Here is a 288358-nt window from a genome sequence, read left to right on the forward strand (position 1 = left end):
AAGAGAGGAGATAAGAGAAGGGAGAGAAAGAGACTAAAGGAAGTACTAAATGCCCAGGCAAATTTTGAGACCATGAATTTGTAACAGACAATTTTGCATGCTTGTTTGGTTTTTATGAGGCAGAATAGCATATGCATGAAGCCTGGGTTTGCACCATATCTCCCTCATGTGTCATATCTGATTGATTCTTAGATGCAAATTTTCACATTTAACACCACTGAAATCAGGTTTTATCCATCAACTGAAGGCACCTTGCAATCAGAATTGCAATATTTTCTTTTGCTTTTTTTCAGATAATGAGATGTCTACAATTGACGGTGTCTTCTATTTGATGTAATACTTTGTACAAGTTACTTAACCCTCATGAAACAGTTTTCTTGCATGTAAAATGGGCAAAAATCTCCCTAGGGCTAGTGAGGATAAAATGAGTTCATACATGCAAAGCACTTAGAATGGTGCTGCATGTAGCAAAGTGTTTGTTAAATGCTAGTTATTATTTTTCTCCTTCAGTGCTCATCTGACTGAATGTGGGAGAAAAGAACGGTCATGATTATATTGATCCTGTGTTAGAACTTTTTTGGGCAAATGCTGATGAAGGAGAGGGAGGCAAAGGAATCAAGGTATACACAGGTTAGAAAAAAAGAAGAGACGAGAGGTAGAGAGATGAAAGACTGGTTGGAAATGAAGAATACTGAAGCCCTGTTGAGGGAAAAAAACACATGGAAGAGGAGTAAAAAAGGGGACACTGAAAGGTACTAGTTGGGAAGAGCGATATTCAGGCTTCAGATTTCAGAGGTGGAGCAGCTCTGTATTCTGAGCACAGCCTCTGAAGTGAGTGGCTGAAGAGAAGTGAAGGTAAAGACCACTGTAGTTGGGCTCCAGCTGTACTATAAGTGATAATAAGTTATAAGTATAATAAGGTAATAAATTGAAATGGTCACCCCAGCTTTATAGCAGCTGAGGGTGTGTGACATTGTCATCCCAACCAGAAATCCTAGGACAACTCTTGCCAATGGGAGCTAAGACTTTAAAAATATATATTTTTAAAGGCCTAGCTAGTGTCTGCTCATATACTCTTTTTCTTTTCTTTTCAATATAATTACTTGGGACTGGAAGTTTTGACCTTTAGTAAAACTTTTTATAGTGCCAGTCTAGAAAATACTGCTTTGATTAAACATTTCTCTTAAATACCATTTTACCAACTTGCACTTGAAATTTAAGTAGTCATCTTATGAATATTTTTATTTAGAAGATCTTAATAACTATATATTCTGTTGTAACATACATTTAGAATTCCTTGCTTAGGGCATTTGGAGAGATTCTTGGAAAGAAATATGTATCTTTAATCTGAACCTTACTAATAATTGCAAGAGGAAAATGGCACACTAATTCTTGCATTTCAATAAAAAGAAAGCCACCATCAAATCATTTTAATGAAACATTTAATACTCTGTTAAACATATAAGTTTGCTTAGTTTGATATCTTATCCCTGTGGTTTCATTTCCACAGACTAGCCTCTCTCTAACAATGACACACATTTGATTAGCACCTACATTTTACCAAACATTATTTTCATATATAAGGTCTTACATTTATTCTCCTCTTTCCCCCCAGTTTGCTGCTAAGGGATTTTCCTTGAGTAAGTTACACTCTCTGTTCTCTTCACAGTAGTCTATCCTTATTCCCCTATTGGATCCCCAATACCAACTGGGAGGGAGCATATGGCAGGTACAACTTACTGACAGAATAATTTTAACAAGTTACATCTGGAATCAATCCATTACATCATCATTCTGACTTGTTAAAAAATATTCAGGAAACCAATGGGTCATTTAAAATGACATGACGCTAAATAACTGGTTTGACTGGCATTTGTCATCCGGAGAGTTGTTTCAGTTTTGTGCGGTTGCAGCCTAGGCTGAAAGAATGACTAGTGGAGAAGTAAATCGCAATTAGCTGATGTGACCCATGGGTAGATTTTCTGATTTTTGCCACTTGAAGCAATTCTCAAAGACATTAAAAAGGACTTCCGGGGCTTCCCTGGTGGCGCAGTGGTTGAGAGTCCGCCTGCCGATGCAGGGGACACGGGTTTGTGCCCCGGTCCGGGAGGATCCCACATGCCGCAGAGCGGCTGGGCCCGTGAGCCATGGCCGCTCAGCCCGGGCGTCCAGAGCCTGTGCTCCGCAACGGGAGAGGCCACAACAGTGAGAGGCCCGTGTACCGCAAAAAAAAAAAAAAAGGACTTCCGATTAATTTTAATGAAATTCGAGAGCAGTTATATAGATAGTTTGCATCTTCAGCAGTGCATTAATTTGCAAATGATGGGGCCAGCCTTTAAGAATAGGGTGCCTCTTTAACATTTAGGATCAGATAGTAAAAATAATTACTTTCTCTCATTTTTTAATGCTTTTCCATCATTTGAAGATGGCAATAAACAAGGACAATTTCCTGGAATGCCCATTGGGATAAATGGATTAGTCAGTCTTTAAGTGTCATCAAATTCATAAGGACAAGTTGAAGTAAGTAGTCAGATGATATTGGACATTGATTCTAAAATGTGCAGAAAAGGAAAGCTACTTGGGAATACAAGAATGGTTCATTCATATTTTTCCTACTTATACAAGTAAAAATACGTTATGATAACACGTTTAGTGGTGGTTTCTTTCTAGGGTACTTCTCAAGATACATTCATCTTTCGCCCATTCTTTCCAGTAGGTTGCAAAGCCCATAGGGATTCCTGTGGCTTTGTCAAGAGATGAGTGTATGTCTTTGCAATAACCCCAGCACTTTAAGAGTGACTACTGTAAGTATTGGCTTTTCAGAATTGTCTCATCTTTTGGGCTACTCATTTCCAAAGGAGACTACAATTGATTTGTTTTCTATTTGTTTTACATACCACAGCAACAATGAGAAGATCTAAGCTTTTAGCAATAGTAAGTTTTTTTCCCTAAGGCTTCAGTTATGATGGAGTATCGAAAAACAACATATAATCTCTACTTCAACATAATAGGTGGAGCAGAAGGATTTACAGCTCAGAAAGCCAGAGGTCTACTGACAATTAAGGACTTCTGCCAAGAAGAAAACATCTGTGAAAGGACAAATAAGGACATAGACCTATATGTTGAAGGCATAAAACATCTTACAGTATGAGAAGGGCTCCTGGGATGAGAAACTTTTCCTTGACTGTGTGTGTCTAGGGGAGTTAGCTGTACTCTGCTCTAGATTCCTACACAGTTTTGTGCATACTTCCATTATATGCTTACTATACTCTATTTGTTATGTACGTGTATCTGTCTCTCCTCACCATCCCCCTCCTACCCTAACCAGCAGCAAAGCTCTTTCAGACTGGGAATCATGTCTGACTCCTCTCAGCTTTAGAGCCCAACACACATATAACTTCTTAATTCATATTGGTTGAATTTATTTATGAGAATAGTCTCATTTTGAACCCAAGGCTGGAGTAGTGAGTGTCATTAGTCAACTTTGCACCAATGAAATTTCTTTTTCATGTCTGGAAAAAGAAATCAAAATGTCTGTCTGTCAGCCAATTTAGAGTTTTTGTCTTTATTTGGTGCCCCCTTTTTTTTTAAATCATGCTTTTGCTGAATGGAAAGATTGCTTTGATGTGATTATGGACACATCCTCTGAAATGGGGTTTTTGATTGAAAGACTATAATCTAAAAGTAGAAGTTAAGAATAAAAGTATAAAATCATTTCCCCTGAGGGAAAAAACATTGCTCATCCAGTGACAGGATTTTCATGTTCAGTCGTTGGAAAAAGGGAAACATTCGAAATCTAGTTTGAGATCATTTTTGTAACACGGTGTATTAACTAGGAATTAATTAAGCTACCAGATATATACATATATATATATATATATATATATATATATATATATATATATTAGCTTAAATGAAAAGGGGTTTATTTTTCTTACCTAATAAGAAACCTGGAAACATGTGGCCGCTGATGTTAGTTCAGTGGCCCAAGGATATCAGGCCCATGTTTCTATGATTCCCTTAACCTTTCCTTGGACTCACAGGTTAGTTGCCACAGCTCCAGACATCACATCTACATTCAAGGCAGGAAGTAGGTGAAAGGGTTGTTTCAGCCCAGCCACATATGTTATATTTTTCTATTAATTAATTTGTTAGTTTATTCATTTATTTATTTAGGCTGTGTTGGGTCTTTGTTGCTGCGCGTGGGCTTTCTCTAGTTGCGGTGAGCGGGGGCTACTCTTCGTTGCGGTGCACGGGCTTCTCATTGCGGTGGCTTCTCTTTTTGTGGAGCACAGGCTCTAGGCATGTAGACTTCAGTAGCTGTGGCACACAGGCTCAGTAGTTGTGGCTCGCAGGCTCTAGAGCACAGGCTCCAAAGTTGTCACACACGGCCTTAGCTATTCCACAGCATGTGGGATCTTCCCGGGCCAGGCCTCGAACCCGTGTCCCCTGCATTGGCAGGCGGATTCTTAACCACTGCGCCACCAGGGAAGTCCCCACACATCTGTTATTTTTTAATCAAGAAAGTAAAAACATTTCTATGACCTTCATCAGTGGACTAAGTCTTAATTCATGGACTACAAAGATGTTACATGGTCATTTATAGATACAAGTAAGTCTGAGGGAAAGGGCTCCAGTAAGACAGTAAGGTACTTTGTCCAGGGAGCTGGGAATGGCTGTTGGGGAAGCAATCAGCAAAGTCAATCCCGTAAGGCAACGTGACCTGATGGAAAACTGTGCATTGAATAAATTCAACTTTAACGCTACATTGAAATAACTCCACTGCTGTTTATCTTTATTTTCTTAGATCTTAACTTCTTTACCTTAAAAATACAAGTTTTAATATTATTCACCAAACATTGCATACTTGAGAAACAGAAAATGCTGGTAAGAATACAATGATAAACTACCAAACATGAAATAGCTAGTGGGAAGCAGCCGCATAGCACAGGGAGATCAGCTCGGTGCTTTGTGACCACCTAGAGGGGTGGGATAGGGAGGGTGGGAGGGAGGGAGATGCAAGAGGGAAGAGATATGGGGACATATGTATATGTATAACTGAGTCACTTTGTTATAAAGCAGAAACTGACACACCATTGTAAAGCAATTATACTCTAATAAAGATGTTAAAAAAAAAGAATACAATGATGGTTGCATAAACTACTTGGTGATAGATCTGAAAGCCCCTTCTTTCTAGAACTTTGAGCAAATAATTTCAACTCTCCTACATATCAATGTTCTCTGAAAACTAAATGGGTCCAAATGGATAATCTCAAAATTCTTTTCTCCTTTACCAATTTATTATTTTGTGGTAATTTGGTAATAATTTTTGTGGTAATAATCTATTTGGTAATAATTTTTGTGGTAATAATCTATTAATTGAATAAATGTCTTGAAATCCTGGAGTTTAGAAAATTATTGAAATTAAGAATTAAAAGTGGTACAATCACTGTAGAAAGGACTTAAACATTGATATCCCCCATGAGTAAGCAATTACACCCCTCAGTATAAACACCAGAGAAATTCTTTCACTTGTACACTAATAAATATATATAAATATATATAAGAAACATATAGAGATACCATTCATATGGAAAATACCCAGAAACTATTCAAATGCCAAAAAAGTAGGGAATAAATAAATAAATAAGTTGTAGTATGTTCACTCAATTGGCTATCACAGGAGTTAAAATGAAGTACAGCTAGCTGGAACACCATGTATGGTGTTATAAATATAATATTGAGAAGAAAAAAATTAGTCTCCAAAGATTATATATAAAATTTCAATACCCTTTTTATAAAGTTAAAATAACTAAAGGGCTTCCCTAGTGGTGCACTGGTTGGGAGTCCGCCTGCCAATGCAGGGGACGTGGGTTCGTGCCCTGCTCCGGGAGGATCCCACATGCCGCGGAAAGGCTGGGTCCATGAGCCATGGCCGCTGAGCCTGCGCGTCCGGAGCCTGTGCTCCGCAACGGGAGAGGCCACAGCAGTGAGAGGCCGTCATACCGCAAAAAAAAATAAAAATTAAAAAATAACTAAAACCAAACAACACACGTATTAGAAATATGTAAAAATATAAAACTAAGTATGTTTTCAAGTGGCAATGAAATGATTATTATAAGAGTCAAGTTAGTAATTACATTAGAAGGGAAGAGAGAAGAGTCCAATGGATAAGATGGAAAAGTTTCACAGATAATGTTAACTACTGTCAATGCTCTAATTATCACACTGATTAGTAGACTCATAGATATTTTTATAGGATTTTAAATAAATAAGTAGGTGAATAAATAAATACATACTTGCATACAAAAGGCCAACGGACGGATAGATTATATCAAGAACAAAGGATTACGCTTAATCCCATTCTGTTTACTTAAATTTCAAGTAAAAAAAATTATAAGTCCGTATCATCTATGGAAGTTATTTTAGAAAAGACTTTAAGCTCATGTTTTCATTCCGTATAGAAAACAAATGACGTAAAAATAGTAGAATATTTTGGTTATTTATGATGTCTTCTATTAGACCACCTAGTCATTTAATCAGTGCTAATAAAACAAGGAAGAAAATCACAAGCATACCACACCCTCCCCTGAAATCCAGTCCCTCTAAGGATAACAACAGTCACTATTCTCTTTTATCACCAGTCTCATCCCTGTGATCCTTCTCTGGAGTGAGGTCAGGACAGTGAGATACGAGGGTCCATCCACGGCATCTTCCTGCGCAGAGAGGAGGTTTTTTTTTTGTTGCTGTTGTTGTTGTTGTTGTTGCGGTACGCGGGCCTCTCACTGTTGTGGCCTCTCCCGTCGCGGAGCACAGGCTCCGGACGCGCAGGCTCAGCGGCCATGGCTCACGAGCCCAGCCGCTCCGCAGCATGTGGAATCCTCCCGGACCGGTGCATGAACCCGTGTCCTGCATTGGCAGGCGGACTCTCAACCACTGCGCCACCAGGGAAGCCCCTGACTTCTAACTTTTTACGATCTTCAATCCATGCAAGCTTTGAAATTGCATAAGTACTCGTTAGAACAAAACTTCAGCCCCTTATGCTTATAAAATTCACTTGTATCGACCAAATTCATGTGTCATTAGTCACACATATCTGAAGCTACTGAAACCTACTAAAATATGTGGAGAGCACACACTACTTCACCATTCAGCCACTCTGCAATCAGGCTCCTTTTTAACCCTCCCCTCACCCCTTCCTTAAAAACCTTCAGAAATTGAGGTGACCACCTCTCCTGTAATGACCAGCAGCTGCTGAAGCAGAATACATTTCTTTTAACAGGCCCCATGCTTCTGATATATCTGAGGGCGATATCCTAGGGGAATTTAAATTTATACATAATTTTTATAGGCATAGATTTAGAAGAGCATATTACATATTCAAATATATATACACGTATCTATGTTTGTATGTACATATATGTATATCCATCCTATCTTGGGATCCCATATTTTGACGAAGTTTCATACCTAACACACATCTAGGGGCATCCATTTACACATGGCTTTGAATGAATAATCATGCAAGAAAATATCTAGACTCCAACAAATGTGTGACATCAGCAATGTCATTGGTTAAATCTTAGTGAGAAGTTTACAAATTCTCATATATAAGTTGGTGATTTTTTTCAGCTTGTAAGCCTGATCCAGAGCGGCTATCAGAAAATTGACCCCCTCTGCTCTCAAACATGACATCTGCCCTTGATACCGAACATAGGTTGTCATCACCAGCAGAAAAAGAAATTTGATTTTGGAACAGATTTCTTGAGTTTCCAGTTCAATACCTCTTCCTCACTAGGTAACAGGCATAAGTGCGAGAATTGTCCAAAAGATCTATTATACAACCATTGCATCGATCCAGTTCAAGACCAGAAAGATCAAGCAACAAACCACACACCGGAAGCATTTGCATTAAACAATTTATTGAATGCCCAGCCGGTCTGGAAACGCTCTAGTGTCCTGCTGGTTGTAAAGACTGTTGAACCCCTACCTTACCTTCCCCAGTTACAAATGTTTCAGGCAGAAAACCTTAGACCACGGGAGAGAATCCAAGCAAACGAAATAGAAAGTCATGCTCATCTGCTAATAGACCCAAACTGTCTCTCACCACTTTTGAAAACTCATATTTACAAATATGACCTACTTCATTTCTAAATCACCGTAGTTCAACCAGTGTCCAGAACCAGGATGTCAGTAGGTTTCTGATACCATGCTTCTCCCTTTCTCTGAAATGGTTCCCAGAACAAGGGTTAGCCCCATTTAACACATTGTATAGAACAGTCTCTCTCACATTGAATAGAAAGGTGAATGCGTTCTCAGGCCCTCAGAGAATCTATAAAAGAGGAAGGACAGTGTTATGCGGGGTTGGGATTATTCCGCTAGGGATGCTTTCAGGGTTTAATTTTTCCATGACAGAAACAAAATCTGTTTCCAAAGCAAGATGTCAACATCCTTTTTAGCTGTCAACCACTTTTTGTGCAAGAAGTTCAGTTTTAGATGGCAATCACTTTTTTGTGCAAGGAATTCAATACTTATCCTTCTCTTTCACTATAATAAAAGTAAATATATATAAAGCTTTTTAACCAAACTAATTGCAAAGCTATTTAGCTAACTCTCAAATTATTGCAGGAAAGTCACCCAAACAGAGAGATGATTTATGTCACAAAATATTTGTAATAGTCTGCTAACATAAGTGTTATGTCATTTGTGGACATATGAATTGTTTCCCTTTCTGGGTAACTAACTGGAAATCCTACAGACTTTGATAGTCAAAGGATTTCTTCCACAAACATTCATCTGTAGTTCATTTGTCTGTAAAAAGTCAAAGGCTTTTTATTTCATATGGGCAGCTACCTAGTCGGTATAGACCCTGAGAACAAAGCAAAAATGGACTGAATGTCTACATTTTCCTCCTTTCATCTGAGTGTTTGGTCCATATAAATATTTGAGTACAAGGCTTTCTCAGAGTTTTTTATAACTTTAATAAAGAAAAATTATTCCTTTGTTTCTAACCATAACTAATGAAATGTGGCTCCAGGCAACACATCACCAAGAAAGGAGAGGTTATACAACTTTCTGAGACCTCAGTGAAGTATGGAGCCATTTTGATTACCTGTAACCATGAGTTTCTACTTGGATTGGCTCCTTTGTTTCTTAGGTTCAACTCACATGTCTCAAAATACCAAATGCCTGATAAAATGCCTTAAGCATCTTATCTCTCTGCGTGGCATTGAAAATGTAGTTTTGAGACTCAAGAACAGTTACCACCTTTCTTGTGTTCCACCTTAGGTCATGATGGCTCAGGAATAATATTTTTCTGCGGAGAGCTACCATGATGTTATTAATAAATAGCTACTCTGCTGACAAATCAATATTCGGCTCCTAATAAGTATGGGAGTGTGGTTCTCATCTCTTGTTTCTGAAATGCTGAATGCTTACAATTTCAGTTTCAGCCCACAATAGTATATCTATGGTTATAGTCATGGAAGTAAGAGGTTTTTTTTTTTTTTTTTTTTTTTGCGGTACGCGGGCCTCTCACTGTTGTGGCCTCTCCCGTAGCGGAGCACAGGCTCCGGACGCACAGGCTCAGTGGCCATGGCTCACGGGCCCAGCCGCTCCGCGGCATGTGGGATCTTCCCAGACCGGGGCACGAACCCGTGTACCCTGCATCGGCAGGCGGACTCTCAACCACTGCGCCACCAGAGAAGCCCCAAGAGGTTTTTTTTAATTCATTTTTTGCTACACAGAGATATGGTCAAAAGTTTAAGTGTAATCATCCCAATTTTCCTCAAAAAAAAATTTTAAAGGTATTTTTATTAACCTGAGGAGGAAAATTTTTTTTTAATTTTTTTTTTTTTTTTTTTTTGCCTGCGTTAGATCTTCGTTGCTGCTCGCAGGCTTTCTCTAGTTTCTGTGAGGCGGAGGCTTCTCACTGTGGTGGCTTCTCTTGCTGCGGAGCACAAGCTCGAGGTGCATAGGCTTCAGTAGTTGTGGCACGTGGGCTCAGTAGTTGTGGCCCACGGGCTTAGTTGCTCCACGGCATGTGGGATCTTCCCGGACCAGGGCTTGTACCCGTGTCCCCTGCATTGGCAGGTGGATTCTTAACCACTGTGCCACCAGTGAAGTCCCTCCTCAAAATTTTTTGAGGAAAAACGGTCCCCTAATCAACAAGTATCAAACGTGGCCTTTAGCATTTACTCTTCTCTCTTTCATACGTTCCACAACCAGCTGCCCAGTTCTGTTGATTCTACCTGTGTGATCTGTCCCACTCCTTTCTGCATTTCCACAGCCCTGTTTTAGTTCTTCATTATCCTGGATCTGTGGTGTGACCCTGGTATCCTAACTGGTTTGCCCGCCTCCTGCCTCTCTTACCCACAGTCCATCGTATATACTGCTGCCGGACAGCTTCCATTCCTCCAAGCCTTAGAAACCTGCTTGCAGCAGCAAAGCTCATGCACAACAACTCAAGATCTCCACAACTTTACCTGGAGCTTCAGGTCATTCCTCTCTTCCTGCTGTCCCTTTTATACACTCTATGCTCCAAATCAAACCAGTCGCTTGGCGACTGTCCCAGATGGGGTTCCCTGGGAAGCAGACTCCGAGGCAGAGGTTAGTGGACAGAATGTTTATTAGGGAGTGCTTTTCTACAGCTGGGAAAGGGGTCATAAGGAAGTAGGACTGGACAGAGGAAGACGAGCTTCCATGAAGGCCCAACACAGGAGGAGTTTTTGGAACCTGTCTGGTCCTGAGCTGGTGTGAGAAAGCTGGGCCTTGAGGAGCCCACACTGATTCATCTTTGGATGTAGCCTACTTTGAGGGCAGTTTTCTTCATTAGGGGAAACCTCCAAAAGGGCCAACAGCTGATGTCTGCCTTCCAACAGCACTCCCAGCAGATAGAGGAATAAACCCTTTATATAATCTCTTTATTTCTCCAAGCAGATCTGAGCAGTTTATCATGCACCTGCCCAAGGGCACTTTTCTATAAGCTCAGTGGCAGGCTGAGAGCTGTCTCTCAGTGCCCATTTCTAAACTTTTTCTTTAGTAATAATACGCCTCCACCCCTGTTAAATCTCTAGTCTCCTTTGCAACTAGGTGTGACTAAGTTCCAATTTCTCATAGCATACTTTTCAACGCTCAATTTTCTGTTTTCACAGACACCTGGGTATTTATCAGGCTGATTTGTAATTACAGGTTTATATTTGGACTTTATGACCTTAAAAATAGGTTAGGAAAGCTATTCACAATTACTTGGCTAATTAGTGACTAGTTTGTCACCACGAAGCCCAGTGTTCTTTTCAGCACTTTTATTTGGTTTCCCTCATCTTGCATGGTAGACTGAAAGAAACGAATATTCCTTTTTCTGACCAGACTCTCACAAATACTGAATTTGTTACAACAAGAGAATAAAAAGGCCGCTCGGAAATGGGAACTGAAAAGTAAAAGTGATGTATGCAACTGCCAGATTGGTATCCAGAGGAACTGCTAGGCCTTCCAAGTCTCCTCCTTTCCTTTGCTTCCTGGAAGGTAGACAGGCTGATCAGAGCTGAAGCAGAGAATTTGTTCCATGAGAGGCAAGATGTGTGCTAAGGATTTCACAGCAAGAAGATGGAGGGTGCGTGGAGCCATCTACTAGCTCTGGACGGCTCATGCGAGAGACAAAAGCTTCTATCTTGTTTAAACTACTGGCCTTTTGGTCTTTGTTATTTCAGCTGAAATTGTACATCTACCTAGTTCAATTTGCAACACTTTTCTCCCCATTTCCATATGTCCATAGTTCACCAGTTATACAGATATCAGTTCAAACGCTTCCTCATCCAGAGAACCTTGTTGATCTCCCTACACCCCAAAGCAGGAAGTAGTATTTTCCTCTGCTGATCTCCCTTGGTAGTTTATCTATTTTTCCTTTACCTAGTGTGACACTTTTATCATAAATGGTCACTCTTGAAATAATGTCATTTGTAGCAACACAGATGAACCTACAGATTATCATACTAAGTTAAGTAAAACAGAGAATGATAAACACCATATGGTATCACTTATATGTGAAATCTTAAAAAAATGATACAAATGAACTTATTTACAAAACAGAAATAGACTCACAGACATAGAAAACAAACTTAATGGTTACCAAAGGGGAAAGGGTGGGGAGGGATAAATTAGGAGTTTGGGATTAACATATACACACTACTATATATAAACTAGATAAACAACAGGACCTACTGTATAGTACAGGGAACTATACTCAATGTCTTGTAATAACCTGTAATGAAAAAGAATCTGAAAAAGAATAGATACATATGTATGTATAACTGAATCACTTTGCTGTACAGCTGAAACATTATAAATCAACTATACTTCAATAAAAAAAGAAAAGAGAAGAAACGCTCATTCTTTCCCTATTCTCAGCTCCTGTACTAAACTATAATGTCCAGCATCTGGGTGTCATATTTTCTGACCCAGCATCTAGCAAAGATCTTTTATTTAGTAGACGTTTGTATTATTTGTTGACTCAGTGAAGTTTTTTAAAATATAGGATGAAAAGGGACATTTGTGTCAATTTTCACTTAGTTTTGTAACAGAAAATGGTTTAACTCAACAGAGGTAACAGAAAAATCCCATTTCTTCTCTCACTTGACATCCTGCAGATTTGCAAGCTGATTAACACATTCCTTCCCAGGTGGAGTAAATTTTGTAGGAATACATTTTTAACCTTTTCCTTTGGTCTTGCTATCCCCACCCCACCCCCCCCGCACCCCCCCCCCCCCCGCCTCTAGTTCTAACAAATGGCCAGAAGGTACATTTAGAGAGTGAAGTTATTACAATACAGATCCTCTAAACTGGGACACTCCCACTCTCTTCTAGTGGCGGCAGCAGTGGTTCCAGTAGTGGTTCCCAGCAGAATCAGCCCACAAACATAGGCAGAAACCTCAGAACTCTCTCTAACCAATGGTAGATATGGCTTAGGAGCCAGGCAGCCACTAAGCTGCTTTAGCAAGCATGGAGACACGCCTATTTGCCAACACTGGACCAGTTCATCTCCCACAAATGAGCACATCTGAAGAAGCTTAGCACACGAAGCACCACCAAAAGGAAGTAGCTTCCGGCAGGCTGGCTTTGACCCTCTGTGGCTTTCACATCCACATGAAACAGCAGTAAGTTGACATATAAGTGGCAACTCATGAGAACGCCTCTGTGACCCTTCACACAGCCACCTGCAGCCCTGACTGGGGTCAAGGCCACGTCTGCGCACTCACTGGAACTATCAGACGATTGCAGGGGCCACACGTGAAAACGTCTCATTATTTGATGCAGAACTTGGGCCCACTAGGGGCCATAGGCTCAATCCTGTGCAAAGACAAGTTCTGTTTGCACTGCCTTTATCCACACAGTGTTTTTGAAATATGAATTGGCTGCATGATTTAAAAAATAGGAAATTTTAGATACATATCTGGACTTAGGGCTTCTCTAGAAAGATAAATGGGAGGGGCAATCAAGGGTCCAATTTTCTACACGGTGACCATTGCTGGAGCTGAACAGAGACAGGGTGTGTACTCTCCGGCTCAGCTCAGGCTCCTTCACTCTCTCATCTCCTAGACTGAGTTGTCCTACTCGTCTGGGGAACTGGCTCCTTGCAGACGTTAAACGGTTCACCCTTGCTTCACAGCCATTTCACCCATGTAGGAAAAGCAGTTTAAACCTACTGAGTGCCGTCCATTCACTATCTCTATGGGAGTGACATTGGCTCGGTAGCAGTAGCGCTGTCTCTTGCTGTAGGGCAGAGGCCTCCCTGATGTCATTTACCATTTTCAGTTTTCTCCTTGACACTTGTGTCTGAAGAAGCAGGGAGCTTTGCTGTAAGCTCATTTACCTCCTGAGGCTGGAAGCTATTTAAAGCTCCTAAGAGATCTGAAGAACTCTTGATACCCTCCTGATCATTCAGGATGAAGATTTTTCTGTTCTGTTTTGTTTTGCCTTGTTTTTGTAGGACCATTCAATTTACTGGGCCGATTTGGCGTTCAGTGATCATCACAGTCAGATAAATGTTCCCATGAGTGAACTCTATGGGGTCACAAGTGCAGCCTTTGCAGCCACACCAGGGCAAGTGTGCGTGCTCACAAAATCAGCTGGCAAAGGTGCATCAGCAGATCCCAGCAGGACAACTACTTTCAGGTAATGAGGGATCATGGCATTTCCTTTCTCTCCGGAAGTCAGGTACGTGACCAATAACTTGTTCTAGTCAAGGAGCCAGAGAGGCTAATAGGTTTTTGAAAAGATTGAGGAAGGTTAACCTTCTCTCCAAGGCATAAAAGATAGATAAACACTAACTTTGGTGGACTGGAAGTGAAGCTGAAATTGGAAAATGATTTTGACCCCTCATTAACTGAAGGACTTACTAAATGTTACTTTAAAAGCATTTATGGTTCTTATCCACCCTCTCACGCCAGACTGAGATTAGCCAGGGATTTTTATGCTAAGAAAATATTAAAGGTTTACAGGTCAGGTCAAGAAGCCCTCTATGTCATTAATGACAGCCCCAAGTACTAAAGACTGATCCATGATGAGTTCATCAGTGGAAAAATATCTAAAAATATAAGGCTTTGACGGAGAACCTCATAATCATCATCATCACTCAAGCAAAAGAAATCCAGGTATCTGAAGCAGAAAACTAGATCTGAATATTACAGGTTATTCTACTCCCACGGCATTTGTAGATGGACTTCCTTCTGTCAACAAAATGAGCCCTGGTTAAACATAACAATGAAAAAAAAAAAGAAAAAAAAAGAAAGAAAAACATAACAATATGTGATCATGGTTTGAAGGTCCAACTACACGGCCTTTCGCTCAAGTGCCACCTCCTCTGTGAAACCCTCCTTGATCTCAAGGGCAGGGATAGAGTCTCCCTCCTCTCTTCTGAGGCACTTAATTACTTACCGTCTATTGGGGCACTTATCACATCGAATTTAAATGTTACATTTAAAAGATTGAGAGCTCAGAGTCATTGTGTCCTTGAGACCTGGCACAGTACTGTAGAATTTTCATAGATCAAGTTCAGGAAAGGTAGGAAGGAGAGAAGAAGGTGGGGGCTGGGATGGGAGAGGGGGGTTGGCGGGCTAGCAAAATGGAAGGAAACACAGGCCGGGTGGAAGGAAACAGACATTTAGCACTACTTACCCGAAGTGTCTGACCTCTTCTTCTTGGGTCTTGAAGCACGCTGCTTCCTGTGCCTTGAGTGTTTCCCACTTTATTAGACTAGTGAACTTATCTTTCAAGATAGTTCAACACTCATTTTTGGAAAGCCTTCCTGCCTCCCTCTTCCCTCATCAGTTCTCTTCTATTCATTTCCTACATGATTTAGTTCACTTATCACCTCGGGCTCAAAGGTTTTTGATTTTGTGATTTTCAACACATATCTCTCCCTGCTAAATTGTGAACAACTTTAGGCCAAGAATTTTCTTTTGTTCCTTCAATTCCCAGGAAGAGTTCCTGGCATAGAGGCTTAATAAATGCTTGTCGAATGAATAAATTAATGAGTAGAAATCCGTAACTTTCGTACATGAACCTAAAGGGGGCCTACATTAAATTTGAAAAGTTACTTAGGATCCCACTGTGAGCATATGAATTATCTACCTATTTATTCATATCAAAGTTTTGACTCTAGGGCTGCTGTTCGATTTTCTAGGAAGTGTTTGGTTTCTGGGTCACCTTTCACAGTCAGTTACCAAGGGAGCAAGGAGAATTCAATACAATGTCAAACTCAAAAAAAGAATGAGAAAGGAAAACATATAAAAATCAGATAATTCCTTTAAAAGTCAAATATGAATTGTACTCTAATGTTCTTTCTTATTTAAAGTATAATATTCATGTTATTTTAAGTGTTTCATATTTCTTTTATTACATGAAATGACATAGAAACAAATGAACTATGGTGAGTGGACATAAAATTTACATAAGACTGTTCAGCCCTGGGCAGAAGAGGCTCTTTGAGGGGAACTGTAAGTAGAGTGACTAGGGGAGGATAAGAATTGATGAAGACTAGAAAAATAAACAAGAGTGAGGCCATGAAAGGCAGCCAGCACTTTAAGTTACATTATTAAGTTTGGACTTTATCCTATAGGAAATGAAGAGCTCCTGCAAACTCTACCAGAGGAATGATGTGGTCAGATTAGGCTCTTTCCGTGTTAGTGCAGTACATACATGTGAGGTACATGTGAGATACATGTGGCTGTTGAGCACACACCAAAGCATGGCACTGGGGAGGGAGAGGAAACACTGAGAGACCTTCATGGAGAATGAATATTATTTGATGACCAATCCCATGCAAGGTGTGAGGAAATACCTTCCTTCTTTGAATGTTTCTGATCATACAATTTAGATAACCAAATACTTCTATTTTTCTTTTTAGTTTGATTCTAATGGTACCAGGTCAAAAGTGTGGATGCTATGACTAGCCATCCCCTCTTTAAACCCAGTAGAGAGACACTAAAGAAAAAAAAATGGTAATGATATAGTCCTAAGGTGTTTTTTCCCCCTGACTTACTAAAAGCAAAGCATTTCCAATAAATCCACTGAAACTGAATCCTAATCAGCAATATATTTATCATTAATCAGAGATTTTATTTTGCTCCATTGACTGATCAAATTTTTAGTGAGCCTTTGATTAAGAGACCAGTACTAAAACTCTTGATCGTGTCAGGCGCACAGCCACTTAACCAACAATACAAGAGGACACAGAAAAAGGGTTTAAGAAAAATGATCAAAGTAAAAAGCTACAACACTCAATGTTAACAAAAGTTTTAATATACACTTGACTACAGATGCATACAATGACTACTGAATCTCCATCCATAGACAGCCAACAAGGTATGAATGAATTTATTAACTTCCAACAAAACTTCAGGTTGTGCACTTAAAAAACTGGAAACTATTTAAAAATAAAAATTAACAATGGAAGCAACAATGCTATAAAATATGATGGGATAACTTTAAAGAAAGGGTTCAAGTACTCTTTGGAAAGATCTTCAGACACCAGTCTTTGAGAAGTTTGTACATTTCCCATCTTTGCATAGTAAAAAAAGAAAAACAGAAACTAAACCCACACACATTCCACTTGGTAAAACTCCACAGCTCTACGTGATTCATGTTTTATAACATGCACTTATGTGTACTGCTCATTTATCTAATAGGAGTAGCTCTAATCTGATGGGCTCATGCAGTATCCCAGGGTGAGCAATGAAGTCAGCGCACATCTCCTCATCCATGTTAATGTAGCAAAAGTAAGCAGGTGAAATGGGAACTTGTCATCACTTAACACTAACTCTTGTTGGGTAACATTAAACAGTGATATGCTTGTGTTTTGAGCTCAAACGAATAAAAAGGCATATTCACACCACAAGAATCAGCAAATGAATGGCATGTGCAAGAGAAAATACAACAGAGTTTGAAACTACATAACCTAATACCATCAAAAATAACTATAATCCACTGTTCACAACTGGTATGGTTGCATTATCTTTCATTGTCATACACAGGTAGCTTAAAGCTTGTGTATTTTACATATACACACAAATAATTTAACACTGGAGCATAGGTTTCATTACCTATGAAATTGCCAGTGTAACAAAAAGTTACACTGACATTTGCCATATGTACATAATATTTGGGGACCACTGTGGTCTGATTTAAAACATAACATCGCACATTTACAATGTTGTTTGTGAAATGCTCAAAAGTTAACAATAGATTTAACTTGTTTGCACTACCATGATTTTGTATCTATTAAGTCACCGTGGTGCCTCTGGAACAGCAGTGAAATGTGTACGGTGAACTCAGCAGCAGCTGAGTATCCACTAATGAATAGGATCCAGCAACAGAGAGATGTAAACGATGTGGTGACAGGAAGAGATGCCGAGTAATCTGAGTTTCCTCCAAGCTTCCTCTAAGGGCCCGTGCCGCTTGGTAGAGGGATACACCCTGTGTCTCAGGAAGCCAAGAGTACGGCTGATAAACCTTATAAGTAGCCCTGTGAGTACGATATAAACATACAGCTAGTTCTAGAGAAAGACTGCCTACCTGTGTAGCACCTAGGACTCAGAAAGCAGTAACAGGATTAAGATGTTAGGTTATGGTTTATTGTAGCATAGAGAAATTAAGGTTTCTGCTCTATGATTGCGATGCTTCCACAATTAAAGATAACCTGGGGAAAACCCCACTGTTTCAGCAGTACATTTTTCGGACTTAATCCTTTGCAAAGTCCAAGCAAGAGTGGTGAGACTAGTGTCATGAATCTCGCTGAAGAGGAATTTAAAGCTCGATCTAGCAACTAATTTGGTTGTCATGAAGAAGTGACTAGTACAATTGGATGTCCTGTTTCTAAAAACAGGACATTAAAGAAGTGCGGGCTCTTTGGGGGCCTTCAGGAAAACTCATCTCTAGAAGGCTGCTCACTGAAAGGATCATGTACAAGTGTTTACATTCAAAACAAAGCTGGGACCAAATTTCTTTATGAAAGTATATACCTAACACTTGAACAAAAGCTATCTTGACCATAAATAGAAGAAGAATTCAATGACGGTGAATTAAATTTAGAGGGACCTGGGAACCCAGATTACATCTGCAAATCTGCCAGGAGGGGAAAGAAGGATGTGAATTTGTATATAGTAGAATCCTGTTGTAATCCAGCGCAACATTCCACCGACCGGCCATACACTGTGGGCCAAACAAGGTTTGTTGAAAATACAACACACAGAAGTAAAGACTATTTTAACAATGCTCACAAGAAGGTAATTGTTGTTTCTGTCCCCATGACCAGCTTTACAGTGGGTATCTACCATATATATTTTGAGGCAGGAAGTTGAAAGCATGAATGAAATACTGACAATAATAGATATGAATAAAATGGAAAGCTTAACTTCTTCCTCAAGCTTTCAACATTTAAAAATTATTTTTTAATTTAAGGCTTTAAGTTTATCCTCCTTTCACATTAAAGACAGGGAAAGAAAATTGTCAGAACCAAAAGCTAAAACCGTGAGCTTGGCACTTTTGTGATTAATTTGAGAGGGTGTCTACTTTCTTACATTATATACATATGTTTATAATGACATCCAAAAAAATTTAGAGACTTAGTACATATATTTGCATTTACATAATTTTTATATTTTTCATATGGGTTATTTTGTTCTTTGTGTCCCCCACACTTTGTTTGTTTTTGGTTTCAAGCATTTCGTCTCATTCAAGCATTTCATTTTTTAATTGCACCTGTTTTGTGCCCCAAATCCCTGAATCCGTGGCCACATCTGTCTTTTTTGAAGCAAACCTAAGAATCACTGTACAACACGTTACAAGAGAGAAGGACAGAGACAGAAAGAAATAGAGAAAAGAACCCAAAAAGATGGGGAGCAAACAATAAACTCAAATTTACAGAGAACCTTTACAAGAGAAATATTTCAGTACAGACAAGTGAAACCGATGTGTCAAAATCTCTTATTTCCATATTTACATTTATAAAAGAACTATACAATAGCTTCATTGTTCAAATTCCAGCTCCCATTTCCAAAGGATGCTCGGTCCAGGAGAAAAGACAACGGGAAAGTGAATCAACAAGAGCAGGGGTGTGTGGAGCTCCTCGTGGCCTGGTCTAGACTAGGGGGCTGGGGGTCAGGCAGCTTCCATGGGCTCATCTGTCACCTTCACCTTAGGAATTCAGTTGCAGGCTTTGCTGTGGTTGGCTTGCTAGCTGCTTGTTTTATATATGCCATGCAGAGTTTACCCTTTGATCTTCATGCCACTGGAGTGTGTCATTGGTAGGAAAAGAAAAAAAAATCATGCCAAACCATTTAGAAGATATTAAGTGCCAACAGGCTGAGGAAAGAAAAAAAACATTTGCTATTTTTTAATGGTTCTTTTATTGCACTTAATTTTTGTTGTTGTTCCTTCTTCCTTTCATTGGAAAAAAAAATTCTGAAATCGTTCTTTTTATAACATTGTCTTTTGCTCCCTTTTATTGACAGGTGGTGGGAGGAGGTTCTTTGAAATTATTTCCAAAAAGGACAGTTTTCTTTTACCCCATCCCTGTCACCCCAACTTTAGTTCTGTGGTCATTACCACCCAGTGTTTTTGTTTACAGACTTAAGAGTTCCGGCAACGATGCTGCAAGTATGTCACACCCAGAATCCAACAGTGCAAGATGCCGTTCATCCAGTGCCGCTGATTCAGATGGGGCCTTGCTGAGTAGGATCGAACCTCCTCTTCTTGACATTTCTTCCAGGGTGCGTCAAAAGAAGATGCAAGCAGAGGGGAAAAATCCACAATATCAATCAGATAGTGATGAGAGAAGGGTAATGATAATGACAACAATGCTAGTTCCAGAGCAAAGTGATCAACTGGCCCCAAGGCAGATGTTCCCAAATAACTTGAAATTGAAACACAGAACAGCTCACACTTTGGGCTGTTGGTACAACCTCCCTGCCAGTGTATATTCATTTATGAATACCAAAAGAAGCTTCAAGTTGTTCATTGTAAATCACAGAAAGCCACTGGGCAGCCCAATTTGTCTGTTTCAGAAGTAAACGACATGGCTAATTTTAACTAGATATAAATTATTCCAGGGAGGCTCTCCCACTTAGGGGGCTATCAGCAAAACTAAGAAAAATTCTGCAGGTCTTATAGCTACTTCCTTCCAGAACTTGAGAGTTCTGTATCAGTGGATCCGCTTTTGTCAAAGTGGAAAAAACAAAAACAAAAACAAATACCTTTGCTCTACTCAGTTATCTTGCTGCCTTGGTGGTGTGAGCTCTTACCCTACTCTGGAACAAGCATTTTTCTTACCTAGAAAGTTGAAAACCTGAGTGCACAGTAAGACAGTACACTCAAGGGAGAATGGACACAGGCTTGGGTTAGTTAAGCAAATGCAGCAGCTTAGCTTAGTTTGAAGTAAGCAAGTTAAAATGCCTTGCTCACAGTGTCCGGTCTCCTAAAAAGAGGTTCCTATGTTTAAAAAGAGAAAAGAAAGAACCAGCAAGACACTACAAGGCAACAACAAAAGTTAGTTGCAACCTCCCCGTGGTCTGGCTTTATGTGGGGCATCGAGCAAGGGGGCTCATGCATTCAGTCTGCACACTGAGCGGGTGCAACGCAGCTGCCACCGCGGCATCATGCAAACCTGGAGACCAGCGAGTCCCCAGGATCCCTCATCCCCCTGCCCACTCACTTGGGGCCGGTTGGATACCCTTACAGCTCTAAGCACCAAAAGGATTACAGTATATTCCTCCTCGCCCAGAGGTAATTCAAAATCAGAACAATACCAAAGCTCAAAATATGTAGAAAGACATCCCGCAAAGTTCTTATTTTTTTCCGACATGACCCCTTTTATGCTTCTCTTTGGAAATAGCAAAAATAAACATCTTTAAAGAAAATCTCCCTTCTCTTTTTTAACCTTTTCATTATGGCATCTTCATCAACGGCTTAAGCATGTGGATCACTGGCTAACATGTAGTGCAAACACTATTTCCAACAGTGCTACTTTTTTCTCTTCACCATTCCCCAACCCTTCAACCCTCTTTTGGGTCAGTATTCTTAAAAGCAGCCATTATTGAAGCTGCCCAGGAAAGAGTGGTGAGAACAAACAGGAAGTCTCCCGTGATGTATCCGTCACTGAGCTAGTTTACTTCAGAGCACAGGACCTGTGTCTCTACCTATGTTCACTGCCCTTGAAGGTAGATGTATAAGGAACCACACGCCCTGCGAGTCAGGTGGGGAAAAACAGGGACTGCTTGACCTTGTGAAATGACCCTGACGGACTAGGAGCCCCAACCTATTTAGATATGTATTGCTGGAACTCATGAGAAATGTTAAACTAATGTCAAAAGCGGATGTGGAGGAAAGATCAAGTGTGCTCATGCTACCCATGTAAATGACTATATTGCCCTCATTCAAGTTCAGGGAACATCAGATAAATAGCCACGTTTACGGTCATAATGACAATGTGGTTCTTTTTTTTTTTTGGCTGCACCGTGCAGCTTGCGGCATCTTAGTTCCCTGACCAAGGATCAAACCCGGGCCCACGGCAGTGAAAGCACTGAGTCCTAACCAGGAATTCCCTGGTTCATTTTTAAATGGAGATATGAAATTCCATTTCAGCCTGGCATACAGGCAACCTCTAGTGTCCAGAAGCTTGTGCTCCTTTTAAAAGTCAGTTTTTGAAGCTTAGAGTGCATTTTTTATACAAAAAATGTTCTACAGTATGACTGGACTCCCAGGCCAGACCAGGAAGCCAAGCCACCCTCCTGTCTATGGGAAAATGGACTCTAGAAACCAATGGGGAATTCCAGGACCATGTTTCCTCCACTGATGTCCCAGCAGGGAGAAAGTGGAGCCCCGTGATGAAGACAGAGAGGGATACTCCTGCAGCAGGCTGACTTTGAGGGTTCCTCAGGGGTAAACTGTAAAACCACTATGGGCTACTGTACGTTGAGAACTGCCTGTCAAGTCTCTTTGTTCTATTTTAATGAGAAAGCGCTACTCTCATGCGTAGATGTTTGCTGCTTTTCTTCCACAGTGTTTCGTCTGAATACCTCTGCTCACTAGATTCTGAAGGCAGCTCACTTTTTCATCATAACCTGCAAGGTATTTCTGGATCATTATAAAATATTAGTGTAATCCATAAACCCTGCATTGACCCAGTTTTCATCCATTTTCACTACTTTTGAAAAACCTGTACTTTTGTCTACTATATATTATACCACATATACATCTATACAAAATTTTTAAAAAGCACTTCAGGTAACAATGACCATCTTGGAATTGCAAAGTCTCAGGTCTTCTTTTAAGGGTATGTCTATCCATCACTAAGACCTTCTTTTCTTTCCATGATGAGTCATCACCTGCCCACCAAGAACCCTTTGCCCAACCCCGCCTCCTTGGTCACCTTAGACTGAGTTCCCTTCCCCAGGGGGTTGAGTCAGGGAGCTGAAGTGGGTCTTTCTGGCCAACCCAACACCACCACCACCTGTGAGGTCTGAGTGAGAAAGTGCCTAACCCAGGAGTCGCAGGTACTAGAGGAATAGGGCTCCTTATTTTGCACTGGGATATGGTCATGTAATTCAGATAAGCGGCAGTCTGGCTATCCTCCTCATGGAAAGACTACCTAAAATTGATCCCATTTCCTAACTCTATAAAAATGAAAAGCAAAAAAAAAGAAAAAAGGACATTTGCTTTTTTGAGAAAATGTCATTAGCAATATTAAGTTCCTTTCAAATTTCATCCAATGTGACATTCAAACAATTCGGTTAACTTTCCTTGTGATAATCCAGATATGGTCCTTTAAATTTCATTTATTGCAAGCACGTAAACAGTCTTTTCTTTAGCACTTCCAATGACAAGGAACAAAAGCCAAACAGAATCTCCTAGAGTTCAAGTCAGGCTCAGTAAGGACTTGTATCCCAAGTAACTTCTCATAGAGAGGAAACCACATATGTAATTCCACAGACTTATTAAATTAACACTTTTAATGTCAGGAGGAGCTCTGCCAGGCTAGGACGGCCATTCCTGCCACCAAATCCCATGCAGAGAGCAAGCAGCGGAATAATGGGACATGGCAACAGTCTTCCACAGACTGAGATTATAATATGGTTGGAAGAACTCAATATTCATCCTAAAATCTTGTGATATGAATCGCCAACAAACTCTGGCATCATCTATTACCTTCAAGTTCTTTTCCTACCATCACCTAGAATTCCTCTTTTCTACTACCGTTGCCTATGATGTTGATATACTTTATGTGCATATAAATGACCATATTGTTCACATCAAAATTCCTGTCTTCAAATTTAAGGAATTCAGCTAAAAAGCCATATCTAGGTTAATAACAGCAATTCTGTTCATTTTTAGATGGAGAGATGCAATTTTCTTTTTATATATTTGTCACTTTTCCTAAGCTTTAGAGAATGATCCTAAATGCTACTAAAATGATCCTTCATTTTCTCAATTTTTTTCCAAAGTCCAGGGAAAGCAACAGCTCTAATGACCTAGTGGGGCAGCATTATTATTCAGCACTGGACAGGGGCCATGAGTCTCCAGGAGTCAACCAGGACAGAGGTTTGCAATCTTCCGCAGCACAATTCGTAGCTTTATTTAGTGTGTGTAGGGATGGAGAGAAAAAAAGAGCATGGCGTGAGTGTAAATCGATGCAGATGTGGTGGAAAGTTGGACAAATTGGTGTGCCAAGGGCCTATGTTCAGTTTTCACAGGATTTCTCAGAGAAAAATCCTGACACCCCCAAAGACTGTGAGTTCATAGACTGAATTATCCCTTAGCCATCTTCATACTTGGAATATGCAATTAACTGAAGTTACTAAGGTATGCCTACCACATTATCCAATACATCAGAATATTAAAAAAAAAACCTACCAAATTAAGCATTTTTTTCTCTTTAAGAGTTTCACAACCTTGCTCATGCAAGTCTTACTTACGTTAACCACAACTTTCAGACTCTACTATTCTGCTAAAAAGAAGTAATCTAAATTCATATTATTTTTTTGACCACAGCAATCTTGATAAAGCTTCATTATCACTTTACATACACAAATATGTACACATTCACACATGCATGTACACACTCACACATGCATGTACACTCACATATGCTTTACCACCTATTTCAGGGGAAATATGGTTTAAAAAAAAGAACCAAAAAGAACGGCAGACAGTGTCAGGAGTCAGAGCACAGCTGTATTTCTCATGCATACTCTAACAGATCATGTTTGGTATGATACTTCCTCCACATCTATGTTACTCAGTGTTATACCTAAAGAAATGTGACATTAGGAAAAAGCAGTACTTCCCCTGAGCAGTTAATATACTTTCCTTTAATCTAAAAGTTTATGTACCCTCAGATTCTTCAGGCTACTTTGCCAATTTCCCGTCTAGTAATAAAAACCCGTTTCAGGAGGGATTTCCAATAAAGGTATTTATTTAGAGCAATCCTTTTTAAAAACTGTTTTCAACTTCTGATTCTAAAGAAAGCTCTTTTGTATCTACACTGAACTCAATGAAAAAACTCAAAGTTTCAGTTCAACTAGCAAATAATTTTACTTCCAAATCACCTCTAGACTAATCATCTCCAAAACTGTCCAAATGGTGGGAAAACCTAAGCTTTATCATTCAGCACCCAAAGCGTTTTATTGCAAGGTGTAAGCAGTTACTTAAAGTTTCATACAAACCACATGGTTACTATTAAAATCTAAAGATCTAAACTCTGAAAATATAAAGCTCCTCATGGAGCAAACCAATAGCACAAAGAGTAGCAGCTTCTCCGAATTTAAACGGCTAAAGGGACATGTTCGAGAATTCTGCCTTCATTTTTTTCTTTGTTTCAGGGCATACAAATATTTACTTCGCACTACTGTGTGCCTGCTACAATGTCTTCCTATAAGGGTCATAGGGATGGGAAGGGGTATTGACACAGCCCAGCCGTACACGTGTCTGCACAGCATCCCCAGAAAGGCTGTTTTTCTCACCTCATTAAGTATCCATTTCTCCCCTCTTTTTGTGTGTGTGTGTGTGTTCTGATGATTAGACATCTCTCGCAGATATAAATAAACTGTACGGGCCTAATCCACTTATATACACAGTGATAAAGGCTTTTTTGTTTTTCCCCAAAGAAACATGCAATTCAAGCTGTGAGCTAGGCCAGGCCACTGTTTTGAGGTCCTGCTACAGAACAGTGCTCTTATCTCCAAATGCTGAAGTGATACATCTGTCACTGCAGGTGGCTGGATGGCAAAGATGCCCAGGAGACTCTTCTCCAGGCCTTTGAAACTGAGGTTTCCTAACACTAAGGAGGCATAAGCCTGGGCATGAGCCCAATTTATTTTTCTTGAGGCATATTTTTGAAAAAGTTCAAAGGAGCATTCTAGAATGATAACAGATCCTGGAACTACTGCAACGTACAATGACATTTTTACAGTAATGAGACACTGAAAAGTTTTTGTTGGAATTAGGTCAGCCCAAACAAACATATATTCTTTTGTTAGGTACCATGTGAGAGACTCACCATCTGGGCAATATTTTGGTAATACCATACAAGAAATTTAAACAGGACTTGCTTACTTTGTGTGTGTTTTTCAAAGTATTTCGATGCCAAAATTACTGTTTCGCCAAACAAGTTCAAGTTTATAAATATCCCTGTAGAAAAGACGTCCCATCTGATAACACCTTTCCAACTTGAAGCCACTCAAAACCTTGTAGGCTTATGCATTAAATCTTAATATAATAACAAAATTAGCAGAAAATGTTGAATTTATTTAAATCATCTATTGGTTTGTTTTTCTTTCATAATCAGTTTCTAATAATAACATTTTACCTGGCTTAAATATATTGAATTCAGAATTCCAAACATAAAATAGAATAAAGTTCATAATTAAGGCAATTATTCAGATAATTCAAGGTCAGAAACTTTCAATTTCAATTGAAACTTTCAATTTAGGTCAAAAACTTCCTCTGTTAAATAACCAGAGGGAGGCAAAGTGGGTTTTGAATTTGGGTAATGGTCTTATTTCCTGTTTAAATTTGTTTCCCTAGATCTAATTGAAACTGAATTGATCACAGGGAGTGTTTGGCACAGGAGGTCTTATCTACAAACCACAATAATCAAGTCATCACAGCACGAAAAGGTATAAAAGGCAATTATCCAATGAATCCAAGGTATGGAAACATCCAAACTGGATAAATTAGGTCCAAAAACTTGGACCACAGTTAAGGTTTGTTTGTGATTATCTGGTGTGTCTATTTAAACAAACTTACTTTAGTGATCAATGTACAATCCAAACTGAAAGGTCATATGAAAACATAAAGGCCTACCAGTCATGTCAATATTAACAGTTCATTAGAAAATAGGAAGTGTCACAAAGCCACAGACTTCAAATTCCAATGAGAAACCAATTCAGTAGGTTAGGGAATTAATCAAACTATTTTTTTAAATCTGTTTTTATAAAATTAATGAAGCTTTTCAAATCACAAAGCTATACATGTTACGTGTGAAAAATAAGAACCAAATGGTTACTTAGGTTGTGAAAATTTCAAAATGTCAATGGCATATACACCAGTTTTAAACAGTTTTATCCACTTATTTCCAATGACATAGTTTCCTAGATTATCTGCATATAAATAAATGTTTCTCAGGATGCTTGCTCCTAAAAGTTATTTTATCAAAGAACTTCTCCTTTAAGCAGTGCACGTGAATGCCTTCCACATTTCATGTTTTCCCACTTGCCTGAAGATGATATTTGAGGTTCCATGTTTCTTCATTTCTGACCCATTTCTGAACAAAAATATTTATTTTTAGCAGTTTTATTGTTAAAACTCGAAATCTGGTAGCAGGAACTCAAAACTTAGTTATGTAAGCAGAAAAGAGAAGTACCAGAGCCACTGAGAAGAAGACATGCGGCATTGCTTACTTAAATCCCCATCCTGTGCCCCCAAGGACAATAGCTGCTACCAGGATGGCACCAGCGATGGAGCCTATTATGAGATTGGTGGCACTAGGACCTGTGACAAAGGATCATGGGAAGAAAGTCATATGAGCCGACCACTTTCATTACCACCAGGGACAGGCACATAAGCAGTTTCAGGAAGTAAGTCCCCTGCATAAAAGATCGCTAAACACTTAAATCGCCTTTATTTATAGACAGCTACTGCTTGGATTCATCTACCTGGAAATCCAAAGTTTCTGCACCACTGACAGAATAATTCATTCCGTTCACCTTTTTCAGAATTTGAAGCAAATTATGGATGCCCAATAGCTGCCGTTGCCCATCTTTCTTCTTCTCCCCTTTCCCAGTATCACAAATCAAACAAGTAAAAGAGCGAATAAAGAACACTACTGCGTTAGAATTCATTCAATCTGACTGGCAAATGAGGGCATGAAAAGAAGGAAAACTATTCCACTGAAATGCTCTTTCAAGCAGCACATAAAGTTGTCTAAATGCTAAATTTTTTATCCCCCGTTGGAGACAGTTAAAATGTAGAAGTCGGAAGGAGGGTATCAAAAAATAGAAACATTGAAGCTCTCAAAGAGCTTCACTGTACAGACCTATACAGTGTTTACACAGCAACATGGGGTTCCAAAGACAAGATATAAAGGAAGCATAAAATTCATTTGGGTAATTCAGTAGAAATGGGAAAAAGATTCCTTAGGTTCTTTTGAAAATTGAATCTATCTTCAATTTTCCAGTTATTGCTAAGAGAAATCTGAGGTTTAGAGATAGTTGAAAAAAAAAAAAAGAGAGAGAGAGAGAGAGAGAGTCGGAAAGACAGCAAGAAAGAAAATGCAAGGTGGAGCTTCTATCAGTTGTTTAAGAGTTGAAACATACAGTAAATCCTCTCCACCCACATGGAAAATACTTTAGCTCACTGTTTTTAAATGTAAGAAACGCTAACTTCAGCAAACGAATTATTCTAAGTATCACAACCTCCAGGATGCTAATATGCAGGTCCAGTGCTCCTAACGGCAAGCCACTTCCAGTCCTAACTATATATCTCTGTTTCAGAAGTCACGAGGCCAATTTTCATAGTTCCCCTAAGATCCTGAGTTTGTGTATACATTCATTTCTGTGTAAAAAATTCTCTTTTCTGCTCACATCAGTGCCCTCAACTGTGTACATAAATGGATGCCACTTTTAGCAGCACCAAAATTGTGTGCATTGTATGTTTTTACTCGGAGACCTCCCAGTGCTGTGGGCATGAGTGGGGAGGTGGAGGATGAGTGAGTCTGGGGGACAATGGGAGGCTGGGGGATGTGGTCTTCACAGGCTAACCACTGAGGTTCTACAGAACATAAACCTCAGTGGCCTGTAGGGACACACTGAAAAGAATAAATAATAATGAGTGCAGGAAAAGCAGATTACCTACTGTATATTGAGCACTTACTACATGCCGGATACAGTTCTAAGCTCTTGACAAATATTATTTCATTTGATCCTCACAAAAACCTTACGAGATAGGAACTATGATTATCCCTGCTTAATAGATGAAGAAACAGAGGCTTCTAGAAGTTAATAAGAGACAGAGGCAAAATCTGAACACAAATTTGTCTGACTCTCAAGCTTATGCTACAAACTGAGGGTCAGCGAACTACAGACCACAGGCCAAATATGCCCCCGATGCTTTTTTGGCAAAGAAATTTTATTGGAACACAGCCACGTTCATTGGTTTACATACTGTTTATGGCTGCTTTCATGCAGAGACAGCAGAGGTACGCACAGGCTATGACAGACACCCTGCGGCCTGCAAAGCCAAAACAATTTACTATCTTTAAGATTGCTAAACATTATCCCATTTAGCTGTATTTCCTCCCCACATTTTTTTCTGCTTTTGTTCTTTTTTTAAAAATTTTTATTTTATATTGGAGTATGGTTGATTAACAATGTTGTGTTAGTTTCAGGTGTACAGCAAAGTGATTCAGTTATACATATACATGTATCTATTCTTTTTCAAATTCTTTTCCCAGTTAGGTTGTTACAGAATATTAAGCAGACAGCCTTGGGCTATACAGTAGGTCCTTGTTGGTTATCTATTTTAAATATAGCAGTGTGTATATGTCAATCCCAAACTCCCACATTTTAATAAGGAATCAAATTTTGAAACAAACTTTCAAAAAATTTGTATTGCCGTCTACATTCCGTATGCTTTAGAAATGATTTGTACTTTACCAGCCCAGAATGCATAGGTTGGGATTAGAATCAATACATAATCCATGAGAAATGATTCCTGATTTACAATTATAAACTAAGGAGTAGAAGTAAAGGCAAAAATCCCAAACAAAACCAAAAAAAAAAAGCTCTGTGGAATCCTCAGTGACTAAATGAACATTAATACTATCAGTTGAACCAAAAAGTGTTAAAACCATCTATATCATACTATGTGGATTTTATTTTTAAAAAGCTATATTTCTGTTTTTAGCAATTATGGCAAAATTTAGAATTGGAAGGAAAAAAACCAGTAAACTAATAGACAAAAAGAGTGCAGAAACCAAGTTAAATAAATAAATCTATTTTAAAGAAATACATATATGCTTATACGGACTTACCTGTCACAACCAGAAAAAGCCACAAGCTAACAACAGTGGAAGGGTAGATGAAACAAAGGTTGGTAACAAAGACTATGCCTTACAGCAAAGGCCTTGGATTTTGCCCAGCTCTAAATTTTTCCAAGGGAAATTTATTAAAATTCATCCCTTCTGTTAGTACATTTCAGTTATGGCCAATAAATAGTATAAAATGATATAAAATGGAATTTATATACTATAAAATAATATAAAAAATGGAATTGGGATGATTTTTTAGAAAACTACCTTTCTTCAGGGAGGGATTTCACATAAATGTATATAGAATTTCTCCTGGAAAAGGAATGTTGCTTCTGTATGTAATCCAGTTAACAGACCCAAAGCGAAATTTTACAGGACAAAGTTCTTGTTTTCTCTAAATATTTTACCTCTGTCATATACAAGTAAGTAAGGAGAAATAAAATATTTATTTTCTAACAAGTAAAGAGAAATAAAATATCTTTTCCAGTATTTTAGCTTCCCTCGGATTAATTAGCTTCACAGTCCATACAGATGGGATGTGAGTTAGAAGATCCCAGTCTAGTCAAAGCCCTTCAGTCAGGGGAGAGAAAGCTTAGGTAATCTTCAACACAAAGTGACACCTCTGGACTCCTCCTCTCTTAATGCTATTTTGGTGCTGAGGTCTCCCAGGCCCGTACTGTACTGTGTGCAGCAACTAATGGGACTAAGGAGGAACGTGTGTGATGTTAGCAACAAGCCCGTGGTTTGGGGAGGTTGAATAGAGTTTATCTGGTGTTTCCTTAAGATACTAGGAAATCATTCCTGGGCCACTGGGGAGGGTTACCACCACTACACTGAATAGAAAAGACAGCATGTGTGGGGTATTTCTGTTATTTGTAAATGCTTTCTCTGTAATTAGAGGGGGAAAATATTAGGATAATCTTTTAGTTTACAGATTGGCAACCTCATAAAAGCTATATCCCATGGAGAAATGACAGCTGTTGTGAGGACGTGGATCAAGTACAGAGCAACCTAAATTAAAGCACCAATGAGAAGAGCTGTATTTCTGTGTAGGGCAAGTGGCACACAATATATTTATTTATACACTCGTTATTTTTAAGACAAACGCACCAGATAATTTGCAACTGTTCACTTAAGGTTTGCACTAAATATCTTCCCTTTCTTAAGGCTCCTTGTTTCCAAATATTTATGTAAACTTCTGATTTGAATGATTAACCTGTTCTATAAGAAGAAAATAAAGGCAGTATCCTGAATATCTTCTTTTTAAAAAAAAATTAAGCTGAAGCCTCCTGTATCACTCTAAATAAATGGAGGAAATATTAGTGGCTACATTTGGATTATCTTTAAAAGGAGATACAACTGTTGATAATTCCTAGCTGTATACGTGGATCTATTTGACTGGTGAAGATTAAACTTGTTATAAGAATCCTAACAAACTCTCATATAAAAGCATTTTTGTCAATAGTTTGTCCAAAAAAGTCTGTATCTTAAAATTACTTTTACAAATGGAGGAGCAATGGAAGCTTTTGGACCATTGCCTTAATTGTGAAGACATCATAAGCACCCCAATATTATTTTATGCCCCACATTGTTCCAGGCAGGAGAAGGTTCTCCACTGCACGAGAAAACCACAGGACACAAACACATCCAAATCACACCACAAGGGGCACTACCACGGGGAACACAGCAATGAGACAACACATGGGGGAGTCAGATGCCAAGGGTCAGCTCACACGCCAGGAACCAAACAGAAACACTCTGAAACGCAGAAAGATGCTTACTCTATTCCCCACCCTGTGCCTCCAAAAATCACCCCCAGGGCCAGAATGGTGCCGGCCACAGCACCTATTAGCCTGCTTGTGGCCATGCTCACTGTGTGGAGGGAAAACGGAGATTTTTTTAACAAAGGAAATTAATTACACACTGATTTCACTAACATACACATAATCCGTTTAGGAAATGCTCTGAAAGTCGGTTAAAGATTGAGATCTTTGCTTTAAGATTTGAAGTTAAGATCTACATACACATTGCAAATATTTGAGGATGATTTTGAATTTACGTTCAAATTCCACAGATGCTACTTAAAAACAGAATCTTTTATAAATACTTTAAACATGTAAATAATCCAATTTGAGTTATAGGTCCTACACGGAATGAGATAAAATTAAAATGTAATTTTAATTGCATAACAGCAAATCTGTATTTTGGTTATGAAAGTAATAAACCATTACTATGCTTTTTATACTTCTCAAACCACGAAATATGCCTAAGAAGCTATATCTTTTTTGAAATTCAGATCTTATTCCAATTTTGTGAAAATCCTTACAAATTTAAAACAGAATATATTTCAAATGAACCACATTTTTACCTGGAAAGTTACTTTATCTGGAAAAGTGTATCTCAAATAACCTGCAATGTTTGGGACACACATTGTATTGGGACATTTAGTTTTTGTTTATAGTCTCCAGTGTATAAACTACGCACTGAGAGAAAGTTAGGGTCTCTGGGAAACTGTCTTAATTGCTTCAAACCATGCAGTAGCGGATGGCTGAGTGGAGACACTCCATCCCCGCACATCACGACTTCTGTGAATAGCTTTGGCAGGTTGCAAAATGGGCCTGGAATGAGCACAGGTCCCCAGCGTTCTCTGCATGGGCAAGATGAAGTTTAGCATTGAAGGAGGGAGGCAGGTTATTCAGGGTTGAATGTGTCTGTGCGGCTCTGAATATACATGCAAACCTGTGGACAAAAATGCACTTTAACTCACATTTCTATGTGAATCAAAAGTACTGGCTTCAATCACTTTACCGATGAAGACCGAAATTACCTTCCACAAGGCTGCATTCACACAGATTGTGTGTTATGGGAAACAAAGAACTATGACTCGAAGTCACAATTTTTTAAGGCTTAATATTGGGCTTGTTAACATTTTGAGCTAAATATTCTCCCAAAGAAGAGAGGGGACCTTGGTGAGCAACAGTACAATTGCTTCATTTTATCACAGAGCAAATAATCTGAGTGAGAGATTCTAGTTTTATCATTAACTTAGCACAACCTGAGTTGTTCTTAAAATAACGAAAAAGATGGGGACACAACAGAAAACAGAGAAAGTCTATGGAGAGCATTGAGGGGAAAAGAAAGAAGACCAACATATAAGGTGGTGGCAATGTTTTCCAAATATGACAGTACATTATAATTCAAAATAACCTAACTGATGGCTCAGACTTCCAAATTGTGGAGGTAAATATTGGGATGAAGGGTATTCTAGATCGAGTGCCTTATTTTTTCTTTTTTTGAGTCCTTAGAAAATCATTGCTTTCAGAATACTAAATTAACCAGGATACATCATGTTATCATTCTTTTTTTGCTTTTTTTGCTTAAGTTTTAGGCATTCGCCCTCAGACCCGAAGTACGTGAGAGTACTATTACCTGGTTAATTCTTATATAAGCTCTATGTGCTAAATTACAAGAAACACACACACATCTCTGTAAAACATAATGATAAATGAATATTTGTTATCTTTATAGTAACTGTATGAATGATGACTAAAAATAGCTATTTTAAAAGGCTTTTTGTATTTGCTATGGATGTAATTTCTCACTGCAGAACCGAGAGAATTAGGCAATCAATCATGCAGGTGTTAGAAACAACCAGAGGACTAAGACTCCTACAGATGCTTCAAATATGTATTCAAGATAAAAAGATATAGTCTTTAATCTCCCCTGAGCAAGAACAGTTATCTCCAATTCTTAACCGATGAGTAGTCAACACCAAAGCAACATAAAAGTAAGTGGAAAAATAGCTTTTTCAAAGGTATCCTCTCCCGTCTTTGCTCTCCCTCCCTCCCACTACTTTTAATGGTGGTATACTAAAAATATGTGTAAAATCCATTTGATTCTTTATCATGATACTTGACAGGGTTATCTCTTTCAGTAGGTAGCGACTCAACGTGTTTTCAAACTGGCATGAATTCACTGAGTGGCTCACAGGTGGGTGGATTTGTACAGGGGAAAATATTCAGAAACCAAGGTCTCAGCTGCTCTTCACAGCTACAAAGAATTTATCTTCTCATTGAAAAAAAATTCCTTGGAACTTTAGGGGCCTATGATCTAGTTTCACTTCTGTAAGAATTTATTTATTATGTGACTGTATTTGTTCATTCACTCACTCATTTGTTATCTACCAAATGCCTTTTTTGGGGGGTTCCAGAAAATACGGTGTAAGAGTAAGGGAGCAAACAACACAGTTTGGTTACAGATTAAGTATAGTATTTATTTCTAACCTTAAATTTTAACAAGATAATAAATCTCTGCAGAAGGAACTTTGGTGCATAGAGTACAAATGATGGCTTTGATGCCTCCTGCCTTTGAAGTATTAAAGGATGCAGGATTATAGCCCCTTTTGGTTCATTGGAATCACAGAGATGAAATAATGCAGCTTTTTGTTTCAGAAAGTCTCTAAAAGCAAGAAAAGAAAAAAGCCAATCGCTCAGTTTCAAAAACACAATTTCAAAGTGTCTGAAGCATGACTAGTCTGTGGAAGAATTCCACATATAAAATAGAAATTCCTAAGAAAAGGAAAAATTTCATAGTTCGTATCTTGATATTATATATGTCTCAAAAATTCTACCTCTTATCATATATGATAGCAGGGACCAAGATTAAAAATAATAATAATAATCCAGCCAACAACAGAAAGAGTAAAACAAAAATGAAAACGTACTGCTAAATGTTAATAATATAATGCTTCCTTTGACAATAATGGATCAGCTAATAAGCTTCATCATTACCTGTTTTATTTTTTTCACCCTTTCTACTTAGTACTGCTATGAAAACTAGCAGCATAACTGAACACCCAGCTTTAACTCAGGCTGTGTGCAATAACAGAAAGAAAACATTGGGCTGAAGATCAGGTGATCTACGTTTTATTGTTGGCTCTGCACCTAACTGGCTGTTAACCTTGCTAATTTAGTTTTCTCATTTTTAAAACAATGGGTCTGAACTGAATTGCCACTAAGGCCCTTCCATCTCTGATCTGATGACTATTGTCATGATGAAAGGCTCTGACCAAAGCTTCCCAGGACCGTTCTTTGCCCTACATATATCAATAAAAATATTTGATATGTTCCAGTTTCTTCTCTTTCCTCCTACAATGGTGCTGCAAACCAACCAGTGAGAAAAGTTCCATTGTATTTCATAGTAAGCACTGCGCAACGATGCCTACACGTTACAAAAATTACTGGTACTTGACGTGGTTCTCCTTAGAGCAGGTGGAAATTCTAGGTCTTCTAAACAGAGTTCCAACATATTTTACCCTTGTAGAACAAACCAAAATAATTTCTTTCAGGGAGTTCAGTGGAAACAGGTTGGGAGAAGAGGGACCCAGAAAAGTCTTCATATGTAAAATGAATGACAATGTAGAAAACATGAATGAAGTAATATGTGATAGAAAATCTTTTTAAAAAAATCCTCGCCCACATGGTTTTTGCATTGAGATCCTATTTCTTGTCTTGTAGTAATTTTGATTTGAGAGTTGGAGCAAAGAATCTAGCATGCTTTAAACAGTTGGTTAACAGTGGACAACTTTAGCGAGTACAGAGTGACTTCAATGACAATACTTTCATGTGTGTTTTTCATCCCTACCTAGATGGAGAAGTTGAATTTTTATTCTTCCAGGAACCTATAGTTAAAATGAAAGGAATACCCAAAACACATTGGTTCATTTCTGACTTCCTCAAATCAATGGAAACAGAGTCACAGAATTCACCTTTATTTTTTTACTAATTTGGCCTTGATCCAACACCAGACCAATTCAATCATGAGAAAGAATGTAGAGCACAAAGTTATAGAGAAAAACTTTGGCACCTCATACAGCTGCTGAACCTACAGTCAAGGAAGTACTGATTGTTTCAATACCTTGAGTTCATTACTTGTTACTCTTCAGCAAGGCAATACAACAAATGGATTCTGAAAAACGGAAAATCAGCACTACATGCACCATTTCACTTCCTTTATATATTCCCAAAGAGAAGGAATGTGATATTTATTGAGTGCCTACTATGTGCAAGGATGTGCTGACTTTTAAATAGTAGAGAATCAATAAATATTTGCTATCTGGATTAAAAAATAGAAGTAAAGTACCTAGTTTCTCTTCTACCATCTTCTTTTAACCAGAATATCAAAAATCTACAGCCAAGTGTTTAAATTTTTATTTCTGTTGTTTCCCATTTTCCTAGTGTATTACCGGAGTTTCCTATAGAGGCTGAAAAGATATAAACGACCGTTATGGATAGAGCCATTATTCCTTTGTTCTAAAATTGCTTGACTTTTCTGGAAATCTGATAATTTACAATAATAACTGCTCTTTGTTTATATCAATTAATGGCTTTTTTTCAAATGAATCGAGATTATTAGAGATTCATGAGGATTTTAGAAATTTTAGAGCCAATTGGTAGGTTTACTCAAATGATTCCACTGTCTTCATTAAGAATTTTAAAAAAAAGGAAAATATGCAATAGGAAAGAAACTTACCAGAATGCTAACATTGATTACCTCTGACTTGCCAGATTAAGAATGGTTTTTATCCTCTTTTTAATCTTTTCTGTATTTTCAAAATTTCCTACAATAAACTTGAATGATCAAAAAGGTTATCTTCAGAAGATAATGAAAACGAGCACCACATGAAATGGGAAGACAGCAAAACGAAACAAAAGGCAGCTACGGATATTCTCTTCTCTAGAATGTAGTTTACTTTATGTTTCCAAGTAAGTTTTCTAGGCACAGGTGAGTGAAGGAACGGGGAATAGAGAGAACCAGACAATTAATTATCCCCTATCCTACATAATGAAAAAGGACAAAGTCTAAGCCACTTTAGCTCTGCTCATCTGTTCAGGCATCCTTATACATCACTTGAGGAAACAGCATCTAGATCTTTCAGAGAATCACAGACATGCTATGGCGAGAAAATTTGGAAAGAATGAATCTCTCCTTCTTGTCAGAGTCTAAATCTTCTCTAAATCTAAGTTCTGAAGGTGGATCCAAGAATTTTTTGTACTAATTTTAAAGTAACGAAAGACTAAATGTAAAAGTGGAATTGGTTCCTTTTTAGAAATAGAAGGAGAACAGAAATAGACTGTGAGGGTGTGCTTGTGATTCTTATAGAATCTTAATATCACGGCATATTAAGCAAACTCATGAGAAGTGTTTTAACACACCCACTCCTACTGAACATTACACATGCACCCAAATCAGCCTAAATCTCTTCAGGAATTGAGGACTATGGAACTTCATACGCTTTCGAAGTCATAGTTTCCTCTATGGACAATACTGAAGCTCAGAGAGGTTAAAGGCACTTTCATCCAAAACTAAGCACATCAAAATGACACTATTTCTATATGCATTTTTCCTACCTTCAGGAAAAAAAAGCATGATAGTTATTTATAAAATACTGTTAGCAGTACCATGAAAAAGAAGAACCTGATATACAATGCCCATTGGTGTACAACGTTCATTCTAGTAATTTTTTGGTTTCTCGGGTACAATGCTATAGATGCTATAGTAAGCCTACTGTAACTGATGACTTTTCTAGATCTTTGAAAATCATAAAATGCGTTGGGAATGGGAAGAATAGTGAGAAAGTGACTATCATATTTATGATGACACAGGCTACATTATAACACGATGTAAAAAAAGAGAATAGGCCTGAGTGTGGGCACTTGGGTCCTGGTCCCAGCCCTGCCTCTGGTTACCTGAGTAACCATAGTATGTCACCTGACCTCAGGGGCTGAGAGTTCCCATCTACAAAATGTGGATGGTTCCAGTCAGAATGGCCATCACCAAAAAATCTACAAACAATAAATGCTGGAGAAGGTATGGAGAAAAGGGAAACCTCTTGCACTGTTGGTGGAGAGTGGTTGATACAGCCACTATGGAGAACAGTATGGAGGTTCCTTAAAAAACTAAAAATAGAACTACCATATGACACAGCAATCCCACTACTGGGCATATACCCTGCGAAAACCATAATTCAAAAAGAGTCATGTACCACAATGTTCATTGCAGCACTATTTACAATAGCCAGGACATGGAAGCAACCTAAGTGTCCATCAACAGATGAATGGGTAAAGAAGATGTGGCACATATATACAATGGAATATTACTCAGCCATAAAAAGAAACAAAACTGAGTTATTTGTAGTGAGGAGGATGGACCTAGAGACTGTCATACAGAGTGAAGTAAGCCAGAAAGAGAAAAACAAATACCATATGCTAACACATATATATGGAATCTAAAAAAAAAAAAAGGTTCTGAAGAACCTAGGGGCAGGACAGGAATAAAGACGTAGACGTAGAGAATGGACTTGAGGACACGGGGAGGGGGAAGGGTAAGCTGGGACAAAGTGAGAGAGTGGCATGGACATATATATACTACCAAATATAAAATAGATAGCTAGTGGGAAGCAGCCGCATAGCACAGGGAGATCAGCTCAGTGCTTTGTGACCACCTAGAGCGCTGGGATAGGGAGGGTGGGAGGGAGACTCAAGAGGGAGGATATATGGGGATATATATATGTATAGCTGATTCACTTTGTTATAAAGCAGAAACTAACACACCATTGTAAAGCAATTATACTCCAATAAAGATGTAAAAAAAAAAAATGAGGGTGGTTCTAGATGGCCACTGAGACTCCTTCTAACTCTAAACTCCTTTTAATGGCTGGTTAAAACAAAGTTCCAGATCTTTCACGTTTTCTCTTTGAAGTATTAGAGGTCTGTGAAGTATTCCAATTTCTTCCTAATCAAAAGTGTGCTTAAACAGAGCATGGAAGACTACAACTTCCTTCTGGAAGGACTCAAGTAGTGAGGAATGACCAGAGTCTCATGTCAGTGAAAAAGAGTTTATCTATTAAAAACACTGGCATAGCTTAGACAAACTATAAAATGATTAACATTTGTGATTATGGAAGAAGCATGAGGTTTAAAGGAAAGAAGGGAAATTGGTATATTTACTTCTTCCCAATCTCAGTTCTAGGCTAACGGGTAACAAGCTTTTTTTTCAATGTTATATTACAAGAACCCTTAATTCTGTAGTGATATGAATCATACATTTTAACGGCAAAAAGAGATATTCTTATGTGTCTCCTGTCAAATCTATGAAGTTGTTATATTGGCGCCACTGGAAGAGGACCAATGAATTCAGTATGCAAGGAACTGAAACCGAAATCACACAAACCCTTGGGTCCTTCGTCCTTCGGGGGGTGCAGGCTCCTAACTGGATCCCGGATACTGCAGTCTGTCCCTGCCCAGGTGAAATCACAGATGCAGGTGGCTTCATTACTGCACACCTGTGAAGAACAAAGAACAGAGATGCGCCATTTTCACTGCACTTGGTGGAATAATGGTGATAAATGTAAAAGGGACATGGAACAAGGCAGAGGCTTTAAAACCCATTGGGAATTTTTAAAAATTTCCCATGGTTCTGAACACTAGACAAGGGGAAACAATGTATAGATCCAATAGTTGGATGATGGTTTTTTTCAGTTAATTATAGAAAAATCAAGAATAAAAGGAAGAAATTTTTAAATTAAATGTTAATTACTCGTGTTGATATTATTTAAGTACACAAATGTCTGACAATGTAGAAACATATATGCTTAACTCAAGAAATTAAGCGATACTGGGTTTAAGAGGCATTGCCAGAAATACCTGGAGGCATAAATCACCAATGCACTGCATCATCTCACCACGCTCAACACAGAAGTCATTAGGGGGCACTCTGCCAGCCAAACACACACCCTCCCACCTTCCCTGCCTGCCCGCGGTATCACTCCTGTCTCAGTCAGCCAGGCTGAAGACCATCCTAGAGCGATCTCTGTCCCTTTCTCTTCCTCTGGGGACCAAGCAGCATGCTGGAATGGATGTGTAATTTAGATGAAATAAATAACCATCCACAAACTAGAGACAGAGTAGGTTAAATCCTCATCTGCCTGTGAAATACATTCGCAGATAGATTATTTAGAGATGATAAAATCGAATTTAGGCTTATTGGAATAAGAGCTTTTTAATCTGAAATGACATAACACCATGATTATGATTAACAGGCTGAATTTAACCCCTTTTTTAACAAGATGAAAAAGTGGGGGGGTAGTGGAGACTCATGCGCCTTTTTAAAGCAATAAATTTTATAATGCTTTCAGAACAATAACTGAATAACTGAGGGGTCTGCCCAGTGCTTTTACTTTACTGTAGCAATTATTGAATATTTACTACATTTACTATGTGCTGGGTACTTACGCTCAGTGCTTTGTGTATAGCATCTCATTTAATACTCACACTAGCACCCTGATGGCTGAGAGAGGTTGAGTGACTTGCCCAAAGTCACTGAGATAGAAAGAAGCAGAGCCAGGATTCAAACCCAGGATTCTTTCTAGCCACAAAATCCATGTTCTTGACCACTAGGCTGTACTGCCTCCCAGTGAGCCTATGATTTCAACCAAACACGAAATCATAGTCATTGGGCATAAGCTTCTTATGTCTTTCTACCTTGTTCTACAACGTATCACCTGTTTAGCTATCTATATTTTGGATTATTTTTACCTTCATTGCAGCATCTTCCTTTGAGATGATCACTCTGAGTTTCTTCATGTCTGTTTTTTTCCATTTCAGAAGGCTGTTTAAATTCTGAACTACTTTTCTTTTACTAAACCCAATTTAAATAATTATTAAAATGTGCTTTTAAGTATTAAACCTCGGTTTGCCAGGAAGCATCTGCCCAAACACTTTGTGCATAGAATTAAAGCTACATGCAGTTGTCATAGAAAGTACATCTTCTCTTTGGCTGCCAATGGTCCAAGCATCACCGTACAACTTTAAACACGTGAATTACAGCTGTGATCCAACCTCTAGTCTAGTGTGATCTTGCACACATAGATACTCAGTATGCATGTTGAGTAGCCGGAAGGCAGTTACTGAGAGACTGTATATTATTGTGAATGGTACAAAGCAGTCACATGGGGTCTACAGTTTCTTTAGGAACCACATACATTTTCTTCCAACTCCTTGGATACCAAGCTATCTCTAGAGACTGCAGTGACTACAAATAGCCAGTGGTAAAAGAAACAACAAAAATAAAACCATATCAACACATATAGGAGTTATTCTTAGCAGATAAGGATACTAAGGAAATAATCATAGTCAGTGCATAGATATTAACAACAGTCACGGAAGGAGAATGGCTGAACTGGAATTCCAACCACTGTGAAGCTGGAGGATGCCAGACAATGTTTGGTATCCTCCAACTTCAGATTTGGGCTGGACACTGATGCCTACTTACCCCATGGCCGGAACAGACTTTACCCTTGGAATCGAGAGGGCAGCTGCTCATATTCAGGGCCTGAATCTGTAGGCACTTCCGATCTAAACACATCATAGATGGGCCACATGGCGTTCCATCTTCTACATAGCCCACATCTGTATCATCATCTAAAACCACATGAGCACCACTAAAAAGAGAAGAATAGTCATACAACCATTAGCACCAGACTTAGAAATATAACATCAGCATGAATGAGGTTTGCTCTTTAGGAAACTGAAGAGGCTGTCAGAGGACATGGATTTCTTCTAGCATTTCTCTACTTTTCTCTTCCTTTCCCCCTTTCCCCACCTCCCCTAAATAAAAGAAACTGTCTTTCACTATCATTATTACACTGCAGTTCATCAGAACAAAAAAAATGTCATTTGCACAAAGTCTGTTCTAAAACTTCCCTTGTTTTCAAGACCAACATTAAAACTAGGGGAGAGGTGTGCATAAGAACAAGACGAGCAATCTTATCATTAGCTCTTCAAGACTTTCAGCTGTTTCACGATGCAAAAAGGCAGATGTTGAGCATAAATAGCAAATGAAAATATTTTTTAAATTATTACTTTAGAGGATTGGACTATTCATGATTGAAAAAAATAAGCCGGTTCCTCTCTATTGATACATATAATTCTAAAATCTCAAAATGAAGGACAGCTTGAATTTGAATAATAATCAATGTTATAATTACTAATTAAGTACCTTGCTGAATATTTTTAAAATATGCTAGTTTAGAATAAAACAATATAATTTAACAAGGTTGTTGTATCTAAAGACATGCAAAAATTTACACATTCAAAGGAAGCTTCTGTGCATCAAAGTAATCTGATCTGTAATCTAGATCTGAGGACTACAAATTTATTCCAGGAAGGATCTTATTGTCCATGACACTGTTAGAATAGTCTTTAGAGCCATTTAAAAGACAGAAAATCAGCAACCATTTGACCAAGACAGCAATATCCAATTTGGTTACCCAATCAATTTACTAAATTCTATTCAAAATTACTTTGGGATGTTTCCAAATCTTTCATTCACTCATATAAGATGAAGGTTTGCTATTTGGGGAATACTAGGGATAAACACTGCAGACCCTGAAGGCAATTCTGTAGGGGGAAATCCCAAAAGTCTTTTGGGCAACGACATTTATCATCTGAATGAGGGCATAGCATCTTAGAATTACGACTACTTTAATGGGAACAATATTTATTTAAAATATAATATGACTCCCAGTGTTCAAAAATAAGCCTCATATCTTCTGTGCCTTGTACTCACAGATAACCGGACATCAAATGTCTGACTACAGCTATAAATAATATTTTAGTGTATATTTTCTATATGTGATTAGGCATTAATTAAGCCATCTTCTAAACCAGACACATGTTACATAGAGTATAGCTTAAATTCTTTATTTTTTGTCACAAAAAATAAAACACACAGTTTTCAGAGAGTGACATATTTCAATGCTCAAAACTTCAATCATGTGTCAACATGAATACCATAAAATTCTACTTTTAAGATTATAATTACAAGGAATGTCTCCCTACTAATAACTGGTATAATTTTTAAGCAAATATAATTTGCAAATCAGTATATAACTTTGTTTTTTAAATGACTTTAAACATGCAAGGTGATAATAAAATCTAAGTTATCATTTCCCTTGATTTTTCTAAATTTGTAATTCTCGCGATTCATTAGGTTTTCCAACATTTAATGTGTTACCTGCAGTCAATCACTCGGCCTTGGTGGTAGAAGGAAGTTGGAATGATCTCACCCTGAAGTTGACCAATACGTGGAGCTCGAGTAAGATTGGTACAGAGTAAAAATCCACAGAACACATCGCTGAACGTATTAAAAAAAAAAAAAAAAGAAGAACAAGACAGGAGGAATCAAACTGAAAAAATCGAAACTATTCAGTCTATAAATATTTTTAAATGGGAAATATTCCCTTTTCTTCTAAATAAAAGCATTTGTTCAGATATTGTTGGTTGGTAAGGACTCCCTCCTTCCTTGCTAACAGGATCACAGTTTCTTCGGTGTAGCAAAGTGCCCAGCCCTGAAAGATGGCTCATGACTGGTGTCTGAGTTCATCATGGCACCCCCATTTGCTACACCCACTTTCCTAGCCATCCCTCCTTCCCACCTCCTGGAGCTAAGAGCGGCCCCTGGGTGTTGAGATGTGAGGAAAAGGCAGCTAGGGATTGCTGGGGAGATGTCTGTGCTCTGGATGAAAGGTTAGAGCCTGACAGGGAGAAGACCTTTTGCTCCTACCTCTGCTTCCTGCCTTTGAGTGTGGAGCCTTTGCATTCGTCTTGCAATCGTGAATTCACAAATGTAAAGACACAAATTGAACATGCTAAGCATTACAAAGAAAAGGGGCAGAAATCATCTGGGTCCTAAGCGACATTGTTAAACGACTCACCCACCATGAGGGCACCTACCTCCAGCGAAGTAAACAATGAACTCCTTAAAAAACGTGCAAAGAATTAAAGTGGCACATCACAAAAAAGGACATCCATGTCCAAGAAATGCATGAAAATGTGCTAACTTCCATTTGTAATCAGGAAAATACAAATTAAAACCACAATAATAAAGCAGTTCACACCCAGCAGAATACATAAAAGTAAAATGTCTGGGGCTTCCCTGGTGGCGCAGTGGTTGAGAGTCCGCCTGCCGATGCAGGGGACACGGGTTCGTGTCCCGGTCCGGGAGGATCCCACATGCCGTGGAGCGGCTGGGCCTGTGAGCCATGGCCGCTGGGCCTGCGTGTCCGGAGCCTGTGCTCCGCAACGGGAGAGGCCACGATGGTGAGAGGCCCACATACCGCAAAAAAAAAAAAAAAAAAAAAAAAAAAAAGTAAAATGTCTGATAATACCAAGTATTGGTGAGAATGAAGTACAACAAAATTCTCATATACAAATTCTCGATGGTAGGGTTTACTAGTACAACCATTTTAGAAAACAGTGTCACATCATCTGGGAGCACTGAAAATATACATCCCCTATGACTTAGCAATTTTTCTTCCAGGAAAGGCCTTAGAAAAGTATGTGCAAATGTGTGCTAAGTTACATGTATCGGAATGTTCACAGCAGCATGGTTCCTAATAGCCAAAACATGGAAACAATCTAAATGTCTATCAACATAGAATGGAGAAACAAATCAAGGTATTTAAATATGAATGAAAATGAAACAAATGAACAATAAATATGAACCAACAGCTACACATACCATGGAAAACTCTTAAAATAATGAACTTAAGCAAAATACAAAATAATACCTGAGATATGATTCCTTTTACATAAAGTTACTGAAACTTTAGGCAAAATATACTGTTTAGGGCTGAAAACTTGGGCAGTAAATCTCTAAAGAAAAGAAAGAAAGCAATTGCCCGAAAAGTCAGGATGACAATACCTCCAGCAGAGAGACACGGGCACTGTGAGGGGGAAGAATACATTTCTGGAATGTTCTACTTATTGATCCACATAGGGGTTACATGAGAGTTCACTTCGCATTTATTTGACAAAATGTATATTTGTATATTAATCACTTTTCTATGTTATATTTCCCAGTTTTTTAAAGTTTAAAAAAACATGCATTTATTTTCTTTAACTCATTGGTGGTTGGCTATTCTACTGCCAAATATTCAAAAGTTATCTTCTACAATGATCTGATACAATGCCTCCCAACTTTCTGAATTCACAGAAGCACAGAGAAATGATCAGATTTGTCTATGACATTGATTTAATGAATGAAGCTAATCAAATCCAGAGGTGTCCAACCCCATGGATTTTGACTATTTTAGTCCCCATTTCCTCCCTGGCACCTCGAGGACTGAACAGCTCAGAACATCTATAACTCACTCATGAGACATCAGATGGGAAGTTCTGTTCTGTTATTTTGGTTTAACTTTAAATTTAAAAGTAGGCCTCACCTACCATCAAAGACTACATAGAATGGCAAAGTTTCCTAAAGTACGTTAGAGACCATTAACTAGAGAAATAAAACTTCCCTTAAATCCTTGCTCTGCTTCAAAATGGGAGAAGAATCCTCACTGTTATGGAAGGAAAACGGAGGAGCTTTGGTGTATCACTTAGTGGTGCCATAGATCCAAGTCACTGAGTTAACCTTAATAAACTATTAAATCACAATTTTAACTTTCCTCACCAAATCAAGGGAAAATACTACCAACGTGCTCTGAAAGTATCTCATTTCCTGAGTAAAGATGCCTCCAATATGCACTGACTAGCTACTTTTTAGAAGGGAAAACAAAACTCTAATACAGACATTAGATGTTTAATTAAATCAAATGGTGTTACACTCGAGAAATAATTAAGTATATATATTACTTCACTTTAAATGGTCCCTCAAATTATATATACAGGCTATATCTTTTGCTTGTAGAATTCCATGTATACTAGTACTTTCATAGGCCTTTTCTGCTAGCAAAAGTAGAGAATTAAAACCCACTATTAATTTAAAATACCTTGGCAAAGTATCTCTTCAAAACAAGCTTCAAGTAAAATACAGCATGCAAGAACTTTTCTGAATTTTACAGAAATGGTGTGAGTCTGTACCACAGAAATAGTTTAGTTCATAGCCATTTGCCTCTAGCTATACTAATGTATTTTTAAAATCCATACTTTAAAATTTTAAGTAGTTGAATATTTATTAAAAAATCGGTAACATTTATTTTGTGCTCATTTTACATTTGGACCAGGGTTTCCAAGTCCACTCACTATACTCCCAGAGCTGACCACTCACTGTTTGCTGCACTGGATCCATCGGTCTCCATCCTTCCCGCAGTTGCCTTTCTCTGTGCCTTCTGTATTCAGCTTTTCATAACAGAATTTGTCAGACCCCGAAGCCTCTTTTGGAGATGAGCAAGAAAAGAGAATTAATTTTAGTTCTCTTTGCTATCCATAACTGGGAGTGTGCCAGTAAATATTTTAATAACTGGTGTTTCAGAAAAAGGAAAAAAAAATCCTAATTTGTAGCACTTGCCAATTTCCATAGTGTAAATTTCCACAGTGTAGTACATGGCTAATTTCAAACTAAGACTATGATGTCAACTGGCTTCTAAAATTCCTGAAAATTTAACCAATGGCGCACTGAAAGTAAATCTTTCAGTTAAATGACATTTGCCAAACACTGAAGTCACTTGTGCATGGGTCCTAGTCTCCTTTTGTGTACTTTCTTTTCCTGGTAGGTGACCCAGCCTCTGCCAGCAAGGCAGAGCCATTTCTCTCTCTTCCGGCCTGGCCCTCATGAACTGAAGTTCACTGGCGAGGCACTACAAATGTCAGGAAGAGAATATGTGTACTGACATGTAGGGAACGTACTGAGAAGCACGACCATGTACCCGAATCTCTATCTGTCTGCGTCTCACAAAGTACTTGTGTTTCTTCACTTCAAACTGAGATAATCAATTATAGAATTTAAAAAAAAACAACAACAAAAGTCTGGTTCTATCCTAGGGTAAAAGAACAGAAAGCTAACTTGAGGGGGTGAATGTTAAATCCAAGGTACAAAGAAAATCAGCCAGTGGCTGGATAATAAGCATGACCACTGCACTCAACCCAGTCTTTGCAGGTGGGTGTAGCATCCCTTCTGTCACAGCCACAATCACTGATTGGCACTTTTTGGTTCAGATGACAAGTCTCCAACATTAGCAGTTGTTTGCTGTGGTTTTGTAACTAAGATTCACCATTCTCTTCAGCCTTTTCTAGTTGTTTGTTTGTTTGTTTGTTTGTTTGTTTTTTAATCACCCCAAGCTGTACATCTCTTTCAGCAAGACTGGCAGTGAAGAATATTAAGAGAAACCTGTGTGTGACCAGCAAGCAGGAAACATGACCTACTTGTTCCCCAGATGTACTGACACTGGTTATCCCGTGTCTTGCACTCCCCGTTATAGCAGCGGCCCTGAGGACAGAACATATGTTATGAGGCACATGTAGCCAGTTCCATTTTCCCCCAACCTCTCACTGCAAGGTCTCCTTTTCATTGTTTCAGACAAAATTGTTTTCTTTTTCATTCGGTACCCTAATACTTTCACAGTGAAAATAAAAACCATAAACATCTTAAGAGAAGCATAAGAATGACAGTTAAAATTTAAAACACAAAACATACCTCATAGTACAGCTCTTTAAATCCAACTAACTATCTAAATTTTTTAATTTTATGGAAAAAAAATTGAGACATTTCTTTGGGTGATACCAATATGATTTTTAGCTTTTTTTGCATGTGAATGGTTAGGTTATAACATAGCTTCAGGAAAAAAAAACAAAAAACCCACATTACAACAGATTACCATATTTTCCCATCAGAGACAGGCTGAAATGATTAAAAGATAGTCACAACTCAATAAATTAGATTTCTAATTCTTCAGCCATTACATTTTTTTCCTCACCCTCAATCTGGACAGTTTGTACCCAGAGATAAATATAACATATTTGTATTTTATATGACATAAAGCAACTCTGAATTAGAAGACCACTGCAATAATTTACTGTTGTTTGAATTGCAATTCCCTATCAAAATTACATTTATCAAAAAAAAACACCTTGAAATCTAATCTTTTTATAAAATCCCATTTAAAACCTAGAGCCCAGCATACCTGATTTTGATTGCACGCATATCCATCTTGCTTATGAAGATTTGGTGGGCACTGAAAAATATAACCTTTTTAGTTAACATTCAGCATGTGAAGTATCTTCAGATTATGTGTACAATATATTAAAATGCAAAAGAAGGTAAGCATGATTTTACTATTGTGAATTGTGTGCTACAGATCATTCATATCAGTAAAAGTTAGAATAAGTATTTTTTTTTTTTTTTTTTTTTTTGCGGTACACGTGCCTCTCACTGTTGTGGCCTCTCCCTTTGCGGAGCACAGGCTCCGGACGCGCAGGCTCAGCGGCCATGGCTCACGGGCCTAGCTGCTCCGCGGCATGTGGGATCTTCCTGGACCGGGGCACGAACCCGCGTCCCCTGCATTGGCAGGCGGACTCTCAACCACTGCGCCACCAGGGAAGCCCTATAATAAGTATTTTAAAAATGCAAGCATGGTGACTCTATAATTAGGAAAACATGAGTAACTCTTTGAGTAGGTTATCCAAATTTATTCTGCAATTATTGGTAAAAATGAATCAATCAATTAGGTCCATACAGTGGGTGCTTTTTATGTTTCTCCGTTTTCCATGAGATGGGCTAAAATAATAATTTACGTTCACTTGCCCGTGGAGTTAAAAGTAGAAGGGATTAAAACGGATAATGAAGGGAACAAATCAGCCTGTTATGCAGGAGTGGACACGTTCAGGAACTAATTTACAAGACTTCGCTCAGCCCTGTGAAAATGTCAGATTTGCATGTGGCACCCATGATGCTCACCTCTAGGCCACATGACTGAGAAAGAAGAAAGACACGGCCCTTCAACTCAATATAAGTGCTGTGTCTCCATTACATTTCTGACCTCTTGAACTACAGATCTGTTACTAGAGCAATCATGATGTGACAGTTCTTTCTTTTTCCAGGTCTATTTATCAAATCATTTTTTATAAGGAAAAATAAGGAAAATTTCATTTTCCCCCAACATTACCCTGAGTAAATTAAAATTTTTACTTTCTGTGCATCTCATTTACCACATTTAAGAGAGCTAAAAAAATTAAGTCAAGGCTCTGCTACAGCATTCAAAACAAATACCAAAAGGAAAAAAAAATACATGGGTGTGGCAAGTGAATAAGAAACATAGCAATGCCCACTGAGGTCCTCCCTTAGTTTTCACCTTCTCAGTAGATGACAGTCCCACTCTTCCAACTGTTCAAGGCCAAAACCATGGAGTCATCCTATGTTCCTCTCTTTTTCTCACACTCTCCTTCTATGCCATTAACAAATCTTGGTAGCTTCTACCTTTAAAATATAATTGCAATGTGACTTTTCTCCATTTCCACCGCTAATGCCGGGTCCACACCACCACCATCTCTCACCACCATCTCTCATCTCTCTGATTATGCAACAGCCTCCAACTGATTCCCCTACTTCCACTCTACTCTCCTTATAGGCTATAGAGCTACCAGAGTGTCCTTTGAAAAACCTAAACCACCTCATGTTGCTCCTCTGTTGATGGCTTCCCCATCTACTCACTGGCCTTCCAAGTTCATCATGATCTGCTCCTATGCCGGCCCCCACCTCACCTTCATCTCTCTGACCTCATTCCTACTCTCTGCCATAAATACCTGACTCTACGTGAATGTACCAGCCATGTTGCCACCCCACGGCCTTTGTCCTTGCTCTTCCTCCAATCTTTCCCCCAGATTTCTGCCTGGTTTGCTCTCTCACCTTTTTTAGGACGTTGCTCAACTATCAGCATCTCAGAGAAGCCTTCTCTAACCGTGCTCTTCAAAACCATAACCTCCTTCCCCATGCTGGCATCCTCTGTTCCCCATTCCCTATTTTTTTTCTTCTCCATAACATGTATCACCAACTGAGGATCCGTGTATTTTACGTATTTGCTTGTCTTTTGTCTGCATCCTAATGCGAGCACCATGCAGGCAGGGATTTTCTGTCCCTGCTGCCTCCCCAGCACCTAGAACAAAACTGGCTCAATTATTATTGAGATGGTGCTCAATGACTATTGGCTGACTGAGAAAATAAATAAATGACCCACACAGACACAATTAAGTTATTCTATTCTGCAACACCAAGGTGTTTATCATGGCCACTACAGAAAGGTAACAGAACTAATTTAGAAGTGCGAAGAAGCAGTAACTTATTAAGGAACACATTGAGATTAAATGCTTTGGTTCTACATCTTTCTAAAGAACAACTGACTCTCATACAAGCTTTCATTCAACCTAATGGTAACTCTTCAAAAGATGTAATTATCAGCATGAGAAGTTGGTTTACTGGACCAACTGCCCAGAAACAGAGATCCCTGGGCCTCTTTCATCCAAATCCACTCAAAACACCATCATTTTCTTATTAATCAACTAACATAATTATTCACTTACTCCAAGATGAACACAACCACGCTGGACAAAAATGCAAAAGAAATGTTGCTACTAGAATAGGTACATCAGGGGCTAAACAATTTTCATATTTGACTTTTGCGATGTTTCAAGAGGAAAAAACTAGTAGGAGTCACTAATTAGAAAAAAAAAGCTCTTGTTATAAACTGTCACAGCTACATGGAAGAAGATTTCTAATCAATCTATTTTTCGTTTAGCCTAATAAAAGCCACTTGCTTATCACTGAAATGTTTAACAAAGGAAATTATGGATGTCTCTCGTTGTCTGGAGATATTTAAAGCAGAGGGACCATAAATCTGTGTACTTTATTCTGCCTGTGAGCAGAGCTCTGGATTCAGTCTCTAAATGCCATTTGAGCCCCCAGTTTTATGCTGTGCAGGAAGGTCCAGTTGAGGCCGGCTTTCACAGTGCAATAGCCTTTAAATGTACTTATTTTAAATTGTGCTATACTCCCATTTTGATGACGTATTTCATGGTACTAACAAAACACATTCCCCACATCTTTAAAAAAATATCTTTATTGTAAAGTCTATGGCAATTCAAGAGTTAAAGGTTGAAATGAAAAAACTGTACTTTTAAAAGAACTGAACACACAGAACCAAAACCATATATGATGGGTATAAAAATAGCATTATTCTACAAAACTAAAAATATAACTCAGTGAAACAGTATATCAAGAATGTCAGTACACTTGTCATAAAACACTGAATCCACAATTCTTACATTCTGCCACTATATTATTTAAAAATTGCAGAGAAACCTATTTACATATTTATATATAAGAACAGATACGCATAAAAATCACAGAAGAATAACAGCCTGAATAGAGTTCACTGTACCATTCCTTTGTACTATATCCACTTGAATCGAGCCTCAGATGATACATACCAAAACCTTTCAAAAAGGTTAATTAGGAACCTTTGTTTTCCTCTCCTCACGTTTCCTTCCAGGGAGGGGAACTCAGTGTAACTCCAGTTACTCTCTGCTCCTGTACTCGATTCTCCAGGCAGGTAGAGTGAACGGTTGGGTTGGTTGGCTGGCTGATTTGATAAACTTGAGAAGAGTAACTTGGCATTCTGGCCTGGTCCTGCCATCCTTCTCCTGCCTACTCACATAAATCATCCTCTCTCTATTGCTCCTCCATGGCATATAAGGCAAGGGCTGGCTCTGCACCGACAGGTCATTCCAGGCCCAGTTTTGTCAATAACGTGTTGCTATAGCCTGAGTCTGGGATCTATAAAGAGGCCCATTTAGCCCTCACACTAAGCTATGGCTTTCAACTTGGCTATTTGCAATAGCAAAGATGATATTTTGGCTTCTAACTGTACTCTACCAGAAGCCCTACCTGGCAACAGGTAACTCCACTCCTGAGAACTTGTCCTAAGGTGCTAACTCCAAACAAAAAACACTCTTAAAAATGCAGAGATTCACGACCATATTAATCATAATAATGAAATACTGCCAACAATCTAAATATCTACCACCACCGGATGGAGAAGTGACTGGTAAATCCACATGGCAGACTTTCATGCAACTGTAAAGAGGATATCTATAAAAACTGTGTCACAGCATGAGAAAATGCTCTTGAAATAACGTTAGAAAGAAATGAAGGTAGAATGAAGTCAAAAATTCTTACCAAGCCCCTCCCTGCCTGATTCCTGATTTCCTCTCTGAATTGTTTCCACTATTCCCCAGCTATCCCTGCTTTCATTCCATCTCTTGAAGAAGCCATGCTTCTGTACTCACTGGGGTTTTGTTCATTTATTTGCCTTTCTCCATCCAGCAGAATGCAAGCCCCGTAAGAGCAAGGACTTTTCTATTTCAATTCCTCCCGTACCCCAGCATTCACAGCAGTGCTGTCACAGAGCAGGGGCTCCACAAATGATCATTTGAATGACAAATAAAGACATAAAACAACACAATATAAATGTTTAAAAATGTAAAAATTAAAGAAGGAATGCCGGAAGGCAACCTTAATGATAATGTGATAATTTTAATGTGAAGAAGATCATGCCAAAGTGTGTGGGCCATGAAGCCAGGGCTTCATAAGTGGAGCGAGATGGTAACAGAGCTCAGGAAGGGAGACTTCTGCTCCCAATCCCATTTCAACCACAGCAGTGCTACTCTTCCCAGATTTCTACATTGGGCTTCCATCCAAAATTTTGTTGGTAAGCTGGGACGAAGTGAGAGAGTGGCATGGACATATATACACTACCAAATGTAAAACAGATAGCTAGTGGGAAGCAGCCGCATAGCACAGGGAGATCCGCTCGGTGCTTTGTGACCACCTAGAGGGGTGGGATAGGGAGGGTGGGAGGGGGACGCAAGAGGGAGGGGATATGGGGATATATGTACACGTACAGCTGATTCACTTTGTTATACAGCAGAAACTAACACACCATTGTAAAGCAAGTATACTCCAATAAAGATGTAAGAAAAAAAAGAAAGGGTTTTGTGGCTTAAAAATGCTTGAAAATAGCTTTATCAGTGTGAGGGTACTGTTTTAGATGTGGGGACCAGGAAAGAAAAATCAATTCGTTGGATATGAGCAATATAAAGGGAACTAATTACGAAGGGGAAATTTGGAAGAAAAGAGATTTTTTAGGTCCAAAAAACCACAATAAACATTCCTAAAATAAAGGCATGGGAGGAGCTAGAAATTACTAGAAAACAGAGCAAAACAAAACAAAAACAAAAGAACCAAATCATATTCACACACGTAATCCAAACTGAAAGCTTTACAATATGTATTTGCAAGTAAGATGCATTACCTAAAACTCAGTTTGCCATACCTGGCCAGAGTCTCCAGTGCAGTATTCGGTAATATCACACCCATTCACAGCATCCCGACATTCATACCCTCGCGGCTGAAACTGCAAATCAAAACTCAATGTTAGGAACCAGTATTAATTAATATTTCAAAGAGTTAACATTCTTATATTCACCAACAATCATGACATCCTTTCATAACCACCGCCAAACTCTTTTTATGAATCAGCAAGATAGTTCCAGGATAAAGATAATACCCAAATACCACTCTGTGTAGTAAATATGAATCATTAACCAAGGCATTACATGTTCAGATTTCAAAATCCACTATCTCAGAGTATTATTTTTGGGAAACATTGCGATGACAATTATGCAAAGAAGAAACACCGGTGTGGCTTAAGACAAAAGAACAGAACACTAAAATATAAACATTTAGGATCTCTCTGAAGACTGATATGCACACCCAACCTGCACTGATTTACCAACTAGCTTGGATATTAGTCTTGCTTTAGCTAAATATACACAGGCAGATTTCAATTAATTCATATGAATTTCCTTCAGTGATGCCAGTGAATGCCTACTGAATACAAGGCATTTTGTTTCTCTGGGTGGTGGGTGGGTAAAAGATGAAGGAAAGAGTCCATCATCTTCAGGCAATTTATAATCTGGTTGGGGACATAAGCAAGTACAAACTAAGCTAGAATCGCCTAGATTACCACATGCATAATATCCCTTTGGTGTTGGATAAAATTAAATCATATACTTTTATGGTTTTAAAGGATATTAGAGATTTTATAGATGAGAAAAAGGAAAATTTAAAAAAACGTTTTTTTAAAAAATTAACCAGAGGTCTCTAAAGATGGAAGTAACTGTGTGTCCACACATACACAAGTTGTGCATATACACATATAAACATACATACGTACATACATACATTACCTCCTTATCTAGCTTTCTTGCCTTTATAAGCGATTTTAAATATCAAATGTAAAAACATGAGCACTAGGTTTTCTGCTCAGGGTCTAAAATAAATTAGGATGAGTTTTAAAGAAAAAGGTTATAAGTAGGGCTTATTAGAAAAAGACCACAAGAATTGTCCCTCTTCTATTCAACTATTTAATTTGGTTTTCACTCATGATAGTAGAGCAATTCTCAATGTTTATTTTGGAAGGATTATAGATCTATTTTCTTAGGGAGGTACCAGAGAATAGAATGGTTGGTAGTGAATCATAGTAAAGATAATCGTTGTAACCCACAGAATCTGGATAGATTTATTGATTCTACAAAATCGCCAGGCTAATATGCACAGTGTCGATCAACAAGACTGTGACAAGTTGTACAAATACTCAATGTACACATTGAGATATTTGGCTAATATGTCAACGGTAAGAAAGATGAAACTGTCAGAGAACTCACAAGACATGAGGTGTTATTACAGCAGGGCCCGTCGCTGCAGTGGGCCCCATTGGAGAGAGAGCATTTCTTACAGCACAGTCCATAGCATTCCTAGAGAAAACACTTCACGTGAGTAAGTGAGGAAACCTACCCACTGGTCATTCAACATGCTCTCCACGTGTAACTTATGCGTAATCCATGTGAGGAGATGTATATAATAGTAAGCAAATCTTTTAGGAAAGAATGAACCACTTTAAGCAATGATAGATTCCTTCCGGCTGTACTTCTCAGCAAAGTATGATCTTCTAAGAAGGGGTTTCTCTACCAAAAAGTAAGCTTATTTTTTAGCAGGCACCCAACCCTAGGTTAGCTCTGTTGTATTCTTAATACTCAATCTAGTTTTACACAGACAAAACTAATATACAACATAGAAAGAATTTTCATGAGTTAGTAAAACTTGTCTGAGATGAATATGAGCTATGAATTTTTAAGAGATACGAATTTGATTAGAAGAATCCATTAGGTTTCTTCAGACAAAGCCAATGATTAATTCTAACATGTCTGAGCTAGGATTAAGCATTGATGAGAGAGCTCAGAAATAAAGGCAGTAAGACCACAATGAATGATGGGGCAGACTTCCCACTAACGCTATTCTTCTGCACTCTGGGTAGATGTGCTGAAGGTAGAAAAGATCTCTTATACCTACCACATGGATTCCACAATCACACTCCTCCCCAGCTTCCACATATCCATTTCCACATTCTGTGGGCTCAAATAGCTGAAAGAGATTAGAAAGATAAAGGGAAACCATTTTAATTCACCACAGAAAATCAACACTCCAATCAGGCTACACACATGGCCTTGTAATCAGCCATCATGTGGTATTCTTCTGTGATCTGTTGTTATGGCATCTTACAAATGTGTCTGTGTGAGAATCACTGTTAATTTATTAATAACACTTCTAAAAAACATATTTTAAATGGGGTATTATCTCTTGGAGGATTCTCCGGTAGTGGGTTCCAGAGATGACCTTTACCATTAGAGCTACTTTTCAGAGAAATAAGCTGTCAGGAGGAATAGATCACTTTCGTATTTGCTAATGGAGCTAAAAATGCACGCTAATAAGACTCACAGATACCTAATTTGTTGACTTATAACCAGGCAGCTGAGAAGATATAAAAACTGTCAAGAAGATAAAAATGCTTCATTCACAGCTAAATCTGATATATGCCATCAAGTAAATGCAAATAAACTTAGGGGAAAAAACTGTTGCTGGAAATCCATGCCCATCATTCTCAGTGAAAAGAAATCTGCACTGGCTGAATCATATTAAGTAAATGTGCAGACATATGCACATATGTATAGAAATTTCTCAATCATTCCTGGAGCAATGGTAGAGTCAAATTTCTAGAATAATCCACCCTACTGGTGCTATGAACTTGCTTGCCAAATAAACTGTATTACAGACCAGTTGTTGAGGCAGCTGATTATTTATAAGAAACATTCCTATTTCCCATCACCTGGGGCAAGATTTTTCTGTGTATATCTACTATACTCAGGTGAAGATTAGAACAGGACATCCCAACCCAAATGCTCAGAGCCATATATATGAGGGACAGCAGCACACACCCAAGGAACAGCTGCCCTCCACTGAGTCCACCAAAGAAAGAGCTGATCCTCCTTCCACTTCCAGGAAAGGAAAATTGTTATAAGGAGCAAGGAAGTTTTCCACGATACTTGGGTGGGACTTCCCCATGGGAAAAGCCAATGACTAAAATCAACAGTCCTCATCTCTGTGATATTTTGATCAAGAGGGAGGAGAAAATGGAAAAGGGAAAGGCAGACTGGAACATGAGTAGTGCTTTATATCAGGACTCCCATGTAACCCACTGCTCGATTTCATTCTTAGGACTCTTCTTCCATCCTGAGACAGGTCACTATCACAAACCATATGGCAAACATGGCAGTTGAGAAGGTTCCCAGAGCACAGAAAAGATGCACTTAGATAATGTAAAAATAACACATAAAACCTGCATACATACATCCACTGGCTACAACACTTGGAAGAAAGTCAGTTCTTTCACACATACATATAAATTATTCCACTATAATCCATAGCAGCTTTTAAAAAATTTTTCTATATATGTTGTTTAAAAAGAAAGAATTTCAGGGCTTCCCTGGTGGCGCAGTGGTTGAGAGTCCGCCTGCCGATGCAGGGGACACGGGTTCGTGCCCCGGTCTGGGAAGATCCCACATGCCGCGGAGCGGCTGGGCCTATGGGCCATGGCCGCTAAGCCTGCGCGCCTGTGCTCCGCAACGGGAGAGGCCACAACAGTGAGAGGCCCGCGTACCACAAAAAAAAAAAAAAAGAAAGAAAGAATTCCATATTTACTAATTTTTAAAATTGAAGATGTATGTGTATTTTTATTTAGTTTCCACATTATCCAAATAATTTGCTTTCTACTCACAGGCAATTTCAGAAATCTAATGATGGATCCTTATACACACACTAGAGATCTTAGTATTTTCAAACAACTCAGTGTTGTTTCCTCAGGCATGATGCTTATAATTAGCTGGTGAGCTGCAAGGCAGGTAAAATTAGCCATGTACCTTGCAATTCAGAAATGTCAACAGCTCACATTAATTCATTATTACTCACTGCACCCATTTTAAACACTCTGAAGCTTTCAGATTTCTGTTGCATTGAGATCGATGCCATGAAAAGCAGGGAGCTGAGTTTAATGATGCAAGATCACTTTAAAATTCCTGTTTCTTTTTCTGCAGCCTTACTGAGATTTTATACAGCTGTCAGGCATCAAAGTATCATCCCTAACTTAGCGGTATCACTTAATTATGGGGATAGGAATAAATTATTCTGACAGTTATCGACATCAGACACTGATTTTTTTAAAAAAGGCTAACATGATTTCACTGCTCTCTCAATTTGCAGAGTCATTAAACATTTTGTACAGCAATGGATTATATTTGACTTATGATGTAGTATCTTAAAAAGAAATATGAAATGTGCAATGTTAGAATGTCTATGCCATCTTCTAATTCTCATCAATCCTGTCCGTTTGCCTGTTAAGCAACTTCGTTTCTAAACATGTTATTGGTCGACAGTCCCATATCCAAAAGCTCTATAGCCTGTGAGTTTAAGAATTCTGGCTTTGCTGGATTTTAGAAAAGTATGATGCATTTACCCTGTTCTGTATAACAGCCCTGAGGGGTCTGGTATACACCCTATAATCAAACACATTAACATTTGTGCAGTAACATTTGTGCAGTAAGACTTAAGAATACTTACACTATGAGGGATAAATAAAGATTTTCAGTTCAGGATAAGTTGTACCGTCCACTATGTTTTCTGCAAACTCATAAAATATACTTCCAATTTTCAGAATTTTTGAATTAAGGAATTGTTGATAAGAGAATATGACATTGTGTATATAAATTTTAATGAAATGCCAATTGACAATGTGGACCTTCCCAAGTAAAGATATATATATCTCTTCATATATATATACGTATATGCATATATATATACATATATGTATATATATATATATGCCTGTATTTATGGGGTCCATGAATACTTTGGGTCATTTTTTGGCTGGCTGATATTAATAATGCTTTCTATCTGGGAGAATGGACCACACATACCGCCCCCTGCCAAAAAAAAAAAACAAAGTAAGAAAAGCCTAGAAATTAGTTATACCCCTAGAGAAAATGTCAAGGGGAAATAGAATTTTTGTCAGAGAAACGGGCTAAAGTAATGTATCTTAATCTAACCCACTATCTCTTAGCAGCAAATGAAGACACCAACAAGAACATTTCAAAGATATTTTAATTGAAGGACTGTCTGTTTGTTTTTTGGAGGGGAGGGCCAAGAGGAGGTACAGCTGGCACTGAAACACCAGAGTTTCAGAACAGTGAAACTACGGTCTTGTAATTCATTTAAACGAGACTTAATCTTTAACGTGATAAAGCCTTTTATAACTAAATATTAATCTGATTGGAAAGAAACCTGCTTTCCAAGCCAAGTATCTGATATTTGGCATAATTCCATTGTAAAAAGATTGGAGAAATAATTACACTTTCTAAATTACTAACCTTTGTTGGCCTGTTGAAAAGACAGGCTCCACCCCCTCTGTGTAAAAAGTCTCTATACTCCAATATGCTGCACTTTGAGAACTTTCTGGAATGGGATACCCTGAGGAAATAAAGAATCAATTATGTAAAAAATTTACCGAAAGCAGTCATCAGAGAAGAAAATTAAAACCCTTGAATTAGAATAAAATCATCACTCTGGATCCAGACGATGCTACACAAACTTTGACAAGGCACTTATGTTCAAACTACTAAGTAAGTATGTGTGGTAGAGTCTGTAAAAATAGAAATTCAAAGAAAATCACAGATTTGGGGGGCTAGGTTACAATCTCCTTAGCAGTCAAGCCCCTTTGTGCTCAGGCTTGAAAGAGTTTTTGAAAAGTTCATCTCCAAACTTCATCTAGGCTGTATATTAAAATGTGGTTACTAGCACTGACATATATACACTACCAAATGTAAAATAGGTAGCTAGTGGGAAGCAGCCGCATAGCACAGGGAGATCAGCTCAGTGCTTTGTGACCACCTAGAGGGGTGGGATAGGGAGGGTGGGAGGGAGATGCAAGAGGGAGGAGATATGGGGACATAGGTATACATACAGCTGATTCACTTTGTTATACAGCAGAAACTAACACAACATTGTAAAGCAATTATACTCCAATAAAGATGTTTAAAAAAAATGTAGTCACTTTTATTCACTCTGTCTCAGTAAAGATAAGCAGGGTTTTTTGGGGGGTTTTTTGCCTCTGTCCTGAATAAAAGGAACTTGGGAACCTACTAGATTTTACTTTGGAGAAGGAAGTTGTGAGGGTCAACTGATTAAGGATTGTGTATTGCAGGCTTCAGCGACACAATTGAGGTAAACAAGGAAACCCTAAAGAGATGTGTTAGACTATATATGTTTTTATGTGTATATACACACAGTCAAAACAGAATTAGGGTAAGCGCCTTCTGAATTAGAATTAGGTTATAGCTCCTTATTCTCCAATTCAAATATTATTTGGTAATATTCATGATTTTGCAGGAATACAGTGAACCTCTTTGTGAGTTAATCAAATTACTATCACTGTGTCAGTACATAAGGGAATATTATATGTATGGTCAAGGTTAAACTGAGTCATACACATTGATTCCTTGGACATATTTGTCATAGTACTTGATTTGAGAGTACTAGGTCACTTATTCTAGGATGTGATCCAATAGATTTATATTTCCTTATGTATGAGGGTAGTGTATGGAAGCAGGTAAAATCTACCATTGTTGACAGTGATCTCTTACAAGAACTATGTAGAAACATATACTTGAGAAAATGCAAATTAAGCTTAAATAATTTTATTATATCCTATGGGTAGTCAGTCTAAAAATCTATTTAGAAACTGGAAGTTTAGAAGACAGAAGGCCTCTCCCGATAAAACCTGTATTATGAATGGTGTTACCGTCTGTAGGAAGCCTCAGGGGAGGGGGAACACGAAAGCTAACGGTTTCAAGTTTGAATTACTTTTCTAGAAACATGTGTTCTAAAGTAGCAAGCATAAAGGCTGACTCTCTCCTCAAGCCTTCATGCTCACACACCTCTTGTTCCCTGGACTCCTGGTGCACAAATAAGGAAGGGACTCTGTAAAAGTAGGTCAGGGCTTCTGGCAACTGGGGATCACAGGGAGGGGGCAGGACCAGAAACGGTGATGTGCTGAGCAGATGTCTGGCATGGGCAAAGGAAGTGGGAGAGACACATGAGTGAGGAAACCTCTTCTATCTATTAGGAGTGGGCTCTAGCTTAGGAGGCCTTGCGGCAGTGGCTCCCAGGAGGCAGGGGTCCCTGGGAAAGAGGGCAATGTTTCTAGGCCTTGGTTCACAGATGCAACAGCAACCCTCTAGTTTCCAAATGATCTACAATAGGAGACAGGAGTTAGGTGAGCAACTATTCAAATGTCTAGCAGTAGAAGACCACCTAGACACGATAAATCTGTCTTAATTTGTTTAAAAAAGCTTTATTGATTATATAAGGAATGCAGTACAATTTTATTACAGTAAACATGTCTACTTACGAGTTCCTTAAAATATAAATTGTTGACTAAATTGGTTTTCACTGACAGTTTAGACAACCAGCTTTTATCCTAACTGTACTAAAAAATTAATGCATCCACTAAACTTAGAAGCATTTAATCATGTGCTTCCTTTAAGGGTTAATAGATGTAGAAGTGGTTACTTTATTTTACGTTTATTACCAACTTTGAATAAAAAATTAAAGTATAAAGTAAACTAGCCATTTCATTTTTTAAAGTATCAGACAATGAATTATTGAATTTATTCTAAGGCTTAGCCTAAAAGACCAGTACCTGAGAGACTGTGTATCTAATTATAGGTAACAATTTCAGTAAAAGGTATATAACAAATGCGTTTACAATGAAAATTTACCCCGTCTCCTCCATGATGCAGCCGCCCCAGGATTCTGTGCAGTCACATTCTAGTCCAATGAAACAATAAAAAGCAACAAAAGAAGAGGGAAACAACAAAAGTCACATCTTTAATTTGCATCACAGCTCTTGAAATAGTTCCTTATTACCAATTCCATGTCAGACAGGTACAGAATGTGAAGTCTCACCAAACAAAACCTATTTCCTTTAAATCAATATTTCTTTTCCCTTTCCAACACTATAGCTTGCTTCCTAAGACAACAGCTGCAAGAAATAAAATTGCGCCTCTCCATTTTTGTAACTCAGAGAATTCAATTAAGTTCCTAGTGCCATGTTTAATGAAAAGTACCTGGTCTAGAGACTGTAAAGCCTGAGTTTTAGTCCAAGTTCTGTGTGATGAGAGAGTTTCATAGGCAAGTGACTTAGCATTTCTTGGGTCTCAGTGTTTCCACCTCTAAAATGTGAATGCATCTCTCTGTCTCCCAGAGTGGTTCTGGGGCTCACATGAGATGGTAGTCTGTGTGCTCTCTGGGAACTACAAAGCTCTACTGCACAAATGCAATGAGCCCTCACTGAAGTCCTGCTAACAGACCACACCGGACGTTAGAGGAGAGAATTCAATTTGCTGGAGTCAAAGCAAGAATCAGCCAGAGACTTGAAGAACACTAAGCGAAAAGGTTCAGCAAAAGAGAGAAATCTAAAATAGAAATGTAAAATCATCTAAATTAAATAACAACCATAAACTTAACATAGATACGACAGATGGACATATGGGTATTGTGACGGGCTGTCCTTTTCATTTATTTTTTCCTATTCTCTTTCCTATGATAGACAAAGATATTTTTAAAGAAAGACTTCCAAATGGATCTTTAAAAATTCAAAGTACAGAACGAATCTACCTAAACAAACAATTCACAAAGGAATAAAGAATTTTAGGAAGGAATTATGCCCGGCATTAGTAATGAAGCCTATCGCTCACCCTACTCCATCACCTGACTCAGCAATATCTCTCAGCTGCCCCCAGCACTGGCCTCTTCCTGGCTCCAGGCTTTTCAAACAAGGACATAAACCTGGTTCTACTCCTTTCTGGTTTCAGGTATTGATGCCAGCCAGTGAAACCTGAATCACTTCCTTTGATGTGTACTATGTGTTTCCCTGGGAAAGCAAATACTCTGAGCAAGAAATTAATAGATGAAAGTTTGTGGAGAATTGCTCAATGCCACCAGACTTAATGTACCCATAAAGTGATGACTTAATATGCCCTTAAAGGAAATCAAGACACCCTGGATATATATTTTGCTTCAAGTTTCCATAACACTGTGTATTAATGACAATTATTTGATAGTAGTCAAAAAGTACAAAATATAGGATAATGTTAAGGTAGATTTTTGTCCTCTTCTTCTTTAGGGAGGCTGTGGTAGAGAGGGGGACCTTTATTCCTAGCATCTGATATTTTCACTGAGGGGAGTAGATTTCCACTTAATTCCTAGGTAACAGATTAGGAGTGAATACCTCAGGTTTTTCTTTCCACAGGATCTCGTTGTGTGTGCCCTAGGCACTTTTGCCTTCTGCCACAAAAGTGTGTTAGAAATTATATTTTGCTAGTGTATTGATATAAAGAGGAATCTAATCCAAGTTGGATTTTATACCGATTTTAAAGGAAGTTAAAAACGTTCAAGGGCCCCCTAAAATTATTGTGGGCCTTCAACACTTCGCCACTAGAATCTCAGCCCTGTCTTTCCATCTGCATCTCCTCTGGTCAAAGAGGAGAGTGACACCCAACAGTCACCAGCTGTGTTTTCCTACTGGATGGGATTTGTGGCTGCTTCTCTTGGCCTGCCTGCCCAGTAGAGGAGAGTTATCCTCTATCATCTGTCCCCATGTTTACAAGTTCCAGGACGGGACTGCCTGTACAGGAAGCTTCTCCAATGTTTCTGATGGTACTAGGTGGGTAAGTTTAATTTGAGGTAAGTAGACGGGTACGTTTAATTAGAGGTTGAGCTCCTTTTAACTCTAGGTCTAAGCTATTTTCTGATCCAACTGTACTTGTGGTGGAGCTTCACTGACATCTTGTGGCTACACTCAACTGGTTAGAATCCAGAGGGCGAGTATTCACCACCACCCACCCCAACATCCTGCAGTGTCAGAAAGAGCGGATCACGCCCTGAGAAAGTATGATTTTATGGACTTTGACAGGGACATTCCTCCAACCCACACAGATTAAGAATTACCTTAAATTGCTCATCTTATCATTGTTTAGAGGAAGGAATACACTACAGTTAAGGAATTATGACTTAGAAATGAAAAATATTTCTTTATTGACCGGACATGCATTATACAGACAGAATGGCACATGAAAGTAAGAAGGTCAATGTACATACTTGGCTTTCTGCTAGAAGGTTCCCACTGGATTCCAAGGTTTTGAGCCAGGCTCTGCGATAATACTTGTGCCACTGCCATTGGAAGACCATACTGTTTTTCAGAGTTGAAAGTGTGTGGGAAACATTTGAGAGAGGGCACAAAGCTAGTTATTATTTCTTAGTCATCACCACATTTCATCTCAGTCCCCTAAGTAGAGCCTCACAGCATCAAAAGACGGCTTATGCTCCTTATCGCTTCTTCCTTGCAACTGGGCCCAAGAAGCAGAAAACCTCTCTCACTATGTGGCATCTCTCAGAACTTGATGTTCTCACATGGAAACATAAAATCATAAAAGGCTGTGTCCCATTTCAGTTCATACCAAACCAAGAATAAATTCAACTTACTACAAATCTGTCAAGAGAGGTCTCCACTGAATGATGGCTACTGGGATAACCTGGTATAATAGATTCAGGTATTGACCAAGGTTTAGATTTGGTTGGTTCGACTTTTGGGATGTGTTAAACCTAACATAGGCAGAAGAGCAAATAACTTTTTTAAAAAGTCATAAAAGAAGGATAAACAAGCTTATAAAAACGTATCTATAGAGGCCAAGAAATTTCTGGGCCAATCTTTGGCTTGCATCTGCCTGATAAATATGAAAAACTATCATTAAGATATGAAACAATTACCTCTTTTCTAAACCCAAAGACCACTTTGGGTTCTATTTACTAATAGGAACCACTCATACTCTAGTTTCAATGTCATTATCATTCTAAAACAGGCCTGAAAAGGGAAGTAAGCTAGGCCAAGGGGAAGAAAGAGACTAGATGCACAGATAAAGCCCTATTTTAGGAAAACTGATAACATTTACCTCATTCACACCAACTCCCCTTGTGCGAGAACAGACACCTCCAAAGTAACTCAGGCTGCTTCTCTTATAGTGGAATGTCACACGCCTTAGGAAAAATAAGTGCTATTAGGAAACCAACGTAGGGACCATTGTATTTCAACTCTCTGCAAATATGTCTATTGTCCTACACTGAATACCCCAAACCAACCCTCCTTTAGAAAATCAAAAACTGTATTTTAAATACCTTTAAATGTATGTTATCATAAATACCTTTAGATTAATGTTATGTTAAATAATCTCAGTTGAGCAAACATCAATTGATCACCTAACTAAGCATCATGTACTGGCACAGGAACTGAGGACACAAAGATAAACAGAGCACAGCCCTTGACTTTTTTCTAGTAGAGACTATATAGTAGTTACACAAAATATTGATGATTGTAAATTGGTGATTAAACACTGAGAGAAAAGCAAAGAGTAACAGGTGAGAAGAAAGGAAGGAGGACTTTGGTTGGTTTGATCCCAGGACAGAACCTTAGAGGACTGTCTGAAAACAGCTTAGCCACCAGGGGGGGAAGGGAGCAATTTATGATATCAAAAGTGAGCAAAGCACCCCTTTTCCTTAGAGATGAAACGTCAATTTCAGTCAATAGTTCATTTTCACTTTGCTGTACACCTGAAACTAATACAACATTGTAAACCAACTATACCCCAATAAAAATTTTTTAAAAAAAGATCTAGCAAATGATTTGTTGGTGAAAGTGATGTGTGCAGGCTTTCAGGAAATCTGCTTTAAAGGAGCTAACTCAGCTGGAAGGAGGGCCCTTTCGCAATCCTCCCTCCCTGGCATGCCTGCTGCCTGTGGTGAAGGCTGGAGTGTCAGCAGCTGCCTTGAATCATGAGTTGACCCTGAGGATGGAAAGTCTGAAGGTACAGATGTGCTCTGAAAGTAAATCTCATGACTGTGGAACCACCATTCCAGCACTGGGCAGCCTACTTCTGTGCTTCTTATGTAACAGAGGAATCAACCTCAAACTTGTTCAGGATTGATTTATTGATATATAACCTAACTGATACAATAAAGGGATAAAGATCAACGTCAAGCCAAGGGCTGGGGATACGTACGAGATGAGATGCACAGCGTCAGCATGCTGCCTGATACGCTGCCGGTATTTGGAGAATTCGTGGAGCATCTGCACAGGGTTGGTGGTGATGTCAATATGATCCTTCTCAGTCCAGGTCTCTACAGCCACCAGGACAACCCTGGTATTAAGCTGCTCCTTGTAAATCTGAGGGTATACAACAGGACAGGTGCAGGAGGAAAACACTGGGTCAAACATGCACAATCAGTGTTTCAGAGTCAGCGGAAGGACAGGAAGGGGAGGTGAGAGGAGAACACGACGTCAGAATCAGCTCATCAGAGAGAATCTTCTTTCCTTTCTCTTTTCCAAGAGCAAAAAGAAAGAACAATCATACAACTCAGCCTCTCCTACAAAGTTACTTCAATCCCAAATCAGCATCTTTAGCAGCCAGGCATCTCACTGGGGGATCTATACTAGGAGTATCACGATTCTAAAGTCTGGACGTAAGTTCAAAATAGGGTTTAGTAAAATCACCCTTCCAAACCTCATAGGAGATAACAGGTTGGCGCCTGATATACTGGTTCTGAGTAAGTGTGATATGACCAGTTACTCCTGCAGGATTTGAACAGATCACTAAATCCTTGGACAAGCACTAACACCACGGCTGGCTTTTGCCCTTGGAAGCCTTGTTGTATGAAAAGTAAAATAACAGTGGAAGAGAATCACGATCTGAGGCCAAAGGAGGGAAAAGCAGACTTACATGACCTATGTCACCCTCACCACAGGGTGACATCACTCACAATATTTAAATTGTAATTTTCTGCTCTCTTTTTCTGCTTTTGGCCCAGTAGCTAAATAATTCACACATGTAAGCAATTTTGATGAATGTTGTCATTTTGTCCTATTTTCAAGCTAATTAAGAAAAGAATGGATGATCTTAGAACACACTGAGGAAAGGAAAGATTATCATGCCTAAATCACCGTGAAGCTATAATGATTTTACAACAGGGAGTGAGTTAAGTGTAATGTCTTTAAAAAACAAATTAGTTGGTCAGCTTCAGAACCTTGTATGGTAAATCAAAATAAAAAAGACACTTTGCGAGATGTGATTCTGTTCAATCATGGTGAAATGACAAACACAGAGATTCTACCAAGTAAACAGCTGGGGCAGAGGGAAAGGTGTGTTTAATATTCTCTTTTTCATATCCATTTATAGTTTTCCTCTGAGAAGACTGACAAGGGCTGAAATTAAAGAAAATTAATAAAGCAGGTGATAACTGGCTTTCAGAATTTCAACCCTAACGCTACAAGCTACTCTATTACCCTGCACCCATTTTATACTGCTCAGCTGTGCCTACCACGTATTATATGTTATGAGTGTTTACATGATTGGAGACTTTTGGACTGTTTAAAAGGCAAAAAAGAAGGCAATTCTTTAGAGAAAATAAGTATCATTTAGATATTAAGCAATTTATAAAGGTTTTTTTCCCAGTTAAGAGGGAATATATAATAAATATCAGATAAACATACATTTAGCTGAGCAAAACAGCACTTTACATTAGAATACACAAAATACTATGCTATATTTATGACTAGTCAAATTGAATTATTTATTGGAACGTAATGAATAATATTCACATTTACGGATTTCCTATCTAAAGGAAAAAGGAAGAAAATCTTAACCATCATTCTCTGTAACTGACAGAAGGAGAGGAGGAAAAAAACTCAATAAGAAAGATTTATAGAAGTCTTTTTAAGAAGATATACATTTTACTGTTTTAAATTAGCTTTATTTTGGGACTGCACTTAATTCTGTCATCTAAAAATAAAGTCTGAAGCATTCTTATGGGGACACGAAGAAAGTAAATTTGGGTTCTTTTAAAAAAAATTTTTTTGTATTGCGTATATCCTCCAAACATAATCCACCTCAATCTATTCGTTCTTCTACCTTATATTTAAGAAGATAAGCTCAACTGATTATTATTAACGAAATCTCATTTGCCAAGTTTCATTTACACTCTTTTCGGTAGCTAATTTTCTCCAGTATTTTTGTCCTAACTAAACTCTTGTGACAATAATATCTAGACATCACTTAGAAGCAATATCAATGCATCTTTGGGATCCCAAGAATAACTCAACAGTCCCCTGAAACTCTGATAACACTGCCCTTTATGAAGCAGACCACTCTATAATTTCTTATTAGCCAGATGAGATAAGGATAGCATTTTTACTTTTGTCTCAGAAAGAACTAAAGCAGCGAGTAAGCAAATAGAGATATAAACCATTCCACTTTGGAAAAAGAGATTCAAGAAAACCAGGATACTTACAGAATCCACAAGGTTGACCACAGACTTCGCAAAGTTGTTTGTATGCGCATGAGAAGAGCGACACTTCTTATACTGGGAGGGGGAAAGATATACCAGTCACTGTCAAACCATAATTTAATGATAAATTTCAAAATTCTGTAAAAATAGAAATCTGACAGCAATCGTAGAAATAGGGATTAAAAATACAGAATTTAGTTTGTGCTGTGTTTGGATATAGTGATGTTCTTATTTATTTCTCTGTTAGGCAGGAAAACTATAGCTGTCTAAAATACCCATGATGTTCCAGGTAACGGAGACGGCCTAGTGATTCTGAGTGAGAAACTTTACACTTGAGAAGTAAGCTGTTAATTCAGTCTCAATGTCTAACAAATGCAATCCTTTTTTTTATTATTTGTTTGTTTCACAGAAATGAACTTTACCAGTTTATAAAGAGCTTAGATCAAGAAATTTAATCCCAACTGGACACCCTCCTCACTTGAATTCAAGTGCATACAAAGATCAAGAAAATTTCTTAGGCAACACTTCAGATTCAGTCCATGATGTGGAACGCGTCTGTCGTACAGTTTAGAATATTCTTTCAGAAGAATGCCTTCTCCAAATGAAGCCTTTTGCTTTTGACGGCTCAGAAGTCAAAACAAAGAAGAGACAAAAAGTAGAACTGAAGTGTGCCGATAGTGTATAGTTGCTTATGGTTATTTATGATCACTTAGGAAAATAAAGTAAATTAATAGAATAATTACATAACATCTGAAGGGCTACAGTTTTAGCAAGGAGTACTGCAATGAATATGGCTTTGAGAGGACATTGAAAAACTAAAGTTTACCACAGGGGGATAATGCCCTCTGCTGAGGAGAAAGAAAAACATCCTCAAAACTACTGAATCAGGTTTGCACCATGTCTTTAAAACTTGACTTCATTTATAATTATAAAAATAATGCATCTTCATAAAGATTAAAACTACTTCCACGTTAGAATATCATGATATTCTTTTCTTCTCCTTTGCCCATTTTCACATTATAAATTTGTCAGACCCCCTTCATTTCATTCTCTCTTTAACTCTGTTACTCTGTTTTTTAAATGAAGAATATGTCTTAATGTTTATAGATCTGATATATATTTTTTAATATTGCTGAGCATACTGACAACCTATGATAAATGTGCAATAACTTAGTATTGTGTTATTAGTAGCATTCATTAATTTATGACTATTTATAATATTTGCAATGGTGTGAATGTTTGTGTGCCCCCAAAATTCATACTGAAATCCCAACCCTCAAAATGATGGTATTAGGACGTGGGACCTTTGAGCGGTACTTAGGTTATGAGGGTGGAGCCATCATGAATGGGATTAGTGCCTTATAAAAGAGGTTCCAGAGAGATCCCTAGTCCCTTCCACCATGTGAGGACACAGTGAGACCTTTTAACAGCTTTTTTTAAACGTAGCATAAAGAAGTTGTTGTAAAGAGCTCAGCATTTTAAGTTGCCTAGCAAACTCCACAAGCTGAGAAACTTTAAAGCTATCCTTTAAAATATTGGGTTGGCCAAAAAGTTCGTTCGGGTCTTTCTGTAACATCTTACTTTTTGGCCAACACAGTAAACGCAAAAGTCTCCACATTAAGTCTCTTTGGGGTGATGAAATGTTTTGAAACTAGACAGAGGTAATGATTGCACCACATAGTGAAGGTACTAAATGTCACTGAATTGTACACTTTAAAAAAAAAAAAAAGTCCTGACATGAAGAAGCGCTTATCACAAAAAGAAAGGGAAAATATTAGCTGACACCTATCCTAATGCAGTGGTGTTACATATCTATTCAAATGAATTTTATTTTGCTTCTGAACATTTATTTGTCCTTTTGGGATATGTCTTTTTGTAGTATAAGGGTCATGGAAAACATGACATGTTAGTTAAAAACAATGAGGACTTTAAAAGTCTATTAAAATGTGATGTTTTCCATTCATTTCATATTTATAACTTCCAATTCTCTGATTTTCTTTATTTTTGGCCACGTGGCTTGCAGGATTTTTTAGTTCCCTGACCAGGGATCGAACCCGTGCCCACTGCAGTGGAAGCGCAGAGTCCTAACCACTGGACCGCCAGAGAATTCCCTCTGGTTTTCTTTTTAGAAAGATCACTCTGCCTGCTGTGAGGTGAGTGAATTAGAAAGGGTCAAGAATGCATGCAGAGAGACCTGTTGGGAAACTGCTGCAAGAGTCCAGGTTAAAAAATAATGAAGGCTGGACATCATTATAGGATGTTGGAAGGTAAGGAAAGAGAAGAAAAAAACATGACTCCTAGGTTTTGAACTTGAATAGCTGGGGGTGGGGGAGGTGCCATTTAAAATAATGAGAAAGACTGGGGGAGGGCAGTTTAGAACTAGGGAACCAAGAGTTCTGATTTAGAAATGTTAAATGTGGGATGCCTATTCAATACTGAAGTAAAGATGTCAAGTAGGCAGTTGAATATAGAACTATGGAACACAGAAGGCTAGAGTATAAAGTTGAGAGTGATGAATTTAAGTCATGATATACTTTAAAGACTTAAGACTGGAAGTGATCACTTGAGGAAGAGTTATAGGAAGAAAAGAGAGCCCCAAATCAAACTATGGGGCACTCCCGTAACTCTAGAGGCCAGACATAAAAGACTAAGAAGAAATGGTCAGTGAGGTGAGAAAACTATTGTGTCATAGAAGCTAAAAGATTAAGAAAATGTTTCAAACAGGAAAGAGTAATCAGCTGTCTCCCATGCTACTGAGAAGGCAAGTACGATAAGGACAAAGAATAACCACTAGATTTATTCACTTGAAATTCCATATAATTGAGTACCTAGGATTTACTAGGGTCTGTCATTAGTGTTTCTCCTACAACAAATATTTGCTCCTCACAACTCAGTGAGGTAGGTTTTACTATCCCCATTTTTATAAATGTGGAAAGTGAGGCTCAGAGAGGACAAATAACTTATCCAAGATCACAAAGCTGAAATTCAATGCTTACCCTGGGTTGACACAGGAGATAAACTTGTTCAGTTAACAAGTCATATAAAATAGTTTATGTATGCTCCTAGTAAATCATGATTATTGATGAGAAATCATAATATGTTGGGTTCCTATAAAATATAGTGGCTTTCAAATAAGGAAAACCAAATAAGGTTTAAATTAAAAAATATATGAGCTATCCTTTCCTATTTGCACCTATATACATAAGGATATAGCAACAATGTAAGAAAAACATTTGTTTTTCATGCACTTTAAAATATTTCAACTAATTTTCTAATAGAATAAGGTTTTTAATATTTATATTGAGGCGAAATGGCTCAAAGAAATGTTTGGCAGACCGCTATAAGGCTTTAATTGGCTCACAAATTGGACTCTGCCAGCCTGCTACTAAAATGCTTTATACAAAATTGAGGGATTTTTCTTTTCTAATTGAAAGCTACTGATAATATATGATGCTTGTTCAAAATAAGATATCTGCATTTTTTCAGAAAGGTTACTCTGAATTAAAGAGGTAAGTGTGAATGTAAACGTAGGCAAAATGTTTCTACTTTCTTCATGAATGAGAATTAATTTTACAAAGAAAAACGTGAAATCACCATTTATGATAGAATTTATTTCCACATTTTCCGATCACTGAAAGTAATTTACATTTAAAGTGCCAAATTTGCTTTTCCTATCTGAATAAACACAATCCTTAAGGTATTTGCTTTTTGAAAAAAATTAAAATTAGAGCTTGACTTTCAACCTGAGGGTGATAGTTATCAAAATAAGTGTGCTGCCTCATCTAGCACAAAGATTATAAAACGAGTACAGTCAGTGGGATGACATTTTAAAATCCAATAGCAAATCTCCAGTTATTAAAGAATAGATGTCAATTATTCTAGTTTAGTTTTACTTTCAACACATGAATTTAAGTACTCTGATCCATCCCTTCTTTGAAGCATTCAAATTCAGAAACAATCTTCATCTCATATAAAGCACACCTTTAAAAATGAACTTTTCTCAACTCTCAAAAGAAAAAAAAATTCTTATAAAATGACACACTTATTTGGGACTATTATGGACTAGAGTATAACCTGGTCTTAAAGGAAAAGGAATCTATGTAGTTCTATTGCATGATGCAATATGTATTAAAATAGTAGAAATCTAACAAGGACTTACTGTATAGCACAGGGAACTATATTTAATACCTTGTAATAACCTATAATGGAAAAGAATCTGTGTAACTGTATCAATTTGCTGTACACCTGAAATACTGTAAATCAACTACACTTCAATTAAAAAAAAACAATAGAAGTCTTCTTAGGTAATTTCCTTCTACTTTAGGCATTATTATCACTCAATAATAAAGGCTTCCATTTTTTTTTCATTTCCTAACATGTATTCCCTCCAGATTTATCAGTACAAATTACAGGGTTTTTTTCTGGTTTCAAAGATAAATGTATACATTCCTAGTTCTCACTCATTTTAATAATAATAATAAAACAAATTATCAAAATTTACCATTAAAATATCTGGTAGCCTAAATAACGTAACTTTATCACAGACTATACGGTATAATATTAGAAATTTTCTATTTACAAAAACAATATTTTAAAGGAGGGCATTATTTTACTATTCATAAGATAAAGACAAGATTATTTAAATGCTTCCCATTTTAAAAGATTTACAAATAAATTCGAAATATATATAATGTTTAAAAAATTATCGTTTCCTATTTGTATAGTTACTGAAATCTGCTCTCTGATTAATGGCTTCATGTATTTTCCTAATAGAGATTTGGTAGAACAAGAGATTTGGAATTACAAGTCATGGGTTGGAGAATTCTTCTAACAATTACCAGCTGTATGTGAATGCACTTTGTGAATTTAAAGGCACTGTATATATCTTAACTATTTTCACTACTTTAAAAGTATATATTGGATGTTGGAAAAAGTTTAACCTCTAAAGCCATAATTTCACAACATGCCACAATGTTAAGGACTGAGAAGCAGCTGGACAAAATCTCAATGTCCCAATCACCAAAAATAATTCAGATGAAAAAGTTATCTTGGGGTTTCGAGGAAATTAATGTCCATCAGAAACTCATAGTTTAGCCTTCATTATCTAAAACGGCTACCTACCCATTTGGTTTTCCTTCCTATCAGGGAAGATCTGTCCTAAATTGTATGTAATTCTTTTTTTTTTTAATTGTATGTAATTCCAATAATTCTGGTTCTTACTGACATATCTCAAGCAATGTACTTAAAAGCTACTGGTACAGAAAATAAATCTGCATACCATACTAAGAGGTATGCTATTGCATAACTTCATGTTCAGCATAATTGAACCAGTGCTTGGTAATTAAGAGAAAACACCTGCTAAAGTAGAGACAAAAGTTTAAATATAAATTAAATCATCATTTTAAAAAATGTGTGGTTTCAAGGTCTTTTCTACTGATTAGAATTTCACTTTTTCATTTTTGTATGAAACACAACCTTATTCTATAGTCTACTAATCTAATTTTGATCTCCTTAAAGAAAAACAAGGACTTCAAGATATTTGCAAAGCAATCAGAATTTGTGCTGCAATCTTTCACAAGTTTTTCACCTATACCTGACTCTTGGGTATGTCTTAAGAGTCTCACCTTTATAAAGTCTCTCCAGAAATGTAACTTAGTTTTCATAAAGCAAATTACTCTTTGTCTTAGTTTATACAATTTAAAAAATTAAATTATGTAATTACAACAAAAATTACAAGTGGCCTAAACAGTTTGGAAAGTGGGGCAGTGGGTTGCTGGAGCCAGCTCCCACCAGTTCAGGATTCAAATGGATGCATCTTTTCCCAGGTCCTCATTTAACGACCTCACTTTGGTAGCTTGAAATCAGCCATGGTGGGAGTATTTACACCATGGATATAAACAAACATTATAAATCAAGGGGTTTTTTTTCAGAGAGCCAGGTATTAAACATTTACCAGCACAGCACAAGTACTGAGTATACAGCTGTCCCTCAGTATCCGAGGGGGATTGGTTTCAGGAGCCCCAAAGATGCCAAAATCCACTGACGCTCAAGAGCCTTATATAATCTGGTGCAGTACATTACAATGGATTCAGTCGGCCATCTGCCTCTGTGGATACAACTATATTAGCAAATAGCGTACTGACCAAGACCCTTCAGAATGCTCTAGGCTTCAACCAAGATATTTTTTTTAACTCTATTATTTTTTAATTAATTTTTATTGGAGTATGATTGCTTTAGAATGTTGTGTTCGCCTCCACTGCACAACAAAATGTATCAGCCATACACATACAGATATACCCTCCCTTTTGGACTTCCCTCCCATTTAGGTTACCACAGTGCTCTAGGTGAGTTCCCTGTGCTATACAGCATGTTCCCATCAGTTGTCCATTTTATACATGGTATCAATAATGTATATGTGTCAATCCCAGTCTCCCAATTCCTCCCACCCCACCCCTTTCCCCCTTGGTATCCATACATTTGTTCTCTACGTCTGTGTCTCTATTTCTGCTTTGCAACTAAGATCATCTATACCATTTTTCTAGATTCCACATAAATGCATTATTATACGATATTTGCTTTTCTCTTTCTGACTTACTTCACTCTTTATGACACTCTCTAGGTCCATCTACATCTCTACAAATGACCCAGTTTCATTCCTTTTTATGGCTGATTAATATTCCATTGTGTATATGTACCACATCTTCTTTATCCATTCCTCTATCAATGGACATTTAGGTTGCTTCCATGTCCTGGCTATTGTAAATAGTGCTGCTATGAACATTGGGGTGCAGTGTTTTTTTGAATTATGGTTTCTCTGGGTATATGCTCAATAGTGGAATTGCTGGGTCATATGGTATCAACCAAGATATTTTATAAGGGAAATGGTTAAGCAGAGTATGGTTAAGAAAGTTCCTACTTTATCTTCAGGAAGGGCCAATGGAGGACAATAATTGTTTTCATATGTCTTTTAAGCACTGAATCACATTTTATTTTGACCAAAGTTAACAAAAGATTATTATTCTTTCTTAAGTAAGCTGTCAGATCTAAAATTCATTGATTCTATATTCTTACCGTTTTGTGATCATTAACAATCATAAGTTCCAAATATTTCATTTCTTCAAACACACCACGGGATGGCTGTGGAAAATAAAAATATGTGGTCAGAATGGTGGTTGATAGAAAATATCTCTGATGCTGACTGTTAAGTGGTAGACTGACTTTGAATTTCAGAAGAACTCTTTGCTGCTCACTTTATGAACATCCTCAAAGAAACTTGGTCAGGGAAATGAAAAAAATAGTGACTGTAAAGTGTGGGTAAACATACAAGTATTCAGAAAAGAACTGTATTTAATTATCATTAAAGTATTCATCCAGATAGAGAGAGCTCATGTTGTTTTTATTTGATTTTTATATGTAAAAATATTCTAGAGAAAAATTTTCAGTGTAATTCTGTTAAAATAAATAAATCTCAATTTCTTTGGCATTAGGATACGATAAAAATATTCACATCTACTCAAAACTTCAAAGAAAAACTGCACAAAACTTTAATTAGAATAGCACAGTACATCTGGAACAGGTACCAATGTAATCATATAGAAACCTTAATTCAGTGGAGTGAAGTTCTCATAATAATGTATTAATTCTTAACCACACAACTTCTCAAAGGAACAAATGTTGACAGTTACAATATTCTGAATTCTTCTAAATTTTGATTACTACTAGATAATCCTTTAAGAGCAAGGGCTAAGGATTTTAGCTGTCGTTTGGACTTTTATTTCTTTTTCATAGTTGGAAGAGTACATGAGCATTGATCAGTTGTATTTGATAGGGGCGGGCTGTAGTGAAACATCAATAGCCTATATAAAACTTATTACCAACTGCATCTTCAAGAGTAAGCAAAAAGAGATCTCTAAGTTAAAAAAAGTTGTTTCCATAATCACCATAATACAAAGACAGGCTCATAAAAGAGGATGATTTGACCTACAACCAAGTTTTTGATGGCTGGTGGTCTAATTTTTTCACAAAAGTACATTCAGCAAAACATTATCTAAAGTGTGCAATTTTCAGAATAATTACTCATTAAGTTATCTAGCAAATTACCATGTAATCTATATGCCATGGAATTAATTTTCGGTTACATAGCATTCACCATGTAATTACTAAACAGTCCCCATCATTACAGCTTTCTAATCTATTATGAAATAGACTAGGAAGATAATTTCAGTTACAAAGCCCCTATACATTTATCAATACATGGGAGCTCTATGACAGTTGTTGATTATATAATTACATGATTCTTATTTAGTAACTATCATGATACTAATGGTCAAAGAGATTTATTCTGTTCAGAAAAACACATCCAGCTTCAAAGTGTGGTATAACTGTTTTTAATTTGAAAAGAAATACAAATAGGCATGATTAGTCAACATTTCAAAACCTAACTCTTCCCCTACTTTTTTGTTAGTAGATCATTTTATATGATAAGTCATACCAGAAAAAAATAAACAAATAAAAAGCCTGCTCTACTTTCAACAGAAAAAATGCACTGCAATTTTCATAAGAAAAATGCTTTGAAAACAATACATTCTTCAGATGCCTTCAGGGTTCATAGAACATCAAAATCAGTTTGTATCACTTACAGGGAAAGCTGAATAAAAAGCACCATGCCCATAAGACTCAAGTCATAGGGTATTTTTGTTTTGGGTTTTGTTTGTAAGAGGAAATTGCCCAAATCTAAACCGTTTTAGGTACACTTAGCCACAGTGTGATGACAGGCACACAATTTGAGTGAAAGAGCCCGGCCTACGACTCAATGCCACACTCACATTCACTGCTCTCTTCCTTCTCCTTTTCAACCACTGTAATTCAGATAGGAAGGGCCACTGGTCACTGCTTTCCATACCTGTGCAAAAGAAAAAAAATACCCAAATTTATGTTTGACTGCATTTCGATGGGAGAATGTTTTTAAAATATATGAAGGAAAAGTAGCACTGATAGCATTTGTCATCTCAAAATCAAAATAAACTAAGGTGAAAAAAGCACACCAATCATTAAATATTTCACATGTTTAGTCACAAATATTAATATAATTTAAAGGTATAATTTTCTTCCAAACCTCATGAAAAACTTTACGAGCTATTCAAGACTCCTTGGAGTATGCGTATTTCATCTACAACCACCTGACCCTGGATATCTGAAAATTTAGAAGAATTCTACTATGCTTAATTCAGTTTAGAATTAAAAATAATGTCTGGCATAAGCTTTTGCATAAATTACTAAAGATTTTAGGTATTAATATACAGAAGTAACATCACATACTCCAATAATCCAGAAGAAGCTTTTGCCACATCAGCATGCTTGAGATGCCACAGGACAAGAGCATAAGACACTCCAAGCTGGTTAAAGAGCAGCAAACTTCCAGGAAAATCTAAGGATGGACCTCCCTGTAAATCACTCTGTTAAATCTGGCCACACTCTCCAGTTCCTAACACAGCTTTACTTCTGGGCTTCATATTTCAGTCTTTCCATCAGAAATGACTCTCCATGCTTCATTACATTAAAGCCACAGTTCACGCCACTGCCCACCCACACTGCTCACTCCAGATCTCAAACCTACTCCATTTCCCAACAAGCCTGCATGTGCAACTGAGCTCCAAGTCAAGCCTCTAGTACATAAAATAGAGTGGCTTCTTTAATTAAAACTTACTGAGATTCTTCATTTGCTTAGAATATTGTCCTGCCAAGGTTTTCTCAATGATGTGTGGTCGACCTGTGCTTTTCTGAAACAAAAACAATTGTAGTCAATTAAAAAGCAAGATGTGATCACACCTCTACGGAACAGTGTTAGCACTTTCTATAACATCTTTCCTAAAATGGAAACACTTATATGCTGATGTGTTAGTTATCAAAAATGAAAAGTAGATGGTTTATTGAAACTTGAATTTTAAATAAAATAGAGCATCATCCAGTTTCCCCAGTTTAGATAAAAGCATAGTTTCATTAGCTACTCTTAAACTTTGGCTTTCTTCAAAGCCATGAATAGGAAATTCACAAGAAAAAAATACAAATGGGCAATGAATGTATTTTTTAAAAGGTAAATACTACTTGAACACTCCTTCAAAATGCAAATAAAAAGATATACCAATTACTGACATCAAGTTGGCAAAGGTTTAAAAATTATGATAACTCTAGTCAATTATAGTTGCAAGGCAAAACACTTTCACGCTGCTGGTAGGAGTAAATTGGTAGCATAGTTCAGAGAGAAATTTAGCAATTCTATCAACAATCTTGAAAATATTCATATCCTGTGCCCTAGATACTATACTTTTAGAAAAGTCTTATTTCCATCACTACTATTAGCTTCCATTACTGAGTGCATAGTGTGTGCCAGCCAATTTAATCCTCACGAGAACTCCATACAGTGCATATTTTATCCCCATTTTACAAATTAAAATATTGAGGCTCAGAGAGATACACTGTTGAGTTAAAATTATATTACAAAATAATGATCTAATTTATTTTTGAAAATATGGGAACATAACATTGAAAAACTGGAAGAATGTACACTGAAAGGTGAGGAGAAGTTATCTCTGGGGGATGGGATAATGGATAATTACTATTTGGTTAAGTATTTGCTTAATTTGCTTTTCCAAATTCCTTACAGTGTTTTATAATCAGAAAAGTTATTTTAAAAAGTGTTCTTAATAGATTACATAAAAGACTTACAATAATGAAAAGTTTTGCTCTTTATTTATTACTTGAGAAATAACATGAATTCTTACTATAAATACTTGATCCATATTACTGGACTTATTATAAAGCATACTAAAATTAATAATAATAATAAACTAAACATCAAACATCTAAATTCAGACTTCCCTGGTGACACAGTGGTTAAGAATCCGCCTGCCAATGCCGGAGACACAGGTTCGAGCCCTGGACCGGGAAGATTCCACATGCCGTAGAGCAACTAACCCCGTGCGCCACAACTACTGAAGCCCGTGCACCTGGAGCCCGTGCTCCGCAACAAAAGAAGCCACCACAATGAGAAGCCCGCGCACCAAAACGAAGAGTAGCCCCCGCTCGCCGCAACTAGAGAAAACCCGCGTGTGGCAACGAAGACCCAACACGGTCTAAATAAATAAATAAAAGTTTTGTTTTTTAATGGACTGTATTTTTTTTAAAAATCTAAATTCAAGTAGACTAAACTCTTAATTCTGGTATCAGGTGAAAAGAAAGATACATAGAGTGATGAAACTCACAACTAGCAACATAATTTTAAAAACTGACTAATTTAAAGTTTCAAGCAGTGCTCCTTTCCCTCTACTCATGATGAAAATGAGGATAAATCATTACATGATTATGTAATCACTACATCATGAATGAAAGGCAGGCAGTAAAAAAGGAAGGCAAAAAAGAAAAGTCATGAAGTATATAACAATCAGCTCCTAAAGAATATGATTATGGGTTTAACAATGCAAAAGCAATGCTTTAAACATTATGATAGTAACAGTTTATAAATCTCTTCAAGAGTTTAATAGACATAGTCACATATATTTATTAATTCATCAAATGTGTAAAATTGCCCTACTAGGGATGTAATGAAAAAGTATCTCATTTTACCTATTTAAAAACTCAAGGCTTAGGGAGTTGTTATTTTGGGTTTTTTGTTTTGTTCTTTGTTTTTGTTTTGCTTTGTTTTGTTTTAGAGTCACAGGGCCATTAATCAATGCCAGAAATCAAAGTCAATTTTTTGCTTGATGAGTCAAATAATTTTGCTGTGTACAGGTTGTCTACCTACAATTGGAGTAGGGGAAAAATATTTTACTTAATCAAAATGTCTTTATCTAGGTGGGATGGCCTTCATTATCTGGTAATTTTTATAATTACTAGTTGAAAAATAATACTGGTTTATTCAAACATAAAACATTTAAAACTTAATGACTTTCCTGCCTCAAATTTGAAATTACCCCATATTCACACATGCACAGCAACATAAAGAAAATAAACATTTGTCAACTGTTCTTGTCAATAGCCTGAATGACTATTTCCTGTCTCAAAATTATTTTGTCTACATTTGAAATCTCTAAAGATTAAAAAAAAAAAACAAGGGCTTCCCTGGTGGCGCAGTGGTTGACAGTCCGCCTGCCGATGCAGGGGACACGGGTTCGTGCCCCAGTCCAGGAAGATCCCACATGCCGCGGAGCGGCTGGGCCCATGAGCCATGGCCGCTGAGCCTGCGCGTCTCGAGCCTGTGCTCCGGGCCACAACGGTGAGAGGCCCGCAAAAACAAAACAAAACAAAACAAAACATTTTCTGCTCCCCATCAATGATTGCAATATCCTGACTATATCACTTTCAAAATATTCTTTTCCCATTAGCAGTTCTTTTCACTGATATGACTCCCCTACTGTTACATCTTAGTGCCTTCACCTCCTACCATTCTCCCCTGTCTGCTCCTCTCCAACCTAGTTGGGTTCCTCACAGTTCCTAGAACACACTGGGAATACTCCTGCCTCAGGGCCTTTGCATTTGCTCTTCTCCTGCAATGCTTTTCCAGCCCCCTAATTTCCCGAGGGTCTTCATTCAAAACTCACCACCTTACTGTGTGTTAAAATATAAATTTTAACTCTCCTCTCCACTTTCCTGGCTTCATTTTTTCTCCTTAGCATGCACTATATAACATACCATATGCAATTACTTATTCACCTATTTATTCCTGTCTCTGCCCCTGTAGATAGCAAGCCCTACTAGGCTCAGGCTCTGTGTCTATTTTGTTCACCACTGTATCCCCAGCACCTAAAATACTACCCAGTATGTAGAAAGCCTTCATTACAATATTTTTTAATATATATATTTAATATTAAATTTGGTTGCCTTCTATTAGTGAGCAACATGGTTAGAGTACATGATTTACTTTTTTTCCAGTTTTATTGGAGATCTTATTGAAATATAGCATTGGATACATTTAAAGTGTACAACATAATGATTTGATATATGTATATATTACACAATAATCACCACAATAAGTTTAGCTAACATCCATCACCTCCACCTCCCATAGTTACACATTTTTTACTTGTGATGAGAACGTTTAAAATCTATTCTCTTAGCAGCTTTCAAATATACAATACTGTATTGTTAACGATAGTTACATGTTGTACATTACATCCCCAGAATTTATCTTATAACTGGAAGTTTGTACCTTTTGACCACCTTCACTCATTTCCCCCACTGGCCTCTGGTAACCAGTAATCTATTCTCTGTTTACGTGAGTTCAGTTTTTTTAGATTCTACATGTGAGTGAAATTATACAGTATTTGTTTTTCCCTGGCTGATTTATTTCACTCAGCATAATGCCTTCTTGATTTCTTATCTAGGTTGCTGGCCTGTACATGACTCCTAACATTATTTTCTCCCCTATCTCAAAAGAAAACTAAATATTGTATAATATAATCATAGTTCACCCCACAGATTTCCCCACTGAAGATTCTTAGACTCACAAAAGTTATGTACTTGCTTACAGTCATACAATTATCTAAAGACCGTGAGAATAAAAGCTAGCTTAAAGGAAAACAAGGTGGTCAGTACAAAATAGAGCATCCTCTCTGCTTTCAGTAGACTGGAAAGAACTGGTCTTAGCTTTAGAAAACCTAGGTTTGATGCCTCTTACCATGCCTTACTGATATGTGACCTGGGATGTGTAACTTAAGCTTCAAAACTCATGGTATCAGTCCAAGTGTGAAATAAGGTGCTATAGATAAACGCACTTTGAAATCTACCGGATTGTCTCTTTATTGCTCAAAAACAAAGATGCTGGAAAAGTAAGGAAAAGGAAACCATAAGGAAACTGATGTCACAGTCAGACTCACCTCATCATGAACCAGCTCCAGTGGTTCTATCATATACACAGAGGTATTATCTTCAAACATGCCACTGTGAAAAGAAACCACAGGAGGAGAGAGTTAACAAATATAGCAAACATAGTATGTCTTTAAAGATAAAGAGTGTATCTGAATAAATACCTTTATACTGTCCCAAATCAAATTCACATACCTGCATGGAATCACCCTGTGGTCCCACCACTGCACTAGACAGCGTATAGGCTACAGAGAGTGTAAAAAGTGTACATCAAGAGCATACACGTTATACCTGGCATAATTAGTTTTGAAATTAAATGGACAGATAAGAAGATTAAACTGGGATAGAACTATTCATGCTGTTCCAGTATCTCAAGTTATTATTACAGAACCATGTACAACTAGCACAAATTTGTTACGCAAATCCAATATCATCTGGTAGAAAATAGACAGGTTCTTCATGTATAAGAAAAAGCTAAAACCACCTGATTCTGAAGAGGCAAACAGAAGTATCTTTACGCTTGCAAGTTGCGAATTTCCATTAAGACTCTGTGTTGAAAATCGCATTTAAGAGACAGGATTTTTTATAAAGTGTGGAGATAGGATTTTCAAGATCCCTTTCATCACACGGCCACAAAAGACCTTTACATCAAGTGTTACTGTGTTCAAGTCTAAAAGGCACCTACAGATGTTTCTTAAGAGCCTTCCTGAAAGTCGAAGCATGGGCTCCTCTCTTTCGAACCCCACCCTTGCCTGGCCACCTCCTGCTTATCCTTAGGTTATGCTGAGTGATAGTTCCTCTGGGGGATACCTCTGGGAAACCTTTCTGGACTAGGGTCGGTCATCCCAAAAGTCCCTGTCCTTCCCCTTCACAGTACCCACCAAAATGGCAATTAAATAATAATCTGTACAATCATTTGTTTAATCTCTATATCACTGGCAAACTCTATGTGTTAAGAGAGCAGGGACTTTGCCCTCCTTGTTCATGACTCCACATCCACTCTCTAACCCAGGACTGGTACAGAAGAGTCACTAAAATAACTATGAAAGACAAGATGGAAAGGGTGAATGGGTGAAACCAAGTTCATTCTCCCAATGACAGTCCCACATACTGAAGTCCATTGCAGGTCGACAGAGCCACCCTGGAGTCCTTGATACCTCTGATGTTTCCATGGTAATAACAGTGCTCTCCACCCTGCAATGCAGAAGAAGATTTCATTGACAAATTATGCTTTCTCCATCACGATTCACTCTTTGGGATGATTCTGTAAAGCAAAAAGAAAGGCAAGGATGATCCTAGAAACTCCTCCTGTTTGATAGGAAATCTCAAAGAGCACTAGGCAATTTTTCAACTTTTCTATAAGAAGCAGGTGTATATTCAATGTAATGAAGGAGAAAAGCCTTTAACAGAGGAATAGGACACCAATGCAACTGAAACAACTTATATACCTTTCCTAAGCATGTGAGGGAGTAGACACTTACCAGATACTGTTAGGGAATAAAGTCTTCTACATCACTGAGGAGAGGCCCCCAAAGGTGCTGTTTAGAATCATTTTTTTATGGAAAACTACACAAAGCTTGGGGATTTGCTTTCTTACCCTTTAAAATCAGTTTTTTAATTTTTTTAGAAATAATATACGAACTTAGTTTTCAAAGGCAAATAGTAACTGCGAGGACTGTTTTAAACAACACAGCAGTTTCCTGTCGCTTTCTCTCACCATCGACACATTTTTAACACTTTTAGCTGTTTCTTCTGTTGTTTACCAATGCATTTCTTTCTTTTTTTTTTTTTTTTTTTTTGTGGTACGCGGGCCTCTTACTGTTGTGGCCTCTCCCGTTGCGAACACAGGCTCCGGATGCACAGGCTCAGTGGCCATGGCTCACGGGCCCAGCCGCTCCGCAGCATGTGGGATCCTCCCAGACCGGGACACGAACCCATGTCCCCTGCATCGGCAGGCGGACTCTCAACCACTGCGCCACCAGGGAAGCCCACCGATGTATTTCTGAATGGAATATTTATACTGTTATGTCCTGATTTATTTCACTTTAGAAATTACCTTCCTAATATAGAATCTTGAAATCCCCTCTCGCCCCCCATACATTCCAACACACATCACAGACTTTTGGTCAAATTGATATTTAGTGTTTGTGTTATGACTATGCACATATTGTTCATAGCTGTGCCACAATGCCACTCTACATTGTCTTTTTTGCTCCATTTTAAATTTTTTCGAGAACTTTTATTTTCTTCTTTGGTTTTCCATGTATTTAGCACGTACATAGACCCTGTTATCTAAAACATTATCTATAACTCTTCTAAGTATGGTCAAGCACATCAGGTAATTTATCACATCGTTTTGTTCCTGGAGACACCCCTCTTGCTTCACCCTCCTGCCGGGCCTGATGCACAGCTGCTTTACAGGACTTATCTATAGCATCATCCTGGGAACTCCTTTGTCCCCTTTCTGTATTGAATCCTAGATCCCATGTCTTCTCCATTCATGGCCCCCTTTCCTGGAGGTATACATCCCCTGGTAATTTGTTGAAAAAGTGTTTGTAGAAGATAAATTTGATGAGAATTTGCATGTTTGAAAACCCCTTTTCCTATCTTCACCCTAGATTGATCTTGTGGGTGGGTAGAGAATTTTAGATAGACAATTATTTTCTCTCAGCGTTTCAAAGGAATTGTGCACAGTCTTCAAGCTTCTAATGTTGCTGTTGAGAACTGGAAATTATTCTAATTGTTGACGCTGTCTATACAATCTATTTTTCCCCTTTCAAGAAGACTGTAGGAAATTCTATTCACACCCGTTTTCACAAAATCTCAGGATGTGCCTCAGTGGGGACTTTGCTTACTGATTGCACTGGGCACTCTGTGGCACCTTTGAATCCAGAAAATGCACTCTACCCAATATTCTGTAATCATCTATATGGGAAAAGAATCTGAAAAAGAATGGCTATATGTATAATATATGTAACTGAATCACTTTGCTGTACACCGGAAAGTAAAAGGAAAATGCATGCACTTCAGTTCTGGGAAACTTCTATTATTTCTCTGATAACCCCCCTCCTTTCCATTTTTCTCTACAAGCTGAGCTCTTCTACCAGAGTAGAGAAGGAATGGCTGCCTGTCTATCTGGGGTAAGGAGAAGATCAGGAATTTAGTACCTTCTCTATGTAGACTTTCAACCAATCTTTCTGTTTTCTGGCACCTTCGATTCCTGGGGCTTTCTGGGTGCAGAGACACAAGCTGGCTTTGTTCTGCTTGGTTTTGTCCCAGTGGAACTTAGCAAAGCAAGAAAAAACCCTCATCCATCTGCTTTCTATCACCTACAATTTTACAGACACCTCTGGTCAGCTGTCATCTCTTCTCTTGTCTTTATCCTTGTTTACACCCTTTTTAAAATTCCTTAACTGTTATTTGAGTGGCTTATTATCAGGAAATTGAGATAAATATAAGCACTGAATCCACATTGCCTAACCAGAAGCTTCCTCTTTGTTTTCTTTTATTTATTTATTTATTTTATATTGAAGTATAGTTGATTTACAATGTTGTGTTAGTTTCAGGTGTATCGCAAAGGGATTCAGTTATACATACATATATATCTCATTTTTTTCAGATTCTTTTCCCATATAGGTAATTACAAAATATTGAATATAGTTCCCTGTGCTATACAGCAGGTCCTTGTTGGTTACCTATTTTATATACAGTAGTGTGTATATGTTAATCACAAATTCCTTAAAGAGAATACTGACTTTGACTTTTTATTAATGATTTACATTTATCTTGATCACTGCTTATTAAAGTGTATTACAATAGCCTCAGAGGCTACTTAAGTGCCTAAAGGGGGTCACCCACACATCAAATCACCACTCCCCAACCAACTCAGTTTGTTTCCTTTTAGTAACTATAATACACACTTTCAATGTTGGTTTCTAAAATTGGTATTCTAATATTTTTACTATTTTGTAAAGGATTGCTTTTCCGTTCTCAAAGAGCAACTCTGTATATAAGTAATGACTTCTATATAATATGCCAAGTTCTATCTGCATTTTCAACTCTGGAACTTATAAGCACAAATGGTATCACACCTTTCAGTAATTTGAGAATCCAGGTCGATACTCGGCAATTAAATTTCAGACTCTTCCCATGATTCTAAAAACAACCATAGGTAACTGTAAATTCCATCAAACCAGTTATTTAGCACCTTGTGTCACACCAAAAGGCTATCTTAGGTCAGGAGATTGTTAGAAGTACACAGCAAACACTGTCATATTTATTTGGCCTTTCTAAGAAGAGCTCTGTTTTTTAGATTTTCCTACAAACAATCTTTTTCCCCCCAGAAAATATTTCCAAGTCCTTTCCTAGATTTCAGTTTCATTCACTTGCTGAAGGTTGATGCTCTCTCAGTATAAAGGTCATTGGTACCTGTTTGAGTTAAGGCAGAATATTATCTGAAGGGAACTGTTTGGTTCACTGTATATCTGGTTGTGGATCACCATATTTTCTCGACTTTAAATGATATTTGTGGTAACATCCAATCCCTGATGTTTATCATAAGAAAGCTTTAGTATCTAAATTGTGGGATTATATTAAGCACTATAAGCAATTTGGCAGTTCTAATTTAGTGTTAGTATTAGTAGCATTAGAGGATTTTCTGAGTTTCTTATTGCTAAATTTATACCAAGTGTTTGAGAAAGCATTACCAGAAAAATACTGTTTGGCAACTCTCCGGATTATGCAGCATTTTGTTAACACCACTACAAAGTAACATCTTCGGGTATTTCATATTAAATAAATCCCCGTTAAGAAGACGTATTCCCTCTTGGATATCAGGATGACAGGAGCGGGTCACTGCAGAAGGGCCCCTTGCAGAGGGCCTCGTTAACGAAGACACTGAGTAGTCAGCTCTGGGGGTGTCTCCACCCAAGGAGCTAGCTATCTGGAACACTCACTGTCTCACTGTAACTGCTATCTCTATGCACAAAGAGGAAGACACTCACAAAGTGCTAAAAGGCTCTGCCAAAGACAGCAAAAAGCCAAACTACATCCCACAACTTCAGGCTCCAGTGTTTCTTTCTCCAATCAGGAAGGCCTCAGACAGTTCAAGAGTGCTGGCCAGACCCTTCGAGATCACCACTTATGAGCGGATCACAGATCTGTGACTAGGCAAACGGCAGACAGGAGAACCACAAAGGGCTCACTCAGCACATGACACAAGTCTACGTGTGCCTCCATGGGCATCAGCGTTTTCAGATTAAAAACTGTCAGTCAGTTACTTATAGTCAACAAAAATGGAACATCTAATAAATGAAGATTACTGGGTAGTCAAAGGAACTTAAAAATCCTAGCAAGTGTGCTCCCCAACTTTCTCAGCCCACCACTTCCACATAAGATCCCACAAGCCAGGTAATGCTCAAACAACCCCATTGGAAACCATCAGGCAACTCCCGCAAGTAATGAAACACCGAAGTCGTGTGCACCCTTTAACACATTTCCTAATCAGATGAGTAACAGCTCTGTGAGTCTAGTGATAACTTCGTGAGGGAAAAAAAGATTTGGCTCCCTGGTATTATTGACTGAATGACAGAAATGATTTGATTCTACTCACTTTATTTTTTTCACTTTTTTTTGTTCTTCTTTTAAAATTGGAATATAGTTGACTTACAATGTTGTGTTAGTTTCAGGTATACAGCAAAGTGATTCAGTTTATCTATCTATATTCTTTTTTAGATTCTTTTACATTATAGGTTATTACAAGATATTGAGTATAGTTCCTTGTGCTATAATACAGTAGGTCCTTGTTGGTTATCTATTTTATATATAGTACTGTGTATATTTTAACCCCATATTCCTCCACCTTCCCCTTTGATTTTACTCATTTTAAATAGAACCTATTGGAAACAGAATCTATCGTTTCAATATAATTTATTTTAAAATTGTCCCACCTTTGTGTCTGTTTAATTATCTCATCTGCTTCAGTAAAGTTCAATCAGCCAATTCTTATTATCTTCATTGCTTAAGAAACCCTCATAAACCTGGGCATTCATGGTGACCAGGCACTGATGTTTTCAATCAACTCCTGTACATCTGGATAAACATTTGAAAAGAAACTCCACAGGCCACATCTCACAAATGTGTATATTATGATATTCCAGCTTCTGAATATGGTAATTAAAAACTCTGACACTATACTCAAGTGATTATTCTATATGCATATTTTTAAATACTTCAAACTTGTCAACCAGCATGATATATCAATCTATTTAATAAATCATTGGGCTGCTTGCAAAAAAAGAAATGTTTTTAAAAATCTATGGGCTTCCTTGGTGGCACAGTGGTTAAGAATCCACCTGCCAATGCAGGGGACATGGGTTCAAGCCCTGGTCCAGGAAGAGCCCACATGCCGCGGAGCAACTAAGCCCGTGCACCACAACTACTGAGCCTGTGCTCGAGAGCCCGCGAGCCACAACTACTGAACCCATGTGCCACAACTACTGAAGCCCACGTGCCTAGAGCCCGCGTTCCACAATAAGAGAAGCCACTGTAATGAGAAGTCTGTGCACTGCAACGAAGAGTAGCCCCAGCTCAGCACAACTAGAGAAAGCCCACGTGCATCAACAAAGACCTAGCACAGCTAAAAATAAATTTTTAAAGTTCGTGTCCCGGTCCGGGAAGATCCCACATACTGCGGAGCGGCTGGGCCCGTGAGCCATGGCCGCTGAGCCTGCGCGTCCGGAGCCTGTGCTCCGCAACGGGAGAGGCCACAGCAGGGAGAGGCCCGCGTACCGCAAAAAAAAAAAAAAAATCGATAATGGGACACATGTACCTGAATTTGAATACTACAGAAAAAGGATACAAAAAACATTTCAGAGAATTGGACAACTTAAGAACTCAACACCTGTTTAATTATTTACCTTCATTAAACTCAAGGGGAAAAACATGTTCAGGTATGAGAAGTTTGGCTGTACTATATATATTTTAATGCTACATACATTTTTAATAGTTCACACAAATCACACTATTCAAATTTAAAATAGCTTTGTGAGGAGCCAGTGTGGTCTGCTCTCTTGATTTCCTGGGGAATTTTTTTAGCCTCCCAGTCAGGAGCCTTGCCCACAGAAGCCCATTCCCTCTGACAACAGTCCCTGCCAAGAAGCCTTCATGGACGAAGTGAGCTTGAGCTGAACCATGGTAACGATTTGATAAGGAAAGCATAAAAAACATTCCAGGAGGGCGACGTGATTAAAAGCACAAAAGAACAAAGGCGAGAATAGAATATAGAACCCACAAGGACAGGGATTTTTGTCCGCTTGGTTCACTAATGCACATCCAGCTCCTAGATCAGCGACTAGATCAGAGGGAGTGAAATCAATATCTGTTTAATAGATAAATAAGAATGGCTTCTTCATGAGCCTAAGTGACAAGACCGATCTGAAAGGACCAGAGGATTTATGTTTGTTGAGACAGTGGGTAAATAAACTCCCATTACCTACTTGAGAAGTTTTTTATTTTGAGATGCTCTTTTATAGAGTATAATTCAGTGGTTTTTAGTATATTAAAACAGGGTCGTGTAACAATCACCACTTTCTAATTCCAGGATATTTTCATTACCTCAAAAGGAAATCCTTTGCCCATTAGCAGTCATTCCCCATTCCTCCTTATACCTCCCTAACCTCCCCCAGCCCCTGGCAACCACTAATGTACTTTCAGTCTCTATGAATTTCCCTACTCTGGACATTTCAAATAAATGGAACCACAAAATATGTGGTCCTTTGGAACTAATTTCTTTCATTTAGCGTAATATTTATAAGATTCATTCATGTTGTAGCATGTATCAATCAGTACTTCATTCCTTTTTATAGCTGAATAATATACCACATTCTGTTTATTTATTCACCAACTGATGGACATTCGGTTTGTTTCCATTTTTTGGCTATTATGAATAACACTGCTATAAACATCCATGTACAAATTTTTTCTTGGACATAACATTTTCAATTCACTTGGATATATACCGAGATGTAGAATTGCTGGGTCACAAGATAATTCTATGCTTAAATTCTTGAGGACCTGCCGAACTATTTTCCAGAGCAGATCCACCATTTTCCATTCCCATCCACAGTATATGAGGGCTCCAGTTCTCCAGATCCTTGTCTGCACTTGCTATTGTCCATGGTTTTGGTTGTAGCCATACTAGAGGGTGTGAAGTGGTACCCATCCAAGTTTAAAATCAAATGAGAGAGTGACACAGGTGAAATAGGGATCAAAATATCACCTTCAATTTTAGTGTTGCTACATTGGAGGAGAGGATCAGCTGAGAATCCAGTGGGCCTACTAATGCTGCCGCCTAAGTTAGCCAGACTTACCCACCAAGGCACAGACAAACATGGGATAACCAACACCCTCCCCCAACCCACCCACACCCACAAGGGCTGCCACTGCACAACTGAGAACAAGGAGAGAAAATGTGCCCTTCCTGTAGGGAGGTGGATCTCACCCAAAAAAGGGAGGAAAGGACTATGTAGCCGTGCCCAGCTCCTTCCCACCAGTTAAGTCGCTCTTCTTTCCCTGGGCAAGAGGGAGCAAGGGGACAGGAAGAAGCCAGGGTGAGAAAATAGAGCTAGGAAAGGACGATTTCCTCACCCCTTAATAAGGATGAAGAGTAATAAAGGGAAGTAGGGACAGAAGTACTGTATCTATCTATTCAGTCTTACACTGTTGGCCAGGTGGCAGTTCTTTTCATAAGAAGAGAAACCAAAGTATTAGTAGGCATTTAAAGTTAATGGTTCACCTAAAAGGGATTTAATAGAAATATATTAAATTTGAAAATAACTATTATACCATCATACTGATGCCTAACTCCTTTAGAAGAACTGACACACTAAAAATTAACTTATTTTTAATAGTTTCATCAACAAAGTTGACCAACAAATCAACAAAGTTGTTTTGTCACATACTGTGTGCAAAGCACTGTGTTAGGAACTCTAACAAAAGCTATCGCTTGGGCTTCCCTGGTGGCGCAGTGGTTGGGAGTCCGCCTGCCGATGCGGGGGACGCGGGTTCGTGCCCTGGTCCGGGAGGATCCCGCGTGCCGCGGAGCGGCTGGGCCTATGGGCCGTGGCCGCTGGGCCTGCGCGTCCGGAACCTGTGCTCCGCGGCGGGAGAGGCCACAGTAGTCGGGGTGGCGGGGGGGCATACCGCAAAAAAAAAAAGCTATCGCTCTGTTGGTGCACAAGGAAAGTTCTTCCATGTGCGTTTACTAATACCTGGCACCTATTCTATACTGCCTACCTAATCTGCTGATCTCTCCAGTTCCTATATTTGCTTCACAAGGAAAGAAGCCCATTTAGCCCACTTTCATCCAATAAAAGTAAAAGCCTAAGACTTTAGCCTCTTCTTAACTAGAAGTGGGAACTAGGTAGGGGCTTCATAGCTGTGATATAGGAAGACCTAGACAGGTTCCTCCTAAGTGTGGTTCATCATTTTGTTCGACTCTAATTCCCAGAATATTTTAAACATCCACATTCAGATTTCACTTCAAAGCCAAGTAGCCTATTAGTGATTCTGTTCCTCCCTACTCATGTGAATAATGGTGTGTGTGTGTGTGTGTGTGTGTGTGTGTGTGTGTGCACGCACATGTACTTTTGTCTAAATAGTTTGAGATCTTCGGAAGAAAGGTTGCACGGGTGTAAAAACAGGTTTATTTAATCTAGCCATTCTTACATACTGATTTTCTTTTCTGGTACTTGATACAAAGATTTTCTTAAACAACATGGAAGGCAATGTGAAGTTTAAAAACATGTTTTTAAAAATGTGTATGTAATGGTAGTAGAAGCATGAATTTATACAAACTTTCAGAAAAAAAACCTCTCAATATGTAGCAAAAGCCTTAAAAATATACCAACTCTTTTTTTTGTTTGTTTGTTTGTTTGTTTGTTTTTCGGTACACGGGCCTCTTACTGTTGTGGCCTCTCCCGTTGCGGCGCACAGGCTCCGGACGCGCAGGCTCTGCGGCCATGGCTCACGGGCCCAGCCGCTCCGCGGCATGCGGGATCCTCCCGGACCGGTGCACGAACCCGCATCTCTTGCATCGGCAGGCGGACTCTCAACCACTGAGCCACCAGGGAAGCCCTATACCAACTCTTTAACCCAGAAAATTCTATTCTCAAAATTAATCCTTAATCAATTATTAAAGAAGTGTTCAAAATGTATCTGGAAGGCCTTTCCTTAAAGTTATTTGTACAGTGAAAGAGTAGAAGCAATCTAAATGTCTATCATTATGGGATTAAACAAATTATAGCAAATGAATTGGAAACAATATGATACACTTTTTAAAAATAAAAGTTTAGAAGAATTTTTAATGAATGCTAAAATGTTTATAATATTGTTAGGTTAAAAAATTCCCCCACAAGATAATGTGTACCATATCATCTCAGGTTTTAGAGTGTTTATATAGATACATACACATAAAAAACAGACTGTTACCATTCATTCATTACATATAAAGCAAGTAAGTTTGGGTATATAAACTGTTTGGAGAAAATGGGTCATAAATAAGAAAAAAGCAATGAATACAAAAACAAACTGCAATGAACACCTCTTTTGTCAGAGTTAAAATACCCTTTGTTTTAAGTTTTAGTTACAACTGATGCAAGATCTGATGTGTCTTATTCATGATAAGGCCTCCATTTGGGACCTCAAATGACCTCTGAAGGCCAATTAGCTATTTCATTTCTTTAAAAAAAAAAAAAAAAACCTTCTTGTGAGAAGTTTGGATCAGGTTACCGCAGCCTGCAAAGGTGGTTCATTTGCTGAGTCTGTAAAGGTCTCAGGCAATCTTCTCTTCTCCAGACTCATGATTCAGCATCTGCAGTGCTCACAGCACTGGCACAGCTGACAGAAGCTTTGTTTCGTACAAATGCCAGGCAGCACTGTTCCCGTGCTTGATTTAGCATTTCTGTTCACTTTCCACAGCATTAACTTTTAAGGAGATTCAACAACCCCCCAGATGCAGCCTAAGGCGAGAACTGACAGACTAGTAAGAATAATAGATGGAAGTTCTTAATCTAGGGCATAAAATTCAAAGGTTTGGAATGCACATCAAACTACAAATGTCCCAACTGTTAGTTGGACAGTTATAAATCCGGAGAAATGCCATGACCCCTCATGGCAGCAATCTCAGTTCATACCACCTATAAATACTTGTTAAGAGGTTATCAGACTGACAAGCCCAGGTTACCAGACTGTACAACCCAACAAACCCACACATGAAAGGTCCACTTCTGTGCCAGTGCTCATTAGCAATCCAGGAAACAACCCAGTAATGTTTCCCCCCTTGTTTGTTTCCCTGTTTGTGTCCCATTCCCATGGCACCCATGGACGCTGCTTAGGCTCAACGGCACTCTGTGGCCTTCTTACAAATCAGAGTCCCTGGATGCAGCCATTCCAGGGATTTTCACCCTGACTGGTGGAGAGCAACTGTGTTCCTTACATACAGGTAATCTCTCTCTCTTGTTTTAATCTAAACCCACTTTTCCTTATCGATCTTCCAGGAAGAGAACAGTTAACCTCCAAATGAAAGAAATCAAGCACCCCACTGCATTTATATTACAATGCTTGGTGGCCCTGAGAAGGCTTATGTGTCCTCGTTCCACTTCAATTTCTTCCTTTGAGCAACAGAAATAATAATACCCACCTCAGAGAATTGTTGTGAAGATTGAGAGGGAGAATGTTCCCGACATCTTCCTTTCCCCATCTGTCATCTGCCCTTCATGGGTACCAAGGTCCCTTGGACTAAACAGTCACTCTAACAGCCCACCCAGTCTGATCATTCAATTTCTCTGCCCATGAGCCTAGTGCTGCCATGGAACTGGAGAGCTCTTGATACCGTTCACTTACATAAGATACTGTATGTATAACCAAAACAACGATCATTTCTTTATTGGCTGGAGTCTCTAACGTTATCTCAAACATTTGTAAATTTTAATCAATTTCTCCTAAATTTATTTTAAATTTAAAAATAATAGCCTTGTATAAGAGGCCAGAGGATTTTAGTGAGATAGACAACAAAACAATGAAGTGTGCAATGAACAGTTCTATGATTAAGTATATTTATACTACAGGATGTCCATGTGCTATTGACCATACCTTAGAGTACTGTGGTTTCCCATTTTCATAGTGAATCTCCACATAATCAGAAGACAGCAAACCACTACAAAGGAAAGAAAATACAGTGATTTCCACATCTAAGACACTTGGAGGTTTAAAAATAACCAGCTCAATAAATGGATGTGAGAGCCTTGTACACCGCAAAGCACTCCAGTCCGCAGTAAGGACAGAACAGGTTATCATCAAGAGTCTCAAATGTTATCCAGCAACAAAGCATTCCTCCGTCTGTTAAAAAAGATGAAATACAAATAATTTAAAGATGAACTCCTTTTATACACACATTCATCATTTGATTGATATGTTAATATGGAACAAACAAAAAGGCAGGTAACAGGAGAAGACAGGCTCTATATAAATCCCACAGTTACGCTCTAAACAGTTGGAATCTCAAAACAATCGTTGAGGAAGAGTACAGAGAAAAGACCAGATAGAAAATATTTTAGGCTTTTCAAGCCACAGGGTCTTTATAACAACTACTCAACTCTGCTGTATTATCACCTAAGTAGCCACAGGCAGTATGGTTGTGTTCCAACAACACCTCATTTAGGGACACTGAAATCTGAATTTCACATAATTTTCACCAGTCAGGAAATTTTTCTTCTTTAATTTTTTTCAACCATCTGAAAGTGTAAAAACCTTTCTTAGCTTGAGGTCTGTACAAAAACAGGAATGCTGGATTTGGCCCACGGGCCATAGTTTGCTAACTCCTGGAATAAAGACTAACAGTTAAGAATATAGACTGTGAAGTCGGAGTGGGGTTTAAAACCTAGCCCAGTTCCTTGTTAGTAGTGTGACCATGGGCAAGTTACCCAACTCAGCCTTTACGTGAGTCACATGGAGACAACAAAGAGTCTGAATCTCATACACACCAAGAGGATTAAATGAAAGCATCCACATGAGAACTCAGCGCTGAGGATGTGCCCAGTAACGGGCACTGCGGCCGTCACTATTTTTAACTCAGCTTCTCCCAACCCATTTCTCCCTATACAATGTGGGAAATAAGAATATGTGCCTCCGAGGCAGCTCTGGATTGTTAGGGCATCTGGGTTCCTGTTTGGGCTCTGCCACTAGAAATAACGATTATAAGAGATCACTCACATGGGCTGAACACTTACTACATCCCAGCCACTGTTCTAAGGACTATAAAGGTAGAACCCATTTAACCCTAATGGTAACTGAAGAACAACAGTAGGTTCTACGATGAGCTGGATGTGATGTGTGCCCTGCATTTAGGCCTAGATTTCCTCTTCTGCAAAAAGGTTGGAGCAGACGATGCCTCAGGTCCCTCTTGCTCTGACATTCTATTTTGTATAATTCTGTCGAGTAGTAGGTTTTCTTATTAGGAAAACTTGACACTGCTTCTTTAACAGAAGGATGGAGGACCCAATGATTTCACATCATTTTGAGAACTGCACCTGATGTGGTTCTAAAATGACCCAGTGCGGAGGGCTGGAGGAGGCTTGGACCCAGTCAACAGAATAACTGGGAGCCACGTGTGTGCCTGGTCCAGCCTGTTTCCTGTGTGAGCAGAAGGACAACCTTTACAACATGGAAATAAAGCAGGTGCTTGTACCTTGGACAGGTTTTCCTACTGAAATGACTAATCAAACGTGTGTCTACTGATGATTCTACATTTGAAACTAATTATGGTACGTCTACTCATTCCCTTTTCAAAATCTCAATAATCGTAAAAATAATGAGAGTTCTTAGCTCTCTATACTTGAGAACACCTGAGAAGATACAGAAAATTCTTTCAGCTCTAGTTAATGAAGTCAGCACTGCGAATGTACATAAACAGGGTTGTTGTTGGCAGCATTTCTCTGAGGAATCTTTCCGCAACACCAAGAGGCACAGAGGTAGCACTAACTGTATTTTAATTACCTCTCTCTACAGGTCATTCATTATTTTCAAAATTCTCAACCACACCATCACTGGAGCATGTCTAACAGTTGAAAACAAGGTATTTTAGACCCCTACTTTTGTTTGTAATTACAAAAGCAGATAAAAATATTCTAACCATTAACTACCAAACGGATAAAGGTCACTTAAATTATCGTATTTCTATCTTTTCAAGGGCCTTTTCCCCACCATGGACGTACCTATTTCTAATATCTCCCGCATTTGAGAAGCTTTTTTTTTTAACTTATTTATTTTATTTTATTTATTTTTGGCTGTGTTGGGTCTTCATTGCTGCACGCGGGCTTTCTCTAGTTGCGGTGAGCGGGGCCTAATCTTCGTTGCGGTGCGCAGGCTTCTCATTGCAGTGGTTTCTCTTGTTGCGGAGCACGGGCTCTAGGCACCTGGGCTTCAGTAGTTGTGGTGCGCGGGCTTCAGTAGTTGTGGCTCGCGGGCTCTAGAGCACAGGCTCAGTAGTTGTGGCGCACGGGCTTAGTTGCTCCGCGGTATGTGGGATCTTCCCGGACCAGGGCTCGAACCCGTGTTCCCTGCATTGGCAGGCGGATTCTTAACCACTGCGCCACCAGGGAAGCCCTGAGAATCTTAAAGAAGAAAAATAGCTACTTTTCTAGGACAGACAGAGATAGACATAAGACCATATCCTCCCTTTCACAGAGACACTCTACTCTCCCACCTCCTATAAATAGCACCGCATCCCCATTTGCACAATCCTTCCCTCCTGTCTGACCATTCTTCCCTTAAAACTGTTTCTTTCACTTATCACAGTGTCCCCAGCACCTGGCATAACGCCTAGTGCATAGCAGATGCTTAATCAACATTTGCTGAGTGAGCAAACATCTACCAACATCCACTATACGCCAGGCCCATACCATGTGCTGGGAAGTGGGGATGAAGAATGCAACTCTCTGAAACTGAAACTAAGCAAATCAGTACAAATGTATGAGATTCACCATCTCATTCTAGAATATTATTTGTAATCTTCCTGAAAGTGAATTAATGTCAACTGAAATGTAATCTAATTACAAAAGTCTTAATGTAATTTTGAAATGAGACTTTTCAGTGAGGGGCAAGTAACACTAGAAAGGAAGAACTGAATAGCTAATCGTGTGGTGGTGTGTCTCCAGCTCCCCCCTGCAGAAAAGGAACAGGTCATCTGTATCTCTGTAGGCCTGAAGATGAGTTGTCTGGCAATCTCCGCCTGCAGATGTTCTCCAAGGCCCTTCCTCCACGTCTGCTCTCTGTAGTTTCCCTAGTAGAACTTCCTGTTGAAAATACAATGTTCTAACATGCCAATACTGATCTATTTAGCAATTATGGTCCTGAGTATAAATAGTCATTGTACTTTCTTGATCGGCCAGTTGGGTGTTTGGTTCTGAGTTGTCTGATGACTTGGGAGGACTGATGAAAAGGAATTTCTGAACACTCTAAGTTCTGAAATAAACATCCTTTTTCTAGTCATTTAAGTTACAGAAAAGCTATACACGCCAGCTACTACAGTCCGTCTCATGCAGGTTATCTGGTGACAGAGAGGTGGCCTTGGGAGGTAAGGAGATAAATGTAGGATGGAAGTTCAAAGCAAGGTGAAAGAGAGTGGAAGAATTGGAATAAGAAAATTCTCTTTTGATTATCGTTACGGAACCTTCTTGCTCACCGCCTTCCTGGTGAATCTGCATCACAAAGGTAGTGAAAAGAACTTGAACTAGACAATGTGATTTTACTCAGCAAACGAAGAACAAGTATAAGCACCTTAATGATGCTGAACTCCAAGAGCAGGAGAATGGCAAGACTATTAAGACATGGCAAATGAGCCAAGAGTCAGATCAATGAAGGGGACTGTGGCAGAAATAATGCTGAGTGTCCACCAAATCCCATTTCATCTTCCCCTTCCTAGAACAGTAAGACTATATTTCACAGCTTTCAGAGCAGTTAGGTTGGGGTCAAGAGATTGAATTTTGGCTCATGAGATATGGGGGGAAGTAATATCTATTCTTCCGGTTTGACCATTAAAATCCATGCTTGATTATCCAAGCTCTCTCTTCCCTGGAACCCTGGCAGTCACATGCCCTGGAAGCCACATGCCCTAGATGGCATAGCTACAAGGTGAATGCAGCCTAGGTTCCTACATCTTGACTGGAGAAGAGCTTCCTAGGAAAGCCACTCAAATGGCATTAGACCATAATGTGGGTAAGAGACAAAATATTACAGTGTTAATTCTCAGATTTCATCTTTACTATTAAAACATGGTCTAAATGTTTCTAATTCCAGCATCTATCACAAAAAAAGTTTTAGAAATTTATGTTCAAAGAATTTCAGAATCATCAGCAAATATACAAAGAGGACTTCTATAAGATCTAGGCATTGGAAAATCACACAAAGAGAGAAGTTTTGCCTATACAAATATTTGTTGTAGTCCTTGAGTTTGAGATTTATGTGTCTAGTGGAAGAAGGTACATGAATAGTCAGGTGGTCAAAACTCCAAAAGTTTATAGCTTACATTCCACCAAGGAGGCTCATTATGGAAAAGCCAAGGATCTGAGTAATTGGAAAAGTAACTTATCAAGAATCCCTAGTGCCTGGAAAAGTCATTAACCAAGAAGAGTGAATGACTTCTAGTTTTTTGGACGATAACTTGAATCCCTTACTTTAAAGAAAGAACTATATTCCTTCTTTTGGACAATCCTGGTCATGGCAGTCTGTGAGTGGGTTAATCAAGCAAATTAAATTGTTCAGAATGAGATGACATAGAGAACAGGGCCTTGGGCTCTAAGGAAGACTACTAGGAATGGCAAACATTGGACCACAAGATGTGGTCATCTGCCCTCTTACCAATTTCTGTTGATTAAAGAGTCCAAGGATCTGGCTTGGTAACACATTCATTCATTTAGTGACAGAAAATGCTGAGCACTATGGAGATTCTCAACTTCATGGGAAAGCAAGGATGACAGCGTTGGACCACGCCTGCCCCCTCTTCCCACTAGAAGCTTCACATTTTTCCTTTTATACACATAACTATTTTAATTCATTAAATAATTACTCTAAGTTGTAATGAGGAGAGACACAGAATTTAAACCAGTACATTCATACAAGCAGAAGCTTGTAACTTTACTATTATCCTACTGTCCTTACATTGCTTTCCTCTTTTTTTTTTTTTTTTTTCCTTTGCGGCACACGGGCCCCCCACTGCCGCGGCCTCCCCCGCCGTGGAGCACAGGCTCCGGACGCGCAGGCTCAGCGGCCATGGCCCACGGGCCCAGCCGCTCTGCGGCATGTGGGATCCTCCCGGACCGGGGCACGAACCCGTGTCCCCCGTATCGGAATGCAGACTCCCAACCACTGCGCCACCAGGGAAGCCCTTCTTTCCTTTTTGAACACAACAGACTTAAAAAGTAAGATGATTCTTCAACCACCACTTCTCTCAAGTCTTAAGAAAAAGTTAGACTCATCCCACCTAAAATAATTTGTATGCCAAAAGTTATTTCAGCTAGGAAATATACACTCCTTTGAGTGTAGACAATAAAATAAGAGTTTTAAAGCTGTGTTCAAAGATTGTAGACATGGAGAGGTTGAGATTTAAGAGAGTAGAAATGATACATTAAGTGGGTGAAAGTAATTATAGGTTGAATTGAGTCTTGGTGTTAAGTCAAACAAAGATGGCATGGTAGGCAAGGGCTGGGGAATGTGGGCATATTTCATAGGAACAGAGCTGGAGGTGGAGACTACTCCTAGCACAGGCAGCTTGTAGAGATGTACGCTTCTTTGAGGGTCACGACAGGAATTTAATGAGCTCCTAAACCACATAAGAGGTTGCAGTACTTCAATGTGTAGGGACTCATAAGTGATGGCCCATGCACCATAATACAGTGAAGAACACTCAAATATATTAAGAATAGGAAACATAGGCAGGGCTGCAAGTTAATAGATAGGGCAGTAGAGAGAAGAGGAATTAGGGGAGAAATAAGGGATGAACTTGAGGTGATGTAAAAGCTGAGGACCCCCACGTGATCAGCCGATAAGAGGAGCCAAGTATGAGTTCCTCTCTGAGGAAGTAGCATCAATAGAGACATTTTTACTTACACAAAAATAAAAGATGTCTAATTTCTCCTCCCCAGCTTTTAAGCCATACCACTTGAAATGGCTTAACACATTCCTAGCATGGCTGCCAGCATCTCTATAAGTATACCAGTAATTTTGAGATTCCTCTATGATAGAATTGTAGTTACTTTCACACAAATGGGTAACTTTACCCCCGTATGTCATGAAACAAAAACAATTTTAAACACAGGGAAAACTGGATCCACATAAAGATAGCATATCTTTTGAACACAGTTATGCAGAACTGAAATGCTTTGGTGCACCATTTTCAAAGCTAATAATGAATATTGTAGCTTGTTGAATATTGTTAATATAGGTTCTTTTCTGATCTGCCCAATATTTATTTATACTATTATCAAACCAGGCTTTACATGCAGTAAAATCGTAGAGAAATAGATATGGATCTATTATCAGCCTTGCCTTCTGGTAACTTTGTCTCGAAGAAAAAAACTCTCCTCCAAGTCTAGTTTTTGCCATCTCCCAGGACAAGAGCTCCCTACTTCTTTCATTTTTCAGTCTATAGAGAAAAAGTGTACATTTGTTTATACAGTGTCCATCCTTCCCAGGTATACATGAAATAGTCAAAAGTGTAAAAAGGAAATGAATGGGAAAACTACCAGAAATAATAAGAATTAAGTAAGATAGCCAGTTATAAGATATATATGCAAAAGCAAAATACATTTCTATGTGCACAAGCAAAAATAACCTAGAAATAATCCAGGGGAAAAGTTTCTACTAACAATGACAACAGTGGCAACAAATGTTATATACGTAATTATGCATGCACACATATATGTATAGATGTACATGTACTCTGTAGCATTAATGTAATTCCAAACAAAATTCCAGAAAGCTTGTTTAACTTGATGAAATTATTCTAAAGTTCATCTTAAAGAATAAATGTTTATGACAACCCAAACATGTTTTTCAAAAGAGGAGTAACAATAGGACCTCATATTACTACTACAGTAAATGAAATACAGAGCACTGGCCTGATTAGATGGACAACCTAAAGGACAGAACAGAAAGTCCAGAGATTCAAGGTCATAAAAAATGTAATATATGGAAATAATGACATTTTAAATTGGTAAAGAAGAGAATAAATAGGTTTGGGACAAGTGACTAAACATTTTGGGAAAGTTAGATCCCTACATCAGATCTTACACCAAATAATAATATATGCTTTAAAGGAATGTATATTTTAAAATAAACTTACTATAAAAATATAGTTGAATGTTAGGAAGCAGAGACCATTTTGTGCATGATCTTAAACCCAGAAATAATTTTTAATAATCGGTAAGACTATGTAAGTTTTTTTAATTTCCATAAGTTAAATTTTAAAATACCATAAACAATTGCAAGGCAAACTGAGAAAAAACAAGTATATGAAAAACAAAGGGCTGCTATTTTTTGACATAAGGAGACAAAAACAAATAAAAACAAACAACCCAACAGAACGTAGGCAAAGAACATGGGCAGATGATTCACAAAATATTATGTACAAAATGCAATTCACAGAAAAAAGAAAACAGAAATACTAACGGTGATCAATCATACACAAATCTACAATTGTATTAGTAGTAAAACACCTGTAAATTAAAATAGCCATACGAGACCATTTTCCCCCATCAGTTCAGAAAATAAAAAATGAGTAATAGTAGCTAGATCTGGCAAGAGTGTAGAAAAATTGGCACTTTACACATTACTGTGGGGAAAATGAATTAATATGTCTTTCTACGGGACAATTTACCAATAGCCATCAATCCCTGAAAGCATGTTCACCTTAAATCCATAAGTTTTTATAATCTTATAAGAGCTACTTATAAAGGTTTCCTGAGGAAATAGCTAGACAAGAGCAAATAAACACACACACACACACACACACACACACAGCTATCTCGGCAGGTGATGTAGATGCGAGTAGGTTTAAATGTGCTTTTACATTACAGACGCTTGGAAACATGGGAAAGATGTTCACATCATTCATTGAAAAAAGCTAATGAGAGAATGTTATGATGTTGTCTGGTAACTTTTTTAAAGTATGTTTATACGTGTATATTCACATATAGAAAAAAAATCTGCAGAGATATACACACAAATATAACAGTAGGCTATCGTTTCCTGTAGAACTTTCAAAGGTTTTTATTTTCTTTCTTTGTTTACCCATAATTCCTAAAGTTTTTACAATGAACATACTTTTGCCTTTGAAAATGAGGAACCACAATACAAGCTATATTTTTTTCAAGGAAGAGAAACATAGCTCTTTAGGAAGGGGATGAATTAATTAACTAATTAATTAATGACTAATTTCAGGCCCAGGAAAAGAGTCACAGGCATTGACAACCACCACTAACCTCGCTGGGTGCAGTGGTCAGGCCCGGCTGCCTCCGTCCCCTTACATGGAGGCTGGGGTGAGGACAGAAAAAGAAACAAAATGCAATCCCCACCCTCAAGGTGACTATAATCTCACAGCTAAAATAAGACAGGACAGCATGTACCCTAATAACATAAATAGTAAACCATCAAGCTGCCCCAAAGGGAAAATTAATTTCAACTAAGATGATCAGGAAAGCAGGGCCAGGGCAGGTTCAGGACAGAGTATAGACAGGGAAATACAGGAAGGAAAGAGCAGGTCACATAGACAGGAACCAGGATGTGCAGCCAGGGAGGATATTCAGGGTATGGATAGAAGTCCAGTGGCCAGGGCATAAGTCACGGGTGGATGGTGTTTAAAAGGCAGGATTGGGACCAGGCAGTACACAGATTTAAGCAGAGGAGTTGGAACTTCTGAAGGAAAGGGCACTCTAGGACCAGGAACTCACACTTGGAAGAGCTCAGAGTAAGCACTGCGTTTGTGTCTTCAGAAGCTGCAAAGTCTTTAGGGCCTGAGAAGGACTTAACACAGATACTGGCTCTTTTACTGGGTCAATTAGAGCCATCTGCAAAGTAATTAATGTTAGCAGCAGGAGAGAACGGCATGAGACCAGCAAAGACACTAAGAAAAGGCCTTTCCACATGTGAAAACCTGTAGATTTAACTTTCCTTCACTCATTCAATTAATGGCTGAAGACTGGATGAGAAGCAAAAAAAAACAAAAAACAAAAAAATAGATGAAGGTTAGATAAAGAAATGATTTTTAACAAAAAGTAAAGATTATTTCATTTTTATTTAAAATTTCCATTTCTTTTTTATTTGTATTAATGCAGTTAGTTTTATTTTTTTAATTTCTATACAATTTTTAAAGGTTACTTTCCACTTACAGTTATTAAAAATATGGGCTATATTCCCCAGGTTGTACAACACATCCTTGAGACTATCTTACACCCAACAATGTGTACCTCCCACTCCCCGGCCCCTATGTTGACCTCCCTTCCTACTGGTAACTACTAGTTTGTTCTCTGTATCTGTGAGCCTGCCTCTTTTGGGCTATAGTTTGTTGTATTTTTTAGCTTCCACATATAAGTGATACCATGCAGTATTTGTCTTTGTCTGACTTACTTCGTTAGCATAATGCCCTCCAAGTCCGTCCATGTTGCTGCAAATGGCAAAATTTCTTTAAATGTTTTTACTGTGAATTATAGATATTTGTCCTAAAATTTAGTTATGCAAATACTAGCGTGAACAGCGATTTTATGCTGTTTTAGTAAAGAGTAAGATTTTTGTAGAACAATTACAGCTGTCTTTTGTGTGCTCTCCTCCTCCTTTTTACCCTACCAAGGAGGAGCCTAACCATTTCTTTCTCTTGTGTTGACACAGTCTGAGCATGTACGGTATCTGCTGGCTGACCTGAGACCCAAGGCCTCCACAGAACCCGCACGGCCCTATAAAGGAAAAGGCATTTGACGTTGTCATTTCTCTGTACTGATCAGAAAACAACATTCTGTGCAATCATGGGATCCTTCATACATAGAACACAGGGACCTTTAGAGATGATAACCGTGGTCCTTCTAAATACTAGATATGTTTATGAAATTATCAGAATATAGCAATTAGAAACACAGTTCTGCAGTAATATCAAACCAGTAAGCAGCTAAGACCACCACATAGCAAGAAGAAGAGGAGGAAGGAAAAGGAGAACTTCTTTGCGGTTTCTTCAAGACACTACAAAATTACTCTTATACAAAGTGACACCTATTTTTTAAATTAGCACTTTAGAAAAATGATCTTCAAACTTCTGAGCATATTTCATGGCACTGAGAAATTATTCACTGGGTCTTTAATCATTTAAAAAATAAAAGTCATGATGTCCCTAATTTCTCTAACCAAAGAGATTTTTTCATTCTTCCAAGTTATGTACCATTTCAAAATAATGACAACAGACCTCTGAAAATTATAGAATTTATTGGAAAAGGTACCATTAATTTGTAGCTTCTTTGGAAAGGGGATTTCTTCCAACTAGCATGGACTTTCCGATTCAGTATAGGTCATTCGAGTGTTAACTAGGCCTTTTTCACTCTGCTCACTGTTATACCCTCAGTCAAGGAAGAATGCCTGAACTAAACAGGCACCCAGGAGCGATTTGTTGGTTGAATTAATGAGCAAATAATTAATGAATGAACAGGTAACAGAAATTAGGAGATCCACCTCCTAACCTGACTCTTGCTGTCTCTGAGTCCTTCGAGAAGTCCCTAACATTGTGGAACAAGTTTTCTCCCTTACAAAAACCAAGATTGTTGGATTATAGGATCTCTAAGGAAACTTCCAAGTCTAAAATAGTGAATGCATGACTGCCATCATCTCCTACCCTAAAAGTATAGCTGTGCTAAACTGGGACTTGGGATTGTTAACACACACATCTCGTCCATAATATTTGGTACCTGCTTTATCAAATAATCAACTGTCTGTATATTGGGATGACTTCAGGCCAACGTTTCCAGAATGGTGCTAAAAAAATGGTTGCATTCATGTTCCATTTATACTGCAAAGAGCTGCTTTATAATTTTTTTTTCTAATTCTACATATTTCTATGTACCTCAACCAAAAAAGAACACCTCAATTTCCAAGAAGGAAGGTGATAAACTCTTCCTACAGATTAGATTAATAAAGAACAAAAAACTTTTACATAGAAATTAAACTGAGCCATGATCAAGATCTGCTAAAGCTACATTGTATAAACACCAACCTATTTAAGGGGTGTGTTGAAAATCAGACCACACAATTACAGTACTGTTACTTGACTGAAACTAAAAATAAGTCAAAAACTTAAAATCAACTATCATGCTTTATCATAAAGATATTGCAAACCAAAGAAAACAGGGAAAAATAAGAACTTATCCTGTGTAAGTTGCTTATGATAAGCAAATCTGATGACACCTGATGTCATTTTGAAAGACATGTATACAACAGTGACTACAGCTGTGTAATTTACTCTATTCCAGTTTTATTCTATCGTCTGGACATTTTGCATAATACTAAAACTGAGTTTTTATCTTTCAAAAGCTACCCAGATCATTAGTTATTTGCACTTGATTCTCTCTTAAAATTCATTTTAAATAATGTAAAGACAGACACCTTCCTTCTATTTTAAGAAATATAATGTGCCAGTAATAAAATCAAGTCAGTGGTGGCAGAAAAAAGCAGAACAACAAACCTATAAATCAGAGTTTTAAGACAATTTCTGTAAATGGGCCTTTCCTCCAGCCAGACAACTTTCATTAAATTGCCTTAAAATTTTAATTCCAAGTAGATAATCTTACCCACCGTCACCATTAAAGTGCCTCTCAATGTTTGGAGGAAAAGCAAAACCTTTATAAGATTCTAGAAGCAGCCAAATCTCAGAGAGACTGACACAGAAAAAAGGAGAAACTATTCTATTTAGGTTCTTTCAGAGAAACTATTTTTAGTTTAATCCTAAAACCAGACATTTTTAGAACCCTGGTGGAAAGTCTAACAATTAACTGTGTGATCCATAGTGGTAAATTCACTGCGTATCAATAGTATATTCAAGGATCATGAGTACTTAGGGTTGGGGATGATGATGGGGAAGAAGAAAGATCCTAAGTGAACTGATTCACATCCAAGAAAGCCGTACCAAGGTTGGTAATTCACGACAGGGATAGAAAATGGAGTGGACTACCTTCAGAGAAAAATCCAGAAGCTAATAGTCTGGTAGAGTTAAAACTCTGGGCCAAGAGCATATTCAGGAGTTGAAATGCATATAGAGTCTAGAGATCACACCAGCATGTAAACAACAGATAAGTAAATGAGATTCTCCAAACTACCATCCCACAGACATGGCAGGTACCATGCTGTATCCATAGCTCTTGGTATTGCCACCTACTCAGAGGAAGTATCTAATCAAGTTCTGTGGCTGATGAGTCCAGGAAACTCAGAAGAAATAAAAGACAAGATGGCACGTCACACTTTAGTCAGAGGAATCCTCAGGAACTCGAGGGTCCTACAAGCAGAGCTCAGCCCCCCCAGGTAGGCAAGGTGAGGCCAGAGACAGTCCGTGGCAGAAGCAACAAGAAAACTGAGACTCAGACTACTTTCTCTCTCTCTCTTTTTTTTGTTTTAATTAATTAATTTATTTATTATTTATTTGGCTGCATTGGGTCTTCGTTGCTGTGCACCGGCTTTCTCTAGTCTCAGTGAGCAGGAGCTACTCTTCGTTGCGGTGTGCGAATTTATTGCAGTGGCTTCTCTTGTTGTGGAGCGCAGGCTACAGTAGTTGTGGCACACGGGCTCAGTAGTTGTGGCTCACAGGCTCTAGAGCGCAGACTCAGTAATTGGTGGCACATGGGCTTAGTTGCTCCGCAGCATGTGGGATCTTGCCGGACCAGGGCTCGAACCTGCGTCCCCTGCATTGGCAGGCAGATTCTTAACCACTGCGCCACCAGGGAAGTCCATGTCTCTATTTTTTACAGCTAAGTATCCATGAAGTCAAAAGCCAATCCCAGGGATGGGATGGAGGAAATGTTTTGGTGAAGGGACACACAGAGAGCTTCTAAGATACTAGCCATGTTCTATTTCAACCCGGATGGTGGGCATTATACAAATAGTCATTTTATTATTCTTCTTTAAACTGTAAAAATATATTTCCACTCCTTTATGTGTACATTTTATAACTTTAGTAAAATAAAGAAAAAGGAATCCAAAATATCTGCAAGTAATAAAAACAGAAGAGCCTAGTCCAATTCTGACATTGACAAATTTGAGTACGAGACAACTTGAGCCAGAAATGGACCAAGGAAAAGGCACCTGGAATTAGAAAGTTATCACTACTAAGACCAGAGGGGAAAAAGACTTTAAAGAACAAGTGGGAGGTGAAAAGCACAGAGAGAACAAAAGGCAACTTTCTTCTTCTCTAAAAATAGCAGGCTTATTAGGCCACTTTTAGAGCCAGTGCTCACATGGGAGTCCATTTCTATTAAAAGAATAAAACTTAGAAAGGGAAAAGAAGTTCCTGGAGGATACCAAAGTATGGAAAAGAAAAGTTCAGAAATGTAACAAAATGTAATAGACCAGACAGAATTTGAACTATATATGACTTTATTATCAAAATATTTAACTCTCAGACTAAAGAGGTAAAGGAACAGAAAATGAGAGGGTGAGGCAAAGAAAATCCTTCCACGCACTGATTTTCTGCTGAACTACACTTAAAAAGTAAAGAGTGTGTGTGGTATAAGGTTAAGTAAACCTCATAGAGCGCACTGCCATGGCACATGACTGCTTTCCAAATAAAGTGGCAAAAGATACCATCCTATACCCTTCACTGAAATACTCAAACTTAAATTTAACTTTAAAAAAATCCTCATTTTCAATCACCAAGACTAACATCGCTGGAAAACATCAATCTCAGTTGTTTTGATAATCATTTACAATCACATTTATGAATTCGTAATGCCAACAAGTATCTTCCTTTTCTCACTCCCACATTTTTCCATTGTTTAAAAGACTTATCTGTACACAGGAAGGTGGAACTTATAGATGACAACACCAACAGTGGGTCCGAGAACAAGCAAGACCTGTGTCACAGCTATAGGAAGGTCTACTCATGTTACACAATACAAGCCACTTCTAGACGTTTTCTGCTCAACAAGATAAAATCTTCTCCAGAGTTCCTATTTTTCATCAAAGACAATGTATTACAGTGTTAGACATTTAAAACATCCAATAATTCTAAAAAAGGTTATTCGAGGAGTGTTTTCACATGCATGCTCTGAGGGTCAAATCAGTATCTCTATTTTTATACACAATTTTTTAAATCCTAGGGCCATGTAATGGCACTTAACAGCCTTTTTGGATGACTAAGAATATCTAAAACCAGAGAACAGTTTTGAGATGACTAATAACTTAAATACCCACACTAAACTTCAACCCCAAATCAGAAAGGATGAGTGAAGTAATAACATAATGAGGCTTTTTCCCTTTTTTCCATGCCTCAGGCGCAATCATTCCTATAATTCTTAACTAGAAAAGAATTTTAGTTTGCTTATCCTTTAAGAGGATATTAAACAGCTTGTACAAAAAATTGAAAGATAATTCTCATTTTTTATCCCATAAGCTCAGATAACAAGCATGTGGATATCAGTTCTCTTTAGCTCTTTTTTTTTTTTTTTTTTTCTTGGCGGTACGCGGGCCTCTCACTGTTGTGGCCTCTCCTGTTGTGGAGCACAGGCTCCGGACTCACAGGCTCAGCGGCCATGGCTCACGGGCCCAGCCGCTCCGCGGCATGTGAGATCTTCCCGGACCGGGGCACGAACCCGTGTCCCCTGCATCGGCAGGCGGACTCTCAACCACTGCTCCACCAGGGAAACCCTCTTTAGCTCTTTTATCTGGATTCTAGGCATTGCATCATTTTCTAAAGTTGCCTAAATTCTAACACAGTTGTCACTGAAACAAACCCCAAACCCCAGTCATCTCCACCTAGTGTTGGATAACTCAGTGAAAGTTCCTAGTTAATAGACCCTCATTGTTACTAAGTCATCCATTCTACAAATTCACTATAAATCCGTTCTGCAAATTCACTATAAATACCTAAGAGAAATACATGATGGTCAAAATACTTCCAAAGACTGAAAATGTTCCCCTCCCTCCCACTTTCCATCTTAGACTATCATTGATTTTTTTTCCATGTTCATATTCCTACAAGGATTACAAACTCCTCATAAATTACAACAGAAGAATAAAAATTAGAGGAACAAAAAACTACTGCATTTCCCTATAAAGAGAAATGGTCCTAATTTCAAGCTACTAAAAACTATGAAGCTAAATACTGGGAAATTTGAGCCAACATACCTCTTCCCAGAATTTGAATAGGTCAGAGCAAAAATTTCATATCCAACCCAGTTATTCTTCAAGTATAAGATTAATAAATATTTTTAAGCATTCAAGAACTCATGAAATCTATCTTGCACCTATACTCTTCAGTTAATTCTGGTCAAGCAAAATACAAATAATCCGGGAAGAATGGAGAAACCATGGTAAGAGGACTCAGAGTGGGTGCTGAATCCCTTAAGTAAAGAACGAATGCTTATTATGGAAATTGTGGTTACTGAGCAAAATGCAAATGTTATACACCTTGACGATGTAAAAAGTATTATAACTAACAGGTGAGGAAGGAAAGTGGAAAAAGTATAAATGTGTTCATTTTATCTTCATTCAAATATACAATTTAGTTGAAATAAGTCTTTTATTCTTTTTTTTTGATGACTCCAAACAATGTTCTTCACAACTTTGGTAGGACATTTTTAGCAAGTAACATTTCTTGTTATGAAGAAATATTCATCTCACCTTCATACATCTCTTTAATTTCACTTGTTTTCTTTTGTTAAATTTAGTATTCATTATATTTGCATTTTGTTAAGTGTAATCATTTATATTTAAAATATTATTATAATATAACCCCATTTTTGCAAGCTATCTACCACACCTTCTATCTGTATGCATAGAGTTTTCACGAAATAGAGTGTACAAATAATAGTAACGGTTACTTCTGAATGGTAATTTTTAACTTTTCCTTTGCATTTATTTTGTACCGACTTTAAATTTTATAATGAGCAGTATCATTTTATGAAAACAACAAAAAATTTTCATCAGAAAACTGCTTTTGATATAACAGCTACTCTTCTATGTCTCAGAAGTACACAGATTTCTGACAGTGAAGTGGAAACTAACAAACATTCACCATTAGCTGCTTCTCATATAGTAGTTGGGTAACAGCACACCTGTAGCTTCAGTGTGGAGGATTAAGAGGTAACAGGGGAGATCCATTACTTGGGATAGCCATTACTTCATCATGGCAAGCTGCCATTTTAATGAACTCCTGCTTCAGGATGGAAGTCAATTAAGACAGCTTTGCCAGCAATCTCAGAGAGAAAATGTGAGAAAATTATCTGCAGAGCTACTAAGGTGTTGTGTTTTGTTTTTTGGGTTTTTTTTTTTTTTTTCGGTACGCGGGCCTCTCACTGTTGTGGCCTCTCCCGTTGCGGAGCACAGGCTCCGGACACGCAGGGTCAGCGGCCATGGCTCACGGGCCCAGCCGCTCCGCGGCATGTGGGATTTTCCCGGACCGGGGCACGAACCCGCGTCCCCTGCATCGGCAGGCGGACTCTCAACCACTGCGCCACCAGGGAATCCCCTGGTTTGGTTTTTTTTGTAGATAACGAATGCATGTTTATTGAAGCAAAGGAGGAAGTACAGGAGGCCCAGGCTATAGGGAACTTTGCTCCTTAGAGGGAGAGTTACACTTCTCTAGTTAATTTTCTCTTTTTAACATCTTTATTGGAGTATAATTGCTTTACAATGTTGTGTTAGGTTCTGCGGTATAACAAAGTGAATGAGCTATATGTATACATATATCCCCATATCCCCTCCCTCTTTCGTCTCCCTCCCACCCTCCCTATCCCAGCGCTCTAGGTGGTCACAAAGCACTGAGCTGATCTCCCTGTGCTATGCAGCTGCTTCCCACTAGCTAGCTATTTTACACTTGGTAGTATATATATGTCCATGCCACTCTCTCACTTCGTCCCAGCTTACCTTTCCCCCTCCCCGTGTCCTCAAGTCCATTCTCTACGTCTGTGTCTTTATTCCTGTTCTGCCCCTAGGTTCATCAGAACCCTTTCTTTTTCTTTTTTTAGATTCCACATATGTGTGTTAGCATATGGTATTTGTTCTTCCATATATGTGTGTTAGCATATGGTTTTATTTGAACCTCCATACTTTTCTCCACAGTGGCTGTATCAATTTACATTCCCACCAACAGTGCAAGAGGGTTCCCTTTTCACCACACCCTCTCCAGCATTTATTGTTTGTAGATTTTTTGATGATGGCCATTCTGACCGGTGTGAGGTGATATACTCACAAAAGGTGCTTTTGTTACAAGTCTATGTTGTCACTGACTTCTCAGAAATAAGACACAATCTTTATTACCAAATACAAAATGCTTACGTCAGCACCTGGAACTTGCCAGTGCCTGCTAACATCTACCTTAACTAACTGACATCTAAAAAGCAGAAGGCTTTACTGAGCCCTTTTCTAAGTACTATTGAGGAAGTAATTTAAAAATGAACTAGGCAATTAGAAAAAAAGAAAAAAGTTATCTTTTTATCTCTTCTTCCCCCTTCCCTCCCTACCCTTACCTCCCCTGGAAAACAGACCTAGTAATGAAGGAAGCCCAAGCAGGCTGCACAGTGATCACTGCCCTGCAGATCTGTGCTCTATAATCACTGTCTGTTCCCAGCTTATAAAAATAAAGGCTGGAATAAAGTCTACCTGGAAAAAAGGGCACTCCTGAAAAGTTTAAAGACATCCACAAATGTAAAAACATGTTTGCGTTTTTTATATCAGCGAGACCAAACACAAGCATGAGACTATGACTTTAAAATACACAGCATTGGACATTCAGACAAAATATCATTAAGTGCATTTTCAAATGAAGCCCTTGGGAAAACTTCATACAGTAAATCCTATCAGGCAAGGATCTGACGGCAACTTGTCATCCAGAATGCCGTGACTTTGTCAACTGTCAAAACTTTAAATACACTTTCTTCTTGTTAAAAAAAAAAATAGCCCTGCCTTTATTTCTAACTATGGCAATGCTGAAAAGCAAGAGTCCTTAAATAGATGTGAATTTCCTTTTATTGCAAGATAATGTATAATTCCAGAATATTTTTCAGATCCCCTGAATACCTTTTTACTTTTTTTAAAATGATTTCAGCCATCCTGTCCTCTTTAATTTATACTTCTAGGTTTAGACAATCATTCATTTTGACAAATGTCTATCTTTCTGTGTCAAAATACAAGTATGGTTGACTGGAAAACAAAATTTTTCTCATTCTACTTAGACAAAACTAAGGAACATAACGACACATCTGTTAAAGACAAAAAGGTTGTTTTGTCAGTAACAGAGAAGTTCAATTTTCTTCCAGTTGATAATAAAACATAGGAGGCTTTATCCTGCCAACAGCAAACATCTGTAAAAATAAAAAGAGTGTGGGCTTCCCTGGTGGGGCAGTGGTTGAGAGTCCGCCTGCCGATGCAGGGGACACGGATTCATGCCCTGGTCCTGAAGGATCCCACATGCCGCGAAGCAGCTGGGCCCGTGAGCCATGGCCGCTGAGCCTGCGCGTCCGGAGCCTGTGCTCCGCAACAGGAGAGGCCACAACAGTGAGAGGCCCGCATACCACAAAAAAAATAATAAAATAAAAATAGAAAGGGTGGATCTCAACACTAAGACAAAATTCAAATGCAGGTAGCCTGTTTACCTGGAAATGCAAATATAGATTAAAGCTGTAACTGAGGAAAAGTTAGAAAGAGCAAAGGCTGGAAAGTGGAAACATAGGAATATTAAGCTGTATGATAGCTTGTGTTGTGAGTAGGTGAGGTAGCCCTGGAGAAAGAGTCCTAATTGAGGTTCTCTTCTACCTAGCAAAAACACCAACCACTTGGTGAACCTCAGGAACAGAGGCTTCATTTAAGACCATCACATTTCACTTTTCAGCTGAAATTACTACTGTTTGTATCCTCCCTCTCCCTCTCCCTCTTTATTCCCCCCACCATCCTGCCTTCTCTGGGCTCAGCATGTGGTAACGAATCTATTCCCATAAGCCCTTTCCTCTGAAAAACTTACTCAAATATAACAAAGAATCACCATGTAGATAAAGACCACTATCTGAAGAGACTGTAGTGGTGAAAAAGAATGCATGGTTTGTCTAGAGTCTTAGTAAGAAATTCAAAAACCCTGGTGACCCCCCTGAGAGTCAGATGTTAATTCAGGGGAAAGAAATGATGCTGTCTTGTAAGAGAACTCTAAACGTTAAATCTAACCCTTCTTAATGTGATGATCCATTTTATAAAATGTCAACACACAAGTAAATTGAAGCCAGATGTTCCCAGGAGTCAGTGTAAATCTGAGTTGCCCCACAAGATACCCAAACTCTCTCTCTCAAGGAAAGTAAAAAGCTGGGTGAACATCTAGATTTCCTTACAGCTAAATGGGGTTACCTCTCTAGAGAGAAAATGGAGCTCTAGAGCTAAAATGGGGATTAAATCCCAGGGTTACCACTAACTAGATGTGTGATTTTCAACATGCAACAGCTCTCTAAAATATGATACAAACAAACTTATCTACAAAACAGAAATAAACTCACAGATATAGAGAACAGACTTGTGGTTGCCAAGGGGGAAGGGGATGAGGGAGGGAAGGATTGGGAGTTTGGGATTAGCAGAAGCAAACTATTATATATATATATATATATATATATATATATATATATATATATATATATAGGATGGATAAACAACAAGGTCCTACTGTATAGCACAAGAAACTATATTCAATATCTTGTGATAAACCATAATGGAAAATAATATGAAAAAGAATATACATATATGTATAAATGAGTCATAAAAGAAATTAACACAACATTGTAAATCAACTATAGTAAATTTTTTTTAAATGTGCAGCACCTAACTTCTCTGTGCCTCAGTTTCACCATCTATAGAGGGTGGGTAGTAATGTACCCATCACTTGGGTTATCGTGAAGATTAAATGAGTCAGTTCACATATGACACTCTGAACTGCAGCACACCCTGGAAGTGATCAATAAGTCATTTATTATTGTCATTTTTGCCTGAATTCCAAGTCCTGCTAACTTAGTCTGTCTGGTTGCTGATACTTCTGGAGGTGAAAACCAGATCTAAACCATTGTTGTTAGAAGCCTTAGTTTGCAAATATATACCCATTTGCAAATTCAGTCACTGGGAGGCTTGGTAGTCCCTTCTTTGTTCTGCAAGCCACCTGGCTCTACCAAGGTCAGGAGAGGAAACTTTATGGGAATCAAGTCTGGTATTTAATATCTCAAAACCTACCTTCTCAGTTCCAGAATCCTCATCAAATTTCTGATATACTCATTCTTTCTTCTACTTTACCTGTGCTATTTAAATAATTTGAAATATTTAGGTACAGAGTGTACGGTTGAATAATAATAATTTGAAATATTTAGGTACAGAGTGTACTATGAATCCATAGTCATATACATAAGAGCCCTATAGGCAATGCCCTCCATATTGGGAAAGGAGAATGACAAGAGCCAGAAGTTATGGGTCCTGGGACTCAATGTATACCAGGGTCACCTTCGGCAAAACAGCATATTTTTGAATTTCAGGGTCTTCATCTGTAAACGGTGAAATTTGGTGCAAACTCTGTGACTCTACAAAGTATGTATCAAATTGATACATACGTTTCTACAGTTATTCTGTTATAATAAAATAATACCCCTTATTTTCCTCAGATTCATGATACTCTTAACCACCTGGAATGTGGCCAGCATGCAGGACACAAAGCAAAAAGGCTCACTGAGTCTTTGAAATCACTATTTTAAAGGCAGGGTATCTCTTACACATGGCTAAAGGAGACCTCAAGTCTTTATTCAAGGTTACTAACTCTCACATAAAATGCTAATAATTTTTGTTATTTCTTATTCTGGAGGTGAAAACATATGAGAAACAATAAATTAGGTGAAAACATATGAAAAACAATAAATTAGTAAGACCTGGGCTAAAATAACAGGTTCACTGAGAGAAAAAGCTACAGCCTACAGCAGGAAACCAGACAGAATACCTATTATATTGCTGGTCAGGCAAGCAAAACAATAACCTTGCATATTGTTCTAAAGTTAAATTACGTCTAAAATATAGTCTATCAAAGAAACGGGAAGATATGTTACCCATTTTAGAAGAATTTTTTTCAAAAATAACTCTTTTTTTAAAGTTTAGCATGCCAAGGAACAAACTTTAGTTATCTGGAAAACCCACTTCGTGTGGAACAATCCATTCCCTAGCAACCTTGTGTAAATGAAGTTTCACAATCTAAGACCTTTAAAAATAATCTTTTATAGGTTTCAGGTGATGGGAAAAAAATAGGTCAAAATTTACATCGTTTCAGCATACACAATTGTGTAAGTGAAGTGGTCATCATTTTGAATGGTTTTTAAATAGACCCTTACTATAGTTTTCAGTCAAGTACTTCCATGAATAGCAAAATAGAAAATAAGGGACTGTTTAGAAACCCTTACACCAGCCATCAAAAAGGCCAAGACTAAAGTCAACTTATGACAGAATATTTGCAAAAGATTCTTAATGGTCAGGAAACAGAAATATGTACTTTACGGAAGGAACTGAGCACCTGTTAAGTGTCTATTATATACACTGGTCTCTTTCACAGAGGGCAGCTTGCTTAGTCCTCCTATCAATTTCAGTTCAGTTTAATAAACTGAGGCTCAGAATAGTTCTGGGATTTCCCCAAGTTGCAGAATCAGAATGCAAATCAAAACGTTTAGCATAAATTTAAAGCATACTTTCCACCATACCACACTACTAATTCACTCATCACACAAACACTAACCGCATCTCTACTGCATGCCAGGCAAGGTTCTAGGTGTTAATGGACCATGTATTCCTTCATCCCTCTTCCTTTTCTCACCTCTTATCTCCTCTCGTCCAACTTTCAGACAGGTGCCTTTTTATCTCATCTACTGTAAGAAGTCATACACATAAACTTTTCTTCTTATGCCACAGGTACAGGCGCTCTCTTGGCATATGGTATGACACTTGACTTTAAGTAAATATGAATCCAGTTCTACAAAGTGAATCTACTTCTCCTTTTTCATTATGCTAGTTTTTCAAATTAACACCATGACAACATCAGACAACACTGTGCACTGGAAGAGTAAAAGTCCGTTTCCCGAAGGATCACAGTGGCCTGACCAAATTCATGAATCCCAAGGGAACTAATTTATACAGGAGATACTGCTTCACCTCATAAGGTTTAATCTTATACTTCTGAAATCATTAACCAATAAAAACAAGCAATCAGTTTCCCAACATACATAAAATAACTATGCCTGGAGGGAAAAAAATCACTTGATCCATCCCACAAATGAATGGGATGCTCTACTGAGCATCATATCTTTCTTCAGGGTAACTCTGCAGTACTTCATCAAATTATGTATAAATCTGTCTAGAAAGTACAATCCAGCATCCTCCTCCTGGGTACATGCACCAGAGAAATTCTTACACAGTTCCATGGGCAATGGGTCCACAGGTCCATTACAACCTGGCTTGTGGTTGTAGAGAGCCGAAAGGAATCTAGACTTCTCCCTTGGGAGAATGGAAGAGTGTTGGACATACTCCATAGGGTACTCTCCAACAGTTAGGTATAATGGACTAGATATACACAGTCACAGGCATAAATCTTTAAACATTGTGTTGAGTAGCATAACACCATTCATATGAAATAAAATTACACGCCCACAAAACTGAAATATATATATATATATTGATAAGAACACATACAGATAAAAGATCATGTAAGATACCTTAAAATGGTTGCCTCATTTGGATAGGGGTGGGGAGAATAAGAAGGGGACTGGAGATAGACCAAAATGAAAACAGCAAACAATACTGGGGCTTTGCCCAGATCCATGACACAGTATATTATGCCACTGTCATATGTATTTCCAATACATGAATGAGAAAGATGATTAATGGTCTGGTGTTTGTGTCACACTAACCCTCTGCACCTGAAGTTCATGTGGAAATTAACAAGATATCAGTCATAATCACCAAAACATGCTATTTATAGGTGCTTGACTTCTTTTCTACTGTTCTTCAAAGTCAATGGAAAATACTGATTTTCACCATTAATATTTGTTTTACATGGTAAAGATTCAATTAACAGCATGCTATTGAAAAAGAACATGCTTTAAAAAAACAAACTTTATATCCCTTAACCCAAAGGAAATGTTTTTGCTGGTTCACAGATAACACAGGAGAAAATAACTACAGTTATTTATGAAATCTTTTAACATAAACTCATCAGAAGGTGATCTGTTTTGAATAAAGAGGATGGTCAAACACTTAGCCAATTTAAAGGGCACACCCTTACATACAGGTGCCTGCTATGTGTATATAAAAAGAGAATCTTCAATCAGATTTGAATGGTAGATACGTTAAGAATAATAAACATTATAAATAATAAATTTAAAAGTATGGTATTTCACACTGACAGTTTTTAGATTATTTTTCTATGCACCACCCTCACTCTCCAAACTAGGGCAAAGGAAGTTAGTGTGTTTTTTATATTATCCTTCCCAGTACAATCAGATCAGATACAGATTAATTTTGGACATCAAATTTGATTTTTGAAATAGCTTAATATTTTCTCCAAAGAAGACACTAAAAACATATTTAGGTTACTGCATTTCGATTCTAACCAGAATGCAAAAAGGTTTTATCATATTTCAATGCAATTTTAGAAACAAAACTAAATTATATTTAATACATTGGGTTGTATATCGATTAATGGGTACTTATTAACTGCTCTCTTAATAGACTGTATGAAGTTCAGCTCATCTGTAAAACGTGTTGAGATAGCAAAAATCTGGCAGAATTCAACCTGAATTGCTTTCGCCTTGCAGAAGGTTCTTACAGACTTCAAAATATCATTTTTTAGACTGCAAAAAGCTCCTGCTGTTTAATAATACTGAACACTGGCAGGGAGAAACCATAAATGACTTCTTACATGCTTAAAAAATAGTACTTTTCAAGTATGTGAAAAATGATCTGCATTCTTACTTTGCATTCTAGGTGAACACCTTATTCTTACTTTGTATTCTAGGTGAACATCTTGGCTATTGTGGGGGGACAATGGGAACCAATTTCTAGCAAGTGCTGATAATTGAATGAAGTAGACTAATATCTAGTCTCCATGAATGAGTGGATTTTAAATACAAAATCTGAGACTCGGAGGTAAAAAGTTCCAGACATATTTTTAAAAGGACTTGATAAATCAGCACAGTCTAAGAATCAGCTACCTGAGGCCTGAAGGTTTTCTGGAATACTCTAGAAGACTACTCAGTGGGGATAAGAAAGGATTTGAGAATCAGCTAGGGAGCTGGACTGCTTGACTTTTAAGAATTTATCTGATCTCAATTTCTCATGATTCAAAGGAAGCTCATAAAAGAAGCTGTAACTTGTTCTTGGAAACAGGAACCAAATACACAAATATACCTGTATTAGTTTCCATTCAGGGATCACAAATAAAGGTGAAAAAAATTTCACCTTCATTGAGGTATAACTGACAAAAGTGTAAGATATTTCAAGTATACAATGTGATGATTTGATATACATATACATCGTGAAAACCCTTTTAATCAATTCAGCAGCCTTTGTAAATCCCTCCAACTTCAATGTGGAGATTCAAAAATCATACACTTTAGCCAAATCAAAAGAGGAAGCAAGGTCACCTAGCTCTTAGCCTCTTCTAATACAAGAAACAAGACCTTTAAAAAGGACGTTTATTTGTTGACTTTTAACTCTCAAAAACACCAGAGTAGGAAATAATGCAATTAAGTCCAACTCTCAAAAGATAATTTGGATCATGCTTTCTTTACGTAGTAAGAAAACATTTTCTATTTTTAAAAAATAATAAAATAAATATGGAATTGCTACATTCAAAGCCCTAAATCAGAAGTGGAAGATGGCAGAGGGATTAATGGCGGCAGGAAAGCATCCCCCAGCTAACCACGGACTCCTCTCACGGGTGAAGACAGATCAGAGTAGACCTAAGCACATCTAGCTCAAAGATGCACACTCTCACGTTCTTGGACTTACCCTGATGCCAAGAGCAAAGCAAGGATAGGACTGACTCTCTGGATTTTGCACAAAGGAGACGAGAGAGACACCTAAGCTGCTCTACAAAAAGCATTGCTACGGAGCTGTTAGGGAAATTCTACTAAGAAAAACATTTGGATTCCAGAGTCCTGTATCATCCTCTGCTGTGACAGAGATAAGTCTTAGTAACATAAAAGGTTTTGTGTCCTTCTTAAAGGCCAATTTTCACGAATGTAGGAGTATCATCCATTATCATGGTTACCCACCCACACACCTGTGCTACACACATGCTGAGTAACACCTAAGGATTTGTGAGGCTTGTATTTTGGGGCCATGTAATTTAATTATTACTTACCGGGAAGTGGCCTTCAAAGAAACAGCCAAAAATACTGGTTTTCTGTTGGCTTTTTACGTAGCTTTACTATAGGACAATGGGGACGATGCTATAAGATACTCTACATCAACATCAGTATCTGATCAACACCACCAGATATTAAGCAAGCCTTATCTACTGAGCCTTGCAGGAAGAAAGAAAAGCATCCTGCATATAAAACAGAAAAAAATTATTTTCAAATAAGTCATGCAATATTTGAATTATAAAAAGCACTTCCAAACAGCATATCTTGAGGAGAACTATACAGTCAAAACAAAGAACACGCAATATGGGCGTCTTGCTGATGGTGCCAGGTGTAGAAACAGTTTGACGCCTTTAATCCTCAGACCTGGAAACCTTGCCTCAAACTGCTCTTATGAAAAAGAATAATTAATAGTGTCTTGCAGTTTGCTCATTTTCTATAGTTCACCAAATCAAATGCGCACAAAGGACCCAGGTATTCAAAGCTGGATGAAAAAAGGTAGATGTATTATTTACTTCTGAAAGCACTGCTGTCACTAAATGTTTGCATTCCATCATGAGTACATTAATGATTTCATGGGAACAAAGTTAACTAAACCTCCCCCAAAGAAAAGGGCACAGATGAATTTTTAACCTCAGTAAAATAACAATACTTCATTTTCACAGCCCATAAGACTGCTCCTGACTATTAAAGCTGTATCAGGTAGAGATACTGGTGGGGGAAAAAATGCAAAATAACTACCCTGTATCAACAGCCCATCACTTGTGTACATTCCATATCAAACACTGACTCGCCAGCAAAAATAAATGGGTGACCAAAAGAGTTACTGCCCCCACTGCCCATCCAAAAATATTAAACCACTCATCTTTGAATTACTCATCCTTCAAAATTCGGCTCAACCATCCCCTCCTCTGTGTAGCTTTCCCTGATTCTACCCTAGTTTGTGGGCTCCATAAGGAGACTGCATCTTATTCTTCTTTATTTTCCCTTAACTTAGGACAGTGTAGAGGGATGGAAGGGGGGAGGATGGTCAAGTGCCAGGAGTCACATAAAGAAACCCTTTACCAGCTTTAAAGAGCAAAGCATCTCCCTAGGGTCAAGTACCAGGTTGGTCAGCATTCAATGAATAGATACTAACAGCAATGAGGAAGAGCCTCAGACGCAATTAAGTCTCTAAGAAATTCTACCGATTTATAAGAGACACAGTCTTGTCCTTATGCTGTGAGATCCTTCTTGTCACATAGTTTAGTCTAACTTATTACACGTATGAAGTGTTGGGCAAAAAAATAAAGGAAGAAGAAATGAAATGTGCATTCTACAATGTATTAGAGATTTTCAGCCTCTTGTTTGAAAAATATTCCTGTAAGAAAGATAGATGATTCATTTTTAATTTTAAAATTATTTTTATTGAATTAAAGACTTGAAACTTTTTGCAGAAATGGTCATATGAAAAAGCCTATATAGATTTTGTCTTTAAACACAATCAAAATACTAAAGCACATGGTTATCATCATGGAAGATGAGTTAGAACTGACCACTTAGAACACTTTTATAAACAAATCATAATAAACCATAGTTTGGGTTCTAATGTTGGAGATTCTACTCTTACAATAATTTTAAAAGATTAGGGGAAATGATGCTACATGATGATTCTAGTCTATGAATCACCAAAAAATTGGTTCTAGAAAACAACATAATTCTTATTGGCAGCAGACGATGACCAAGAATCTTAATGAGCTCTTTTATCTGATGTCAAACCCCTACTTCATATAGATTTTACAGTACTTAAAGGAAATTTAATAAATTACTGTTTGGGACTAATTTATGCAAAATACAGGAGCAGTGAAAGCAAAGCAAGATGAAAAAGTCAAGTGATATAAAATTTATGTCTCTATTTATGTATAGCTAAGGTTCACCTTTGTAGAGCTTTTGAAACATAACTTCAATGGGATTACTTTATTGCTGAAAAACATCTCAACTCTCAAAGGCTTTGACAGTGGGTGACCGTGAATTCTGATGCCAGTTCTGTCACTTACTGTGTGATTCTTTTTTTTTTTGAGAGTAGGAAAAAAGACTGTTTAATGAATTAAAAGTCAGAACATGGCATAAAATAAACTGCCAGGACAGAGTACATGAAATAATATTCCATTAATTATGAACTATACAGAGAATAGCCATTATATCAGAAGCAGGTTGTAAGAAATCTAACCTGTCGGCAGGTCAGCCATGCTTCCCTTGTCTATCATTTCCTCTGTGGAGGTTACATGGGGAGGAACGTGGACCATCTTTGTTGAGACAAAATTCTGCTGGATGTACTAAAATGGCAATTACTGTCTATTCAGAGCAAAAAACAAAGTAGATGATGAGAAGAATGTAAAATTCATTAACCTTCCTGCCCACAGCTCCTATAGGAGAAAAAAATCCTATTGCTTAAAAGATATAATTTAAAAAATAGCAAGTGGTGGTACTTTCAGGTGTGTATTTACAAAGCTGCCCCAGACGTACCACCCTGCCATGGCAAAGTTTCTATTTTTTCTCCAACTTGCTGTGTGATTTTATCAATTTCTCCAAGCCTGCAGAGTCAGTGTTTGATATGGAATGCTCACGGGCTGTATACAAGTGATGGGCTGTTGATACAGGGTAGTTATTGCCTCATCTCTCTTGCCTACCTTTCAGGCCCTTACACTCTCTGACCCTCAAACCTTTGGCCAACTCTTACACTTTAGGTCTGGGCTTAGACATTTAGTTCCATAAACGTTAGCTTCCTATTCAATCCCACCCCTCCTAAGGAGATAAAAGCATCCTCAATTTTCCCCACCGCAGCACTTCTCAGACTGTATGTAATTGAGATGCCTGTAGGATTGTCTTTCTCCTCCATTGTTCTGTAAGCTTCGTGAGGGAAGAGTTTCTCTCTGGCAGCTTCAACACTGTCTGGGACTTAGCAGGTACTCAATAAACATTTCTGGAAAAAAGTGTTTGAAATGGTTCATAAAAGGCTTCAATCAATAGAAATCTATCCATCAATCCACTGAGGTTAGAAAGTAGCGGGGGCTTCCCTGGTGGCGCAGTGGTTGAGAATCTGCCTGCTAATGCAGAGGACATGGGTTCGAGCCCTGGTCTGGTAAGATCCCACATGCCGCGGAGCAACTGGGCCCGTGAACCACAACTACTGAGCCTGCGCGTCTGGAGCCTGTGCTCCGCAACAAGAGAGGCCGCGATAGTGAGAGGTCCGCGCACCGCGATGAAGAATGGCCCCCGCTTGCCACAACTAGAGAAAGCCCTCGCACAGAAACGAAGACCCAACACAGCAAAAATAAATTAATTAATTAATTAACTCCTACCCCCAACATCTTCTTTAAAAAAAAAGAAAAAAGAAAGTATGTTATGCTTGGCTACTACGTGAGAAGTCCATTTATGTAACTTTTCTGGTCATTCACAAAATCATGGCTGCAGACATTAACCATTATGCTACCAAATGTTCTGCTACATCAGCACCAAAGGGATAAATTTCTCCCTGATAGCAAAACATTTATATCTCTAGACAGACAGATAAACTTCATTTATCAGATAATGGAAATTATACACCCCAGCACCTGGCCTTTCCCACCTAACTGTCAGAAAAGTAAGATCTAAAATCGGTAGCTTATGCAATTAACTCATCTCAGATGCCTTATAACAGCTAATCCTCTGTGCTTTTCAATTTTTTTGTCAAAATTAACTTCTGCTGTGATTCTTCATTAACATTAATCTGTCTTGAATTCTTTTCCTATTTAGGTTATTACAGAATATTGAGCAGAGTTCTCTGTGCTATACAGTAGATGTTTGTTGGTTATCTGTTTTAAGTGTAGCAGTGTGTACATGTCAACCTCAAACTCCCAGTCTATCCCTCCCCCACCCCATCCTTCCACCCCCCCGCCCCTGGTAACCATAAAAACCAAGAAGTAGTCTGAAGAATGAACTAAGTTCTAGTTTAATTTGGCCACATTCTGCATGGGGGTGGACACCTGCAAAGGGTTTTCTTTAATCCATCAGTCAAGAAATAGTCTCTTGGGCTTCCCTGGTGGCACAGTGGTTAAGAGTCCACTTGCCAATGCAGGGGACACGGGTTCGAGCCCTGGTCCAGAAAGATCCCACATGCTGCAAAGCAACTAAGCCTGTGAGCCACAACTGCTGAGCGTGTGTGCCTAGAGCCCATGCTCCACAAGAGAAGCCACCGCAATGAGAAGCCCGTGCACCGCAACAAGGAGTAGCCCCTGCTCACCGCAACTAGAGAAAGCCAGCACGCAGCAACGAAGACCCAACGCAACCAAAACTAAATAAATAATTTTTTTAAAGTAATAGTCTCTTAATTCAATACATCCCAGATTAAAAAAACAATGCCATGTGATCCCACTGACAATTAGATCCCTTTGATTCCGCTAGAAATTCTTAGATGCCTATTTTTTTTTCTTTTCTGTGCGAGAGGCCATCACCACAGCTCCTCATTTCTGGGCAATCACAGTCTTCTCATTTCTTAGAACTTAAGAGAATTTAAATCTAGCTCCTATAGCCCTCATGATTTCCTCAGCCTGGTGTTTAATTTCTCTGGATCCCATTCACCCATAATAATTATTGTCAACAGGCAAGAAGGGGAGAGGGTAATGAAGTCTCTTACTGCAGGTAGAGGGCAAACATCCACAGTCCTTCACCACTTACACTAGGTCTCATCCACCTATGGAAACCAAAAATCAGTACAATATACCAATGGTTTAATTGTGATTTTGCTTTTAATGCTTCTGCTATCATGTTTAATTGTGGAAGTCATTCTCAACCCATTTTGAAAGTAGGTCAGATACACATCCTATAAAATAGAACTAGAACCTACTAACATTTAGGCAATACTTATTTTAAATCTTTTCAAGAGTTTCAGGACCTGATCTAGCAGCTTAAAGATGGGTCATCAAAAGCAAGTGATAATGATATTATCCAAAGCATTCAATATAGGTTTAACTCTTCAAACAGAAATGCCCAAGGGAGACCTGATAGGTACTCACCTGATCAGAGAAAGTAAGGCAAAAAGAACTACCCTGTACTATGGAATCAAAATGCTTAAAAATATACAGGAAAGGATGACTTAAGGAGAGAAACCCCACAGCAACTCATTCCTGCCAGCACTGGAAATCTTAGAACACTACTGGGCCTCTAGGACATAGGAAAAGCAATATTTATCTTCATTCTATTGCACATGGCACAGTGGCAATCAATACTCACAGCAACTGTGGGGGTCTGTGCCTCTTAAGGTTCCTTATTATCACAGAAACTTTTTCAAAATTGCATAAATAAAAAAAATAAAAAAATAAAAATAAATAAATAAAAAAAATTGCATAAATAGTTCTACTCTCCCTGAAGTACATAAATGCAAAAGAGACCATAATCTCTCAGAACGACACTTTGAAATTATAGCAGCAGAATTAGCTACCAGAAACAAACAGGCTTGCCCATTAACAAGCAGCAGCTTAATGCTGACTATCCCACTGCAATAAGCAATAAATGGATGAGGCTGGTGTATTTGTTTGCTAGGGCTGCCATAACAAAGAACAACAGAAATTTATTTCCTCATAGTTCTGCAGGCTAGAGTCTAAGAGCAAGGCCTAAGCAGCACTGGTTTCATTTTGAGGCCTCTCTCCTCAACTTGCAGATGGCTTCCTTCTCACCATGTCCTCACATGGTCTTTCTTCTGTGCACACACAAGTCTGTGTCCAAATTTCCTCTTCTTAAAGGATACCAGTCATATGGGATTAGGGCCCACCATAAAGATTTCATTGTAACTTAATTACCTCTTTAAAGTCCTTATCTCCAAATACAGTTACATTCTGAGTTACTAGGAAGTTAAGTCTTCAACATATAAGTTTGGTGGGGGGACAAAATTCGGCCCATAACAGATGGTCTGGTCTGCTCAACAAACAGGATTATTTTTACTAAGAGGGAAGTTTATAGCAATACATGCCTTTTTCCAGAAACAAGAAAAATATCAAATAAACAATCTAACCTTACACCTAAAGGAACTAGACAAAGAAGGGAAAATGAAGTCTAAAGTCAACAGAAGGAAGGAAATAATAAAGATCAAAGTGAATTAAATAAAATAAGAGACTAAAAAGAGAACAGAAAATATCATTGAAACTAAGAGCTGGATCTTTGAAAAGGTAAACAAAATGGACAAGCCTTTAACTAGACTCACTAAGAAAAAAAGAGAGAAGGCTCTGATAAATAAAATCAGAAATGAGAAAGGAGAAATAACAATGGATGCCAGAGAAATACAAAGGATTATATGAGAATATTACAAATACCTACATACACCAACACATTGGACAACCTGGAAGAAATGGACAAATTCTTAAAATCATATAACCTTCCAAGACTGAATCATGAAGAAATAGAAAATCTGAATAGACCAATCACTAGTAAAGAGATTAAGAGAGTAAACAGTAAACAAAAGTTCAGGACCAGGTGGCTTCACAGTTAAATTCTCCCAAATATTTGAAGAAGATTTAATACCTAGCCTTCCCAAACTCTTCTCAAAAATTGAAGAGGAAAGAATGTTTACTAACTCATTTTATGAGGTCAACATTACCCTAATAACAAAACCAAACAAGAACAACACACAAAATATTTACAGGCCAATAAGTATATGACAAGATTCAACACCAAAAACTCTCAATAAAGTGAGCATAGAGGGAGTGTACCTCAGCATAATAAAGCCCATACATGACAAACCCACAGCTAACATCATACTCAATGATGAAAAATTGAAAGCTATCCCTCTAAAATTAGGAACAAGACAAGGATGCCCACTTTCACCACTCTTATTCAACATAGTATTGGAAGTCCTAGCAAGAGTAATTAGGCAAGAAAAAGAAATAAGAGGCATTCAAACTGGAAAGGAAGAAGTAAAACTGTCACTATTTGCAGATGACATGATTGTATACATATAAAACCCTAAAGACACCACAAAAAAAACTGTTAGAAATAATAAGTGAATACAGTAAAGTTGCAGGGTACAAAATCAATACACAAAAATCTCTTGCATTTCTAATGCTAACAATGAACTAGAAGAAAGAGAAATTTAAGAAAACGAGCCCATTTACAATCACAACAAAAAGAATAAAACATGTAGTAATAAATTTAAACAAGGAAGTGAAAGACCTGCACTCTGGAAACTACTAAGACACTGTTGAAAGAAATTGAAGAAAACACAAATAAATGGAAAGGTATTTCATGCTCATGGACTGGAAGAATGAACAGTGTTAAAATGTTCATCTTACCCAAAACAATCTATTTCAAACTATGTTACAAAGCTATAGTAATCAAAACAGTATGGCATTGGCAGAAAACAGATACATAGGTCAATGGAACAGAAATGATGGCCCACACATACATGGTCAATTTACAACAAAGGAGCAAAGAACATACAATGGAGAAAGGATCATCTCTTCAATAAATGGTGTAGGGAAAACTGTAGGGAAAAATGTGGTGTAGACAGCCACATGCAAAAAAATGAAACTAGACCACTATCTCACACCACGTATAAAAATCAACTCAAAATGGACTAAAGACCTGAACGTAATTTCTGAAACCATGAAACTCCTAGAAGAAAACATAAGCAATACACTCTTTGACATCAGTCTTAGTTATATCTTTCTGGTTATGCCTGCTCAGGCAAGGGAAACAAAAGGAAAAATAAACAAATGGGATTACATCACACTAAAAAGCTTCTGCACAGCAAAAGAAACTATTAACCAGACAAAAAGACACCTATCAAATGGGAAAAGATATTTTCAAATCACGTATTTGATAAGGGGTTAATAGCCCTTATACATAAACAACTCATACAACTCAACAACAAAAAAACTAACAACCCAATTTAAAAATAGGCAGAGGAGCTAAATAGACATTTTTCCAAAGAAGACATACAGATGGCCAACAAGCACATGAAAAGATGTTCAACGTCACTAATTAACACAAATAAAAACCACAAAGAGATATCACTTCATGCCTGTTAGAAGGGCTATTATCAAAAAAGCAAGAAATAACAAGTGTTGGCAAGGATGTGGAGAAAAGGGAACCCTCATATACTGTTGGTGGGAGTGTAAATTGGTGCAAACACTGTGGAGTATGGATAGCCCTAAAAAAATTAAGAAGAGAGCTACCATATGATCCAGCTATTCTACTTCTGGGTATTTATCCAAAGAATAAGAAAACACTACTTTGAAAAGATATATGCATCTCTATGTTCACTACAGCATTATTTATAGTAACCAAGATATTGGAACAACCTAAGTGCCCATCAACAGATGAATGGATAAAGAACACATGGTATATATACATACAAAGAAATACTACTTAGTCATAAAAAAAGATGAAATCTTGGGACTTCCCTGGTGGTCCAGTAGTTAAGAATCCTCCTTCCAAAGCAGGGGACGTGGGTTCGATCCCTGGTCAGGAAACTAAGATCCCACATGCTGCAGGGCAACTAAGCCCACGTGCTCTGGAGCCCGCGCACCACAACTAGAGAGCTCGCATGCCACAACTAGAGAGAAGCCTGAGCTCCACAACGAAGATCCCGCACACCGCAACAAAGATCCCGCATGCCGCAACTAAGACATGGTGCGGCCATATAAATAAATATTTTTTAAAGAAAGATGAAATCTTGCCGTTTGTGACAACATGGATGGACCTTGAGGGTATTATGCTAAGTGAAATAAGTCAGATGGAAAAAGACAAATACCGTATGATTTCATTCATATGTAGAATATTGAAAACAAACTTAACTAAATAAATAAACCAAACCAAACAAAAAACAAACACATAGATACAGAGAACAGAGTAGGGGTTACCAGAGAGGAAGGAGCAGGAATGAGGGGGGGAGGCGTGAAACGGGTAAGGGGGATCAATTGTACAGATGAATGATAACTAAATTTTGGGTGGTAAGCACACTGTATTGTACACATGAGTAGAAATCTAATGTACACATGTAACTTACATAATGCTATAAACAAATGTTACCTAATAAATTTTTTTAAAAAAAAACAGGACTATTTTAAACCCTATCTGAACCTTCTGCATTTTCTTTATACTGTTAAAAATTGACTGAAATAGTTACATTCTTTTTTCTCACCTAATGTGAACAGATGAGCCATCATTAGAATTATGCCCAGCTCCCTTGTAAATTTATAGTCCAGGGCTGTGATCAAAGCAGCCACAGAAGACTCCAGACAGACGGCCCAGGCTGCACATCAACATGTGACTGAATGTCACCAGGTCTCAGGTTGCTGGAAATGATCACATCTTCCTTGCAGGGTTGGTGACAGCATTTAAACTGGAGCATATGAGTAAAGGGCTTAGCACAGATCTATTACCATCATTACTATTGCAGTAGATAGCCTTCCTTCTACAGACCCCTGAAATTAGGAAATAAAGCATTTAGCCTGTAAATTAGCAGCATCTTAAAGACATAGAATTCTGAAGTGGAAAGCAAGGTTACTCGTCATTTCTAACTCCTCTGGACTCAAACCCAGAAAACATGCCTCAGCGGGCAGCCTCAGCAGCGAGTTTGAGACCAAAACCTGAATTCCCAAAAGCCAGTGCCTTCCCTCGTCCGGATGTGTGAGAGGAGTTCCAGCAGTGAGACTGATAGGCAGATAACAGGAGAGAAGCAGGGGGTCAGCACTGACATGTATGGCCAGCCAACCTTAGGTCAGGAGTCAAGCCAACTCACAAGTCCGCCCCGGACTGCACTGCAGGTGGACCTGCCTCACTCTTCTCCAGCCACAGCTTCTGCTCCTATTCATTCACAAAAGGAAAATGGGGCAGGAGACCTGTCTCTCCTCCACATGCTTCTCCTTATAAACCAAACTTTAAGTTCAAATCTCCAAATTTGCAGAGCTGGAAAAACAGTCAACAGAACAAGACTGAAATTCCCCCTCTGAATCCAGTGACTCCAAGCAGGCAGCTTGCCTTCCGTCTGCTGATCGGTGGTTCAGGCTTCTTTGAGAGAAGGGGTTCACTAGTCTTCACTCATACCAGGGGTTCAATGCCTTCCTGCTCTCAAACCTTGGCTCTGCCACTTCCCCACGTAAAATGCACCTTTCTCCCTACCACATCTTTCCAAATCGAAGCATCTGTAGCAGACTCCAACATGCCCTGCCCACATGGCCTCAGCATAACACGCTGAAGGCGGGTGACTGGAAATACCTAAGATTTCTGGCTTTTTTCTACCTGAGAGGAGGCACGAGGGACATACTGAAAAGTTATTGCCCCCAGAAACAGCTCTCAACCAACAACAGACTGGCACTTGGTGAACAAAACTCCAGCTTCCTCACCCCTCAGTTCAATAATATTCTGGCATGTTCTACAGGATGAATCCATGGACTCCCAGGGTTTCCTCAGTGGGAATGAGCCCCAGTTGGGCACGTGGGAAATTACCCTTTTTTAGCTCCCTTCCCTTCCACTTGTCACTCCTCAGCTCCCTAAATGTATTTCCTTGCTTCAGGATCTGCTACCAGGGAAAGCAAAACCAAGACAGCATCCTTTAAGAAAAACATTAAATCTCATCTTCCCCATAAAACCTTCCAACACCAAGCCTTCCCAAGTCACTTCCTATCATGTTTACTATAATTTGTATATATTTTAATCTCTTTTCTCTGCTATGGGCTCTTGGAGAGGAGGGATTCTTTTACACAGCTCTGAATTCCCTGGGTTGCTCAGCACAGTACCTTACACAAACTAGATGCTCAATAAATGTTTGTTGGCTGAATAAAGAATGAATTAACCATGCTAATCAACACGGAAGCCAGGGTCTTTATTTAATCTAGCTGAAACTACATCAATGTGGCTGTTTTCTTCTTTCAAAAGCATTGCATGAACTACATTTCATGAGAAAACTACTGTGGGCATATATTTCTTTAAATCAACATTTTCTAGATATTCATCTTAAATCAAATACCCCCCAAAATCAGAACAAAGATACCATAAACTGGGTGGTTAAACAACAGAAATCTATTTCTCATACTTCTGGAGACTAGAAATCCAAGAACAAGATGCTGGCTGATTCAGTTCCTGGTGAGGTCTCTCTTCCTGGCTTGCAGATGGCTGCCTTCTTGCTGTGTCCTCACATGGCAGAGAGAGAGGGAGCAAACTCTCTGGTGTCTATCTTATAATAACACTAATCCTATCAGATCAAGGCTCCACCATATGACCTCATTTAACCTTAATTAGCTCCTTGGAGGCTCTATCTCCAAATACAGTCATATTGCAGGTTAAGGCTTAAACATAGGAATTTTAGGGGGAGTTCAGTCCACAGCATGGAGCATGCCTTTCCAATTAGCAGACATGTATAAGTACCACACATTACCTTAGTTAGTCCTTACAACAACCTATAGCTTAAGAAGCTAAGAATATATCCATACAATGGCATATTATTCAGCTACAATATAAATGAACCTTGAAAATATTACACTACGTAAAGAAGCCAATCACAAAAGGTCACAAGTTGTATACATCCATTTATATAAAATGTCCAGAATAAGAAAATTCATAGCAACAGAAAGTAGATGAGTGGTTACCAGAAGCCTGGGGGGAGGGGATGTGAACTGCTATAGATACAGGGTTTCTTTCTGGGGCAACAAAAATGCTCTGGAATTAGATGGTGGTAATAACTGCACAACTCTGTGAACATAATAAAAACCATTGAAGGGAACACTTTAAAGGAGTGAATTTCATGGTGTGTGAATTGTATCTCAAACTATTACTAAAAAAGAAGTTAAGAAATTTGCCCAAGGTCACACAGCTAGTAAATGACAGCCTCCAGATTCAAACCCAGGTCTGTTTGACTCTCAACCATTATGTAACTCTGATCACAATTATTCCCAATTACCATTTGCTGAAGACACCAGCAAATTTAACTATAGGAAATATGGCATAATTCCAATCACACATATCAGAGACACAATCCTCAGACTCCCCGAGGACTTCCAAGGATCAACAACACACGTTAAGAATTGCTGGGGACTTCCCTGACGGTCCAGTGGTTAAGAATCTGTGCTTCCATGCAGAGGGCACGGGTTGGATCCCTGGAGATCCCACATGCCACGGGGTACAGCCAAAAAAGAAACAGAATTGTTAATCCAGTAATCCTTTTTAAACCTTATGTAACTTGGAACAATGGTCATTCTAGAGAAAAAACAAAACAAAATTGAAAAGGGGAGTATCCTGAAAGGAGTATGACAAAAGATCCTCTGAAGCCACAACCAGGACTTTTGGGGCTAAAAAAATGTAAACCGAACCGTGTGATGGCCATGCTTCCTGCCCTCCAGTGGCGTCCTACCCAAATGCCTCCCCGTGGACAACGGCCCTTCACGGTCTGGCTACACGGCTTCCTCTCTGACCTCATCTCCTCAGTCTCCCACCATCCCCTGCCCCCCGCTGCACTCCAGTCACATCAGCCTTGGTCCTTCTTGAACATCCCACATTCTCCTCAGCACTTGCTGTCTCACAGTCCCAGTTGAGTGGAACCTTCTCACCTTCCAGCCTCATGTGGTGTCTCATCTTGGATGATCAGGTCTCAGCTCAATGTCCCTCCTCAGAGAGACCTTCTGGCTTCTGTGACACCTAAACCACACTGGCCACTCCCAGCTGAAGTCTCTTTCCATCACGTAGCCCAGCTATATGTTTTTCAATGCACTCGTCTTTATTTAGTGGTCCACTGTCTGTCTTCCCCTGGAACAAAGCTCCATGAGGGGAGACAGCGAACTTGTCTATTTCACTCCCAGCAGCATCAGCACCTAGAGCAATTGCAGGCATAGAGCAGACGCTCACTCAATATTTGTTGGCTAAATTAAAACACGCACCTCGGCCATGAGATGCCTCAGCGAGCCGAGGCCTCACTTGTTCAATCCATGAAAGCGCAGACTCAGAAAGTTCTCCTCCCAGGAACTCACAACAGGGTAGTCTTCACAAGCTGGCAGTCCAGCCCGGGTGAGGTCATTAACCCTTTAGATTCTGCAGATACCACTTTGATTAGTTTATGTTAACACCTTAATGCTTTCTTTCCTTCACTGAGCTCGTAGACCTATCATACACCTTTTGCCCTTCCCCACCTTAACAATTTAAAATTGTTGTAAATAGTGTGGCAACGACCACCCTTTGGTGGAAATGAGATTCCTCTTTGCTCAGAAGCTCTTTCTCCATGACTGATTTTAAAAATTCTCTTGACTCTTTATGTTCATTCTAATGGAGCAGCCATTGAAATTTAGTGAATCACAGCCATCGAAAGTTATTTAAAGTAGAGACCCACCCTGGCCAACACTTGTCACACTCTTACCCAATTCCCTTGTCTCCGGAGATCATGTGAGCATTGCACACACACGTTGCGCTCAGAAGGCTCGGGAGTCTGAACAGGGGAGACACCATGTGATTATGGGTCTCATGGTCTCCCTCTCACTGCATTTACTTGTCCCTATAGAGACCTCCATTTTTTCCTGGTCCTCTTGACCTCATCTCCATTCTTACCCAAACTGGATCCTGATAGCAAACTACCCTAGTTATTCACCAGTATTCAAAGAGCTCTGTCTCCACTGCTCTTCCTCTGAGTCACCACCAGAAAACACCCACACTACAATCTACCTTCCTCCCCCACACAGTGCAGTGACGGAGTTACTGAGCACTCCAGGTTAAAAAAATAAAATAAAACACCATCAGGTACAATGACACAAACACCAACACATAACATATGACTTCTAATGAAGATTGCTCATAAATTCTTTAACATGACCTTGGTAAGCTTCCTCACCCATTTCTCTCCATGTTAGCCTAAACTTTCATCATTTTCCTCAAGCCCAACCCGCCCTCCTTCTCCATCCCAATGGTAGATAATGCTGTCTCCAAGAAGAAAGAAATCTTCAGAGATGCACTGAACTCCATCCCTTCTCCTGCAAGCTTATCTCTACCTGCATATGCCCTAATACCTTCATACAAGTTAGGAATGAACTCTCTCCTGGTTCAAAACTAAGTTGCCGTTGTGTTCTTGCTCTCACTCCCTTCTATCTTCACCCAGATCTTGCTCCATAAATTATCTCCTCTCTTCTGTATCTTCATTCCTCACTCTTAACATCTCCATTTGTCAGCCTAACACTTGCTCTGTTATCCCTGAAAACCCCTTCCTAGACCCCAATGTCTTCTTCTGGCTACTATGCTAGCTCTCTTTCCTTCTCACCCAAACTTACCCAATGAGCAATGCTGTCTCCGAACCATCTCCTCTCAGTCACTCCCAGCCCACTGTAACCTGGTTTCTGCCCCAAACTTTATGGAAACTGCTGCCTTCAGACCATCAGTGATTACTTAATAGGTAAATACAAAGGCAATCTTTGCCCGTTATCTCACTAGATCATTCTGCTCCATGTGAGGCTATACATCACAACTTTCTGTTTTGAAACTCTCTATTCAATCATGCTCCTGATTCTCCTCCCACTACTCTGATCACTCATTCTCTGTCCCTTCATTGGCTCCTCTTCCTCTCCTCAACCCTTAACAATCTTCCCAACTTATGCTCTCCTTATTTTACCCACGCTTCCTGAATGAACATGGTCTCATTCACAACCACGTTTATCATTAACATTCCTATGGAAACTACTTTCAACTCTACTATCTCTGGCCCCCACCTCTTCCCTGAGCTTTAGACTGTTATATCCACCTACTGCCTAGACATGGCTTCATGTATGTCCCAAAGCCCCTCAAATCAATTATGTCTACTCTGATTTCACATTCTTTTCTCTTCACCATTTAACCTGTTTTTTCCCTGTGCTGCCCATTTCACCTGGATACCACCTTCCACCCAGCTATGCAATCAAGGTACCTCTTAACTTGAACCCTTCTTTCTGCCTTGCCACCCACATCAAAGCAATCCTAATGATGTTTATCAAACGAAGACTCCTCAAAAGCATTCCCTCACCATGCCTTTTAGCACTTCCTGAGAACAGAACTTCTGTTTATCTGCTTACTTCATTTTTCACAGTCTAGGGGATAATAGACCAGCACTGAGCATGACATACAAGATCTTGCATGAGTTGAGCTGTCCCTGTGCCTACCTCTTCTGACTCACCTCCCTCAACCTTGTAATTTACCAAGAAATTCAACAAAAGACTCATGTTCCCTTTAACATGCCCCACTGCTACATGGCCCTTCTCCTTAGCACACACTCTCTACTCTGCCTAGAACACAATTCTCCATTCTCTCTCTCTCTCTCTCTCTCTCTCTCTCTCCCTCTCCCTCTCCCTCTCCCTCTCCCTCTCCTTCTCCCTCTCTCGCCCATCCATCCCCAACACTTCCCTTCCTCACTAGCACTTGCCCTCCAAGATTTAGCTCAAGCATCACCTTTCCTAAGATGCCTTTTCACACTCCTCCAGCCTGGAGAGCTTCCTCTCTCTAGTGCTACCATAGCATTCCATGTTTATCTCCAGCACAACCAATTTCACACTGCTCTAAAATTATACGTTTATCTATTAACCTCTCCCAAGTAGACTATAAGCTCCTTAAGGCAAGGACTGCTCATAGTAGGTGCTCAATTTGATTCCTCTGCATGTTAAATATTCGTGGTAAATAATTTTCTGATGTGTCTCCAGACCTCTAAGTACCCTGGATGTCCCCATATGACCCTTTCGCAGGCACAGTGCTGACCCAGCATGGTGAAAAGGAACTCAACCAATGCTCAGCAGACTCAAAGAGGAAAACCTGCAGTATCTTCAACACAGGAAATTCTGAGTTCTGCTGATTCATTCTGACTTAAAGCTGCAATTACACTTGAGTAAGGAGCACCCAAGCTGACCCTGCATCTTTTTTTCTGCAGAGCTCACAGAATTTGGCACACAAGAAATTTAATAGTTGTTCTTTATAGTCTTCTGCAATCTCTCAGATATTGACTGTGGTCACCCACATTATAGTGTCTGATAGCATTACGTGGTATTTTTCTGGCAAAAATGCAGTCTTGGTCAAAATACCGATGAGAGTTTAAAATATTGACTGGAGCTTCTTAAACTAAAGAAAACCATGCAGGAAAGTTCTTTCACCAAAGAAAGGCTCACTGCTGGCTCAATTCGAGGCTGAAGAGCCCTGCTTAAGGCAACAGCTCTTGTTCGTGCTTTGTACAAAGACATCTGTGCAATTGGTTCCAACTTGGGAAATAGCATTTAAATATCAACATAAACACATGCTCAGAGAAAAATCGGGTAAATCTTCATCGGGACCAAAATTTCTAACCAACTGTATTAGAGCAAATTACGAAGCAAAGAACCTTCTCAAAATAGGTATTTGCAAGTCATCATTTTCTTCTGTTCTTCTGTTCTTCATACAGAAGTCGTGTGAATTGCATACTGAAAGGTAAAGTGGAATTTCTAGACTGAAGTCTAACTATACTTGAGTCAGTAATTTATCATGCTTGCTATATATTGTAAAGATTATAGTTAGCACTTAATTAACTAGCATTACTTTAAATATTTGTTCCATTTAAAATCACAATATCTAAGAACTGTATTTGAGATTTTTAACAAATTAAATGTTAAATGCCTCTTCTTTCAGGAATAAAAAGACATTATTATTATTAAAAGAATTAACTTCAGACTTTTATATTTTTCTTTAAGTGCTATATGACATATAATCAGCTAGAAAATATCAGTTGCTTCAACAACAGACATTACTTTGACTAAAATATTATCATGAAGTAGAGTTTTACTGCACTTACTTCTTAACAGGATCATAACTAAATACTTACTTGTTCAGTGTGAGGTCAAGAATGAATTTGGAGCCGAAGGCTTCAATCTGGAAGCTTGCCTGGGCCAGATGGACAGCCTATGGATTCAAAAAGACAGAAAGAACCTTAGCTTACTTTCCTATCTTTAAAGCTGATTATATTGATATCAAGAATGATATTTAATAAGAAGAAAATTTTATGGACTGATTCATTTCTTTATGGATCCTTATGTAACAATTCATTTCTTTAAGAAATTCAGGTGCATTGTCATGGCCTTACTTGGAAGACCTAAATATCTGTGCAGGAAGGAACTAATAAAAGTCCTTTAAAAGGGACCCATCGTGACAAAGATTAAGAGCAGATTCAACTGGACTTTCAAAGGGACCGGGATGAATTATGCAAAAGTCTGACTAATTAAAGCTTGATTTCATCCTATTCTGTGCACAAAGCTAACCGATTCTTTCTGCACACCTAAGTGAAAACTCATGTCAGCGCTCTGCTCTTCATCAGGAATTGGAACTTTCTCTAAATGATGTATCAGCAGAATGTGCCGGTAAAATGGGATAGCACAACCTATTAACTTCAGCAAGCACTTCAAACCAGGCGAGTTTATATCCCCCTTTGAAAGTCACACATTTACAAATACTGTCCTCATTGTGATTTAATCCAAATACAAAGATAATCTCATCTAAACATGAATCATATGTTCTAGGTATTAAAGATTGGTATAGCTCACAGAAGCGTCTTGCATAATGTAAATTAACAAATCAATGAAGTTTTGTTAAAGTATTATCCAAGATAAAACTCTCTTTTGTCACCCAATCAGGAAAGAAAAAAAAAAAAAGGACAAGGATACATGCAACACCTACCCCCTACACACACACAAACCTCCTTCCTCCAGACCTCATTCCTAAGGTACAGTGGGTGTCGTGTGTGAAGTGCTACATGCATGGCAACCAGACACTTGCCAGTCCCCCTTCCCTCAATGCCACCCCATGCTCCTCTTTTCCCTTCTCCTCCACTTCGCATTATAGACATCCTTCAAGGACAGCCCAACGCCATTACTTTCCAGGAAGCTTCCTTCACACGCCTGCTGGGAACGAACTCAGGACTTCAGGAGCACTGCATTTGTCCCTCCCTCCACAGTGATGTATGATCGCTTCCCACCCTGGACGGTTTGCTCCACAACTCATAACGCAAGGGTCTTGCGAACAGTCGTACATTAACGACCCTTCCCCCAAATACATGAACTTTCAATTAATTAACCAAGTATTTATTGTCAAGACTCTTTTACCATGCCAAACCTATAAAACACTATAAATAAACCATTACTTCTGCTTCTTGTCAAGCATAACTGCTGATCAGATAGTCACTCTGTAATAAATAAATAAAATTAAAAGGAAATTAACATATTAAATTTTAAATACAGAGCAATGAGAGAGAAGGCACCTCAATCCCTAATACCACGGGACACCATGTCTACCCCAAACAACCATGTATCAGTAGAACAGGGTCATCATCCTTGATCTGAGCTTCCTGTATTCAGACAACTGCTTGAGAGAGAAAGAAATTTCTGTCTTGTCAGGTATGGTCTCTGTCATCTGTAGCAGAACCTCTATTTATCTACTATAAATATCACAGAGTCTTTAATCTAAATTCATTCTATGTCTTAAAGCATTAATTTTTGCATGAAAATTTTTATTTGATGAATAATTTGTACAAGGGGAAATTTTTCATCTCTGAGTCCCAAAAGTTTAAAAAAAAAAAAAAGAAAAACCTTACTTCCTGAGAATAAGATAGATCCTTAGGCATATTTCTCTTAAGAATATTAAATAGTAGAGGAGAGCTCATTAATGGCACCCTGATCTAAAAGAGGTGATAAATGTACTTCTTTGAGCATCTTTATAAACAAGAATATATTGTGGTAAAAAGAGTAACTACACATTAAACAAAAAACTACACATAAATTATGACTTAGCAAAACAAATGAAGCAAAACTTCCAAATGAATATTCCAAAGAAAAGTGTTTTGATTTCAAATTTAGGCAAATCTCTGTATGTCTGTTATTGATGTAAAGAACCTCCCAGCAAAAGGCTCATTTTACAGCAAATAAGCAATGAGACAAGTACAAACCCCAAGAAAACCCTGTTGCAAAATAACGTAGCCCGGTAGTAACTGCTTACTCCATTTGAAAGAAATTGCTCAGAGTCAGACAATTTGATCATTGTTAAATAAGTTTATACGGAGTCAATGTGACAAGCTTCAGTTTAACAGAATTCAATGAAAGGGCTGGCAAATAATAGTAATACTGGGATTTTCCTTTGCTTATTTTATTTACTCCTTCCACACACACGTGTTGAGTCCCACCCTGTGTAGAAAGATGGCTGGGACACAGCCCCACGCTCAAGGAAGCGGCAGCCTCCAGAGAAGCAGGCAGGGCTGCCATCCTTCGTGTGCCTAAGGGACCACAGGGACCAAGGCTTCAGTGACAAGGTGCGGTTTGAACAAAATTTTTTAAAATGAGTAAGAATCTTCCTGCCAAGAGAAGAAAAGACATTCCGGACCTGGGAGGAAACATCTGTAAAAAATAGAGTAAAAAGGGGCCTTCCCTGGTGGCGCAGTGGTTGAGAGTCCGCCTGCCGATGCAGGGGACACGGGTTCGTGCCCCGGTCCGGGAAGATCCCACATGCCGCGGAGCGGCTGGGCCCGTGAGCCATGGCCGCTGAGCCTGCACGTCCGGAGCCTGTGCTCCGCAACGGGAGAAGCCACAAGAGTGAGAGGCCCGCATACTGCAAAAAAAAAAAAAAAAGTAAAAAATGAATACGGAAAACAAACTTAAAAAAAATTTTAATGAATATGGCCTGTAGATAAATGACTTTTGGAGGAAATGTCAAACAATGAATCTGAAAAGGTGGGCAGGAGACTGTGCGGCTTTGTGTGACGTGATCAATGACGTGTCTGCTCACATATACACACGTGTGGCCAAGACACAGAGCTTTCCTTTAAATGTCCCCCACTTACTCAGCACAGTGTCTGGCATATGTCGTCATCATCATCATCATCATCATCAATACCAACACTATGATTCAAACGTATTGACAGATTACTTTCCACAACAGCTGAAACAATTAGTGCAATGTCAACAGCATTCTTGTTTCTCCATAGGAAAAAAAAAATCTGATTTTGTTACCTTTATCAGGAAGACTGTTTTAACATTTGAATTCACTTTAATGCTGAGAGGCAGCACATTTTCCTATAAAATGATTTAAGATTTCCTTAAACATTCATCTTCCTTGCATAGTTAGCAAATGGAATTAGTATATTCATCTAAAATATCTGTATCCATTTTAAGTAATTTCAATCCAGTGATGTATGTTATTTTTCTTACATTCCGTTTCTCTTTCCTCTGCTATACATTCTGCATTTGTACACAGAGTACAGATTCTTCTCTAGACCAAAATAAATACCTGACAAATGCTACTTTTCCCTATCATTCTGTTATTTCTGCTCTGCCCTAGAAATGATTAAAGTAAGTTTTAACTTCTTGTATCTCTATGTTATTCTATATTAACTGATCCGTTTTTCTTTAACAAAATACCATGCATATAGTTTTGATAATTGCCAATTTTAAATATGTTTTCAAATCAGGTAAAATGAGTCCCCATCATTATTGTTTTACAAATCACATTTTTTGAAATTATTTGTTTTTATTTCATATTAACCCACTTCTTCCAAATGGTAGAAAAATTAGAAGAATGGTTAGGATGGGTAGAAAGTTTTTATAATATACAGCCATATCACTTATGGTTTATTAAATATTTTAGAGTTGACTAACTGACCAGCACCACTGAAACCCACTGAAAACACAAAGACTACCTCAAAGAGTATTGCTCTTCTTTTACAAAGAAGGACCTGCACGGCAAGATTTAGGAATGTGTTCAATGATACAAAATCACAGGAATACTTCAGAGAAGAGTTCATGAACCACACGTAAGGTCATAATGGGCTATTTGCTCCACTGGGATATCTGCTAAACAGACTTAAAGATTAACACATGTTTTTACAAGACCTGTCACTGTAATAGCACTGTGGAAGAATGCAGGGTTTTAAAGTCAAAGAGCGTCATTTCATGACAAGAATAAGCACAACCCTGGGCTCAGAATTACCATCCTGAAAGACTGAGAACAGCTGTTGCCTAAGCACTTTGAGATTTTTCTTTTGACTCAGGATCTGGCACAGGGAAATTACAGGAGCTCTATAAACAGAAGCAACTAAACTCAATTACATACACAAACCTCCTTCACTGAAGAACAATTTATACATCCTAACAGTGTGCTTTTGTTTTCCTGTTTTTTTACCTCATGGTATCATATTAAATAACTTCAGAAGGCTTTTAGGGTCCTCACCTAAGATTGGCCTTGCATCTTATCCAGCAATGTTATGCTTCGAAGCAATCATAAATGCTCGGCTTTGGGTAAGGTACATTACATAAGCTGAAAGACACAGTTATGTTTTCTTGGGACTTATAGTCTAGAATAGTTAACATTAATATGGACATGAAAACAAGAGAAAAAGATGACTATCTACTTATGGAAATAAAAAGCAGGTATTTCCAGGATATATATGTTTTCATGCAAAAATGAATACATAAGAAGTATTCAATTAGTATTCTTTACTACTTGTAAGGAGTTGTAAATTCTACAGAGTGTGTGCATAAGTGATTATGGGAAATGAACAGTTTACACTTTCTCAGAATTCAGAAAATATTACAAGACTGAATTTCAGTAGAAAATGAGCAACTTGAATTGAGATGTCTACTATCAATCACAACATCCACTGAGCATGTATTTTACTTTACTATGCTCTATAAGGTACATGGTTTGGGTAACAGAGGAAAATTTAGAAGAAGTTTCCCTGCTCTTAAGATATACTCAGTTTAGTTAGGGAGACACTCATTTAAGTAACAAAGGAAACATATCCAGAGTGGCATAGCAATAAGACAAGAAAATGCTTTACAAATGGAGAGCAGAAGACCTGGAAGGTATCAAGCAAGCCTGAGCAGACACCACGAGGATGATATAAGCTCTGCTTCCTAAAGAGGAGAGCTATGGGCTTCTAGGAAAGGAGGTGCTTGAGAGAGAAAAATGCTATAATTAGAGTTAGAAGCCAGATTAATAAAACTGTCTTCTCTGCCAGAAGGGATCATGGAAAACGTAAAACAGGTAAACAGTTGATTACTAATGAGACTGTAGGTAAATTTTTTCTTTTTCTTTTTCTTTTTTTTTTTTGGCTGCATTGGGTCTTTGTTGCTGCACGCAGGCTTTCTCTAGTTGCAGCTAGCGGGGGCTACTCTTTGTTGCAGTGCACAGGCTTCTCATTGCGGGGGTTACTCTTCATTGAGGAGCACGGGCTCTAGGCGCATGGGCTTCAGTAGTTGTGGCATGCGGGCTAAGTAGTTGTGGCTCGCAGGCTCTAGAGCGTAGGCTCAGCAGTTGTGGTGCACTGGCTTAGTTGCTCTGCGGCATGTGGGATCTTCCCAGACCAGGGATCTAAGCCCTGTCCCCCGCATTGGCAGGTGGATTCTTAACCACTGCGCCACCAGGGAAGTCCCTTTTTTTTTTTTGGCAATCACTTTGGGAAATAAGGTTCCCTAATATATTTATCACAGAAAGATATGCAAAATATTAATATGTCCAGCAAGTAATTATTATATTCATCGCATTATAAAGTACATCTTAATGCAGAAAAAATTTTCTTTCTTCTTATTTTTGTCAGAAAAATCAGAGAATTTTCCCCACTTAACCAAATTTGGCCCACATAATTAGAAGGAAATCACAGAACTATGGAGTCACAGATGTTAAAATTTCAAGGTGCCATTCTGCCATGGAGGATGCATTTTAATCTTTTTACATCATCAGAGTTAATTGGAGGAAATGCAGAACAATATTGGCTCACAGACAGGGAGCTGGAAGCGGGTTGCACCTGGGCAGAATATATTTCTAAATTTTGCCTGAATTTTCCACATGAAGAAGCTGAGACAAAAGAGGGGAAATGATCAGAACAGTCTCATGGCTGGTGAGTAGAAGAATGAGCTGGAGCCCGGGGAAAGGTCTCCTGGTTTAGTTTTCTTTCCAGCATTGCCTCCTTAGAAAGTGCACAATGACAGTGAGGGTCCTCTATATAAGAAGTCAGGAGGGTGTATTGTACACTTTAAAAGATTCTCATTAAAATGATGAAATACACAATGTTTTTACTTAAAGAAAGAAAAATATGTCCATATATATGGGAAGTCCCTTTTCTTGTTTTTATTTCCCTCATTGCTATGATAATATCGTTTATTCTATGTTCATTAAAATATCAAACATATATGGTGTGTGTGTCTGTGTGTGCACACATGTATAAACTATAACATTTTCAGGAAAATTTTTTCCCTCCCTTTATCTTTTTGCTCATGGTTTTTTCCCCTACTCTCAATGATTTTTCAATAGATCTAGATTCTTCAAGAGTTTCCACCCTTTTTTCTTCAAATACAGTGGGAAAAGTTCATAGAATTTCAAAGACCTTCTTCTTTTGAGTTCCAGGACATTTTATGGTATTTCAGAGAAGACAGCTTTGGAAATTCCCCAACTAAGAAGGAAGGAAGAGAACCAGCTAATCAGATACTAGAAGCATGCTTTGTTGTAAAGGGTTGAGTTGCTGAAGAAAGAACGGATTGAGTTCCTTCACCAGGGAGTTTTGCATCAATCTTGGTTGGCACAGTATGTTTTTCTCTACATAGAAAAACAGGAGACACAGAATCCTGCCAAGTTTAAAATGAAATCAGTTTGAGGAAAATACATCACTTTCTTAAGAATAGATATATGTATATGCATAACTGAATCACTTTGTTGTACACCTGAAGCTAACACAACATTGTAAATCAACTATATGCCAATATTAAAAAAAAAAGAAGTGAGAAAGGAGCAAAATGTAAAAGAAAATGTCAAGCAATCTCACTATCAACAGATTTTCTCATAAGTCTTATAAAATCACAACTTGAGAACTGAACTGATCTAATATTCTATTGAATAAAGCCGTGTAACTGAGATTTATAAGCAAAAATAAATAAATAAATAAATGAGAAAATATGTTACTTTCTTTGCTCATACAGGCTTTTCTGTACATGACCAATCTGGGTCTATCCCACAGCTAGAGAAACATAAAAGTCCAGCTTGTGGATCTTTTTTCTGTGTAATGCAAAAACTCAAATATGGGAATATGTTTTAGGAGTCTTAAAGAGCAAAAGAAAATATCAATAGGACATTTAAAATTATAATCTAGTTCTAATCCCTTATTCTAAGTTTGCACACTGGTGATCACCAATGTGATCAAGACTCATATATAATAAAAATAATAATGCCCTATATTTCTTGTGTTTTATCTCAATTATCTAGAATAACATAAAGCTAGTAGGGCAGACTTTTTTATTATCCTCTTATAGAAGAAAAACATTTTTAAAAGGCACAGAGGGGTTAAATGATATTTTTATACAAGGTCACACATCAAAGAAAGAAAGATGAGGTTCAGGGAGAAAAAGTGCCAAGTTCATGCCAGAAGTCCTTAAACCTCCAAACCTCAATGTTTCCTGGTCATTAAAATATAAATAATAATAGCTTACCAACAGGATGTATGTGATGATTAAATTATATAACAACGTAACAAAAAGTTCCTAGAAAAAGTTGGCCACATAGAAAGAGATCAATAATTTAGAAAGGAGGGGGTAAAGTAAAAGGAGGAAGAGAAAAACAGAAGAAGAAAACTATATTAACGTTTTGGAAAGGTTATCAGTCAAGCTCTACCTTAAAAACTCCCTCCCAATATAGCTGGGCACCTCCTAGAAAATCCAATGCGCATTTAGACTCTGCAAAGTTTGCAAATTTTATATTTGCATTGCTAAATACCATTAGGTATTATGCTTTGACCTTGTTCAAGTTGCCATGTCTTTAAAATAATATGAATCATTTTCCTGAGAAGTGGAACAGCTGCAAATGTTACATGAAGGCAATTTTGCAAATTAATTTGTTCAATGTTCTTCCCAAGATGCATTTAAATAGGTAGCTCGTGGGAGAGAATATCATCATGTTTACTTCTAGCATGTTCCATTTCACAGGATTAACAAACTTGCATTGGTTTGGTTAACCCATTAACAAACTTGTATTGAATCCCTACCTTGGGTGAGATATGGTGGCAGATATACAGATATAGAAGAATTAGTATTTAGATCAAAAAGTTTATAATCTGGTTAGGGAAATGAAATGAGAAACCAAAAAGAAATATAATACTTCAATTAAATGATAATAGTAAATATTATTTGTAAAGATGTCACATATTATTTAACCATGACTGACTACTCAATTTAATAGGAACGAGTGTACGGTATGGGTAGCAAGTACATTTATATATGAGGAATGAGAATGCTGAGGGCTAGAGAGAGCTAAGAAAAGCTTGCTGGAGAGCATTTAAAGAGAGAATTCAGATAGCTCTAGGACTGAATTAATAGGATGAAATTTCAAAGTGTTTCCAAGTGTTTGCTAACAAATAGACACTTAAGAAACATGCCTTTAAAGTAAAAGACAGGAAGTCTTCCACTCTGGAGAGTTAAATTATAGTTTGGATTGTAGAATTTAATTGTGAGAATTAACACATGGTAATTTATTACAAAATAAGCATTGCACGAGGTCAGTAAGTCATGTGAACACATACAAGTCCAACAAATACTAAGGTATTTTGTGAATTAATCTATCTTTTAACCTGAAACTAGGAAGCTGAAGTCCTAGCCTAGATGGATATTACAGAAACAACACCAAAACATCAGCAAAGCAGAGTCTTCTCACAGGTCACAGCAGATCAGCATCTCCCAGTGAAGGAAGCAGGTCACTGTATGACCTTGTTCTCTGTGCCAGCCTAGCCAAGAAAGATAGAACGTCTGCTCTGAAAGAAATCAAGCCAACATTCAATTATCCAATCTGATCATACAGAAAAAAAGGATAGCAGGTTGAATTCTGATTTCTGACCAAATCTTTTACGAGAGCTCTTTTCTAAATAAACCAGTTTTAAAGAGAATCCAATTTCATCTTCCTCCCTTTTCTTACCTACCCCTCAGTTTGAAGTGCTCTCAAAGTCTGATACAGACAAAAGATAGACACTGAAGAGAAAGAGAGAAAATAAGCATTGATAATCCAAGCAGATAGTCCAGTGAATAAATCATGAGTTCTCTCTACTGAAAATGTATTTGTAAAATTCCTCATGACCAGCCAAAGAAGAGAAGCTACATCTAATATTATTGAGGGTGGGGGAGGGAGTCACACTAAGATCTTCCTTAGTGATCACTCGGCAACCCAGGAGAACTTTGTAACAATACACTTTCGCTGATAAACCATCTTTGGACATTTATACGAACTGTCTTCTATACATTCACCCTCAGCGATTAACGTTGGCTGGATATTAAACTGACAATGCCAACTCAAGAGAGAGATGAAATCAAGCCTTCAGAGCTCTTGCTATTTGAAAATGAGTAAATCATTACAAGTATCACTAGAGCTATATTATTTGGCTTTCATATATTTTCTGAAAGATGAGTAAAAATACAATTCTGACAACAGTTACCATGGAAGCGGTTTCTTTCTGCTGTCTTTCCTGAATAGTAACATTTAATTTGATGGATTAATCTAGTAGCTGAGGTGTGATTCACCTTGTTCTTTTTCCTCATCAGTTTCTACATCCAAACTGTGCATCTCCAAGGAGTGCATCTCTCACTGCTGACACTTTCATCACAAGCAAGAACAAATTCTGTCTTTCTAGCCAGAATTATTGAACACCCACTAAATAATTTAAATAAAAGAACAGAAGTAGTGTATAAGGTTTGGAAAACAAAAAACATCAAGTTCCATGCTTAATGGCTTCGACTCATTACCCGACAGGTTTTTTTAATTTGCTTATATAACCTTAATACTTTCCTGAAAGGAAAAAGCCCTTGAGAGGCAGCTGTCCATGATGAGCCCTACTTTCTTGGCCTGTCCACTCTGGTCCTTGGAATGCTACGTACAACAGCCCAGTGGACTCAAGTCAACTCAAATATCTATGTAGAGCAAAAGAAGTTTCTTTCACTTGGATCTTTACGATGACCACATACAGATTAGTTAAGAATGAATAAGTCGGGCTTCCTTGGTGGCGCAGTGGTTGAGAGCCCGCCTGCCGATGCAGGGGACACGGGTTCGTGCCCCAGTCCGGGAAGATCCCACATGCCGCGGAGCGGCTGGGCCCGTGAGCCATAGCCGCTGAGCCTGCACGTCCGGAGCCTGTGCCCCGCAATGGGAGAGGCCACAACAGGGAGAGGCCCGCGTATCGCAAAAAAAAAAAAAAAAAAGAATGAATGAGTCTAAAATACAGAATGAGAACTATGATACAGTAATTACACAGTCCACTTAAGCATTGTTACATACAGCAAACCATAAATGATATAGAGTAAATTCAAATATAAATTTCCAGATCTCCCTCATTAAAAAACAACTGGAAATGTATAACCAAGGGAGGTTAAGCAGACCTGTCCAGGCCAGATCCCTCTTCTCTTGAGTTACCTTGATTCTATTGACCTTCACTGGTGGAACCAACACTGTTCTTGCCCAGAACTGATTTGTATTGGGATCTCTAGACCAGCTCTGTTATTTCTATTTGAAGAAATGTTTCAGGCTCTGCTTATGAATTCATGGTAAATACATAGCTGTTTGACAACAGTATTCCTAAGAGGTCTCTGCTTCCCTTAACTACCCTCTGCAAGATGTGGGTCACAAGTTCTGTGTCACTGGAGTGGAAACTCCTTTTGTCCACAGGAACCCAGCTCTGTCTACATCTATGGATTAGAAAGAGTTCTGTGTTTTCTGGTTCTCAGCTGTGTCTGGCTCTGTCCTTTGCTCTGATCTTAGTTATGACCATGGATCGGTTGCATTCTGCCCTTTTGGATGCAAAGAGTAACTTCAAACTGGAGGCCATGCCAAAAATGGATTTTCCCATTTTACAAAATGCAGGTGCCATTAGGCTTCCTAAGTCACACCATTAAAGTGTGTTCCCGGATATAGAGGCTCACAACTGTCATGTAACACAATTTTACTCAAAACAAATATCACGTGCACTACACATACCTTACTCAAAGTTAGATGTGGAAAAGCTAATATTGATGTGATCTCATTTTTTCTAACATGTTAGAAAAATGTTAGAAAAATTCTTCCATAGAATTCTTCAAAATGACAACTGCACAGCCTGTAGTCACCTAATTTTTAAAACTAGCATTTAGAATACTGACTGCTATGCAGAATATCCTGACTATTTTAGTAAGCAAACGATAGATCTCACTATGTCTACAGAATGTTTTAGGTTCATTAAATCTCATTTTTATTTCCAAATGAGAACCTATAATAAGATGGAACCTTGAAGACATACAAAAATAAAAATAGTATTTCGAAATACATCTATTTCCTCAGATTATATGCGACCTTATTGGCTTGTACATCACATATGAAATCATTTACTCATTCAACAAATAATTATTGTGTCTACCATGTTTCAAGCTGAAGCTTTGGTTTTCTGGAGTTTGCATTTTAGTATGTATTGAGGGGTAGTGGGGAGAAATAGAATCAACAAATAAATTTAAAGCAAGTTGGATGGTGATAAATGCTATAGGTAAAAGGAATAAAGTAAGTAAGAGGCAAAGGGAGTGTATAGTAAAAAGAGGTGATAATATTAAATAGAGTGGACAGAGAAGAACTCTTTGAAAAGGTGACATTTGAGCAAAGATTGGGAGGTGAAGGAACAAGCCACATGGATATCTGGGGAAAGAGAATTCCTGGCAGAGGGAACAGTGGTTGCAAAAGTTGTGAGGCAGGAGTATACTTGGTATGTTAAAGAATTGCAAGAAGGCCAGTTTGGGTCAAGTGGAGTTAGTCAAGGGGAGTGTCATAGGCACTGAAGTTAGGGAAGCAACAGGGGGTCAAATGTATAGGACCTTGTAGGCCACTGTAAGAACTCTGCCTTTTACTCTTCATGAAATAGCAAGTCACTGAGGTTTTTGAGCTGAAGAGTGACATATCTGCCTTCCATTTTTCAAAGTTCACTCAGGCTGTTGTGTTGACAATAGACTAAAGATGAGGGACCAAGGGAGAAAGCAGAAAGTCCAGTTAAGAGGCTGTTGCAATAATCCAGGCAGGAGTTGATGGTGGGTTGGACTTCAGTAGTAACAGTGGAATTGATGAGAAGTGGTCAGATTCTGGGTACACAGTGAAAGCAGAGTCAACAGAGTTGCTTACAGGTCAGTTATTGGTTATGAATGAAATAAGGGGACCAAGGAAATCGCCAGAATTTTTAGCCTAAATAACCAGAAGGAGTGAGCAATGTATTTGGATGGGGAACACTGCAGGAGGAAAAAGTGGCAGTGGGAAACCAGAACTTCTGTTTTAAACCTATTAAGTTTGATATGCACATTATATATGCAAGTAGACATGTGGATTTTGCAGTTAGATATAAGCATATAGATATATCTTTTCATTAGCATTTACTGAGTGACGATTAAATAAATGATTGAGCATATGAATGAATGAATAAATGAATGAATGCTGGGGATACAAAAAAATTCCAGTAAAAGAACTAACGAGGAAAGTATCATTCAGCAGATAACTTCTTGTCTGAAATAACTTGGGCTTAAATGAGAAAGCTAAGATAACTGGGGAGAAAGGGGGCAGGAGAGAAGGGGACTATAGACGTCAGTACAAAGCAACCCACTCACTGGGTTTTACAATAACATTTTCTACTAAAACAACATCACTTTGCAACACAAGAGGTATAATATGCACTACAAATTTCTCCAAAAGAATTCAAGTCTGGGGGGCGCCTTCAAGATGACGGAGGAGTAAAACGTGGAGATCACCTTCCTCCCCACAAATACATCAGAAATACATCTACATGTGGAACAACTCCTACAGAACACCTGCTGAACTCTGGCAGAAGACCTCAGACCTCCCAAAGGCAAGAAACTCCCCCACGTACCTGGGTAGGGCAAAAGAAAAAAGGAAAAACAGAGACAAAAGAATAGGGACGGGACCTGCGCCTCTGGGAGGGAGCTGTGAAGGAGGAAAAGTTTCTACACACTAGGAAGGCCCTTCGCGGGTAGAGACTGTGGGTGGCGGAGGGGGAAAGCTTCGGAGCCATGGAGGAGAACACAGCAACAGGGGTGCGGGGGGGCAAAGCAGAGAGATTCCCGCACAGAGGATCGGTGCCGACCAGCACTCACCAGCCCGAGAGGCTTGTCTGCTCACCCGCCAGGGCAGGTGGGGGCTGGGAGCTGAGGCTCGGGCTTCGGTAGGATCCCAGGGAGAGGACCGGGGTTGGCGGCGTGAACACAGCCTGAAGGGGCTAGTGCATGACAGCTAGCCGGGAAGGAGTCCAGAAAAAAGTCTGGAACTGCCTAAGAGTCAAGAGACCATTTTTTCGGGGTGCACAAGGAGAGGGGATTCAGAGCACCATCTAAACGAGCTCCAGAGACACGCACGAGCCGCGGCTATCAGCGCGAACCCCAGAGACAGGCATGAGACACTAAGGCTGCTGCTGCCGCCACCAAGAAGCCCGTGTGAGAGCACAGGTCACTATCCACACCTCCCCTCCCGGGAGCCTGTGCAGCCCACACTGCCAGGGTCCCGTGATCCAGGGACAACTTCCCCAGGAGAACCCACGGCACACCTCAGGCTGGTGCAATGTCACATCAGCCTCTGCCACCACAGGCTCGCCCTGCATTCCGTACCCCTCCCTCCCCCCCCCCCACCTGAGTGAGCCAGAGCCCCCTAATCAGCTTCTCCTTTAACCCCGTCCTGTCTGCACAGGGAACAGACACCCTCAGGTGACCTACATGCAGAAGCAGGGCCAAATCCAAAGCTGAACCCCAGGAGCTGTGCAAAGAAAGAAGAGAAAGGGAAATCTCTCCCAGCAGCATTAGAAGCAGTGGATTAAATCTCCACAATCCACTTGATGTACCTGCATCTGTGGAATAAATGAATAGACAAAGAATCATCCCAAAATTGAGGCGGTGGACTTTGGGATCAACTGTAGACTGGGGATTTGCTTTCTGCATCTAATTTGTTTCTGGTTTTATGTTTATCTTAGTTTAGTATTTAGAGCTTATTATCATTGGTAGATTTGTTTATTGATTTGGTTGCTCTCCTCCTTTTTTAATTTGTTATATACATATTCTTTTACTTTTTTTCCTTTTGCTCTTTTTGTGAGTGTGTATCTGTATCCTTCTTTGTATGATTTTTCTGTAGAGCTTTGCTTTTGCCATTTGTCCTAGGGTTCTGACTGTCTGTTTTTGGTTTCTGTTTTTTGGTTTTGGGGTTTTTTAAGTATAGTTTTTAGCACTTGTTATCATTGGAGGATTTATTTTTTAGTTTGGTTGCTCTCTTGTTTCTTTCTCTTTTTTTTATTACCCTTTTTAGTTTTTATTTTTAATAATTTTTTTATTTTAATAACTTTATTTTATATTCTTTATTTCTTTCTTTTTTTTCTCACTTTTCTTCTGAGCCATGTGGCTGACAGGGTCTTGGTGCTCTGGCCAGTGTCAGGCCTGAGCTTCTGAGGTGGGACAGCCAAGTTCAGGACATTGGTCCACCAGAGACCTCCTGGCCCCATGGAACATCAAATGGCAAAAGCTCTCCCAGAGATGTCCATCTCCATGCTAAGACCCAGCTCCACTCAATGACCAGCAAGCTACAGTGCTAGACACCCTATGGCAAACAACTAGCAAGACAGGAACACAAACCCACCCATTAGCAGAGAGGCTGCCTAAAATCATAATAAGTCCACAGACACCCCAAAACACATAGATGTGGACCTGCCCACCAGAAAGACAAGATCCAGCCTCATCCACCAGAACACAGGCACCAGTCCCCTCCATCAGGAAGCCTACAAACCCACTGAACCAAACTTACCCACTGGGAGCAGACACCAAAAACACTGGGAACTACGAACTTGCAGCTTGCAAAACGGAGACCCCAAAACACGGTAAGTTAGGCAAAATGAGAAGACAGAAATACACAGCAGATGAAGGAGCAAGGTAAAAACCCACCAGACCAAACAAATGGAGAGGAAATAGTCAGTCAACCTGAAAAACAATTCAGAGTAATGATAGTAAAGATGATCCAAAATCTTGGATATAGAATGGAGAAAATACAAGAAACGTTTAACAAGGACCTAAAAGAACTAAAGAGCAAACAAACAATGATGAACAACACAGTAAATGAAATTAAAAATTCTCTAGAAGGAATCAATAGCAGAATAACTGAGGCAGAAGAATGCATAAGTGACCTGGAAGATAAAATAGTGGAAATAACTACCGCAGAGAAGAATAAAGAAAAAAAAAAGAATAAAAAGAATTGAGGACAATCTCAGAGACCTCTGGGACAATATTGAACGCACCAACATTTGAATTATAGGGGTCCCAGGAGAAGAAGAGAAACAAAAGGGACTGAGAAAATGTTTGAAGAGATTATAGTGGAAAACTTCCCTAATATGGGTAAGGATATAGTCAATCAAGTCCAGGAAGCACAGATAGTCCCATACAGGATAAGTCCAAGGAGAAACACGCCAAGACACATATTAATCAAACTATCAAAAATTAAATACAAAGAAAACATATTAAAAGCAGCAAGGGAAAAGCAACAATTGACATACAAGGGAATCCCCATAAGGTTAACAGCTGATCTTTCAGCAGAAACTCTGCAAGCCAGATGGGAGTGGCAGGACATATTTAAAGTGATGAAAGGGAAAAACCTACAACCAAGATTACTCTAGCCAGCAAGGATCTCATTCAGATTTGATGGAGAAATTAAAACATTTACAGATAAGCAAAAGCTAAGAGAATTCAGCACGACCAAACAAGCTCCACAACAAATGCTAAAGGAACTTCTCTAGGCAGGAAACACAAGAGAAGAAAAAGACTTACAATAACAAACTCAAAACAATTAAGAAAATGGTAATAGGAACATACATATCGATAACTACCTTAAATGTAAAAGGATTAAAGGCTCCCACCAAAAGGCACAGACTGGCTGAATGGATACAAAAACAAGACCCGGACATATGCTGTCTATAAGAGACCCACTTCAGACGTAGGGACACACACAGACTGAAAGTGAGGGGATGGAAAAAGATATTCCACACAAATGGAAATCAAAAGAAAGCTGGAGTAGCAATTTTCATATCAGAGAAAATAGACTTTAAAATAAAGACTATTACAAGAGACAAAGAAGGACACTACATGATGATCAAGGGATCAATCCAAGAAGAAGAGATAACAATTGTAAATATTTATGTACCCAACATAGGAGCACATCAATACATAAAGCAAATGCTAACACTCATAAAAGGGAAAATTGACAGTAATAAAATCATAGTAAGGGACTTTCACACCCACTTTCACCAATGGACAGATCATCCAAAATGAAAATAAATAAGGAAACACAAGCTTTAAATGATACATTAAACAAGATGGACTTAATTGATATTTATAGGACATTCCATCTGAAAACAGCAGATTACACTTTCTTCTCAAGTGCTCATGGAACATTCTCCAAGATAGATCATATCTCAGGGTCACAAAGCAAGCCTTGGTAAATTTAAGAAAATTGAAATCATATCAAGTATCTTTTCCGACCACAATGCTATAAGACTAGACATCAATTACAGGAAAAAAATCTGTAAAAAATACAAACACATGGAGGCTAAACAATACACTACTAAATAACCTAGAGATCACTGAGAAACCAAAGAGGAAATCAAAAAATACCTAGAAACAAATGACAATGAAAACACGACGGCCCAAAACCTATGGAATGCAGCAACAACAGTTCTAAGAGGGAAGTTTATAGCAACACAGTCCTACCTCAAGAAACAAGAAACATCTCAAATAAACAACCTAACCTTACACCTAAAGCAATTAGAGAAAGAAGAACAAAAGACCCCCAAAGTTAGCAGAAGGAAAGAAATCATAAAGATCAGATCAGAAATAAATGAAAAAGAAATGAGGGAAACAATAGCAAAGATCAATAAAACTAAAAGCTCATTCTTTGAGAAGATAAACAAAATTGATAAACCATTAGCCAGACTCATCAAGAAAATAAGGGAGAAGACTCACATCAATAGAATTAGAAATGAAAAAGGAGAATTAACAGCTTACACTGCAGAAATACAAAGGATCATGAGAGATTACTACAAGCAACTGTATGCCAATAAAATGGACAACTTGGAAGAAATGGACAAATTCTTAGAAAAGCACAACCTTTCGAGACTGAACCAGGAAGAAATAGAAAATATAAACAGAACAATTACAAGCGCTGAAATTGAGACTGTGATTAAAAATCTTCCAACAAACAGAAGTCCAGGACCAGATGGCTTCACAGGTGAATTCTATCAAACATTTAGAGAAGAGCTAAGACCTACCCTTCTCAAACTCTTCCAAAATATAGCAGAGGCAGGAACACTCCCAAACGCATTCTACAAGGCCACCATCACCCTGACACCAAAACCAGACAAAGATGTTACAAAGAAAGAAAACTACAGGCCAATATCACTGATGAACATAGATGCAAAAATCCTCAACCAAATACTAGCAAACAGAATCCAACAGCACATTAAAAGTATCATACACCATGATCAAGTGGGGTTTATCCCAGGAATGCAAGGATTCTTCAATATATGCAAATCAATCAATGTGATACACCATATTAACAAACTGAAGGAGAAAAACCATATGATCATCTCAATAGATGCAGAAAAAGCTTTCAACAAAATTCAACACCCATTTATGATAAAAACTCTCCAGAAAATAGGCATAGAGGGAACTTACCTCAACATAATAAAGGCTATATATGACAAACCCACAGCCAACATTGTTCTCAAAGGTGAAAAACTGAAAGCATTTCCACAAAGATCAGGAACAAGACAAGGCTGCCCACTCTCACCACTATTATTTAACATAGTTTTGGAAGTTTTAGCCACAGCAATCAGATAAGAAAAAGAAATAAAAGGAATCCAAATTGGAAAAGAAGAAGTAAAACTGTCACTGTTTGCAGATGACATGATACTATACATAGAGAATCCTAAAGATGCTACCAGAAAACTACTAGAGCTAATCAATGAATTTGGTAAAGTAGCAGGATACAAAATTAATGCACAGAAATCTCTGGCATTCCTGTACACTAGTGATGAAAAATCTGAAAGAGAAATTAAGGAAACACTCCCATTTACCATTGCAACAAAAAGAATAAAATAACTAGGAATAAACCTACCTAAGGAGACAAAAGACCTGTATGCATAAAACTATAGGACACTGATGAAAGAAATTAAAGATGATACAAACAGATGGAGAGATATACCATGTTCTTGGATTGGAAGAATCAACATTGTGAAAATGACTACACTACCCAAAGCAATCTACACATTCAATGCAATCCCTATCATACTACCAATGCATTTTTCACAGAACTAGAACAAAAGAATTTCACAATTTGTATGGAAATACAAAAGACCCCAAATAGCCAAAGCAATCTTGAGAAAGAAAAACAGAACTGGAGGAATCAGGCTCCCTGACTTCAGACTATACTACAAAGCTACAGTAATCAAGATAATATGGCACAAAAACAGAAATATAGATCAGTGGAACAGGATAGAAAGCCCAGAGATAAACCCACGCACATATGGTCACCTTATCTTTGATAAAGGAGGTAAGAATATACAATGGAGAAAAGACAGCCTCTTCAATAAGTGGTTCTGGGAAAACTGGACAGCTACATGTACAAGAATGAAATTAGAACACTCCCTAACACCATTCACAAAAATAAACTCAAAATGGATTAAAGATCTAAATGTAAGTACAAACACTATAATACTCTTAGAGGAAAACACAGGTAGAATGCTCTATGACATAAATCACAGCAAGATCCTTTTGGACCCACCTCCTAGGGAAATGGAAATAAAAACAAAAATAAACGAATGGGACCTAATGAAACTTAAATGCTTTTGCACAGCAAAGGAAACCATAAACAAGATGAAAAGACAACACTTAGAATGGGAGAAAATATTTGCAAATGAAGCAACTGACAGGATTAATCTCCAAAGTATACAAGCAGCTCATGCAGCTCAATATCAAAAAAACAAACAACCAAATCCAAAAATGGGCTGAAGACCTAAATAGACATTTCTCCAAAGAAGATATACAGGTTGCCAACAAACACATGAAAGGATGCTCAACATCACTAATCATTAGAGAAATGCAAATCAAAACCATAATGAGGTATCATCTCACACCGGTCAGAATGGCCATCATCAAAAAATCTACAAACAATAAATGCTGGAGAGGGTGTGGAGAAAAGGGAACCCTCTTGCACTGTTGGTGGGAATGTAAATTGATACAGCCACTATGGAGAACAGTACGGAGGTTCCTCAAAAATCTAAACATAGAACTACCATACAACCCAGCAATCCCACTGCTGGGCATATACCCTGAGAAAACCATAATTCAAAAAGAGTCATGTACAACAATGTTCATTGTAGCTCTATTTACAATAGCCAGGACATGAAAGCAACCTAAGTGTCCATTGACAGATGAATGGATAAAGAAGATGTGGCACATATATACAATGGAATATTACTCAGCCATAAAAGGAAATGAAATTGAGTTATTTGTAGTGAGGTGGATGGGCTTAGAGTCTGTCATACAGAGTGAAGCAAGTCAGAAGAAGAAAAATAAATACCATATGCTAACACATATATATGGAATGTAAAAAAAATAATAATAATAATGGTTCTGAAGAACCTAGGGGCAGGACAGGAATAAAGATGCAGACATAGAGAATGGACTTGAGGACACGGGGAGGGGGAAGGGCAAGCTGGTACGAAGTGAGAGCGTGGCATGGACATATATACACTACCAAATGTAAAATAGATAGCTAGTGGGAAGCAGCCGCATAGCACAGGGAGATCAGCTCGGTGCTTTGTGACCACCTAGAGAGGTGGGATAGGGAAGGTGAGAGGGAGTCGCAAGAGAGAGCGTATATGGGGCTGTATGTATATGTATAGCTGATTCACTTTGTTATACAGCAGAAACTAACACACCATTGTAAAGCAATAATACTCCAATAAAGATGTTAAAAAAAAAAAGAAGTCAAGAACATCATTTTCATATGTCTTGTATATATGTGTTAAAATTACAAAAGAATGATTAGCAAATGAGGATGTTAGTTCTTTAACAAACCACACGGGTTAAAAGCATTAATGTATCTATATTAAGTATTCCTAAGAAACAATACAATGCTTATCATTGATTTCCCAAAAGTCATCTTCATATTCAGAAAGTCGTGCTATCTTAACTACTTTTAATATTTCAAACTGGTCACTGCTTTTAGGTATACATTGTCATATACCTCATTTTAGAAATTTTTAAAGGTATACACCTCGTGATTTTAATTTTCTAACTGTATCTACCATCTTAGGGGCCTAATCTTTTTTTTTTATTGGATTTTTCTTCTCTTTATTAACAGGAAACATTTAGCCCATTTTCTCAATTTCTTAATTCTCCTGGAGAATTAAAACATACAACTTCTAAATATTTCTCTTTTTTATTTTTAACCATTTTTTAAATCGAAGTATAGCTAATTTACAAAGTTGCATTAGCTTCAGCTGTACAGCAAAGTGATTCAGTTATTTATATGTATCTTATATATATGTGTGTGTGTGTGTATATATATATTCTTTTTCAGATTCTTTTTCTATTATAGGTTATTACAAGACATTGAATATAGTTCCCTGTGCTATACAGTAGGTCCTTGTTGTTTATCTACTTTATACATAGTAGTGTGTATATGTTAATCCCAAACTCATACTTTATTTCCCCCTCACCAACCCCCACTATCCCCTCTGGTAACCATAAGTTTGTTTTCTATGTCTGTGAGTCTATTTCTGTTTTGTAAGTTCATTTATATCATTTTTTTTAGATTTCACATATAAGTGATATTATATTATATTTGTCTTTGTCTGACTTACTTCACTTAATATAATAATCTCTAGGTCCACCCATGTTGCTGCAAATGGCATTATTTCATTCTTTACTATGGCTAATATTCCATTGTATATACGTACCACATCTTCTTCATCCATTCATCTGTCAATGGACACTTAGGTTGTTTCCATGTCTTGGCTATTGTAAATAGTGCTGCTATGAACATTGGGGTGCATGTATCTTTGCAAATTACAGTTTTCTTTGGATACGTATTCAGGAGTGGGATTGCAGGATCATATGGTAACTATTTTTAGTTTTTAAAAGAACCTCCATACTGTTCCGTAGTGGCTGCACCAATTTACACTTAGGGGTTTAACCTTAAATTGCAGAAATTAAGGTATATCCCCCATCCTACTAAATAATGTAGGTTTCTCAAAGTCTCTAACCAATTTAGTAATTAAAGTTCATATTGCAAAATCTAGGAATGAAAAGACTCAAGATCATTGTACAAATCTCTTCATTCCTACATCTTTTCCTTGGGCTGCTACTTAAGTTAGTAAATGACAGAAAGTAGACTTTTCCTCAACATACTTTTTTTTAAATCACAACGCTTCTACTCCAATACTGCCAAACAATAAGAAGTAAAGCAATTTTTACAATTTTATTTTATTTCAATTATAATTATATCAAGTGACTTTTTTTTTTACCTGAAATAAGCAAATAACCAGGGCAGTATTTAATTAGTCATGACTAGCAAGGGCATAATGTTAGTACTACTTGATAAGTAGTCCAAAATAAAAACTGCTTACAGAATATGAAATTTTTTCCTAAAATATGACTATAATAAATTTAACACTTTCATTTTAGCCCCCCAAAAAGCCATTTAAATTGACTTCAAATCCTTCTTTGTGCCTTCCATTCCAGTTAACACTAAATTAGCCAGTTTCTCGCAAAATAAAAGTTATAGAATCTGCAAGAATGTTGTAGTACTTACATCAGGGCAACAAAACGAAGTTTGCCAGCTCAGTGTGCAACCAGATTTATGTAGGAAGAGCATATATGTTAAGGGACAGAAAGATAATAGTTCCCATTTTCCTAACCTGTAGGTTTACAAGTCCTATTACAGGGTCTGCCAACCTCTGCACTATTGACATTTTAGGCTGAGTACGTCTTTGATGTGGGTCGGGGTTGGGGGCTGTCCTGTACACAGTGGTATGTTTGGCAGCATCCCTGGCCTCTACCCACGAGATGCCAGTAGCATCCCATCCCCATCTCGACATCCAAAAATATCTCCCGACATTGTTAAATGTCCCCTGGGGAATGTAAAACTGTCCATGGTTGAGAACCCTTGATCTATATGTTCAGTAGATATAAGAATATACATAGATTCCTCTAGATGTGTTGCCTTTACACAAAATGTAACCTTAATTTCAAAGCTCACTGTCAATTGTCACCAAAGCCCTTGAAACAAAACAACAGGAAACAACCAGTACCATCAGAAAAGGGGAGTATGGTTCTCTCAAAAGTTAAAGGTTATCCACCTGATAAGAAACAAATTCTTAAAAATTTGTACCCATAAAAATCCCCCCAAATTAAACTATAGGCTTAAATCTGTTAAATGAGCTCATATGTATTCTTCAAAAAAAAAAAAAAAATGAAGAAAGAAATACTGCAACTATCTGCACACTCCAGAAATTTGATCTTTTAAAAGGTTGCCTAATGTTGGGGGTTTTTTTCCTTCCAAAGTGGCAGCTTCTTATTATCTTTTGAAATGTCATTTGGTGACTCAAAAGAAAACAACTGTAATTTAAACAGCAAGAAGTGAGGGGGAATAAGTCTGTATGTGGCCTCTGTTTGGAAGTTACTAAGCTGTCTTTCCATGATTTTAATGTAATATGCTTTCTCCAGGGGTGTAAACCCCAGGTCTCTAAATATCATTTATATGTTGGTGTCTCCCACATTTCCATCGTATCCTGACCTGCCCCTGAGGCCAGGGCCAACTCGCCCATCAACTTATCTGTATGATGACCAACTGTCCACTTGAAGGGGACAGGTTCAGTTTTCTCTTAGCCTCCTTTCCTCCCCAGCCTTTCCCATATTGGGAAATAGTAGCACTATTCCCCAGGAAAAAGCCTTATTGTCATTCTTGACTCCAATATTAATTTCCTATTACTGCTGTAACAAATTTCTATGATTCTGTGACTTAAGACAATACAAATAATTTTCTTACACTTCTGGAGGTCAAAAGTCCAAAATCAAAGTCTAGAGCCTAAACTGAAGGTGTCAGCAGGGCAGTTTCTCTGGGGGGGCTCTAGGAGAAAATCTGTTTCCTTACCTTTTCCAGCTTCTAGAGGCTGCCTGTATTCCATGGCTTGTGGATTGTACACAAATATTGAAGAAGTCTATTCTAGCAGACCCAACCTGACTGAAAATCCAGATATAGAAATGTTTACAGACAGGAGAAGCTTCGTAGACCAGGGACTCTGAAAGGCTGAGTATGTAGTAGTAATTCATCAGGAAGCCTAGAAGTGGAAGCCCTCCTTCCGGGTACATCTGTCCAAGAGGCAGAGCTCATAGCCCTCAAGAGGGCCCTGTGCCTTGCGGCTAAATAAAAGGTCACCATTTATACTGATTCTAAGTATGACTTCTCTGTCGTGCATGCACATGGGGCCATATGGGAAGAGAGGGGTCTAACTAACATCAAGAAGAAAAGAAGTTAAACACGCGGAGGAGACACTGGCCTGATTAGGCTCTGTTATAATGATGGAAGAAGTAGCCATAGTACATTGCCTGGGCCCGCAAAAGACTGATAGTTATATAGCTAAAGGAAATAATTTGGCTGATCAGGGCACAAAACAGGCAGCCAGACCAAAAATCCCCATCCTAAGGCCCTAGCACTCATTCCACGTGTGGACCTATCCCTGTTTAAACCTCAGTGTTGGGAAATGGATCTAGAGAAAGCAGACGAAGGGGAATTTCACGCTGGCTTGAGACTTAGATGATCAGTACCAAACAACCAAAGAAGGCTGGATTTATAATGAACAGGGACTAGTGCTTATACCTGAGCATTTAATGGAAAGAGTTATTACCCATCTACATCAAGGAAACCATTAGGGGCGTGACCTAACCAATCACTGGCTACAGAAGTTTATTTTTGGTCCACAAATGCAAAGGACCAACGAAAGGGTAATACAAAATTGCCTGATCCAGCCAGAAACAATCCAAAAAGCAGTCCGCCCCCAATAATAAAAGGGGTGCAAAACCGAGGGACAGAACCAGGAGATGGTTGGCAAATAGACTTGACTGTTATGCCCAAAGCCATGAGAAATTACAGATATTTGCTGGTATTTGTAGACACCTTCACAGGACTCATTAAATTTTGTATTTGTTGTCGGTCTCATATATTTAAAAGGCCTCCCCACACGCATGATGATTGCCTAAGACTTAAGAGTTCAAGGTGGGACTTGTGAATATTTACAATTAAGTGCAAAACACTTTCATTCCTCTTATGAAAATCCATGCTTCTAATCAGCAGGAAGCGCCTAGAGTGATATCACCCTATTTCCTTCAAGATTGAGGAATGTGTAAAGAAATAGGGAGAAATTGAAACAGCACATAAAACACTGACCAGCTTAAAATGGTTTTGCTTCCTTAAAACAGGTTGTTGATTGTTTAAACCTGTAGTTATTTTACAGAGACAGCACTGTGCATGTGCAAGACGGGAACCCACGGCTCCAGGATGACCCCGGAACGAAGAATCTTGAGTTTGCAAAACTCAAAGAATAGAAATGTTGCCACTGGAATCCTTTACAAAGTGAGAAGTCCTTCAAGAAGGAAAATCGGCTTCCGGATGGACTGATTTGAGACTAGCCAATCAGCTTTTGCCAAGTTCGTCCTTAAATTTTGCCCTGAACCCTGGATGGGAGACACAGATTTGAGTCCTGCTTTCTGTCCCCTTGCTGGTCAACCTCGCAATAAAGCTCTTTCTTTCCTCCAAAGCCAGCGCCATAGTACTGGCTTCTGTACACGTCGGGCAGCCGGCTTGGTAACAATCCTTCCTCGCATCTCTCCAACCTCTGTTTCCATCATGACATCTCCTTCTCTGACTCTGACTGCTGTAAGGACCCTGTGATGACACTGCCCACTCAAATATTCCAGGATAAACTCCCCATCTCAAGATCTTTAACTTAATCACATCTACAAAGTCTATTCTGCCATGTGAAATATTGTGATTTATAAGAAATATGTATATTTGGTCAGATGACCAAAATATATTTTCATATATATTTGATCTTTCCACAGTTCCTGGCTCACAGCTCCCTGGGAATTTCCTGGGCAATAAGAGCAATAGGAGAACATTTTGTCATAATATTTGGTCTCTGTCCTTAGTTCCTGAAAGTACTTCAGAGCCATAAAGGTGTCCTGTTATTCATAACAAGCCCTTTTTCACCACAACTAAGTTTTTTTTATGAGATGACTTTTGGAAAGCACCTAAGGATGGGGGCTGGCTGCTGGGGAACCAACCTTGAAGGGAGAGTTGGAACTTTCAGTTCCACCCTTTGACCTCTGGGGAAGGGAGAGAGGCTGGAGGTTCAATGGCCAATGATTTCATCAAGTCCTATGCAATGAAGCCTCCATAAAAACAACAGGAAAAGGAGGTTCAGAGAGCTTCTGGGTTGGTGAACACACGGAGATTCGGGGAGAGTGGTGTGCTCGGAGAGGGCATAAAGGCTCCACACCCTTTCCCCATACCTTGCCCTCTGTATCTCTTCTGTGTAGCTGTTCCTGAGTTGTATGCTTTTATAATAAACCAGTGATCTAGTAAGCAAAATGTCTCTCTGAGTTCTGTGAGTTGCTCTAAGCAAATTAATAGAACCCAAGGAGGAGGTCATGGGAACCTCTTTTTTTTTTTTTTTTTTTTTTGCGGTACGTGGGCCTCTCACTGTTGTGGCCTCTCCCGTTGCGGAGCACAGGCTCCGGACACGCAGGGTCAGCGGCCATGGCTCACGGGCCCAGCCACTCCGCGGCATGGGGGATCCTCCCGGACTGGGGCACGAACCCGTGTCCGCTGCATCGGCAGGCGGACTCTCAACCACTGCGCCACCAGGGAAGCCCTGGGAACCTCTTATTTATAGCCAGTCAGTCAGAAGCACAGGTGATAACCTGGGTTTGCAACTGGCATCTGAAGTGGGGGGGAGAGGGGCAGTCCTTTAGGACCGAGCCCTTAGCTTGTGGGATCTGACACTAACTCCAGGTAAATAATGTCAGAACTGAGTTGCTGTCTCAGATACCCTGCAGGTGTCCTGAGAATTGCTTGCTGCTTTGGGAAACCTCCTCCACACATTAGAATCTGGTGATCAGAACCACCTTTTACCACCACGTAAGGTAACATATTCACAGTTTCTGGGATTAGGATGTGGACATCTTTGGGAGGCCATCATTCTGTCTGCCATGATTCCTCACCTTTTCTAACTCACCCATCCCACCACATCATCAACAATCTGGAGGTTCCACCCCTAAAATATACCCCAAATCAACTACTTCCCTGTAATTCCTCTGCTACCATCTTAGAGCAGGGCCACACAGACTCTGCCCTGGACAACTGTGAGCATCTCTTAACTGGTCCCCTTGCTGCCACTCTTGCCCCTCTGCAGTCCATCTATAAAGCTGCCAGAATGATCTTCTTAAAATATAAATCATGTAATGTGATTGCCTTGTTTAAAACTCATCAGTGGTTTCCCACTATAACTGGAACAAAATTCTAATAGATACTTCATCCTCTGGTCCCTTCTCACCTTTAAAATATAATAGAGCCTTTCCGTTTGGCGGCAGCCATCAGGTGAGCCGAGATGGGCGCTTACAAGTACATCCAGGAGCTATGGAGGAAGAAGCAGTCGGACGTGATGCGCTTTCTGCTCAGGGTGCGCTGCTGGCAGTACCGCCAGCTCTCGGCGCTGCACCGGGCCCTGCGCCCCACCCGGCCCGACAAGGTGCGCAGGCTGGGCTACAAGGCCAAGCAAGGTTATGTGATATATCGCGTTCGCGTGCGCCGCGGAAGCCGCAAACGCCCGGTCCCGAAGGGCGCCACCTACGGCAAGCCCATCCACCATGGCGTCAACCAGCTCAAGTTTGCCCGGAGCCTTCAGTCTGTTGACGAGGAGCGAGCGGGACGCCACTGTGGGGCCCTGAGGGTCCTGAATTCTTACTGGGTGGGTGAAGATTCTACGTACAAACTTTTTGAGGTTATCCTCATTGATCCCTTCCATAAAGCTATCAGAAGAAACCCTGACACCCAGTGGACCACCAAACCAGTCCACAAGCACAGGGAGATGCGGGGGCTGACGTCTGCAGGCAGGAAGAGCCGCGGCCTCGGCAAGGGCCACAAGTTCCACCACACGATCGGTGGTTCTCGCCGCGCAGCCCGGAGAAGGCGCCATACTCTCCAGCTCCACCGCTACCGCTCATATAAGTAATGTTTGTAAAATTCTTACCTAATAAACAGTTTAGGACATCCACGTCTGCTTAAAAGTGTTTTTTAATCTGTCTGTTAAAACTAGTTGTCTGCAGATTGCTTCATTGAATGCATTGTCAAATTCTGAAAGGTAAAGTGCAATAATGTTTGAAGATTTTAAGTGATGGTGTGTCTTGTTTCTAATAAGGGGAAAATGCCTTTGTTTTTTGCTTTATTAGGCAGTTGATATGTCCGTGTTTAAAATGCTGTCTGGTAACAATAGATGTAAAATTCTGTAAAAGAGGAGTGCAGAAACTAGCCGTGTAGATTTGTTGGTGCATGTGATGAAACCTACAGCTTTATTGGGGTGAGGCAATGCTCTGCTGGTTTACTCTAAAGTGGCTGTTTTATGGAGTTTGGCAAGGACAAACTTTAAATTGGGTTTTCCTTGGAAATGTAAAGGATGTCGTGATCCTTTATCATGATCATAATGCCGAAAAATAAAGTTGACTAGGGCCCACGTTTTTAGACTTAATGTGCTATTCCATATATGTAACTGCTGCTGCCGAAAGGCGGAAAGTAAAGGAATGCCACCATTCTTTAAGAGAATTGAATAAACCTGTTGCAAGATGTTTCTCTTACAAATTGAAACAAATCCTGGTTAACCTAAATTAAATTGCCTTGGCCTCGATGGTACCACTGAAGTTCCCATAAAAGGTGGGAGCTCCTGGTTCAGTCCCGTGACTGACCTGTAGAATACTTAACTTCATGCAAAATAGTCATGGTATTTACACTAGTGTATACTGAAACTGATGGAAATTGAACATTGGGTATATGAGGAGGGAGTTTTTAACCCTAAGGTTTGTAAGCTAGTGATGCTAGGATTGGGAAATTGGTGTTCATAAGGTCCCTTTCAAGTGTGGGAGGATAGAAGGGGCTTGGATCAAATTTTTAAATGTTTTATTTTTAGTATTAGTTTGTGACCCATTATGAAATGTAAGCCACCTCGGGGAAAACTGGGTTGGTTTTATTTCAACGTAACATTGCTAAGTCTAATCAGTGTTATCTTGGGTCAAGCCACTTTATCCATTCCCATAAGGCTACTAAGAAGAGTCGTGTAGTTGGTGTCAATACTAGTTCAGTTGGTTTCCGAAAAAAAAAATAATAATAATAATAATAGAGAAGAAATAATGCAATTTTTTCCTTCACAAAATTTCTCTCCATCCCTCACTTCCATGGCCTTATATGCTGACAGCAGCTCTTAGCAGCTCATCAAAGGGAGGTACATGTGTTTGAGCTGTCCTTCTGGGTCTCCCCAGACGTAGAAGACAGCAAATTACCATATAATTCTAGACCTATGCCCTCCCTCTCCAAGTCTGTTTTAACTGTACATTCCTGCTAAAACTACCAGAAAAGTTAAAATATATAAGAAATGAAAATCAAGAGATAGAGGGAAGAAAGGAAGGAACACAACACAGTATAATATATTCTTCACATTTCGTAACAGGCAGACAAAAGATGTCTTAGATTGATGGATCTAAAAATAGTGCAGATAAATTATTTAACATTAAGAGAGCTAAAAATAAAAGCTTTTTTATTCCTTCGGGGAATGATGAGAGAGAGACTTACACTTTTCATTTTATTTTTTATGAACTGTGAATTCTTTGACCATGTAAATAAATATAGTAAAGCAGCTACTAATTTTGCACAAATATTTACACTAATTTTACCCATGAGGCTGTGCATGTTTATATATGCACATTGGTCATCAGTTTTTCACCTACTGTAACATTTCTTCCCTCTGATTCCCAACACTGTTCTTTGGAATTCCTCCACCGGAAACCGTCCCACCAAGGACTTCTTGCTAATAAATCAAAGGGCACTATGACCCCACTAGCAACCTCTCTGTGGAAAATTGTTCCCTAGGCCCTCTTCTGCCTCTATTTCCCAAAAGCTCTTTCCTCCCTGAATCACCTCACACCAACTACTTCTGGAGCCAGCTATTCTTCTCACACTTTCAAATAATGAGTCTACACTTTATAATTCCTAGTCTTTTTCCAACATGCCAGAATCTCAGGAAGCTGCTACTCCAAAAATGCAGGCATTGCTTGGAATAATAAACAATCCCTAATTCAACCACCAGTATTTCATTGCCTCTTATGAACGCCCAGTCACCTCTCATTGGAGGATATTTCGCAGAATTTTAGGATCAATAAAGGGTTGGAGAGAACAAACTCACCCACATCAAAATAGCCTGAGATATAAAAATGCAAACCACTGGACCCCATACAGACCTACTAACTCAAAATGTTTTCAACAACCTCCCCAGGTAGTTCCCATGCACACAAAAGTTTGAGATACCCCAAATCAACCCAATCTAATTATTTCTGAAATGAAGAAAGTTAAATCCAGAGAGTAAATGACTTGTGCAAAATTGCCCACTTAATATGCAACCAATTCATTATTCTAGTCATACATATTCTGGTACCCTTTTAAAGGAACCTGTGAGATAAAACATGCACTAGAAAGAAACTACCTCAACATAATAAAAGCCACATAAGAAAAACCCACAGCTAACATCATACTCAATTAAGAAAAACTGAAAGCTTTTCCTCTAAGACCAGGAACAAGACAAACATGCCCACTTTTGCCACTTCTACTCAACATAGTACTGGAAGTCCTAGCCGGAACAATTAGGCAAGAAAAAGAAATAAAAGGCATGAAAACTGGGGGGTGGGGGGAGGAAAGACATAAAATTATCACGGTTTATAGATGACAGGATCTTATATAAAGAAACCCTAAAGATTCCACTAAAAAAAAATCCTATTAGAGCTAATAAATGAATTCAGCAAAGTTGAAGGATATAAAAAGCAACACAGAAAACTTAGTTTCATTTTTATACACTAACAATGCAAAATTGTAAAAGGAAATAAAGACAGCAATTCTATTTACAATAGCATCAAAAAGAAAAAGTACTTAGGAATAAACTTAACCAAGAAGGTGAAAGACTTGAACTCTGAAACTCTAAAACATTGATAAAAGAAATTAAATAAAACACAAATAAATGGAAAGACACCCCATATTCATGGACTGGAAGATGTCAGTACTACCCAAAGCAATCTACAGATTCAGTGCAATCCCTGAATTAAAATCCCAATGATACTTTTGCATGAATTGAAAAATCCATCCTAAAATTCATATGGAATCTCAAGGGACCCTGAATAGTCAAAACAATCTTGGAAAAGAACAAAGGTGGAGGTCTCACACTTCCTGATTTCAAATTTTACTACCAAGATACAGTAATCAAAACAGTATGATAGTGATATAAAGATAGACATAAAGACCAATGGACTAAAGAGCCCAGAAATAAACCCTCACATATATGGTCAAATGATTTTCAGTGAGGGTGCCAAGACCATTCAACAGGAAAAGGACAGTCTTTTCAACAAATGGTGATGGAAGAAAAACTGGATATCCACATGAAAAAAAAAATGAAGCTGGACCCTTACATCATATACAAAAATTAATTAAAAGTGAATCAAGCGCTTAAACATAAGCCTTAAAACTATAGAACTCTTAGAAGAAAATACAGGGGGAAAGCTTAATGACACTGGGTTTTGCAATGATTTCTTGGCTATGACACCAAAAGCACAGGCAACAGAAGAAAAAAATAGATAAGTTGAACTTCATCAAAATTCAGAACTGGGCTTCCCTGGTGGCGCAGTGGTTGAGAGTCTGCCTGCCGATGCAGGGGACATGAGTTCGTGCCCTGGTCCGGGAAGATCCCACATGCCGCGGAGCGGCTGGGCCCGTGAGCCATGGCCGCTGAGCCTGCGCGTCCGGAGCCTGTGGCCCGCAACGGGAGAGGCCACAACAGTGAGAGGCCCGCATATCGCAAAAACAAAAAAAAAATTCAGAACTAAATTTTAAAAGTAAAATATCAACTCACAGAATAAGAGAAAAACATATCTGATAGAGACTGATATTCAGAATATACAAAGAACTCCTAAAACTCAACTAGAAAATAAACAACCTGATTTTCAAATGGGGAAAGAATTGAATGGACATGTCTCCAAGAAAGATATACGAATGGCCATAAAGCAAATGAAAAGGAGTTCAATGTCACTAACCATCAGAAAAATGCAAATCAAAACCATAATAAGATACTATTTCACATCCACTAGGATGGCTGTTATTAAAAAAAAAAAGTGTTGATATGAATGTGGAGAAATTGGAACTCTTTGCATTGCTGGTGGGAATGTAAAATAATGCAGCTACTATGGAAAATGTTATGGTCACTCCTCAAAATATTAAGAATAGAATTACCATATAATCCAGCAATTCCACTTCTGGGTATATGCCCAAAAGAACTGAATGCAGAGACTCAAACAGCTTTTATATATCCATGTTCATAGCAGCATTATTCATAATAGCCAAAGGTGGAACAGCCCAAGTATCCGTCAACAAATGAATGGGTAAACAAAATGTGGCATGTACATAAAATGGAATATTATTCAGCCTTAAAAAGGAAAGAAATTTTGATACATGCTACAACATGGATGAATCCTGAAGCCATTATGCTAAGTGAAATAAGCCAGTTAAGAAAAGACAAATACTTTCTGATTCTAGTTATATTAGGTATCTAAGATAGTCAAATTCACAGAGACAACAAATAAAATGTTGGTTGCCAGAAGCCAGGGAGAGGGAGGAATGGGGAATAAATATTTAATAGGTACAGTTTCAGTTGGAGAAGATGAAAAGCATTCTGGAGATGGACGGTGGTGATAGCTGCGCAGTAATGTGAATATACTTAATACCCAGAAATGTACACTTAAATGGTTGAAATGGTAAATTTTATGTTATATCTATTTTACCACAATAAAAAGAATTACCATGCAAAAACTGAACTACTCATCTTTCTCTTAAACATTATTTAAAACAAATAAGATTTGTTTTATTCATCTAACAAATAGCAAATCTCAGCTTCCAGCAAAACATCTCCAAATACTCCTTTTGAGCAATTTTCTTCTCAGAGCTTCAGCTTATATCCACCTTTCTGTGATCATCCACTCCCCGTGAAATCCAATGGTTACAGTACGATGTTTTCTTTAGCTCTGATATTAAGAGCTCCCTCTGAAAATTCTGTGAAGACTCCTGTCCACACTATGAAGCTTGTCTTCTTTGGCCTCAAGCAATCTCCCCAGCTAGCAAAGAAAGCACTGCTCTTCATGCGAGTAAAAACTGTGGCACCGCTGCAACAGCTATAACTCTCCTCTTATTCAGCCCACTGTCTGCTGACCTCAGAAGCATCATCTATCTTTTCTCAAATAAATAATAAAGTATAATCTTTTGACAAGCTATTGACACATCAAAAGCATTTTTGCACAGTACAAGGTAATCCTGAACTTGTCACAAGGTCAACAAATATGTTTGGGTGTTATTCTTGTTTTGTGTTTTATTGTTACAATAAAAAAATACTCCATTTTAATTGTATGGTCTATGGTTTGAAAATAGGAAAAATCAAAAAATTTTAATTAAAATGTGAATGGGACAAAGTAGGTAAACCTATTTTTTATAATATTTTTAAGCCATGAGTGAAAGTGATGTTTAAATCTTATTAGTTTTCCTAAGTTGTGTGTTTAAACACACAAACATAAAGAGCACTTCCTGCTATCAAGTTAACAACTAGCAGTAGTTTAGTTTTCGTCAGTGACTACATTATGATTAGGAGAGAAAAAAAGGTCACTCTGGGGCTTCCCTGGTGGCGCAGTGGTTGAGAGTCCGCCTGCCGATGCAGGGGACACGGGTTCTTGCCCCGGTCTGGGAGGATCCCACATGCCGCGGAGCGGCTGTGCCCGTGAGCCGTGACCGCTGAGCCTGTGCGTCCGGAGACTGTGCTCCGCGACAGGAGAGGCCACAACAGAGAGAGGCCCGCGTACCGCAAAAAAAAAAAAAAAAAAAAAAAAAAAAAAAAAAAGTCACTCTGACTGAGATGGGAAGGAAGCTCTTGCAGGTTATTGAGCTGAAGAGTGGCATGATCACAGTTAGTATTTAAAAGAATCACTTTGCCTGAAATGTGTAAAACAAACTAGAGCCAGACTGACAGGAATAGGACAAAAGCAGGGATAAGAGGTAGGAAGATATTTTAATACTACAAGCGAGAGGTAATGGTAGATTAGACCAGGTTGGCAGCAATGGAGACCGTGAGAAATGGTCAGATTCTGAACAGCTCTGAAGGGAGAACCAACAAGATTTCATGGCTTGGGGTAATGCTTAAAAGAAATAGAAGGGTTGAGTCTCTTGAGCTTAGCTGGAAGAAGGATCTTCGATTTACTCAAATGGGAAGAATGTGGAAGGAGCAGGTTGGGGTAGGAGATATTAGAATCAAAAGTTCTGTTTTGGGGCTTCCCTGGTGGCGCAGTGGTTGAGAGTCCGCCTGCCGATGCAGGGGACACGGGTTCTTGCCCCGGTCCGGGAAGATCCCACATGCCGCAGAGCGGCTGCGCCCGTGAGCCATGACCGCTGAGCCTGCGCGTCCAGAGCCTGTGCTCCGCAACGGGAGAGGCCACAGCAGTGGGAGGCCCGTTTACCGCAAAAAAAAAAAAAAAAAAGTTCTGTTTTGGATGTATTAAGTGTGAGTTGCCTATTAGATATCCAAGTGGAGATACAAGATAAATAGCTGGATATGTAGTCTGGGTATCAAGGGAGAGATTATGCTCTCTGTGAAAGAACCAAGATTTTTAAATGTTACACAACAAAGAAGTTTTTCACACAAATTAATCAATTAAGTTCCCAAACTTTTAACACATTAGGGTGTTAAAAACATGTCAGGGGAAAGCCAGAAATTCTAGAAAACTAAAATGGAAAAACAATGTAAGATCTGATAAACAGACAGGATAGTTTATAAATATACTATTCAGGTAATAATCCTAAAGTGCATCACCAGATCTTAAAAGGATTAATGTCCCAAATAAAAGAATAAAAAAAATACAGATATATTTCTTTAGAAAGGGAAACAAAAATAGTTAACTATTTCCAAAAAAAATGTTTCATGCACTGTTGCAAAGCCAAAAAATAACAAGACAGCATCATCCCAATGTCCCACTGGTTCTGAAGGGAACAAGTGATTGCTTTTATGCTGCCCAGGAGTGATAAATGCCTCTAACTATGGTCTGAACATTCTACAGAGATGAAAGTCCACTAAATTGTACAGGACAGACCATAGTAATTAACAAGAGTTCACTAACTATTTTTAGCCATGATTTATAAGAGAAGGGGAGTCAGTGTATGAACTCCTCTTGGTTAAGGCAGTTAAGAGGCAAAGCCCAAAATTTCACTTAAATGGTTAAAGTGGTAAATTTTATGTTATTTCTATTTTACCACAATAAAAAGAATTAAAAAAAACTTGTTTTATTGCTGTGAGGACCATGTGAGATTATAGATATGAAAATGCCTCAACAAAACTGTTTAGGTTCACTGCAAAGTGAATATTGTATTTGTTACTACCAGTGTATCGTTGAGTGAGTACGGGTTGGTTTAATGCATTCTATCTTCTTAGCTGAAAAAGCAAAGGGCAAGGAGGCACATGCAGGATGGAAGACTCCTCTAAGTGTTGATTGATTTATATCATTAGTGGAGGCCATCTGCAACACAACTATTAACTATTATGGTATATGGTATTCACAAGCCTGTTTGCAATTAAAAGACAGCACAAAGCACCCAATTAAGTGATCCAGACTACAACTTGATATAGCAAATTTTTGAACATCCACAATAAGGGAAAGGAAGCACTGGAACAGATATTAGAATTCAGTAGATACTCAAAAATGAATGGCTCTGAAATGTTTTGTATGATATGCCTCTATAGGTGTGCTCAGATTTGATTTCTAAAATTAATCTTTAGCCCCACTGAGGGCAGAAGGAGGTGGTCCAAGGGCATGTGATTATCTTGTTCCCCCTCCCACCTAGGATTTAAAATGTGCTAGAATGACTGCCTCATGTGGACACTGCCATGCAAATAAGAAAGAGATGAATGTCCCCAACTATATAATAATAGATCAAAGCTAAAGGGCAATACAGTCACTGGTTATAGGCTCCCAGTTACACTTCTCTATTCATTGGTTTGTTTGAACTTAACTCTCTGTAATTAGTGTCTATCAGTAGAGGAGACTTATTTGAATTTCTATCCATTCCATGTCTAAATAGAAAGCTTTGAGAACATTTAGCATTAAGGTAGTTCTTGTTGACAAATAAACAGCTTTTACAACAGACTTGAACATAGATTTCGAATTCACTAATCTGTAATGTTCCAGATGAGGAAAAGTAGCCTCTGTCTACTCTTTAACCAGAGAAGACAACAATATAACAAAACCTTATTTGGAGCATGGAGCTAATTCACAGGTCTGGCTCTGTCCAGACTGGGTACCCAGTGATGGATACATACTCTGTGAAATGCAAAAACTGTATCTTGATTTGCTGTGAATGAACGTAATTGTTTTCAACTTCTCATTATTCTAACTAAAATAACTGGATCTACCCTTTTATAATAGAATTCCTAGCATTGGATTTGATTAAAATTGTACTGAATTTATATAAATTCTAAACACAAAAACTCCTTTGTAAAATTGCAAAATTCAGATGCTAGGTGGATTGTGAAAGAATGAATTATGTGAATGAATGAGTCTTTCATAAGACCATGGACCATGGTCTTAAGACCATCATTTGTGAATTTAATACTTTGTGTGAATAAAGCTTTATGATTACATACATATTTGAGAGGAATAAAATATTTTCATTCAGAAAACTTATTCTCTAGGAGAATTAATTACTCAGATCCTAAAGATGGAGAGGAAGGACCTTCTGAAGCAGGAATTTAACCATATTTGAACCTAAAACAAAAGCCTGAGAACACATTACTGACAGTTTGGGTTACTGCTACTGATCACGAGCGTTTTCCATAACTAGCCCCAGAATTTGGACAGATATCAATGGAGCTGTCCAGATAAAACTACCTCCTGCCATGCACTGACCTGGGTAAACAGGCCTGGAAAAATGCTGAAAGGAGAATGGACCAGCAAATGGGTAGTAATCAGAAGGGGGGCAGGGGCAACAGCTCTCCTCCAGAGCATTTCACTTTCTCCCCTTTACTCCACAAGGAAAATTCATCTGCTGAAATCATGCTTGTTGCATGTGGATAAAAGGAGTCACGTGATGCACTAAGTGTTCCAGGAAGATTAATCTGTCAGCAGTGGGACTGATGGATTGACAGAGAAAGAGAGAGAGAGACAAGAGGCTATGACAAGAACACAATACAGAGGAGGAGGGAAGGATGGATTTGGGAGAAACGTCAGGACTCAATATGTGACTATTTATAGACAGAAGATGAAGGAGAGAAAAGAGTCAACGATGACTCCCAAGGTTCACTCTTAGGTGGCTGGGAAAATAGCACCACCACCGAGAAAAGTGAGCAAGGTGGCCAGGACAGCTCTCTTCCTGCCTGTCTTTACCCTCAGCCTGCATGATGCCACCAACCCTAGCCAAAATCACTGAGCAAATAATGCACTTGTTATTTTTTGACTGGCTATAGAGAGAAGGATAGTGGCCCAATCTGTTAACAAAACCTGAGAATAAGTGAAGACAGAATGACACAAGCAGTTATATAGTCAGCAGGAAGGAGCCAACCCAGGAGTAGAAAGAGCAGAAAATGTTATGTAGGGACACATGCATGCGAAAGCAAGACCTTGGACAGCACGACGTACTGCTGGAAAGCATGGCGGCCATCAGATCAATCCAGCTGGGTGAAATGATCAAAAATAGTCCAGACTTCGTGAGAGAGAAGAATCAAAGACTAGGGTCCAAACTGAAATGCCTACAGGAGCTGGGCGAGTAACAGAAACGAGGACGGGTGGCGTTCGGCAACAAGGAGTGCAGGTGGGGGCCACTGAAACAGCACGCGCCCACCCCATCTAAAGAGGAACCACAGTAGGTAGGTTACTCTCACCCAAGACCGTAGGCCCAATCTTCCAATTCTTCAAGAGCAACCCTCCCACCCACCATTCTCCACCACGTACGCTACCTTATCTTCTTCAAGCGCTCGTCAATACCTGAAATCTCTGTGCTGCTCTTGCTATTGCGGTTATGGCCTGTCTCCTCCCACTAGAAGGTAAGCTCCCTTAGGAGCCACAGAATTGGCACTCAATCAATGCTCAACCAACCATTTGCTCACCTCCGGACGCATCAGGAGGTGAGCCATTTGATACAAAATAAATCCAAACCCTTGATCTCTCCACAGCCTTCCCCTTCACAGCCTTTCCCCTTTGCTGCCTGCCGTACCCAACACACCCTGGTCTCTCTCCAGCCTGGACTTTTGCAAAGGATAAGACCTGGGTTCGAATCCTGACTCTGTCTGCCCCTTACTAGCTGTTTGTCCTTTGTGAAGACACTAACTATAACTCTCAACTGCTACATCTGACAAACACGTATTGGATTTCTAGAGGAATCAAGTGAACTTTTTAAAAATTGACCATGAATGTAACAATGATGTCCAATTCTTTTAAATTTCCCACACTTGGGTTTCCCCTTCTCACACTCACCACACTGTCTCCAGCAGGGCAGAGCCTTTGCCTGCTGACTGTGGGCCCCACTCTACCTCCTCCACCCTCCACCCTCTTTCCACCTCCCGAAAACTTGTCTCCTAATTGCTCTTTAGGGCCAGCTCCATTGTTTCTTCCTCTCTGAGGTTTTCTTTGACTTTCCTGAGTCCCCACAGCCCTTTGTTCCTACAACTAGCAACGCACTGACAGGAACCACACACACACCGCCAGCTGCCTTCTGATGCCCAGCAAGTCACGAGCAAAGGTAGGGACTGAGTGTTACTCTTCCTCGCTCTTCCCAGGGTCTGGCACAGTGCCTGCTTCAAAACAGGTATTTGCCAAACAGAACTGAACGCCTCACAGATGTAAATCTGATTGACTGGAAACTATATGAGTGGACACCTTGGGCTCCACCATTGAGAATTAACCAGTAGCAATGACAAAATCTCCCACATGGTCAGCTTGTGATTACCCATGTTAATGGTAGGTGACACTGAGAGGGATAATCTAAGAATTGTTAATACAGGTATTCTCATGATTTTAGGTCGCGTAAGTGTGATTTATGCAGTGCGAATAACTTGAGATCAAACTTCTCTCTCCTGCCGCTCTGTCACAGTGCGAAAAATGCTTAACAGTAACTTAAGGCGCTTTTGAATGTCAATTTGATTACAACATGAAATTTCACAGAAAGCACTGCACTCTTTCTAACATAGATAGGAGTGTTCAACCATCAATTCATTCAACAGATATTTACTGACAGCCTACAATATGCCCGGCATTACAAGGAAAACCGTTACAAGCCTGAATTCTACGTACTACAATTCTGTAATGACTGCTTAGGAAGACCTAGAAAACTTGGGAAGGCCGCTGAGGCCAATACCAAAGTTCGTATTACCAAATAAACTAATAGTTGCCACACGACCAGTTCTAAGGACCCAGTATTTCTTTCTGCTGATCCACACCGGGAGCAGTGGAGCAGCTGGCTTCTGGATGGCCAAGTAACGTGGAACCAGCTTTGTCCTGAAACAGAGTAGGAAGTAATGATAATCATCGTGATCTAAATTTACTTAAATGTCTCTCTTCTCTCTCTTCAGCCTGGGGCGGTGGGAATAGGTGTGATGAAAAAAACAACTTTTGTTTTTCTGAGTTGCTGCCTAGGCATTTTACAGACTGGAAACCCTGCTCACACCTAGAGTCTGGACATTTAGATAAGGACTGCACTTTGGGATTCCTACCATAAGTCCCTCTTTGCTTTCCCCAGATGCCTTTTAAAATAATCACTTAGAGTTAAGCCTGTGAAAAGTTAGTGACCTCTGACCCAACCACCTTATAAGTGATAGATGCTTGCTACCCTCTCTATCTTCTGCTTACTGGTGACCTGGGACAAAGGACTGTCCTTTCCCCCCTCGTCGTTCATTGTCCCCCAACCTTTTCTGGGATCTGTGAATAATAAATCTTGTGACTCTACTTCTTTTGTGTGGGTGTATTGAAACTGTGTCTTCAGTCAAAACGACCCAGTGGTTTTCACGTCCCAAAAGTGGAAGCTTGGATGCTGAGGGAGATACTTGCTGACCCGTGTGGGTGGTTTGTGCCCCCTCATTCAGCAGGTCATAATCTGTATGTTCTTAATTCAATACAGCAGGTCCGACTCCCCAGCACAGTAGGGAAGGTAACAAAAGACTGGGCCATATCTCAAGTCCAAGGAGATGACTTTCATCTTTCCCCAGACCCTGTGCTGTACATAATGTACCTCTTCCATCCCTTCCCAACTGCAAGAGAAGAGAATCTAAGTAAGTAGGATTCAAGGCAAGTAGTTTTTGACTAAAGGCAAGTTTCAGGAAAAGTTTTGAAGGGGAGCAGAATATACTCTCCCAAAATATGCCTCTTTGGCATAAACATTATTTTCGGCTGCTTATTTTTAAGAAACAGTGGACACAGGAGCAGCTCTGTAAACCAAGCAGAAGTTACTCTTCTGTAAGAGACATTTATATTTGTAAGAAATCTCCATTTGTAAGGGTGTTTCCCTCTCTGTACCAGAAAGAGGAGGATACTCGAAATCTCCAGAAACACATTATCAGCATAAAAGGCAACGATTTAAATCTGTGTAACAACCTTACCCTCATTTACTGTGCTTTTCCTGATAGCCTCCCATCATCTTGTCTTTAGCTGGACAGTTATTTAAGCTGATGGCTGGGCCATCTCAAAGTTACTCAGTTTTCCTGTGTCTCTCCCATGTACACAGGAGGCATACGTGTCATTAAACTTCTAATTTTCTCCTGTTAACCTGTCTTTTATTACAGGGTGTGTCTCAGCCCAGAACCTGGAAGGGTAGAAGAAACATTATTTTTCTTCCTCCACAGGTTCATTAACATTCTCAGGAATAGATCTCATAGGATTATCTACGAATTAATTAATCTAAATTGTTTCTGCCTCTTTTTAAATGTATATTTTATCCAAATATTGAATTAACGGTTGATAAAATGCTTATGTTTAGTCATCATAAAATTCCATTTATGCTTGTAAAAGTTCTACAGGTGAAGAAGATAAGTCTTGCTAACAAAGCAAAACAAAACGTTTCCATTTCAGACCCTATTACTTCTACATGGTGGTAAATTAACCTCCTAGTTAGTAAGAAAAAAATTACAATAAATCATCAGAAAATAAAGCTGTCTATAAAGAAACCTGAATTGGGTTAAGTGCCAAAAATCAAAGGACATAACTGTTTAGATCTGAGATAACCATGTTCCCAGTCTGCTCTGGACCATCTAGGTTTATGGCAATCATCCTGGAATAATTATTAAGCGTGCCTACTTTCACTCTCAAAAAATGTCACAGTTTGGACAATAAGTTATATATAACCCTATCTGGAGATAAAAAGATTCCTAAGCAATCTTTGACAAAGAAAACTTTAAGATTTTCAGAAACACTAGTATGACAGCCTGCTTTGCACAGTCTGCTTTTAAACTTACCAATTTTGAAAGAGTTAACAAACATCTTAACTCTCACAACTGTAAAGTAGTAAGCCCTGCTCAACTTTAAATACTTACGAAATAAATATGGAGCTCTGCCCTATAACCTATATCTGGGAATTTCCCTCTCCACCTCTACCCACCAATCTAGGATTCCAGGAGAATGGCACAGTGATTCAGCATTTCTAAGGCATTCATTAAAATGTGCTTGGGCGCAATGAAATCAGGGGAGAAAGAAAGGTAACTAATACACAGATATTAAAATCAAAACTTCTTTTATAAAGGCAAAAATAACGAACTTCCATACTTTTTCTCTTACTGAAACATTTGGAAAGCAGCTGAATTGACGAGTATCTCCCATCACTATGATGAGGCAAGTCATCCAAAGATACAGCAGAAAGCACATGCAACACTTTGTCAACTAGTTCAAGAGATGCTTCAAAACAGAAGTGCAAGGGAAATCATAGAAACACAGAGGGAAGTTTCAGGGAACCCATACAGGAAGAACACTGTTTATCCCTGTATAAGAGCGCTTTTTAGAATCTTGCTTATCTCATTTTTGTGTCTCCTGGAGGACAGACCTTGTCTTGTTCATCCTTGTACCCCTTATCTCTTATCTCTGAATCTTCACCATACTACTTTGCACATGAGAAATGTGCAACAAATACTTGTTGAGTCAAACTAATAAGAAAAGAAGAAAAATGCTTTCAAATATAATTTCTACATAAACATTTTTTTTTGAAGATAAAAGAAACCTAACCACTATGGAGGGTGGAAGTGGAGAGGTAAAATCATTCCAACAGCAAGTGTGTGCTCCCTACTAAGAAATCTATTCCTCTACATGAGTGGTGGGTAAAGTTTTAACAATCTTACTATCATAAAAATTCAGATATACTGTAGTCAAACCAAGTCCCACCAAACAAAGCAATCAAATAAGGTTAGACTAGAAGACAGGAGTTAGCCATAGCCACCGACAGCTCAGTTATTAGAGAAGTTTCACTAAAGTTCCCTTCAAGTCCAAACTCGAGAGGGCTTGAGCATTCTTTAAAATAGGCTTTCAGGCCATGTTTTTTCTTCCTCCAGCATCTTATGCAAAGGCACTGGAATTTGAGAACTTGTCACTTAACCATAGAGGATCTTATTAATTAGTAGAAAAACCATAAAATGGGCCTCAATGCCTTTATCAAGAGGAACTTGGATTCTTCTTCCTTAAAGACACTACCCACTCCTCCTATCAACAAGACAAACGGGTAGACAGGATCCAGGAGTCAAGCCGTCAAGTTACATAGGAGCAGATCAGAAAAGGGCCATGAGCAAGGAGATCCCTTCATCTCAGCCAAGGCGGGTAGCAGCCTCTTCACAGCACCGTGAAGCAAAGTTAAATTCTCCAATAACATCCGATATGAAGGAAGCATTTTCTCAGAAGCCTGACTTGTAAATATTAAATATTCAGGCCTCTTGAATTTTACATCAGCTGTTTTACAATCCTGGGAAAGGCACCTGAAGGCCTTAAATTTCTAACTCCCCATTTGTAAAATAGGAATAAATACTGTTACCACTTACCCATATTTTAGAAAACTAATAAAAACAATGATGCAAACCATAGATACTTTCCTTAAATTCTAGATGTTTAGACAATGACTGTTCTTCTCAACTCAACAGGTATAATCTGTAAGGCCTCAGAACGAGCTTCCCCCCAAATGTGTCACTTTTGCATGAGGATTATTTTGAACTAAAGGCACAATCAAGACCCTGCAGGTTCAAGAGAAACTACTGCCCCTCCCTTAACTACCCAGCAGAACTTAAATTGAGGATTTTTCCCAGAAAAGAGTTATTACGAGAGATAAATTTTATCTAAGTGGCCCCATCTATATGGCAGGGCAAACATCTAATTACCAAACATCTGCTCTTTTTATTGTCCTATGAATGACCCTCCTGTCCGTGGAAGCCCGAGGCCCCTATGCCATTCCTTAGCTCAGGATGGCATATACGCCTCATTTTACCTTTCTGTCTCTGAACCTCTCAGGTATGTGGGGCCTCTGGCCCTCACATGCATACATACGAGATTAAATTTGATTCTCTCCTGTTAATCTGTCTCGTGTCAATTTAATTCCTGGACCAGCCAGAAGAACCTAAAAGGGTAGAGGAAAGTTTTCTTCCTATCCTACAAGTCCAAAGTAAAATATTTAACAAACGGACTCTATTTTCTGCTCCTAATAAAGAAAAGAGGCACTGATAACCCATTGTGGACATCTGCTTGGGGTCCAAAATTTTATTAACTCAAATAATGACTAGTAAGCAGGAAAAAAAAGATCCCTTGAACTCTTTGGATATTAAGCACCTTCATCTTCCACTGAATGCCTTTTTAAGACTCAGTGACACTTTCTGAACCAATCTGCAAGTAAAGTTACTGCTCACAGTGAATGCAGATAAACTCTTGAAGGGCTGTGCTGACCAAAACTGGTCTCTATATTATATAAATTGTTTGTTTACATTCACCATAATCTTTTAAAATGTCATACTGCTTACCTACTGAAAATATAACAACAAAAAAGTATTTTTTTCCTACTGACCAACTAAAGAAAGAAAGAGGTTGTTCAAACTTCACCACTCAATTTCTAAGTGAAAGACTGATGGGGAATCGGCAGCCCAACAGCTTTTTATAGCAATTTTCTGGGTGCAGATTGAAAGCAGTTTTCGTCATGGGAGGTAGAATACTGCACCCTTACATAAAGCCTCACAGATAAAAGTCAGGACCATCAACGTATTCGCTTAACTACTGTTCAGTGTTCAATGCACCTACAAGAAAAATGGACAACATTTCAGCTGTTAAACTTATAAGGCGATAAGAAAATTCCAATTCCAGTTTAGTGTCAGAGAGGAAAGACAGACAGCAGCCCTATCCCAGTAGATCCCAGGTTAATTCCCTCCAGTTTCTCCCCTATCATAATATTAATTGGTTTCCTAATAAAATACTGCAGTAACATTTGTGAAATCAGATTCTGGCAGAAAATCAAATCAAAGGACAACTAACTCTTCATGGCAGCCACTTTTGCATACCCAGACCCTGCCTACCTTGTTATGTTTTTGCTGGTGTCTTGCCTTCGTGTCAAGAACGTGGTAAGGGCTTTCCGAGTCTTGGTTGATGTAATATACGAGTCTTGAAGGCAGTGTGATTTCCTTCTGCATTGCATTGCTGTAACTGCTATTACTGCTGCTATTCTGTTGCAATGTGTTGTCTTCATCTGCCAGGACTCCCAAATTGTTTTCTGCAGTTTCATTCCAATGCGGAGCTGGGGGGGGAGGGGGGGGACACAAACATACACAAACACACACATACCCTATAAATACATAAGTACTAAAATGCATTTTTCCATTAATTGCAAAAACAAAGTTTTCTACTTTTAAGCAGGTAAGGCGTAGAGACACAGGAAAGAAAGTTATTGCAACAATGAAATGGCCTGGATAGGTTATCAGCCAATAAGGCTTATACAACAATGTACTGTTTATAGTCTTAAATCTATACTTCTAAGTCTGGTGGTGGGGCTGAGGGGGAACGGACTTGAAGGAAGGGTCATTAAACGAACATGCTCAGGGTTTCTGCCCCTCACCTCCCCCACCTTGGGAGTCTACAGAAGCTCAATGGGACTAGGACTAAGAGTATCCCACCTGAGAGCTAAGAACGCTCCACAGATAACTTGAGTGCGGAACTCATGAACACGGAATGTTAACCGATTCACTTAACAAAATGGACAATTCCCTTTTCTTTTAACTTTGAGACGAGCAAAAATCTTTTGCCATAGAGAGATGCAGATGCTGGCAGCTTTCCAATTTCTTTTTATTTTCCTGCCGATGACCAGCTATCTGCGGTCACTGATGTCCAATCATCAATGTATTGAACATCATATTATCTTCATTTTTCATTATAATGACAAGCATTTTGAGAAATTACAAGCCAAAGGTTTATATCCCCGAAGTTTCCCTCCCCCGCCTTAATTCCAACAGCAGTGAATAAACCCACTAGGCAATTTGAGGAAACACGTTACCACTATTCTCATCACATCCTCCCGCACTCACGTTCAGGCTCCACCACCCAAGAAAAAACTTGCTCGCTCGCTGCATTTCCCATCCACCGGTTTCCCTAAGTTGCACAGAGATCAGTTAGGGACCCCGCATCCACTGAATACCTTCCAGTGGAACCGGCAGTAATTTAGTGAATGCAACAGAAAAATGGACTTCAAAAAGTGAACTGGAATGAACGCCGGTTTGGGAATGAGAGAGGTGGGCAGGCAGAGAGAGGCTCGGAAAGGCCGAGCCCTGGACGTGTCCGGAGCGCACGGACCCGCGTGCCCTTCGCTCTCCTCTGCAGGGCCCCGTGGGCAAGGCAATGCAAAGGGCACCTGGGCCATACCCACCGCTGGGTGCAGCAGCCCGCCAGGCGCGGGGCCGGGATGAGGCGGCGAGTGGAGGCAGCAGGAGAAGTGCGAGGAGCAGGCGGCAGGGCGGCGCGCGGGCCGGGGCGCGGATGGGCGCCGGGCCGGCGGGGCCGCCGCGGGAGCAGCTGGAGGCTCGGGGGAGGCTGCAGCCCTCCACGGGCGGCCGCCCGGAGCTGTTGCCGGGTGGCTTCATGGCTCATAGCTCCCGGACGCCGCTCGGTGTGGCCAGCGAGAGCGCCGGGCTAGGCTGCGGGTAAGGTTGCGGGCGGAGCCGGTCACGCCGGCTCGGCGCGCATGGTGCGGCCGCGGACAGGGGGGTCGGAGCTCGGGGCTAGGGGGCTGGGCGGCGCCCCCTGCCGTGCTCGCCTCTCAGCCCCTCCCGGGGTGGCTGCTGAAGAGTCCGGGGGTCCCAGTCGCTCCGCCAACTTGGAGCCTCCCCAGATGCTCCTCCCTCCCTGCGGCGGGCGCGGCAGCTCCAGTGACTGCGGGGGCTGCCGCTGGGGCTGAGGATGCTGAGGCGGCGAGCGAGAGCGAGCGGCGCGGGCGTGCGCCCCGCCCTCGAGAGCGCGCCCGAGCGCGGCTTCGCGTCCTGATGCTGATGCTGTTGCCTGGCACGGGACGCACTGCGCATGCTTTATTGTGGAAGAGAAAGGAGAGAGGGAAAAAAAGGGAGCAGAGTGATGCAGCATCAGAGGTGACGGTGGCACCTCAAGAGTTGGGGGCGGGGAGAGAGGAAGCTGGCAGCCAGGGATTAGCTAGAGGGGAAGAAAGAAGAGTGTGGGGATTTCCAGGACAGAATGATCTGGAGGAAACAGCCAGCCAGAGAAATCGGCCTGCTTTTTCCACCACCCCAGACCTTACATACCCCCTCTTGTTCCCACCGCCACCTTCTCGGGTAAAACTTAGGCCAAGCATTTCCCTGTTAATCCTTTATATTTCCTTCCTGCAAATATATTGATATATAAAGGATTGCAGCCGGGGAGGTAAAAATAGCACTGCTCCTCATTCAGTTCGCTGGCAGCGCGGGGAACGAGGGCTGGGAAGCACTTTGGCGCGTGGCGGGCTCGCTGGCCAGATGACGCCCTGCGGCCTTGCAGAGCTCAAGGCGCAGGGATCCCCCGAGCTGGGCCCTCCGCCCTGGATTCTGTCGCCCGGGGCCTCTGTCGCCCGGGCTTGTGCCCAGGGCCTTTGCGGAAAGCAGATGGAGCTCAAAAGTTCAGAAAGGATGACTGGACGTGTTCCGGAAGGATTTAGAAATTCTGGCGGGGAAGAAATAGGGAGATGAGAAACCGAGTGTGTGGCAGCTATCATGGGAAATCCAGCATTTGTCAAGCCGGTGGGTGGGCGTGCATCGGAGAGGGCACATTGCAGATTTTGAGATCTGGTCCTGACTTGTGCAGAGAAAGAAAGATTTTTCTCTCACTGCTGTAAAAAAAAAATAAAATCCCTGAATTGGGTGGATCAGCAGAAACTAAATACGATGGTTTCAAATTAGGGCCTGTGGCATATTTCTGCCCCCAAACTCCCATAATGCAAGCATTCATTTGTTCGCCGTCCCAATGACAGTCTGAGTAGTAGCAATGTTGTCTTTCTCTGTTACGTGTATTTAAAATGGAGATAATACCATCTACTTTGGGGGATCAAGAATCTCACAATAAAGAGAAAGAATGTGGGTATAATGCACCACAGCAATGACAGGACTCGGTGTTGTTAGCTGTCTTCTCCACCCCCAGTTAACAGAGGGAAGGGGGAGAGAGAGAGACGAGACAGACACACACACACAGAGACCAGAGATCTCAGAATTGTTAGAGAATTAACACTAATATTAGCTCTTCCTCTTTGTATCAGAGCTAGGATATCAATTTGTTATCACACATTTATTAATGTGAACTTGTCATTGATGCTACCTCCCCCAAATGTGGGCAGCAACAGTCTTCCCTTTGGCTCAGTTTGTGTCCCTAGCAGCTAGCGTGGTGTTTGTGGCACAGAGAAGTCTCTCAAAATATGTCATGAATGAATAGACCAGCGGAGGTACCAGTAGCAGGAGGCACATGGGGCAAACTGGTGAACATGCCCACCTCCCCATAGTTCCAGTGCTCTTGGGGGTGTCTCCCTCAAGACAAGCATGTCCTGGCTAGGTTTTCCCAATTTATGTTTGATATAATGATATAATCCTGGAAAAGGGCTTGGGGGCAAAGGAGGTGGACAAGGAATGAGAAGGGAAAAGGAAATGAAAGGCAGAAGATGCCCAGATGCAAAGTCCTTTAAAAGGCGTCTCTTACAATTGAGTAACAACCTCTCAAAGCCTCTTCCAATAAATAAAGCCATGAGTTACCCAGTCCACCTGCATACCAACCAGTCAGCAGCCACAATCCCATGCACTTGGGAAACAGAATAAGGACTGAATTCCATTTCTAGTAAGGAGCAGAAGTATTTGCAAAAAAAAAAAAAAAAAAAAAGATGTTCTCTTTTGCACTGTAATCCAAAAACTGCATTTATTTACAGAACTTTAATGTTTACAGACTCGACCGGAGCCTGGATAATGTATTAGTAAATGAGACAGTGAGTCAGAGAAGGAGTAAATCACTCAGAAAAGAATGTATTAGAAGTTTGGCCCTTAAACCATATATTTAAGGGGAGGTTAAGAACAGAATCAAATATTCTTTAAGCAGTTAACTTGTTTGATTCAGTAATAGTCGCATTAGGTAGCTTGGAATGTTTATTGTTAGAGAGTCTAGTTCTAAATAGTCCCCTCTGTGCTTATAATATTTAGAAATTTTGTCCATCATCATCTACTGCTTTGCTCTATATTCATGTCTGTGCATATCATCTTTCCCCTGTCAAAAAACACTGAGGCTTAAGCTGCGTCTCATTCATCCCTGATCTGTAGAGCCTAGCATAGTACCCAGAATGGAGTCAGCATTTGACAAATGTGTATTGGGTAGAGGGGCACTCACAGGTAGGAGGGAGGGATTCAGCAAGCTGGAGTGGAATGAAGGGAGGAAAGTACCAGAAGTTTGGGTGCTGTAATAGCTCTGGTTAGACATGTGTGCTGGATCCCAAGAGCATCAGGGACCATTGGAGTGGCCTGGTGAACTTAGCAGATGAGAAAAACTGCTGGAGTCGTAGGTGAAAACAAGCGGCCAGGAGGCCCATGGGAAGAAAATTACAGCAAGCTATGTGGATACTAACTGAACACAAGGAAGGGTGTGTGCGAGCAGCGTCCACAAAGGGTAGCTGTGCTGCTCCCAAAGTGGTTCAGCTGGGCCGGTGAGGGAAGACACCAGAAGTCCTCTCTTTGCTCTCGTTTGTTGCAGGGGGCAGACCGGACCTGCCTTGAAACCAGTGAGGACACTGGGCCTGCACAAGAGCAAGTAAAAGGGTAGAAATATAAGATTTGGAAGGCATCTGCCTCAACAGGGCTGAAATTCTGGGAGAGAAGGTAGAGAAAGGGATCACAGAAGAGGGGCCTTGGAAGATGAAAGCAGGTGAAAAAGTAGGGCAATGTAGCAAAGCAGATTCACAACAGCAATTAGAATGGAAAAATCATTTGACCAAAAAGTCAAGGTCAAAGAAGGTGTGCAGCAAATTGGTGGATGGCGATGATGCTGAGGAGTGGTCTGGGGGAGTGAGAGCAACTGCACAAACAAGGGTCAAAGGGCGGCAACTCTGATTCCAGGGCAGCTCCATCCAGAGAGCTGGCTGGGAGCAGAGAATTCCGTTACAGACTCTGCTAGAGGAGGTTCTTCATTCTCTTTTTAGACTGGCTGTGAAGACTGATTTTACAAGTGAAAATTAATGCCTCCAAGGGAAAAAGTGTGATGAGAAAAACAACTTTTGTTTCTCTGACTTGCTGCGTAGGCATTTTACAGTATGATAACCCTGCTCACACTCAAGAGTCTGAACAATTTGGATAAGGGCTTGACTTTAGGATTCCTGCCTTAAGGGCACATTGTGCTTTTCCTGGGCACCTCTTCACATAGCTACTTGGAGTTAAGCCCGTGAAAAGTCAGTGACCTCCGCCCCAACCTTCTTTCTTTTTTTTTTATTTTAATTAATCAGTTTTTAATCTTTTTACTTACAATGTTTCCGGTGTAAAGCAATTCACTTATACATATATACGTATATACATACATATTCTTTTTCAGATTTTTTTCTATTATAGGTTATTACAAGACATTGAATATAGTCCCCTGTACTATACAGTTATACGTGATAGTTGCTTGCTGCATTCTTTATCTCCTGCTCACTGGTGACCTGGGACAGAGGTCACTGCCCTTCCCCCAGCTCATTACCTCCCACCCCCAGCTTCTGGGATCTGTAAGTAATAAATCTTGTGACTCTGCTTCCTTTGTGTGGGTGTATTGAAACTGTGCCTTCAATCCAAATGACCCTACGGATTACACTTCACCGAAGTGGGATCTCAGATGCTGAGAGGGCTACCTGCCTGCCCGTGTGGGTGACTTGTGCGCCCCCACCCCGCCCCGACCTTTCAGCAGGTCATAATCTGCATGTTCTTAGTTCAGTCCCCCAGCTCCGGCTTCTCAACACAAGACAGCGTACTATTTGGTAAAAGCCAAAAATAAGTGAGCTCTATTATTTGTACTTTCCACATTGTTCTGGGGTCAGCAAACATTTTCTCTAAAGAGTCATATAGTAAATATTTTAGACCTTGTGTGCCATATGGTTTCTGACGCATATTCTTGGTAATTTTTTTACAACACTTTAAAAAATGTAAAAATCATGCAGCCTGCAGGCCCTAGTTTGTCAACCTACCATTTTTAACTATATATATATATTTATATTTATATTGATTTAAGGTTAAACTTTTTTATCAACTGCATTAATATGCTTGTGAACAGAAAAGCACGTGCAACAGTATACATAGCTCTAACTCCAAAAGAGTTAGCTCTTCACTGAACTTTACCATTTGTTTAATCAGTAATTGCTTACTTCTTAATAACATTCAGCACTTGAAGGGATTCCTAAAGAAAGAAGTATTCCTCCATTTCGAGATCATTTCCAGACTTAGACAACGGAGGGAAATGTCAGAAATCATTCGCCAAAAAATACAGATACAGAAAAGATTCCAGACTTTTTTTTTTCTTTTTTTTTTTTTTTTTTTGCCAAGATGTATTTTCTGGTGAGCAGAGAGATGCTGAATGAAAGCTACATGGTCAGAGGATGGAGTAACACACCCAGTGACAGCCCTTCCTGGAGCCCATCACTATAAGTACCCTGCGTTTGTGTTCCTCAAACTCAATCCTGAAGAGTGGCTGCAAGGCAGCCAGTATACAGAGCCGAACAGGCAGCCTTGAAGTTCATGAAAACTAAGTCTGCAAGTCTATGTTAAATACACCTGCTCATTCTGAGGGACAGACCACAGTGGGCCAATTTCAGAAGTCAAGGTGTGACTTTACTCAACACTACTGGGCAAAGCAGAAGTATTTATTACCAAAACTGCAATGGTCACAGACATATTTCTTTTTTTTTTTTTTTTTTTGGCCACGTTGGGTCTTCGTTGCTGCACGCGGGTTTTCTCTAGTTGCGGCGAGCGGCGGCTACTCTTCACTGCAGTGCGCAGGCTTCTCATTGCAGTGGCTTCTCTTGTTGCAGAGCACGGGCTCTAGGTGCACAGGCTTCAGTAGTTGTGGCTCACGGGCTCAGTAGTTGTGGCTCGCGGGCTCTAGAGCGCAGGCTCATAGTTGTGGTGCATGGGCTTAGTTGCTCCACGGAATGTGGGATCTTCCCGGACCAGGGCTCGAACCCATGTCCCCTGCATTGGCAGGAGGATTCTTAACCACTGCACCACCAGGGAAGTCTGACATATTTCTAAAGGAATAGTTGAACAGACAAAAATGTGTCATAGTGTCAAAGCGTGAAAATATCTGAAGAAAGATAACCACTGGAGACACGTAAAATTTAGTTCTTAAGGGATATTACGTTAAACGAAGGTTAAGTAGGAACAGGATACATTTTTAAAACAGCTGACTTTTCTCCCCACTATGCAAACATTCGGCTAGTTTATCCCAGTTTGGTGTACTTACAAGCTGTAGTACAAAGGGATAAACAAGCATGTCGTGATGACTTGTGGCGATGATCTATGCTATGCAAAACTTGGAAGAATTGTGTTTATTGAGAATAATCACTGAGGCAACACGTCATTATTAAACCCTCTCTGGGTCACAGAGCAGCCCTTGGAGTTTCTGCAGAAGTAAATTGCCATGTACTAATTGGGGAAGGAAGTCCTCAACTACTTTTAGAGACCGCAAGTAAATTTTATATAAAAGGTTAGAATCCCATCAGCAGAATTAATATACTAGTGCTAATCCCTAGCATTTGCATAACAATAGTTAAACCCTTTCATAAAGCCTGCTTTAATCATTACTATGCGTTTACACATCGCAAAGTGCCTTTATCTGTTTTATTTTATTAGATCCTCAATTCTGTCACACAGAGAAGACAGTTATTGCTATTCTTTTTAGGAGCTCCATCTTGGATGCAAGGACACTAAGGCCCCCTGGTTTTTGCAGTGATCCTCAATCCTGGCTGCACATTCTAATCACCTGGAAAGCTTTAACAATCTATTGATGGCTGAGTATTTAGAATCTTCAAGGCTGGAACCCAACATCAGTGTTTTACAATTCCTCCCAGTTTAATTGAATGTGAAGCAGAGTTAAGATACACTAGGTAGAGGGATTTCTCAAGATCACACACCAGAACAAGACATCAAGAACTCGAATTGGAACCCTGAATTCAAGTCCTGCGCTGTTCCCAAGGTCTTCTTCCCTATTTCTGCTTTTATAACAAGTTAACCCTGAACGAGGAAAGCTTAAAAAATTAGCTTAGTACAATTGCTGCAAAATCTAAGAAAATACAGAATTAGAAAACATTTGAGACAGAAGTTACCTGTGAAGTCATCTAGGAGTTCAAACCCATTGTTGTAGAAACAAAGATGCGGACCTTATTGCCCAAGGTCACACCAATCTGTGGTGACTTGGGACGGGATTCAGAGTCCCCTCTTCCAGGCTTTCCAGTACTTTCCATTGTACTTTGTAAATAGTTTGTTTTTAAAAAATTGACTTACAGAAATCCTGGTCAGTCTGCAATGTAATTCATTTCCGGTCTTCCACTTGACATTGCTATGTAAAGATAAAGAAGGACATAGCTACGAGGTCTAGGTCCCAACAGCATCAGTTCCTCTAAGCCCAGTTCCATAGCTTGGCAGCATAACTACGGGGAGAGGTGCCACAGATCTTTGGAGGTAATTCATTCAAATAAATACCTATTGTTCTCCTACTTCTCTTGTCTTTTGTGTCTCAAATATTTCCAAGGGACAATTTTCTCATCCAATGAGTTTCTTGTAATACCCTCAGTATATCCTAAGAATTCAACAACTGCAGCATCTTAAATCATGTTTTAGGAAGTGCCAAATTTGGTGAGAAACAAAAAAGAATACAGGAAATAATAACAAAAAAATAATAACAAAGAGAAGGAGGAGGAAGAAAAGATTATTTATGCAGTACCTGCAAGATGTGCTAGATACCATGTTAAGCACTTTACCTGAATGATCTCATTTAATCCTCATGCAGTTGTATGAAGGAGCCACTATCCCATTTTGACTGATGAGGGAACTGAGGCTTGTAGAAGTCAGATAATTTATCCAGGGTCATATGAAGCAGGACTGGGTCAGGAAGCATGTTTGCCTAACTCCAAAGAATAAACTCCCAACCACAACATAATGACTCACAAACCCTATCAACTGATCAAGTGTAGTAATAAAATTCACCAAAAAATTACTAAAATTCAATCCGTTACCCATTCCACATTTAATTAGAAATTTATTTTGTTTGAAACTGGAGCTGAAAAACACTGATGCTGTATAATTTATTTGGCCACAGCCCCAAAAGAAAACACTTAAAACGATCTGAAATTTTCTTCAAAAGCATTTTGAAATCATGGCACTTGGCTATAAATAGAATTTTAAATTTTATTTTTGTCTGTTTAAAAACCACAGACACATTGACTCATGCACAAAATGTTCTGAATTATGTTCTTACTTCACATTAGAGACTTCTGAATACAGCCATTCTATACAATTATTTGTATAACTCTAAAGCAAAACCTAATTATGGTCCAGATATTTGTTTCTTACATTGAAATAGCATTCCACAAGAGAGGGCCAAGATCCTCCCTTACCAGAGAATTTAATTTTTTCTAAAATTTAAATTAACCAACATAGCCACCTATTCGATTTAGTTTAATTATAATTATAACTAGCAACATTTATTAATCTACCTTTATCAATTAATATTAGCTTTTGCCAGCATATTAGCATGTTCAGATTTCTAATGATGTAACAAAGAAAGCTTAAACCCTGATCAGCATTCGTTAAATATTTTTATCCTTTTGTTGTTCTGAGGCAAAAAGAACGGCTAACGCATAGCTCCTTAGATCCTATAATTTGCTTTTGCACAATTTTGTCATTTACTGTATTTTAGCACATACATTAAAACTGAACTAGCTATATTATTCCTGTTAGATTGTCATGGTATTAGACTGTTCATGTCATGGATATAGACATGACTTGGAGATAGAAAACAAATGACAGAGACAGACAATCACTTCTCTAGAAGAAAAAGATAAACTCTAGCCTTCTCCAGAATCCAATTCTAAGACTTTGTGTTTGTTATTCTGATAAATTATCTGAGAGATAGATTGCATGCTGAAAATGCCCTTGCAGAAAACATGAAGTTTTTCCATGTAATGAAATGTTTGGATGAACTGAGATAAACTGTAAACAAAATGTTTTGAAGCTGTGTGACCTGACCAAAAAAACTAAGAAAAGAATTTCAATATCAACAAGGAAGTTTCGGAAAAACTAATCTAAACTATTTGTATATCTAAATAGCTATACATCCCACTTTCAAATATCACGGCACACGTAGCTTATTATCCATATCACAGCTGGCGATAACACACACACACACACACACACACACACACACACACACACACACTCCACACCAACATGGGAAACAGACTGTGGAGTTGACTGTCCTTGAACAAAGCAACTTTATTTTAAAATGCCAACAAAACAATATTGATCACCAAATAGAAAATATGATGAAAATTACACCAAACTGTGATGCGCAAGCCCTATAAATAAATTGGACATGATCCAGGAGTAGTTCTGTTTCCTACGGCAAAATGTTAAAAACAACAACACTAGCAACAAGATACAGGCATACCTCATTTTACTGCACTTTGCTTTATTGTGCTTCACAGATGTGGCATTTTTTTACAAATTGAAAGTTTGTGGCAACTGCATCAAACAAGTTATCAGTGCCATTTTTAAGTAAGAGAGGCTCCTACTTGCTTCAATTCTGTGAAAGCTGAGAGATGTAACGAAGCTGCAGAAGAAGAGTTTGAAGCAAGCGGAGGTTGGTTCATAAGATTTAAGGGAAGAAGACATCTCCATAACATAAAAGTGCAAGGTGAAGCAGCAAGTGCTGATGTAGGGACTTCCCTGGTGGCGCAGTGGTTAAGAAGCCCCCTGCCAATGCAAGGGACACGGGTTCAAGTCCTGGTCTGGGAAGATCCCGCATGCCTTGGAGCAACTAAGCCCATGTGCCACAACTACCAAGCCTGTGTTCTAGAGCCCGTGAGCCACAACTACTGAGCCCATGTGCCACAACTACTGAAGCCCACACACCTAGAGCCTGTGCTCCACAACAAGAGAAGTCACCACAATGAGAAGCCCATACACCTCAGCAAAGAGTAGCCCCCACTAGCCACAAAGAAAGCCCACGTGCAGCAACAAAGACCCAACACAGCCCTAAATAAATATATATACATATTTTTTTAAAGTGCTGATGTAGAAGCTGCAGCAAGTTATCCAGAAGATCTAACTAAGATAATTAATGAAGGTGGCTACACTAAACCACAGATTTTCCATGTAGATGAAACAGCTTTATATTGGAAGAATATGCCATCTAGCACTTTCATAGCTAGAGAGGAGAAGTCAATGCTTGGCTTCAAAAGACAGGCTGTCTCTCTGTTAGAGGTTAATGCAGCTGGCGACTTTAACTGAAGCCAATGCCCATTTACCATTCTAAAGATCCTAGGTCCCCTTAAGAATTATCCTAAATCTACTCTGCTTGTGCTCTCTAAATGGGAGAACAAAGGATGACAGCACATCTGTTTACAACACGGTTTACTGAATATTTTAGGCCCACCGTTGAGACCTACTGCTCAGATAAAAAAGATTCCTTACAGCTCATTGGCAATGTACCTAGTCACCCAGAGCTCTTATGGGGATGTACAACGTTACAGATTAATGTTGTTTTCATACCTGCTAACACAATATCCATTCTGCAACCCATGAATCAGGGAGTAATTTAGACTTTCAAGTCTTATTATTTGAGAAATACAAGGCCATAGCTGCTAGAGACAATGATTCCTCTGATGGATCTAGGCAAAGTCAGTTGAAATCCTTCTGGAAGAGATTCACCATTCTAGATGTTATTAAGAATATTGGCGATTCCTGGGAAGAGGTCAAAATATTAACATTAACAGGGGTTTGGAAGAAGTTGATTATAACCTGTAAGGATGACTTTGAGGGGTTCAAGACTTCACTGGAAGAAGTAATTGCAGATGTGGTGGAAACAGCAAGAGAACTAGAATTAGAAGTGGAGTCTAAAGATGTGACTGAATTGCTGCAATCTCCTGATAAAACTTTAATGGATGAAAAGTTGTTTCTTATGGATGAGCAATGAAAGTGGTTTATTGAGATGGAATCTACTCCTGGTGAAGGTGCTGTGAAGATTGTTGAAATGACAACAAAGGATTTAGAATATTACATAAACTTAGCTGATAAAGCAGTAGCAGGATTTGAGAGGATTGACTGCAATTTTGAAAGAATTTCCACTGTGGGTAAAATACCATCAAACAGCACTGCACGCTACAGAGAAATTGTTCGTGAAAAGAAGAGATCATCTATGTGGCACACTTCATTATTGCCTTATTTTAAGAAACTGCCACAGCCAGCCCAGCCTTCAGCATCCACCATCCTGATTATTCAGCAGCCATCAGCATCGAGGCAAAAGTCTCCACCAGCTAAAAGATTTCCACTCACTGAAGGGTCGTATGATGGTTAGCATTTTTTTAGCAATAAAGTATTTTTTAATTAAGTTGTGTATTTTGTTGGGTGTTTTTTTTTTTTTTGACATAGTGCTTTTGTACACTTAATAGACTGAAGTGTAGTGTAAACATAACTTTTATATGCACCGGGAAGCCAAATATTTCATGTGACTGGCTTTACTGCAATCCTCGCTTTGTTGTGGTGGTCTGGAACCGAAACCACAATATCTCCGAGGTATGCCTGTATTTTTACATTTTATTTTGAAAGGTACGCCGTAATATCTGTTAAAATTAAATGTTCTGGGAGGGCTTTAGTGCTTTTTAACATTTTGTAATTTTGTTTAACATTTTGTAATTTAAATAGATGTAGCATGCACTCGAAACCAAAAACTTCGTGCGACTCGCTTTACTGTAACATTCGCTTTATTCCGGTGATCTAAAACCTAATCACAACATCTCGGAGGTCGGCCTGTAGTGCAACTGACATGGAGCTGGGCTGCCCAGATGCCACTGAAGAAAGGACTTGTTGGGCTTCCCTGGTGGCGCAGTGGTTTAGAGTCTGCCTGCCGATGCAGGGGACGCGGGTTCGTGCCCCGGGCCGGGAAAATCCCACATGCCGCGGAGCGGCTGGGCCCGTGAGCCATGGCCGGTGGGCCTGCGCGTCCGGAACCTGTGCTCCGCAGCGGGAGAGGCCACGACAGTGTGAGGCCCGCGTACCGCAAAAAAAAAAAAAAGAAGAAAGGACTTGTTGCCCCAGCTGCTGGGAGTGGTGTCAGCAGACAGCCCTTAGATGTCAGCCCTTTTAGGGATTGCTTCAGTAGCAGAGAGTAATGCCATTCCCAGGGGTGCTTAGGGTCACACCATCCCCTAAGTGATCCACATGCAATAATAGGCAGGGATATAAAAGCCTGCCCATTTTGGCTCGCACCGCCAGCTGTAGCAGATGAAAATACAATACAGCCAGCTAAATTTGAATTTCAGATAAACAATGAATAATCTTTTAGTAGAAGTATGTCCCATTCGAATTTGAATCTGAAATTCAAATCTAACTGTGTGTCCTGTATTTTATCTGGCAGCCATAATTTACCCTAACGCAGTAAAACTCTGATGAGCCATTTTCACTCCACAGCCCCCTGTGGGGTGTGCCAACGCAGCTCTTAGGTCAGCTCTCCTTCTCCCTTTGCCTCCCTCCTCCACCCTTCCACAGGGCATTGATCCCAATGCCTTTCCATGAAAAACATCCTGTATGCCAAACTCTATCTTCGAGTCTGCTTCCCAGAGACCCCAACCTGCAACAGAATGCAACAACCATCTGTTCTGCCCAACTTTTGAAAGATGCAGATCATAAAAATAATACCACAAAAGTTCTCCTAAGTCTAAAATGACAGGAAAATAATTACTAAGTAAATGTTTAACTGATGGTTACATTTTTTAAGTTTCAAAAAATATTTATTTATTCATTTAGAATAATATTAATAACCCATTACATGTCAAAAGAAATAGTATATTTTTATAAAAATAACTATTTCCAAAATAAAATAGTGTAGTGAGAAGAGTGGATCTCTTTTCATTTTACATTTTTGCAAGTTGCATTCTTGTCGGTCTTTTGAGAAGATTGTTGGATTTTCATGTCTGTTTATGCATTTAATTTGTTTTTATGGTTAAAGGATATGAAAAAATTCAGCCTCACACAAACATATGAGTATTTTTAATAATCTATTCAGATAATTATGGATTTTCATCTTTGATGCTAAACTAAAACTACACGAGTGTTGGTTTCTGAAAGGTTAGTTGTAATGTAGAACCTAAAACCCTGTCATTGAATATTTTTGTACTCTGTTTCATTAAAATACATAGGTCTGTCCTGCACACTTAATTGATGGCTATTTTAACCAGAATATTCACTTTAGGTGGGTGGTATTTATGATAAAGGAGAGCTAGAATTTTTCCAAACTTTATATAAACTATGCTATATTTGAGCCCTTGTGTAATCAACACATATAGACATTCCTTTCCATTTTATAGGACTTAATTTTATTATCTTTTAAAGAGGAAATACTGTAGTTAATCTTTGATTTATTTAATACGGTATTTCATGTTTTAAGTGAAGAAGGCAACCCTCAATTATAACATTATTCTTTGGGGAGTACACAATCCATTTTGTGGTGATTTGCTATATTGAAGGGCTTACAGAAAATGCATTTTAGCAAAACCCAGGAACTGCTAAGAGCAGCAGAAAGGCAGTACAGTACAGTGGCAGGAGCATGCAATTTATGATTGGACGTCATGTGTCATCACGGTGTTATGAGGAATTTTAAAAGGCGTATACATGCAATCACTAGATAAACTCTAACATACTGCAAACTTGTCAATTATCATATGTTGGAATTTACATTTAGTTAAATGTTTGTGGTTGATATAAATTATTAAAGCAGGGGAACTTCCCTGGTGGTCCAGTAGTTAAGATTCCACACTTCCAGTGCAGGGGGCACGGGTTTGATTCCCGCCGGGGAATTAATATCCCACATGCCGCATGGTGTGGCCAAAAAATAAACAAATAAATAAATAAAGATGCAGGTTTGACAATCCAGTTCTTCTCTAACATCAACATAATGTTTATTAAAAAAAAATTATTAAAGGGAAGTAACAGGTTGACATATGGCTCTGATATTTGATATTTATGTCATGGAAGAAAAAGAGGCTTTATTGTAGCATGAGCCTTGGGACAGATCATGGGCTTTAGTTTGGTGATACCCAAGGGTATATACTCTATTTCATTTTCTGGGACATATCCCAGAGATGGGGCAACATCTGTGAGTGAAAAGCCACCCTATGAGGTAAAGTGCTGCATATATATGTGTATTGTAGTGGTTTTATCATTATTAATGTATATATTCCTTAGTATCTAGGGTTTCTTTTCCTTTTGTCATAATATCAAGTGTTCATCAATTTATCAGCTCTCTGTCAATACTTATAAAGAAATGAGATACAAGCCAGGTCAGTCAACGAGATGAGGCAAACACAAAATTAACCCACCTCCAGCCCAGTACCAAATTATCCATAAAGGTGACAACAGTAATCAGAATCCCTACTTGACAAAGTTTCTCCTGCACCCACTCTGTAATGCACCCACACTTTGCTCTGTCCCTCTCCTGCCAGTCCCTCCTCTGCCCTACTGATGCCCCCTTGACCATCTGGCCTCCCCTTGTTTCTATCCCCTGACATCCTTTGCATCCTCTTCCTAGCTTCTCTAGAATCATTCCCTGCCTTATCTACTTCCTTGTGGATCAGGTTTCTTTGTGCTGACTATGGACTATATAACCACTCTGTCATGGCTTTGGAATCACTTCTCAAAAATTAATCCATGCTTAGCAGTCCAATAGGCCAACCAGGAACCATGTAGGGTGCTGTGAGGCCCTGTTAAATAGTGACTTGGGAGGGCAAGCTGGGACAATGCACCTACAGCAAGTATTCAGGGGAGCCCCCATTCTCAGTGATGGAGCACTGCGAGGGAGAAGTAGTGCCTCTAGCTAATTTGGCCACGTCCCTACTTGCGTGGGCTTAGGCCTATCTACAGATCCTGTTCACCATTTTTACGCTCAATGCCAGTTGAAAACCTCACATAGTTTCTCTAAAGCAAAAAAAAATATTACCAGAACAATGAAAACTAATGAGATGAAAAAATGATCATGAAAATAATACATCACAGAAGGAAACTGGTCTTATTTAAAATGAGATTAAGTTATACATAAATGTCCAAAGAACTTGGAATCAGAGAAGCTGTGAGTCAAGAGCTATTGAATTCATTTTCCTTCTCAGTGTAGAAATTCCCAATACAACAATTGTGGAAAAGTCAAATGCCTACATAGGGACCAGGCAGGTAATGAGAAAAATAGATGCCATACAATAAGGAATGGTGAGGACTGTGGCAAACAGTAAAGCACACGCCTTGTCTACATGGGGAAGACCTTACAGAGCTCTATCCAGCTGTTGTCTTCAGGTAGGTCCAGTAGTGCTAGTTCAAGAAGAACCTGAAATCCAGACTTTTGATGACTTTTTTAAATTACTAAATATTAACTGCTTATTCAAATGTTTTAAAACACTGCCTGAAGTCAAAGAAAACATGAAAGTAGACCAGACGTGACTCACAGTGGTGACTTTTTCCCTATGAAAAACCTGACTGAGAGCCTAATACACATTTCAACACCTCTAATCCTGACCTCTTCCTTACACTGAACCAGAGTTTTCAATATTAGCGTAACTTCCACTCTAGATTATATAACTCTATCCTCTGGATCAACACAGGATAACCCTGTTCCTGTATTTCTTTTTCATTCTTGAAGTATGTCTTCCAAAAACAAAATGCCTAAGACTTAATTACTTCTTTCCTTTTCTAACATCCAGTCCCTCTTTGCTCTCCAAACTTTTTTTTTTAATTTATTACTGAGTTGTGCTTTTCTTTAAATTGTTTTCAGCTTGCTCTTTCTCAAGTACCTACAGTGACTCCCTATTGCCTTTTATTTCAAGAGCCTCCATGATCAGACCCACAGTTACCGATATATATCTCCCAGTTTGTATCTTCTGCTCTAACATATCATTAGCAGGAAATGATTCTTCCATTCCTGATGCTGCTTTCCAAGGCAGTGGAAGTCTACTGCATTCTGCTCCTGGCTTCTCTCTGTCCCTTCCTGTCTCCATCTCTGGGATACAGAAGTGATTTGTCTGATGAGTAAATCTGAGGTGAATAAACTGGGCATGTGCAGATCAGCTTTCCTTTTTCCTACTGGGACTGAGCTACCCACAGAGGACAGAAGTCCTCCATCAGAATAGAGTGACGTTTTGGCCTCCAGCCTTCTTTCAGTTTGTACAGAATCTGGTTAGAGAACTGGGGAACTATTAATTGGGCCCTCTGAAAAATATAAGCCACCATATTCCTTCTCACCTCAGAAGATTCGGAAATGCCACAGATCATTACAACCGAAAGGAACCTCGGAGAATATTTAGTTCAGAATCATCATGTATCAGAGGTAGAAAAAGTAAGTCCTGGAGAATTTCAGTAACTTGCCCCCAAACTAGCTAGTTAGTAGTAGGCATTAGTTTTATGTTGATAACAGCAATAAAGTTCCTTATTTTTTCATTCTAAATGCAACCATTAGGCGATATTTGATAAGAGTTTTCAAAGTAGAAGATTAAGTAAGGCTAAATCAGAGAAGGATCTAATTAGAATGCAAGGAAAAAAATCTTTGGCAAAAATATCAGTGAGACTAAAACAGACTCATTGTAAGCTTGAAAAAGACCCCATTCAACTCTGTTTTTGTAATCTAGTCTGCAGTCACTGGTAGACTTGAGGACGGCAGTTAAATTGACATTTTCTGTACCCTCTCCATCCCAAACAGCTCCCGCTTAGTCAGTTTTCAAATTTAAAGCATTTCTAGAAACAAGACACTGTTTAACATAAAGACAATAAAAAATATGATGTCTCCTTTTTGTCTTTTTCATCTTCAACATGTTCTACTAAGATTCATTTATATTAGTGACAGATGTGGAGAGCTAGCCAAAAAAAGGACACAGCCTTCTGCACATGGTCAGGGAGACTATCTTTCCACTGATCTATGTTGACATGAACTAGCAACATGGCTGACATTTCCCCTCCTTGGAAGTGAATTTTGCCCCGTTACTGAAATACCTTGCTTGCGCTTCACAGATCTGACCGTGTGAGCCTCAGGAAGCCCAATCATCAAAGTACTGGCTGGCACTACCTCTAGTGGGCTAGAAAATGAGCAGTTCTGTGTTTCTAAGACCTCTGGCTATTTAGGGTGAAAACAGAAAGGACCCAACCGAGCTATCAAGATGCAAAATCGGGGCTTCCCTGGTGGCGCAGTGGTTGAGAGTCCACCTGCCGATGCAGGGGACACGGGTTCGTGCCCCAGTCCGAGAAGATCCCACATGCCGCGGAGCGGCTAGGCCCGTGAGCCATGGCCGCTGAGCCTGCGCGTCCGGAGCCTGTGCTCCACAACGGGAGAGGCCACAAATAGTGAGAGGCCCGCGTACCGCGGAAAAAAAAAAAAAAGCAAAATCATGCAAACAGTGAAATTTATTTTTTTTCTGTTCTTCAGACTACAATCTGCCATTCACTTTGGATTTTAATGCACTGGGAATTAAAGGAATTACTATAAAGCAGCGTTTTAGCTGGTAATGAATTATCAGTTTTAGACTAAGACTTTTTTTCTAAAGGAGCATTTAGTGAATCAGAGAAACTATTCACCAAGAAGTCTCCTTCTCCTCAACCCACCCTGAGGCCATAACCCCAGTCACTCTACCATAAACACAAAGGTTCATTGATACAGTAGAAGATCCTTTGAAACCCATCCGAACACTTCTCTCTCTATTCCCTCTACTCACATGTCTCTAATATTAAGGTAAAAAATAGAAAGCACATACAGATAAATAAATGTCAGAGGCCTATGGAGTAAAATATAACGAAAGATGGACACTGGCACAGAGGATGCTAGCTGCTCACCAACTAACACAGAGCAATCTAATCTTTCTCTTTTCTGGGCTCATAGCAAAACTACATTTCCCAGCCTCCCCTGCAGTTATGAGGAGCTATGTGATTGAGTTCTGGCCAAAAGAATGCAGGCAGAGAAAAAGAACATAAAGATCTCTCATGCGCAATCCTCTCTCTCTCTCTCACCTCACCCGCCAATAGAATGAAGGAGCCCCCAAGAACATAAAGACTGAAAGAAGAGAGCTGCCTAGGAACTATTTGTCCAGGAACACCTATGTTGAATTACTGCATGAGCAAAAACCAGACTTTTATTATGTTAAGCCACTGAAATGTTGGGATTGTTTGTTTTAGCAGTTAGTCTACCCTGACTAAAAAAGATATGATTACATGAATTTAAGCAACTATAAAAAGAGGCATCTACATAGAGAAATTCACCTATTTTTCATATTCATGATGAAAAACAGAAACTAAAAATGACAAAGTTGATGTTTTCAGCCCATTGCTAAATACTTTGAATTGCTGTTTGATTTAGCAAATCACTTGTTCTATGAATACAACATCTGAAACTTTTTTGCATAATTTGGCTGCTATAACTCTGAGAACTTCACATCACTCTACAAAGGTTGTGATTTAATTTGGGTGAAGGCATCCCAGAGGCTGTACTACTTCAGCTCAATCTTGAGAGATGTAAGAGTACAACAGATGATTAGTCCTAAAATAGTCCTAAAACATTAGTCTAATGTCAGTATAGATCAGTGAAAAGTCCCTTTCCAACATGAAAGGGTTCTTACAGATGAGACTAAGATCCAGAAAAGTTTGAGCTTGTCCAAGGTCACACTACTGTATTGTCGTAATTCTTAGCTTAGATGAGGAATTCCTTGGCTTCCAGTCAAGTGTTTATTATGTCACATTCTCCCCCATATCATTTCACCTAACAAAATGTTAATGTTCTGTAAATTATCTGTCATAAAGCAGTGACTACATGCATTTTCAAATTTTCAAATATCTATCTACACACACACACACACACACACACACACACACACACACACACACATACTTAAATATATGTAGGAAGGTTCCTAGCTGAACTAGAGCAAAACATAATACAATCATGTCTTTCATTAAGGAATAGTACCCCATTCTTGCTGTTTTCAAATAGAAAATATCTCACCACAACACTATGTGGTAGCTAGTGTTCAAAGACACCCGCCAAAGTGCATGCCTATGGTATCCATGCCTTCTTTCTTTTTTTTTTTTTTTTTTGTGGTACGCGGGCCTCTCACTGTGGCCTCTCCCGTTGCGGAGCACAGGCTCCAGATGCGCAGGCTCAGCGGCCGTGGCTCATGGGCCCAGCCACTCCACGGCATGTGGGATCTTCCCGAACTGGGGCGCGAACCCGTGTCCCCTGCATCAGCAGGCGGACTCTCAACCACTGCGCCACCAGGGAAGCCCCATGCCTTCTTTATAGTCCCCTCCTACACTAACTCCAGATTTCCAATAAAATGTGCCAGAAGTGACACAATACTAATTCTAGCCTTTAGGAGGATTGACTGCTTCTCTTTTCTCTCTCTTGGAACATTCAGTTTGGGAAGTCAAGAAACCCCATATAAGAAGTTCAGGGATTTCCCTGGCAGTCCAGTGGTTAAGACTCCATGCTCCCAATGTGAGGGTCCCAGGTTCAATCCCCGGTTGGGGACCTAAGATCCCACATACCACAACTAAGCCCACACACCACAACAAAGACCCAGAGCAGCAGAAAGAAAGAAAGAAAGAAAGAAAAAGTCCAGCTACCCTACTAGAAAGATGATATAGAGAGGTCACATGAAGAAAAGAGTCTGAGACTACACAGAGAGGGAGCCCCAGCTGCCCAAGGATTCCAGTTACCATCTGACTGCAGCCATGAGAAAGACCACAAAAAATGCCAGTAGAAGAACTGCCCAGGCGTTCCCAGTCAACACACAGAGCAATGAGAGATAATAAAATAGTTGTCATTTTAAGCCACTAAGTTTTGAGGTAGTTTGTTACATATCAATAGGGGACCAAACCAGAATTTGGTAGAAGTAGGATGTTGCCCTAATAAAAACCTAAAATATATGGCATTGGCTTTGGGATTCAGTGGCAGGCAAAATATGGAAGGATTTCAAGGGGATAATTAGTGAAGGCTTGAAGAACACTGAAGAACTTGCTACTGGAAACTGAGAAAAAGTGGTCTGAATTATGTGCAGACCAATTAGCAAAACTGTCACCTATAACTTGGAATGTAGAAGGGGTATCTTTGCTTTGTGGCCCAACATATGATCGGTCCTGGAGAATGTTCTGTGTGTGCTTGAGGAGAATGTATATCCTGTGGCTGTTGGGTTAAATTTCTATATATGTCTGTTAGGGCCATTTGGTCTAAAGTATAGTCCAAGTCCAGTGTTTCCTTACAGGTTTCTGTCTGGATGTTCTATCTATTATTGAAAGTGTTGTATTAAAATCTCCTACTGTTATTGTATTGCTGTCTATTTCTCCCTTCAGTTCTGTCAATGTTTGCTTTATATATTTAGATGCTGTAATGTTGGATATATACGTATTTATATTGTTGCATCTTCTTCATGAATTGACCCTTGCATCATGTAATGTCCTTCTTAGCCTCTTGTGACAGTTTTGACAAAGTATATTTTGTCTGATGTAATTCTGACCACTCCTGCTCTCTTTTGGTTACCACTTGCATGGAATATCTTTGTCTACTCTTCACTTTCAGTCCATGTGTATCTTTAAATCTAAAGTGTGTCTCTTGTACACAGCATATAGTTAGATCTTGTCTTTTTACCCATTCAGCCACTTTCTGTCTTTTGATTGGAGAATTTAATCCATTTACATTTAAAGTAACTATCAATAGATTAGGACTTGATATTGCCATTTTGTTAATCCTTTCCCTGCCGAGGGAGAAGCTGGTATTTGGGACTTTTCTTCTGCTCACTATGCTTTGAGGAGCTCTGGTGGGTGACTGTGTACTAATCCAAGCCCTTGCCCTTGTTCTCAAGGACCTTCGGGAGTCTAGATTATGCCAGTCCCACCAGTGCTCTGAGGTGGGTGAGACAGATATCAGTCTCTCAGACAGCACTACAAAAAAATTGGAATCTTTGATGTATGGCCCACCCCTTTCTCTCCCCAGGGAGAAGCTGAGATTTCAGATTTTTTTCATCCTCTAACTCAGTACTGAGCCAGGAGGAAAGGCTATGGTGAGTGCTTGCATGTTAATCCAAAGAGCTGCATTTGTTTTTAATGGCCCCCAACATAGGGTCTTTCCATACCAGCACTCAGATTCAGGCAAGGAAGAAACCAGTACATGGTCAGAATGTTGGACGTTCAGTCTAATCCTTTCTTTCCTTCTCCAGGGAGAAGCTGGGAGCTGGGGGTTTACTCCCAGTCGCGTAGCACTGTACCAAAGGGAGGGATTATGGCAAAATGGAGCCTCAAATTCTCCTACCAGCTTCAATACAGCTGGTTTTGCTCTTGCCTTGGTAGTAGAGTACTCTGAATTGATTTCTGGATCTCTCACAAAGGGAATTGGTCCAGGTAGTGTTGTTGAGTTGGTGTGTCCATAAGGGAGAGAATGATAGAAGTCTTCCTATCCCCCATCTTGCTCTATCTTAAGCATTTTTAAGTGTACACTTCAGTGGCATTAAAAAAATTCACATTGTTGGGGAATACCCTGGCAGTCCAGTGGTTAGCGCTCCACACTTCTACTGCAGGGGGCACAGGTTCCATCCCACATAGTCAGGGAACTAAGATCCTGCATGCCAGCATGACCAAAAAAAATTGTTTTAATTCATGTTGTTATGCTAATTTCACTGCCATCAATCCACAGAACTCTTTTCTTCTTACGAAACTGAAACTCTGTATCTATTAAACAATAATTTACCATTCTTCCCTCTCCCCAGCTCATGGCAACCACCATTTTACTTTCCATAAAATATCAATGAATTTGACTACTCTAGGTATTTTATATAAGTGGAATCACAGGATATTTGTGACTGGTTTATTTCATTAGAGTAATGTCCTCAAGGTTCATCCATGTTGTAGCATGTGTTGTATCTCGAGTCTTTGAAAATTACAAGGAAAGCTGAATCTAAAGCCAGCAGTGGAGACGACAAAGACATGATTCAATTTACACATTAAAACTGTCAAAAATCTCAAAAACTGACAGTGCCAGAAAACAGAAAGAAAAAAGAAAAAGACATGAAATAGAGGAAATGGGGATGCAACAAAGGAGAAAGGGTATGAGAATCCTCAGAATGACAATAAAGAGAGATGCCTGATGACAATGGTCCCCAGATAGAGAGGGGCAACTGGTTCACATTGAAGAAAGTCAGAGAGCTCTGGGAGAGGTTTTGTCAAGAAGATAAATTGTTAAAAGACATAATACAGCTGAATATAATAAAAAGAGATTTAGACAGCTAGAGGAATTTGGCCTTGAATTAGTGATATATACACAGAAAAATAAGCAAATACAAAAAGTAAGATAATTATTAAGTCCAAGGAAAGCAAATTTGGGCAGAAAAGGAAAAGTTGTCATATAATATCAGCTATCAGTAGCACTTTATAGCAATAAAAACAATAACTCCAAATATTAATCTAAACAAAATTATGGTATGACTGTATTAGGAGGTCAGATATATGGGAAGGGTATGTTCTCATCTGCCATAGCATCTTCCACAGCAGGAAATCAATAGATTTTGTATAAGTTCCCCTAAAATTATATAGTAATATAAGCATGTTATTTAGGTACATGAAGGTAAATATCAAAAGAATCAGCTAAGATATTTTAACATATTTGCTTCTGAGAAATGAGAAATGGAGAAAATAAAAAAGTCAAGGTAGAGGCTGCTATTTTTTTTCTCATAAGAAACATTTTGGAATTATTTGACTCTTTTTCTTTACATTTTTTCTTTTAATGTGGACCTTTTTTTTTAAGTCTTTATTGAATTTGTTACAATATTGCTTCTGTTTTATGTTTTGGTTTTTTGGTCATGAGGCATGTAGGATCTTATCTCCCCAACCAGGGATAGAACCTGTAACCCCTGCATTGGAAGTCTAAATCTTAACCACTGGATCGCCAGGTAAGTCCCTGGAATTATTTGACTCTTTTTTTTTTTTTTTTTTTTTTTTTGCGGTACGTGGGCCTCTCACTGTTGCGGCCTCTCCCATTGTGGAGCACAGGCTCCAGACACGCAGGCTCAGCGGCCATGGCTCACAGGCCCAGCCGCTCTGTGGCATGTGGGATCTTCCCGAACCGGGGCACGAACCCATGTCCCCTGCATCGGCAGGCGGACTCTCAACCACTGCGCCACCAGGGAAGCCCTATTTGACTCTTTAACTACATATGTTTAAAACTTCAGTGCAAATTTTTCTTTTTTTGGCTGCATTGGGTCTTCGTTGCTGCACATGGGCTTTCTCTAGTTGTGGCGAGTGGAGGCTACTCTTCATTGTGGTATGCGGGCTTCTCATTGTCGTGGCTTCTCTTGTTGTGGAGCACAGGCTCTAGGTGTGCGGGCTTCAGTGGTTGTGGCATGCGGGCTCAGTAGTTGTGGCTCACGGGCTTACTTGCTCCACAGCATGTGGGATCTTTCCGGACCAGGGATCGAACCCATGTCCCCTGCATTGGCAGGCAGATTCTTAACCACTGCGCCACCAGGGAAGTCCTTCAGTGCAAATTTAAAACTTAAACTAAGGACAATAACCATACTCTTGCAAATCATCTCCATCCATTGCCACCAACATAATGAGCTTGACTGAGAGTGGGTATGACTCAGTATGGCATTTCTTATTTTATGATTGCTATATACAGTCATCTAAGAAAATAGACACATGCATGTTTTTAATTATAAAATTAGGAGGTTCATGACAACTAAAAACAATATGCAATCCTGAATTGATCCTGGACCAAAAGACAGATATATCTATCTATCTATTTATCTCATTATTGGAATAATTGCCAAAATTAGAATAAGGTCCATATTATTACTAGATAATAATATTCTATCAATGTTATTTCCTGATTTTGATAATTGTACTATGGTTATGTAAAAGAATTTCCATCTTTTTTAGAAATATACACTGAACACTTTAGGGGTAAAGTAACATCTGGTCTACAGTTTATTATCAAATAGCTCAGAAAAAAATATTTACACCTATATCTACCTTTCTAAACAGAGAGGATGTTCACAGACTTAGAGAACGAATTTATGGTTACCAGCGGGGAAGGGTGGAGGGGAGGGATAGACTGGGAATTTGGGATTGACATGTACACACTGCTATATTTAAAATAAAATGCCTTTCCATTAAAAAAAATAAAATACATTTTCCTCCAAAAAATAAATAAATAAAAAATAAACAGAGAGAATGATAAAGCAAATATGGGAAAATGTTAACAATTAGTGAAACTGAGTAAAGGGTATATGAAAGTACCTTGTACTAATCTCGCAACATTTCTGTAAACTTGAAATTATTTCAAAATAAAAATAATAAGCAAGGCAATAGACGACAGTAATAAGTGGCTAGAAAGATGGCCAACACATTCCCCCTCAGCTCACATTCGATTCTCTAGTCCTTATATATGCTACTCCCATTTCTGTAAAATACAGTGGTTTGAACAGCTAAGAAACTCACTTAACTCAATCTAGATATCATAGGGGTTCAAATATTTAAATTGATTGGCATATTCATGGAAAAACTTTTCTAACAAGAGTTGTGAAGGAAATATTTCCTATTCTCTTTTCTTTAAGTCTATGTTCTTATCTAGTGCAGGTCAGTTAACATGTATTTCTTTTACTTTAGCCTAGAATTGACCTAGTCACTTTAGTCTTTCAAAATATTGATTAAAGGAGCCAACTATTTTATTTCCACACTGTATCAATTAGAAATGCATATGGCTTAAAGTACGTTGATAAAAGCTAATTTTCCTTATATGACAAAATGTCCAATGGTAGGTACTGCTGGCACTCGCCCAGCTCAATGCGACAGGGCTGGTATTTCTATGATTCTCTTGGGCTGGCCCTCATTCTCAAGATGGCTGTCACATTTCTCAAACATTAATTTCAAGGCAGGAGGAAAGAGGTAGGAGCAGCAGCAACCACATGGCTCCTCTTCTTAGTAGACTTCCTTTTACATCTTATTTATTAGAACTGGGTCATATGGTCATCCCCAAGGAAGGGTGAGGGAGGCTGGCAAAGCAGAGAGCAGGATTGTCAAAACTGGCCTCTTGGACCGTGGGTTCTACTTGGGAATTCTGCTTGCTTAAGACTGAGCACATTGCCACCCTGAATGAAATTAGGGCTCTGTTAGCAAAGAAGGAGGGAGTAGGAAGATTGGGAAGGAAACCAGAAGCATCTCCCACACCTTCCTCATCCTAGTCATCAGATTATTGGTTATAGCCTAGAAGTCCCCAAAACTGCGACTCATTCAAGTTGATGCATATTAAGACCTTCCTGTCAGTTAAGAATAGAGTCTTACAGGCAATTTTTAAAATTCTAAATCAATTTTATGAAGGGAATACACTGGTAAAGAGAAGGTGAGCTGTCAGAATAATTCGATAACTTATATGTCATCTGAATACTTAGAGCCTCTGCAGCTTATTCATCATAGTGCCGGTGGCAGAGAAGTTAGGAGAAACTTTGGAAGCCGATCTGTGGAAAGTGAGATATTTTATATTGGCTGAAAAATAGCTTTACTATTCTAGCAAACTATTCAATAATAAAGGCTACAGTGATCCAAGTACCATCGGCCACGCTTGCAGTTATACATAATTGCACAATTATTCTTGCAACTACCATTTTCATGCCTTTAGGCTATAGAAGGAAATTGAAGCCATAGGAGAAAACAGGTTGTGTAGGAAGAACACATAGGGTGAGAAAGGAGAAAAGTGAGAATCAAAGATCGCTCTAAAGAGCCCCTTCGGACTTCCCTGGTGGTGCAGTGGTTAAGAATCCGCCTGCCAATGCAGGGCACACAGGTTTGAGCCCTGGTCCGGAAAGGTACCACATGCTGCAGAGCAACTAAGCCTGTGAGCCACAACTACTGAGCCTGTGCTCTAGAGCCCGAGAGCTACAACTACTGAGTCTGCGTGCCACAACTACTGAAGCCCACACGCCTAGAGCCAGTACTCTGCAACAAGAGAAGCCACCGCAATGAGAAGCCCATGCACTGCAACGAAGAGTAGTCACCTCTTGCTGCAACTAGAGAAAGCCCACGCGCAGCAATGAAGACAAAACACAGCCAAAAATAAATTTATTTTTTAAAAAATTTTAATTAAAAGAAAAATAAAGAGCACCTTCATGTACAAGACTGTCAGAGGAAGGGGGGAAATGTAATATTTATAATATTATTTAATTCCAGTTCACTAGAATGCTCTTTTACTGTGTCTAGTATAGTGTTTGCCCTATTAAACTTTTAATTTCATTAAATTTATTTTCATTCTCACAATTTCTAATTGTTTTTTATTTGGACTCTATCAGTTCTTTACTCAGATCTGCCTATTCCTGTTTTGTCATTTCTTGTTCTTTATCTCTTTGAAGATCTGGAACCTAATATTTTTAAATCATTCCATATGTTTGCATTTCAGTAGGAGTCAATCCATCTGATTAGTCTGCTGACTCACTTTTTTAGTGGTAGTTTTCATAATGGTGAAGTTATATTTGGGTTGGTAGGCTAATCTTAGGTGGAACTGGGTTTGTTGTTGTTTTGTCTTATGTTCTCTCTCTGTGACCACGCCTCTATATGTATAAATTATGTGGTTGCCTCCACTCAGCCCGCAGGGAGACCCACCACCCAAGTCCAGAACCAGGTCTTACACTGGAGGGACAGCTCCAAGTGCAGAATGATGGGGCTATTTTAGATCTAGTTACTGAGCTAAACAAGTCCTGCTGCTGGGCTTGCTCTACTTCCTCCTGCCCCCCACAGGAACTCAGCTTTATAAAGCCACAGATTCAAGCAGTGATCAGAGCTGTTTCCACCTCCTTTCATGGTCATGGTAGGCCTACCTAGCCTTGGCTTTTACACGGTGATGTTGGCCCTGGTGCCCTACCACATGTGGACCACTTTGGTTTTCATTCCACTGCAGTAGTCACCCTCCTAACTCTGTCTATTTCTGGAACTATAGCCCAGCAGGCCTATGCTGCAGTCCCGGCTTACTGCCGAGTGTTTCCATTTCTGGCCCATGAAAACGTCTAGTTATTGTTTGGATTTTTTTCCCCATTGCTATGTCTTTTAGGTTTGGAACAGAGGGGAAACTTTTAAGGAAACAGTCACAGTACCACTTGATGGGGAAATCTGGAAAGAAAAAGTAGGGTGTGGCTATAGATAAATCTGTAGGTCAGGAGTCAGAAGTTGAAGAATATCACAGTTTCCTTAAGGAAGGCCCTGCTTCCAAAGACATGGAAATAATCTAATCAAAGGCAGCAGGTGTGTCAGCTGAGGAATGAATAATGCTCAAATGCATATTTACTGTAAGACTAACACAGATACATTCTAAAGAGGAAAAGGGAAAAGAGAAGAAGGCATTGACAGGATAATCCATGCAATTTTTCAGAGTCCATTCCATCACCTCCCATGACCTTAAACCCAGAAGAAATGCAATCAAGAGATTAATTGTGATACTAAATTCCAAATTTTATTAAAAAATCCGTCACTCCTGTAAACTGTCCTTTTTATTGCATGACTCAGAAATTTGCAGAGGGTTCCACCAATCCCCAGTGCTTTCTAGGATTCTCTTCTTATTGGTGTTCCTTCTGCATATTGAAAATTTCTTAAGTTGCTTTCATATTTATTCCCTTATTCCTGGTGCCCAAATGCTGGAATGAGTTTGAACCCCATCTAAGAGTACAGGTTCTTCTCTCTTATAACAGTTCTTGCCCATTTACAAGAGACATCTCCAAGCACCCAGGGTATTTTTCCCATAGTTCCAATTTCCTGCTCATGTCTGTTTCTCTGTCTCCCACCAGATGCCATATGTTTGTTTGTTTCAGGTCCTATGATATCATCTATGCCAAAGATGCTGCTCTTTTAGACTCTGGAGTCTAAAATTTTTTAGTCCTAACAATCCTACTTCCTAGGTTAATGTTTCCTTCTGCTACCACATTTGTACTAGCTGGAGAATCCTTCCATCAATGTATTTCTGAGCTGGAGTTACCACTGGTAACATTTCTCAAGTGGTGTAGGAAAAAGCAATATGTCTTGTCCCATGGTCTTTCTAGCTTTCTTTCAGGCCAACAAAAATATTGCTTTCTCTACCTCTTTTTCTGCAGCAGCACAACCTAATTCCTTACTCTTGTGCTCCATTTCCATTTCCTCCTAAGGAATCCCTATTTCTTTCAGTTAGAGTCAGATTTTTTGGGGGGATTTTCCCCCAAACTTCTGCCTGTGCCAAAGTTGGTCTCATTCCTCCTCTACAACATGTAGGATTACACTGTTTGTCTGATGACATCGTTTTCATTATGTCTCTTTCCATTGGACTGCAAGACAAAAATGGCTTCTTTTGTTTTTTTGGCAGCATTGGGTCTTTGATGCTGCGCACGGGCTTTCTCTAGTTGTGGTGAGCGGGGGCTACTCTTCGTTGAGGTGTGCAGGCTTCTCATTGCAGTGGCTTCTCTTGTTGTGGAGCACAGGCTCTAGGTGCACAGGCTTCAGCAGTTGTGGTATGAGGGCTCAGTAGTTATGGCTCACAGGCTCTAGAGTGCAGGCTCAGTAGTTGTAGCACACAGGCTTAGTTGCTCCATGGCATGTGGGATCTTCCCAGACCAGAGCTCGAACCCGTGTCCCCTGCATTGGCAGGCGGATTCTCAACCACTGCACCACCAGGGAAGTCCCAAAAATGTATTTTTAAAACTAGTCCTGTTCCATTCCATGCTCCAGACTTACCACTTGTACATGAAGGTGCTCTTTCGAGCAATCCTTGATTCTCACCTTTCACCCTTTCTCACTCTATGTGTTCTTCCTACACAATTTATTTTCTCTTATGGAGCTTCAATTTCCTCCTATAGCCTAAATGCATGAAAATGGCAATCGCAAGAATAATTGTGCAATTACATATTACTGCAAACAAATTTAGGCCCATATGATCAAAGACTCCATGAACAAAGCTAAAAGATAAGGAAACCTGATTAGGAGAAAGTATTTGCCACAAACGTAAAAGATTATCTTACAGATTAATAAGAAAAAGACTAAAGACATAATAGAAATGCAAACAGAGGTTATGAACAGACGATTCACAGAAGAGAAAATACAAATGGCCAATAAACATATGAAAGGATGCTCAGTCTCACTAGTAACCATGGAAATACAAATTAAAACAATAATGACAGTATTTCTCTCCATTAGATTGCCAAAAATGGTTGATTTTCTTATTGAGCTTTTACAAGGTTTTGAGGAATTGAGTACTTTCAGATATTACTAGTGGAAATATAAATTGGTTCAACCAGTTTGTACATTCCCTACAACTCATAAGTTCCACTCATAGATTTCTATCACAATATGGCACAGACATCTATATGAAGGTTCAGTGCAGCACTGTCTATAATAGATAAAAATTAGTAACATTTTAACTGTCCATCAACCAGGAAATAGCTAAATAAATTAGATTCACAATAGTATATTATATAGCAGTTAAAAGGAGTATACTAGATCTATTTGAATCAACATGGATAAATCACAAAACATAATTGCTAATTTAAAAAGGTAAACTACAGAATAACATGTATAATATGACACCATTTGTTAAACACACACACACATGATACTAAAACAATATTCTGAAAACTCATAATAGTGGTTTCCTCCAGGAACTGGGGAAAAGTACACATCGCAAGTGGAAAGCAGGGTAATAATAACAAACATTTTTAAGAGCTTATTAAATATGATATGGTGTTTAAGTGTTTTACATAAATTATTACATTTTATCCTTAAAACCATCCTGTGAGGTACGTTATCTGGAGAATGGAAATTAATAACATTTCCATTCTCCAGATAAGGAAACTTAGGCACAGACAGGTTGAGCAACTTGCCTAAAGTTGCACAGCCAGTTAACTTGTAGAGTTAAACTTAAGCCAAGGCAATCTGGCTATAGGTCTCCTTTAAGAACAATGCTTGGGATATGGCATTGGGGTAGTGGGGTAGTGCTCCAAGAGGACTTCACAGCAGCTTTAGCTTTCTAGGTTTTTTTTGTTTGTTTGTTTTTGTTTTTTATGGTACGTGGGCCTCTCACCGCTGTGTCCTCTCCCGTTGCTGAGCACAGGCTCCGGACGCGTAGGCTCAGCGGCCATGAGCCATGGCCCACGGGCCCAGCCGCTCCACGGCACGTGGGATCCTCCCAGACCGGGGCACGAACCCGTGTCCCCTGCATTGGCAGGCGGACTCTCAACCACTGCGCCACCAGGGAAGCCCTAGCTTTCTAGGTTTTTGAACGGAGAATGTATTCAGGAACCACTTATATAGCTAAAAATCTATTTTAAAGAGGAAAAGCAATTATTGATACATCTTAGATGGAACCACATCAAAAAGGAAAAGAAGAATGAATGAACAAAGGGAAGGGAGAAAGGAAAGAAGGAAGGAAAGGAGGGAGGGAGGGAGGAAGGAAGTCTTCTCCCACGTACTTTCTAGCTTGAAGGAATGAATGAAGGGAGGGAGAGAGGTAACAAGAAGGAGAGAGGACTTTCACCCCTCTTTATCTGTTTAGTGATGAATTTCATAGCTCTGGTTTATCAGACACTTCTAGTGATCCAAAATCCATGCCATTATTAAGATTTATCTCAGTCCAGATTGAGAAAAAGGAGATAAAAAGGAAAACAAAACCCTTGGATTGTGAATACACTCTCCTGTCCACAAATGCTGTCACTACCAGCCCAAAATTCTCTACAGAGAAGCTCTTTCTTTTCTGAGATGAGCCCTCCTTTGCCCTTGAAACTAATTCCCAGCACAGGACAATCAGTTCTGTCGCATTGCCCAGAGATGTTACCTGGCCTGCAGTTATCCCCGTTGTTTGGCTCTGGTGGAGAGAAAAGACAATTCCAGCCAAATTGCAATTAAAGAAAGGAAAGAAAGAAAAGTTTTTCTTAATCTTAGAAATCATCCATTGTTCCCCCAAGACCTTCCAGGGGGCAACAGAGCACATCTGTCTCTGATTAAAGAGGAAGAGCCCTCTTTAATCACCCCAGCTGTACGGGGAAACCAGTTTTCCTAAAAAGCCAACCAAAGAAAACCCTACAATATGAGAACCCAAAAAGAAATTTACCACCAGGAACTGCATTTACCCTCTACTTCACCATAGAGAAAGTTCCAGGCCCTAGCACGGTGCCCTAAACTGTGTTCTTGGACTTGACCAATCCAATGTCCGCTATCAACCTCTTTGCGGGTGGAGTAATAACTGAGGGAAGTGAGATTTGAGCTCCCCCAAGTGGCTGAAGCCTTCTGCTAACCTGGACGGGCGGAATAGTCTTTTGCGGTATCATGGATTTCTCAGCTCTGTGTGCAATCCACTTATCTTCTTTTGATGTGTTTTTTATAGCGTTTTCTGAAATAACATCATTTTGTGACGAGTTCTTATCCGGAAACATTGAATACTGCAGTGTTTATGACTTGGGTTAGCCCAGAATTTTTCTCAATAATAGATAGTACAATCTGCTATTCCTTCCTTTCTTTTTTGCCAGCCCACACAGCACTACTTATGTGAACTCATTTTTCTGAGCCAGTTTTTGTTTTTAGGGCTGCATTACAATTAACTTAGTATCAGATTTTCCAAATATTCTATGACCAAGGAGAGAAATAACGCCTGTGTGTGGTTTACTCTGATGCAGTCCTCAAAACAAGGCATCTAGTTCTATGATTAAGCACAAAATAAAACATATTAAGTTTGATACACATTCCTCACGCCCAAATACCTCAAGAACACAAAACGCAGAGCCCCTTAGCCAAAGCTTGCAGTACTTCCTGTCTTCTCTGTCTTACGAACTCCTTCCACATATAGAACAAGTCTTGAATTCGGCAATTCTTCTTGCTGCAGCAAGAAGAATTTTCTTTTCTCATTTAAAAAAAAAAAAAAGTTCTTTCTCCTAAAGAGTAAGATAACCAAAATTAAAAGGTAAACCACAACCTGGGGAAATACTGCAACTACTATGATAAAGCACTTATATGAGACTCTCAGAGAAAGACTATTACCTCAATCAATAAAAAGATATAAATATTATTTCCAAAAGAGGAAACACTAATGAGCAACAAAATTTGCAAATACTTCGCCCTCTAAAGAGATCAAAGAAATAAAAATTAAACAAGGTAACATTTTTGTCTACCATATTAACAAAGATGTTTAAAATGCTAAAATGATGCATTTACATACAGTAAAATAGACATTGGACAACTTATTTTTGAAAGCAAGCTGATAACCCCTCCTACACTGTCGGTGAGAAAGTAAATTGGTGCAGCCACTATGGAGAACAGTATGAAGGCTCCTTAAAAAACTAAAAATAGAATTGTCATATGATCCAGCAATCCCATTCCTGGGCATATATTTGGAGAAAACCATAATTCGAAGAGATACATGCACCCCAATGTTCACTGCAGCACTATTTACAATAGCCAGGACATGGAAGCTAACTAAATGTCCATCGATGGATGAATGGATAAAGAAGATGTGGTACATATATACAATGGAATATTAGTCCTAAAAAAAATGAACTCCCACAGGAATCTCCCCTATTTCACAGCTTCGACTATTACTTCTATGTCAGAATCTGGAACTCTGTCTTCCCCTGATCTCATCACTTCCCCAGTCTCTAATCTGGGGATTTCCAACCTGTAGGAAGAGGAATCTGGAGGGGCATGGGGCAGGCATTTATTAGAAGGTGTCTGCGAAATAATTATGAACTTCTCTCTGGTGCTCAATAAATAATACACTATGTGTGTGACGCATGAAATTAAAAAATAAGAATGAAATAATGCCATTTGCAGCGACATGGATGGACCTAGAGATTGTCATACTGAGTGAGGTAAGTTAGCTGGAGAAAAATAAATATCACTTATATATGGAATCTAAAAAAATGGTATAGATGAACTTATTTACAAAACAGAAATAGAGTCACAGATGTAGAAAACAAACTTATGGTTACCAAGGGGGAGGGGACAAATTGGGAGATTGGGATTGACACATACACACTACTATACATAAAATAGATAACTAATAAGGACCTAATGTATAGCCCAGGGAGCTCTCCTCAAGTGGCTGAAGAGAGCCTACATGGGGAAAGAATCTAAAAAAAGAGTGGAGGGACTTCCCTGGCAGTCTAGTGGTTAGGACTCTGCACTCCCACTGCAAGGGGCATAGGTTCGATCCCTGGCTGGGGAACTAAAATCCCACAAGCCACGCGGCGTGGCCAAAAAAATATAAATAAATAAATATGAAAAAGGGCGGATATATTAATATGTATAACTGATTCACTTTGCGGTGCAGCAGAAACTAACACAACATTGTAAATCAGCTACACTCCAATAAAAATTAATTAAAAAGAAAAAAGCAAAGCTGATAGCTTTTAAGTCTTATTCCTCTCCCTTCTGCTGCCCCACCTGGGCAAGCTGGTAAGAAAGCGCAGATGCTCCCTCCTTTGATTCAGATAAGAAGTTCCAACTATACAAGCCCTTGCCTGTGCCTGGGAACCCTCACTGGTAGCCCCACCCCTTAACCCAATAAAAGCCAAAGCCAGTCACCCTTCTTGCTCTCGCAAGCCATTTTCAGACATGCTTGGGAGCCTATCCTACTCCTTTCAAAAAGGCTCAAAATGTGAGTCATAAACCTCTTTCTATCCTCTTGAGGTATGTGTGTTTGTGTCTGTGTGTGTCTGTGTGTGTGTGTGTGATCACCAGTCTCGACATCTGAACCAACTTCAGGTAGGAGGTCCATCTCACCTCTACAAAAGCCCTGCTAATAGTTGAGGTGTTAACGTCACACGATTAAGACAGTATTTGCCAGATCCTGAAGAGTGTAAAGCCGTGTTTTCCCCCTTTTGCAATAGATAAATATTTTGTGGAGAGATAACTATGTAAAATCTGATTCTTTACCTCACTTTCCCTTACTAGTTTTGACACCCATTAATGTTAATTATTACTCTAATTTTTCAAATGGAGATTTTCTAATATCATCAATTCTTCTACATTTAGTAATTGGCTTTTTACTCAAAGGAAGACTTCTCTAGCCTTCCTATTTATTTATCCAACTTTACTGAGATATAATTGACGTATCTCATATAATTGACACATAACATTGTAAAAGCTTGGGGTGTACAAAGTGATGATTTGATACGTGTACATATTGTGAAGTGATTACTACAGTAAGGTTAGTTAACACCTCCAACACCTCCCATAATTACAGTTATGTGTGTGTGTGTGTGTGTGTGTGTGTGTGTGTGTGTTGAGAACATTTAAGATCTACTTAGCAACTTTCAAGTATATAACACAGTATTGTTAAATATAGCTACCATGCTGTACATTAGATTCCCACTTATTTATCTTATAACTGTAAGGTTTTACCCTTTGACCAATATCTCCATTTCCTCCACCCCCTACCCCCAAGCAACCACCACATCACTCTCTGTTTCTATGAGTTTGGCTTTTTTAGATTCCACATATAGGTGAGATCATACAGTATTTGTCTTTCTCTGACTTACTTCACTTAGGATAATGTCCTCAAGTTCCATCCATATTTTTGTGAATGGCAGGATTTCCTTTTTTATGGATGAATAATATTCCATTGTGTGTATATATTCCACATTTTCTTTATCCATTCACATGTAGATGAACACTTAATGTTGTTTCTATGTGTTGGCTATTGTGAATAATTCTGCAATGAACATGGGGGTGCAGATATCTCTTCAAGATACTGATTTCATTTCCTTCATATCTATACCCAGAAGCAAGATTGCTGGATCATATAGTAATTCTAATTTTAATTTTTTAGGAAACTCCATACTGTATTAATTTGTGTTCTCACCAGCAATGTACAAGAGTTCTAATTTCTCCACAACCTCATCAATACTTACTTGTTATCTTTTATTTTTTGGATAATAGCTATTCTAACAGATATGAGGTGATATCTGATTATGTTATTAATTTATATTTCCCTGGAAGTTAGTGATGTCAAGCATCTTTTCATGTACCTGTTGGCCTTTTGTATACCATCTTTGGGAAAATGCCTACCCATTTTTAAATCAGATTATTTGTTTTTTTCTATTGAGTTGTATGAGCTGCTTATATATTTTGGATATGAACATCTTATCAGATACATGGTTTGCAAATACTTTCTCCCATCTTGTAGGTAATAATTTCATTTTGTTGACGCTTCTGCTGTGCAGAAGTTTTTTAGTTTGATGTAGACCTACTTGTTTATTTTTGCTTTTGTTGCTTGTGTTTTGGGTGTCATATCCAAAAAGTTGTTACCAAGACCAATATGAAGGAGCTTTTCCCCTATATTCTCTTCCAGGAGTTTTACAGTTTCAGGTCTTACACTTAAGTCTTTAACCAATTTCAAGTTAAGTTTTGTGAGTGGTGTAAGACAGGAATCAAATTTCATTCTTCTGCATATGAATATCTAGTTTTCCCAACATTGTTTATTAAAGATCTTATCCTTTCCCCATTGAGTATTCTTGGCTCCCTTGTCAAATATTAGTTGACCGTAAATGTGTGGGTTTATTTCTGGGCTCTCTATTCTCTTCTATTGTTCTACGTGTCTATTTTCATGCCAGTATCATGCTGTTTTAATTACTATTGCTTTCTGTTTCTGTACATGGGACCACAACAAGTCAGCCACGTGGTTGTGAGCTTGTCTTGCCAAAACAGCTCTCCTTGGTCTTGACCTGAACCAGGGTTTCACAATCTCCTACCTGGTGCCCAAAACTCCCATGGAGGCACTTTTGTTTGTAGATTTTTACTATTTTTCCAATGCTATGCTGATACCCCTGATACCACACTGCCTTGACTATAGTACCTTTATAATAAGTTTTGAAATGAAGCATTATAAGCTCCCCAACTTTCTTTTTTCTTTTTCAAAGTTGTTTGGTTATTCCAGGCCCTTTGTATTTCCATATAAATTGGAAAATGAGATTGTCAATTGCAACCAAAAAAAAAAAAAAACAAACAAACTTTTGGGACTCACACTAGAGTGTAATTTAGGGAGAATTGGCATCTTAATAATATCTAGTATTTTAATTCATGAACATAATATCTCTTTATTTAGTTAAGTCTCTTTTAATTACATTGTTTCCATTGAGAAGTCTGTGGTTATTCTTATCTTTCTTCTTTCCATGTGTCTTTTTTCTCTGCTTGCTTTTATGATTTTTCTCTTTGTCACTGATATCAAGCAATTTGATTGTGATGTGATTAGTATAGTTTTCTTCATGTGTCTTATTCTTGGAGTTCTTCTCATATCTGTGGATTTAGAGTTTTCATCAAATTTGGAAACCTTTTAGCCATTATTTGAATTTGAATTTTTTTTCTGTTCCCACTTACCTCCTTTAGGATCTCCCGTAATATGTGTAGTAGGCTGTTTGAACTTGTCCCAAGTTCACTGAAGCTGGGTTCACTTTCTTCAGTCTTTTTTCTTTCTGCATTTCATTTTATATAGTTTTTATTGCTATGTTTTTGAATCCACTAATCTTTCCTTCTGCAGTAACTAATCTATTAATTCCATCCAATATATTTTTTTATTTCAGACATATTTTTAATCTTTGGAAGTTTGTTTTGAGTTTTTAAAAATATTTCATGACTCTACTTAATATATTTAATTTTAATCGACTTTCTTGAATATATGAAATAAAATTACAATATCCATTTTTATGTCCTTGTCTACTAATTCTGTAACCTATGCTGTTTCTGAGTCTATTTTTATTGATTGATTTTTTCCATTGTGGTCCACGTTTTCCTACTTCTTTTTATATCTGGTAATTTTTTTATTGTATCACAAACACCGTTAATTTTACCCTGTTGGGTGCTGGATGCTTTTTTCCGTATTTCTACAAATGTTCTTGGGCTTTGTTCTTGGAGTAAAGATATTTAGAAACAGTTTTACTTTTTTAAGGCTTGCTTTTATACTTCTTTATGTGAGACCAGAACAGCTTTTAATCTAGGGCTAATTTTGTCCCACCGCTGCACAGCATCATCCTTCTGAGTACTCTCTGACTTCCATAACTTACAAGGTCTATCCATGCTGGCTGGTGGGAATACAAACTCTTCTAAGTCCTATGTGAATCCCAGTGATTTTTCCTTCTAGTCCTTTTAGGTAGTTCTTTCCCCAAACTTGAGTAGCTTCCTCACACAATTATGCTTCTCAGTACTCAGGTGAAAATTCAAAGGGGCGGGCGGGGGGGCTTCTCTGGTGGTGCAGTGGTTAGGAATCTGCCTTCCAATGCAGGGGACAAGGGTTCGAGCCCTGGTCCGGGAAGATCCCACATGCCACGGAACAATTAAGCCTGTGTGCCGCAACTACTGAGCCTGAGTGCCACAACTACTGAAGCCCACAGGCCTAGAGCCCGTGCTCCTCAACAAAAGAAGCCACCACAATGAAAAGCCCGCATACTGCAACTAGAGAAAGCCCGTGTGCAGCAATGAAGACCCAACACAGCCAAAAATTAATTAATTAATTAAAAAATTTTTAAAAAGAACTCAAAAGGGATATGCTCTTCAGAACTTTAGAGCTTTATTGCTCTAAAGAGTCATCTCTTTGGTACTTTGCCCCATGAATTCCAACTGCCGTGGCCCCCCTGGACTCACACTGCCAACACCTCATAGGCTCCAAAGAGAATCCAGTCCTTGGTCTATCTTGTCCAAAAGCAAACATTTCCTTAATGGCATTTTGATGAAGAAAGAAGGGAGAAAGAAAAAAGAGTAACAAAACAAATACTTTTTAAGAAAGAGAATGGAAGGGTAGGGAAGGAGAAACAAAAGAGGAGGCGGTAAAATTGCTTATAAAATTTTTAATAATACTGGAGAAAGCTTACAACACAATATTTTAAAGAATACAGAAGTGTATATACACAATATGGTCTCAATTATGAAAACACAGACACACACACACAATTGGGCCAGGATTAAGAAAGGTACTTAAAACACTTGCCCTTTGGAATAAAATTTTTCTTATTTTTAGTTTTTCTGTATTTTCTATCATTTTAGCAACAATAAATAGAATTTTCATAATAAAGAAAAAAAAACTATAAATGAGATGAACTGGATTCACCTTAAAATAAGAAGGAAAATAAGGAGAAAAAGATCAAAATGTCTCAAATTTTGTAACAATTATTTTAGGTAAAAGGCTTCTATGAGTTTTCATATCAAGATAAGAAAGTCCACTTATTTATTTATTTATTTTTGGCTGCATTGGGTCTTCGTTGCTGCACGCAGGCTTCCTCTAGTTGCGGTGAGCAGGGGCTACTCTTCATTGCAGTGCCCGGGTTTCTCATTGTGGTGGCTTCTCTTGTTGCCAAGCACGGGCTCTAGGTGCACGGGCTTCAGTAGTTGTGGAACGTGGGCTCAGTTGCTCTGCGGCATGTGGGATCTTCCCAGACCAGGGCTCGAACCTCTGTCCCCTGCATTGGCAGGCGGATTCTTAACCTCTGCGCCATGAGGGAAGTCCCCGGAAAGTCCACTTATTTAACTTCCCAGAATATCACCACTCACACCATCACCGCTGCTAAAAATGTAGCCACCAAAGATCCAAGAGACTTGTAATCCAAATAAGACGCTACACAATATTAGGTAAAACTGCCTTCTCCCTTACACTAACCTGAAGACTCTCCAATGATAGTCAGTGACCAAAAGCTTGCTGGCATTTGAAATGAATGCCAGAAATCAGGCTCCAGCTCTCCAAATTCTTGACTTACTGCTATGATGTTACAAATAGGTTTTCAGATGGGATATTGAACTTTGCAGTAACATTTAAACTCCATAAAATTCAAAGAAAAAGGGACTGTTATTTTAAACAGTCCCAAGGACAAACAAATCTGTAGGGGTTACTGCATATGAAAACCTAATTCTCTTTGCTAGACTTATGTGCAGCATGTCCTCCAACCATGCTTCCTCTGCCATCTTGTATTGATAAATTCAGTGTTTGTAGGATTTAAAGAGATTTTGTGTAAAGATAGTTTATCTAAATGAACGTAAACAAAGTAAAAATAGTCTTTCCCCAAAAAAGCAAACATTTTGCCTCTTTGTTCACTGATTTCCCAGTAAAATTCAGTGTTTCTTCTTCTATGTAAACCTTGTATATGCCATGGCTAACTCAGTTTTCTGCTATTCTGTTCATACATATTAAAGGACTCAATGACATAATTGGCTTTGCTTTTCACTCAGTTGCTTAGGGCTTATAAAAATAAAACGCAAATACCCACAGCTGTTCAAGGCAATCACTCAGCTCTTTGAGAAAAAAATACAGACATAGGGACAGGTGGCCTCAGTCTCAGCACAACATTCAGAATCAAGGGTGCAGCAACTGCAGCTGTGTTTCCAGGAGAAAACAGCAAAGTCCCTGGCTTTCTAGGCTAATTATAGCTATAATATGGACAGGCGAGATCAAGAGAGTGATGTGTCTTGAATCTTGCTTCTCCTGGAAGTTGACCAACCGATATCCAAAGTCTTCCTCTATGGGAATACCTCAGGATTTCTGATTACCCAGGGGAGATAGTTCAACAATCCAGAAAATGAGGAGTTAGCAGCAAACTGATTTCTGGTGCTGAAGTAGGTGAAAAATGTACCAGGAGGTCTACCCGCCCTTTCTGCAGATAGCCTGATTGAAATAACTTGACTTTCTAAGTACAATTGAGTAAAGGCACGAAGACGGAGCAAGGGAAGGTGATAGCTGAGATGGATTTGAAGGAGAATAAGTAAGTGGGTGATACTGTCTGGTTCTACCCTTAATATACTTACAGCACTCTGCCTAGTCAAAGTTTCCAACTGATACCCAGGGGGTGTGAGATCACAGAAGTCATGATTCTTGTTTCAAACATGGCTGTCCTAGCTGGTTCCAGTTCCCTTCAGCCATGGCTACCCCCAGAGCTTGCCTTATGACCCCTTGAATCTCAGAATTCCTGCACAACAGTTTTCAGCTTTATTTACATTCCTAACTTCAGATTCATCACAGAATTGGGTTGGGAGTCCCTACTCCATGTCTAAGTCCTACTGGCCACAGCCCTGACCAGGTCATCCCTCCCCGAAGTGGCAAGTGAACCAAATAGCAGCTTAAATCTTGATACCATCTTTCTACCCTAAATTACCATAAAGCCTTTCCAAAACAATTCAGCCATAGATTTATGGGCTATATTGGCACTTCTCAAACATTTTTTATGGCAGCTCTTTTACCTTATTCATTCCTAATTTCCAGTGGAAAAAGAATTTGAGAATAATCATGAAGATGATGATACAAGAAAAAAAATCTAACAAAGGGAAAGCCTAGCGGTAATTTTTCATATATGTTAATAAATATTTATTAAGTTAATGAATATGTGTATAACAATGGAACACCATTAATCAATTCAAGTCAAAACTGATGACACACTCATAAAGATCAGTCCTTCCAAACTTTATGGACATTCCAGTCATCTCCTTTTACGAATTCTAAATTTTAAGAGGTTAGAGGATACCTACTTTCACTGCTTCTATTCAGCATAGTACTGGAAGTTCTAGCCAGAACAATTAGGTAAGAAAAATAAATAAAAGGCATCCAAACTGGAAAGGGAAAAGTAAAATGATCTCTGTTGGGAGATGATACTAATACCAGAGCCGTGCTAAACCATATTGGAGCCTATGACAAAAGGAGAATTCAGTAATACTGATTCTGTATTTTATTTAAAATTTGATATTTTGTTCATCATTGACTTTTTACATTAATTTTGATGTTTTAAAATATGCTTACCTTGACCATTTAGTTTTTTGGTGCTTCCTTAAATTTTGTACCTGAGGTGAGTGCCTCACTTGCTTACCTTAGTCTGAGCCTTGTTCAAAACTCAGCAAGTTTCTAGTTTGTAGTCTTAATCATACCCCCAAAATGATGTCACTTTTCTGTAAGAATGGAAGGAAAATCTTATATCTGCAGATTACTTCCCAACCCATCTGGAGGCTCTTTACCATCTCGGGCTTTTGCATTTGCTATGCCTTGCCCTGCATTCTCTTCCTGTCTTCACATGGTTGGCTGTCTCTCATCCTTAACAGATTAAGTGTCTTATCAGAAATCTTCACCAAACTCCTTCTGAAATGGGTTTTTTAATGTCTCCCTTATTATTTGGAACACAAACTCCTATTTGTTTCTTTCATAGCACTTAAAAAATTGCATTTATGTACGTGTTTGCTGAGTTCTTTATCATGTGTACTCCCCCCTGCCATTACTCTATAAGCACCAAGAGGACAGGGACCCTATCTTGTTCACCATTATATCACCATTACCTAACAGAGGGCCTAACATACAGTAGGTTCTTAATATGTATTGATTGAATGGGTGAAGAAGCTAAGGGGGATTTAGAAACACCCAGATGAGTTGGGGACCTTCCCAGACAGAAGACTTTTGCTCTGCTTCCTGTTGAACGTCTGGAATGCAATCATCTTATCAGTTCCCCCTACCACCCACCAGAGTCCCAAACTCCTGAAAGTAAATCAGGTGGTGAGCATGGTTTCGGAGGCGTGATCTAGATGGGATTCAGTTATCACTGAAAGCTGGTAAGGGGGTTTGGAAGAAAAAGTACTAGTCAGGGAGGAAGTGGAATGTGTAGTGGGAGGGAAGAGTGTTGTTGCACCAGGGCCAAATGGGAGTTATAATCAGACTTCAAGGGGTTTCCCTAGTACTAGTCAGGACTGGGGTGAACCCGGTCAGCCAGGGAAACCACTGGCCCTGATCAAACCAGAGAGGCCAGAACACAAATTACACTAAGCAACAGCTTCGCCCTGGAATGCATTCAGGCCTGGCACCAACCAGGTTGACGACCGATATTACTACGGAGCCAGAAGACACAGGTTTATGAACACAAGGACGCCCTCCACTCAATACCATAAGGTTATATAAGCAAATACACCAAGACACCATCTTGGAGTGAAGCAAGGGGGAAGAAGAGGGGTAAAAACTAAAAGACCAAAGACCAAAAAGACTAGTTACAATTGTTTTTTTTTTAATATTCATTAGTTCTTTTCTTTTTCAGTATTTCAGTAATACTTTTTTTTGGCCTTGTTAGAGAATTGTACAATAAGCACCTGATTTGCTGTTAATCTATTAAAAATAGAGAAGGATAATTGAAAAGTATGTTGAACATCAAAGCTGATCTGGTGCTCAATGGAAAAAATGGAGAACGGACACTATCATTTTGTCTCAGTCTGCTTAACTTTAGGTTTAAATCATTGAATTGGGCTAAATTTGTTTTTCTTCTTTCTCCTGTCTTGTAAAGAAGACCACTTCAGTTTTGGAGAGCTAAGAATCTACATTTTCTTAACACATTCAAGAGACAATGTAAGAAAATTAAAAGATTTCACGGCAAATGAACAAAAGAACTCTGATGAGCTATGATTTGGAAACATGGGTCTATATGGCTGATTTGAATACTAACTATTGTTGCTTTTTGTTTGGTCCTAGAATGATTGACTTATAGACTACTAGAGCTGGGCAATTCCTTAGTACTCGCGTGTTTCAATCTTCCTTATTTGACAAATGAGGAAAGATATTATTTGTTCATCCCAGTTTTATTCCTTTAAAATGCCATCCTCACCTCACAAGTCATGCCAGAACTCATATGGAAGATGTCCCCACTAAGTTACATGGATCCTCCACCTTCACTTGCCCTTCACTCCCATCCTGTCCCAGACTCTCACCCTCTGTTAATGCTTCATCCAGACTCTCCCTCCAGTGCATAACTCAATACCGTAACTCCCCCTTTAGTGGTCTGACTTCAGAGTTGGCTCCATCTCTAAGCAGTTACTCTTGCTATGGCTCTGCAGTAAAACGATCTTATGAGTAGCTCCTATCTAGATAAGCGTCTTCCTGGTTTGACCCGGCCCTCAAGACTTCACACCAGTATATTGATCAGTAGGCAACATTCTCAGGTCTGTTCTGACCTTGGCAATGAGAATAAGTATCTTTTTTATTGTTCTACATCTTGATGTCTTCAATTAGATTATAAATTCCTTGAAACAAGGATTATTCATCTTTATATTCTTCCCCACATTACCTAAGACAGTTGTTGGCATATAACTAGTGACAAAATTATTGGTTAATTGATTTAAATCACTCCCTGATCACCAATACAACCCCACTCCATATTCTGAGTGAGCAGGGTAGGCAGCTGCTGGCTTGATATAAATTTAGAATTTAGGAAAGCTCTCCCAGCCCAAGGACTGTTTCTCTCTGCCAGGATCCCTAAAATAACCACATTACTCACCGCTTTGAGTCAAGGCCTTGAAAATTCTTGTTAAAATGCAAATGTCATTTGAGAGAGATAACATGAAGTTATCAATATCTATTAATAACATAGAATATTATTAGTTTAGCAGAGAATATGAAAGATCCAGAGGATGGAAGGGCAGATTTAAGTCAACCCCAAAATTTAGGACCTAGTAATATCAGGAACACTATCTTGGCAATAGGTGGATGCGTATTGAAAGGAACAATTATCTCAGAAAACTTAAAGGAGGTGATAGTAAAAATGCACCTGATACAGTGAAAAATGATTAATAGTAATATAATAACTTTTTTAGGTACATACGCTGTGTCATAGTTTTCTAGGTACTTTACATATTTTAGCTCACTTTTCATTTCTTCATCTCTAAGATAGGTATAATTATTATTCCACACTTTTAGTTGAAGAAACCAAGTCAGAGAGACATTAGTGATTTGCCCAATGTCACAAAGCCAGTACGGGGTAGGGCTGGAATTGGAACAAGCTCTCTGGTTCTAGAGTTTCTAGGTTGAACCTCCAAGCCACAGCCTTCGATTGTTGTTTTCGTAATATGGTCATGATTTTAACCACAGAAAGAGGGTTGACCATTCATTCCTCTCTCACTCACCTACAATCTATGAGTTTCTCCATATGTCTATTCATTTCCATTCCTCCTACAAGCTAACCCAAGTTCTCTATTTCTTTTCTAGGAAGCACTCCCTGTCTGCCAAGCAGTGTGCCAGACCTTATCTCATTTAAGCCTCAGATAAAATATTAATAATTTCTACATGAAGAAACTAAGACATAGGAGGCTCATTACCTGCCCCCTGCGAAAGTCATTCTGTAATATTAGTCCTGGGATTTGAACCCACAAAGGCTGATTCCAGAGCCCTTAGTCATATTTCCCATGTGACCCAACCACATGGTTATCCTACAAGTTTCCTAACTCACCTCCCTTTGGCAGGTCTTTCCCCCAACACAACTCCCACATCTCAAACCCTAAGGTCCCCTCTCCTGGCTCCTAATCTGTTATTCAAGGAAATGGAGGCTGAGGCTCCCACCTTCTTCTTGCTTCTCCAGGTATAACTACCTACTGAATAGCTACTAACACATTTGACTACATTTTAAAAAAGAAGAAGAAATTAAACATTTCTCCAAGGCCACAAACAATTCAACAAACAAAGGGCAACTCAGTGGGGAGTGGGAAGGGGGGAGGGGCAAGAAAGAGGTAGGGGGTTAAGAGGTACAACTACTATGTATAAAACAAATGAGCTACAAGGAGCTCTTTCCCATCTTGCAAGATGGCGGGTGAAAAAGCTGAGAAGCCAGATACTAAGGAGAAAAAACCTGAAGCCAAGAAGGCTGATGCTGGTGACAAGGTTAAAAAGGTGAAGAAGGTTAAGAAGGGGAAGCCCCACTGAAGCCGAAACCCTGTCCTGGTCAGAGGAACTGGCAGACATTCCCGATTGGCTATGTACTCCAGAAAGGCCTTTTACAAGAGGAAGTATTCAGAAGATAAAGCCAAGGTTGAAAAGAGAAAGAAAAAGAAGGTGGAGGTTCTTGCTCCTGTCACAAAACCAGTTGGTGGTGTCAAGAATGGTGGTACCCGAGTGGTTAAATTTTGCAAAATGCCTAGGTATTATCCTACTGAAGATGTGCCCTCGAAAATTGTTGAGTTGGCAAAAAACCCTTCGGTAAGCATGTGAGAAAACTGTGTGCTAGCATCACTCCTGGGACCATTCGGGTCATCCTCCCTGGGCGCCACAGAGGCAAGAGGGTCATTTTCCTGAAGCAGCTGATCAGTGGCTTGCTACTTGTGACTGGGCCCTCAATTGAGTTCCTCAGCGTAGAACACACCAGAAATTTGTCATTGCCACCTCCACCAAAATTGATATCAGTGGTGTGAAAATCCCAGAACATCTCAGAAAGAAGCTGCGTAGCTCTATTTACAATAGCCAGGACATGGAAGCAACCTAAGTGTCCATCGACAGATGAATGGATAAAGAAGATGTGGCACATATATACAATGGAATATTACTCAGCCATAAAAAGAAACGAAACTGAGTTATTTGTAGTGAGGTGGATGGACCTAGAGTCTGTCAGAAAGAGAAAAACAAATACCGTATGCTAACACATATATATGGAATCTGAAAAAAAAAAAAAAAAAGGTTCTGAAGAACCTAGAGGCAGGACAGGAATAAAGATGCAGACGTGGAGAATGGACTTGAGGACACGGGAAGGGGGAAGGGTAAGCTGGGACGAAGTGAGAGAATGTACTGGACTTATATATACTACCAAAGGTAAAATAGGTAGCTAATGGGAAGCAGCCACATAGCACAGGGAGATCAGCTCAGTGCTTTGTGACCACCTAGAGGGGTGGGATAGGGAGGGTGGGAGGGAGACACAAGAGGGAGGGGATATGGGGATATATGTATACACATAGCTGATTCACTTTTTGATACAGCAGAAACTAAGACACCATTGTAAAGCAATTATACGCCAATAAAAATGCTTTAAAAAAAATTTTTTTTTTTAGAAAGAAGTTGCGTGGGCTTCCCTGGTGGCGCAGTGGTTGAGAGTCCGCCTGCCGATGCAGGGGACACGGGTTCGTGCCCCGGTCCGGGAAGATCCCACATGCCACAGAGCGGCTGGGCCCGTGAGCAATGGCCACTGAGACTGCACGTCTGGAGCCTGTGCTCCGCAACGGGAGAGGCCACAACAGTGAGAGGCCCGCGTATCGCAAAATAAAAGAAGCTGCGTAAGCTCAGGCACCAGGAAGGTGAGATCTTCAACACGCAGAGAGAGAACTACGAGATTACAGAGCAGAGCAAGGTAGATCAGAAAGCTGCGGACTCACAAATTCTGCGAAGAGTCAAAGCTGTTCCTCAGCTCCAGGGCTACCTTCGCTCTGTATTTGCTCTCACAAATAGAATTTATCCTCACAAAGTAGTGTTCTAAACTTCTTACAAAGAACCTAATTAAATAACTGACCCATTTGAAAAAAAAAAAAAAGCTGCAAGGATATATACAACACAGGGAATAGTACAACACAGGGAATATAACCAATATTTTGTAACTATAAATGAAATATAACTTTTAAAAATTGTGAAACACTATGTTGCACACCTGATGCTTATACAGTATTGTACCCCAATTAAACTATACCTCAATTAAAGGGGGAGGGCAATTCAGGAAAATATTTATAGCATATGTAGCAAAGGGCTAATTTTCTTCATTTACAAAGAGCTCTTAGAGATATGTCTCCCCAAAAGGAAAAATTGGCATGGGATATAAACAGGTTAAGTCCAATTTAAAAGATTTGCACTTAAGAGATGGGCCAAGATAGTAGAGTAGAAAGACCCTGAGCTCACCTCCTTTCATGGGCACACCAAAATTACAACTATTTACAGAACAACCATCAATGAAAAAGGCCAGAACCTACCAGAAAAGATCTTCTACAACTAAAGATATAAAGAAGAAACCACAACAAGACACAAGAAAAACTTTCTGGCCTCCCCCTCTGTACCAGGAAGGGCAGATCGATTCTCAATCATCAGAGAGAGGACTAGACTCTTATCAGCCCGCAGATGGCGCCAGAGAAACCTACAGAACAAACCTTGCTAAAAACAACCCTTATTTTCCATTAGTTCCCTTTATATATTTACCTTTCCACAATTTGCCATCTCCTAGAAGCCCAACGTGCTTTTCCTTTGTTTTGTCACTACTCTAAAAGTTTATTGTTCTTTATTAAGATGCTATAAAAACCCAGCCGACACCTTTATCTTGGACTTTCCAGCTTCCAGGACTGTATAAAATGTTTGTTACTTCAGTCACCCAGTCTATGGTTTTTATTATAGCAGCCCAAACGGCTATAAAAGGCCCTTAGCTCGCGGGGGGGTGGGGGGAAATTGTTTTGTTTTGTTTTGTTTTGTTTGCGGTACACAAGCCTCTCACTGCTGCGGCCTCTCCTGTTGCGGAGCACAGGCTCCGGACGCCCAGGCTCTGCGGCCATGGCTCACGGGCCCAGCCGCTCCGCGGCATGTGGGATCTTCCCGGATCCGGGCACGAACCCGTGTCCCCTGCATCGGCAGGTGGACTCTCAACCACTGCGTCACCAGGGAAGCCCCAGCTCTGGGGTTTTAAATTACTTCTCCCTACTCCTTTTCCACTCCTCTTCCTCCTTCCCTGTCCAATGCACCATATGACCCAGCAAAACACTTTACTCACAGACTCTCATTTCTGTATGCTGGGAGATACTCCTCCACGGGTCTCTCATGTTCCTACATGTCTTACTGAGTGTGCCAGGAATGCAAAGCCCTAACTGATCTTTACCAGGACCATTTCTCAGGATTATATATAACCTTTGTAGATGAGGCAATGTCTTCCTCTGGGACAAAGAGCAAAGTTGCTTACTGCTTGCTATAAAACAACAGGTTCCCAAGCTCAGTGTTTCTCTCTTGTAATACAACGCACTACGTGTGCAAGCATCCACTTAGACACTCTGTGTCACTGTTGTGGGGCTTAGGAAATAAGGAAACTGACACAAATATGCTGATTGATTTTTACGCTACTAGCCAGGCTGTGAGTAATATTGTCCTTTGTATCTTACCCAGGAATCTTGTGTCTTCTGCCAACACCCATGAAGCCATAATAGGACTTCCCTGGTGGCACAGTGGTTAAGAATCCGCCTGCCAATGCAGGGGCCTTGGGTTCCAGCCCTGGTCCGGGAAGATCCCACATGCCTCGGAGCAACTAAGGCCGTGCGCCACAACTACTGAGCCTGCGCTCTAGAGCCCTCAAGCCACAACTACTGAGCCCGCGTGCCACAACTACTGAAGCCCACGCTCCTAGAGCCCATGCTCCGCAACAAGAGAAACCACCACAATGAGAAGCCTACACACCACAACAAAAGAGTAGCCCTGGCTCGCCGCAACTAGAGAAAGCCTGCGCACGGCAACAAAGACCCAACACAGCCAAAAATAAATAAATAAATAAATTTATTTTTTTAAAAAACATACTAGGCAAAGTTATTAGCATGTAAGTAGAGTAAAATCAAATTTACCTGACAGTGGAGCCTCTTCTCCACTCCTATGCCATTGCTCACGCATTCTCTTGAAACATTCTTTCCTCCTGCCTTTGCTTCTTTGTTTCTTCTTCTTTCTTTCTTTCTTTTTTTTTGGCTATTACAGTTTTCAAATTCCTTTTTTCCTACTAATTTCAAAATTATACTTTATATTTTTATTCTTTTATTATCCTTAAGTCATGCTCCTGTACGTCCAAAAAATGTTTACTCGGTATCTCCTTTCCTCTTCCAAACTCTAAGAAGTTTTGGCATGCTTTAACACCAATTACACAACCTCTTTTTCTATGTTACGGTTGTCTTTTAACTTAATTTCACCTCATTTTAATTTTCCTCCCCTTTCATTAGTTTTATTTTGCCTGCTATAGACAATTATTCAGGTTTACCACATGCTTACCAACCGTTTTGCTCACCATTGCCTCTTGCATCCCAATCCTTCCTCCCAGGTTTCAATCTTTTCTTACAGTGAAGTATGTCTTTCAGTAGTTCTTTCAGCAATGGTTTGTGAGAAGTAACTTCTTTCTGCCTCTTTATCTGAAATACCCTTATTTTATCCTCACTCTTTAGAGATTGCTATAGCAAATGTTTTTCACACTAGTGTACATAAGAGTGATCTGGGGGAATTTGTCAAATGCAGATTCTTGGGTTCCCTAGAGATTCTAGTTTAGTAGTTTGGGAAGGGATGGGATAAGATTAAATCTTTTCAATTACCACTCAAAGTGATTCTGATGTAAATAGGTCAAGGCCACACTTTGGGAAGAAATAGGTCTATAGAGAGAGGGATGCCATGGAAAAGATTTTTAGTTTGTTTTTTACATTTTTTCCTTATAAAATTTATACATACACATTAAAGGGATTTTAGAAAAGTGAGAAAGAAAAAGTCATTTAATTATATCCAAATATAATTGCTGGTAATATTATTTACAGCTGATGTTCATTATTAGCGGATTCCAAATTTGCAAATGCACCTACTCCCTAAACTTTATTTGGAACTCCAAAATCAGTACTTGTGGACATGCACACAGCGCTGAACATTTTGAGTGGCCTATTGGACCTGCACTGGTTTCCAGATGAGGAAAGGCACACGCTGCCTTCTGGTTCAGCTCTCGTGCACAAGTGGCCAGAAGATGGAGCCGGTAGGGGGCAGTGTGGTGTAGCGAAAGAAGCTCCGGCTCCAGAATCACCTGGACAGGACTTGAATCTCAACTCTGGTTCCTGTGACCGATGAGATGGTCTCGGGCAAGTCACTTAACACCCCTGAACCTCATGGGTTTCTACCATGATGACTTGGTTTTAGTATTTAAAATGATAATCTATGTGACAGACATATATATACATGAATATCTTTCCCCTAGGAACAATGACTCAGTATTTGCTAATACAGTGTTTCCAGACTTTATGGAATATAACTACCGTTTTGAAGATTGACTGTATTTTCTCCCAGACTTTTTAATATGCTTCAGGTTTTTGCAATATTGCTGTCGAGCTTTGTATATTTCTTACCCAGGTGAGCCTCTCCCTTTCCGGATCACCATCTCCAAGGCAGTGGTTTCAACCTGGCTGCGCATCAGAATCACCTGGGGAGCTCTTACAACATACTGATGCCCAGACCCCATCTCCAGAGATTCAGATTCAATTATTATGAGGTGAGGCCAGGAATCAGTAGACTTTGAGTGCTTGCAGGTGGTTCCAGAGCAACCTGGAGCAGAATCTCTGTTTAGTTTCTTTGGCAAAGAAGCTAATGGTCTCAGTACACTTTGGAGGCACCCCTTTGGCAGCCCCCTATCCCTAAGGAATAGTACTACCCCACCCCCAGCCCTGCTCTGGCCATGGCCCATTCCTCTACCCGCCAGTGCCTGGAACTCACATCTAGTGTCCTTCCCCGGACAATGCTACTATTTGTGCCACTGAGCTCGTTGGAGGGGTGAGGTGGGAAGGGACCCATGGTGCTTTTACTGACCCGCTCCTTAATCGCCCTTCAACAGTACCACACAAGGCTGAAAGAGCGACAGGCTTTCTGGAAGACTGGAGGTAACGGAAGGGAACCGCAGAGCAAAGCAAAATGCAAACCAGGCACCAGAGGTGACTGTTCTAATAGTCCAGGGTAGAAGAGCCATCACCACCAAACCTGTCTGCTTGCAGACCCAGATCCCTGACGTTGCCTTCTTCCCCTTAGGCAGTCCACGCAACACACCTCAGTGGAGCATCTCCCAGAGTTCTGAATTTCTCAGACTCGAATGATATTCCAGGAAAGGTGGAAAGGGGTCTCTACCATTATAAGCTAAAGATATGCATCTTCCTTCCCGACAGATTCAGCAGATAACCACTGAATCAAATGCACACACACACACAGAGACAAAGAAAATTCTCAGAGCTCAGTCTCAGTTCAGACCAAGGGTTTAGAGAAACAGTTTCCTAAACGAGAGTTAACAAGGCCTCCACATACATCGATGATAATGTTTTACCTTATTATACGCAACAGTGTCAATCTCACCGCCCCACAACTGTCTGCTAGTCTCCCGCCCACAAACCCTTCCCAGGTCTGTAATGTCTGCATCTTTTTTAAGCATCAGAGCCACTTATCTCTGATGGCCACATCTGGCTCCACAAAGCGATAGGAAAGTATTGAAAACCCTTCTTGCTTTTCTATTCTATCAAATCATTTTCTTAGGCAGGGTATCTACAAGACTAGCTTTTGTCAGTAGTAGAACGCAATATAAGGTTTATTAGCCTTCCCTACCTCACCCGGGGCAGGGGTTGGGGTGGAGATGGGAGGAAGAAAGGGAAGGTTTCAACTCTTTTTCTGTATTTTATGTTTGTAGATTTTGATACAGTTTTGTATTTTAACATGTTTACTAAACTTTGTTGCATGCATAGGCACTTTCCTATGCTATAAAATAATATAATTAGTTATTTTTAGTTGCTGAAAAATATTTCATTGACTGGGTATACCATGGGCTACTTAACTACGTATATGTACATTGTTTGTTTCCAATTTTTATTATCTTAAATAATGCTGCATTAAACATCTCTGTATTCAAAGCACCTTGCTTAGGATTACCCGCTGAGGATGGATGCTGCGAAAAAGAACTGCCGAGTCACAAGACAGATATATTTGTTAAATTCTTGAGAAATATTGGCAACACTTTTCCAAAAGACATGCACAACTTGCATCTTCCCCAAGAGACTGGATGGGAATGGTTTTTTTTTTTTTTTTTTTTTTTTTTTGGGAATGGTTTTTAAAAGAGAAGTGAGGGGCTTCCCTGGTGGCGCAGTGGTTGAGAGTCCGCCTGCCGATGCAGGGGACATGGGTTCGTGCCCCGGTCCGGGAAGATCCCACATGCCGCGGAGCGGTCAGGCCCGTGAGCCATGGCGGCTGAGCCTGCGCATCGGGAGCCTGTGCTCCGCAGCGGGAGAGGCCACAACAGTGAGAGGCCCGCGTGCCGCAAAAAAAAAAAAAAAAAAAAAAAAAAAAAAAGAGAAATGACATGATCAGATCTGCATTTTAGAAACGTGTCCGGCTTCATGTCTAGGCCTGGTTAGGTGGGGTTTTGGTAGTCCAGGTGTAGATGGTAGGGGCCTGGTAAAAACTAGAGGGAAGGTTTTACTAAGTAGACTTAGTCACCAGACAACCAGGATAGAAGCAAGGTCCATATTGGCCTTAAAATCACCATGAATATATCACGAAGTTGAAGGGAGCCTAGAGCAGTATTCCCCTCTCTATCACAATTGTGACATCACATAGTGTCTGCTAGATTTGGTTGGAAATTACTGCAGCATCTGAGGACGCTTGAGGATGTTTTCTATCCACATAAAATTACATTGTGCAGAAATGCCATCTACGTGGATATCAGAGTATCAAGAAGCATACAAATAATGAGATATTTTTCATAATCAAGCTTTTGTTTTTTAAAAACAATTAAAACACTTTCCTTTCTTGATTTCTAATTGCAAAAATAAGCCATGTTCACTCTCCTACTTCTAATTTTCATGCTGATTCTCCCATGTTCTAGAGAGCTTTAATGTCTTCAGAATAAATTTCCCTCAAGATTACTTTAGAACCCAAAAATAGTCACTATAGCACTAGAGTTCCCTTTTACTTCACTAAGAAAGATAATTTTTTTTTTTTTTTTTTTTTTTTTTTTTTTTGCGGTACGCGGGCCTCTCACTGTTGTGGCCTCTCCCGTTGCGGGGCTCCAGACGCGCAGGCTCAGCGGCCATGGCTCACCGGCCCAGCCGCTCCGCGGCATATGGGATCCTCCCGGACTGGGACACGAACCCGCGTCCCCTGCATCGGCAGGTGGACTCTCAACCACTGCGCCACCAGGGAAGCCCAAGAAAGATAATTTTTATAAATCATTTTAAATTGTCCATTTACAAATAACTAGAACTTACATTTCTATTTTAAAGACAGTAAAACTTGCATTTTAAATTCCAGTACACAAAGTATATTGATCTAAACCTCAAGTCCCGGACATATTAACTCTAACCCCGACAGGAACAATTTTAACCAAAAAAGATCATCATCATCAAAAAAAAAATCATCAAAATGATAATCATCAAAAGAGGTGAAGAATATTTATTTCATGTAGTTTTACCTAATTTTGTTTACTTTATATCTATGGAAATTTTTCTAAAGATTAAAAAAAAATCAAAGCTTTTCATGGGGACAACATGAAAAAACATTTGTTTAGGCTAAATCTTAACGGTTACTCTATCCATCTCTTAGGTATCTGTCTCAATTGGTTCTTGCATACGTGATGCTTTTCATTAAAATCGGACATGGTTATTTTTAGAACAGAATCTGCTCCACACACTTAGAATTTTCAGTCTCATTAAAGGATACACCAGGGCTTCCCTGGTGGCGCAGTGGTTGAGAGTCCGCCTGCCGATGCAGGGGACACGGGTTCGTGCCCCGGTCTGGGAGGATCCCGCGTGCCGCGGAGCGGCTGGGCCCGTGAGCCATGGCCACTGAGCCTGCGCGTCTGGAGCCTGTGCTGCGCAGCGGGAGAGACCACAACAGTGAGAGGCCCGCGTACCGCAAAAAAAAAAAAAAAAAAAAAAAGGATACACCAAAAGCCATGGAGTGTTGGGCACCTTCAAGAATATAATCAATTTCTTCAGATAATTTTCTGCAGACTGTTAATTGGCTTTCCTCTAATACCAACTCTGGTTTTAATTACATTGAAGAATAAGCTTTTTGACCATTCTTTTGACTGTCAAATACCAGGGAGATAATGCTCTATATTTTGCCAAAATAGTGAAATACAAAAATTGCTTTGCTTGCCCGAGTATACTAAGGGTCACACTGTACCAGAAAGCAATGCCCAGTAGCCTGTGGGGAAACCTTCACTTAAAAAAAGCTTTTGGGCTTCTCTGGTGGCGCAGTGGTTGAGAGTCTGCCTGCCGATGTAGGGGACACGGGTTCGTGCCCCGGTCTGGGAGGATCCCACATGCCGCGGAGCGGCTGGGCCCGTGAGCCACGGCCGCTGGGCCTGCGTGTCCGGAGGCTGTGCTCTGCAACAGGAGAGGCCACAACAGTGAGAGGCCCGCATACCGCAAAAAAAAAAAAAAAAAAGCTTTTTTCTAAGACAGGAAAAGAAGCAGAAATGGCCAGCTACTATTGAAAACTCTGCATATAGTCCTAGAAGCATAATCTGTCGCTTCCTTTTATGATCCTTGTCTAAGCCTGTCACTCTTCTGGAAGCCACTGATGCATAAATCATGTGTCATAGAAGCCGTAACTGCTCAGCACTGCTCTGTTATCCTACTTGCTCTCCACTGGGACCCAGAAATGCAGTTCCAAATGAAAATTACTTCCTAATTTAGGATAAAGAGAGAAGAATGGAACAAAAACTAATTTTCTTAGCAATTTTCAAAATGTAGCAGAAGGAGTGGGTTCAGAGGAAGAAAGACCTAATCTACATGCTTGTTCTCCAAGACAGGTCTCGGCTCCCCACACAGTCCTCAGCCCCTCCCAGTCTCGAGAGACTGGCAGTGGCCAATAGGTGCCTTTGTGGGTTAATGGGGAGATGGTGGCAATAGGGATGAGTTAATATATATGTGAAGCCCTTAGAACAGCTCCTGGCACACTGTAAGCACTCTAATCATCAGGATTATTATCATTGACATTAGGAAATGGTGAATCAGTCTTATTCCTTCTCAATACTCTGGAACATTTTGGAAATTCTGAGCCAATAAAGAAGATCCCGGAGTGTCTCATGACAAATAAATGTACAGGGTCCTTAAGTGCATCTGATCTTCTCCGTTGGCCAGGCAGAGTCTCTGGTGGCTTGTGTTTTCTCACGAGAGGCCATGACAGCTTCTTGCTGCTTCTGTAGCACCAGCACTGTGGCCTCCCCACGCTACCACAGTGTAGTGATGAATAGCAGGTGCAATTTCCACAACAGCTGCCACTCTCATCCACCGCTGCTGCTATTGCCTTAGCTGTGTCTATCACAACGGCTAAAGGTGATCTCACCACCAGGATTATGGTCCTTCTGGATGGACCACTTCTATATGGCTCATTAAAGTGTAATCTGACTCTTCCAGCTTATTTTCTCAAGCAAATAGAGGCACGTGTCCTTAAGGTTGGATCAGAAGACTTTATATGACATCGTGCGGTGCCTCCCTCGTCACAAACCCCAAATCTTAACAATTAATCCCCAAACCCTTAATGAGTCTTCTTGAGAACAGAAGTGCTGGTGGCTTTTTATGGACAATGACATTTCTTCTACCATTGCAGATTAGATTTCCCCCCTTTACTCTTAGGAATATCTTCACTGCATTCACAATGGTGATTACAGTGAGTGATTATGAGCTCTCACAACCCGTTCGAAGTCAAAGTGCCAAAGATGACTGAGATGAACAGTCAATGGTTATCTTAAAGTATGAACAAGAACAAAGTCATATTGTGTGACAAATGAAAGAATACGTTTGAGATATGCAGCTGAGATCCATGTTGGCATTTTTAAGAATAACAGGTTTGTGGTGACAAATGTAAAAGAAATGTAAAACCAAGAGGGGCTTCCCTGGTGGCGCAGTGGTTGAGAGTCCGCCTGCCAATGCAGGGGACACGGGTTCGTGCCCCGGTCCGGGAAGATCCCACGTGCCGCGGAGCAGCTAGGCCCGTGAGCCATGGCCGCTGAGCCTGCGCATCCGGAGCCTGTGCTCCACAACGGGAGAGGCCACAACAGTGAGAGGCCTGCGTACCGGGAAAAAAAAAACCAAGAGAAGTGACACATAATATTTAATAATCCAGGAACATTCTGAGAAGTCAACAGTAGATAAAAATCTTTAGGATAGAGCCGTACTCAAAATCTTGTGATTGTAATCAAACTTCTTTGTCACTCTTACTAGGCAATTCCTCATTCTTGCACTCCTACTGAAACATTTTGAACTCTCTACAAGCATTCTGTTATGGGAAAGTGAGACTGATTTTTTTTCAAATAATGGGATTTCAGGAGCATTCAGAAACATGATAGAGGCAACCTTGATGTGGATGTGGGGAAGGAATAGAACAATACTTTCATTTAAATGTAGAATATTTCATAGTTCTACATCTTAGAGCCCATTTAAATTATCTCATGAAAATCATAGTCTCACAATATTGGATGTTTTACGAGAAAGCATGCCTCACAATTTTTACCTCTCTGGCCAGACATTAGAAGCCAATGGGAGGGAGTCTTCTTCTCAAACCTGTGAGTCTGTCTTTGAATTCTCAAGGCTACATTTGATTCCAAAAAACACAGGTAAAAATTAGTCTGGCTGTTGAATAGAAAACACTATTTTAAATATAGTTACATTTTCCTCTTCCTCGAATCGTGAGGAAAGTTCACTTAGGTCTCGAAAGTTCTGCTGATGACAAGCAAGATTCCATGTGAACTTTTCCCATCTATTTGGGAATGTCAGCAGGCCCATCATGAACTGCAGCAAAAGTGTTTCCCTAAAAACAAAAAAATGTTTCCCTGCTCCCTGCTTTGCATTCACAAATCAGTCATATGCACTCTGTTCTTTTGTCAAGGTGACCAATATTTATATAATGCCAACTATCTTTCCAGTACTACCTTAGATATTGAGCAGAATTCAGACAGATAGATGGATAGAAGATAGATAAAAGATAGGTAGGTAGGTAGATAGATCTTTTTAAATCACATAGTCCCTACTCTCTAAAATATTACAATGCAATTGGGGAGCTAGTTATGCTCATGAAATAACTAGAAAAATGATACAAGATGGTATGGAGTCAAGCGTTTGAGTGTGTGAAACAAACTGCCAATGTTAAAAGTATTCTCATATGAAAGAGATCAAAGTGGGCAGATAGGGAAGACAGCATGGAGTGTTCAGTTGTTACTGAGCTACAGTTCATGAATCGGGTAAGAATTTGATTGAAAAAATGGACACATTGGTGGGAAAGTAGGAAGAGAAAAGATGACAAAAGTAGGAGAGATTCCATAAGCTAGTGGGATTGCTCATGAAAAATGAAAGGGAAGGGAAAGTCAAAAACACCAACTAGTCTGAAACAATTTATGCTAGAAAGTAAAAGGGGGGACTTCCCTGGTGGCGCAGTGGTTTAGAATCTTCCTGCCAATGCAGGGGACACGGGTTTGATCCCTGGTCCAGGAAGATCCCACATGCGGAGGAGCAACTAAGCCCGTGAGCCACAACAACTGAGCCTGTGAGCCACAGGTGCCACAACTGAGCCCGAGTGCCACAACTCCTGAAGCCCGTGTGCCTAGAGCCCGTGCTCCACAACAGGAGAAGCCACCGCAATGAGAAGCCCGCACAGCACAAGGAAAAGCAACCCCCGCTCGCCACAACTAGAGAAAGCCTGTGCCCAGTGACGAAGACCCAACGCAGCCAAAAAATAATTAATTAATTAATTTAAAAAAAGAAAGTAAAAGGGGGTTCATTCATTCATTGAACTGTAACTAATGATAATTATGGGTAACGCCTGGCTCTGCTGTTAGGCAGAGTTCAAGTCAAGTTCCGTGACTAAAGAGAGATTCTTACAGAAAAACAAAAACAACAACAACAAAAACAACAGATATGGTGGAGGGGGTAACTCTGGGAGAAGACCTAAAAGTATCCCCACATACATCCCTGCCTATTATCTCCTATCGTCACCCCTCATCACCAAGACTAAAATTATTTTGGAGGTGCTAACTTCAAAGTAACTGTGGGGAGTATAAGACAGAGAGAGCTGAGACAGGCCAATGGTGGGAAAACAAAGCATGTCTTTGAAGAGCAAGAAGCAGAGTATAAGGCAGGGAAACAGAAAGAAATCAAGCATCACAGGCATATGAGGTGCTGGCAGGGGCCTCAACACGGCAAGCAGGAAGGAACGGGACAGGAAAATTCCCCACGGAGGCAGAGCATATTGAAAGCCTGGGACTCCAGCTGGTTTTTTGTTTCCATGGGGCATCTGAAGATTTACGTGTTATATGGTTTTCTGCTCAGCAAGCCATCCCAAGCAGTAAATTTCCCAGGCAGACCATGTGAGAGGGAATACCCAAAAGACGGTACACAGGCACAGGGCAGGGACAGCTCGTTGCATTCAAACAGCTATTCCCACCCTTTTCTTTGGCAGAGACTCCAACATTTACTCAAGCATATTGCTGCCTGAAATAAAGACCCCATTTCCCAGCCTTCCTTGCAGATAGCTATGGCCTGTAACTAAGTTCTAATCAATGAGGTACAAGCAGAAGTAGCAAGTGGATCTATTAGAAAAGCACCTCAAAAGAACTGAACCTTGGAAGACTCCTTAAAATAAGCCACTGATTTTCTTTTTCTTTGGGGAAATGTGAAAAATAACTAAATCCTACTTCAAGGTTGATGGGGATCATACCAGACATAGAGACAACCACCATCTGGTTAGATAGACAATATGCTATAGAAGTTCTTTGGAAGGAGATATGAAAGGTTTGAATGGGTAAAGTGAGAGCAGAAAGAATAGTGGTCAGGGACTGCCCTGGTGGTCCAGCAGTTAACACTCTGCGCTCCCAATGCAGTGGGCCCGGGTTCCATCCCTGGTCAGGGAACTAGATCCCACATGCTGCAATTAAGAGCCCGCATGTCACAACTAAAGATCCCACACGTGGCAACGAAGATCCCGTGTGCCTCAACTAAGACCCATGTCAGCAAAAGGAAGGAAGGAAGGAAGGGAGGGAGGGAGGGAAGGAGGGAGGGTGGGAGGAAGGAAGGAAGGTGAGCAATTTTACTAGGGCGATAAATGGCAGAAAGTATCAAGAGAAAATACTAATATTTGCATATTCTCATAAACCTTCCAGAGAACTACGATTTAATGGGATGGTTATCACAATGAGGATTTTCAGGACCATGTCAAACTGGCATGGCAAAAATTGGGGCTCAAATGGACCTTTCAGTAACTCTTAAATCACACCTTATATGTAGGTGACTGATAAATGAAGGGAGATAAATAAGGGAAGCACCTTTAAAGCAGCTATATATTTAGTGAATACTTACCTACTAGGCATTCATGAATAAACATATGAATAAACATAATAATGAATGATGAATTAATGAATAATGAATGATGAATGAATAAACTTATGAATAAACATAAGTCCCACTTATATATCCATCTTATATATCTCATCTTATATATCCATCAGATTTTCAGTTTATTTTATTTCCATAGAAGGGGACAGCTACTAAAAAGCTCTTCAATGTGACCAAATTACTGTGTTCTAAAATAGTTTGGTCTCAACTAAATCAAAACCGATCTCCTTTGAGCTCTGAAGACCTGTGACGCAAGCAGGATCAGAACAGTTTATATGCCCAAAAGATTTTTACGATAATGGTGTTTCCTGTACAATAGGTACACCCTGCAGAAACTATCTTATTCAATTCTGAATCATAGTCTAGCCACTTGCTATCTCTTCTAAAATGGAGGGAATAATATTCCAACTCCAAATAGCTCAGCAATGAAGACAGTGAATTAAACCAGAATACTGAGCAAGACAGAGAAGACAGTTTCAGGGCCTTCTCATTTAAACTGAAAATGAGACGTTAAGCTGAGGACAGGGGAGGAAAATTAGTGCAAAAGGCAACATTGGAGTTATGATAGCTCCAGTGCGGTACCATAATGACAGGCTTTTAACCCATGATTAGTTTAACTATTCACATGAGTCAACCTGCCAGTTATGTCAAAACAAGTTGGCCTGAACAATGAATTCTGGAAATAGTTCCAGCAGACCTGAGAGCGAGGGGGAAAGGAGGTGGAGAGAAAGGGGAGAGTGGGGAGATTAGTCAGAGAAAATGGGTCTTGGATGTGAAGCAGAATTCTATTCACCTGCCAGTTCACTGGCTTTACTTCAGCACAATGAACCCTTCAACACAGGCTCCATTCAAAGTACCTCATAAAGGAAGAAGTAGTCTAACTCCCAGTAAGACACTGCACGTTCAGATTTGGAACCAATTGTTCATAAAGTCAAAACTAGCAGTCACCTACCTATATGGTGTGATTTGAGAGATACAGAACGGTCCATTTGCCCCTAAATTTTTGCACTTCCAGCTTGACATAGGACCTGAAATCCTCACTATTACAACCCTTCCATTAATTTACATCATTCTCTGGAAGGTCTCTGGGAAAATGCAAATATTTGTACTTATGCTTAGTCCCGACTGCCAGACCATCTTGTTACACTCCTGCCTAGAAATCCTTTTTTTTTTTTATCGTGACTGGGGTTTTCCAAAATCGCCTGGGCTAGTTCTGTGACTAGGCCTGTGGATTCTGACAAGTGACTAACCCAAGAGAGTATGCACATGGTTAAATATGTGGCTCTTTGGGAGATACTGACATATGCTATATATACTGCATAGACTGACATTCAACTTACAATCCAGACTTAACCCCATTGTAAGTCGAGGAAGATCTGTACTTGAAATCTGTACTTGAGTTTACACGAGAGTAAAACTCAAGTGTTCTCACCACACACACACACAAAAACGAGAACTATGTGAAGTGATGGATATGTTAATTCGCTTGATTGTGGTAATCATTTCACAATGTATACGTGTTTCAAAATATCGTGTTGTATATACATTTTTAATATGTCAGTCATACTTCAATAAAGCTAGGGAAAACCATGGGCAATGGACTTGAATAGATATTTGTCCAAGAAAAATATACAAATGACCAATAAGCCCTTGAAAAGATGCTCTACAGCACAATTCATATAGAAATCATGTAGGGAAATGTAAATCAAAACCACGATGAAGGGCTTCCCTGGTGGCGCAGTGGTTGAGAGTCCGCCTGCCGATGCAGGGGACACGGGTTTGTGCCCCGGTCCGGAAGATCCCACATGCCGCGGAGCAGCTGGGCCCGTGAGCCATGGCTGCTGAGCCTGCGTGTCTGGAGCCTGTGCTCCGCAACGGGAGAGGCCACAACAGTGAGGGGCCCACGTACCTCAAAAAAAAAAAACAAAACAAACCACGATGAAGTAGTTCGCTGGTGGTCCAGTGGTTGCAGTGGTTAGGACTCAGCGCTTTCACTGCCATGGCCTGGGTTCAATCCCTGGTCAAGGAAGTAAGATCCCACAAGCCACGTGGTGTGGCCAAAAACAAAAACCACAATGAGATACGACTTTATACCCATTAGGATGGCTATCGTCAAAAAATCAGAAAATAACAAGTGAGAATGTGGAAAACTTCACTCATTGCTGGGTAAAATGATGCAACTGCTGAGGGAAATGTTATGGAGATCCCTCAAAAAATTAAAAATAGAATTAGCATATGATCCAGCAATTCCACTTCTGGGTATATACCCAAAAGAACTGAAAGCAAGGACTCAAACAGATATTTGTCAACCATTCTTTTTCTTTTTTGGCTGCACTGGGTCTTTGCTGCTGCACGGGCTTTCTCTAGTTGCAGCGAGCAGGGGCTACTCTTCGTTGCGGTGCATGGGCTTCTCATTGTGGTGGCTTCTCTTGTTGTGGAGCGTGGGCTCTAGGCACGCAGGCTTCAGTAGTGTGGCACGTGGGCTCAGTAGTTGTGGCTCGCGGGCTCTGGAGTTCAGGCTCAGTAGTTGTGGCACATGGGCTTAGTTGCTCCTCGGCATGTGGGATCTTCCTGGAGCAGGGATCAAACCCATGTCTCCTGCATTGGCAGGCAGATTCTTAACCACTGAGCCACCAGGGAAGTCCTGTATCCCATCTTTAAGCAGCATTATTCACAATAGCCAAAAGGTAGAAGCAACCCAAGTATCCATCTACATTGTGGTATATACATTCAATAGAATATTACTTAGCCTTAAAAAGAAAGAAAATTCTGACACATGCTACAAGATGGATGAACCTTGAAGACATTATGCTGAGTGAAATACGCCAGTCACAAAAGGACAAATACTGTATGATTCCAGTTGTAGGGGGTTCCTAAAATAGTCAAATTCACAGAGACAGGAAGTAGAATTGTGGTTGCCAGGGGTTGGGGATAGGAGAGAATGAGAGTTATTGTTTAATGGGTACAATGTTTCACTTGGGGAAGATGAAAAATTTCTGCAGATGGATGGTGGTGTCTGCACAACCATGTGAAGGTACTTAATGCTTCTGAACTGTACACTTAAAATTGGCTTAAGTGGTAAATTTTATGTTATATGTATATTACCACAATAAAAAAAAAAGTCAGCTACAGCAAAACACAGCCCACAACTGAAGCTGTACTCTCAGTCAGTACTTCTGGACCATGCCTGGTTAACTACATAGGAATTACTTTCAGAGCTTGGTCAAAATATAAGCTATATATAAGGCACACATCAAGATTCTAGTTCATGTTCTCTGGGGTGGGGCCTGAGCATTTTTTTTATGTTCCCCTGGTGATTCTAATATGTAGCCATGTTTAAAGGCTGCTATTCTGAAATTTCACCATATCAGATTTAGAGGCAAAAAAGCAATTATCTATCTTTTATTTGTAATTGACTCAACACTAAAAGGACTAATTTTATATAATAAAACATGGTGATATTTATTTATTTTTTACATAATGCTATATTGATATATAGCAAAAAATTGAAGTCTGAAAACTTGACTTAGACACTTATTACTTAATAAAAAGAATTCATGTGAATCTTTTAAAATTAAGTTTTTAGACACATTTTCCTAATTCCTTCTGTTAACTTTGCGTTGAAATTTCTTAGATGTCCACAGAATACTTTCTAAGCTAGCAGGAAAATGTCATCTCACATGACATTGTCTTGGTAGATGCTGGCATTATAAAAATGTTTGATTATTTGCTCATGGGTACATCACAGTTTATATTTTAAAAGTCAGCTTCCACCTGAAATAATCAGTGTCTTTTCAGTGAAAGCATGACACAGTAATTATATCCCATTTGCATCTACAGATTCATTCATTTTTAACAACTTTATGATTTTACGTATTGATAAGCATCTTTCTGAAGCCAGGAAATTTTTTTTGATTACATGCTAAGTCAACAGCCAAAAGATGTCTACAGGCAATTCTTGATAAGTGGTGACACATGGTATCATGGAAATATTGAACTGAAACCAAAGACCTGGTGTCTAGACTATGTGCCACCCAGGTCCCGTGTTCAGAGCTAAGTACTCACTGCCTCAGCTGAATGAAAGAAAATACCCTCAGTCAAAAGGTTATGCTTCCTCCCAGGGTCAACCTACATACAATGACACATGGATCCAGACCTGTTGCCTCAATCCACACATCTCTGAAGGTCTTATCCCCGCTTTAGAGTTTCCTGGCTAAAGCTTGCCTATGATAACAGCTGCACCACAATTCAACCTCTCTCTCTCCCCAGTCCTGCTTTCCTCACTCCCAAGAGCAAGCTCTAATAAATTATTGGCAACAGCATAGTCATCTCAGAGTCTGTTTCCATGGAAACCAGACTTGCATCACCAATTTTCTCAACTAGCTCTGTAACCATAGTAAAATCACTTAATCACACCTCCGTCTGTAATTGAAGAAGATTTACTGAGCTTGGAACCACTGGAAATTTCCAGTGCCACAATGAACAATGTTCAGCACTGGCAGAGACCTGACTTCGGAACTCACCTGCTGTGACCAAGTTCATACATTTTCCAATCTATCCCTTTGCATCCCACCCCCTTTAAATGGCAAGGAGGGGAAATTCTGTATCACTACCAGGCACTATCTTAGGGTCCATCAATTCCAAAGAAGACTTTGGCTTTCCACTGATAGAAAATATACTGGAATGGGGGTAGCTGAGGGTGACCAGGGTTTACCTGGGTTTACACTAACAGACTCATGTACCAGAAAGGCTCTCAGTCCCAGGTAAACCTGGTCACAATTACGTGGCTCCATATATCCCCTGGTCCTTGGATTTGCACAATTGGTCATCATCTTGGTGACTCTGGCTGCCTGACTATACACAAGACAGAATATAAGTCCCAACCCACAAAACTAGGTCAGATCTCCTGCTGTACACATTCATGGCCCTCTCTGTTTTTCCTTTGTAAGACTTAACACAACTGTACTTTTTAGTTATGCAACTATTTGTCTAATTTTTGTCCTCAACTAGACTGTAAGTACCAAATGGACCCATATGCCTTGTTCATGGTTGCATCCTTAGTGCTTAGCAGAGAACCTGACACACAAGCAATGACTAATAACTATTTGTTGGATAAATTAATGAAATGGGAAGGAAGGAGATGTGTAATGCCTGGGACCCACTCAGAGGGTGAAAGACTAAAAGAGGATAAAGTGCAGGATACTAAGAGTGAAAACAGATAAATAGGGAGTGGAAGACTGTGTGGGCATTCAACCTTGTACCATGTTTCCACTTTCCTGTATCATATCACTATATTACTGAACTATTGGCAAACATTTGGTTAATTGCAACACTCAGATTTGACATATATTCATAATTTTCTATCAGATCAAGTACACTGTACCCAGAATATAGTAGGCCCTCAATTAAAAAAAAATAATAATAAGTGTTGTCCTAATGAATGAACTGTATCACCACTCTGAGGATTACTGTTTCAAATAAATTCTCTGACAAGGAGATTTTAAGCACTTTATCTAGAAGAAACCTTCGCAGATACTTGGTCAAACCTTCCAATTTCTCTCTTAAGGCAACTACATATCACATCTTGGTTCCCTGAAAGTAGTAATATCTGTAGAATTCTAGTTTCTTCTAACTGGCTACTACTAGAATAAATCAAGCCCTTTCAGAGCACTGCAAGACACACCAAAATTCCCCTTTTGTGTAGCTTCATGACCATAACAAACATTTTATAGTACAACTCCCCACCCACATAACAGCTTTTTGACCTTATTGATGCTTAACCTGAAACTGGCCTGAATTGAACATACGTTTAAAAAAATATAGAAACTTCTGTGTTCTGTGAAGTTACTAATCAATAAATGTTATTCATTTTGAACAACAATTCATAGAAACAAAATTCATATTGAAAACGCCATCCTCTTAGATTCTGGTGTAATTAATTTTGGAACATGAAAATGCATTTTGCCAACATGAGATACTAGAATTGATTTCTGCCCCTGTTCTTGGCTCTTATAAGTGACTTTTATCTTTGGACCACTTAGAGCTCTGTAGAAGCTGAACAGCTTCATTTGTCAAGCTGAAAGATTATTGTATCTCATCAATCTATATCATACCATTAAAATATTTATAAAATTTTATTGATTTAAAATTCACTGCTGTAGCTTATAATGTAAACCATGTGAATCAAGTGATATAAATAAATAAGCAAACAAGCCAGATGATAAACAGATAATTGGTAGACTAAACAAGTCAAACCTTCTTTGTCTCACACCTAACTTCATCGCAAAATTGTGAAGTTTGCAGCCCCCTACCTCCATCATCAAGGCTCCTTAAGCTGAGATGATGGGGGGTTTAAAGCTCCTAGCAGTATTGCATTCAGAAAAAGATGCTCTAAGGCAGCAGTTCTCACAGCATGACCCAAGGACAATTGGAGATCTGGGACACCCTTTCAGGGGGTCATGAGATAAAAATTTAATTTTATAATATTACTAAGACATCATTTGAGGATTTTGCCCACCATGTTAACATTTCTGTTGATAGCACAAAACAATAGTGACTGAAAGTGCTGGCACCTAAGTACATATCAAGATCGTGGCTCCGAGCTGTGCTAGTGGTCATTATATTCTTTACCAAAATGTACTTATTGAGAAAAAAGAAAAAAAACAGTTTCATTTAAGAATGCCCTAGATGAATCAGTAAAAAATATTAATTTTATTATATCGGGCGGTTAGGTATACATCTTTTAAATATTCTGTAAGATGAAATGATAAGTACACAAAGAACTCCTGTGTATTACACCTAAAACTCTGTAATATTGTCAATCAACTATACCTCAATAAAAAAAAATTAAATTAAATAAAAGACAACTACTGTGTACTAAAGTAAAGTAGTCTCCAGGAAGAGCATTTGTGTAGTTGATTTGCGAACTGGACTTTTTCCTGTAACCCCATTTTATTTGAAAAAACAACAAGTGGACAAGGTATGCTTATTCAGATTTGGATATTTGGCAGACATTTTACTGAAAATAAACAAAATGAACCTTTAACTTCAAGGAAAACAGCTGACAATATTGTTGCCAATAATAAAATGAAAGCTTTCAAGTGAAAATTAGGATTTTAGAAAACTGTATCCAACACTGTGAACTTAACAGTTTACAAATACTTAAAGATCTTTCTGATGAAATTGGTAGTAACATAAATAATTTTTTGATATTATATAATGAAACATGTCAACATTTGAAATATCTGCGTATCTCAGTGAAGCGGCATTTCCCAAATGACCAATGCCTGGGATGTTACAAAATCAAGCATGGGTGAAAGATTCATTCAAGATGCAAAATAGACCAATGGATTTTAATGTTACAAAATGTAGAACCCAGGTCTCTGAGTTCAGTTTTTTTGTCATTTGCAACTAAAGTCAGAATTGATATAGAGGAAAAGGAAAGAAGTTAAGTTTCAAGTGTGGCATCACATCAATGCAGAGATAAAGAATCAGCTTCAATATTTAGAACAAAGAACAAAAATTCAGCCAATGTAGAATATAGGAGGCAGATGACTGAAAATTCAAGCCTTCTTCACACTCCCTACTTAAGGATCTGTAGAAATATTGAGGATACTTGGACTTGGAATTGTCTGAGTATCCTCAATATTTATTTCAAATATTATCCTCAATATATATTTCCAATTTATTCAAAATACTGATAGGAAGGATGATTCAAACTGACATCAGGTAGTGTAAGTTTCTAATAGAAAATTTTCTCGTATAGAAATTTGGTTTCAAGAATTTGTACCCAAATGCCCATCACTGGTGAATGGATAGGCAAAATGTGGTATATCCATACAGTGGAATGTTATTTGGCCATAAAAGGAAATGAAGTACTGATGCTTGCTACAACAAGGATGAACCTTGAAAACATTATGCTAAGCGAAAGAAGCCAGATCTAAAGGCCACACGTTGTAAGATTCCATTTATATGAAGGGTTCAGAGCAGGCAAATCTATTAAGAGACATAAAGTAGATGACTGATTGCTAAGGACTGGGGTTAAGGGAACTGGGGAGTTGCTGCTAACAGGTATGGGTTTCTTTCAGGGGTGATGAAAATGTTCTGAAATTAGATAGTGGTAAAAGTTGTACAACTTTGTGACTATACTATAAATCAGTCAATTATACATTTTTAAAGGGGAAGTTTTATAGTATGTGAATTATATCTCAATAAAAAATTACATTAAAGGGCTTCCCTGGTGGCGCAGTGGTTGAGAGTCCGCCTGCCGAGGCAGGGGACATGGGTTCGTGCTCCGGTCTGGGAAGATCCCACATGCCGCGGAGCAGCTGGGCCCATGAGCCATGGACGCTGAGCCTGCGCATCCGGAGCTTGTACTCCGCAACGGGAGAGGCTACAGCACTGAGAGGCCCACGTACCGCAAAAAAAAAAAAAAAAAAAAAAAAAATTACATTAAAAAAGAAATTATAAACCTGGTGCATTAGTTTCCTGAGGCTGCTGTAACAGACAACCACAAACTTGTGGCTTAAAACATCAGAAACTTATTCTCTCACAATTCTAGGAGCCCAAAGTCTGAAATCAAGGTGTCTGTAGGGTTGTAGTCCCTCTGGGAGCTCTGGGGGAGAATTCTTTCCTTGTCTCTTCCATCTTTGATGGCTGCTGGCATTCCTTGGCCACATTAATCTCTGCCTGTCTTCACATCACCTTCCTGTGTGTGTGTGTGTGTGTGTGTGTGTGTGTGTGTGTGTGTGTGATATTCCTCTCTCTAATAAGGACACTTGTGACGGCATTTAGGATCCACCTGGATAATCTCATCTCAAGATCCTTAACCATATCTGCAAAGACTCTTTTTTTCCAAATCAGGAAATATTCACAAGTCCCTGGGATTAGGAGGTGGACATATCATTGCAAGTCATTATCAACCTACCACGCCTTAGCTTATATATAAATAACTGATGTAGTATGGTAGCCGTAGAGGTGTGCCACTTGGATCTGCCAATCAGCAAAAGGAATGAAGTTAGCGGACAGCCTCCAGCTACAACATCTTCAGGATCTGCCACACTCTGCCTGGCAGCCCCAGGCCAATGACTGAGCATGGCATGTGTGCAAGGGGCTGGTCATCTCCCAACATGGGACCCCTCTACCAGCAGTCCTTATGCCAGAGCCTTCCATTGAGCTGAGATTTAGCTCTTCCTATTTAATTCATCTCTCTTCTCCCTCTTTTTACCTGCCTTTTCCTGTTGCCTCTCCCTTTATAATTCACAGAGTCACTCTCATGAATCTCTTTCATTGCCAACTTGAACTTGACATCTTCTTCCCGGAGGATCCAAACTCAGTCAGTTGATCCTCAGAGTGGTCCATCCATGACAGCAGATAGCAAAATGGACTTTCAGGACTAGGTTACTCATTGCCCAGCTGCACATGAGGACCCCCATGCCCCAGTGGCATGGGTAGTCCCCAGCACAGTGACAGCTTATTCACTAAACTTTTACCAGGGCTGACACAGGAGAGTGTTTTGATGGAGCAGACTTCTCTGGCCAGTGCAATCATTCAGGCATTTGAGAGTGAACAACGCATACAAGGACAATGGAATTGGCCGGTTATTAAGGGATACAAAGGGCTAATGAGAAACCGAAGGCAGTTAACACTTAAAAACTAAGTGTATGAGTCAGAGGACATCTTTGACAGCTTATAAAGAGAAGTTATCTCCTGCAGTTAAAGAACAGACACAGCTGTGGAGCAAATTCAGCATAGCCAAATTTCAAAGACTATTGAACACACAGCCAAGGCAAGTCTGTTGTGCTAAGACCAGGGCTCTGGCTAGAAAATACAGGACACTAAAATATGGCATAAGAATGGATTTCCCCAAAAGACTTTGGCTCTGTTAACTACCCTGAACCCTCAGAGACTGCAGAGGCTACCTACCCCTCCCTATGAAGACTTACCATTTCCTGCATGAGGCTCTATTCTGAGTTAGCACTTCCCCTATGAGAAAGACACTGCAGAGACCTCTCCCCTGCCAGCCAACCAGCGCCCCACCTCAGAATCTGTCCCCATCTCCTCACTTGGCTGATCAATAACTAGGGTGAAATCCCAACCTAGTACAACTGGACACATGTTGGAAATAATAAGGGAAGAAGAGGTCATACCCTAAAGGACCTGCAAGGATTAGCTAGGATATACTAGTAGAAGCCAAAGGACTGGATTTTTGAGTGTGTTTGATCAACTCCTGTACAAGCAAGAGTTTACTGACTTAGGGACACTATATCAGAATACATGATTTAACACCCTGGCAAGGACCCAAAGGGATGAGAGAAACTCACTGGTAGGGTGGCTTTAAAAACCTGGAGAAAGCATTGACCCACGCTAAGTGAATTTGAAATGCATGAGTTGCCCTGGCAGGCAGTGGAAAAAATCATTTAAAGCCTCAGGGAACTGGACAGGTTGGAATGCAAAGATATATGTGGGACCGGAAGATCAATCAGAGAATAATATTCCACAGGAAAACCTAGAGGACACACCATTCACAAAGGCCATTAGAAATGCAGTGGGGAGAGGGGCACCAATGTCACTAAGAAATTCAGTGCGGTCCTCCTCTGCAGATTAAGGCTGATCATCGGAGAGGCAGTCACAGAGAGTGGCTCAGAAATAGCAATGGTGATAATGGGTCCCTGAAATAGTAGAGACCAGACACATAACCGCCCAGCAGAAGCCCCTTATAAGATGGAAAACATACGCCTGGGATCAAGCTCATGCAAGACAAGAGAGCATGTGTAAGTTGCATGGGGAAGTAGTTCAGACTCCTATTTGCCTTTCTTGGTTGCATCAATGTTCCTCCTTTAGCTTACACCTCATGGTCATATGGAGGGTCCCACATGAACAGCTGAACCAAGAGGAAAAAACCTGAGCTTGGTTCACAAGTGGATTGGCTCTGAATGTGCAGGAAAGCTGAAAATAGACGGAGGCTTCATTACAGTCCCATTCAGGGTTGACTTTGAAAGACAGTGGTGAGAGAAAATCTTTACAACGGCAGGAGCCTCACCTGGCACACCTGATCATTCACTTGTGTGGAAGGAGAAATGGTCCAAGGTGAAAATATACACAAAATCATGGACAGTAAAGAATGGCCTGATAGGCTGGTCAAGGGGTTAGGAGGAAAATTCTGAGTGACTGGAGAAAAGAGGTCTGGAGTAGAGGCAAGTGGATGGGCAGAAGGGAATGGGTCCAAAGTATAAGAATTTTTATATCAAATGCTAACCTCCGCCAGAAAGCATCCACCACAATGGAAGCAATAAACAACCGAGTAGATAAAATGGTTCAGCCAGTTGACATTAGCCAGCCTTCATCAACAATCACTTGAGAACTGGAAAGATGGACATACAAATAGAGTAATCACCATGTCAGAGATGGAGGCCCAACAGCATGGACTTTTACTTACCGAGGTCCATCGAGGTACTGCTATCTCTGAATGTCTAACCCACCAACAACAGAGACCAATGTTGAACCCATGATTTCTTGAGGAAACCAACTAGCCACCTGGTGGCAAGTTGACTACTTTGGACCCCTTATGTCCTGGAAAAGCCAGTGATTCTTCTCTCAAGAATACTTATTTCAAGTAAAGGGTATATCTTTTCTGCCTCCACCTTTCCTGCCAACATCCATGACCTGGGGGCTTAGAGTGACTAGTCTGCAACCATAAAATCACATACAGGGACTTCCCTGGTGGCACAGTGGTTAAGAATCCGCCTGCCAATGCAGAGGACACGGATTCAATCCCTGGTCCGGGAAGATCCCACATGCCGTGGAGCAACTAAGCCTGTGCGCCACAACTAATGAGCTTGTGCTCTAGAGCCCACAAGCCACAACTACTGAGCCCATGCACTGCAACTACTGAAGCCCACGCGCCTAGAGCCCACGCTCCACAACAAGAGAAGCCACCGCAATGAGAAGCCCGCGCACCGCCACAAAGAGTAGCCCCCGCTCGCCGCAACTAGAGAAAGCCCGCACAGCAACGAAGACCCAACACAGCCAAAAATAAATAAAATAAAAAAAAATAAATTTATTTTTTTTTTAAATCACATACAGCTTAGCATCCAACCTACCTCACAGCAAAGGAGGTACAGTAATGAGCTTATGACCATGGGATTCACTGGTCATATTACACACAATACCATGCAAAGAGCAACCAGTCTGAAAGAGCAGTGACATGGTTTGTTAAAGTGTAAGTTTAAAGGCAATACTCTCCTCCAAATGTGATTGGAGAAGAAGATTTGCACAGCTCAAGGCGAGGACTATGGTAACCATGGAGATGCATCTCTCGGATCTCCCTTTAAGAGGAACTCACTGGTCAGCAACCAGGAATGCAGTTAACTGACAGCCTCTAGCTGCAGCATCTTCAGAATCCACTAAGTGTTTGAGCCGAGCCCATAAGCCTCCTGGACAGCCCCCAGCCAATGACTGAGCCATTGCTACCCAATGTGGAACTCTTCTATGGGTCATCTTGACCTTGGAGCTCCATTTTGGACTGGTCAAGACTTTATCAGGCTGTACCACAGTGGCTCTTCCCACCCAACCCTCTTTCTTTCTCCCGCTCCTTTCCTAGGTGTCAGATATACACTACATTTCCTAAGTGTCAGACATACACTACATTTGAAGACTTTCTCTGCCTACTCTTACTCCCTCCCTCTTTATATTTCACAGGCATTTTTACTTGACAAGCATGTTTCACAACAAGTCTCTAGTTGCACTTCTAACTCTATCCCAGTGTTTCTTCCTGGAACACATGCAATAATTAAATTTGTCTTATCAATCAATAAAGCTAAATTAACTTACATTTCCTGCCTCACCACTACCCTACCAATGGGCCTCTACTTAACACCATGCAATCCAAGCATTTGCTAATGACTTCAATATGTATTGTTAGCTACAGCACCTATAAAAAGCCCAGAGTCATTAATTTATTTATTCAAAAATTATGTATTGGGCTTCCCTGGTGGCGCAGTGGTTGAGAGTCCGCCTGCCAATGCAGGGGACGCGGGTTCGTGCCCCGGTTCGGGAAGATCCCACATGCTGCGGAGCGGCTGCGCCTGTGAGCCATGGCCGCTGAGCCTGCGCGTCCGGAGCCTGTGCTCCGCGACGGGAGAGGCCACAGCGGTGAGAGGCCCGCGTACCGCAAAAAAAAAAAAAAAAAAAAAAAATTATGTATTGAGTACCTACTCCGTGCTAGATACAGGCATTGGAAATACAGTGTTAAACAAACCAGAAGAAAGTCCCTCTCTTCATGGAGCTTACATCCTATGGGGACAGAGAAACAATACGAAAGACAGACTACCAGAAGTATGCCTATCTGTATTATATCGCTTTTTTTCCTCAATGGAATTTCCTTTCACAATATGACAGCACAAAAACTAGCCTCAGCTTTTTATTATGGACCAATTTAAGAAAGAGCCATATGTTAAATCTCTGCTGCACTTTTTTGGTAGAGCAACTAATTATAAAACCAGTTTAGTCTACATTCGAAAAAGCACTTGAAAATGCACATAGGCTGTGTTGCAACAATTTTACTTCTAGGAATTTATCCCAAGAAAATAATCATGAATATTCAAAAAGCTTTATCCACAGGAATAGTAGTTGCAGAGTTTTTATACTTGGAAAAAATAAACTGAAAACCATCTAGTATATGACAATCTAGAATTATTTAAATAAACATTTGGCCGTCCATGCAATGGGATACTGCACGGCCGTTAAAAAGTATGTTAGTCAAAAATATGGCAAGGAAAGATGATCACAATGTGTTTAATGGAGGGAAAACTAGTCACAAAACAATACTCCATACACTATTTACAGGGTCATCCCATTAAAATGAATCTGGAAGAATATAAACCAAAATACCAAAACTGTGTTATTTCTGGATGATGAGATTATGGATAATTTTAATTTTCTCAGTTTGCTTGTCCATAGCTTCAAAGTTTTCTACAACAAACAGGGAAATTTATTTTATCTGTTACCTTAAACTTATTAAAATTGTGCTTTCATTTTTGTTTTTGGTAAAGAAAAGTCACTCAACATCTCTGACATGAACATCAATAAGTAAATTCGTCACATGACTTCCAGATAGTTAAGAAAAAACACACATGCGAACACACACACATGCACGCACAAACATACTCACAGGATCCTGCAATAGCAAGTCATTAGAAAGGACTTTGTAATGAAATTCAAGGAAGGGAGAAAAAAACCCTCTTCTGCATAATAACGAGTCAAAAACTGCATGGCAATTGACAAGAGGTTAACTCTTCCAGAAACCCAATGTTTGAATTTTAATATATAATTTACATGTATTTTTATATATGTATAATTTTTTCCAAGGCCAATCATAAAGAAAGAAAAAAGCATGCTGCCACTCCAAGTGCACACCCCTCAGTGAATTTTCCCCTCTCCATCCTCAGGATCTTCTACTTCAACTTCCAAAACTGGAAATAAAAACAAAAAAATTCATACACCACACCAAAGTTTCAAAAATTAAAAGGTATCTACGAGAAATAACCAAGATGTGGACTTCAAAGCATGTGGGCGGAGTCCTGCAGAGGAAGGGACGCACGGCCAGGCGAGGGGGAAGCGCGCCACACATTTGGGCTGAGAGGACTCCCACTCTGGGCTCAGGGCCCTGTAAAGGACACAGCAGCAAGAAAGGCCAACGCTGGCTACCAGATTCAACTGGTAAAGACACATTCGCTCTTTTTAGAGTTAGACAGTTCATTGTTTACGCTGGAAGCAAAAGAGTAGCCAAGACTCCAGCTCCTTGTCATGCTTGTTCCACACAACAGAAAGGAGGACCCACTACAAAAACAGAGGCCAGAAGATTGTGACACAAGCTGTGAGACATTCCATTGGTGCGGACCCAATTCTGAACTGCAGCTGAGGGAATTTCCTGGTGGTCCAGTGGTTAAGACTCTGCGCTTCCACTGCAGGGGGCACAGATGCATTCCCTGGTCGGGGAACTAAGATCCCGCATGCCACACGGGGCGGCTGTAGATATAGATAGATAGATAGATGATAAAATAAACTGCAGCTGAGTGGTTTTGGAGTCTGCAGCTCTATTCTAAAGTGGCAAGGCAGAAAACTTTATACATCGTTAGTACCCCGAGGCAATGAAAAACTCAAGAGTGATGGCCTTGGGCCAGCTCGTCACAGACCTTCCTTCCACTCGTGTTCTGGGAGAGTAATAAAGTGTTCGGCCAAGACTCAGATTAGCTGTGGCTCAGGTCTTTGCCTGCATGACCTATGTAGATACGTGTAAGGTTGCTAGGGTGCCATGTGGAGTTGTTCCCCTACAATCTCCACGTAAGTTCTATCATGGTGAATTTTATGTAAAGACTCAAATAAACTTTTGGAGCTCTGTGAATACTCATTTGTATAAGACAGGAAGAAACCAATCACTTGACCAACCATACTCAGTAGGGTGAACCAGGGAGGCCCAGAATTTCCTGGCCTAGAGATCATCTGATTGTTAACCTGCGTAGTCTGCTAACCAAACCAATTTTTCTAATGGTCTTTCCTACCTCCAAGATAAGGAAATTAGTGACTGGATTATAGGGATAATGATAGGCATCCTAGACTAATTAAGATAATATATATAAATATAGTACAGCGCATGATATAGAGCAGATGCTCATCAAATGATTGTTCCTTTCATTCATTAATTTGTTCATAATTTATTCATTCAACATATATTTTTAAAAAGTTACTATCAGCCAGATATTAAGTCAGATGCTGGATAGATATTGCTGAATAAAGTAGACAAGACTCAATTCTCTTGAAGTCTCCAAGCTAGTGAGGAAGACAGGCACACAATAAATATACATTCACAAATTATGTATGCTGTGTGCTAAACAGGAAAACTAGGTATTACACTAGACACATTGAAAGACACAAAAATGTAATTGACATGATAACTACTACATGCTTAAGGAGCCTACATAACCTACTAAGGAGGACAAGATCAATAAGCTTTTAAAGAAAAATGTGTGAAAAACTTTTCAACTCTAGAATTTCTCTTTGGTTCTTTTTTCCAATTTCTCTTTATTAATATTGCCTATCTGGTAAAACATTGTTTTCATACTTTAATTCTTTAGACATGGTTTCCTTTGGTTCTTTATATTTATAAATACTAATTTCTATACTTATATTATAGATTGCATATCTATACTATATATAATGACTGACTTAAAGTCTCCAGTAAGTGCAACATTTGGGTCCCCTCAGGGACAGTTTCTATACACTTTTTTTTTCCTGGGTATGGGTCATACTTTCCTCTTTTTAAAAAATATTTTAAAAAATTTTACTGAAAACTGAACATTTTTTCTTTTTACTTAAGCCATAGAAGTTTATTTTCTCATACATCTGGAGGCTGGAGAGGCAAGAATGAAGGTGCTGGCAGGACTGGCTTCTGGTGAGATCACTCTCCCTGGCTCGCAGACACCTGCTTTCTCTGTCCTCCCATGACCTTTTCCTTTGTGAGAACACATTCCAGGTGTCTCTTCTGCTTTTGATAACAACATCCATCTTATTGGATTAGGGCTACACTGTTATGACCTTATTTAGCCTTAATTACCTCCTTAACAGCCCTATCTCCAAACAAAGTCACATTCAGGGGTAGGGTTTTAACATATGGATATTGGGGGAACAAAATTCAGCCCATTTATATTAACCTCCCAGTTTGAAAACTGGACATTTTAGATATATACTGTGACGACTCTGGAAATCAGATTTCCCCCACCCCCAAGGGTCTGTTGTTATTGCTCTTTTATTGTTATTGCTGCAACTCTTTGTTAGTTTAGTGGCCTTCCTGGACTAATTTTATAAATTCCATATTCTCTATAGTTGTGTAGCCACTGAGTTCTCTGATTGATTAGCTTAGTGGTCAGCTAAAGATGGGTCATATATGTCCTTAAATGCCTTGAACCAATAAGCGTTCCAGCCTTTGCTGAGAAGCTCTGTGTGTAGGTATGTTGGTACATGCCCTTGACACACAGGCAGTTTACATCTCTGTCTTAGCTGTCACTTCCTGCTTGCACAGGGTCTCTAATCAGCCAGAGGTGAGAGACTGGGGCCCTCTTGAGTCTTTCCCAGGCATGCACACAGCCTTTCACATTTGTAGAGACTTTTAGACCCCCAAGAATATATCAGAGTTTTTCAAAACCCCTGTGGACACCTCATTCCCCAGATCTGCCTTTTAAGTTTTGACCAAGCTCTTGTTTGCCCCCAACTGGTACCATAGCTTTGTGATGTTACACAATTGTACTGGTTGTTTTTGACAAATGCCCTGAGTATGGGCATTTTCCACAGATTAAACTCAAAGTCAGGACAAAAAAAAATAACTGAAACAAGCAGTTCTAAGAGGGAGGTTTATAGCAATAAAGCCTACCTCAGGAAACAAGAAGAATCTCAAACAACTTACATTTACACCTAAAAGAACTAGAAAAAGAAGAACAAACAAAACTCAAAGTTAGTAGAAGGAAAGAAATCATAACTATCAGAGGAGAAATAAGTGAAATAGAGCCTAAAACATTATTAGAAAAGTTCAATGAAACTAAGAGCTAGTTCTTTGAAAAGATAAACAAAATTGATAAAACTTTAGCCAGCCTCATCAAGAAGAAAAGAGAGAAGGTCCAAATCAATAAAATCAGAAATAAAAAAAAAGAGAAGTTACAACTGACACCACATAAATACAAAAGATCATAAGAGATTACTACAAACAACTATATGCCCATAAAATTGACAACCAAGAAGAAATGGACAAATTCCTAGAAATGTACAATCTCCCAAGACTGAACCAGAAAGAAATAGAAAATATGAATAGATCAATTACCAGTAATGAAATTGAATCAGTAATTTAAAAACTCCCAACAAACAGAAGTCCAAACTAGACAGCTTCACAGGTAAATTCTACCAAACATTTAGAGAACAGTTAACACCTATCCTTCTCACATTACTCCAAAAAATTGCAGAGGAAGGAATATTTCTAAACACATTCTATGAGATCAGTATCACTCTGATACCAAAGCCAAACAAAGATATTACAAAAAAAAGAAAATGACAGGCCAATATCACTGATGAACATAGACACAAAAGTCCTCAACAAAATATTAGCAAATTGAATCCAACAATGCACTAAAAGGATCATACACCATGATAAAGTGGGATTTATCCCAGGGATGCAAGGATGGTTCAATATTCTCAAATCAATGTGATACACCACATTAACAAACTGAAGAATAAAAACCATATGATCATCTCAGTAGATGCAGAAAAAGCTTTTGACAAAATTCAACATTCATTTATGCTAAACACTCTCCACAACGTGGGTATAGCAGGAATATACCTCAACATATTAAAGGCCATATGTGACAAGCCCACAGCTAATATCATACTCAATGGTGAAAAGCTGAAAGCATTTCCTCTAAGATGAGGAACAAGACAAGGATGCCCACTCTCACCACTTTTATTCAACATAGTAGTGGAAGTCCTAGCCACAGCAATCAGAGAATAAAAAGAAATAAAAGGAATCCAAAATGGAAAGGAAGAAGTAAAACCGTCACTGTTTGCAGATGACATGATACTATACATAGAAAATTCTAAAGATGCAATCAAAAAACTACTGAAGCTCATCTGTGAATTAGTAAAGTTGCAGGATACAAGATTAACGTATAGAAATCTGTTGCAGTTCTATACACTAACAACAAACTATCAGAAAGAGAAATTAAGGAAACAACCCCATTTACAACTGCATCGAAAAGAATAAAATACCTAGGAATAAACCTACCAAAGGAGGTAAAAGACCTCTACTCTGAAAAAAAAAAAAACAGATGGAAAAATATACTGTGTTCTTGGATTGGAAGAGATAATGTTATTAAAATGATCATAACACCCAAGGCAATCTACAGATTCAATGCAATCCATATCCAAAGACCAATGGCATTCTCACAGAACTAGAACAAATAACATTAGTATAGAAACACAAAAGACCCCAAATAGCCAGAACAGTCTTGAGAAAGAAGAACAGAGCTGGAGGTATAACCTTCCCAGACTTCACTATACTACAAAGCTACAGTAATCAAAACAGCATGGTATTGGCACAAAAACAGATGCAATAGATGAATGGAACAGAATAGGGAGCCAGAAATAACCCCATGTACCTATGGCCAATCAATCTACAACAAAGGAAGCAAGAATATACAATGGAGAAAAGAGGGTATCTTCAACAAGTGGTGCTGGGAAAACTGAGCAGCCACATGTAAAACAGTGAGATTAGAACACTCTCTCAAACCACATATAAAAATAAACTCAAAATGGTTTAAAGACCTAAATATACGACTTGAAAACATAAAATTCTTAGAAGAGAACACAGGTGGGAAACTCTGTGGCAAAATTGTAGCAATATTTTCTTGATTCTGTCTCCTAAGGCAAAAAAAAAAAAAAAAAAAGCAAAAATAAACAAATGGGACCTAATTAAACTTAAAAGCTGGGACTTCCCTGGTGGTTCAGTGGTTAAGAATCCACCTGCCAATGTAGGGGACATGGGTTCGATCCCTGGTCCGGGAAGATCCCACACACTGCAGAGTAACTAAGCCCATGCACCACAACTACTGAGCCCATGTGCCACAACTACTGAAACCCGCACGCCTAGAGCCCATGCTCCACAACAAGAGAAGCCACCACAATGAGAAACCTGTGCACCACAACGAAGAGTAGCCCCCACTCTCCACAACTGGAGAAAGCCCGTTTGCAGCAACAAAAACCCAATGCAGGCAAAAAATAAATAAATACATTTAAAAAAAAAAACTTAAAAGCTTTTGCACAGCAAAGGAAACCATTAACAAAATGAAAAGACAACCTCCTGAATGGGAGAAAATATTTGCAAATGCAACCGATAAGGGGTTGACACCCAAAATATATAAATAGCTCATACAACTCAATATCAAAAAAGCAAGCAACCCAATCAGAAAATGGGCAGATGGCATGAATAGATATTTCTCCAAAGAAGACATATAATGCACATGAAAAGATGCTCAACATCACTAATTATTAGAGATGTGCAAATCAAAACCACAATGAGAATTACCTCACACCTGTCAAAATGGCTATCGCCAAAACATCTACAATTAATAAATGTTGGAGAAGATGTGGAGAAAAGGGAACCCTTGTACACTGTTGGTGGCAATATAAATTGGTGCAGCCGCTATGGAAAACAGTACAGAGTTCCCTCAAAAAACTAAAAACAGAACTATCATATGATATAGCAATTCCAATCATGGGCATATATCTGAAGAAAATGAAAACACTAATTCGAAGAGGTATATGCACCTCAATCTTCATAGCAGCTCTATTTACAACAGCCAAGACAGAGAAGCAACCTAAACGTCCATCAACAGATGAATGGATAAATAAGATGTGGTATAGGGCTTCCCTGGTGGCGCAGCGGTTAAGAATCCGCCTGCCAATGCAGGGGCCATGGGTTCCAGCCCTGGTCCGGGAAGATCCCACACGCCATGGAACAACTAAGCCCGTGCACCACAACTATTGAGCCCACGCACCTAGAGCCCATGCTCCACAACAAGAGAAGCCACCACAATTAGAAGAGTACTGCGCACCGCAACGAAGAGTAGCCCCCGCTCACCACAACTAAAGAAAGACCATGCGCAGCAATAAAGACCCAATGCAGCCAAAAAAAGAATTTTTTTAAGTGGTATATATAAACAATGGAATATTACTCAACCATTAAAAAGAATGAAATACTGTCATTTGCAGCAACACAGATGAACCTAGAGAACATTATGTTTAGTGAAATAAGTTAGACAGAGAAAGACAAATACTGTATGATATCACATATGTGGAATCTAAAAAATAATACAGATATATGTATCCAAAGAGAAACAGACTCACAGATATAAAAAACAAGCTTGTGGTTACCAAAGGGGAGAGGGAAGGGGGGAGGGATAAATTAGAGGTATAGGATTAACAAATACAAACTGCTATATATAAAATAGATAGGGGCTTCCCTGGCGGCGCAGTGGTTGAGAGTCCGCCTGCCGATGCAGGGGATGCGGGTTCGTGCCCCGGTCCGGGAAGATCCCGCATGCCGCAGAGCAGCTAGGCCCGTGAGCCATGGCCGCTGAGCCTGCGCGTCCGGAGCCTGTGCTCCGCAACGGGAGAGGCCACACAACAGTGAGAGGCCTGCGTACCACAAAAAAAAAAAAAAAAAAGATAGGCCACAGGGATGTACTATATAACACAGGGAATTATACCCATTATCTTGTATGACCTATAATGGAATGTAATCTGCAAAAATACTAAATCACTATGCTGTATATTAACATAATATTATAAACCACCTATACTTCAATTAACTTTTTAAAAATTTTTTTAAAATAAGCATCTGATGAAGATATCAACTTTTCCTTAGGAAGTCATTTTTGTGCTGTGATTAAGATGGGTAACTGAGTCTATATAACACTTCATCCTGGTGCGTCAAACCAACACAGGACAGACTGTTCATAATAATGCAAACACAGGAAAGCAATCTTTCCAGGTAATCATGAGAAATGCCTTGCAATGGGCCTCAACGTAGAAAGTTGAGCAATTTTTCAATGCCAAACAGCAGTATCTTGTGTTATCTATACAGGTTTTTTAATGATCTTTTGAAAGCCTAAGAATTATGTTGTAATTCCAGACTTACCACTATTGAAATTGTCTTTCACTCATATCAGTAATGAAAGTTAGCAACTAGAGACCTGTTTGATTGATGTTTGGATCCTTGGCACCCAGCATAGGGCAAGGCACCTAGTAGGGGTCTAAGTAATATTTGTTAAGCGTATGAATAAGTAACTGTCTTATCTATGATCGGGTAGATGATAAACATAACAGATAAAATATTCACAGTTACAATTGCCTCAAAGCTCGGTTGTGAAAAAATGTAACTATTTGTTGATAACTCATCTTACCCTCTATAAGAGCCCCCATTTCAGATTATTAAAAGCTTTTAGTCTAAAGCATGAACAAAAACTGGATATCTTCAATCACCACATTTATTCAAATTGACATCACATGGCTTCTGTTATGATACACTGAGAAGTCCACAGAATTTCTGCCCTGCCCCCACAAAGAAAAGCATTATGAAGAAACATCACACAAACTCAAAATGAGGGACATTCCACAAAGAAACTTGTTTGTACACTTCAAAATGTCAAGTTATAAAAATAAAGGCTGAGGAACGGCTCCATACTGAAGGAAACTAGAATCACGACAGTATGTGACCCTGAATTTAATCCTGGACCTATAGAGAATATTTTGGAACAATCTGTAAAATCCAAACAAGGCCTGTGGAGTAGAGGGTTGTATTGTATCAATATTGATTTCCTGATTTTGATGATGTACACTGTGGTTATGTAGTACAGTAATTTTAAACCAGAACTTTCACTATGACCTGTACATCATCAACAATTCCTGGCTTTACTGCTCATGTAGGTTAGAATAAAGGGCAACTTGAATATGAATCTCAGTTTGGTCACTTGCAAGCAATTCATAATGAAAGGATTGGGAACACAGAGTAATGTGTTGACACTGAAAATGAAAATTCACAAAGCACAGTGAAAAGAATGCCAAGATGGTCAGTAAAGGAAATAAGAGTCAAAGACAGAGGAAGCATAAAGCATTCAAGTATGCAATAAGAGCACTCACAAAGGCAGATATGCAGGTGGTCGTGGATTTGGGGTAGTGATCGAGGATAACAGGTGTGAGAGGCATAAAGGAACATCTAGCCTCAAACCTAACAGTTTTTATCATATTTGTCATCAGAAGACCAGTGTTCCGTCACCAGCTTCATTAAAAACTAATTATAAGTATTATTCAGCAATTTAAAAAAGAAGAAAATACTGATACATGCTACATGAATGACCCTCTAAAACATTTTGGGAAATGAAAAAAGTCAGACACAAAAGACAACATATTGTATGATGCCATTTATATGAAATGTCCAGAAAAAGCTAAACTATAAAGACAGACAGTAGATTAGGGGCAGCCTGGGACTGGGGATGGGAATGGGGATTATCTGTAATCCCCATTTGATTACAGTCAACATTCATTTGTAATCCCAAAATTGAGGCTCTATGCCTTAATTTTCTCATCCGCTATTTAGTCACAACTATAGTACCTAACTCAAAAGGGCTCTTTGAAAATCAAATGAGATAATACAGGTTAAAAGTCTAGAACAATGCCTGGTACTTAGTGAAGGCTCAACATGTACACATACATGTCCAGTTTAAAAATTCAGAAAATAAAATGCATGAAAAAAGCAACATCCATGTAATAAATTATAAACATAGAGAAAAGTAAAAGTTCATACTTCAAAGATTCAGCAACAAACTATAGTTCATCCTAGACAACTCCTTAGCCAAGGTAAATAATTTAAAATACTTTGGGAGAAATTTTAAAATATGTATTGTACAATCAAGTATAAGAAGAACAAAGGAAACATTAAATATACTGTTACTTCCCTACTATTTACGGTCTCAGTGAAGTATAAGGAAATGTTGAGACTCTTCCTCAGCCTGTAATCTTCTTACGTTGACATTTTGATGTGTAATTTCCTAATTACATGATTTTTCACATATTTCCACATTTTTTTCTATACATAAAAGTCCTTTATTGAAAATGAGCTTCCATCTTACATTTTTACTCTATTAACTTTTTTATATAAAGAGAAGTCTGTTGTTCATCTTAACAATATAATCCTGGACCAAAAACTCTAGAAGTCAATACTGCTGAGGCCAAAGGCACTGACCTCACTGACACAGATACACTCTTCCATGTTTTCTCGTTCTTTAAAACATACGCTATGGTATTGGAGGCACCAAAGTTCTCTCTTCCAGTAGGTGTCAAATAATGATATAGATACTGCCTCCTGAACTCAGTCCTGTTCACTGACTCTTCCAATACAGGTATACAAAGTAAAAAGTTGCTAACCCACCACTCCACCAAAGAAACAGTTGTTTAATTTTAATCCTTTGAAATAACTACTTCATTGAACATAACCTGCATATCTTTGGTTAAACTATTTTCTCACCAGCATCAACATTTATATTCCCCTATTTATTATCTCTAGGACCATTTATAAAATGAACTTCTGTTTTCATTAATCTATGATTCCTTAAGTATTCCCAGATAAAGTTCCTAACATGAAGAGAAAGTAGAGGCAAATTTCAATTATTTGATCAATTTTATCTTGATAACTTTGAAAACAAACTTACTCTTTAAATTGCATTATAAAAAATACATTACTCTTCACATTAGTTTTACATGGAAATATATAATTATTTGAATATTTAAATATAGTTTCTCTTTAGCAAAAAAACCTGTCACTCAGAGCCCTAGTTACACAAAAAAGTTAAATGCACAAATCCAAAACACACTTCACACAACGTTGTCTACATACTGCACAATTTGGAACAATTATAGTAAACATCTATGCAAGATACTGAACAAGGACAAGATTAATAAAAATATTCACTATGGTTATAATTCGATTTTTTACTATTAAAAGAATTTAATGCATACTTGAATACACAAAAAACATCTAATTTTTACCTAATTCGCAAATTAAGCCAAAACAAATTTTGACAAAGGGGCACTCTTGTATCCTACCAAATTCTGAAAGTTATTCACTATTTATTTAATTTCAATTATAACTTTTACAATTTCAAGTTTTCAAGCCTGTCTAAAATAATAATGATTATAGGAACTTAGTAAACATTTCCAAAATGTTTTAAAAAAATCATCAGGACTATTTTATACTTTAATATAATTCAGATATAAACCTTTTCCTCTAAAAAAAAAATGGTACTTAGAAGTTTCCAATGTGAAAAAGGTGGTATTTTTTTTCAACTTCAAGTTTTTATCACTTGAATTATAAGAACTATTCTCTGTGCACGATGTAATCACAATAGATATGATACATCATAATTACGTGGTACATTTTTTCCGTATGATCTCTTGCTTTTAAACTGACACTAAAAGATGGCAGAATGCCTACCAACAATACTCAAGGGAATTATGTGTCTACTTCACAAGGAAAAAAAAAACAATACCCACAAATAGAATATTTTTATGAATTAGCTGCTTGTTTACTTCCTAATCAGTAGGACAGTTTTCTTTCTAAATTCAGATTGGAGGAGTAAACTAGTGGTTTACAGATATTTTAAGAAAGGAAATTAAAATATTTGTAGATGAGGCAAAGTTGAAGTTGCTTTGGAACTAAAAATATAAACATTTGTCCATTTTTTTCAATATCATTACTGTTTTAAATTTACAAGTACAGAAATTACAACGTGACACCATAACATACCCACAGGTTCAATAATGGCCCCTGAAATAAAACTACATTTAGAAACCAACTGTTACACTATACTTAATTCTAAGATAACAAATTTTTATCTCTGAAATCATGGTACACTGATCTAGTTTCAATAAAATATGGTTTATACAATGTAGTAGCTGAAATTCATGTTTCTCTTTAACATCAGTGATAGAAAAGGATCCAGGATCCTTGACTTAACAGGATAATTATCTGTACCAGCTCAACCAGTATCCCTGAATAAAGGATCTAAAGACTTTCTGAGTACCTCAGACCTAAACTGCATATCTTGACATTTTTATGTGAACTACCAAAATCAGTTAGCAAATTGAAGGAAAGCCAAACCAATGCACAAATAGTTTTTCACTTGCAAAATGGGCCACCACTTAAGTTATCAGTTTTTATTAGATCTTTTGAATTATTAAGATTATAACTTATTAATAACAACAATTAATGATCTGCCCAAATTACCAAACCAGTCATTTCAGTTCAAGCTATTAAAAAGGATATGGAAACATCTAAAATATTTTTAAGAGATAAGGCCATAAGATAACTGGATTCTCACATTAAACCACCAACCCTTCAGGTGGAGGGGAGAAAAGGTGGTAGAAAAGCATAATCACACTGGCAAGATCATTTTCCCCTTAAGGTCTAATAATGCTAAAGAAAAACCTGCAGAGATTGCATGTACGCATGTGTCCAAATGAGGAAAGTTAGATACCTGCAGATTCAGTTTAAATGAAGGAGGAAGAGTTTGTGTTATGTTTGTAAAATCACCGGGCAGTTTTTTAAACTGGATTAAAGTTTATGAAATCTCATTCTCTGGAATGCTTTTAAAAGAAAGATAAATTATATTTTGTGCGTGATTATTTAGGTTAATCCCACTCAAAAGCTGAGATAATCTATTAGAGTTTCTTCTTTTTAATTATCTAGTTAGAATATGATATTGACAATGCCACTCTAAAACACACAGAAAATAACTACATATTCATTTGTTCCAATTTTTAAAAAGTAAAAGCATTTTATGTTTGCCACATCCATTTTTGCAATAATATAACCTGCTGACATGAGAGACACAATCATAAAAAATAAATAAGAGGGACATGATTTGAGGGAGAAAGTTGTATATACTGTGCTAAATTATGTGATATAAATTAAGATGAAGCTCTTCCACAGCAAATGGACAAAGGAAGTTTTTTAATTTGAAAAAAAAGGACCCTAAACACTAACTTTAAATTAATATAAAAGTTCTGAAAAATAAGTCTATAGCAAAATAGTTGAAGGTGCATTTTTTTCACCAAAGTTAGGAAAGCTATGTACACTAGGTACCAAATATATTTTCAATTGAAGTACTGAATCTTCAACTAGCCCTTAATAGAAACACCTCTAGTTTACCTCATTATCTCACAATTTGTTAGAGAGCCGTGTCCTCATTCTATCAGAATATGGTACACCAGAATACATACTTCTCAAAGCATATGTTCTAACAGGTCTAGAAGGTTTTCTTTGTTGTCTTCTAGGGCGTTTTTTATTACCATTCTTCTTACTTCCTGCAACGACAGAAGAGCCCCGCACAGGTTGCTTGGGAGAAGAGCTTGCTATAGCTCTTGACTGCTCTTCAGCTCCAGCTGATGGAATCGAGGCATTTGAAAGAATTTTAGCTGGTCTCTTTGCCTTCTTTAACCTACTGACATCAGAGTTTTTCTTCTTAAGATGCATCCTAACAAAAGTGCTCCTGGACCGATATTTGTGACGCAAAAACACAGAGTATTTTGGAATATACTTTTTAATTATATCACTTAGTTTGGTCTGAATCCAAATTGACCGTTTTTCTGAAGCAATTCTGGATTTTTGCTGGGGAATAACTGGTCTACAGTCTTCTTTGGGAAAACCTGGCTTATTATTAGTTGTCAACTTCCTTCTCTGAATTTTCCTTTTATTTTCCAAAAACTTATTTCTAATTGATTTCAGAGAAATTTTGGCAACATCATGATTTAAAAGAGTTGACTGGAAATTACTTTCTTTTGAAACCTCACTAGAATTCAAAATCTTGGATTTTTCCAGAAACACAGATTCACTGGCCTCCTGATGTGCCATTAATTCATGTCCTACTGACACTGTCATAAAAGGTGCCGAAGCAGAGCTTTGTACATAAGTATCATCATCTCCTGCATTAGAATTTAGGTGGCTAAAATGAATTTCCATACAGTTATTCCTGTCAGGCCCCGGTACTTCTATGTTCAAAGAAGGATCAATTACAATCTGTTTATTCAATGGGTCATAACAATTAAAGGAACTCTGGTTAAATTTGTACTGTATGCTAAGATCCCAATTATTTCTACTACCGTGCCTCCTTTTAGAGAAGTCGTTGGATTCACCTTTCTTCAGCTTAATATTTGAAGAAAGAACATAAATTAAGGCATTTGGTTGCAAAGGCTTCAAAACTGTAATACAGGACTCAGGAAATTCAACTTTTCCAATTTTTACTTTCTTTCTTGTTTTTCTGTCATTCTGTAAAAGTAAACGCTTCCTTACTGGAGAGTCTTTCTCTTGTCCAGTTATTCTTCTTTTTGTCCCTGGGTGACTTGCAAGATTGGTTTGAGTTCCATGGCTGACTTTTATAGCCTGGCATGGAGAAGCCACTCGGCATGTTTGTTCAAAATGCTTCTTTGCTGAAGGATAATGGCTAGGTTTATCTAAGGCCACTGAAAAGTCATCAATATCTGAAATACCACCTGCATTATCATCACAATCCGAAAGAACTTGAATTGATGTAGTGTCCTGATTGAGGTCACTCCAGGTAACCTTTTTTCCTTCATTCGATTTTTTTTTTTTAATTTTCCTGGTCTCACAGTCATCATCAAAGTAACAGTGGAAACGACCTTTCTTAAATTCCTTCACGACAGCATTAATTTTCACATCACCTTCTCTCATTATCTGAGACCATGTTTTCCCCACAAATGAAGGAGGGACATGAGGCAAGCCTTCAAGAACTGGTTCACCAGGATCATCTTCCGTGACTTCCTTTGCTTTTTCCAGGTTCCGTATAGAATCAACCATGGGAACAGAGCCTGAATGGGAATTATGGTTTGTTTCTTTCAGGTCAAAAGACGTCTTCTCAAATAGGTCTATTTTATTAACAGCTTCTTGAGGCTGGTCATTGTCAGACTGAAGAGAGGGATCACATTGAAAATTCTTCCCAGAACCACAAGGTTCACAGCTCATACTTTTTAGATTGGTATGTTTTAACTTCAAAAGGTTTTCTTTATCAGGCATTTGATGAATCACCAACTCAGGAGACTCATTACAATCCACTGCAGAAACACTCGATTCACAGTTCTTATCTTTTAGGCCAATATTTTCGACATCTTTCCAAAGGTTGACTCCTTTGTTAGCCTTCTGGCGTTGCTGAGTCACTGGCTGAGAAGTCTCCTCCCGTTCAAAATTTCTTTTAGGACGATTAGATTGACAGCTCTTATCTTTGGGGTCAATATATTTGGCCTTTTTTTTCCCAGGCTCTTGTGACTGGGAAGTCATGGACTGATGAGAGGCATCAATTTGAAAATTTAGTTCAGAAATATAAGGCTCACAGCTTGTCTCTTCCAGAATAATATAGTCTTGCTTCTGGTTTACTACTTTAAAGGCCTTTTTGGAATGGTTTGTCACTGATTGAGGATATTCTAGTTCAGAATCACAAGAGTCACAGTTCTCATCTTCTGGAACAAAACTTTCTTCATTTATACAGCTGATTTCATTGACAGTCATCTGAGGTGAGTCAATCACCGGCTGAAAATGGACATCAGAATCTGAAATCATTTCACAATCGTTATCACTGGTCATCAGGTCCACAAATAGCATCTTCTGAAGATCTGTTTCTTTGTCTGACACTTGTTCGTTTATCACTATTTGAAGAGGAACATCAGAATCACACACTATTTCAGAATCACTAGGTTCACTGACTCTTTCTTCCATGCCAAGATGCTTTTCCATCTGAAGGTTTACTTCTTTGCAAACCACTTGAGGTTGGTCAACTTCTAACTGAAGATGAACACCAGAATCACATTTTATTTCAGAAACACTAAATTCACAGTTCTTATGAAGGTCATGATCCTTCTCTTGCAAATTTATTTCTTTGACAGCCACAGGAGAATGCCCAGCTATGAAGTCAACATCAGAATCATAACTTACTTCAAAATCACCTAGTTTATATCTCTTATTTTCCAGGTAAATATGGCCTTCCTCCCAAAGACCTATTTCTTCAACAGCTTTTTGAAGCGGTCTAGTCACTAACTGAAGGGGATCATCAGAAACAAAACTTATTTCAGGACCACAAGGATCATTGCTCTTATCTTCCAAACTGGCTTGTTGCTCTTCCAGTATGTGTGGTTGCTCAACCACTGATTGGAGATGGGCATTTGAAACATAAATGACTTCAGAATCATTGGGTTCATAGCTCTTAGTACACAGACAAACATGTCCCTCCCTCAGAAGATTTATTTCTGGAATAGCCTCTTGAATTTCATTAGCCACAGACTGAAGAGGTTCATCAGAAACAAAATCTATTTTTGAATCACTAGGTTTGACCACCTTATCTTCCAAGTCAACATCCTCCTCCCAAAGGTTGATCTCCTTAACAACTTTAGTTTGGCCAGCCGCTGACTGAAAAAGGACATCAGAATCATACACAATTTCAAAACACTTAGATTCATCTCTTTTATCTTCCATGTCAACTTCATCCTTCCAAAGGCTTACTTCTTTAACAGTTTCTCTAAGCTGGTTGGCCACTGGCTGAAGGGGGTCAACAGAATCAAAACTTATTTTAGAGCCACAAGATTGATTGTGCTTATCCTCTAGCTCAGTATGCTCCTGCTCCAAAATAGTTATCTGAGCATGATCAACTACTGACTGAACCAAGAGATCAGAATTCAAACTCATTTCAGAACCACTATATTGGCTGTTCTTATCTTCCAAGTACACATGACCTTCGTTCTTGAGGTTTATTCGTTTAACAGCTACTTCAGGTTGATCAGACACAGACAGAAGAGGAACATCAGAATTATGTATTAATTTAGAAGCATTAGGTTCATCAACCTTATTCTTCTGGCCCATACCCTCTTCTTTCCACAGGTTTGTTTTTTCAACCACTTCCTGAAATTGTTCAGTCAATGGCTGAAGAGGGTCATCAGAATGAAAAGCTATTTTACCACCACTAGATTCATTGTTTGTATCTTCCAGATCCACATGTTTTTCCTTCAAAAGGGCTAGTCGAGGTTGGTCAATGACTGAATGAAGAGGGGTATCAGTACCCAAATTTTTTTCAAAACCTCTATGTACAGTACTTTCATCTTCTGGGTCAACATGGTCCTCCTTTAAAATGGTTATTTGAGGTTTTTCATTCATTGACTGAAGAGGGACATCAGAGTCCAAAGTTATTTCAGAACCACTATATTTATCACTCCTGTTCTCTAGAACAACACGTTTTTCTTTCTGAACATCTATTTCTTTAACAGCTATTTGAGTTTCAGTCATTGAATAATCAGAATCTAAGTTTATTTCAGAACCACTAAATTTAGCACTTTTACCTTTTAACTTAGCTTGCTTTTCTTTTTGAAGCCATAGTTCTTTAACAACCACTTCAGGTTTGTGAATCACTGACTGAAGAGGGATATTGGAATCCAAATTTGTTTCAAAAACACTTAACTCATTACCTTTATCTGCTAAATTTACATATTCTTCTTTTTGGTTTACTTCTTTAATAGCTATGCCAGGATGATCAGTCACTAAATGAAAAGAAATATCAGACTTCATACTGCTTTCAGAAACAACAGGTACATTACCCTTACTTTCTAAGTGTATAATCTCCTCTTTCAGAAGGTTTCTTTCTTTAATGGGATCTTCAGAACATCCAGTCACTGAACGAAAAACATCATAATCAAAACTTAATTCAGAACCACAAGGTTCATTTTCCTTATTTTCTAAGGGTGCCCACTCTTCTTTTTGAGGATTTAGCTTTTTAACAGCTTCTTCTGGATGGTTAACCACTGAGTGAAAAGGGATATAAGAATCCAAACTTATTTCAGAATCGGTGGGTTCATCATCCTTCCCTCCTAAGTGTATATACTCTTCTTTCTGAATGAATGTTTCTTTAGCAGCTACTTCAGGTTGATAAATCCCTGAATGAAGAGGTATATCAGAATCAAAAGTTATTTCAGAAACACAAGATTCATTACTCTTATTTCCCAGATCAATAGACTCCTCCTCATAAATGGCTACTTGAGATTGGTCAACTACTGAGTGAAGAGGAATATCAGAATCAAAAGTTATTTTGGAGCTAATTGACTCAAAGCTCTCATCTTCCAGGTTAATGTGCTTCTTTCTTATTTCTTCAACATCCAGCTCAGTATACTCAGTAACTGACATAAGAGGAGGATCGGAATCAAAACTCAACTCAGAACTGGAGCACCCATAGCTCTTAATTTCCATATCAACATTTAACGCTTTCAGATTTATTTCACCACAATCCCCCTGAGGTTGATCATTAGCTGATCGATAAAGAGAAGCATGAGAATCAAAACTTAGATCAGAAATGCTAGATTTAACACTCTTATTCTCCAGGTCAAGAGCTACTTCCTGAGCGTTTACTTCTTTAACTGCCACTTGGGATTGGTCTGGCACTAACTTAGCATCTGTTTTCATCAGATGAAAATTCATCTCAGGACCATGAGACCCACAGTTCATATCCACAATGTCATTCTTCTCTTTCAGAAGATAGATTTCTTCAACAGCCCTCTGAGGTTCATCAGTCATGGTCTGAAGAGAGACATCACAATCAAGATGTGCTTTAGCACTACTAGGCTTACGATTCTTATCTTTCAGATAGACAAGCCTATCCTCCAGGTTTCTTTCTCTGACAGCCAGTTGAGGATGGTCAACTACTGACTGAAGAGAAACATCACAATCGAAACTTGTTTCAGAACAACTCGATCCATAGTTCTTATCAACCAAGCTAATGTGAACCTTCTTCCAGAGTTTTGTTTCTGTGACAGCCACTGGGAATTGGTCAACCACTGACTGACGTGAGAAAACAGAATCAGCACTTATTTCAGAGCTACCAGATCCATAGTTCATATCAACCAAGCCAACGTGTGCCCCCTTGGGAAGGTTTACTTCTTTTTCAGGCTGTTGGGGGTAGTTATCAGTTGACTGAAGTGAGGCATCACAATCAAACTTCATCTCAGAATCACTAGATTCATAGCTTTCATCAACCAGCCTAATATGCATTGCCTTCTGAACACTTACATCTTTAACAATTACTTGAGTTTGGTTGGAAGTCAACTGAAGGGAGCCATCATAATCAGAGCTTATTTCAGAAACACAAGATTTATTGTTCTTATACTGCAAGTCAGCATGTACTTCCTTTAAGAGGTTTATTTCTTTGGCAGTCACTTTAGATTGGTCCGTCAGTGAATAAGAAGAGGAACTGCCATCAGAACTCATTTCAGAACCTCTTGATTCACAGTTCTTATCTTCTTGGTCAATTTGTTCCTCCTTCCAAAGGTCTGGCACAGCCTCTTCATGGTGATCAGATGCTGACTGAAGATAGCCACCAGCAAACTTCATTTCAGAACTCACTGAGATCTTCTGTTCCAAGAAGGCTGACTTGTTAAAGACCAAATGCTTTCCTTCTTGGGTATGATCCATATTAGGAAAGAATTTCTCATGATGCTTTGGAATGCCATCTTCAAAGATTCCTTTATTAGAAGGCATGTCAGTTTTATTCAGGTTGACTGTTGGGTTTACTGTAAATCTGGAAAGAGATTCCAATTTTAAGAAGCCTTCAGCACCCACAAATTCACGGACTTTAGAGCCAGTTGACAAAGTTTTACCCTGAGATTTTACATCTTCCTGTATAACCAATTTATCTGAATTTATACATAAAGATTTCCTGTTTGATTCTTTAGGTTTCTGATAAGTTATTGAAGAAGTTTCTGGATGGGATGATAGCATAGGGTTTTTAGAGCCCCTGTCTAGCTGTTTAAAGTATTTGTCAACTTTGTCTGGGTCACATTTGTTAACTGAATCCAAATGGGATCCTAGTGGTAACCCAGTAGTAGCATTAGTTGTAACTGGTCTTTCATGAGAACTTTCAGGTAAACAACTAACAGAAGCATTAGAAACCACTGATGAATATATTACGTTTTGTCTACTATTTGTAGCATGACCAATACCAACTGGGTTAAATTCTTTCATATGGCTCCCAATTTTATGAATGAACTCCAAGGGCTGCTGCTGTCCTTTCTCCAGTTTTTGAATAACTGATGGCCGAATTGAAACACTCTGTATATATTCCTGAGATTTACTAGGTTTAGAATACAGCTCTTCAACAGGTTCAGAAGCCTTGGAAGACATCTCTTCTCTGACTCCAGTAGCATCCTCAGTCATTATTTCAGGAACAAAATCGTCATTCGGAACCACTCCAGAAGGTGACACAGTAGTCATATGAAGTCTCTCATTTTGCATTGATCTAAAAAGCAAGGGGGAAAAAAATCCATAAAAATACTCTAACATCTGTTTAAGATTTTTATTAAATGCATAATAAATGTTATTTTCTTCCTACCCTGGGCAAGATTCCTAGAGGACACAGTCTCAAATTAAAATTAATTTTGTAATATTTGGCTAAGAAAAGAAAGGAAGGCAGAATCATAAAATCAAACAAGTTGGAAATCCCAAAACATTTTCATCTGTATTCATGTGTGTTTAAAATTAACAACTAAATAAATAAATAAAATTAACAACTAAATCACAATCCGTATTTCTACTCATTTTAAACTAACTTTACAACAAAAAAAGGCCTCCAAAAATGTAACCATTAAAGGTTAAAAACCACTCTTTTATATAACTCTTATGCTAAAAAGGAAAACTTTTTAAACTATCTACAAACAAAATAAATAACTATATATTAAATTTATGAGATGTGATCAAAATGAAAACTTCACACTTTTAAATTTCCCATTAAAATAGGAATTAGTAAACAGAAATTAACTAAATGAGCATCTAATTCAAAAAGACAGAAAAATAACCAAATCCCCCTACCTCAGGAAACTTGAAGATATAAATTAAGAAAAAGACCAATAAATAGGAAACAAAAGTAAAGCAAGAGCTGACTTTCAAGAAGACTAAAATAATAGAAAAACCAACAATGTCTAGACAAGGGGGGAAAGAGAGATGAAATTTTTTAAAGATGAACTATATAATTCAGAAAGCTTATAAACATAAGTAATGTGGTACTGGCATGGGATTAAAACCATTCAATGAAAGAAAATGGTATTCAAAATCCAATATATAGATATAGAAGTAGATGTAGATACACACACACAAATACAGGAATTTTATGTTACAGGTGATGTTTTATATCAGTGGAGATAATTAGTATATTTAAAAAGTAAGTACTGCTATATACCACTTATAAAAATAAATTCCAAGAAGATTAAAAATATTTAAAAGAAGAGAAAAATGGAATTAAGAAAAAGACATGAAAGAAGCCATAAAGAAAAATTCTCCTTAGATTGTGTCAAAATGTTTCTTTCTATATGGTAAAAAATAACATATAGTTGATAAACACATGATAACAGAGTTGATAAACACATGACAGATTCTGATATTTAAAATACAAATAACATTTAAAATACAAAGAACTATTATTCATAAATATTGCATACAAACCCAAAATATACAAACAATTCAATGGAAAAATAAGCAAAGTATATGAAAAAACAATCCATAGGATAAATATATTTCTAATAACTATATAGCAAGAGAAATTCTACTTTACTCATAAATAAATAAAGGTTAATTAAGAGACACTTTTTGGCCTATTATTTTAGGGAGAAAGAAAGAGGTTGATAATCGCAATGTTGGCAAAAGTGACAGGAAATGAGCACTGTCATATACTACCGGTGTATATACATATATATACAATTTATGCAATAAATTATATATAAATTGGTATAGCCTTCCAGGAAATGTCTATCAAGAATTAAAATTTTCTTCTCTAAATGTCTGGTAGAATTCACCTGTGAAACTGTCTGGTCCTGGACTTTTGTCTCTTGAGAGTTTTTAAATTACTGATTCAGGGCTTCCCTGGTGGCACAGTGGTTGAGAGTCCGCCTGCCGATGCAGGGGACACGGGTTTGTGCCGTGTCCGTGTTGAATTTGACAAAATTCAACATCCATTTATGATAAAATCTCTCCAGAAAGTGGGCATAAAGGGAACATACCCCAACTTAATAAAAGCTATATGTGACAAACCAAAGCTAACAACATGCTTAACAGGGAAAAGTTGAAAGCATTTCCTCCAAGATCAGGAACAAGACGAGAATGCCCACTCTCACCATTTTTATTCAACATAGTTTTAGAAGTCTTGGCCACAGCAACAAGAGAAGAAAAAGAAATAAAAGAAATCCAAAATGGAAAGGAAGAAGTAAAACTGTCACTGTTTGCAGATGACATGATACTATACATAGAAAATACTAAAGATGCCACCAAAAAAAACTACGAGAGCTCATCAAAGAATTTGATAAAGTTGCAGGATAGAAACTTAATAAACAGAAATCTGTTGCATTTCTATACACTAACAATGAACTACCAGAAAGAGAAATTAAGGAAACAATCCCATTTGCAGCTAAATTTTTGTAAGCCTGTAATTATTCCAAAATGAAAAGTTAAAAAATAAAAAATATTTTTAATGTCCATAAACTTTAGCCCCAAAGTTCAAATTCTAGGAATCTACTCCACAGAAAAAGTTGCATGTACAAATATGTTTGTTGAAGCATTGTTTATATACACTATAAACTGGTAATTTATACTGACCCCAAGATAGGCTAATTCCATCTTTCCACCAGCTAAGAAACCACATAATTTTTTTTAACATCTTTATTGGAGTATAATTGCTTTACAGTGTTGTGTTAGTTTCTGCTGTATAATGAAGTGAATCAGCTATATGTATACATATATCCCCATATCCCCTCCCTCTTGCGTCTCCCTCTCACCCTCCCTATCCCACCCCTCTAGGTGGTCACAAAGCACCGAGCTGATCTCCTTGTGCTATGCAGCTGCTTCCCATTAGCTATCTATTTTACATTTGGTAGTGTATATCTGTCCATGCTACTCTCTCACTTCGTCCCAGCTTCCCCTTCTCCCTCCCCATGTCCTCAAGTTCATTCTCTACGAAAACCACATATTTTTTTCCTGACTTTTTCCCATTAAAACTTTTTCGCCATTTACTAAGTTCTAGGTTGGTGACTTGCAAAGCGTTCAAGAAGTTTATCCTTTTTTTCTGCTGCTAGTGCTGAACTCAAATAATTCTGCACAGATGTGCTAATGATCTATTTTGCCTTATCTTGTATAGCTGTAGTTGCAAACTCACCACAGTACATAATCTGATTTTCTACCAAAGTTCTTCTTTAACATAGGACATTAACTTTTTTAAATGTTATCAAAATATTTATTTTTATTAAAACCAAAATAAATTAATACAAGAGTAAGCTATCAAGATACTGACAAATTATAAAAAGAGCCAATTCTATTTGACAAAATAGCAAATAGTTCCATTAATGTGGAATTAACTTAGTTTTTACCTTAACCACCCTTACTTGGCTACTGTCACCAACTTTCTGGTTACTAATCTCGTAAAAGTTATGTTTGCTCCCACCTTTTTACCGTGTTTAATCCTGTGACATCCTTACAAAACACCTTAATGATATATAATTATTTATTGGCCTAAGACTTTTCTTTAGAAAAAGCACAGTGTAGTCCATAACTTTTAGAGTGAAATTTCTTACCTAAGCTAGGAAAAATTTTTAAATAATTGCAAAGGTAAGTTACTAGATAAAATTTCACGTTATATTCCTTGATTCAAAGGTTCATTTTAGGAAGTATTAGAACAATTAACACAAACATTTACTGTAACATATAACTAACTTTGTGCTAATATTATTCCACTCAGTTACTTTACCTGCTTTCTTGATAATGATGTGGGTGGTGCCTCAGAACATCCTGCAAGAAACGATCCATCAAACTAGTGGTAGCCATCAATTGTCTACTCTGTGTGGTCAAGTATCTGTGCTGATCACTGGATATATGCTATAAAGTAAAAAGAAAATGAATATTTTTAAATAGGTAATACTCATTAGTAGTGAGAGTGTCACAATATAAATTCATTATACACCTAGTAGAAGTATAAATTAATATACCCTTTCTATAAAGCAATTCTAAAATATGCATCTAAAAACCATAAGGGGGGCTTCCCTGGTGGCGCAGTGGTTGAGAGTCTGCCTGCCGATGCAGGGGACACGGGTTCGTTCCCCGGTCTGGGAAGATCTCACGTGCCTTGGAGCGCCTGGGCCCGTGAGCCATGGCCGCTGAGCCTGCGCGTCCGGACCCTGTGCTCCGCAACGGGAGAGGCCACAACAGTGGGAGGCCCGCGTACCGCAAAACAAACAAACAAACAAACAAAACATTCTGTTTTTCACTTTCTGTACAGTATTCAATAAATTACATGAGCTACTCAATTATTATAAAATAGGCTTTGCATAAATGATTTTGCCCAATTGTAGGCTGATGAAGTGTTCTGAGTAATTTTAGGGTAGGCTAGGTAAGCTATGATATTCAATAGGTTAGGTGTGTTAAATGCATTTTCAACCTAAGATATTTTCAAATTACAATCAGGATGTAATCCCATCATAAGTTGAGGAAGATCTGTATCATCTTCCTCTCTGTGGCTTGCCTTTTCACTTTCTTTTGTGTATGTGTGTGCATTTAATTTTTAAATTTTTCTTAAATTTCTCTCAATGTTTATAGTTTTCTGTACAAAAATCTTATACATATTTTTAATACATATTCCTTAAAAGTTGATGATTTTTGATGCTGTTGTAAATATCTTCTTCAAATCTCATCTTCTATGTGGTGTTTATATATAGAAAGACAATTTTTTTATTCTTTTTTTCTAACTATTTTTTATTGAAGTATAGTTAACTTACAATGTTATGTCAGTTTTATGTGTACAGCAAAGTGATTGCTATACATATATATATTTACTCTAAGAAGACAATTTATTTTTATGTTGGCCCAAAGGTTTTTAAAAATCACTTATCAATTCTAATAGTTCATCTAAATATCTTTAGGATTTTCTTTGTGCACAATCACACTGTATACAAATAGTAACAGTTTTATTTCTTCTTCTCTAATCTTTATCATTTTCTTTTCTTTTTCTTTCTTTATTTCCCTGACTAGGACCTCTGATAAAATATTGAATATAGTTTAATTCAAGCATCGTCTATTTTCACGTAATTTATTACTGATACATTTGTAGTTAATTCTTGTTTTTATTTTTAAATCTGTTTTATTATTCTATTCTTGCCTACACAGTGTCCCTATTTCTCTGCTTTCTTATTTTCTTGTGGACTACTTTTTATTATTCCTATTTTATATAGACTACAAAGATCTATATTTTATATAGACTTTTTTCTAGTCTATTAGTGGTAACAGACTATAACATGCAACCCTGACTGATCAAAAGTACTTGTTACTTTTACTCTCTCTCTCTCTTTTTTTAATTTGGCCATGCCTCATGGCATGTGGGATCTTGTGGGATCTTTGTTCTACTGACCAGGGATCAAACCTGCACCCACTGCCTTGGAAGCACTGGAAGTGCCGAGTCTTAACCACTGGACCACCAGGGAAGTCCCCACTCTCTTCTTGAACAATGCAAGGTCCTTAGGTATTAGCTCAATTTACTCCCCTTCCAATTTATATGCCACTGTTGTTAATCTCACAAGATATTATTCATTTACATTGCCCATCTATTTACCTTTCCATTGCTCTTCGTTCCTTCCTGTATCTCTGAGCTTCCAACTGGAATCATTTTCCCTCTACCTGAAAAACTCGTTTTAGTACTTCCTTTAATAAGTGTCTGCTGGTGATAAATTCCCTTAATTTTTGTTTCCTGAAAATATTTTATTTCACCTTATTTACTGAGTATAGAATTCTAAGTTGGCAGTTGTTTTCTTTCCTTTGGCTTCCATTATTTCTGTTGAATATTCTGATCAATATTCAGCTAGATCTGGGCCCCATATGTCTTCACTGCCTTAGTAGTTCACCAAAGCTTTGAATCATATATATACATATATATGTGTGTGTGTGTATTTTTTCAAGCTTTTATAGTTAGTACAAATTACCTCAGCTACCATCAACAGAATCTTTATAAATGTCAGTTTAGTACAGGAGTATCCAAATGTCTAAAAATTATTATTCTAAACCTTAAGCAAAAAAATTATACTGAATGCTTATTGACTAGAACTTGTAGTTAAAGCATAAACATGTTTTATCACTAGCAAAAGTTCAACAAACAATTTTCCATTCAAGTGATGATATAATTTCTCAATCATGAGAGAAATATTGAAGAGAACTTGAGATTTATTATCTGCCTCCTCATGTTTATAACCAGCATTAAAAATTATTTCTTTTTTAAAAAGGCAGAGATGTAGAAATCACAATAATAAAAACTCTTCCTAGTATGAATTTAGGTGTTTACTATTAGATCATTAAACAAAACAAATGCTACTAAACAGCATAATTTTTATATATTATAAACTTGTCTTAGATATCATCAAAGATCAAACAGTTTAGCACTAGCAGAAGCTTCATTATATGATTGCTTCACCTATGAGACAATTCCACAGCTGAAGAAAAACTTGAGAATCTTCTAAGTTAACAATCCTGGTCAGAAAGCTGCAGCTACTATGACCATGAATACTTATTTCAAAATCTCCATACTTGATGTTTCACAAACTCTTCCAACAAAAGGAAGAGAAAGGAATACTACTCAACTCATTCTATGAAGCCAGTACTACCCTGATACCAAAACCAAACACATCACAAGGAAAAAAAGCTACAGATGAGGACTTCCCTGGTGGCACAGTGGTTAAGAATCCGCCTGCCAATGCAGGTGGCACAGGTTCAATCCCTGGTCCAGGAAGATCCCATATGCTGCAGAGGAACTAAGCCCTCACACCACAGCTACTGAGCCCGCGTGCCACAACTACTGAGCCCACATGTCACAACTACTGAAGCCCAAGCACCTAGAGCCCGTGCTCTGCAACAAGAGAAGCCACCACAATGAGAAGCCCGTGCACCGCAAGGAAGAGTAGCCCCCGCTCGCCACAACTAGAGAAAGCCCGCACGCAGCAATGAAAACCCAACACAGCCAAAAAAAAAAAAAAAAAGCTACAGACAATATATCTTATGGATATATATGCAAAAATCTGCAACAAAATACTAGCAAGCCAAATCCAGCAACATATAAAAAGAATTATACACCATGACCAAGTGGAATTTATCCCAGGAATGAAAAATTGGTTTAACATCCAAAACTCAAACAGTGTAAATGCTATAGACTGCACTGCGTCCACCCCTCCCACCTCCGCCAAATTCTTACGTTGAAGTTCTAACCACTAATGTGGCCGTATTTTTAAAAGACAGGGCATCAATCTTCATGAACTTGGATTAGGCAATTTTTTTTTTAGGCAATTTTTATGACACCAAAAACACAAGTAACAAAAGAAGATAAGACAAATTCAACTATAGCAAAAATTTAAACTTTTGTGCATCAAAGCATAAAATTCAAAGTCCTTACCTTGTCTTACAATGACTTACAAAATCTAATGCTCTGAATTCCTCACCTGTCACTTAACTTCCACCCCCCACCTGACCTCCACTGCAGCCACATTGGCCTCCTGGCTTTTAGTTAGCATGCTAACCACTCTTCTGCCTCAGGGTCTCTATCCTTGCTCTCCTGTCCCTCTACCCAGAAATTCTTCCCCCAGCTATAAGCAAGCCTGGCCCCTGCATTTCATTCAAATCTCAACTCAAATGTCACTTCCTTAACCTTACCTGGCCACTCTACCTAAAATTGCACACTCTTCCCTATTTTATTTTCCTCATAACATTTATCACAATCTGACATACTATGTACTAAACTTATATGACTACTTACTTTCTGTCTTACTGCACTAAAGTATAAGCTTCATGAATAAAGGAAACTGATTTTGTTCATGGCCATATCCCTAGAAACTTAAACAGTATCTGCCCATTAGTAGAGTCTCAATATAGTCTGTTCAATGAAGGAACAAATGAATTTAATTAAACGTAAAAGAAGGGAAAGTTACGACTAGGTCCTTTGTGGTATAACCATAGTAATAGGATCTTCTCACCTGTTCCAGGTTATTATAGTGCACACAGCAATAGCTGCAATATCCTGGTCTGTTCTGCATATTGAATAACCAAAGTCAGATGGCTATTGTCCTTGAACACTCAAACTGGAAAAAAACAAAAATGGCAAAAGCACAGTAATTCCTTATTACCATAAGGAAAATAGCTATGATAATATCAGAGACCAGAAATTCATTCTTGGGTCCTACCCACTCATATTTCTAATAATTGCGAAAACAGACAAGGCTACCATGAGCTACTGAACCAATCAATGAGCCTGGAATAAAATGAGACCTCTGAATCTTCTTTTCTTTTTTAATTGAGGAATAGTTGAGGCACAATGTAAGTTTCAGGTGTTCAACACAGTACAATTCACAATTTTTAAAGGGTATATTCCATTTATAGTTATTATAAAATATTGGCCATATTCCCTGTGTTGTACCATATATCCACGTAGCTTACCTATTTTATACATAGCAGTTTGTACCTCTTAATTCCCTACCCTTATCTTGCCCCTCTTCTCTTCCCTCTCCCCACTGGTAACCACTAGTTTGTTCTCTTTATCTATCAGTCTGTTTCTTTTCTGTTATATTCACTAGTTTATTTTTTAGATTCCACATATACGTGGATATATATGATATCATACAGTATCTGTCTTTCTCTGAGACCTATGCATCTTCTAAAAGAGTAGTGTGTTGCCAGTATTTGAAGCCCAGATGACTACATTTTTTATTGATTTTCTAAGTTGTTAAGAGTTATCAGAAAGTGATTCAGTATTGAATACAGTACTCAATTTATAAAGACAAATTACTATTTCTAAGTTGTTACTATAGTATATTTACTATACTTTAACAAAGCTTATTAATTTTCCCATTATGTTTCTACACAAAATCCCAGATTATGTGAACTCTCAGTGTCATATATAACATCTTATTCTCTAGCATGAGAGTAAAGATACTACATTTATTTTCTGCTTAATCCACAGAGGCAGATTTTAAAGTAATTTATCCAACAAAGTTGCTAAAAAGCAAAATAGCAACTAATACAGCCTCTGAAACAAAAGACATTTCTCTTCTGACAATTACATAAACCAAACGAATATGAAGAATTTTTTTCCAATTAGTGCAATAAGATTTCTCTACAAATAAAGAATAGTTTCCAAGTTTCTACCCTCCTCCCCAAAACTATAATCCTTCATCATTACATACTGCATTACATACTGGTTTCCAAACCAGGCTGAATATAAAAATCATACCCCAAAATTCTGATTTAGTAAATCTGAGAATAGAGCCTAGAATTCAGAATTTTTTAAATTTCCCAAGTAATTATGATACACACACAATTTATTCACATACACAAAATATAACAAATTTAAGTAATAAATTAAATACAATGAGTTTTTTTGCTGTTTTGTGAAAGTGAAAATAGGATTTTAAGAGATAATTTCATCAAGGTTTTAATTCTAATTATTTTAAACACTCTTATCTGTCGAAAAAAATAAAGAGAATGATCCTATAACGTTATGAGTGTTTCTGATAAGATTATCCTGCAACAGAAAAAGTTTATTCATTAAAATCAATGTTCAAAAATTGAAACCACAGCCTTAAAACCAATAAGAATAGAAAAGCTTCATTAAATCAAAATGCTATCGTAACATTCACTTACCCATTACTTTTTATTATGAGAAACTTTGACAGTTTCTGACTTCTCACTTATAGGGAAAATAAATCAATTAAACCAGCTTCTGAAATAAAGAATATATAAGAAATTATTTACTTAAAATTTCGTCTTTTTTCCATTAACTTACGTCACTTATTAACCTGAAGCAACAAAATGAAAGAAAGTTTAAGTTGTATTCATAGATGTGGCAATTTTCAGGCTGAGAGAACTCTAGAGTTTAAACCTGAACTCTGAAAAATCATTAAATAAACTTTTTAGTGCTTTATCTAAAATATAATTAAAACATTCATTGAATAAAAGGCAAAATGAAAGCATGAGTCTAACATCACACACACACACACACAAAATTTAAAAACTTTAAATATTTTTTGATCTTTAACCCTTATGGACTTTAACTCCCATGGCATTATTACCTGCCATTTCATCATCTCTAGTGCCATGCCACAATGAAACAGAGCTACAGTAAACCAAAAGCACCTGTTGGCATTTGGAAAAATTCACATGCTAAAACCCCAAAAACTTATGGAATCAAAATCCCCTGGTGGGAAGCCAGGCACATGCATATTACACATATTTAAAATGTTCCAAGGTGATTCTGATATAGGTTGAACCAATAATACGTCATTTTTCATGTACTAACAAAATTCTTAAAGAGATCATTTCTGTGGGGCCCGGGATTACATTACTTTACAAGACCAAATGGGTCTTTTTATACAAACTCTGAATTCTATTGGTACCTGGTATTTTTATAAAGTAACAAATCATTTACCTTGAGCAGAAAAGGTCAGATATTTCATCAGCTATATTTAGTCCTGGCAAACATCTATAAATTAAAATAAAACTGTTTAACAAAAAATGATAAGCCCTATGAGTGTCTACCATTAACCAAATTAAATAAATACCCTCGTCACAATTTAAGTTTGAAGACTGACACGATTATGTTTCCAGTAATAGGAGAAAAACTACTAACTTTTGAACACAAAGCACTTTACATACTATGACGCACTGAATCCCACATGACCTCTTAAGATGTTCTGGAACAGAGTAACTCTGAGGGTGCATATAACCCACCGTCAAATACTTCAGATCTCTGGGTTCTGGGAACAGTAGCTGTAAGAACGCGAGGCACACCTGTGCCTCTGGGAGGGTTAAGAACAGAGGCCATCAAACCCAAAATGAGCTTCATGAGAGACTTTTCAAAGAAATATTTATGTGAAACTTAAGTTTGAGTCCTGAACTAACTACACAACTCTTAGCTTTTGTGTTAGTTTTAATAAAAACTACTGTCAATTCCTTATCACCTATCTATATCAATTGACAATTAAGCCAAATTATCCTTTTTTTATTCGTCCACATTGTCGTGGGCAAAGTGTTAACCCCCCTACCGAGGATCACTGGTTAACAAGAAATTCCAGCACTTGAACTCAACACTTGACACCACCGTACGATCAAGGAATAAACATTTAGCACCTACCCTGTGCAGGGTTCTATGCTAGGAGCGTCAAGGGATAGAGAGAAATATAATACAAGCTTTCTTGCTCTCAAGAAGTTTAGATGGAATTGGGAAATAAATGCAAAAATATCAGGTGGTATCTGAGAAATGCCTAGGCACAAATAGTAAGTGCAAATAGGTTTAGCTGCAAAATTCAGTTTTAGCTGGAGGAACCAGGGATGTCACGGTGGATATGTTTTTTTTAACTGGACATTGGAAACTGGGTAGAATTTGTTTACACAACTGTCAGGAAAAGCTATTCCAAGTAACAAAGAAGCAAAGTATAAAAGCAAGAAAGCACAAGATACTTTTGGAGATAGTGAGTTGACAAATTCATCTGGAGCTAAGTTTTCATTTAAGAATTTAAGGGGCAATAAAGCAAGAAAAGTAGACTGAGTTTTGACATGATAGGATTTAAAAGCAGACTAAAGATTTAGACCATATCTTCAGGCAGTGTATAAATTTTTTGGAAAGCAGTGTACTCAAGGAGGGCTTTAAGAAAATTCTGGAACAACAGTTCTTTCCTACTCAAAGATGCTTTTCATAGGATAAGGAATATAACTGTTAAACTATTCAGCACTATTTCCTAGAATATTGGAGGATTAGTTAATACCCAAAACATCCAAGTTCAAAGAGTCAGTATCCCTTAGAGCAAAGACTTAGTCTCATTTATACTTATAAATTAGGAAAACACACATTAATTTTTTCTTTAAGAAATGACTTTTATTAATTTTATGATATTTATTAATTTATTAATTTTTATTATGAAAGTAAAACAAAATGATAGTACAATTATAAAAATTAAGAAATAAAGAGCATAAAATCAGCCGTAATTCCACTACCCACCATTTACATTTGCCATATATTCTTCTTTGTTCTAAACATGTTTTTACAAAAATGGAATGGTACTACCCATTCTATTCTATAGTCTCCTCTCTCATTTAACCATATATGATGAGCACCTCTATATGAGATTATATATAATTCAAAACAGTATGTTTAAAGATTGCATACTATTGCATACTATTTCATTTTATCAGTGTAAGATAAAAGCCCTCTTATCTGATAAGACCCAGTAGTTGGTGAGTTAACTTTTTAAAAATTGGTCAATAAGATGATTTTTAAAATACATACACACATAACCTTAATATTTTATCTAACTTAAAACATACAAATGAATACATGTTTGATTTAAGGTCAAGATAGACTTTTTTGTTTCATTGAGGGCTTTTTGTGGATAGGACAGCTAGACTTCCAAGTCTTATTTTTTTCATATTTTCATAAACACATCATGATTTACCCTCAAGGAGTTTCTGAAACCAAGTCCCCCTAAGACCAAGTTCCCCTGACGAGTTTATGATTAACCTCTCTATCCAAAACTTTACTCCCTTTCTTGTCCCACCCCTGCTCCCTTTAGGATTGAGAAGTATCAAAGAAAAGGGGGGACTGAGACCAAGCAGGACCCTGTGGGGCCCTCCCAGTTACAAAAGCCCCTCCATGTCCCCCATTTCTTGTTTGTAGAAAAAGGCTTTAGTCTCCTAGGCCTTCCCTGGTTCCAAAAAGCAGACTCAAACAGTTACAAATTAGGGAAGTGAGGGAATGCAGAAACAAAGGAAAAGCAGTTAGGCAAGAAAAGTAATGATAGCTTAAACAATATTTCAGCAGTAAAACAGAGTACTAGTTCCTCTTCAAGGGATATACATAACAATCTGAAGCATATCTTTGAGTTTTTCTGCAGAAACTAAGACCCCCCCACCCAGTGGAGGATGGTGACTACATGCTAACAGGAAGGCAGACCCCAGACTGGTTGGAACCAGAAGGTTAATGATTAAGAATCCCGAAAAATCACCCTGTTACCTCACCACCAACCAATCAGAAGAAAGTCCACGAGCTGCAACCCTTGCCCCAAATGTTGGCCTTAAAAAACCCTTCCCTGAAAGCCATCGGGGAGTTCGGGTCTTTTGAACACGAGCTGCCTGTTTTCCTTGCTTGGCACCCTGCAAATAAACGCTGTACTTTCCTTCACCACAACCCGGTGTCAGTAGATTGGCTTTGCTGTGCAGCGGGCGAGCAGACCCAAGTTCGGTTCGGTAACATTTCCATTTTGGTTCCTCTAAAACAGAATAAGAACTTAAAGACATTTTCAAAACTGAGAGAAGTATTACAATTAATGTTTAAGATTTCCCCCAACCTTTTACAGTTGTGATACCCAATTAAGTGCTTTTGCAACAGCCTTTTTTTGAGGCCAAAGCATTTGATTTATTTTTCATAAAAATAAAGTGCTATGAAAAATGACAATGCTTACACTCTTATTTCATTGGTTTATGTAACATTTAAAACTGCAAAACCAATCTGGGGCAGTGAAGAGAGATCTTTGAAATGCCTGAGATAACTTCAGCAGAAGTGTCACAAAATAGAAATAAAGTGCTTTTTTTTTTTAGTATTATTTCTTGCATACCTGAGATCTTTACCTACTGCAGAGATAAACAAACACATTTTTGAAGCGCCTTGAATTATAAGCGTGTGAGTTTCTCAAGCTGACAGTGGTACTGAATAAGAGCTAACAAAACCCAGAATCCCTGTGGCAAATATTTTTCAGTTGCTTGACAATAGAGACATCAGTTCAATAATAAATAAGTAAAGACAATAGAAGGGCATTTGGTCTACTGAATAAGATAATCTAAATTACTTTTCTAGCAATAGAAAAACAATTGGGGAGCAGTCACAAAACAATGGCTAAATGATATAAAAAGACCATCTTAATTCAGTGTCCCTTTCCTTATAACATTATTAACCGATTTTCAATTTCCCCCTCTTTTGGATTATCCACCTTCTATGGGTTTACCTCTGGCGACAAGAATTATCCTGGATACCTCCGTTCAGTCTTAATAGCTAACCTGTAGTGAGTACTTAATCTGTGCAGGCACTAAATCAACAGTTTCACATGCATTATCTCATCTGAATATCAAACAGCCTTATATAGCTGGTGTTCCGGTAACTCCCACTTTACAAATCAGGAGAGAAGCACTATCTTGTTCCAGGTCACACACAAATAACCAGCGTAGCTGGGATTTGACCCTAGGTCAATCTGAGCAGTTTATGCTCTTAACCTCTGAACTTCTTTAAAAGGCTTTCTCTCTGTATTTTCAGGAATGCTAATTGATTGTTTTAATATTAGGTGAAAACAAATAATTAAGATGTAATTCGCTACAATAAACACTGTCACATGTTCCAAAGAAAAAAGTAGAACTATTGTTAAACTTAATTGCATCATCGCTCC

The 288358-nt window shown here is 38.9% G+C and overlaps 3 protein-coding genes and 1 pseudogene across 4 annotated transcripts; 2 read left to right on the top strand and 2 right to left on the bottom strand.

Annotated features, from left to right (window-relative positions):
- Positions 1-16626: 16626 nt before the first annotated feature.
- On the bottom strand, positions 16627-180313 carry ADAM23 (ADAM metallopeptidase domain 23). Of its 2 annotated transcripts, XM_060016229.1 has the most exons (25): positions 180200-180313; positions 136064-136140; positions 93764-93827; positions 82725-82807; positions 81625-81688; positions 77460-77532; positions 76579-76655; positions 74825-74890; positions 67757-67828; positions 65473-65636; positions 64369-64453; positions 63518-63608; positions 61138-61186; positions 58729-58828; positions 55322-55393; positions 54637-54726; positions 53244-53324; positions 48042-48092; positions 47284-47347; positions 46190-46295; positions 43151-43270; positions 41408-41576; positions 39308-39419; positions 27450-27540; positions 16627-20256 (listed from the first exon to the last, which is right to left on the bottom strand). In XM_060016229.1, the coding sequence occupies exons 1-25, from the start codon at positions 180311-180313 to the stop codon at positions 20208-20210; spliced, it is 2184 nt and encodes a 727-aa protein (XP_059872212.1). In that variant the 3' UTR covers positions 16627-20207. The 2 variants fall into 2 exon arrangements, with proteins under 2 accessions (XP_059872212.1, XP_059872213.1); XM_060016230.1 differs by lacking the exon at positions 27450-27540.
- LOC132428045 (large ribosomal subunit protein eL15-like) lies at positions 162932-163758 on the top strand. The gene has a single exon (XM_060015583.1). It carries the CDS (start codon positions 162962-162964, stop codon positions 163583-163585), a length of 624 nt encoding a protein of 207 aa, XP_059871566.1. The 5' UTR covers positions 162932-162961; the 3' UTR covers positions 163586-163758.
- Positions 180314-225932: 45619 nt separating the features above from the next.
- On the top strand, positions 225933-227589 carry LOC132428046 (large ribosomal subunit protein eL6-like; annotated as a pseudogene).
- Positions 227590-262311: 34722 nt separating this feature from the next.
- Positions 262312-287299, bottom strand: ZDBF2 (zinc finger DBF-type containing 2). The gene is made up of 6 exons (XM_060016231.1): positions 286936-287299; positions 284356-284409; positions 283572-283650; positions 281909-282013; positions 277654-277781; positions 262312-274164 (listed from the first exon to the last, which is right to left on the bottom strand). Exons 4-6 carry the CDS (start codon positions 281966-281968, stop codon positions 267045-267047), a joined length of 7308 nt encoding a protein of 2435 aa, XP_059872214.1. The 5' UTR covers positions 281969-282013; positions 283572-283650; positions 284356-284409; positions 286936-287299; the 3' UTR covers positions 262312-267044.
- Positions 287300-288358: the final 1059 nt, after the last annotated feature.

This window comes from Delphinus delphis, chromosome 7 (genome assembly GCF_949987515.2).
Source record: "Delphinus delphis chromosome 7, mDelDel1.2, whole genome shotgun sequence".
In the NCBI taxonomy this organism is placed as follows: Eukaryota; Metazoa; Chordata; class Mammalia; order Artiodactyla; family Delphinidae; genus Delphinus; species Delphinus delphis.

Bases quoted from the DNA above. Each gene is read 5' to 3' on its own strand.
- LOC132428045 (XM_060015583.1), top strand. From the start codon at position 162,962: ATGGGCGCTTACAAGTACATCCAGGAGCTATGGAGGAAGAAGCAGTCG.
- ADAM23 (XM_060016230.1), bottom strand. From the start codon at position 180,313: ATGCAGAAGGAAATCACACTGCCTTCAAGACTCGTATATTACATCAAC. The intron at 77,533-81,624 runs GTGAGTCTGACT...TTTTTGTTTCAG, and splicing joins TGGAGCTGGTTCATGATGAG to AAAAGCACAGGTCGACCACA. The intron at 54,727-55,321 runs GTAGGTATAAGA...TGTTTTCTCTAG, and splicing joins GTGATTGTGGAATCCATGTG to GAATGCTATGGACTGTGCTG.
- ZDBF2 (XM_060016231.1), bottom strand. From the start codon at position 281,968: ATGCAGAACAGACCAGGATATTGCAGCTATTGCTGTGTGCACTATAAT. The intron at 277,782-281,908 runs GTGAGAAGATCC...TTTACTTTATAG, and splicing joins ACTATAATAACCTGGAACAG to CATATATCCAGTGATCAGCA. The intron at 274,165-277,653 runs GTAAAGTAACTG...CTTGCTTTTTAG, and splicing joins CATCATTATCAAGAAAGCAG to ATCAATGCAAAATGAGAGAC.